Source organism: Columba livia, chromosome Z (genome assembly GCF_036013475.1).
Source record: "Columba livia isolate bColLiv1 breed racing homer chromosome Z, bColLiv1.pat.W.v2, whole genome shotgun sequence".
In the NCBI taxonomy this organism is placed as follows: Eukaryota; Metazoa; Chordata; class Aves; order Columbiformes; family Columbidae; genus Columba; species Columba livia.
This window is the reverse complement of record NC_088642.1, coordinates 21,455,204-21,743,561: the sequence shown is the minus strand read 5'-3', so window position 1 is coordinate 21,743,561 and position 288,358 is coordinate 21,455,204. Positions and strand designations below refer to the sequence as shown.

At 38.8% G+C, this 288,358-nt stretch overlaps 4 protein-coding genes and 1 long non-coding RNA gene across 11 annotated transcripts; 3 read left to right on the top strand and 2 right to left on the bottom strand.

The window, feature by feature from the left end:
* Positions 1 to 6,835: 6,835 nt before the first annotated feature.
* GDNF (glial cell derived neurotrophic factor) lies at positions 6,836 to 26,229 on the top strand. 2 transcript variants are annotated; one of them, XM_065047585.1, is made up of 3 exons: positions 6,836 to 7,045; positions 8,413 to 8,511; positions 25,499 to 26,229. In XM_065047585.1, exons 2-3 carry the CDS (start codon positions 8,439 to 8,441, stop codon positions 25,981 to 25,983), a joined length of 558 nt encoding a protein of 185 aa, XP_064903657.1. In that variant the 5' UTR covers positions 6,836 to 7,045; positions 8,413 to 8,438; the 3' UTR covers positions 25,984 to 26,229. The 2 variants fall into 2 exon arrangements, with proteins under 2 accessions (XP_064903657.1, XP_064903656.1); XM_065047584.1 differs by having other exon boundaries at positions 8,413 to 8,610.
* Positions 26,230 to 54,516: 28,287 nt separating this feature from the next.
* WDR70 (WD repeat domain 70) lies at positions 54,517 to 185,890 on the bottom strand. The gene is made up of 18 exons (XM_065047582.1): positions 185,800 to 185,890; positions 185,646 to 185,708; positions 185,328 to 185,411; positions 180,645 to 180,759; positions 176,487 to 176,685; positions 151,973 to 152,032; positions 146,432 to 146,565; positions 143,746 to 143,899; positions 141,899 to 141,975; positions 115,841 to 116,015; positions 97,447 to 97,546; positions 91,271 to 91,355; positions 90,051 to 90,189; positions 70,127 to 70,227; positions 68,566 to 68,645; positions 63,142 to 63,258; positions 62,624 to 62,786; positions 54,517 to 55,198 (listed from the first exon to the last, which is right to left on the bottom strand). The coding sequence occupies exons 1-18, from the start codon at positions 185,819 to 185,821 to the stop codon at positions 55,114 to 55,116; spliced, it is 1,953 nt and encodes a 650-aa protein (XP_064903654.1). The 5' UTR covers positions 185,822 to 185,890; the 3' UTR covers positions 54,517 to 55,113.
* Positions 185,891 to 189,142: 3,252 nt separating this feature from the next.
* On the top strand, positions 189,143 to 220,579 carry NUP155 (nucleoporin 155). The gene is made up of 35 exons (XM_065047581.1): positions 189,143 to 189,366; positions 190,676 to 190,813; positions 191,155 to 191,251; positions 192,394 to 192,464; positions 193,086 to 193,178; positions 193,980 to 194,146; positions 194,589 to 194,694; positions 195,226 to 195,299; positions 195,601 to 195,692; positions 195,825 to 195,922; positions 196,017 to 196,169; positions 196,757 to 196,857; positions 198,258 to 198,428; positions 200,206 to 200,316; positions 201,226 to 201,320; positions 202,085 to 202,173; positions 205,654 to 205,716; positions 205,817 to 205,967; positions 206,826 to 206,892; positions 207,777 to 207,895; positions 208,082 to 208,188; positions 209,107 to 209,240; positions 211,017 to 211,208; positions 211,886 to 212,024; positions 212,621 to 212,756; positions 213,178 to 213,331; positions 213,602 to 213,706; positions 213,797 to 213,951; positions 214,424 to 214,553; positions 214,822 to 214,935; positions 215,417 to 215,537; positions 216,529 to 216,639; positions 217,885 to 218,021; positions 218,763 to 218,863; positions 220,144 to 220,579. The coding sequence occupies exons 1-35, from the start codon at positions 189,231 to 189,233 to the stop codon at positions 220,280 to 220,282; spliced, it is 4,167 nt and encodes a 1,388-aa protein (XP_064903653.1). The 5' UTR covers positions 189,143 to 189,230; the 3' UTR covers positions 220,283 to 220,579.
* Positions 220,003 to 223,938, bottom strand: LOC110362994 (uncharacterized). The gene is made up of 3 exons (XR_010469275.1): positions 223,634 to 223,938; positions 223,185 to 223,331; positions 220,003 to 220,092 (listed from the first exon to the last, which is right to left on the bottom strand). It is a non-coding gene; the product is annotated as an uncharacterized LOC110362994 (long non-coding RNA).
* Positions 223,939 to 224,043: 105 nt separating this feature from the next.
* Positions 224,044 to 278,543, top strand: CPLANE1 (ciliogenesis and planar polarity effector complex subunit 1). Of its 6 annotated transcripts, XM_021295334.2 has the most exons (53): positions 224,044 to 224,171; positions 224,859 to 225,010; positions 225,788 to 225,923; positions 226,116 to 226,235; positions 227,087 to 227,313; positions 227,646 to 227,752; positions 228,634 to 228,790; positions 229,572 to 229,675; positions 229,827 to 230,009; positions 230,637 to 230,886; positions 231,952 to 232,104; positions 232,967 to 233,721; positions 235,100 to 235,284; positions 237,183 to 237,263; positions 238,058 to 238,222; positions 238,963 to 239,136; positions 240,919 to 241,147; positions 241,392 to 241,525; positions 243,090 to 243,307; positions 243,590 to 243,754; positions 244,820 to 244,958; positions 245,360 to 245,460; positions 246,491 to 246,652; positions 246,811 to 246,919; positions 247,273 to 247,579; positions 248,096 to 249,029; positions 249,248 to 249,411; positions 250,397 to 250,533; positions 251,093 to 251,175; positions 252,291 to 252,370; positions 253,859 to 253,927; positions 255,433 to 255,625; positions 256,242 to 256,499; positions 256,682 to 257,431; positions 258,280 to 258,446; positions 260,010 to 260,139; positions 260,950 to 261,004; positions 262,127 to 262,231; positions 262,696 to 262,788; positions 263,550 to 263,662; positions 263,918 to 264,116; positions 264,375 to 264,595; positions 266,128 to 266,221; positions 267,160 to 267,321; positions 268,743 to 268,773; positions 270,168 to 270,299; positions 272,118 to 272,283; positions 274,042 to 274,103; positions 274,546 to 274,710; positions 275,787 to 275,899; positions 276,240 to 276,323; positions 277,405 to 277,574; positions 277,988 to 278,543. In XM_021295334.2, exons 2-53 carry the CDS (start codon positions 224,930 to 224,932, stop codon positions 278,123 to 278,125), a joined length of 9,510 nt encoding a protein of 3,169 aa, XP_021151009.2. In that variant the 5' UTR covers positions 224,044 to 224,171; positions 224,859 to 224,929; the 3' UTR covers positions 278,126 to 278,543. The 6 variants fall into 6 exon arrangements, 5 of the variants coding, with proteins under 5 accessions (XP_021151009.2, XP_064903649.1, XP_064903650.1 ...); XM_065047577.1 differs by lacking the exon at positions 231,952 to 232,104; XR_010469274.1 differs by lacking the exons at positions 277,405 to 277,574; positions 277,988 to 278,543 and having other exon boundaries at positions 274,546 to 274,719; positions 276,240 to 276,308.
* Positions 278,544 to 288,358: the final 9,815 nt, after the last annotated feature.

Genomic DNA, 288,358 nt, shown 5'->3' with positions numbered 1-288,358 from the left:
AGCCTTTGACACCATATCCCACAGCATTCTGCTGGAGAAGCTGACAGCTCATGGCCTGGATGGGTGTCCTCTTAACTGGATAAAGAACTGGCTGGATGGCCCAGTCCAAAGAGTTTTGGTGAATGAAGTCAAGTCCAGTTAGATGCTGGTCAGGAGTGGTGTTTCCCCAGGGCTCAGTATTGGGGCCAGTTCCGTTTAATATCTTTATCCATGATCTGGATGAGAGGATGAAGTCCACCCTCAGTAAGTTTGCAGATGACATCAAGTTGAGTGGGATTGTTGATCTGCTGGAAGGTAGGAAGGGTCTACAGAGGGATCTGGACCAGCTGGATCAGTGGGCTGAGGCTAATTGTATGAGTTTCAACAAAGCCAAGTGCTGGGTCCTCACTTGGGTCACAAGAACCCCAGGCAGCCTAACATGCTCAGGGAAGAGTGTCTGGAAAGCTGCCCAGCAGAAAAGGAACTTGGGGTGTTGGTCAACAACCAGATGAACATGAGCCAGCAGTGTGCCCAGGTGGCCAAGAAGGCCAACACCATTCTGATGTGCATCAAGAATAGTGTGGCCAGCGGGACGATGGAAGTGATAGTCCACCTGTACTCGGCACTGGTGAGGCCCCACCTCAAATCCTGTGTTCAGTTTTGGGCCCCTACGTACTAGAAAGACTTTGAGGTGCTGGAGCTTGTCCAAATAAGAGCAACAAAGCTGGTGAGGGGCCTAGAGCACAAGTCTGATGAGGAGCAGCTGAGGGAACTGGGGCTGTTCAGCCTGAAGGAAAGGAGGCTGAGGGGAAACCTTATCACTCTCTGCAACTACCTGAAAGGAGGTTGTAGCAGGGAGGGTGTTGGTCTCTTCTCTGAAGTAGCAAGTCATAGGACAAAAGGAAATGGCCTCAAGTTGGACCGGAGGAGGTTCGGATTGGATATTAGGAAAAATTTATTCACAGAAAGGGTTGTGAAACACTGGAACAGGTTGTGTAGGGAAGTGGGGGTGTCACCGTCCCTTAAAGTGTTTAAAAGATGTAGAGATGAGGTTCTTAGGGACATGGTTTAGTGCTAGAGTTAGGTTAATGGTTGGACTTGATGATCTTGAAGGTCTCTTCCAATCAAAATGATTCTATGATTCTGCTGTATGAAAGACTTTAGAGGAAAGGCTTTGCCTGATCTGCTAGTATTGCCCTGAAAAAATACACCTAAAGGAAAAAGCAACTACAGCCATGGGAGGAATTTGGTCACAGGACACTGCCCAGAAAATCTGTTCAATGTGTATTTCCTACTGTGTTCCCCATCACATGTTAAACTTCACCTATAAACATACAAGTTAAAAAACACAAGCAGGTATCTACAATAAAGTTCTGCTATACCTACCCAAAGAGAAGAAAAGTTAAGGTTGCTTTTAAGCCCCATTTGCCACATCTCAGACCAATTTTAGAAGCAGGGTGTATCCTCCTCGCACATCAGCAAGAGAAAAAACCCTGCTTAGAACTTGTTTCTATTGAGCAGGGAGGTCTGCCTGAAACATGTGGAGACATGCTGGATGCACCTATCTCAGGAAAGTAAACACTGCCAGGGATGCTGCCAGGACCAACCGTTGATACTATCCCACTGGGAGAATGGTCACTGGTGTGCTGGGGCCCGTGCTGCCCAGGCAAACCCATCCCCACATTGGTGTGGGAGACCACAGGGACCAGGAGCCACCCCCAAGGCTATGTGCACACAGCCACCTTCTCTGGGAGGGAGCAGGAAGAATGTGGTCAAATGGCAGCAGTTGGCCCCCAGGCTAAAGAACAGACCTTGGCACTGGCTCACAATAATTCTAATAAACAGAGCAATTAGGGCCAGCTTTAACTAGATAGCTTGAGCAAGGCAGGTGATCTGAGTTCCAGCACAGGCTGAGCACCTGAGCAAATCCTCGTGGGCCCCAACAGACCTGCACCGCCCAGTAGGATATCTGTGCTGCCACATTTTCACTCCAGTTCTTGTCTAAATTGCAGTCTCACTCCTTGCCCACCAGTTAAGTCACCGTAACACAGGTACCATGGGATGCAGGAAAGGCAAGTCCAGGGTTGGGTGCCACTGCAGAGCAGAATGGCCACCCATGCCCCTGAAACACATGAATTCATACAAACCTTAATCATCTTAAAGAAAGGGAATTAATGCTCAAAACTGAGATTCATGCAATGGCCAAATCTTGCAGGGACCTCCTGCAGGTCCAGGGAAGACCAAGGACATTCACCATCACACAGGATCAGGCAGATGTAGCCCAAAACACAAGTTTCCCCAGGCATGCAGCTTCTCAGTGCATTTTTTAGTACTCAGATGACTTCCAAAGGCATTCACTTCAACAACAGCACAATCTCCTCTGTTACTAATACCAACTAAACAACCACTTATTGCCTGAGCAGCCATACCATGACTAGGAAATCATGTTTCATATTTCAAAGGTAACTTAGAAATTACAATATGGAGAGCTTGACATCTTAAGAGATCTATACATCATGTTGACACATATAAACAAAAAAATGAGACCATACTGCATAATGTCAAGCAGCTTTTTAGCTTGTTTTAAAAGAGCCAACCTTTACAATGTAAAGACACACTTTATTTAGGTCTGAATAGGTCATTTTTCTCTTTCTGTTTTTTTTTTCCCTGACAGCAGAACTTTTTTTCTTCACCACAAAAAAGTTCTATCTCAAGCAGCTGCTAAATACTTGTGCTTAAAACTTTATGATCTCTATAGAAAAATAAAATCAGTTCTTGAGTTTTTGTAACATTTAATAGAGCTACAGAAATTTTACACAAAGCAAGAGTGTGCAGGGCTTTCAGCAACCCTCCTTACCAAGAGACTTGCCATGGTGGTGCAATGAGAGGCAGGTACATTATCACTGTGATTAAGAACTAGCAGGTTTACTATCCATTTATTTTGACCATCCTATTAATGCAGCTAAGACATCTGCATAACATCTTGTTTCACCATGGTTCACATGAGCTAAATAATGCATATGTTAAAACCCGGGCTTTCAGTGGTTTTTAATAGCAAGGAAAAATAAACTCCTGCAGTATTACAGATACACAATCTCTGTCTTGGCTTCATCACCTGATGTTATTTAAAGAAAATTAGTGGTTTTGCACTGACAAAACCCACGCAAAAGAATAACGCATTTGGTTCATTTTATCCAATATCTGCAATAAAGGTTTAGTTAATGGTCTTTTAGTTAAAATACCAGGACTCCATCTCACTGCACACTAACAGGGTAACCAAGACATTCATTCCAAAGTGTCTCAGACCCTGGCCTCCAATAGAGGCACCTGGTTGTATCCATTCCTCCAGTCTTTCTGCCTGCTCTGTTCAGGCTAGGAGCTGGAAATGGCTTTGTGTGCATATGGTACTTGGTGCATACAGCATCTTGTGGATACACCATTTGGTGCATACAGCACATGTGCTCACAGCACTTGTATCCATCACCTATCTCACAACTATGCATAAAGAACTTGGTGGCAGAGGCAGCGCAGCCTGAACAGTATTGCTGAGCCAAACCACCACTGGTGCTTGTAATGCCTTCTCCTGTCGCCTTCTGGTGTGCACATATATATAAACAGATGCATTTATCAGATGCCTGTGTCTTTATTGTATGCATACCATACACCCTGTTTCTTTTTAACAGATTGTTTTGTTATTGTTTCACCCATTTGTTGTCATCTGTAAAGACGTTGCACTTCAGAGACTTTTATTCCAGGTGCCTATCACTGGACTGTCTATATTGAAAAAAAGTTAAGATGACTTTTAAGTGATTACTGATGTACAATACTGTTTCAAATTTATAATGGGAGACAGCTTTTGGGGAGTGCTTTACTCTTATATCCTTGTGAGAAATACCTTTTGTGCAAATCAGTCTTTCTCCAAATGGCATGGTTATTAAAATAAATAGCCTGAAATTAAATAATAATAATAATAATAATAATAATAATAATAATAATAATAATAATAATAATAATAATAATAATAATAATTCATTCAGACTTTATTGAGTCACAAATTTTTTGTTCCTGTAGAGAGGAGGACACTTTGCTAAGGAAGGCTGACCCCTTCATCACAAGTGCCTCATCTGGTGGAAGATATTTCTGAAATTTCCCCTCAGCAGGTGGATGACTGCAGCGATGAAAAGTCCACAGTGCCCAATGGGCACTGAGGGGAGCTTCATGTTCATCTCTCCATCTTGCCATCAGATGGAAATTTAGAAGATGTCTCCTGCAGAAATATTTGTCCTGGTAGCCCATCCAGATGACATTAGCAGACCCCTCCAAATTTCCAATAAACATATCTTTAAGAAACCTTCACTGCTCTGACTGTAGAGGGCACAGGGGTTGCACCTCACTCCCATTACAGCCAGTAAGTGACTGTGACCCTCTCTGCAAATGTAGAGTCCCTGGGGCCTGAGATCTCACCCAAAAACAAGTGCTTGGAGGATTCTGCGTGTTTCACACTGATGAAGGAGAGCAATTGGGTGTTGTTTGTGTGCACACACCTGGCTCTGGAGCCTGCATCTGAGGTTCTCAACCTGCTTCCCAGCCAAGGGGTGCAGAGAGGGTGCAAGGGGTGTGGCAAGGACTGTGAAGAAAGCCCAGCACAGGCAGTGGGAGCTGGTCCCACTTGCCTCCTGCATCCTCTCCCTCAGGACCTGGGCTGGCCAGAACAAACACAGGTGAATGAGCATGAGGGGAAGAGATGGGAAAGAGAAAAGGGAAAAAAGGGGGAAAGAAGGGAAAAAAAGAAAAGCGGGAAAGATAAAGGAAAGAGGAAAAGAGAAAGGGAAAGAAGGGAAAGGGAAAGAAGGGAAAGGGAAAGAAGGGGAAGGGAAAGGGAAAGGGAAAGGGAAAGGGAAAGGGAAAGGGAAAGGGAAAGGGAAAAGGAAAAGGGAAAAGGGAAAGACAGCAGACGAGGGAGCCCAGGAGAGGCAGAGTCAGGGAAAGTCGGTCCCCAGTGCCGCTGGCGGTAGCAGTGCCCGGGTAGAACGAGGCCCGGCGCTACCGGGCCCTGCCGGACCCTGCTGGACCCCCCGGTAGCAGCGGTGGGCGCCCCCACAGGGGCTCCGGGAGCTGGCAGCAGTCACTGGGGGGCTGCCCGGGGGCTGCTGGCCTTTCCCGGGAGAGAGGGCCGAGCCGGTGCGCATACGTGTGAATGCATAACCATAAACATACACACACTCGGGGCGGGAAGTGCATGAAAAGAAACCTGCAGCCAGCTTACAACTTTCGGGGCAGCTCTGCGGGTCTTCTCGCCCCGCGGCTCCGGTGCTCGCTGCTTTACCGGCGCGAGGCGCTCCGGGAGCGAGATGGTTTCCTGGAGTTTTCCCTGCTCCATCCCATAATCCAGCGCCTCCCTTGCAAACAAAAATATCCAAAGCAAAAAATATATTTAAAAAAAAAAAAAAGCAGCGGCGCGGGGCGGACGGAGCGGTCTATTGGCCGCCGCACAAGCCCTGCGCGTTCCCCTACCGCCCGCCCGGGCTGCGCCGCGTTAATTTCATAGCACCGGCGACATGAGGACCTCATACCTCCGGACAACTGGGTGAGTCATAAATACACGGAGCAGGGCTGAAAGCCGAGACTGTTTACAGCGACTTTGCCGCGGCCTCCGGCGAGTCAAACCGCCGTCCTCCGTACAGGGGCCGAGCTGCGCGGAGGGGACCCGTAGCGCAGCGCGGCGCGGCTGCCGGCGGGGGACCCGCGCCGGCGGCACCTGCGGCCAAGGGGCGGCAAGGAGGGTGGCCGTTCCGCCGCCGTCCGTCGGTCCGTCCGTCCGTACGTCCACGGCGGGGGGCGGCCGGCAGCGGGAGCGCGGAGGAGCTGTGCTGGGGAGCCACGCGGTGTTGGGTTACCCTGGCCCGGCCCGGCCCCGCCGCCGCCGCGGGGCCAGCGGGTGCCGCGGGGCTGCACCGGCGGCCGCGCAGCCCACGGTATGTCGGGCCGGTGACTTCAGCCGGGAGATATTTGGAGGCTCCGCGGGGTCCGGTGCGGGGGGCCAGCGTGTGTTTGGGTCTGAAAGCGAATCAGCGGAGGGCGCGTCACTGCCAAAGGGCCCTATAAATCCATCTGCGGCGCCGAGTCGCCCTGGCAAAACCCCCGCGTCCGCGCGTCCGGCTCCGCGCTCCCCTCCGCCCCGCGGGTGCGGCGCCCCCCGTGCCTCGCCCTGCCCCGCGCCCCCACCCGCCCAGCCCCGCCGGCGCCCGGGGAGCCGGGCGCGCCCAGGCCCAGCCGGGGCAACCAGAGCGGGCGCTCCCCGGCACCGACCCGGCCTCCCGCCGTTCCCGCCACGCTCCCCGCTTGGATCTAAGCCTTCGCCGCGACGGGACCCCCGATCTGGAGGAGGAAGCCTCGCTACTGCTGCTGCTGCTACCGGCTCTACAAATCCCGGCGCCGGCCTCTGATTCTCCCAGCAGGCTGAGAGGGGTTGGGTTTTTTTTTTCCCTTTTTTTTTTTGCCTTTTTTTTTTTTTTTTTCACCGCTCCCCTCCTCAGCTGGGGTGGGCTTTTTTTCTTTCTTTTTTTTTCTTCCTTCCCGCCGTTGCGTGCGTGTCCGAGCAGTGCGCGGCTCCCCGCGGTGCTGGACCAGCTGGCGTTACAGGAGCCCTGATGTCTTCATCTGACTCCCCGCAGTTGTTGATGGAGTGTCTTTCTCAGATTTCCAGGCAGGGTCCCAAGAGCAGCACCCAGAGCCAGCTCCCGCTGCCAGGCGGCGCTCCCCGCGCCTCGGGCCGCTCCCGCCGCTGCTGAGCGCGGCTCCGGGGCCGGAGACCCCCGCGGCGCTGCTCTTGCCGCGGCCACAGCACCTGCGGCGGGGGAGGCCGCCGGCGCTTGTGCTGGCGGGTCCCCTCTGCCTCCATCCAGGTTGCAACCTTGTTCCCCCTTCTCCATACGTCTCCCTCACCTCGCGCAAAGAGGATCCCGACGGTCGGACCCCGACCTGGCCCACATGCATCTCCCGGCCGGCAGCTGCTCGGCTCCCCGGCGTTAATGTACATCTCGGGTCCGACGAGACCAGCTCGCAGGTGAGGGTGAGGCGGGCGCCGCGACGGGGCGGGCAGGCCGGGTCGGGCACCCTCCCTGGGAGCACAGGGCCGCCCTGCAGCCCACCAGACCCGGCGAGGTGCGAAGGCAGCGGCCGGCGAGGAAGGCGCGCACCGGGCGGCGGGCGCGTCCCGAAGCTCGCTGCGGGAACCGGGGCCGCCGCGGGGCCCCCCGGCGGGGCAGCACCCCCAGCCGGACACTGCCCAGTGCCGCCGTCCGGTCTGGTCTGAACCGGGCTGGGGGCAGCTGTCATCCCTGGGCTTCGGGCATCGGGTGCGTGCCGTGGCTGGCTGCGGGCGGGGCAGCCAGAGAGCGAGGGGCAGAGAAGAAAAAGGGAAAGGGAAGGGAAAAGGAGAAGGAAAGGGAAAGGAGACAGGAGAAAGAAAGGGAAATGAGAAAAGAGGAGCAGGAAAATAAAGAAAATGAAAAGTAGACGGGGAGAACGAAGCAAAGAGAAGGAGTGGGAAACAAGCGGCAAACGAAGAGGAAATTGAAAGAAAAAGGAGAGGAAAATTAAGAGAAAGGGAGATGGAAACAAAGGTGAAAGGGAAAAGAAGAAACAAAAAGGAAGGAAAAGGGAAATATTGAAACAAGGAGAAAGGGAAATGAGAAGAGAAGGGGGAAGAGAAAGGGACAGGGAAAGGAAAAGGAAGGGAACCGAAGAGGATAGGGAAAGGTGACAAGTAAAGAGGAAAGTGAAGAGAGAAAACAAAAAAAAAAAAGAGGAAAAGGAAAAAGGACTGGAAAGGGGATGGGAAAGGGGAAAGAAAAAAGAAAATATGAAGGGGAAAAAAGGAAAGAGAAAAAGGGAAACATAAAAGGAGAAGAGAAGGGGAAAAGAGAAGGGAAAAGGAAGTTTGCCTGTAGCGTGACAAATCTGCGCAGCCCCGCACCCCAGATGAGCCCTGTCAACCCTGGCCCAGACCAGGGACAGGTGCCCTGGCGCCACCCGGGCACTGGGGAAGGACAAGCACAAGGTGACCTGTCTGCCAGCACACAGACGTGGTCACACCCCTACATCCCTGGGCTCAGGCTCCTGGGACCTGCCTACCCACATCCCTCAAAGCAGCTGTGTTGCACACAGAGGGACCAAAGGCCACCCTCTGCCTCCCTATCCCACACTGCCCGCTGGGGAGAGCCCACCTCACTTGCTCTGAGAGGCAATAGCGATGAGAGGCTGAGCTGGGAACAGGTTGTTTCTCCCTGCACTGTCCCTAGACCTGGCCAGGGTGGACCAGACTGATCTGGGTTGTGACACTGTCCAGCTTTGTCTCAGGGGTGGCAGGGAGGGGGCAGGACTGGGGGAGCACAGCAGCTGGGGGCTAACCTTGCCTCTCCTCTCTGCCAGGGGCCTGTGTTGGAAGGAAATCTAAGATGAAGTTATGGGATGTTGTGGCTGTCTGTGTGGTGCTGCTCAACACGGTCTCCACCTTGCCCCTGCCGACTGGTAAGATGCCTCCCAAGGGGTCCCCTTCAGTGGTAGAGGGGCCTGAAGACGATCTCTCCCCCATCAGCCTGCTGCATCCCTATGCTGTGCACAGTGACTGTAAGAAACATTCCCCTTTCTAGCCACTGCTGTCTGTCTTGCTAAACCTGCTCCCCTTTGCCCAGACATCAGGGTGAGGAAAGGACCTCCCCACTTTCTGCTCTCACTTCTCTCCCAGGCAGGGTCACTGATTCCGGTCTGACTCCAGCAGCTCCAAATCAAGTCATCCTCCAAAGCTTGGAGTTGGCAATTGCAATGTCAATGTCCCTTGTTTCCCCCACCTTCAGACTTTCTTTTCTGGCAGTCGCAAGATCCTTTCGGATTAAAAACCCGGAGAGATGGGAAAGTTAGTTGCATGAAAAGGAGCTGGGAGGAGGATAAGGTACCTACATCTTGCAGTGCAGGCACTGAAACTCCTTCCCCACTGCTTCAGCCTCCTCTCCCTGCTGAGACCTGCCAATGCAATTATTCACTGTCTGTAGTGGGCGCCAGTCCCAATGGAGATTGGGCTCCATGATGGGAGGCACTGTACACATTCTGGAGTGCTGCTGAGTTTCATTAAATCCTCCTTGGATCCTGATCCCAACATTAGTTTGTCTGCATGGAAATTTACAGAAGAGTAGCAGTGGCAGGGTTAGGAGCTTGGTGCAGAACAATCCACATGAACCAGCTCACAGTAAGACAGCTTACCATCCAAATGACAGATAATAATAATACCTCGCTAATAATAGGTCTCCTACAATAGCAGATACAGGATTTTCACAGCGGTATGTGAACGTATGCTAACTCTGGTGGCTTTTTAAAGTGAGCGTTAATATGACTCATTAAGAAGAGGCAAAATAGTCACATGAATTGTAAAGATGTTCACTTAGCAAAGGCAGAGACAAAGCTCAGAGGTTTCTCCCTTTGCCCTTGCTCAGCCCTCTCTGTTTAGGTCATTGCAGGATGCAGACAGTATCCAGTAGTTGGGATTCATTTTTATCTCCTTATCTGGAGGCATGTCCTTTCCCTGCGCCTGCCGTGCCTTCAGCCACGGACAGCCCCGCTCTTGTTTCTCTGTGAGCTGTGCAGAGGCACCAAGCAGGGAATCATGTGCCGTGACTCCGCTTTCATCCCCTCCTCAAGACCCATCTCCTGTCTGTCCCCACACACATAGATGTATGTCCTTCCCCATTTAGTCTTCTCTCCTTCCTTTTCTTGCTTGTGTTTCCACCCTTACTGAAATCTTTCCTGGCTGCCGCCCCCGCCTGTCCCAGTCTAGGCTCCTGCCATTCACAGACCTGCAACCCCTGATGTCCTTTCAGCCCCTCTGTGTAGGGAGGTCAGCCAAAAGTGCTTCCTCCCAGGGCTCCAGCCTGCCAGGGCTGCAGGGCTGTCACGTCTTCTTCTCCATGGTTAGCTGTGTGGTGGGCTAGGTACCATCCTATGAAAGGCAGTGATCAGCTTTGCAGGCCACTGTGCTGGTCTCTCCGCATGGGCTTGCTGCAGTGCAAGTGGCAATGAGAGCATGAGAGGGAAAGTGGCATCAGTCAGTTTGCAGCTCTTGCAGAAGTTGCAGGGTGGGAGAACATTAATGCTTCATCTTTACAGCATGATAATATTTGTGCAATGCCAGCTTTCATATTGAAACTTACTTCTGGGAATATGGTTCCTGGTGAGTTGATTTCTCCACAGCAGCTTGAGGGGATGGGCAGGACTTGCAGTCTTGTCTGTTCTAGTGTCCAAAACTTCTCATCGTTTCCTCCTGTTTTTCCTGGGGACTGGTAAACAAGAAGTGGGAAGAAAGATGACCTGTGTTTTACCTGAGCTGTGGTAGTATCAACAGACAGCCTCTTCCAGAAATCTGTTTCCAGGGTACAGATATAGGCTTTGCCAAGCAGAGCTGTGTTGCAGGTTATTGCCCAGAACAGTCATTTGAGAAAGGGCTTTGTTTGGTCTTGATCTCATAACCCTGCAGATCATGAATAAACAGGCTTGGCTGCAAAGGAAAAGCAAGCTGTACTGTTCTTCACAACAGATATCGGGGAAAACCCAGGGAGTTCCTGTGGTATTTGGATGTCAGCAGTTTACATATCACCGGTGCCCAAAAGTCAGAAACTCTTCTTTCTGCTACATTGCCAAGTCAGATGAGTCAGGGGAGACCTGCAGAAAGGTCTCCCTGCAAGAGAGCAGTGAAATGCTTTGATTCACTTTTACGTTGTTTTTAATTGATGTAAAAGTCTGTAGTGTCTGGAGAGCAGTCTGCAAACACAGAGCCCATGAGGCTGATCCTCTCTCAGCAAATCGCTGCCTTCCCACTCCAGCAGCAATTTGTTAAGAGTCACCACCATCAGTGTTGTTATGTTTGTTTCTTTTCACTTTCCATTTGGTGGCACATAATCATCAACACACGTAAAACATATGATGATGTACATAAGAGGAGTCATATCTACACCACATAGACTTCCCTCTTCTCTTTGAGGTTTTTCTTAGAAGCAGAGGGCAGTGTTGCATGAGTATGCAGGCATGCTTGCAGCTCTCCGGTTCATCTGCTGGTGGACCTGCCATGTATTAATATCGCTGTGGATACTGTTGGTCTGCTGCTTCACTAAGTACCTTTGTAGGAGGCAGCTCACAAAGCAGTGTGAGTGCCATCATCCGCATGGACTCATCTGTGTAGGGCAGTGCGTGGGCTTAGCAGGACGGGGTGCTGTGTGTGTTCAAAGAGGGGTGCACTACTCTCCCCTAAAGCAATCCCCGTGCAGGATGAGTGGGGAGTAGCAGTTGTGCTCCAAGGTGTTCATTGCTTTTACTCCAGGGAGGTCAGGTCTCTCATACACCATTTGCAGTGGGTGATTGTAGAGTTGTGAGATCAAGCCCTGCTCCTAAGGCCAAGTCAAACACCCAGCTGGAGCACTGATCTGTTTTCCAAGGCCCTTGACACATTTTAACGTTCTCATTTGATAGGATTGCTTTCTCTGCAAAGTGCTCTGAGGTCACCTGGTGCTACCCCATCCCTTTCAGATTAGCTCAAAACCTTCCTTCATTGCAGCCTACAGGCAAGGTCCTAACCTCCTGGGCTGATCAGGTGTAATGTGCTGACCTTTGCTGTTCAGGGCAGTAACGAGAGATGGTAAAGGATGTTGGCAATTGCAGTCTTCTGCATTTTTTACTGGACTGGAGGCTGGGGTGAGGGTAGCCTCCATAAGTCAAGTGCATTTCAGATTAATTCAATGTTTGTAAGTGTTGAAGCATCAGTGTTCATGGGACATCTTATTTCATACAAAGAAGAGTAGCTGTAGAGTTTGCAAGGTTAGAAAATCCTTTCTTTGTTTCCTTCATGCTACAGTTTGCTGGGAGAAGGACAAAATTAGCTTAAATAGCAGCTGTGAATAGAACAAATATAAACCAAATTATTATAAACTAAATATGAAGTCAGCAGCTTCAGAAGCATGACAGTGCAGAGGGAGCCAAACACTTAGTTTGACTTATATGCAGTTCCCAGCAAATAAATTTGTAACTGTTGCTGCTGTATGGTCAAAATCAACATGTACATGGGGACTGGAATTTCTTAAGATCCAGGCTATGTTATATAGTCTCTTAATCCAGTGAGCACCTTTAGTAAGAACTAGTGGTAAGCATGTAGAATTAAATGAAAAATTTCACTGTGGGCTTTTCCCTCCTAATAGGAGGAAAAGGTGTTGTTTTGCATTATAACGTCTGAGTTACTCTATTGCCATTGGATGGTCATTTGACATCGGAGCTCCTTTGGTATGTTTGTTATGCTGTAACACACGGTGGTACATGTGCATTATACATCTGTGAAAAATTCTTCATAACTTTACTAAGGGGTATTTAATGTTAAGTTACTGCATTTAGCTGCAACATTATCAATAATATGGAAAGTATCTCAAATAAACAGTGATATTGTAGGGCTCTTTAAGGCAAAATCAGTATTAAATTATTCTTCCAGCTACATTTCCTTCCTTACAATATTTATTAGGCACATTTAGTGTTACAAACCAGAACTCTCATGCTTCTGTCCAGGCTTTCCTGCTCAACACACCTATGGTGTGGCATATGTGCTTTAGTCTAAGACGTCCAGAAGCTACAGAGGAAACCTGTTCATGCACTGTAAATCCAATGCATGGGACAGGTATTTGCCACACCGAGCAGGTGCCACACTGCGTCATTTGATCTGTGTGTATCCAGTACAGCTAGTGCATCCCACCCAGTGTCACACCAAGTGTGCCTGTGCCCCTGGGCAGGCATATATTTTGTCAACTTTGTTTGCATGGGCACACCCAGGTTATCTAGGCATTTAGAAATCTCAGTCATTCAAGTTCACCCATTCATGGGCAAATTTCTAGAAAAAGAAAGAACAGGACACATACAGTTAAGGCCAGATGCATGTAGCCCTAGAAGCCAATTTCTCCGTAGTCTCAGGTATAAATACTGAATATACTCCTGTGAAGGGTATTCTGGGACTTAAGGGGAAAAGGACTTAAATGCAAGATAATATGGTTTTATTGTCATTTTAAGAGTTATCCTTTGTTTAAAGGTTTATGTCTTTGCTGCTTTTCAATTTAGGGACCTCAGAAATTTCCCAGTGGAAGTGTGGCTACTTTCAGACGTTTTTCAGGTGTCAGTTGCTAGATAACATACCTGAACATGCTCTCCTTGGTCACCTTTCATACGCCTCTTCACTATATTTTAGAAATACTTCTGTTCAGGGTCTACAGATGACAGATGACAAGCTGCAAACCCCTTCGTTTGTAAGGCTGAAGAATTCAGCTGTGTAATGACTATTGATGAATTGATGGAGGAGGCATTATTTGTCCACTAGAAGGGGATCTGCAGATTGATACGTTGTGATGTCTTTGCAAATTGTAAGTGTAAATTTGTAAATGTCCCTGATTAGGACTGCATAAAGTAGGTTTAAATATTTGAAGTTACAGAGGCTGAGGGAAGCCATTGGGGTTATTGAGTCCCATCCCCCATAACTGCAGATGATATGGGATGGATCATAGAATGGAATAGTTTGGGCTGGAATGGACCTTTAAAGGTCATCTAGACCAACCCCCCTGCAATGGACAGGGACATCTTCAGCCAGAACAGGTTGCTCAGAGTCCCCTCCAGCCTGGCCTTGAATGTCTTCAGGGATGGGGCATCAACCACCTCTCTGGGCAATGGTTCCAGTGTTTCACCACCCTCACTGTAAAAAATTTATTCCTCATGTCTAGCCTGAAACTCCTCTCCTTTAGTTTAAAATCATCACCCCTTGTCCTGTCTCAACAGGCCCTGCTAAAAAGTCTGTCCTAATCTTTCTTAGAGGGCCCTTTTAAGCACTGAAAGGCCACAGTCAGATCTTCTCAAAGCCTTCTCTTCTCCGGGTTAAACAACCCCAACTGTCTCAGCCTGTCCTTATAGGAGAGGTGTTCCAACCCTCTGATCATTTTTGTCGCCCTCCTCTGGACCCACTCCAACAGGTCCATGTCTTTCCAAGTGCAAATATCCAATCTTTGTACCCTGTGCACGCTATCAAGCAACTGGAACTTAAAACTTGTAGTATACACGCCAAGCCCTACATAACTACACTTGTGGATTCTCATACTTATGAGGTAATAAGTTAAGGGCAAGTAATAAATTAATAAGTGAGGAATAATAAGTATTGCAGTATAGCCATGTTCAGAATCATCAGACATCTAAATAGGCCACTGCCGCATTAGTGCTGGTGGACACTGCAGAATGGTTGACAATGGAAAGATTTCAGTGATTCTTGGAAGTCCAGTCCTGATTACAAAGAGAAGAAAGGAAGTAGAATTGATTTTTTTTGTTTGAGACAGGTACAAATGAAGAATTGAGACACAAAATATAATTAGAGTATGACTGGGTTTAAGATCAAGGACAGAAAATTAATTATGTGAGGCATTTCAAATATCAGCATTATTTTTAAGGAATAAAACCACATTGTATGACTTAGCAGATATTTAGGTTGTGTGTGTTGGTACAGCACTTAAACTGAAACCTGCAGGTACATGTCTTTGAAGTCAGTGGGACCTGTACAAATGCTTTAATGATTATTGGACAGGAATAATTTTCAGAAGAACTAAACACTGAAACCAAAATATTTGCTTTCCTGTGTTGGGGCCAGACATTGGTACAGCAGTATACCAAAACTTCTCAAGTGGCCATGTTTTCAGAGGCACGTTGGTCATATCCCCTTTAACTAAAAAGCTACATACAAACACCTGGACGATCTTTGCTCCCATCCCAAGCACATAAGATTTCTTTGGCAAAACCAGCAATTACTCAGGAAAATTCTGACAGGGAGGTGAGGATCCAGCATAGCAGCTGGCAAGGAGCTTGCTCTTCTGAGCACACGCCAGTGCTGTCTGGCAGGCCGCGGTCCACGCATCCCAACATGAGACCTTCTGCATCAGAGCACGTAGCACTTGCACTAGAGCCAGGGACTGATTGTTATAATAATAGTAGCATTTTCCAAGCTGCAATGTCAATCTTTTTATGTCATTCCCATTGTAAACACGTTGAAATGCCATGGTTTTGCCCAGATGGCTCTGCTTTGATGCCTCTGGGGAAGAGAGTGGGACAGCATCCCTTCCTGCTGCTTTGCTGCCTGTGCTTGTTCCTTGGGAACACCCCTAAAACCCAACAGGAGATGTAGTGTAAGAGCCCAGGAACAGTTGCTGTTATTTGTTTAGGACTGCTCTTCCCATTCAGTGAGCTGGGACTAAGGTGGGGATAGTGACCGATGTGGGGTTTTACTCATGTCGTGTGAGGGCTGGGCTGGATCACATCTGCACCAGGATTGCTAAAGAGACTTTATTTTTAATACCAACAGTATTTTCTCCTTTAAAGTCTCAATGCCTTGCCTGTTAGCTGGCTGCATGCCTTCTTGCTAATAGAGGTCACAGGTTTCAGGTACCACTCATACATACTCATTTGAGGCTCTCATAGGGTTGGGACAAAACCAAATATTAAACATAAACCCAGATTTTACTGGGAAGCTGGATATTTACTCAGCATGGTATGGATTTGAAGGGGTACAAGGTCTTAGTGAGAAGGCAACAGGCAGGTATGTGCCTTACCCAGGTTTGGCTCCTGCTCCACCACTGCCTCCAGGGAGAGCACTGACACTTCTTCTTTTTTCCCCTTTTACATTCTTTATGCTGTAACTTTTTCAGATGCAGAGGCTGCTTTGTGGGTGCTTGAGTGCCCACACAGCCTTGTACAACAAGGCCCTGGTGCCAATGGGTGCTGGCAGCTGCTGAGAGAGCTGCCACAAAACCTCAAGAGCAACCACCGAAAAGCCATCTGCTCCACACCCCCCAGTAGGAGTAACAAGCCTTTTCTTGCTTCTGAATAGTCTGTGGATGTGGTGTCCTATTGCCCAAGTGATACTCTGAAATGGTGACAATGATGTAGTTAGATTTAATGCACCTCCTGGAGCAAAAGAAGCCAAGAGGTCCTGTGAAGCTGTGATCAAATTTACACAGTACCTCCTTTTTTTAAAATAAGTTGCCTCAGAAGAACAGGGGAGGAGTTTAAATGTATTTGTAGATTGCATGTTAGGTGACATCTATTTGCCTCCATTGGAGACTTGAGTGAGGGCAAGAGGAAGCAGCAAGAACAAAACAGCTGGATATAGCAGGCTATTAAAAGAAAAATTGAGACACTCTCAAATAGTTGAAGCTGTGTCCAAAGGAAGGAGATATAGGCTCATAAATGCTGGTGGATTAAATACAAAGATATAATAAGGCCAGCCAAAGAAAGCTTTAGGTATAACTTGCAAAAGCAAACCCAGCTAACACATTCCTCTTCAGTTACATTAGGACCAGTGAGCTTTCAGGGAGCCCTTACAGACAGTAATCTGTCCAGATGTAGAAGTGTGTTAAGAGTGAAGTGCTGTGGGACTTTCTCTTACTGGATGTGGTTGGGGAAAACCCTGGGACGTACTCTTTTATAACTCTGAAGCCCTCACAGGCTTGAATTTACTTATTGGTGAAAAGGTGGTGAACAGCAGGTGCTGATGAGCTGGTGTTTCCAAGCTCTGAATCAGAGGTAGGACCACATCCTCTTGCTGCTCCTTTGCTGCCTGACTACCAGATGAGACCCTTCTTTGCCTACCCCAGAGAGGCCAGAGGAGCAGCTTGGCCCTGAGTGCCAGCCCAAAGTCAGGCAGGATCTTCCTTTACTTCACCAAGTTCATCTGACTTTGCTGTTTTCCCCTGCGCTCAGGAAATTCCTTCAGCTGGCAGCAAATAGGATGGTCCTGTTATTCCTTCTCTTTATTCTGGTGGGAACCGGCATTTCATACCTGCAACAAAGCACGCAAAGGATGTGAGGGGAAGCACGGCCAAGCATGGCAGTGTGAAATACAAAGTACTTTGCAGATTTGCGGTTAGGACCAACACATGGAAGCAGCAAGGTTAGCTAGTGAGCTACAAACTCAAAACTCAGCCACTGTTTTAGGAGCAAACACACCAAGGAGGTTAACCCTGTGCCTTTTTTCCAATGCTTACTTATTGTACCTGATCAGTGTGAGTGGCCCTGAAGCCATCCTCCAGGGTACTTAGCTCTTTATCTTGATGAGGGACAAGGATGAGAGGCACTATTTCTGAGGGCTTCCTGAGTCGGAGGGGAGGACACAGCACGTCCTTGAGAGCTGGTGCTGCAGGGAGTAAGGTAGTGAACCAGAACTGTATTAAACATTTAAAAACGAGCTGACCATGATGTGTTTGTTGTTCCATTTCCTAATGGATAGAACTGACTGGTTTCCATTTCACTCTTAGCCCCATGGATCTTCATGCAAGGCATGAAAGCAAAGTCATGCCTTAGAGAATAATTAGTTTAAATCCTGAAAACCTTTCAGCCTAACTATTTTTAACACCAGCATTTGGTTTGATGCCTGCATGATAGGCAGCTTTGTTTTACATGAAAAATATTTCAGCAGAATGATCACCACATTAGTAATTTTAACCTCACTAAAGTTGCATTTCCACAAACATATTACTCCAAGGGTCTCTTGAAGTATGTCTTCATGGTGTGAGATGAAGGGATTCTGTGTTCAGATGGGCCATGTCCACTGTAATAAGTACCTGAAAACACTACTACAAAGCAAGCTAAACACAAAATTAGTTAATTAATTAATTGTATCCCAGATTAATCTTCATAAGCAACAAAAAAAAAAAGGTTATTGACTGCAGTCACTGTCAGAGACACATTAGTTGTCTATTTCCCACTAGCAAATGATCTGAGAAGAAACATCTTTGTGAGTATAACTTTGGAGAAAACTTAAAAAATAATGAGGAAAGAAAGGAAATGAAAATGTTTTACTTGTGAGGGGCCTATATTAAAGTACCAGAACTGTTTTTGAAAAAGGACCATTTGATCCCAACACAAATGTAGATCTGAATTTTCTAAATAATGCTTACCATTATAATGAGCTGGCTTACCCCCCTGAACTTTATACTTTAAACTAGAGTCTGAATGCTGCTGTTTGAACTTTTCTAATCAAAAGACAACTGTGCTTAAAGGAAATATCCTGTTAATTTTATTAAATGTTTGGCCTTATATTTTGATGCTATACACTGCCACAAAAGCATGCATAAAAGCTACAATATAAAGCAAAAATCTAATTTTATAATTTTTAGTATACCTTATGTGATTACATTTTCCTGAGATCAGTATGGAAAACTATTGCATAAAGTACAAACAGATTCAGATAATGTAAAACATCAAGTTTAATGAGATTAAAAATAAAAAGGAAACCCACTTACGTAAATTATTATTTTCCAATTAATAGAATTTAAGTTTTTCTTGTAAACCATAATAGACAGCATGGTCAGAAGATCAGAATAGACTGTAGTTAGCCTTTTAAATCATAACCAGGCACCAAAATGAGTAACTGGATTTTTTTCTCAAAAGCTGAAGATCCATCTGTTCCCACTGAAATAAATTTGTGATCAGGTACAAACCGAGGGTTTCTTGCTCTACCATGCTGGGTTACTGCCACTGTGGAGGAATATTTGGTTTTAAAGTAAATCTGTTGCTATTGAAATCAAAGGAATAGTTTTATAAAATGTAATTGTGATCACATTTGAACAGATAGAAATAAATCAGCCATTTTTCCTTAATGGGGGTAGTTTTCTTGAGAATGTGGTGAGTTTAAACCTGTTTTATGTAGAAGTCTATCTGAACACTGTATAATTTATTCTTCTAAAAAGCGCAGGCATCAGATCCTGGTCCTGCTGGCACATGGTGTCTCTAATTAACTGGCAATGCAAAGGCAGGCTCTGAGGGGGTTTGCAGCAGAGAAGATGCCCAGAGGAAGGCACATTTCCTTGTGTGCCTGAAGCAGAGCTCCGAGGTGGCTTTCTGCAGAGGCACCACAGGTGTTCAGCTGCAGGATCCCGCACCCATATGTGTTGCCAGCTTCTGCAGTGCCCAGGGGACAGGGACTGTGCTCAGGGGTGGGCAGGTCAAAGCTTCAGGTTCCAGAGAGCAGCAGTGAGGTGAAAATTTCAGTTTGCATTCAAGAGGGGTGTTCCTAGCCCAAGAGGTTGTGTCAAAACTGTGATCTGAGTGTACCCTAAGGCTTCAGAAAGCAAGCGAACAGCATTCAAACTGCAAGCAGAAATGCATATATTCGTTTGGGTTTTGTTGTTGTTGTTTTGTGTGTTGTTTTGTGTGGGGTTTTTTTGCTTTGTTTTAAATTAGTCTCATTTCTTGTTTTTTTGCTTGACTTCTGGAGTTCTGGACATCTGCTGTTCACAAACTCTGCCCTCAGCCTCGTCACTCTTCTAGATTCCCATGTGCACCAGTCCTGTGATGTTTTGTTCTTCTTTGCTTTTTAAATTCATTTTCTGTTCATGTGAGAAACTCCCGACAGATGAAAAGGCCTGGTTCAGCTGGACGTGGGAGACAGAAAGTGCCCAGAGGCAGACTGGCACATAAGATGCCATCCATACCTCCATCTGGTGATAACACCAGCGCTAGAAAGCGGACTCATTTTCTGGTTGCCACCAGAGGAAAAGGCTCTGCCTGTTCATCACTGGGTAGTCAGGTTCTTGGCACAGCACTGACAGGGGGAGCACAGAAGGGAGCTGCAGAAGGATAAGATAGGTAGGAGCAGGACACAGGTACCCCATGCAGGTGGGGTGCTAGGCAAAGGTGATGCGAAAATGCATGCACGTGCCCACATGCAGCCTGCCTTCAAGGGATTTCCCTGGGGAGCTGGATGGGCAGGACACAGCTTTCAGAAACGTGACATAAAACCCAGACAAAACCTTCTGACTTTGTGTCAATCTTGAGAGCGTTCATGGCACTATAGCGTTAAGTGGCAGGGCTCAGCCCGTTGCACTGCCTCAGTGGGGTCTGTGAGCCTTTTTCTCATGCTGTGCACAAGATACAAAGAGACTTCATATTCCCTGAGGGAGGATTTTACATTTCCAGGACATATGGTGCTTTCTCCTGGGAAACACCTGCTTTGAGGTGCATAATGTGTGAGCCAATCTTCACTAACCTATACTGAGCACATGCTGTTGTGGGATGTCCCATCCCATTCCATCCCATGTTGTCCTATCCTAAGAGGCTTTGGATTTTTAAATTCTAATTCCTTCACACCTTGGGACCAGGGACTACTGCTCAGAGAACTTTACTGCTTTTATTGCTGTAGTATCTGGGCATTTTCTGCTGGCACTCTGTACAGCATGACAGGCATCTGTCATGTGTTTGTTGTCTCAGCTTTTCCAGCAGATGGCAAGTGTTGTCAGTAAACTAGTTTCTTTTGAAAAAATATGGGTGTGTATAAGTGTGTGTATAATTATATATATTTGTATGTGTGTATATGTGAATACATATATACACATGTGAAAACTGTGTATGTTACACGAAGGAATAATAACATGTGCTTCTCCCAGGGGTGTGAAATCCCCATGGAAAGATCTGCCTGCTGCAGAGTCAAGGCACACGGCCCATGCAGTATTAGAGAAGCAAAGCTGCCAGGCCGTTGACCAACATTCTGAGATTGCAAACATTTTCTAACCTGTGTTGGAGACAGACGGGTAACTAAGTACCCCTCAACTGAGTGGCTTTATTCAGGTTACAAACCAGCGCTTGATGCTAAGGCAGCCCCTATGAGTCCAGTGGTGTTCCCTGGCCACACAACTCAGGTCAGCACGCCCTTCATCCCCGACAGCACTTACTACAGTGGAGAGACCAAACAAGTGCTCAGCATGTGGTGGCTGAGGTGTGGAGAGGCCTTGGCATCCCTGGAGCACATCTACCAACTGGCCATCAAGATGGGTTGGTCCTTCTGTCAGTCTTCTCCACCTTCCCTTCTGTCCACTAGGCTTTTATAGTCTTTAGTCCTTGGTCAGTGATTATTGCTTATTCATGTATGGTGTCTGGTTGTAGCTTCCTCAGCACTTACCTCTAGTGCCTTGTTTCAGCCCATCATGCGTGTCTTAATGCTGGCATTCCCACTTGGTTGATCAGTGTCCTACTTCAGGCATTTTTTGCACCATTTTCTTTCAGTCTCTCAGGTTTCGCACCCATACTTATTGGGCAGCTGAACATCCCTACTGAGTTGTGACTGGCACTTTGGCATTGGCTGCTCAGTCAACTCTGACTTCATTCCTGGCTATCAAGGTTTCCTTCAGACTCCTGTGAGCCACTCCTAGTGACTGTTTGTAGTCATGCTGATGACTATGCTTCATTAAGCAGCAGAAAATTAGCACCCAGCCACATCCTATCAGTATGAGCCAAATTGCTTGGGTCCATGGTTCACTGGCTGCTGGGTCCAGCTGTGTTGGTTGCAGTATTGAGAGCACAGGCCCATGCTGCCGAGTGTGTGTTGAAACTTAGCTTTGTGGGATTGTATAATAATTCAGAGTTGTACAAGAATTGGAGGTGTTCCTCAAACAGTGCTGAACTGTGGAAGCAAACTTGGGCTATGTTGACAGTCCAGTTGGAAGGTGGCAAGAAGAACACTGTTGCATTGACCGTGACTGGTTGGGGGCTCCACAAGCAGAGGGTGTTGTTGCTTACAGAAACTTGCAAGGACTCAGAATAGCCCAGTAATGGAGCTGCCATTGTGTTGATGAAGCGTAGCTACACAGCCACGTAACAGCATGCGTGGTTGTAGGTCGGCAGATGCCAACCAGGGTCAATAGGTCCAGCATATTTTCTTGAGGAGGCCTCTGTGCCCAGTGTTCCCAGTTGTTCTCTAATATCACCCATGTGCCTTGTATCTGCTCCAGTGATGTAACCTCCAAATACCAGGAGTCACTGCAGCAGTCCTATTAACAGATTTGGATATCTGCTTGGGATATTTTCCAGTTCCCTGGGCTGAAGGGGAAGTCTACCCTTGGAACAGAAAATTGGCATTCATCTTACTCATAGTGCTGGCATCCCTCCCAATAAGTGTCCCAAGTGCCTGATGTTGCAATAAGGGATGAGCTGAGCAGGGATCCCCAGCTCCATTAGACCTTTCAGCCACGCACACCTCATCCCAGGTTACAGCTACACTTCTTGCATGGCTTGTGTTAGAGCCCCAGTGAGATTAGCAGGATCAGTCATGCTGCCAATTACCCCATTTTGTGGTTGCAGCAAGTCCATGTGTGTAGATAAGGCTTCTCTAGTTGGATATGCAGTTGGCTTGAATACTTGATCTACTTTTGCCCTACTGCTTCTACCATCTGCAATGCTGACACCCCATACCTACATTAGCAGCACTGCACAGGGCTCCTCTGTGGGGGTTTCCCCAACCTTAAATATCACAGGCCACTTGCAGTGCAGAAGGCTTTCAGCAGCATTAGCTCCCTTGGTGCACTTGGAGCAATGATCACACATGGACCAGGATGGATGTCAGTGTGGGCTCTGAGCAGGGACGCAGCCCACAACATGGGCCTTTTCTCCTCTTTATCTACCCTCCAGAGCATATTTGGATTGGCTTGGGCAGGCCAGTGCTTGAGCCCTTTAACTGTCTGATTAATATTTAACCAAAGTAGACCCCTGCATATAGCACTGTCACAGGGGTAGGTGGTATTTTTACACCCAAATTGCAAGCAGTTTAAAAATTACGTGCTTAGTTGGGTTGTTATCTCTTCAGGTAGTCCACAGTTTTGTTTCTCCCTTCTTAGGTGGGGGACACTTCCTTCCCTCACTGCACTGGCAGCATACCAGGCTTCGGATAAGTGTGAGGGTGAAGGTTGCCAGCAATAATCTCTACATATAGGTTGGGTCTCCCTGTAACAATCTCCCTGCCCCTTTCTGATAGTTGACCACTGCATGAATTTCGTTAGACCCGAGTATGCTTCCCTGACAATTGTATTTCACTCTCCATAGCCAACATCTCACTGCATCATACTGTTGCTACAGGGGTTGGGCCAGCAGTATGAGACAGAGGTGTGGACTGGGGCAGTCACAGTAGTATGAGAGGGCTAATTTGAGAGTGGAGAATGGCACAGCTAGAGCTGCCTCCTCAGGGCCACATTCTTCCCTTATTGGGTTATAAACTAAGAAACCTACTTTCTGTGCAAGAAACCTAGAAGGCACCCAAGTCCCATAGCAACAAATGCCTCCAGCCAAACCCCTCTCCATCTGTATCTGTGCTAGGGCCAAGCTTGTACTTGACGAATGGGGGCTATGACAGCTACTTGGGGGTCATCTTGCTTAACTGAGTCTAGCAAAGTCTGCCCCTTCTTACTTCTAAGGAATGTAGCCCACCCATTGCCTTGACCCAGACCTTACTCAGTAGGGCAGTATTTGCAGGGTGTAGGCACACCAGCCTGCCTGTCCTGCAAAAGAGTTTGGTGGTGCATGCAATGTACACATCTATCCAAGATACCCACTCCAGTAGGTATGGCTCATACTGCGTATTTTGGTACCTGCTACAGAGGTAATGATAGAGGAGTACAAGAAGAGTGCACTTACCATTGTTGTCACAGGAAAATGAAGCTTGGTGCAGGGTCTTGCCTTGTTCAGGTCTCATATAGCTGTGTAGACAGAAGCCATCCCTTCTTCATGTCTTTGGACAATTCCTGGTTTGCAAAACTGTTGCCTTTAGCATGGCTATCTGTAAAACACCATGTAATTCACTTTTCTCAGTCCCAAACTCTATAGGATCCTGCTTTCCATGTGCCACCTCATTATGTGAAGGTACAACATTTCTTGCGTTCATTACTCTTTTACCAGTCTATGCTATTTTGCTGGATGCATCTATGATAAACCATATACTTCTGATTCATCACTGTTTGTAATGAAGGGGGGCCTCTAGGATGTGACTGCTTCAGGGTGGGGTCTATGTTCCTCCTTAGATGCAGATGGACTATGTTTCAGCACGTTTTTGCACTGAGTTAAGATCCTGCTGCTCTCATCTCCTCTGAATTTGGTGCTTCTATTGAGAATATAAGTAGTAGGAGGCAGCCTTGAGTCTTCCTGTCCACTGTGAACAGAGTCCATGCCACCACGTGTGGGCAGGGTACATGTGCTGCCTGGTCTCCCATCAGCGCTTCTGGGTGTTACTGTGCTCATCAGGGAAATGCGGCACCGAGCCTTGCCTAAGGATCTGTTCCTATTTCAGTACCTGACCTGGTGAGAGTCTTTGTGGCTTCATTGAGGTACCAGCCTCTGGCCAGGTCCACTCTGTTGGGTATCACTTTTCCCAATGTTTGCAGTTCCTGGGATATTTCTAGGGCTCTTTCTGGAGGTGGAGCTCCTGTACATGCAGGGCCAGGTGCATAACAGTGGTCTGTTACATGGGTGGGCACTTAGGAGTTAAGCACAGAAAGAAGCATCTTCTTAGGTCTTACTGCAAAGGAAGGGAGTCCTAAAGTCTTGATTTTTGCCAAAATGAATGAGAAAAAACCTTCAATACTACATGGTAGTTTATGTGTTTAAAAGATAGTCATTAATAATACAACATAAGGGCACCTACACACAGGCTCCTGACAGCCTGACCCTCCATTAAATCACTCGATTCACTAGAGCAGATAACAGTGAGGGATTTAGTCTGTGGGAAGTTTAAAGATTTAAAAATGTGATTTTTTCCAAATCATGCTGAACAGCTGAAATCTGAGAACATTTCAGAACATGTTCAATTTCACTCTCCTTGAAAAGTTTCATTCTACTCATATCAAAACATTTCATTGACTTGAAAACTTAATTTACTTGGATAATTTATCACTGATATATATCAAGTGAAAAATGAAATAGGTATTTTAACTTCATAAAAAGAAAATGCATTAATAACATTTCCCTTGAAAATTAACATAATACTTATATTCTGACCTATTTCTACTCAGTCTAATCAGCATCTTGTGATACAAAATAGTTTCATGAGAAATTTTTCAAAAGTTCTCATAATAATTATCTCCCAGAAGCCGTAAAAAAGCAGGCACTCAGCCATGAATAATAGCTTAGGCTGGTACCCCAGGAAATTCCTCTTTCTGTCCTTCCTGAAAACCTTATTGATAGGTGACTTTGGCAATACTAACCACTGCTGGTGTGAAAAGACAATAATTAACAATTATAATCACAAAATTGCTTTAAAGAAACCTTGTCCTGCTGCTGCTTTGCTGGGAATAGCCTGTATAACCTCTCTACAGTATCTTCACCCCCCATTAACAAATATTAATATCATGACATGCTTTTCCTTCCATCAGTTTTAACAGGGTTCATTCAATATTGAAAGATATCCTGGAGTGCTACCAAGCATCAGCGGGCTCCTACAGAGATACATACATATCTCATTTATTTTTCCCCAAATGAGTTTTCATGATGATCTAAACCATTCCAAATTCTCTCTGATATCTGTGGGTCCAGGGTGTGCACTCTGAAGTGATGGGCAGAGCAGCTTGCATGCATCTTATGTTTTTGAGCCACAGATGGACAAATTTAATGACAACTGACATGTGACAAAGCCTTTTCTCTCTTTCCCAAACAGCTAATATGCCAGAGGACTATCCAGATCAGTTTGATGAGGTGGTGGACTTTATCCAAGCCACCATTAAAAGACTGAGGAGGTCGCCGGATAAACAGACTCCGATTTTTTCTAGGCGGGAGAGAAACCGGCAGAGTGCAGCCACAAACATAGAGAATTCCGGCAAAAAGGGAAGGAGGAATCAAAAGGGCAAAAATCGGGGATGTGTCTTAACAGAAATACACTTAAACGTGACTGACTTGGATTTGGGATATGAAACCAAAGAAGAGCTAATTTTCCGGTATTGCAGTGGATCTTGTGATGCAGCCGAAACCACGTATGACAAAATTTTAAAAAACCTAACCAGAAAGAAAAAACTAGTCACTGACAAAGTGAGGCAAGCTTGTTGCAGACCCACAGCCTTTGATGATGACCTGTCTTTTTTGGACGACAACCTGGTTTACCACATACTGAAAAAACATTCCGCAAAAAGGTGTGGCTGCGTCTGATGGCTGCAGGCCAGAGGCAGCTCCAGTTTTGCATTCCTGCTAAGGAGAGGGACCAAGGTTCCTGGGGATATGTCTGCTCAGAGTGGAGAAAAAAGGACCAAGAATGCAGCATGAGGGGTCATGAGAACCTGGGGTGCATGAGGTGGCATAGGAGGATGGAGGCTTTTGACGTCCTGCGGGAAAGTATGTAAAATCTCAGGTGGAGATGCCAACAGCTGGATGGCATGCGTGCTCCCTGTCCCGTTTGACACAGTCCACCATCAGTGAGACTCAAATCCGTGAGGAATGTGCTTAAAAACACAACCCTGCCATACCATGCTGTGTTGTAGTTATACCATCTGTGCCAGAAGGCTTAGCCAAGAAGTAGCTTAGGAGTACCTTACTCATCCCCTGTGCCCTCAGCTTTACTGAAAGATACATTGTGCTACTGCTTATTGCAGTGTGGTTCCTAGGCACTTAGGACATCTTGTAAACTATAATAAGATTAACTTCATAAGTAAGATGACATTGGGCAAATATCAAAATTCCCAGGTTCAAGTTCTCTAGGGCTGGTATCGTTGCGAAGCAAAACAGTTCCACTTACTGGTTAGGTTTGGTTATTTCCACCTCGTGTTTCTTCAAAACCAGTGTAGGATTTCATTCTTCTGCTACCTATGAAAACAAGTTGAGTTTTTAAGCACGTCTTCTTAGGATAATAAGAGAAATAACAAGCCCTGCCTACACAAAATGTGTTTATTTTGGTTTACAAAGGAGTAACGTCACTACATTTCTATTTGGTCATTGTGAGTGAGCAGAGACTACTTGATGCAATGCATCCATTCAGAGACATAAATATACAGAAGATATTTATTGCAATTAAGTTATTGTTATTTATTACAGTTCAGTAATGAGTCTCCTTTCCTTATTTATTGAAGTTTCTTTTCAAAGGTGCCAAAGTAGAAGGTGCTTGGAAGATACAGAGAGACAATGAAGTTGGGAACAACGGTCCATGATTTGATTGAAAGTGTTCACTTGAATGCAAAAAATCACTTACTTTACCTTTTTTTTTTTCTTTTAAACAAAATCCTGATTATGTTCACAAAATGTAGTGCTGAAGCCTGCAGCCCTTCCTCCTGTTCACTAATACTTTTGAAAATTACTGCAGTCATACATGCACAGGAGCAGCAATGGCTCTGGATGAGTGAGGGCTGCAGGACTTGGCTCAACATTAGCAATTTGTTAGAAAACCTAATTCTAGTCGTATTTTAAATGTAGCCACATATTTTTGTCACACTTTTTGCCAACTGACCTCATATAACTATGGACAAATGGAAAATAATCACATTTAGCTTTATAATTTCTTGTTATATTTATTTAAGCTTTTCCTTCCATATTTCCATATAGAAGCGGTTAAATCCCTCCTACTAGTTAGCTCTGGATTTAATATAGCCTGCTGGTAAAAAAAGTGTGTTAAATAACCAACATGTTTTGTATAATTTGCTGAAATGTTACAGGATCATACCCATGCAGCAGAACAGTCTGAGTTTCCTTAGGATGAGGGAGGTTGTACAGCAAAGACAGCCGCTAATGCAAGCTCTCCTGGAGATTTTTTTTCCTGAAGGAGCACCGTGCAGGTCACTAGACATACCTGACAACCAGTGAAGCATCAACTCCCACAAAAACAACAGGAAGAAAAAAAATCCCTGCTGAAAAACCAAAAACCAATGGTCTGACCTTTTATCCCATGCATGCAATGGCTCTTCATGCTTATTTTGCCCTGGGCCCCACGGAGTGCCACAGAAGAAGGGTCTAGAGGTCAAAAAATTCCAGAACAGGCATAGAAAGATGTGCCAGGTGTATGAAACGTGATTTAGCCCCAACCTCCACTGCTTTCCTGGGCAGATGGAGGGCAGCCCCGGAGCCCACCCGCGAGGTCCATTCTCGCACTGCCATGGGGATATGTTACCCTCCACGCTGGGCAGGAGTGGTACAGCTGATACCATGACAGGTATCAGCATCATTTGGGCAGTAGAAGCTTGCTAAGCTGAGGGTCGGCTGGGCTGTTGGGCAGTTGACCAGGAGCAGTACTCAAGAGGAGTGTTTTCACTTGCCCTGCTTGCAGAAAATTTGCCCCAAAGCATTTTCTGCACAGCTTGAAGAGTCTGCAACTAAAGCAAATCACTATGTTCCAAATACAAAAGGGTAAAGTTTGTGATTTTTTTTTTCATTTTTTAGACCTTACTGAAGACAGGAGTGTGCTTCTCTGGAGTTTTTACTTCACCTGCAATTTATGTCTCAGTCATTTGTGTTAATCAACCAAAGTTCTCTACAGACTTTATTTTTGTACAATATTCATTTTATAACTTTTTACAAAATAAAACTCATTTCTATAGTTACCTGGTTGTTGCTTATGCTTCTTCCCCATTGTACCACTTCCAAGTTGCAGTATTGCCTGATTCCCAATCTGCATGGGGAAATGCTGAAGATTCAGCAAGTCCTCTATGCAGTGGAGCTCTCCTCTCCTGTCTCACCAGCATCTTTAATGTGAATCAGAGATGTCTGTGCCTTCTTAGCAGAATGTAACATTAATGGACCACTGCAATAAATGACTCAAAAACCGCATAGTAGGCAGTGATGTAGTAATCAGCCCAATGGCAGGCTTGAAAGCCTAGTGTTACCCAAGGTGTCCCTTGCCTGTGTGGGGCTGCAGTGGCTTTGTGGTGGCCACATTTCCTGTGCTTGGAGTAGACTTTTTACTAGTAGACATTTTACTTTGCTAATCGAGGTATTACATCAATTGGACTAAAGTCCATCCACTTTAGCAGTCCTTTTCTCTTCATCTTTAAATAGGAAAACATGAGGAATTTTTTTTCCATCACCATCATGGAAAAGATGAGGGCAGGTTTTGTGGCTGGGGCCAGCAACATTTTCTCAACTGTTTTGTGTTAAGTGCTGCAGCTCCAATCGCAGAGCCAATAAATGCATGCAGACTTACAGGTTTTGACACTGGGCTCTGTACTTGTTGAAACTGCTATGAAGAGGAAGAGGGACCATCCGAGCAGTGAGCCAATGAGCAGGAGATCAAACGCTCTTTCTCTTAATGTACAGCATATGGATGCCTTGGTTTCATTTGTGCTGAGCGAGGCCATGCACGCAGCTCTAGCCCAGCCACTGGAATGCACAGCAAAGCTCACAAGCACTGCTCTTGAAGCACACGGTATTGAAGGCATTCCTCCTCGCATGCCACCGCCTCTGCTCCTTGCAGCAGGAGCCCATCCACCATACACAAAGGCTGCTGATTGCATTCTGGTTGAATATGGCACTCATTGAGCGCTTGGCATGAAAATGATCTGCAGCTTCACATTCAGCAGAGGTTGTGCACTTTCCCAAGAGCTGGAGGGAATGTCTATGTAAAACACAACTGTGAGGTGCTCTGAAGATTAATCTCTGATCTTACAGACCAAACCTCCTGTCTCCTCTTGTGTGGATGGGGGTGTAAAAGGCCAATACTGAAGTCTTGCTTGGCCTTTGAATCAAAGGCTTGGAGTGGGCCACATAGTAGCTGGCAGGAGCAGGTTTTCTTGCATGGAGCTGTTTCACCCTTCTTCCCCAACTTTCCTCCTGGTGAAGATAATATTGGAGAGAGCAGATGTGGTTTTGCTGTGGCAACCCCAGGCTCACCACTGCTGGGCTGGTACCTTCAGCCTCATTTTCTGGTTAAAGAAAGGCTTGCAGTATTTCCCTGACATCTCGCACATGTTAAAACAGCTTGAAATCTTCAGCTGGCAGGTTGTGTACAAGATACCAAAAAATAATTAAACTTTTCTTTGTCACTAGATAGTGCCAGTGCTGGGACAGACATTACGTTGCTGCTTGAATAGCAAGGACAGCACTACCCTGGGTCCCTTCTGGAAGGAGAAGACCTGTCCCAAGTTAGATAAGTTTTTTACAAGGGAGATGATGGACCAAACCTCATAATTATTTACACTTAGTACTAAAATCAAGAGAGGCAGGTGCTTCTCAACATCTTGACAAGGATTTTCTTTTTTTAAATTTTGCATTGGGTCTTGTTGCCTCAGTTATCATTGTGCTGTCAGACAAGAAGGGCTGATTAGAGACTCGGAAAATATTCTGACCACTCAAAACAAAAACAGGTATTTTGCAGGAGGCCATATTTAGGGAGGCAACTTAGAAGTCTGGCCCTCAGAGCGTTCCCTCCAGCAGAAGGGTTTGCAGCCATATACATCCCACAGGCAGTGTCATCCACAGGCAGGGCATGAAGACAAAAATTGTAATAACATCAGGTCCATCTGCAAGCTTTCCATGTGCTCCATCCCACAGCTGTCTGGTTGTGCTGGTTTCAGTGCAGAGAGAACAAAGTAGGCAAAACTGTGTTTGATTTTGGGTTGTTTCACCTCTGGCCGCAAAAGGGGAGAAAGGCCAAAGGCAGCCAGTGCCTTGGTCTGGAACAGCACGGGAGGAGACCAGCAACAGCCTCGCTCCTTGCAATCTGGATGGCTAACCAAAAATACAGAGGAAAATATCAGGATGAAGAAAACAAATGGAGCTGACACATTGTATAAATAGGTCTTCAAATGTCATGCATGGCTGGAACAAAGATGTTTTGTTCCAAAGCAAGAGACAGCTTGAAATGGCTCAGTAATACACATTGAGAGGTTTGCTTATTTGGAACAGAGCTCTTCTAATGAAAAGGTTAATTGTGTTGCAATGGAAAAGAAAAAAGGCAAAGCAGAGGCCAGGCATGCACTCCTCACCCTAGTAAAATTTCCCATTGGCTTGAAATGAATATTTTCTATAGCAAACATCACAGGACTGAACTACTAACGTTACAATAAATTATACAGTAGGTATATTCACCAGTCAATAAAAATAGCTACACAAACCATATATTCTATTAGTATCAGTCCCAGTAGCTTTCAGGCAAACTGAAGCAGCAGCCAGTGAGAGGAACACAGTGGTCAGCTCAGCCTGAGGTCAGGAGGTTTCCTTGGGCCAGCATGAAGCACCAGTGCTTGACGTCACCACTGGGACATCTTCACTTGCCATTGGCTTTTTCACTTTGAAACTGTGGCATTTTGTTTTGTTTGTGGGCCCTTTTGCCCAAAAGGGTCTTTCGCAGGTATGGAAACCTTTCTGCTTTGCAGCTGAAGAAATTACAACACGATGGGCTTTTGAAGGCTGCAAAGGGCTGCTGTAATTACCCACAAGGCTAAACTTCTGTGGGAGACTCTTCTAGCTTTTTGACAGTAGTCTCCACCTGGGGCCTCATGTGCAGGTTTCCTCCTGCTCCCTCAAACCTTTGGTTTCTTGTCCGACAGCGCATGGAATGAGGAACGCTTCCTATAAACATCAGTCCCTGGCCCAGGGCAGCACACCTTATCTTCAAGTGGTCTTAGTAGGTCTAAAGCCACCAATATCCTCACCAGAGCTGCTTCACTGACTGTCATGGAGTTACTCCAGTTTCACAGGAATGTAAAGAAGTATATCAAGTTCTTCATTTTCTTGGCAGTATTCACACACAAGGACTTGTACAATCCACCTACTCTTTCTATTTCAAGTTTCTCTTACTTATTTCACATGTCCTGGGATTTCCAGAGCTTCAAGATATTTTACTGTGTTCTTACCATGTTGCTAATTCCCTCTTCTCCTTCTCCATTGGTGCTCTCCAACAGATTTCCTTTCCTTGACTATCTCATCACTCCCACATTAATCTCTGGTACCACAGATGCTCTGAGCATGTCCAAATATTCCCTTATTTCAGGTTAAAACTATTCCCCTCTGAGATACAAACAGGGGTAAAACAGGCACTCCTTCTTAGCATTTGGTATTATTTATAATAGCAGTTTTAATCTGGAGATGAGAAATTTCCTTAAAAAGATCCTACAGCTTAGACATCAACTTTGAATAACTCTGAATTTCAAAAGATATAGAGGCTCATTTCCCACAGGACTAGTCAGGTCCTCTGGGGATTTGAGTGGCCACACAGCCAGGGCAAGGATTAAGATCTCCCAGTACTCTATCTCTGCCAGTGGCCCTCAGCTGGGAAAGGAAAGAGTAGAATAAAAAGGCAAATTGGGAGTGGTATTTTCCCTGGAAACCCCACCCCAGCTCCAACAATTTGCAGTTCAGGAACTTCCTGAGCCAGATGCTGTATTGGTGTCCAACAGCCCTTGGCAGGTCTGTCTCCCTGGGAAGACACCCAACATCCTCCTCTGAATTTATTCTTTCGGGCTCCCCTGCTCTCTGGGGCAATTTAATTCTGTGAAGTGCAAGCAAGCGCTTGCTGGCACTAAACCTCCATTACATCAGTTGCCCACTCATTCCTGTGTCCTGGTGAGCTGCCAGCCCTCCCGCACCTTTGTAGTCCATGTGGGTCTGTCCAATTGAGGAGCCTTCACACCTCTCACCATCCGTGTCTTCTCTTCCAATCTGACCATGTTCCTCCTGAAGTGAAGATGCTCCCATCAGGAGGCTGGTTGGAAGCAAATTCTGGATTTCCGCAGAAGGAAACTGATATTTTCTGGTCTGTTTTCTATTCTGTTCCCAATAATTCCTTTCAGGTTCTGGATGGTGAACTCATTAGAGACATGACTTCAGAGGCAATATGATGCGTCCTATTGGGAATCCATTTAACACCAAAATTTTTGCCAAATATCAGGTCTGAACCTGACTAACTCCAATTGTATCAATCTATGCAAGATGTCATGTGGCAGCCAAAATAAGATTTTGTTTTACTGATGTGAAACCATTGTGTGCAGCCATGGTGGAGCCAGAAGGCATTGCCTCGGGGCTGGGCTACTGCACAGATGCCCACTTCCCAGAGTTGTCCATGTAAGGAGATCCCAGGTCTCTGGGTGTGACGCATTCATCTGACATGGGAACAGATCTTGTGTCTCACTGGTTACAGAAAGTTAATTAAAGGGATCTTGTCTTCTAGGAGCTATGCTGTTTTAAATCAAAAAGGATCATAGACAATGAGTTTCCCCTTCTAGAAAACAGTCATCACTGGAGGAAGGAATAGGGCAGTAGCCCAAAGACAAGCAACGGTGACCAAGCTGTGCTGCCAACAAGGGATTCAGGGAGAATCCAAAACATGGCACAAGACAGCCCCGCAAGCTGTGATGTGCAGTGGAAAAGCATTTCTGTCCAGTCAAGAAACAAGTGGCTAATTGCAAACATGCATCCAAAAGAGAAACTTTCTGTGGCTCTCACAGGGACAAGGTGCCTATCACAGCAAAGAAATAAAGACAACCTAAAGGCAAGATGTTTTGGAGGAGTTGAAGGAAGTCCTGCAGCATTTTTTTCATTGTTTATCTAGAAGGTCAAATTCTGCTAACAACATTTTTTTTCCTATGAAGGGTGTCTGGTTTCATTTCAGCTACAAGTGGGAATCTCATTTAAAAACCCAGAGCAAGTCAGAGATAAAAAGGCAGTTTCGCAAGGAGTATGGAAACCTCCCGTTCTGATTCTGACAACTGGTGGAACAAGATTTGGGATAGTTGAAAAAAATTGTCCAAAACTTCGGAGTTTGTTCCATTAATCTATTAAGAACAGCTTGGTAACACCTTAGGCTGATTTCTTAGTATCAGTAATATGTGACCATTTTAGAACAATGCAAGTAAGTCTCAAGAGTAGAGTGTGGCTTATAGTTGACTGTGAGTCTGTATATTATGTGCTAGCATGACCCAATGAAGCACCTCTGTGTCATGATATCTGTTCGGCTAGCTGCTCTGGGAAGACAATTTTAAATCCCTTTAAATCTTTGTCTGTTCTTTTAGAATAGATGTAATATTGGCCATATTTAATGTAAACAAATCTGTCATAGATTTTTCCTACATGACATCGGTGGCAGGACATGTTCCCTACATTACATGCTTTTTTGCACAAGGTGAAATAACACACAGCCTAAAATTATTTCCCCATCTCCAGTGTCTGAAGGATAAATGGAAAACAGGAGTGCCCAGAATCAGAGTCCATGGCGATGCTATTCTGCTTAGGACAAGAAAGTTCATTAAAAGTTTCATGTATTAATTTAATTTACTTCATGTATTAATTTAATTCATGATAAACTGTAAATCTCCTCTGTCGTCTTTGACAGTAACTACAGACTCAGAAGCATTCTTCAAAACTATAGTGTGTGAAGATTTTTTGAGCAAATATGGTAAAGGGTCCCTTAAAAACAAAGGTAATCCGCCTGTGCCTGCGTGGTCTCAGTCATGTTTATTCACCTCTTCCAGTGTAATAACTCAATAAATACTGCTATGGACATTAGCTAGGACAGCCACTAAATGTATAGTTTTATGGCTGAGTCTCTCTCAGGCGCTCATTTAATCATGTGTTTTATTGTCAGCTCTTCTCAAACTGTCAAATGTTGTTCCTTACAAGAGACCTGCTTTCTGTAACACACATCCCCCCTAGTCCCACTCATCATTTGGTACTATTACCTTTCTTTTCTCTAGCCTGTTGGTGACATTTATGGCTGTTTTTCCCAAGAAATAGCATATTTTTAAAACAGGGCCTCTTCTTCACTTTTTAGTGCTTTGGCTGAATAATTCCTCACATGCTAGAAAAGGCCCAGCTGATGTCTTGATCTTTATACCCATCCCCATCCAAGGGCCATAAGCAGCAGTGAAAACTCACTGTGTCTACTGATTTTGCCTTTCTTCAGGAAGCCTCACGGAAAATCCCTTCCCTGCTCTGCTCAGTACCGCATCATGGGCTGCTGCTCTCTGTGCCCGGCCCCTGCCACCCCGCCGAGCACAGACACAGCGATTGCAGGCAACCAGGCCCGTGCAATGGAGAAATACCAATGTTTGCCCATATTCACATCCGAAAGAAATCTTCTACCTGTGGCACTGCAATCTGGTGGTATGTAAATGTGTAGTGGCCTACACTGTGCAAAGAATTTACCCGTGCTGTGGGGCTGTCTCCATAAAAGGGGAAGGGGAAGTGGGGAAAAGGGAGAGGGAGAAGAGGAGAAAGGAAATTTTGCTTGGAAGGGACCTACACATCATCAGTTTAAGAACAGCAAAATCACTTGAAAAAGCCAGTCCTAATACCATGTTTAATTGCACAGTTTTAATCTCATCACCTATATGCTTTCTAAGTGCTCCCCAGAAGCCTGATTCTTGCTCTAGGCTGCCTGTGCTGCTGAGAATGGCCAAAACTGCTCAGCCAACAGCACAGATAAGAATCCAGTGAGAAAACAGAAAGGTACTTGGAGCTATGAGGCTGGGCTGCAATATCACTATTTCAAACCCATTGAATAAAACCCTCTTTGGAATCTTACAGAGAGCAATAAATGTGCTTCCTGATCTCAGCATGGGTCTGGCTGAGAGGAGCCCACTTCAGTTGCTGAAGCCATGCACATCAGCTTTGCAGATTCGCCAGCTCCCTCTGCAAGATGGCCTGCAACATGTGTGCACATGGTATCTGGCAAGAATAATTCAGGGAAAATGAAAAACGCTTCTCATTCATTGCAAACAAATGGGTACAGTGCAATCACAGGCAAACTTTCCCGAAGCAGGCAGCTTTCCAGATTAAAAGAGAAGGGAGTGAAAAGAGTGAGTGGGGCCTAGGAGACCCCTGACAGGAAACGCATGGAAACAGCTACTTCAAAGAAGGGAGTAAATATCTAGGAAAAGAGCAAGTTTCAAAAAGCAGACTTTGCTTTCTGCTCTGTAAGAGCAGAGCTCTGCCCATGCCCAGCACGGGTGCTCACACGTGCAGTGCCAGGTCTGCAACCATGGCCACCATCACCACCCTGCTCCCAGTGTGGACATGTGTCTCTCATTGCCAAGTTATTCCCAAAACAATTAGTTCTGATATTTTAAAGCCCCGTGACTCTGCAGGTCTGGGCTCCTTCTGAGAAATAAACAGTCTTTCATGTATTTCCAGATTTCTTCTTTGCAGGGCCTTTGTCTGCCAGGGCCTGTGATAACCAGCATGCAAGGCCACTGGAAGGGAAAACCCATGGAAAAACGTTGACACGGCTCAAAGACACTTAGCCACACAACATCTGAAGAAACTAACCTGGGCTGTCTCTGCATCCATGCCTTTACTTGGTGGCCCTCCTCAGTCTTTTCTGATATAAATTGGCAACTATTCAGAAAAAGGCCCAGCAACTAGATGAAGCCATGCATGGCATATATACCACTGCCAAGTCTGAAAAAGCTTCAGCCTGTAGCATAGGTGAGGAAATAAAACACCTTAATAAAAATATGATAGAGCATTCAATTTGTATTCGGATTGTATCTGGTGTGAATGCTAAGGCATTTTACTATGCACGGATAAAATTTAATTCTTACTTTACCTTTGGCCTACATGTATTTTTTTATACACATCATCAGTGTATACAGTCCAGAGTTCATAAACTGTCTTAGCCAAGGACCTCAGTGCAAACATAACCAATTTCATAGTCAACAATCAAAATGCTAAAATCAATAGCTCATTTGATCCTTCCAAACCAATTGCAAACTGATACATTAATCATAGCATTTCTATTATCGTTAGTTTAAAAGCTATAAACGTGCTTTCCTGAAGGTTTACAGGGAATAACAGCTGGCGGCAACGTCACCTGGGAGTCACAACGGGAAACCTGTGGTTGGGAGTTGTTTTGCTTTCCCTTGTAAAAGCTCTGTTGTGTTTACTCCAATAAAGTTTAACTTGGCTATGATTTCATGACTCCTGAATTCATGCTGTCCCCCCGGCCAAGCCATAGAATAGCTAAAGATCCAATAAAGATGAGTGACATCATTAACCCAATACAGTAGCTATTCAGATGTACGCTGTGGTCTCCTTACATAATCACCTAATTTTAGCTACTGAGTGAACCACATACAGTACCACAGTGTATTATGAGCTCTGAATAACGGTCTAATATCCAGATGCTTTTTTCCAAAGTTATTTTATTTTCCTAGTTTAAAATTATTTCCTTACGTAAATCTCAAGGTGTTATTTTTCCTTTAAGCAAATCTTCTCTTCAAAACATGTTCAAGGGTTCTGCTGCTCCTGATCACCTTGACACATCATTAGCTGGTCATCACAGTTGTAACAGTGTTCATGGTACTAATATATGGCACAGGACCTCGGGATTTTATAATGACTGTCGATGATAACAGCTCTAAGAAACCTGTAAGGTGATTACGAGCCTCAATTCAAGCACCAGACACACACATGCTCAAGTAAAAGCACCTGGTTTGCTAAAAGTAGCTGTTTCTTGTAGTTTTACAAAATATCTATGAAAATACTTTCTCAACCAGAAATATTTATGGGCAAGGACTTCTTTTTGTTATGTGCTACAACAGCAGCATCTGCAAGCCCTGTTCCCTGCAATCAATTAACAGCAGACAGATGCATATTTGATGCCATTTATAGGTACAAACTCCAGATATACATTAAATGTGGTAGCTTAGCCGTGCTAGTGGTAATGCTGGAAATCCCTCAGATGGATGTTCTGCTTTTGAAAAGGATATACGAAAGCAGAGCTTTCACTGCAGGAACCCCACACAGAATTTGCACCTGGGTGCTGTGCGCACCTTCCAGTTCAGTTCCATATTATGCAAACTGCATGTAGAGCCTCCAGAGAACATATCGCATACAAAACCAACCCAATGATACAATTTGATCCAATTTATCTTTCTTCAGCTTTTTGTCTGGTATGATTACAGAACTATGCTCTAGCAATGAGACTTGTAGCTTTAAAAAACAAACAAACAAACAGAAAACGAAAAACAAATGAACAAACCACTACACCTTTGGCTATAGTGGTATTCATCTAAATGACATAACACACTAAATCTCAGAAGCTCTAATTGTTAATTTCTCAGAGGTTCCTGTGCTTGTAGAAACTTATTGAAAATGGGTTGATGTATTTCTTTGCAATTGCAGAAAAGATACAAGACTATCTACAGTGCTTGTACTGAGGCACTTTATTTTGAAACATGCAGAAGGGGATTACATGTAAAAGCCAACTCATGTATTATGATCCCCAAACCCACAGTTCTGCTCATCGCCCCCATCCTGACACTGGACATTTGACTTTCTCTCTCAGCACAGTCGCCCTCGCTTCTACCCAGAGCTGTTCTGCAGCCGGGAGAGCTGGCAGCTGGTCCCCATCCCTTGTGTAATCAACTATCTCACCTCAGAGATATGCTCACATTGTGCTGGCACAGACTCACTTCTTCCACTTTGCAGTGCTACAATCTGCAGACAGAACTCTGGCCCGGCTTTCTGTCTAGTTAAAACAAAACTAGTGTCTTTGTGACAATTTCTGGAAAAACAAACATGCTAAAACCCAAGGCAACATCCTCTGCTGGCTTAAGTAACAGCAGCTCCTTAGCCCTCATTTCCATTAGCAGAGGTGCTGGCTCTTGAACTCCAGTTCACTCTACGCTACTGGCACAATATTTTTGATTGTGGTGTCAGTAGGAGTCAAACAAATCATGTTAACGCTGGGAACTGAATGTTTGTGCTGCAGAGGGCAACTGGCTGTGCACAGCTTCAACCCCCAAGCATCTACTCTATGTCTCTAATGATACCGTAGAAATTAGCAGTAAAAACTCTCCATGTGGTAAAAACTGACTGTATAATTCCCTGTAAAAAAATGACATTTAGTCTACAGATTAAAAAGTAAATCAAAGCCCACCCGCGCAGGAATGCTGAGTGAAGCAAATGGGAATGCTGACCATGCCTTGGGACTGGGAAGACGGTCTAGCTGTCCCACTGGGGTCCAGTCTGTTTGTCTAGTCACTTATAAACAGTGTAAGCAAAATAGCAAGGTTTGATTCTGCCCAGGACTGTCGGATTGCAGCCCCTGCATTCATTCTACGTTTGAGATTCCAATCATTTCTAATTAAAAAAAAAACCCTGGCTCCCACGCAGTGCAGCGTGATTCAGGAATAAACATCATCAGTGCCGAGCTTGGCTGTGGGGAGCCATCACAGCATCCTCTCTTCCCCAGGGAAGCGAAATGTTCCTCGGCTGTGTGCAGAGAATGGGGTGCCAGGAGAGCAAGTTAAGGAGCAGAGCAACAGCAGACAATCACAAAGCAAAATTAAGTAGGGGTGTATTTCCCAAGGAGCTATTTCAGCCTGCACTGCCAGTGTGATATGCCCACAACCTGAAGGATTCTGTTTCTCACGACAACCAAATGACTGCTATTTGCAACTCAGGTACAGGCACAAACCCACGAAAGTTAGATGACCACCACAAGATAAGAGCATTTCCCTGGTTCAAAAAGCTGTCTTCCAGACTTCTCTGAAGCAGACAGATGCTGGTAAGGAGCATCAAAGGGACACTGAAATAGCTGAACAATATTCTTAGATCTGCCACTAACCTGACTTTGATTAACCCTCCTTATCTCACATTTCTGTTTCTTCAATCCTGCAGTAATAGTTGTCTTTTCCATTTTGATTCTTAGAGCAGATTATACCATCTCTGATTATAAGTTTGAGAAGAACCTAACAGAATAAAAGACCAAGTATTTTTGTAGCACAGCAAAAAGGAAAGTTAGGAAGCAGGAACACCAGGAGTACTCTCAAGAACTTAATGAAGTCACTTCTCCCTCTCACCATCCCCCCAAAAACCAACCAACCAACCAAACAACCAAACAAAAAAACACCAAAACAACCAAAAAAAAACACCACACACACAAGAAATACATATAACAACTTCTGTTATGGAACTATTTAAACTCTGTTGTATGCCAGAGTAGGGTAGTATGCTGGACAATAAAACAAGTGGTTAAAAACAATAATATTTCTGGAACTAAAGCTTCCTTTTTTTTGTGTGTGTGTGTGTGTAAACATGAGTTAAAAGCTAGTAAAAATTAACAAAATAATCTGACAAAGGTACATTTTATAGACCCACAAGCAAAAAGATTATCACCTTGTGAACAGCAAAATCTCTCACTACATTTGGCACTGTGACAGCTGTCACCTTCATTGAAAACTTCTTCTGTTTTCTTGCACTGCAGGACAATTTTACAATGGTTTTGGAAAAAATGATAGAACCTTTGAAAGCTGACTCATTAAATTTTTTATGGCCATGCAAACGAGTGTGCATCATCTTAGTCCCTCACCTTGATCCTACAACCAGCCTCGGGTGCCCATCTGCCAGCCCCACCATTCCTGGAAAGGTTTCCTAAAAAGTGTCAGTGCAATAGGATCTCACAAGCCTGTGAGGGCAATTACAAATGAGTGCCTCAGAACTGGGGACAGTCTCACCAAAAAGATAACTTTCAGCACCATGTCAGTCTAACTCTCTCCTCTTTATAAACATTTCTTTTTTTTTTTTTTTTCCCCATTTTGTGACTCCCAGGGCCACTCCAGAGCATTGTTCCATTCTGCAAAGGGTTAATATCAGTGTTTTGCCTAAGCATACCCCAACTGGAGTGAATGAGACTCATGTCTCTCAAATTAAAATACTTACTGCAGGTTCTTCCACTTATTGCTTCACAGGCTGTGCCTCTCATGGGTTACATTGCCAGCTTCAGTTTCTCTGGTCCTCTAAATTTCACACAAGATACTGCCTTAACTGAAGTAAATTTCCCCAAGATAATTGCTCATCCACACAGTTAATGCACCACTTGAGATATGTAGCATGTTACTTCTTGGGCATAATTCCCCACATAGCATGCTCCCATCACTAAGATAAATAATATATTTACACACATATGTGTATACAAATGGTTGTCACACAAAGCCAATCCCAGTTACTTTAGCATGTGACCTGTTAATATCAATTTGAACTATCATGTTTTGTCACATATTTTTTTGTCAGTGCAACGCAGAACACTCCTTTCCAAATAAGTTTCTAGGCAATCCTTAGCACCCAAGGATAATCTGCCTTGTGGTAGTCACCAGCAGTGGTGTCACCGCAGGATGAGGAAGAGTCTTCTGTGAACTGGGAGCCTGCTGTGCTGACATAGTCAAAATTTTACAGGGATCATGGATCTGGAAGTTCAGCATGGGCTGTTTAGTAAATTAACAAATCAGGAAGTATTTTCCACCTTACTACATATGGACAATTTATAATGAGCTGGCAACTCCACTATTAGGCTTATTTTTGCATTATCGTATTTCCTCGAAATCTCTATATACTGTTTACATGCAGGGGTTTGGGGGAAGGATCAAGCTACAAAATGTTTAAAGGTTGTTTTTACAACGGAAAAGTGTCTAGCCCAACAATTCAACATTCATGAGAAACTGTAAAACAGAGCACCTGAAGCACAGCTGTATGGATAACAGCATGAGTGGGAAGAGACCAGCAGAATTGCTTTATGAAATGTGAAATTTCCAAACTAGAGAGAGAAAGAGATTTAAAAGTATCCTACCCTCCTGCAGCTTACCTTGAAAGCTTCAGGATTTTAAGGATGGAAAGCGCTGCAATTACAAGCAGGAGAGAGAAAGCAGATTTTTGTAATAAAGCAGATAGGAGACCAGTTTGCCTCTCCAAGAGCCAGCTAAATTTGCAAGACTGCAAATAGAAAGGAGCGCTTTGACTTGTGGTACACATGACATCATCATCTAATTCTCACAAAAGGAGACCCCTCTGCGCTGTATTTACCAAGCTGATTTTTAGACGAAAACCATCTCAACCACTTTCATACTTCTCAGTGGCTGCGAGACAGAACGTACTATGTTCCCAGTCTGGGTGTCACTCAAGCTGCTCAGCTGAGAGCAATCCTTTTGGCAAAAACTCCACACGCATCATTTTGTCTGCCTCGTCAGAGGAAAAACAGAAACACAAATTGCCATCCACCAACTCTGACATGGCTGACAGTCATCCCACCACAGAGGAAAAAATAATCTGCATTTTGAATTATTGTTTTCCAGATGTATTATCTTGCATTTGTCAGGGTGACTCCTTGTTATTTCCTGCTTCTCTTTTTTCAGTGGTGTTTGCAGTATTCATCTGCATCATCTGTTAATTTCATTAACATCCTGTTTAATGATCTCGAAGGGGGTAGTTTAAAATGATGTTACATAAAACCGGACATAAACTCCCTATTCCTGTAGAATCCTACTGATCACCTCCCACTCATCTCTGTGCCCTATTACTTATCACGACCTGTTTCCCTGTCTTCTGCAAGGGCTCACGCTGTGTTTGCATGACATGCCATTTTCAGGTGAAAATTCCTGACTCACCGGGCCTTAGTTTCTCAGTCTGGGATCGCCTCTGTTTTTCCTTTGACTGCTACACTGTGCTGTTATGGAATGAATTAAATTTCTGTGAATCATTACAATAGCAACACAGTTTTGCCCCAGATTTGTGATGCACTAGTAAGCTATGGGGACATGCTGCTCTGTTGTTCCATGTTATGGTCAGATTTACTATGTATGTTTGTTTGGATACTTGATCTTTTTCCTCTTTGCTGTCACTAAAAATAGTTTGTCCAGCTCCCAAAGTTGCATTCTCTGAATAACCAGTAATTACCAGTGGTGAGTTCCTATTAGCCCCAGTGCTGCTGGTATAGTCTTGTGTCCACACCTTCAAAGCCTCTGCTGTCACCCCCTGGGCCTGTTCTTCTCTATGATGCATTTCAATTCTAAAGTCATGAATAGTTCATTCAACACAGAACAACCGAACAGAATTACTACTTACCAGTTACAAAGCCATGAATTTCCCCATCATTGTACAGAGCTAAGCAAAACCTTTAACAAATGCAGCAGCTGGTTGTTAGACAGCAGCTAAAGAAGGTCAGATAAAGCCGCAGGCAGCCCAAGACAGGTCAAACCCCAGGCAAGTCCTGAGGCCCCTTAGCTTAATACAAAACCTTGGCCTGCTACTAGCAATGGCTACTCCATATTAAAGGGCTCCCCAGACTGCACAGCAGATCCACAGAATCAAGCCAAGTAACAGGACAGGCCTGGGCCAGAAACACAAGTTTCACAGTCAGGTGCACACTCTGGAAAACTCAAAATAGAAACAAGAAAAGACAATTTCCAGTCTAGGAACAACTGTGCCCCTGAGGATGTGAGAAACATCCAGGTGGTCAACAGCATGAAAAGAACAGTACAGACAGTGCCTGAAGACAGAGACTTCCAGAGAAGATCTATAACAAGCTGCAAGTTCCTCACCATTTGAGCACTACAGAAACCTGCACACTACATGTCACCTAACACCTGGAAGCTGAGTGACATGGACACCCCTATGTTCTTAAATCAGCCGCAGTGCAGTCCCAGTGATCTTGATAAGCATTAGTAATGGACTACAAAAATGCCTAAAGATTATAATTTTCAGTAAAATGTTCCCGAGGCCACCGGAAGAAGAGATGAACAGGAAAGCTGTGGAACAAGAAACAGTGCTGCTCTCATAGTTCTTGGAGTTTCAGGAAGTCAGTGTGTGGGCAACACGACCACCACAAGCAAGGCAAGCACAGATCTCACTGCAGTATCACAGCTCTTGGCAGGTGTGAATGTAGTAATTAAATCCTAGCGCAGATCAGACCAGATGTACACCTACAGGTGTGTGGCTAGCCCTGATGCTAAATTAACAGATTATACAAGATTACAGCAGATTATTATTATTATTTTTTTTTTAATTACAGAAGAAGAGTTAACGTAAGTGAGAATTCAGGATCAAAACACCTAAGTGGGAGAGGCTGGAAATATGTTTGGAATGTGGAGTATGGAAATGCTGAACACAAGGAGGTCTTGAGGTCTCCCACATCTAACTCTGTTAAAGTCAGAAGGATTCCTGCTGGACACAAAGGGACAGAGCCATTAAAAAAACCCTGAAGCCAAAGCACATGAAGGGAATCCAGCAATTTCTAAGAAAGCCAACTGTTTTTCCAAAAATTTCTGAGCACAATAACTAGATGCGTATGAACCCTTAAGAAAATTAATACTGAATGAAACATTTCCCTCCCATACAAATGGGAAACCTTATGGATTTTCCACTAACCACCAACTTCAATAGTGGCTTAACGGACTGAAAAAGGAATATATTTGTTACATCTGCTGGCAACCAGAAGCTGTAAAAAGTTGCCAGCATTTTGGTGCCAAGAGAGAATTCAAAATAATCCGAACAAAATGGTGATACATTTTGAGAAAATGCAATCAAATTCAGTAGAAAGGACAAAACTGAAACCTTGAGAATAATACATAATAATACCAGACAGTGAATTGGCTGGGCAGCAGCCTTGTAGTGGAGGTTCTGGAGTCCGAACGGGATTAGGACCAGAACAAAATCCATAATGCCAAACTGCAGAAAAGTAAATTGACTGTAATAAGACATGCAAACACTTTTCCTGTTTATTCAATAGTGCTAAAAAAGTAGCTTTCACTGAAACACTGAATACATTATGGACAGTACAGTCCAAGAAATGTGGCAAGAGAAATGCAAATAAATGATGAAATGCCAGAAAACATAGAGGAAAACTGAATGAATAGGAGGAGATAGGAGAAGAAAATAAAATTTCAAACACAATAAAAAGCTGCTGCAAAGGGGAAAGTCATAAACTGACTTTCATGGCTACTGGGAACAGGATAGGAAATAGTGTGCTTAAATTGTTGCAAGCATGTTTTTCTTAGAGATTATGAATAATTTTCTAATGCTAAGAAGAATGAAGCATTGGAACAGATTGTTTAGGGAGATGGTGCAGTGTCTACCATAGGAGCCTTTGAAGAACTGATCAACTGATCCAACAAACGTGCCAGAACTGGTTCAGGTATGGGTGTAATTTGAGTCAAGGATAGACTACATAACTTCTCAAGGACCCATCCAGTCCAGTTCACCTACTGCAGGTATTCATCTGTTGCATCTACTATTTCATGATGTAACAAGGAAAAGGCCAGAGCCTGCAGGAATACTTCTTTGAAAGAGTAAGAAATGTCATAAGTACTAACCCTGACATAAAACAGCCCTGCACAAGAGCTATGGTTAAAAAAATAAGACCGACTGATTGGCTATGCTTTCTGAATCAGCCTTGTATTGAGCTATCTCTCAGAGTACAAGATGAACATAGTGTCTGATCATCAGCCATTAAAAAAAAAAATTATAAACTATTGCCAAGGCACTCAAGCAACACATAGATTATGGAGATTCCAATAAGCTGATCTGAGTATAAGACATTGCTGCCAAAGCGGGAGACTGTCAGCACGCTCCAATACCTTTGCACATAGGATGGAAAGCTCTGACAACTGAAGCAAATTTCAACCAGGATGATATGCTACAGACAGAGAAATATCTTGTGTTTCAGAGCTATCCAGACTGCATGAAACAATTAGACACAGGAGTCCCAGAGGATTAATGAATTGCATATTGTATACAAAATTGTGTTTTAATGAGATTAGCCCAAAGTCCTAGCAGATTTAAAAACTGGTGTAATAAGATGTGTCTGTGCTCCAATGCCAGGCAACCATAACGATGTATCTGCTAGCCAACTATACAACTTTCACGTACATTTATCCATAAAACAGTTCAACAGATGAGAAAAGCTCAGGGATCAACAACAGGGGATAGAACCTCATGAAATCATAGCCCACCCATTGAAAGAAGTCAGAACAAGCCTGCTGATTTTTAATAAGGGTAACTGTAGGGCTTTCAGTAAGTTCTCATCACTGAGAGGCAGGCTAGGAGGACACACAGGCATTCAGTGTGACAAGGAAACAGAAGGGATCTCGCAATAGTATTGTGAGTAACAGGCCACATCAAAATTCAGATGTTTCAATATTAAAGGAGGATGTGAGCTACAATTGTCTCAAACTGGACAACCCCAAAGGCTTCAGAGGTCAAAGAAATTACTGGATAAAGATCTAAACAAGAGGATGGCATTTGGGCTCAGCAACGTCACTCATTGCAAAACACTCCTCAGGATCCAGCAGAGATTGAACTGATAGGACAAAGTTTCACCATTCTTCCCATAATACATATTTTTCTATAGCCCAACAGAGAAGAGGCAGACATGACAAAGGACATCCAGCCATGCCTGTAATTAGAAGCAAGGAGCGAATGACTGGAGGCCTCTGGGCATAAATTCACAGTTCTTGCTATCTATCACAAAAAGTAGAGGCAAAAGTAACATCTTCAGTGAATTACAGGCCATAAAAAGTAGATGAGAGAGGAACACAATCATAAAGTAGCTGCAAACAGCCAGAGGAAAAGTACCAAGACTCAAAGACAGCCTTGTCAATCTTCTCACCTATTGCAGAAGACTTGAAAAATAAGATAAAGGAATAAGGAACACAGGACAAGACAAAGGACTACAGAGCAAAATTAAGACCTCTATACCAACGGCAGCTAGGTTGACCACCAGCTAGTGGGCTGCAACCGTTTGTCAGGAAAAGCCTTGGTCTGATGGACAGGCATGTAGTACTTAACAGCTGGTCTTAACTAATCATTAGCACAAGGGACAAAAGACCAGAAATTACTATAAAGAAAGATCTAGAAGCTGCATAGAACATGGAGAAAAATCCAGGTTTGGAGAAAGCACCATGGAAGCCATTCTGCATGCCAAAATACTGATGATGATTGTGTCACCTCTGTAAGCAAGTCTTTTTAGGAAACAAGCAAACAAAAAATCCCACTCTGTTTTAGAAATATGGAAACTCCCCTGCTCTGGCAGGGAGATTGGACTAGATGATCTTTCAAGGTCCCTTCCAATCCCCGACATTCTGTGATTCTGTGAAACAAAAGCCCACCTAGACTCTGGCCACACTAACACTAAATACAGAGACATGGAAGACCAAGATTACAACTTGGCAATTACTAAAACCTAGATACTTTTTGAATTTTTAAAATAAAATTAGGTTAATAAAAATATTATAAATATAGTTTCCAATATTCCAGTTTGCCTATAGAGTTCCATCTTTCACACCAAATATTTAATCATGTTAAGATTTATCAAGACAATGTTATGATTTTTCACTGTACAATTCAAAGGGCTGAGTCAGAGTTTGCTGTTCCAAGTATGGTCAAGCAGACTGTTCTTACCTCCTTCCCAACTGGATTAACTCTTACCTTTGTTCAAGATTAAAAACTGCTTTTAAAAATGCATTAGGATTTCTCTTGTTGGTGAACATGCCATGAAAATCCAGTGTAAGGACTACAGCAAACCAACCAAGCCAAGAGTTAAAGTACAATTTAGGTTAGTTTTAAATGTTTTTAATACACATCTGCACAGGCACTGTTTTAAATTTTACACTGCTAAAACAGTCATTCAAGACAACTAACCACTGTAAGTAACAATGATGAACTCTTAGAGAAATTCTAACATAACTTTTGCAGGGTTCATTTATGAATTCATTCTTCTAAGAATCAGGAAACAAGATCTAGCTGATATGAATAACTAACACAAAAGGAGCAGCTTCCTTCAAGCTCAGAGCTCTGCCTTTCCCTGCAGCTCTGGTCCCTAAGCCATGCTGCCTCAGTGAACAATTAACAATAGAAATGATAAAGTGTTAACATTCAGACTAAAACCAAGGACATTAATCCTTTAACAAGATTTTATTCAAGATTTTATAGAGATTTATTTGAAAATACTTTGTTTGGTACTGCATTATTGGGATTAAAAAAAAAAAAACCAAAAAGTAGCTTTAAAAGAAACGATGCATTTAATCTTTATTTGCTGAGAGGGACATTGCATAGTGAGGTCTTTTGCAGATCTTAACAAGCACTACTGTTCATCTGGTACCTCCTCTTCTCCTCCACTTACTGTCCACCTAGGTGTTAAGTTCTTCACTACAGCTGCAATTGTAAATTAAGCATTGATTCGCTATTCTACATAAGTACGTACTAAAAAATTTTTACAAGGGACAAAGACGAGTTGTGGTTTGTGCAGTGAGGTTTCACTCCTACCAAAATACTATACTGAATGAAAGCATTGGAAATATTTTGTCACGGGAATGTTTTGCCGATGCTCATTATACCCTTTTGAACTGAGGCTTACTTTTCCCTAAAGTATAAAAATGATAATTAAAAAAGAAGGATAAGCTTGGAAAGGAAAATCATAGAATGAAATAGCAATGCAGAACAATGCTTAAAAAATATATCTAATCTCTGCTGACTATCAGGAACACACACTTGAGGTTAGGAAGGTGATTAAGTGCTTTGCTAAATATAGCCTTAATATATGCCTTCAGAATCTGTTCATAATTAAGCAAGCTTGATTGTTTATTAAGTCGATTACTCTCTACTCTTACTGGAAATGCAGTGTGCTTGCAAATTGTATATTATTATAATCACAATACTTAGCATATTGTGTATTATAATAATCACAATATAAATGCCTAAAACTAACATAGCTTCCTTTCTCCTTCTCTAAAGGACGTTACTTTTAAATCTGTCCTTCGCTTTATGACATTCAGAACTGCAATTTTGTGTTAAACAATTAAAACTTTCAATAATTAAGAAACCACTTTATAAAGGATAGTATCAGTCTTCAGAGAGTGTGAGGCAGGACATACATAATTCAGGCATACACCAAAGTCAATAGATAGAAAGGCCTGGTAATAAATACACAGCTCTGCTCTATCCTAAAACTTAACAATACAAAGTAAGAGGGATAGGAAGCCTGAACGAAATTCTGCATCAAGTAGGTAATAAATACATTCTTTTTCTTAAAACAAAATATATAATTGTCCATTCCAGTTTCACATTGTTGCAAAATAAAAGCTGTATAAAATACTACTTTGAGATAATACACATACTTAAAACAGCATCATCCAAATAAAGATAGACACTAGAAAATATGTTTTCTAAAATTTACACAGAAGTGTGAATTAAACCGGAACTTGTGTGAACACAAGTTCTCATCAATTAATCTAAGCGTAAACTTTGTTACACTTGTAACAAAGGGGGTAATTTGTTAGATCTTAACTAGAAAAAATAAAAAGGAGGCTGAGAAACAACTATTTTATTTATACGCTTGAAATCACAGAATCACAGAATCGACTGGGTTGGAAAAGACCTCAGAGATCATCGAGTCCAACCCTTGGTCCAACTCTAGTCCGTTTACTAGATCATGGCACTAAGTGCCATGTCCAATCTCAGTTTAAAAACCTCCAGGGACAGCGAGTCCACCACCTCCCTGGGCAGCCATTCCAATGCCTGACCACACTCTCTGGAAAGAATTTCTTTCTAATATCCAGCCTAAATTTCCCCTGGCAGAGTTTAAGCCCATGCCCCCTTGTCCTATTGCTAACTGCCTGGGAGAAAAGACCAACCCCCACCTGGCTATAACTTCCCTTCAGGTAGTTATAGAGAGTGATGAGGTCACCTCTAAGCCTCCTCTTCTCTAGACTAAACAACCCCAGCTCCCTCAGCCTCTCCCCATAGGTCTTATGTTCAAGTCCCTTCACCAGTCATGCTGCTCTTCTCTGGACCCGCTCCAGCACCTCAATGTCCTTCCTGAACTGAGGGGCCCAGAACTGAACACAATACTCCAGGTGTGGCCTCACCAATGCAGAGTACAGGGGAAGAATCACTTCCCTTGTCCTGCTGACCACGCTATTTTTGATACAGGACAGGATACCGTTGGCCTTCTTGGCCACCTGGGCACACTGATGGCTCATGTTGAGCTTCCTGTCAATTAGCACCCCCAGGTCCCTTTCTGTCTGACTGCTCTCCAGCCACTCTGCGCCCAGCCTGTAGCGCTGCAGGGGGTTGTTGTGACCAAAGTGCAGCACCCGGCACTTGGCCTTATTGAACTTCATCCCATTGGAATCAACCCATTTTTCCAGTCTATCCAGATCCCTCTGCAGAGCCCTCCTGCCTTCCAGCAGGTCGACACTCCTTCCCAACTTGGTGTCATCAGCAAATTTGCTGATGATGGTCTCAATCCCCTCATCTAAATCGTCAATAAAGATGTTAAACAGGACTGGACCCAACCCTGACCCCTGTGGAACACCACTAGTGACTGGCCGCCAGCTGGATGCAGCCCCATTCACCAGCACTCTCTGGGCCCGGCCCTCCAGCCAGTTCTTAACCCAGCGTAGAGTACACTTTGTCCAAGCCATGGGCTACCAGCTTTTGCAAAAGTATATTATGGGAGACAGTGTCAAAGGCCTTGCTGAAGTCCAGATAGACCACATCCACGGCTTTCCCCTCATCCACCAGGTGAGTCACCTGATCATAAAGGGAGATCAGGTTGGTCAGACAGGACCTGCCCCTCCTAAACCCATGCTGGCTGGGTCTGATCCCTTGTCCATCCTGAAGGTGCTGTGTGATTCCATTCAGGATGATCTGCTCCATAACCCTGCCAGGCACCGAGGTCAGGCTGACAGGCCTGTAGTTGCCAGGGTCAGCTCTGCAGCCCTTTTTGTGGACTGGGGTAACATTGACCAATTTCCAATCATATGGGACCTCCCCAGTGAGCCAGGACTGTTGGAAGATGATGGAAAGCGGCTTGGCAAGTTCTTCTGCTAGCTCCCTCATCACCCTAGGATGGACCCCATCTGGTCCCATAGACTTGTGAGGATCCAGATGGCTCAGTAAATCACCAACTATTTCCTCCTGGAATACAAGGGGCCTATTTGGCTTCCTATCTCAGTCAACCACCTCCAGAGATGAGTTGTCCTGAGGGCCACCTGTCTTACTGGTTAAAACTGAGGCAAAGTAGGTATTAAGTACCTCAGCTTTCTCCTCATCTTTGTTAACTATATTTCCCTCAAAGTCCAACAGAGAATGGAGGTTTTCCTTGCCCCTCCTTTTGTTATTAATATATTTGAAGAAGGACTTTTTATTATCCCCAACAGAATTGGCCAAATTAACTTCAAATTGCACTTTTATTTCCCTGATTTTTTTTCTGCATGATCTAGCTATTTCCATAAATTCTTCATAAGTAGCCAGTCCTTTTTTCCACAGTCGGTAAAGTCTCTTTTTATTTCTGATTTCATTCAGAATCTCCCTGTTTAGCCAAACCGGTTGTCTTCCCTGCCGGCTAGCCTTTCGGCACACTGGTATAGCCTGTTCCTGTGCACTCAAAACCACCTGCTTGAAGCATGTCCAACCCTCCTGGGCCCCCTTGTTTTTAAGCATTGTTTCCCAGGGTATGCTCTGAACTAGACTTCTGAATAGGCAAAAATCTGCCCTCCGGAAGTCCAGCGTAGAGGTTTTGTTAATGGTTCTCCCTGCATCTCTGAGTATTGAAAATTCTATTATTTCATGGTCGCTATGCCCCAGGCGGCCTCCAACCACTACATCTCCCACCAGCCCTTCTCTGTTTGTAAACAGTAGGTCTAGCATGGTGTTGCCCCTGGTAGGCTCATTTACCAGCTGATGAAGGAAATTGTCCTCTATACACTCTAGGAACTTCCTAGACTGCCTCTTCTGTGCAGTATTGAGCTCCCAGCAGATATCCGGCAGGTTAAAGTCACCCACAAGAACAAGGGCCGTCGATTTTGAGACATCTGCCAGGTGCTTGTAGAATAATTCATCTCCTTCATCGTCCTGGTTGGGCGGTCTATAACAGACACCCACGAGGATGTCAGCCTTGTTGAACTTCCCTCTGATTCTGGTCCACAGGCACTCAACCTTGTCACTGCTGATTTCAAGTTTAACAGAGTCGAGTGACTCTCTAACATATAAAGCCACCCCTCCACCTCTCCCACCCTACCTATCTTTTCTGAAGAGCTTGTAGCCACACATACAGCACTCCAGTCATATGAGTCATCCCACCATGTTTCTGTGATGGCAACTATGTCATAGCTTTCCTGCTGCACGATGGCTTCCAGCTCCTCTTGTTTGTTGCCCATACTGCATTCATTAGTGTACATGCACTTCAAGAGGGCTGCTGATTTCACTCTTAATTCGGGCTTTCCATCCTTAGGCTGATCTTTGGAGAGCCCAGTTTCAATCCCTTCCCCCTTCAAACCTAGTTTAAAGCCCTCCTGATCAGCCCTGCCAACTCATGGGCTCTTGCTCTCCCTAGAAGGATGAAGCGCATCTGATTTGAGGAGACTTGCCCCATGGTCAAAAAACCCAAAATTTTGATGGTGACACCAATCCTTAAGCCACCTGTTGATGAGATGGGCTTTTCTGCTCCTCTCTTTATTTAGCTCCTCATCCATCCCAGCTAGCACAGGAACTGAGGCAAATATCACTTGTGCTCCCATCCCATTAACTGACCGACCCAGTGCTTTAAAGTCTTTTTTAATTATCTTGGTACTGCTTCTGTTGATGTCCTCGCTGCCAGCTTGGACTATTAACAGGGGATAGTAGTCTGAGGGCTGAATTAGCTCCGGAAGTCTTCTATTAATGTCCCTCAACCTGGCCCCAGGAAGGCAGCAGACCTCCCTGTGGGATGGGTCTGGGCGACATATAGGGCCCTCTGTTCCCTTCAGAAGGGAGTCACCAACTACTACCACTCTTCTTTTTTTTTTTCCTTCTTACTGCTGCAGCTGTAATCCTTTTTGTAGATGAGGTCCATCCAGGGGGCTCTCCAGGTGGATCTTCTTGGCTGTCCTCTGTCTGATTTTCAGGGTCCAGGCCTCATATATATTTGTTAAGGGCACCAAGGGTGGTGATGGTTAGTCAAGGAAGGGAGCCAGGAGGCCTGTGTGGTTGAATAGGGATCTGTTGGGTATGCTCAAGCAGAAGAGGAGAGTTTACAGGCCATGGAAGCAGGGGGTGGCCACTTGGGAAGAATATAAGGCTGCTGTTAGAGGATGTAGGAAGGCAGCTGGGATAGCCAAGGCCTCCTTAGAATTACAGCTGGCAAGAGGGGTCAAGGACAGCAAAAAGAACTTTTTCAAATACATAGCAGATAAAACTAACACCAGAGGCAATGTAGGCCCACTGATGAATGGGGTGGGTGCCCTGGTGGCAGAAGATACAGAGAAGGCAGAGTTACTGAATGCCTTCTCTGTCTCTGTCTAATCTGCCGGAGGCTGTCCTGGGGAGCCCTGTACCCCTGAGACCCTGGATGAAGCCAGGTCAATGGAGGAGTTTGCTTTAGTCGATGAGGACTGGGTTAGGGAGCAATTAAATAGTCTGGACATCCATAAATCCATGGGTCCAGATGGGATGCATCCGCGGGTGCTGAGGGAGCTGGCTGAAGTCATTGCTGGACCGTTCTCCATCATCTTTGCCAAGTCTTGGGAAACAGGAGAGGTGCCCAAGGATTGGAGGAAAGCAAATGTCACTCCAGTCTTCAAAAAGGGCAAGGGGGAGGACCCAGGTAATTACAGACCAGTCAGCCTCACCTCTGTCCCTGGGAAAGTAATGGAACAGCTTATCCTTGGTGCCATCTCAAGGCATATCAAGGATGAGAGGGTTATTAGGGGCAGTCAGCATGGCTTTACCAAGGGTAAGTAAGTCATGCTTGACCAACCTCGTAGCCTTTTACGAGAATGTAACAAGGTGGATGGATGATGGCAGAGCGGTGGATGTGGTCTACCTTGACTTCAGTAAAGCCTGTGACACAGTCTCCCACAGCATCCTCACAGCTAAGTTGAGGAGGTGTGGTCTAGACAATAGAGTAGTGAGGTGGGTTGCAAACTGGCTTAAGGAGAGAAGCCAGAGAGTGGTAGTCAATGGTGTGGAGTCTAGTTGGAGGCCAGTATCTAGTGGAGTGCCTCAGGGGTCAGTACTGGGGACAATATTATTCAAGATATTCATTAACGATTTGGATGAGGGAACAGAGTGTACTATCAGCAAGTTTGCTGATGACACTAAGCTGGGAGGAGTGGCTGACACGCCAGAAGGCTGTGGCTGTGCTGCCATCCAGAGACCTGGACAGGCTGGAGAGTTGGGCAGGGAATAACCTGATGAAATTTAACAAGGAAAGTGTAGAGTCCTGCATCTGGGCAGGAACAACCCCAGGTTCCAGTATGGGTTGGCAAATTACATATTAGAGAGCAGCGTAGGTGAAAGGGACCTGGGGGTCCTGGTGGACAACAGGATAACCATGAGCCAGCACTGTGCCCTTGTGGCCAGGAAGGCCAATGGCATCCTGGGGTGTATTACAAGGGGGGTGGCTAGTAGATCGAGAGAGGTCCTCCTTCCCCTCTACTTTGCCCTGGTGAGACCCCATCTAGAATATTGTGTCCAGTTCTGGGCCCCTCAGTTCAAGAAGGACAAGGAACTGCTGGAGAGGGTCCAGCACAGGGCAACGAAGATGATTAAGGGAGTGGAGCACCTCCCTTATGAAGAAAGGCTGAGGGAGCTGGGTCTCTTTAGTTTGGAGAAGAGGAGACTAAGGGGGGGACCTTATTAATGTTTATAAATATATAAAGGGTGAGTGCCATGAGGATGGAGTCAGGCTCTTCTCGGTGGCAAACAATGATAGGACAAGGGGTAATGGGAGCAAGCTGGAACACAAGAGGTTCCACTTAAATTTGAGAAGAAACTTCTTCTCAGTGAAGGTGACAGAGCACTGGAACAGGCTGCCCAGGGAGACATTCAAAACCCGCCTGGACATGTTCCTGTGTGACCTCACCTGGGCGTTCCTGCTCCAGCAGGGGGATTGGACTAGATGATCTTTTGAGGTCCCTTCCAATCCCAAACATACTGTGATACTGTGAACACTGTCATGACACAGCATTTATAAAGCTAGCAGAAATTAAAAAAAACATTTGGCAAAACAATGAATTCACTACATTTCTGTTTATAGAGATTTTTTTCACTTAAATCACAAAACTAAAAAACTGACATAGAGAGGAGTTCTTTGCACAATAAAATTAATTCCTTATTACAAAATCCAGTGTAATAATGTTTATTAATGTTTATAAATATATAAATGGTGAGTGCCATGAGGATGGAGCCAGGCTCTTCTCGGTGGCAAACAATGATAGGACAAGGGGTAATGGGATCAAGCTGGAACACAAGAGGTTCCACTTAAATTTGAGAAAAAACTTCTTCTCAGTAAGGCTGACAGAACACTGGAACAGGCTGCCCAGGGAGGTTGTGGAGTCTCCTTCTCTGGAGACATTCAAAACACACCTGGACATGTTCCTGTGCAACTTCACCTAGGCGTTCCTGCTCCAGCAGGGGGATTGGACTAGATGATCTTTTGAGGTCCCTTCTAATTCCAAACACACTGTGATACAACAATTCTTTTTTACAATGTAGCAAGTTTTATAAACTGAAGTAATTTCTGCTTTCAAATTTTGAGTCACTACCCAAAATTAAGAAATAAATGATGCACTTTGTTTCAAATGCTCTAAAACTATTCTTTAAACCACTTTTTCAAATTTTACGTTTTTTCCACTCTGGCTTGTCTGTTTCATCATCTTCTGGTTCCACTTCGGCAAAAACTGTTTTTGGCTGTGTTCTAGAAAACATTAAAAATATGAAAATAATGATCAGTCTATAATTCTTTATCAGAAACTATATTAGACATGCACTAGACACAAATGACATCCTTTCCATACTTAAAAAAAGAGCATCCTTGACTTGCCCATTTTTCATTTTCAGCATAAACCTATGAGCTACCCTTCTAAGAGCTGAAGAAACTTGCAGCTCTCAGGCAAGGGGCAAGCATAACAAACACACATCTTTTGCAAGTATTATTTCCTTATCAGCTCACAATCATTATCTGTGTATTCCATGAATAAAATTAAAATACAAGAACAAATCAATTTAATACAATGCTAGAATGCTAGCCACAGATCTTCTTATTCCACGAATTTAAAAAAAGAAAACCTCCATTTTGAAACACCATAGTATACAGCAGCCAGCAAGTGAAAACAGAACAGCTAAGCCAGACTTCTGGCTTAGCCCATGCACAAAAAAACCAACTTCTCCTCCAGAGACTTTATCTAGCACTACTATAACATAAAAAACCCTAATGGTCTTCATATGAGAACACAGTGTATCCTACAGTCAAGCCTGACGGTATCTATTTCTTCACTGTTTACTTGTACTTTAAATAACACTTAAACTTTATAAAAATAATTATTGATTACTTTTTAAACGAACACAGTATCAAGCAGCATTTCAATAAACTGTTTGGACATTGAGTTCCCCTGTTTTACACTTTAATCACCGCACAGTCTCCTTTTCCAACCTAATTCTCAGCACAATAACTGCGGAGCAGGAACTTTCAGATTTCTGATGCTAGTTGTGCTCTACTTCTCATTACAACAGACATGACAAAGTATAAAATGCAGCCAAGGCAGTCATAATCTCATTTGTATATTAACTAATGTTTTTACAGTGGTCTAAGGATGTGAAGCACTATTATTGTAACAATTGTTATTTGGCAGACTCTACCAAATGTATAAACCTTAACAAAATTGTGTCTGCCTTACTTAACACAATAGGCATAGTTTCATTTTGCCACTGACTTCAAAGAGTAATAGCAAGCCACCAGCCAGTACAGTCCAGGATTCCCCGTTTGTTAAATACGTGGCACAAAATAGATTTAAAGTCACCAAATCTAGTCAAAGACAACTTCCTGTCTATATAAGATCTTTCTATCAGCCTGCCTTCTCTCCCATTCTCCAGACTTGCCATGAAGGTAAGGAGCATACTAAGATGTCCCATAGATGGTCCTGCTGCAGGACTATTGAGACACGGTCCCTGGGTGCAGGTTTCATTACACCTAAGCAGACATTGTAGCCAGCTGAGGACCAAGACTACTGGAATTTAGATGATACTCCATGGAAAGCAGAACTGAGATTAAAAAAATAAAAACCAAACAACCCTCCAATTGAAAAAATAATTAGAAAATAGTTACATAAACTCTATTTAACCAATCACTGAAGAAGGATTAAAAAAAAAAAAATCAAAATTAGATTCAAAAAAGAAACCAGTGATGAACACCTTATTGCTCGAAATACTGGACTTCGTTAGCTGTTGAAGATATGGAACATATGGAACCTTCTTCTCTTTTTTCAAAACACAGTGATGGAAGTTTATTTAGCCCATTTTAACCTGCCTTTTATTAGAATAGACAAAAAGTATCTAAATGGCATTTGGATCCCACCAGGTCAGTATTGAGACACTTCTTAGTAAAGCACAACAAATTAACCACTAATCTATAACTTTTGAGTGCAAAACCTGCAACTGCCATAATTTTGGTTAGAAACTTCCAACCAAGAAGAATTACTTAATTTGTGAAGCAGCAGTAGAATCTACATATTTTCTAGGAGAGGAGTGGCATGGAGAAACTTCAGATAATGCAAGTATACTAGGGAGTCCAGTGAAGCCAGGTGTGGGATGGGGGGGTTAAAAAAAAAGAAAAAAAATCTGTATCATAATCTAGCAGTGACCAGCTAAAAGAAAAATACAGAGAGGAAATCAAGTCTGCTTGCTATCTAGTTTCTTAAAATAAGCATGAAATGGCTGTAGCCTCAGCTCAGCTGAAATGTAAACTGTTCCACCTCCACAAGTGGTAACTGGGGCACCTAGGGTGATTCATATGCCTGACCATTTTAAAGACATAAGCATAGAAAACACTGGTTTTGTTATAGCATTATCAGCAGTGATCATTTAATTTAAACAGAAATTGTTCTGCCTAGTAACTGCACTAGAGATTGGTAATGCAGTAGGAGTTTGCCACATTATTAATATTTAAATAAAAATTATCAAAACAGGTTTACTACTTCAAAATATTTTTATTTCTGAGGGCTAAATAATGCACATGTAAAGATAAGTTCTTTTTCCATATCAACTTTCTCGCTTTTATTAATCCTTGAACTTGGAGTGTGCTTCAGTTTGTTATGGATTTGCTTGCCAGATCCTATGGGAAATTGCCATGGAGGGCAATGGAGCCCAGATGAGCTGGTTATCTTTGAGGACAACCCCCTCAAAATACATTCCATCCTATGTGCAGAAAGTGAAGTCTAGCAGAAGGCTAGTATGGATGCGCAGGCATCCCGTGACTGAGCTAAACCCCAAAAAGCAAGAACACAGACAGAGGAAGCAGGGACAAACTTGGCCAAGAGGAACAGAGGCATTGCATCAACATTTAGGAACTGAGTTAGGAAAGCCAAAGCTCAGGTGGAGTTGAAACTGGAAAGAAATGTGAAAGGCAATACTAAGGGCTTCTACAGCTACACTGATAGTCAATGCTACGGAAGATGTGCTCAATGGGGCAGGTAACCCACTAACACGGGGTATGCAAAAGGTCAAGATACTCAGCTTTTTTGGGCTACATTTTCCTTGAGAAGGTCTGTCCTCAGCTCTCTGAGGACCCCTATACTACCAGCAGAGTCTTTGGGAGGGAGTGAGGCATGACCAACAGAAGAGGAAGAAAGAGACAGGGAGTACACAGCACACTGGAGATACAAAAATCTATGAGATGAGATGGGACAGCTCCAATGGCACTGAGGGATCCGGCCAGTGTCATTTCAAGGGCATTCTACCATCTTTGAGGGTTCATGGTGATTGGGGGAGGTTCTCGATGACTAGAAAAGGCAAACATCATCATCATCTTTATAATGGACACAAGGAGGATTTGGGGAACTACGGGACGGTCTACCTAACCTAAGTCCCTGGGAAGGCTATGGAACAAATCCCCATGGAAGGCATTTCAAGGCACATGAAGGACAAGACGGTGACAGGAACAGCCAGCATGGGCTTAGCAAGGGCTTACTATTCCTGCCAACCAGACTCCTGGAACTGGTTGCCCACAGAGGTGTTGTGGAATCTTCATCCTTGAAGACATTCAAACTCACCTGGGCAAGTCCCTGAACAACCTGAATCTAATTGGATCTGAGCAACGTGATCTAAGTGAACAAGTTTTAAGCAGGAAGTTGGACTAGATGACCTCCAGAAGTCCCTTTCTATCTAAATTATTCTACGATCCTGTGTTTCCACATGACTGTCAGCTGAAACCAGTGTTTCATATACTGACAAAAGCATTCCTATTGTGGGTTACGCTAACAGGCTGCAAACAAAAATGGGAAAACAAACTAACATGATTTATTCATAGTGCATGCTTCTCCTTATTTCAGTGGTTTTCAACATGTTCAGATCTGTAGACTCCTAAAAAATTACCAGGGGTCATGCAGACTGTTTTAGAGTCACAATAATCCCTCTGGTTATGTGTTGTTTTTCTTAGTTACCTTACAGAGATCCAATAAAAGTACCTCACTGACATCTGAGGTTCAGAGACTAGCAGCTACAAAAACACTGCTACAGCTAAACCAGCTGGGGATGACAATTGCATATCATAGCATGTGACTCAGGCTGCAGTAACTTTTGAAATTTGTGTTTATATTGCACTGAAAAAAAAATAAAAAGACGTTTAAGCATGCTTGGAAACTAGAGTAATGTCAGAAAGGCTACTTGCAGACAGAAATGTTTTAGGCATCAGGCCCCTTTGTATTCCTTACCTCATCAGCTAGCCTGACTCTTCTCTGAATCTCAGAGGCTTCCCTCTCAAAATTACCCATTTCCAAAAAAGATTTAGCTTAAATACACCAACATGTGCCAATAAAATCACTGTTATGAAACATTCTGTTCAGTCCTGCTTCTTCAGCTACAGGTACTTGAGCCAGTACACGACTGACACTTCATACAGCACAGCTACAGGCTGCTGCTTCAAGTCATTCCCTTTTGCCTGTGATAGCAGCAGTGACAAAGACAGCAAAATAGGGGTAACGTCACTGAACTGGAAGATATTTTCTAAGATATTTTCAGGTATATCATGTTGGGGAGGGAAATTTCACCCTCACTTTCCCCACGGTACAGAAGAAAGCTACATCTGGGCCTGAGCAGGCCCTCAGCTACAATGCTTAGTAATTTCTGCTAGTCCCTCACAGAGACATCTGAAGTCATTATAGTATCTCTGTACAGCTGTGCTAAAACAAACAGCTCACAAAGAATGTAATTTTCAAACATTTACAACTGGTGCCTCAAGTTCCTTTCCTGTAGTTCTTTACTTGAAATCTTCAATCTGTCCTTCCTTTCACTCCACTGGAATGGCTCTTGCCAAGGTCTCTAACAAACTTCTTCCTGAAAAATCTCAAGATCTTTTATTTATCCTCATCCTTTACGACTCTTCTGCTGTGTTGCTAACATATTTTTTGACACTTTATTCACACTGGGCTTCTGTGACATGTCATCTCCTGATTCAACATGTACTTCTTATCATCCCCAGTATCCTTTTCAGCAACATCTGTTTTTTCATGCATCCTTTTACCACTCATGCACTTCACCTTCCTTTTCTGGCTCAAATTTTAGAAGAAACAGAACAGCCAGGCTAATGATAACAAGGTTGAAAAAAATTTTAAGTGATAAATAATGCAAATGACTATTTGTCTTCAAGAATAAATTAGGCACCTTTAACTCCAACACAAAGGAAATATTTTTACATGCAATGTATAAACTAAGAGCAAAAGTCATGTTGCAGGTATTTTTCATAAGAATTATTGAAGTGAAAATACAATTTAAAAAGCATAAAATCAGTTATCTGATTTAGAATGACCTAATCGGTATGAATCAGGACCAGCTGAACTCTAACCCAGTCATCACAATCAGAGTTATCAAAACATTCATCCACCAGAAAAAGTGTTCCTTCGCATTCTCAGTCTAAAATTATTTAATAACCATCACTGAAGAAAATTAAGTAACTATAGTTTCCTTAGACACCATCTTAAGAAGGAAAATGAAAATCTGTAAGTGAAATCCGTTATCCGCTAGATAACACAAAAACAAAAGCCTTGTTAAACAAGAGAGATATCAAATTGATAGTTTTATAATAAATTTACATGAAAATTAACTATAAGAAATGTGAAAAACAGATAAGTAGTAAAAAGTAAAATATATGGGATGTATGTTTTTTTAGGTCTCAAGACAGTATGTAATTCTAAGTTTGTATCAGAATATCACCTTTCCTAACTCTATAGTACATCTTCTGCTATAGCTAAAGCAGCCCATTTCCCTAGGTTTGTATACTGCCTGTATTAAGAATGCCTGATTTTAACAGGGCCACCAGGGACACTCTTCCAATCCAGTATTATGTGATAATATCAATATCAATTACTTTTAATTTGCATACTTTATTAAATATGCATCCATAAGAACAGCTGTAAGATGCACTATATGCAGGGTAAACATACATGCCCTGTAACATCAGATACAGGATACAATTAGCACAGCTTTCTATATTATCTGCATGTGCAAACAACAGCTAACAAAACCTATGACTGCCACTAGTCTGCAGTTGTTAATATAGACCTCAGTTTCTGAAAATTGAGAACATAACACAATTACAAATAAAGTTTTTGCATTTCAGTGTCTTAGTCAATAAAATCAACAATTATATTATTATAATAATTATTATTAAAAATGCTCTTTGCATAGAGTACATATCAAAGTCAAGCTTTGGAAGGAAGGATAATGGCAGTTTCAGTGGCATGAGATTTATCAGCTGACAAAACCATCAAGGCAGCATGCTGTTGGCTGCAGCCCAATTCCCCCACATACATATCACCGTCTGGTGTGTAAGTTAATAGCAGTCTGGACTTGCATCCTCCCCGCTTCTCAGCCAGCTCTCTTCTTCCCCTGCAGCTACATCTTTAACAAGGAACTGTAATGAGATCTGCCTACCTGACACAGTAAGCCTTCTGTAATACAGCTATGTTTTAAAACTTTCATGTCTACTACATTGCAGGTGTCAAGGATGAAATGTAATATATAATCAATGAAGTTACTGAGCCAAAAATATACTGAGGTATCTATCTACCTGATGGACTGAGTGATTGTATTTACTCTGGAGAACAGATAGCTGCATATCTGAAATAAAACCAGCTGCCTACACATTCAAAGTAAATTTCACCTCTAGCAAAGATAAACTCTCAAACAATTAAAAATCAATATTTAGCATATTAATTACAACATCTGTTACAGAATCAGGCTTTCAAACATTCCTTCTTTGCTAGCAAGGGTGACACTGTGTAATGCATTGATTTGATGTACAAAATCAAATGCCATACTTATTAATTAGCAGTATGCCATGTATATATTCAGTATTTATTTTAGTATTATTGTGAGGGTATTTATTTAATGGCATTGAATTGTATTTATTATAAGAAAAAAATCTTTGGTAGAAAGCATTCTAGAATCATATTACATAACACCACATTTAGGCATTCTATTTAAAATGAGTAAATTACTATCTGCAGGATTACCGAGATTTTACTACCATAATCTTGATGAGGCTCTTTCTTTAACAACAACTGAACATTTATTTCTTTATATGGACTTTGTAGATTTTATTGGTAAAATTTTTAATACCAACAACTAGTTAATTCAGGCAGGTACTCAGCTCCTTATGTAGGAAAATTTCAAATAAAAATTTACGACTTTCAAGAAATCATCCAAAATATGCTGTCATAACATCAAGTAAATATTTTGAAGGTTTAACCTAAGAATCAGTCAGAACGAGAGGGCATATTGTTAAATTTATAATCTCAGTCTGTCAATGGGACAGTAGCTTATTAAAAAGTATAGTGCAATTCCAGACACTGTTTTGTAGAAGATTATAAATTCTCATCAGCTCAGAAAGCTTTAAAATAATTTCCTAGCTCTGTCAGGTACATTTTTAAAATGGAAATGTCAAATTTCAACAATTTAACCTCCTAGAAACTCTTAATCTTCATAAAAGAGTATGGCATATTCTTGGTTTACATATTCATGGCAGCAGTCGAGAGAAAGCAAAGTATACCATTGAAAACGTGTCTTCTATTTTTACCAAACTCCCACTGGCCTTGAGAAATATTACTTGTATTTTAAATTGTTTCCTTACTTAGCATATGCTGGAGCAACCCAGTATGGATTCTCCTCCGCTTCCTTTGCATGACGTAAAATTGCCTCTCGAGGGTTGCTGTCATCTGTCTTATCCAGTGCAATATTCTTGACTATATATGATGATAAGGTACCTCCATGAGTTCCAACACGCCCACCACGACCTGTAGCAAAGAAAAAGTAATTTAGAAAAAAGTGTTTAAAAATAAACACAGAAATGTCATATTGTAACTGTAACAGTGATCTGATATGAAGAAGTTATTTAATACTATAGGAAGAGTCTAATTCAGAGCTGCATTCGCGTAAGTATTTTACTGCTTATATAACAAAGTAAGGTATTGTGATTATTAATTTATTGCAGGTAACCACTCCAATCAAAGACCAGTGTTTTACAGTGCCCATACATATGTAGTAGAGTCACCACCCAAAAAGTTTGAATGCAAATCTGAATGAGTGTAGAACTCAAGCATGATGGTTCCTTTGGCATACAACAGCCTCAGATTATTATGCCTGGGTTACCTGGTCCTGCTACTGGAGGTTCAGGTTTGTGAGACTTCATGGGGTCCAGCCTGTCCTTCTCCAGCTGTTTCCTGGTGCTTCGCTGTCGTGGTTCACGGAACATTGGAAGCGCATGGGCTGAAAGGTCACAGTTTGGAGAAAAAATGTTAGAAATTCCATTTTAAATTCCATTTTAATTACAAAGACTGGAATGCTTCCTTGCAATGGAAAAGGTGGCAGAAACAGCCTCCCAGTTATTCTGTATCCAATCAGTGGTCTACTGGGGTGTATTTTAGAGGGCTTCTTTCTGCTCAATTTTTCAAAGATGAAAGCTGCCAGATTTCCAGGGTTCCTTCAGGCAGAAGCCTTTCATCTCAAATACTGTTTGCACAGTTTATGCATATTTAATTTATTCCTCTGTCATTCAGTTCTCAACATTAGCATTGTGACAAACCAGTTGCTCTCTTCTGAACTTTTCATGTTTCTACAGCTCTCTAATACTCTAAAAGCATGACAAAACCCTAGATGCATTTTTGGATCTGAAACATAGATAGGCAGAATCCCCTTAATGATCCAAAACCATAATGTTTCTGCATATGAAGTCACAAACATGTTATTTTTTAAATTATTAGATTAATCAAGGTTTGAAGAATACCCATAACTTAGATAATCTGGCCAAATCATCAAGATTTTAAAACCTCTGCTTCCTCATAAACCTGCTACAGTATCTTCAATCACTGTAACAGTTTTGGTCTGCTCCGACAAGAGACACATTTGTTCTCAACAGAGAAACACCATGTCAAGGGACATTGTTTTCTGGTGGTGAGGTTTAGCTCTCACATTCAAGTGTACTGATTGCTGCAGTTCCCCAAAATGTGGGAAATTGTGTTGGGGTGAAAAAGACACAACAAAGATAAAAAACAACCAGACAAATCTTGAATTTACGGGCACCTGCTTTATATTGAATTAAAAAAAAAAAAAAAAAAAAAGGAAGGCAGAATCCAGGGACCTATCAGCTTGATTTTTCAGCTTGTTTCTGGAAACCTGCTCCATTTATTAGGCTGACTGAAGTCACAGCCAGGTGACATGGCAGTATATCTTCAGAAATAAATGTTTAGGTTTTATTTTTGCAGATTTCATCAAGTATGAAAGGCAATGAGAAATGCCTGGGACAGTTGCTGGCAAGGATTAAGCTTGATCGGTCTGCATAGAGCATCTGAGGTGACTATTACACAGATCCAAGCTTTCGTCATTTGTGGAGTCAAGGTTGCCTAAGGGAAATCAAAACTTTGTATTCCCGTGTTTTAGAAGTAACATCTAATCCTTCAAACCAACATTCCTGCATTTTAAATATCCATTACAGGCAATTCTAAGATCAAAGAGCAGCCAGAAGTCTGAAGGGAAAAAAAAAAAAAAAAAAAAAAAGAGGAAAAAAAAAGAGGAGAAGGACAAAGGGCTTGGTTCACTTCACAAAAGGACTTCTCAGACCTTCAGTTCTTTCCAGTTCTATCTGTAAGTTTCAAAGACAGACATCTAAGCTCTGAAAAGTTCCTGAAGTTTGCAGCAAATTTTAAAACTTGCAAAGCAAATCCTTACAACACTTTTCTGCATTGCTTTATATGCAAGTATCTTAACCATGATAAACAGGCAGATGAAATATTTTGCAGGTAGCTGGGAGAAGCCTCCCAGTGACTAGGCTTGATCTTATGGGGGACTTCAACCTACCAGATGTCTTCTGGAAATACAGCACAGAGAAAACAGTCTAGGAGGCTCCTGCAGCCCATGGAAGAGAAGCTTCCTAGCACAGCTGGTTAGTGAGCCCAATAGGGAAGGAGCCCCACTGGATCTGTTGTTTGTAAACAGAGAAGGACTTACGGGCAACATGTCAGTTGGCGGTCACCTTGGGTATAGTGATCATGAAATTACTGAGTTTTCTATTCTTGGAGAAGTTAGAAGGGTGGCCAGCAGAACTGCTGCTTTGGACTTACGAAGGACAGACTTTGATCTGTTTAGAAGGCTGGTTGGCAGAGTCTTGTGTCAGACAGTACTGAAGGACAAAGGAGTCCAAGAGGGCTGGTCTCTCTTCAAGAAGGTAATCTTAGAGGCACAAGGAGCAGGCTGTCCCTGTGTGCTGGAAGGGGAGATGGCCGGCCTGGAAGAAGGCCAGCCTGTCTGAATAGAGACCTGCGGCTGGAATTTAGGAATAAAAAGAGAATCCATAACCTTTGGAAGAAGCGGCAGGCTACTCAAGAGGAATACAAGAATTCCGTGAAAATTAGAAGGGCCAAAGCCCAACTAGAGCTGAGCCTGGCCACTGCTGTGAAAGGCAACAAGAAATGTTTCTATAAATACATTAGCAATAAGAGGAGAGATAAGGAGAATCTCCATCCCCTGATGGATGCGGGGGAAACATAGTGACAGAAGATGAGGGAAAGTCTGAGGTACTAAAAGCCTTTTTTGCCTCAGTCTTTAATTGTCAGAACAGTTGTCCTACTGGTATCTAACCCCCTAAGTGAGAAGACGGGAATGGGGAGCAGAATAAAGCAACAAAAATCCAAAGGGGAATTTTCAGTGACCTGCTACACCACTTGGACACCCACAGGTCTGTGGAGTCAGATGGGATACACACAAGGGTGCTGAGGAAGCTTGCAGAGGTGATCATTAAGCCACTTTCCATTATCTACCAGCAATCTTGGCTAACTGGGGACATCCCAGTTGACTGGAAGTTGGCTAACATGATACCCATCTACAGGAAGGGCTGGAAGGAGGATCCGGGGAACTACAGACCTGTCCGTCTGACCTTGGTGCCAGAGAAGGTCATGGAGCAGATCATCCTGAGTGACATCAGACAGCACATACAAGAAAACCAAGCAATCAGGCCCAGTCAGCATGGGTTTATGAAAGGCAGCTCCTGTTTGACCAACCTGATCTCCTCCTGTGACAAGTTCACCCACCTAGTAGATGAGGGAAAGGCTGTGGATGTTGTGTACTTAGACTTCAGTAAAACTTTTGACACTGTTTCCCACTGCTGGAGAAGCTGGCAGCTCATGGCCTGGATGGCTGTGGTCTTCGCTGGATAGCCTGGTCCAAAGAGTTGTGGTGAATGAAGTCAAAACCAGTTAGATGCCAGTCACGAGTGGTGTTCCCCAGGGCTCAGTATTGTGGCCAATTCTGTTTAATCTCTTTATCAATGATCTGGATGAGAGGATCGAGTCCACCCTCAGTAAGTTTGCAGATGACACAAAATTGGGTAGAAGTGTTGATCTGCTGGAAGGTAGGAAGGGTCTACAGAGGGATCTGAACCGGCTGGATCGTTTGCTTGAGGCCAATTGTATGAGGTTCAACAAAGACAAGAGCCGGTTCCTGCACTTGGGTCACAACAACCCCAGGCAGTGCTACAGGCTTGGTGAAGAGTGGCTGGAAAGCTGCCTGGTGGAAAAGAATCTGGGGGTGTTGTCCAACAGCGGACTGAACATGAGCCAGCAGTGTGCCCAGGTAGCCAAAAATGGCAAACAGCATCCTGGCTTGTATCAGGAATAGTGTGACCAGCAGGACTAGTGAAGTGATTGTGCCACTGTACTTGGTGCTGGTGAGGCTGCACCTTGATACTGTGCTCAGATTTGGGCCCCTCATGATAAGAAGAACATTAAAGTACTATAGAGAGTGCAGAGGAAGGTGAGGCTGGTGAGGGGTCTGGAGCACAAGTCTGATGAGGAGTTGCTGGGGGAACTGGGGCTGTTCAGCCTGGAGAAAAGGAGGCTGAGGGGAGACCTTATCGCTGTCTACAACTACCTGAAAGGAGGTTGTGGCACGGAGGATATTGGTCTCTTATCCCAAGTAGCAAGTGACAGGACAAGAGGAAATGGCCTCAAGTTGCACCAGGGGAGGTTCAAATTAGATATTAAGAAAAAATTCTTCACGGAAAGGGTTGTGAAGCATTGGAACAGTCTGCCCAGGAAAATGGTGGAGGTGTTTAAAAGATGTTTAGATGAGGTTCTTAGGGACATGGTTTTGTGCTAGAGTTAGGTTATGGTTGGACTCGATGACCCTGAGGGTCTCTTCCAACCAAAATGATTCTATGATTCTATGATCCTTATTTTGTTTCAAAATCATGTGGAAGAAACTGTTGAACAGCTAAAACTCAGCCATAAAATCCTGAAACTTTGCATAACTGGGACCTAAATCTTTGAATGGCATTTATAAATGCCTTTGAATACACAAGTCCCAATGTATTTTATGCAGAAAGTTTTTTAAAAATCACAAATGCTCTTTACAGTATAAACATGAATGATAATGCACACCAAGTATTTAGATAATAGACCACATGCTGATATAGTCAAGGCTGTAATAAAGATGGATTGAGAAGAACACCCAAATGAGATATATAACCTTGATCTTTGCCAGCTGCTATCCCACCCACTGCTACCAAAAAACTGGAGCTGGGCATCTGCATCAGTGACATAAATAGGAGACCACTGTGGCTGGAAAGTACCTGAGATGGGAATACAGAACAAAAGTGCCTTGATATGGGCCTAGTTACCAAGACTGCCCAGACTTTCTTATTCTAATTTTTTTTTTTCTTATACTGCCAAAAAATGACTTTGCTCTACAGAAATACCTTTAGCTATTTCTAAGACCAGGTCTACTGGAAAACAGAGTTGAGTCCAAACTCCATGGAACTGGAAGAGGATGAAGTGAAGGAGGGCAGCACAACTGTGTGACTGTTCCCATTTTTAAAGAAATACTACATGGGGCAATGCTAATGGAGAAGGCCAAAATCTTTCAGTCTATCCCCTCATCCTCTTGTAAAATTTACCCTTGGGAAAAGGCAGATCACTGAACATTTTATAGTAAAGGTGATCATTTCTTATGCATTAATGAGCCTTAATATGAACATAAGTTCTTACACAAGTATAACCCTCAGGCTAGATAGATATTTAAGCTATTTAAAACCCTATATAACTCTGGGCAAGTTCTAAATTTTGAAAAATCACCTGGAATGTGTTCAAGAACTATCTCTACTATCTCTGATTTTGCCACTGTTACTGTTCATGTTCCCAAGTGGCAAAACACTTCCTAAACCCACCTACACTCACCAATTTAGTTTTGGAAAACTGAAGATTTAGGCGAGCTCCAAAATTTTGGAGGGTTATTTTTGTTTTGGTTTGGTTTCGAGGCAGTAGTCCTTCCAGGCTTTCAGGTGCATCAATCTAGAAACCAATCATTATCAACAACTTTACACAGCATACAGAATATATACCTTTCTGGATGTAAAAGGCTACAAGAAGTTCATATAAAGCACTAACATCTTATATCAACGATCCATACTTATGAAAAACTGCAACTTTCTGGATGGGAAAATATAAAGGTAAATGATCTGGAAATAATTTTAAACCTGTGAAAGAGCTAAGGATGTTGCTATAAAAATAAGTTTAAATTCCTTACGTGTTATAATGTAATCCTGTGTAAGAGTCTCTGCTTGTCTCTCTTTTCGTTTGGTTTTGACCACACATAATTTTGCTCCCCTAGGAGGAAACATACAGCAGTTCAGTTAGTTTGTTTATATGTAACAGAAACCATTTTTTTCAAGACAGAGTACCAACAAAATTATATAGCACTTTAAATATTCATGAATGTGCGTATCTTCACCTGTCCAAGCACATGTGAAGGAGCTTAGAGAGATCAGTGTTTCTGTTATAGAACAGTTTATATGACATGCAGAAATAAGCATGGAAGATTCACTTCACACTTCATTTGTCCACAGTATTTGCAGCGTGCACATGGAAAGTGCTCCTCTCCAGCCACGGACAATGACTCGTCCCTAGTACTCTTTCTAAGCAGCAGAGGCAACAGCTATCTAACCAGAGGTGTCTGTAACACCAAGGCAGGAAAGGCTGCATAAGCCTGGCTGCAGCAAGACTGGTTTACACTGGTGGTACTTTCCTGTTTATGCTAAGTACCATGAAACAAACTGGGAAAAAAACTGAGCTAGGGCTCTTGTGGTCTGTGCCTAGGAGGCTCAGGCTGCCTGCTGGAGCGGGATCTAAACAATGATGACCAACCGTCTCGTTCTCCAAATTGACAAAGACCAGAAAAATAAAACTTATTTATGATAATCTGGTAAATCAGAGTTTATCTTCACATCCAAGTGTCCAGGTTACAGTCAGAATACAGATGCTGTGAACTGTAACACAGTATGTTTTTGGATGCCAGTGACACTGAGATAAGCACATACAGGGGAAGAACATCTTATTTGTACTACTCAGTACAGAAGAAGTGTACATTTCACCTCTGCCGACAGGATGGAAGCATGTCCCAGTTCTCCAGTCAGTCCAGACAGTAAATGCAAACTAATCGCAAAAGAAGTATTTATAGACTAGTTAAGTCCTCTTCTTTTCATTCCAGGCTGACAAGTCACCTTCTGATGAATAACAACCACCTTTCCATCAGATGTATAGGAAAACCCACACGTCACAGGTGGGGGTGGGGGAGAATACTAGCAGAAAGATGGGAACATGCTTCTTTGATTTGCCCCCTATCAATTTGGATCTTCCAGTATTACTTCACAGACACTGAAGTTTAAGTTAAAGCTTCCAAACAAGATTTTTACTTCAGAGGGGAGAAAAAAAAAGAAGAAAGACTAAATACAATAAACGTCCTTTCAATAACACCACATCAGCAACCTCCAATAGGTCAGATGAAAGGCTGGTTATTCTTACTGCAGACTGCATACAACTGAAAAATGAAAGTATCTGTAAATTCAGATAGAACAGCTAGCATACTGCACCATGAAAAGCCCAGAGGAAAACACGCAGCTTTTCAGAAATAAACTGGGGGTTTGGTTGGTTGTGTTTTTCTTTCTACTGTTACTAAATAAGTAAAACTCTGCAAAACAAATGTTACTAAACCAGTTTTTCTCATTTCTTAATATAAACATAGAGTCACAGAAACTGGCTGAATTTGAGAAAAAAAATAATGTTATTAATCATTAATCATGATTACGTACCTCTGGCTTTTCACAGGATCATAGTACACTTTGGCCAAACCATTTCCTGTACCAACCATAATCTGGTTCAGCTTAGGATGCCAAAGGCAACGCACAACACTCTGAAATAAAGCAACATATCGACAGTTAGTTGTTCATTCATCTAGATCTTAGAATTAATATTCATATTGACATATAGTGGATCAAAGTCACACTGTAGCAGGAATAAGCCTAAGCACATGAATGAATTTGTGAATATATGAATGAATATGTGAATGAATATCAGTTCCACTCCAGAGCAGAATAGAATGTAAAAGCAGTGACATCACATGGATGTAGGCAGAGAAGGAAACACAAATCGGAGGCAATATGACAACCAGTGGTTTCCACAGGCTGCCTGCTCCGGGGTGTTTGTGGACCTAATGTAAATGTAAAGCTAAGGCAGGATTTGAGGGAGAACAATGAAGCGCTTCAGATATAGCAACACAGGCCTTCATGACTTCTGCATTTTTATTTTTAATTATTAATTCTTCCACTCTGTTCTTCATCTTCTCTTCTTCTCACACAGTGATGACCTTTCACTAGCTGACTGCAGAAACAGAAGAGTAGCTGATTTTCACTCTTGGTTCTTCCTCCCCCACAACACCCAGAAGAACTTGCTATTTGAAGCCAATGTCTCACAGTTTTGTCACCCTTATGGTCAGCAGAGAAACTAATTTTTAGACATTAGGAGTATTGTTCTTTTACAGACAAAATGTGGTTCTCCATGTGACTCTGGATTTCCACGTGATTACTGTGTTCAGTCTGATTCAGCAGGTCAGTACAGAAACTCTGTAAGATACAAGCTGCTGACTTGAGAGAGGCAAAGAAGTGGGCACAAATCTGCCACAAAGGACAACACAACACAAAACCTGTACCTGCATCTGACTTATCGAGAGGAAAAAAAGTATGTCTTTTTGAGAGATTGTAACCCTTTAAAGAGTTTCAGAGAAACTTAAGACTGGTCTGAACAGTATTTGTGTTACCAGTGTAATAAACGTATCCAGAGCTGGCAGGATGCATCATCCTGTTAGTATTTAACTGAACAATGCTCATTTTTCTAGCCCGTTTTCCCTCCAAGCTTACTACTTCACCTTTCTCAAAAATCAGGAATAGGCTCTTCTCAAAGTGAATTAATAATTTAAAACATTCAACCAGTATTATACATCTATCTTTAAATTATCTATGTATATACTTCCTTTTTTTACATAATACAGCACATGAAATTCACAAAATGGGAACCATTAACGTATTAACAAGAGCAATACAGCAAAGCTAAAATAATTAGGGGTGTAATATAGCTCTGTAACTTTGGAAGTGAGAACCACCTAATCTAGAAGAGTATAGTATGTATCAACTGTTGTGACTTCTGAATCACTTCCCATTTCATGTTCCATGCTATTTCTGGTTTGGTCCAGATCCCGTTTTTTTGAATGTTAGGAGGCACACAGCATAAAAAATATTGAAAAATTTCTGAAGCCCATTCAGTCAGCATGAATCAGAACTTCATTTCACTATACCATGATGGATGACTCTCTTCTGAGCTGTTTTTCTGCTTTGTGTTCTTGTTTAAGAAGGAAAATTGAGTGAGATGAGCTTACATGAATCAACTGACCATTTCTTAAAAGATTGCTCTGTAAAACATTCTCATTCTACACAGATATACATAGAGCACTACACCTTCCCATTTACTTACAGGTACAAATAAAACTGGCTTGCTTAATATGAGACAACTAAAGCACAACAATCTTTTTACAGGTAACTCCGAACTATAATGTAGAATTCTGATAATATATTAGATGCATGATCCCTGCCACAAGCAACAAAAATGACCAATACAGGGTTGTATTAAGTTGTACAAGTTAAATAAGAGATTCGTAGATACCGTTATGTAACGCTCAAAATGCTACGGTAACTCTAAAACACACAAAGCTATAACAAGTATTTGAAGGTCAAAGGTGGGTGGCCTTCTCTTTTATTAATATTTATTGCATGTGTTTAGCCAGCTTTTTAAAACTTTGTAGTTAATGTGGTTCTCCACTTTCTACTGTCAAGTAAATGTATTTTATAGCATGGTACTGGCTACCAGCCAACAAAAACACAGCCTGAGACAGTGTGGCTCAGCCCTGATGGGGATTGCTAAATTTCTAACTTGTAAAACACGGACAGCACACTTAAAACCACCATGGCACGTGCTCCAGAGCGGGCAAAAGACACTGCCATTAAATGCAGCCCTATAAATCTTCTGAAACCATGGAACATCCACAGAATATAATTTGTTAAAAACTAAACAAATACAAGCTCTGAACCTAAAAGTAATTTTATTAATCCACTGGCATATAAACCTACTTTATAACAAATAATAAACACTACTTATGCAGATTTTTGGATTATTTTAGAAATGAGCAATGCTTTTAAAAGACCAAAATACTGAATTCCTTACCTAATTCCTAATAATTCTTCCCAATCATATAATCCTAAAGAAGTAAAAGTTCTAAAATTTCTATACAACAAAGATCATTGTAGACTAGGTCTTAACATTGGGAGTGAGGGGGAAAATGGAATATTTTAAATATAAAAATAATTAATTCTTAAAGAGCAATTAATCTAACTTTTGTTCCATTTACACTTAGAATAACGCAGGTAACCATTTTTATCATTGGAAATGCTAACCACCAAATTCCAGCTCAAAGAAAGTCCTACCTCCCAGGTCTCCAGGAAAGTAAGTGTGTTAATAGCAGGAAAAAAAGTGTTTTCCTGGCTTGCCCTACCTATGCACATAGGTAGATATCCATCTACTAATACTGAATTACAGAACTGTTGTGGTTGCAAGAGAGCTCTGAAGATGATCTAATTCAACGCCCCCTGCTCTGAGCATGGTCAACTACTACAGGTAGCTCGGGTCACTGTCCAGTTTGATTTTGAATATTTCCAAGGGTGAAGATTCTACAGCTACTCTGGGTAACCTGTTTCATTGTACAACCAAACCCACCATAAATAATATTTTAAAAATAAGCAAAAAAACAAACAAAAAAAGCCCAAACACCCCTCCCCCCCAAACCAACCAACAACAACAAAAAAAACCCCACCAAAAATAAAAACCAAAACCCAACAAAACAAACAAACAAATCTCAAACCATTTTCTTACATCCTAGTGGAATTTTCTGTAATTAGTTTTGTGCCTGTTGCCTCTTCTCCTGCCACTGGCTACCACTGAGCTTTGCTTCCTCTGCTTCACCCTCCTGCCCCCTTCAATATTTATATGTAAGATGCCCCATGAGTTCCCTCTTTGCCACGCTGAGCCACCCTATCTCTCTCAGCCCTCCCTTCTGTGCGAGGTACTCCAAGCCTTTAATCACCTCTGTAGACCTTTACTGGACTCACTCTAGTATGTTTGTCTCTCTCTTGTACTGGGAGCTTAGAACTGGACCCAGCACTACAGATGTGTCTCACCAGGACTGTGCAGAGAGGAATCATGTCCTCCCTAGACGTGCTGGCAATGCTCTTTGGCCTGACGCACTTTGGACTTCATGCTGCCAATTTCACAGAATCATAGAACGGTTAGGGTTGGAAGGGATTTCTGTTGCTTTGAGATGGAAAGGGGAATTGCCATTCCACAATCACATTTAAAGAATAACTTGTTTCATTTAGAGTTGTGCCTTGCAATGGAACCCAACACAAACAAGGTAGTACTTCAGTTTTAACTGCCCGAGAAACAGGAGCTGAGGCTGGAGGCAATAACCTTGAGCAGTTAAGAGCAAACTGCAAGCTCTCACCCTACTTACCAAGGTAGTTTCATTCTTTGTAAGAGAAGTAGAAGAGCAGGAAATTAAATTGCCTAACATTGCTTTATGGAAACCTAGCACAAAAGACTTGACTAACTGCAAATACTGTTTGTAAGGAAATCCTATGGACGGCAGCTTCAAGAGTCAGAAAATATGAACACCAGATCACAAACTTCAGTTAATTAATTGTAGATTAAAAAAATTCAACACAAAAACACAGAAACATTTAACTTGTTTCTCATAATATTTAAAGCTGAAACAAATAAAGTAAATTCTGAAATTAAAAAAAAATCCATGTAATATCTCAGCTTTGCAAACAGATAATAATGTCTATTGTAATAAGAATGATAAAATGCAGAATGCAGCATCACATGAACATCTTCAACATTTGAAAAAATAATTTCTGTAACGGTTGAATGTTTTGGATAGCATATCTTTGGAGCATGAAGACTTGGAAGCTTATCATAAAAATCCTGAAAACAATATTATCCATAGAACTGATGTGGCCAGTTTTGTGACCCACAGATCTGAAAATGCAGCACTTACAAAAGACAGTTCCTCGTCATGATTTAAAAGTTGTTTGGTACTTTTGTTGTTTCAAAAGCATTAAGTTCTTCAAATGAAATACAACTGAAAAAAGCCTTTGGCAATGTTTATTGCATATACAAGCACAGTAGCCTGCATTGGGAAATACTGGGAAAAGATTGTGAAAATATTTTTGTGAAGTCAAGCAGCAAAAATATTAAAAATGTTAACAGAAGGAGAAACACTCCACATTTACCTTCCTCACTGTCACTGTGAAAGAGATTAGAACAGATTCATTATGTGTCATTGACAGTAGGCCTTCGTAATTATTTTCAGGTAACATATTGTCTTGTAATACTGACTTAAACAGAAAGCCAATTAAAAAAATATCTGCACAATTTGAAAGACTTTTTTTTTTTTTTTTATCCCAATCTGGATGAAAAGATTTATCTTCTTAAACAACTGTGTAATAAAATAAGAACATAGTGGTGCTTGTTTTTAAAACTACCTATACCTTTTTCTAAAGTTGCTATACTATTGTTTTAAATAAAAAATTTGAATTACCGATACGTATTTTTTGCTTTACTTTTAAACTAAGCGCTATATTCACTTCAGACTCACAGTTCTTTTAAAATAAACTCCAGTTTTAGAAAATTTTACCTATAATAACTTAAAAGTTTAACAATACTATGTGGTAATCGTAAACCATAAAACTCATAAATACATAGAAAGGTGGCAGGCTAAAGTGATGATATCACTATTCCCTCGTGTGCTCTTCCACCTGCATTTCTTTCGAGACATGTGCAGTCCCAGCTCACGTGCAATTCTGGGGTGGTTCATAAATAGTCTCACCCCTAACAGCCTGTTCTCACCTGAGTGTTTCCCTTTGTATCATATACGCAGATCTGTTGCTGCAGGTAAACACTAAACTTCACCAAATAATTTTTCTGTTAGGTTTTTCTCCATCTGGGTTAGCTCTCTAGGCAGCTACACGCATGGCTTTGCTGCTGCTAAGCACGTAGCAGTGCTTTGACGGAATTTAACAGCAATGCCTCTCAATCAGAAACTGAAGCCTGAAACATAATTTTGCGTAACACAGAATGGGACATCTATTCTGACCTAGAAATATGTTTAACAGGCAAAGTGAAGAATAACTGAAGCAGATTTCTCAGCAAGCAAAAGCTAATTATCTGAACTGAAACTGTCCAGAGCACTTGAGTAACACCCCGACAGGAGTAAACAATGCAGAGAGGGCATTTTACAAGGTCAGCAAGAAAAGATTAAAATGATTTGTGGCACAGGAATGGAAAATTTACCCCTAAGATGAAACCATGAAGCTGGTATGGTCATAAAACTACAGCCTGATGTCAAGGATTGAAAGAATTCTCCTGGATCTTTGCTTATAAAGAACGTTCAAGACTACAGCAGCGAAGACAAAATTCAGTTCCCTGGCCAGTGCTTCAGGGAAAAACACTCAGTTTTACTGCACAGATAGAATATATCCAGGATGGGAAGGCAAGTCTCAGGGGGTTCAGTACAGGTTGGAGGCAGGAAGGCGAGGAAAGGTTAATAAATTCTAGTAAGAGGGACTATGAAGGGTTAGAGGTTTTCCACATTGGGAATAGGGACTGGCAGACATTATGAGGGGTGTGAGAAACTTTGGAGGGGATGCAGTACAGAAAACATAGATAAAGCATATCAAGAAAAAAACCTGAACAAATAAAGCAAGCATTCCTAGTTCTTGCATATTATAGAGTATGTATACGCTTCTCATAAACGTTAATTCTTATACCTAAAATATTTTTCTACCACATTCCAGAACCTGAACAGTCACTCCACCTCACTAGCATCTTTTGAATCTACCAAAATGTAAGTTTGCCCATTATGTAACAAATTAAAGAGAGTATATATAAGGACTATCTCTTGAAAGCATTACTCACCTCTATCCTTTTCCACTCTGCCGCAAGAAAGCTAGGGAAAATTGAGGTTTCCCTCCATTGCTGTCTTCTTGTATTCCTATACTAACATTTTACATGTCTGTGAGCTGAACTGTACAAAACCACGATTTCTTACTTTTTTCATTTCAGCTGAAATTTTGACTGACATCCAACAAAATGTAACTACATTTATACTTATATAAAACCCAAGTTAACAGCCAATCTTGCTAGCAAAATTTATTAAACAGACACTCGTGTGTATGTGTACACTGATCTAAGGGAATAAGGGTCCTAATTTGCTGCAAGATTGGTGTGATATCAAGTTTCACCATTTTCCAAAAAATTCCAAGCACTTTCATATTTTTGACATAAATAGGAATCACCATACACTTCTGCAGCACTTAGGTCAAGGGGGCTATATTCTTTCCTTGCTACTGCAAAATGAAAATTAAATTAGAGGGGCCATATTTTACAATGATGTTTTAATTTCTTTCCCCTCCTTCAGGAGGTCGTACTGCTTCTCAATTAGGTATTGTTTTCTTTGGAAACAACCCCTTCTCCCTAAAGACAATTAAGTTCTAAAGTTAAATACCACACATTTGTCTTCGAAAATGAACATTTCATGTGAAATGTATTTTCAGATAACGCATGATAATGTATCAGCTTTTTCAAGTTCATTAGTAAAGCTCATCCTGCCATGCTGGCAAGAGGAAAGACAAACATGCTTCCACAACAGTTATGCACTGTTGGAATAAATATTTTCACTTTTTCTTTCTCTTCACTTCTGGTACAGCCTTTCACTCCTCTCTGATAGTTCTCGAATAAGCCTACTTATACATTTGCTCCAAAATGCCAGAATTGATTGTTCAGTTATCTGCAGCTATCAGACTTTAATTTCACTAAATTAATGTCTGCTCCCCATGGCTATTACCAAAAACTGTTTAAAGGAAAGTGCAGCCAAAAACATCCTATAAATGGAGAAGATGCACCATCTACTTCCACACCTATAGAAAACTACCCTGAGAGAGTGGAAATCTGCCGAATGATCACACACAGAATCACACAGAATCGACTGGGTTGGAAGAGACCTCAGAGATCATCGAGTCCAACCCTTGGTCCAACTCCAGTCCGTTTACTAGATCATGGCACTAAGTGCCATGTCCAATCTCAGTTTAAAAACCTCCAGGGACGGCGAGTCCACTACCTCCCTGGGCAGGCCATTCCAGTGCCTGATCACTCTCTCTGTAAAGAATTTCTTCCTAATATCCAGCCTAAATTTCCCCTGGTAGAGTTTAAGCCCATGCCCCCTTGTCCTATTGCTAACTGCCTGGGAGAAGAGACCAATCCCCACCTGGCTATAACTTCCCTTCAGGTAGTTATAGAGAGTGATGAGGTCACCTCTAAGCCTCCTCTTCTCTAGACTAAACAACCCCAGCTCCCTCAGCCTCTCCTCATAGGTCTTATGTTCAAGTCCCTTCACCAGTCGTGTTGCTCTTCTCTGGACCCGCTCCAGCACTTCAATGTCTTTCCTGAACTGAGGGGCCCAGAACTGAACACAATACTCCAGGTGTGGCCTCACCAATGCAGAGTACAGGGGAAGGATCACTTCCCTTGTTCTGCTGACCACGCTGTTTTTGATACAGGACAGGATACCGTTGGCCTTCTTGGCCACCTGGGCACACTGTTGGCTCATGTTGAGCTTCCTGTCAATTAGCACCCCCAGGTCCCTTTCTGTCTGACTGCTCTCCAGCCACTCTGTGCCCAGCCTGTAGCGCTGCAGGGGGTTGTTGTGACCAAAGTGCAGCACCCGGCATTTGGCCTTATTGAACTTCATCCCATTGGAATCAGCCCATTTTTCCAGTCTATCCAGATCCCTCTGCAGAGCCCTCCTGCCTTCCAGCAGGTCGACACTCCCTCCCAACTTGGTGTCATCAGCAAATTTGCTGATGATGGTCTCAATCCCCTCGTCTAAATCATCAATAAAGATGTTAAACAGGACTGGACCCAACACTGACCCCTGGGGAACACCACTAGTGACTGGCCGCCAGCTGGATGCAGCCCCATTCACCAGCACTCTCTGGGCCCGGCCCTCCAGCCAGTTCTTAACCCAGCGTAGAGTACACTTGTCCAAGCCATGGGCTACCAGCTTTTGCAAGAGTATATTATGGGAGACAGTGTCAAAGGCCTTGCTGAAGTCCAGATAGACCACATCCACAGCTTTCCCCTCATCCACCAGGTGAGTCACCTGATCATAGAAGGAGATCAGGTTGGTCAGACAGGACCTGCCCCTCCTAAACCCATGCTGGCTGGGTCTGATCGCTTGTCCATCCTGAAGGTGCTGTGTGATTCCATTCAGGATGATCTGCTCCATAACCCTGCCAGGCACCGAGGTCAGGCTGACAGGCCTGTAGTTGCCAGGGTCAGCTCTGCAGCCCTTTTTGTGGACTGGGGTAACGTTGGCCAATTTCCAATCATATGGGACCTCCCCAGTGAGCCAGGACTGTTGGAAGATGATGGAGAGCGGCTTGGCAAGTTCTTCTGCTAGCTCCCTCATCACCCTAGGATGGATCCCATCTGGTCCCATAGACTTGTGAGGATCCAGATGGCTCAGTAAATCACCAACTATGTCCTCCTGGAATACAAGGGGCCTATTTGGCTTCCTATCTCTGCCAACCACCTCCAGAGATGAGTTGTCCTGAGGGCCACCTGTATTACTGGTAAAAACTGAGGCAAAGTAGGTATTAAGTACCTCAGCTTTCTCCTCATCTTTGTTAACTATATTTCCTTCATAGTCCAACAGAGAATGGAGGTTTTCCTTGCCCCTCCTTTTGTTATTAACATATTTGAAGAAGGACTTTTTATTATCCCTGACAGAATTGGCCAAGTTAACTTCAAATTGCACTTTTGTTTCCCTGATCTTTTTTCTGCATGATCTAGCTATTTCCATAAATTCTTCATAAGTAGCCAGCCCTTTTTTCCACAGTCGGTAAAGTCTCTTTTTATTTCTGATTTCATTCAAAATCTCCCTGTTTAGCCAAGCCGGTTGTCTTCCCCGCCGGCTAGCCTTTCGGCACACTGGTATAGCCTGTTCCTGTGCACTCAAAACCACCTGCTTGAAGCATGTCCAACCCTCCTGGGCCCCCTTGTTTTTAAGCATTGTTTCCCAGGGTATGCTCTGAACTAGACTTCTGAATAGGCAAAAATCTGCCCTCCGGAAGTCCAGCGTAGAGGTTTTGTTAATGGTTCTCCCTGCATCTCTGAGTATTGAAAATTCTATTATTTCATGGTCGCTATGCCCCAGGCGGCCTCCAACCACCACATCTCCCACCAGCCCTTCTCTGTTTGTAAACAGTAGGTCTAGCGGGGTCTTGCCCCTGGTGGGCTCATTTACCAGCTGATGAAGGAAATTGTCCTCTATACACTCTAGGAACTTCCTAGACTGCCTCTTCTGTGCAGTATTGAGCTCCCAGCAGATATCTGGCAGGTTAAAGTCACCCACAAGAACAAGGGCCGTCGATTTTGAGACATCTGCCAGCTGCTTGTAGAATAATTCATCTCCTTCATCGTCCTGGTTGGGTGGTCTGTAACAGACACCCACGAGGATGTCAGCCTTGTTGGACTTCCCCCTGACTCTGGTCCACAGGCACTCAACCTTGTCACTGCTGACCTCAAGTTTAACAGAGTCGAGTGACTCTCTAACATATAAAGCCACCCCTCCACCTCTCCTACCCTGCCTATCTTTTCTGAAGAGCTTGTAGCCACACATAGCAGCACTCCAGTCATATGAGTCATCCCACCATGTTTCTGTGATGGCAATTATGTCATAGCTTTCCTGCTGCACGATGGCTTCCAGCTCCTCTTGTTTGTTGCCCATACTGCGTGCATTAGTGTACATGCACTTCAAGTGGGCTGCTGATTTCCCTCTTAATTTGGGCTTTCCATCCGTAGGCTGATTTTTGGAGAGCCCAGTTTCAATCCCTTCCCCCTTCAAACCTAGTTTAAAGCCCTCCTGATCAGCCCTGCCAACTTATGGGCTATAGTCCTCTTGCTCCCCCTAGAAGGATGAAGCCCATCTGATTTGAGGAGACTATGCTGACATACAGTTAGTACTCATACTACCTCTGTGGTGAGTGTGCAGCAAACATCCTGCTTGTAAACTGGAAAAAAACAGAAGTGATTTCCTTGCAAATTACTAGAAAAAATTACTGCTAATTCCAGATAAATACTGAAAATGGAAAAGGAACATGCTAATTGTAGGCTTTCACACATTTCTCACTGTTGAAGCAAGAAGTAGTTTCGATATTTGCTTCATGTGCTGTTTAATAAAAAAATTGATTAACATTTAGAGAAAGTTCTGTAATGCTAAGGTGAAGTTCCTGATGTTTTCCAGTTATTTCTGGAAAACTGTGAAAGGATTGTGCCAGCTGAGATTCCAGTCTACGCACAGAACGGGAGGCATTTCTCCCATAAATAGCCTACAGTCATAAATCCTTAAATCAATAGAAATTAGTGCAAAAGTAAACCATTGTCTCCTGCTTTGCTATTGGCAAGGTCAGAGCACAAGAGATGAAATGTCCCAGTGCTTCAGAAGGAGAGAATAAACACTAGTGGAGGGAAGTGAAGGTCTTAGGTGAGACTTACCTCATCAAACTTAAGATGTTTACACCTCTAATATAAAGGTCCACTCTTTAAATGTCTACAAACTTTCACCTCCCTTTATAGTTAACAGAGATAAATAAGCCTTTTACAGTGGCCTTCACCTAACCTCTTTTAGGTAGCTATTTTAGGATGAGATAAAATCACAGTCTGAATGTGTGTATTTTTCTCTGTTGATTAGAAAACGAGCCTAGGGTGACTGGATCAGCTGCAGACATCTATATTTGGTCAGGTGAATCCCTGCAGCCGACAATGGCCAAAATAACTATATAAGAAAAACAGAAAACTAGCGAGGATCTATGTTACAGCATGTTGTGCTACTCACATAAAGCTCTCCAGTTCAAGGATAAAAGACCCTGGAAGCCAAATTAAATACTCCTAGTGCAGAAATAATACAGCAGATACAAACTCTCAAAACTGTCCAACAAATCTTTACAATCTTAGCTTGAAAGATCAGGTCTACCTCTGGAGATAGTTAAAAATTGCATGGACATAAAACATAAACACAGCATATGTTCACCCTTACTGCTCACCCCTTTCCTAACCTACAGTCAAATAATTCCTTCAAATTCTGTTGTGAAGATACACAATAAAAAAGTGACAGCAAGAACTGCTGTTCTAAGAAAATATTTTCAGTTAGGGGAAGAAAAACTTAAAACAAACCTTTTGCCTTTTGTGTGTGCAAGCTTTGCTTCAGTGGCCATGAGGGAACGTGATGGGTTCTGTTTGAACAGCGCTTTTCGGATTTGCTGCACTTGGCTGTCCAGCCAGCCAGATAAGCAGCGTATCAGCAGGGAAGGTGGTGAACGTGTAAAATGACATTCTGACCATGGCTGTGGACTCTGTAAGGACAGATCACCACAGCAGTGCCCAAATGGGACTCTTCTGACTGAACTGAATATTTTATTCTAACTGTAATTTTTATAAATTCCAACGTTGCTGAAAATAAAAAAAAAAAGTCTGTAAAAATCAGTGCACATATGCGTGCAACTAGTTTATTTAACACATATTCTGTCTTTTCTCCTGTAAAACCCTCCATAGTCATGGTGAAGAACTGCTTGTGCAATGCAATATATTTTAAACACACAGAAGCTTAAAATATAATTAAGCAATACTACTTTTGAAACCTAACTGCTTACTGGTATTTTTTTAAGAAACAGTGATTGCCTTTCAAATTAATACTACCTATTATCTAATCTGATGGTTATATTAGATTATATTTGAGACGGGTAAGCAATTTCAAGACTGTGCTGGAGTGAGGGATCAAATCTCAGTGTGCCTTCCAGCTTTATCTTCTATGGTTCTGGAACTTGCACAACATTAAGTCCATCTGACTTTAGCATTACATATTCCCAGAAGAGAAGGGAAATGTACAAAGTTATCTCTGCAAAAAGCTGTAATTATTTTAAAGGATTTCTGTGTCTTGAAATAAAACATTAAAATATTTGGATGCTAACAGCTAAAGACAGCTTCCCACTACCACAATATTTTGTCAGTGATTGTTCCCCATCTCTGTTTGGCTAACACAGCATTTAAACAAATTCTGTAATTAGGAAAGATATTAAAGTAGTGTCTTTCAAGCTTTTCCATTTTATAATAAAGGTGAGCAACCATTTAGAGACTTCTGATACTTAGACTGCTGTACAAGGAATACAAATTTAGTTTTCAAAAAAACCTCCATGGACATGTTTGAAGTGGCTCACAGTTTTTATGGACCAAAAACTTCTCTGCAACTGCTTATGAAATACACACCAGCAAGAACACATACACTGCTTATTAAAGGAGAGGAAATGTCTCAGAAGGTAGCAAAAATCTCATGATGCTGGGATGCAGGGAAGGCCCATAATAATTTTAACTTAAAGGTAGCAGAGTGACTCCTGTCTGTCTTTAAGATCTCAAAGCTTCAAAAGGAAAGACTTCTTCCCTCTCAAGCCCTCGTACTCTAGAAAGTTCAGAAGCAGGCCTAAAAGAGATTAAGCAAGCATTTCACCACATTTTTCCCCAAATGTAGAAAGTATATTTTATCTCCAATTCCATCCAACTAGAGAATAGAATAGAATAGAATAGAATAGAATAGAATAGAATAGAATAGAATAGAATAGAATAGAATAGAATAGAATAGAATAGAATAGAATAGAATAGAATAGAATAGAATAGAAGAATAGAATAGAATAGAATAGAATAGAATAGAATAGAATAGAATAGAATAGAATAGATAAACAAAAAGCAGAAGGTCAATATTCTAATCTGAAGCGCTAATGGCCAAAGACCTGCATGAAACATCAGCTACAATAACTGCCTACTCCCCTCCAAGAACAACAGAAGTTCTGCCTTAAGAATCATAGAAAGACAATGCTGCTCAGACACAACATAACTTCCCACCGCACACTCTGTAATCTCTTTTCATCGATGTCTTAGAGCACAGTGGAGATCCAAAAGCCAACAACTTGGCTTGCCGTGCTGCTGTACCTGGGAAAGGCTGGTCTGGCTCTTGGATGCACCCACCCACACACCACAGGAGGAGAAAAAAGGTAGACTGAATAACTCTTACAAAACTGATGTATTTTTAATAAAAATTAAAATAATAAAAAAAAAAATTATGCCATTTCCAAGTGTCTGCAAGGCTGGACAACAAATGCTACCGGTTTGCCTCCACTTTCTTTCTTTTTTTGTGCAAAAAGATGGTTAACACTCATATGTTGATACTATGCACGCTCTGATACAAAAAAAAGGCTGCTCACACAATAAAAATATACTAACATTATATTAAAAATCTACTTCAAACCCCAAATGCTAAAATCTTTGGGTTTGAGATTCTTCTGGAGTTCTTCCAAGGAAAAGAGCAAACTACAATAAATAAGGTGGGAGGTTAGAGAATATCTACAATGCACTGGCCTGCTATCATTAGATTTAAAATACTCATGAGAATACAGCAGTAGAGGAAACAATACTAATGTTTTTCCCTTGTGAAACATGACTTAGAAAATGTGTGGAAACATTCAATAGAAAAGGAACTAGGAACGGATAATATTTACAATTTTCTATGTAGAAACCAGAAATATCCTAAAAACATTTTCAGAGGCAAATAATTTAAAGCAGAATCTCAATACAGAACATATGGATAGCAAAGCTGTATTCGCTTACCCCTTCAAGGTACAGCTATAAAACATATTCTTATAAGGGAACTGCACCACTGAACAACACTTTACTTTTTTGATGAATAGAAAAAGCAACTTAATCCAGGTGGTAAACTGTTTTCCTTGTAACTGCAATGTAGGGCATTTTTAAGCACCTGCTCTTTTAAAATTACAGCCACACTTTCATCACAGTATATTGCAAAACTAAAGCAGACAACCTTCACAGACACCCCCCCGCCGCCCTTTAACAGTGAGGAAACCTGCACAGTTTATTTCTCTCCAATACCTCAAAACTCTAGTGACAGCTCCTCTAAAACCAAGTACATGCTGCTGCAGGATATACAAAGGGAAGGACCACATTGTCTTTACATATATGAAAGCAGAGAATAAAAATTGACAAGTTACCTCACTGTAAAAGAAAACACATTCCTGTGATTCACCTTTCATACTAGATTTTTTTCTCCTTTTACTTTAATCAGCACTGGACCTTAAATATTGTATTTACTTCCTTATTGTGGAAAATGTGGATTTTCCCTTCAGATAAAATAAATAGCTTTAAAAAAATCCCCCAGAAGTAGCAAAATGATCTCTTCCAGAAGTTAAAACAATTTATTTTTCTTACATTCAAAAGCTTTAAATCTTAGTGAAATGGGCCACAGTGGAAAAGCTCTTTACTATATTACTGCACCTTATAAATAGTAAATGATATCGTTTGAGGTCAAGGAAAGAAATACTGCAATCCTATATCAACTGTGCATAAAGAATGCTGGAAGTTTCATATTCCTTATTCCTTCTTTCCTTTTGACTCTTTAATCTAAAAAGAAGCTTTATTTATAGCTTGTCTCAGAAGACCTTTCTGAAACATCCCTTGGAGGTATTTTCAGAAGTATTTAATAATTTAACTTTTGCTTATATTTGAGAAACTAAGAACATACTGAAGAATACTCCAAACAGAAACAGGTTTCCCAAAACAACCACAGATCTTTGGTTTTGGACTGTTGCTTATCTACAAAAACCTCCACGACATTTTAAAAAACTTGCACATCTCAATTTACAATGTACACAACCTTATCATCTTTGCTCATTCTTAAACTAAATTATTACTTACATTTTCATTTTAAAAGAGCAATTTCTGTAATTGTACAGTTGTTTGGTTTTTTTCCCCCCCCCAGTGCCCACTCTTGCTTGGCAGCATTGGAGCATACTACTTCTCCCTTCCATATGGGGAAAATGACTGCTCTACTGCTGCCAAAATCAATCTTGTCTGTAATAAGGATAACTACTGGGTGATCTGTCTGAACTAGCCAAATGAATGATAGACATGTGAGAGTGATTCAAGCGGCTATCTACAGCTATTTTAAATTAAATTGACACAGGAGGAAATGCTGTGTACCCAGCTCTGTTTCCCATACACGAGGTATTTATATCTGGTTCCCATGAAGATCTCGTACTTGCATAACCAAACCAAGAATTAGGAATAAACCATCCCTGACTTGCATCTGCCAACAAAATCTCCCTTTCGTTCCAGAAAGAGAGTGCAGTTAGAGATATTCCGAAAGATGAGACCTCATCCCAAAGCAGATACAGGTCTTCCTTCCTCTTGTACTACCTGAGGAAAGTGACAAGGCCTCAGTTTCTACGCACACACTTTGTACCCCTCTTCTGGCAATTATATTTCCTGACATCTGTTTAGGTCTCCTTGTCCATCTAATGGAACAAAGAAACATTCTGCATGCACTTTCTGCATGCACCTTTCACATGAAATAAGCCTTAAATGCTCAGACTGGAAAGGTTTAATATAAATATTTTTGTGTGGGTATTTGAGGTGAGGGCAAAAGAACTGTTCATAGATAATACTGTCGAAGATAGAAGAAACAGAGACAGAAAAACTACAAAAAAAAATGTACGTGCATAACAGGATTTTTAAAAGTTCAGTTATTGTTAAAAAGAGAGGAATTCTGTACAGTTTATCATACATAACTATGGTCACAGTAGAAAGCCCTCCTAATTTCCAATCTCACCTGTCCCCACTGAGCCAGAGAAAGGCTGAAGTTCTGCACATGGTGCACCAGCTTCCTTGTAAAAGCGGGAGAGGCAGGAGCTCCCACCCCTGAGCTTTGATCTGATCTGCAGTAAGCAGATCAGTAACCTGCAACACGGGTAATTTCACTCCTTGATAAACTCATGGAAGAAATATCCACTGAGTGCTATTAATTGTAAAATTCCTGTGTCTTCATCAAGACATCTCTGAAGTCACAGATCACTGGAGGCAGAACAGGACAGTCAGAGAAGCAGTGTGGTGTATCTGCCCTGCTGACACCTTCTCGTGCAGGCACATTGCTACTGGCCAGAGATGGAGACCACGATCTGCACCACTTCTGACATTTATTTATTTTTTCTTCAAAAAGTATTCCTATTTACCCAAGAAACCTGAGTTCTACACTAGTTCCAATGCCTACATAGTGATATGGCATTCAATAGCGGGCACTACAACGCAGTCACCAGTTTAGCCACTAATTGTGACCGAAGGAAAAGAAAAAAAAGGAAATTAAAAGCGAATTAATACCCTGTACCCAGCCATAACAACAGAGACTAATCAGACAGTTAGTCCATTAGTAAAACCACAAGGTTTCACTCCAGCAGCTCTGAAATAGTAATGGGTTTTCCCATGAAAACTTGAAAGAAAAGGTGAAAAAAGGTTTGTGTGTATGATGGAAAGGAATGCCAGACACAGCTTTGGTCAAACATTCCCATTAAATATTTTCCCATTACCCCCTAGGTTCATTCACAGGCCAGTTGCACTGGCTATTTACCAAGAAGGTTTAAGATAATGTTTACTGCTCTTTAGTCTTTTTCGATTTTCTAAGCTTACCAGCATTTCCTTTAAAAAAACCATTTCGAAATTAAAAAGCAACACGCTAATAGTTTATGTTTTCTCTTCACAGCTGTTAGAGAAGTTCCTTCATAGCTGAGACTCAGGCATGGATTCCAGAAATATGTACAAGAGTAGATTGTCTGTTATTCTTATTATATACTTTCTGCCACTAAACTGGTATACAATTGCCCTCAAAAAGTCGTCTTATTTTCATTTTATAATTGAAATAAATTATGCCTTCCTTCTTTAGCAATCTTGACTAAATCCAACTGAAATCACTTTTATTATTTTCATGAGGAATGAGAGCACATCGAGCTCTTTATAGACACAGATATTGCTGTATTTGTGCTTTTGCTACACATATTGGCATAGTGTAACTTCATATATGCAATGCCTAAAAAAAACCCCGCAAAATAGAAACATTGAAATTACACATTCAAGCACTAGATAGCACACAAAAAGTAAAGGTAAAAAAGTACACTAATGGCTATCTGCATTTTTGAAAGAGTATAAGGAACAAATGAGAAGTAAGAAAGTAGTCCTTAGAAAGCAAGTAATTACTGAAGTGCTGAAAAAATACTTTCATAAACTACACACAAAATATTAATCTACCATTTTATAGTTCAATGATCATTCCAACAAACTCCATGTACTGCTTATAAAATACAAAAGCCAGCTTCTTAAAAATTCACTTGTTTTTAGCATGCTTTCACTGCAATTTGAGAAGAACAAGAAAAGAATACTAATGAAGAAGCTAAAAGATACAAACAACAGAAAAACCTTGAAAATACATACTGCTTTTATAACACCACTTACAGTAATTTTTCTTCTTTTAGATTCATATCATTAACTGTGTTTTTCTTAGATGGGTAGTGTTGAAGCTGAAAGCTAGACATACTGATTAAGAGGTATTATTAGTGCTGACTCACCGAAAATTATGTCCCAAGATCAGCACTTATAAGTCTTGATTCTTCACCTATTATTTCCATTATTTTCATTTTATCCATTATATTGAAAGCCGGAGAATGATTATCTTAAATTTTATAACTACAAATGATGAAAAACAGCACTAAAACTCTATAGACAAAAGTAATTTAATACAGTCTTTAAAAGTACCATATAAATGTCAGCACCTATGTAAATTTATAGTATAAAATTATTAACCTGCTGAGATTTGTACACATACTTAAAATTTTACTATGTGAGTGGCCCCAGTGAAGTCGCTTACTGACCTCTAATTTTGTTTTTCGAACAGTTTCCTTCCTACTGTTGGTTCTCAGCTTCATGTCTGTTTTGCATTTTGAAGCAGAAGAATAGAAATTCACTTCTAAATTATGAGAGAAACTGACAGCAAAACAATATTTGCTGGATTCTCCTGTAACGTTATCTACCTCAGCAAGTAAAAAGACTCTGTTTCAGAGAATTAAAGACTGTTTTACTGGGAGACAAAGTTAACAAATGAAAGTGGTATTTCCTTTCAACCCAAAACAGGTAAGTTTGTAAGCAGTAATGCTCACTGTTTAATTTCTTTCAGAGATACATGATTCACCATTCACAAGCCCCTCATTCTTGCAGTCTTAAAGCTCAAATGAAGTTTCTGTACATTGTTACTGACTTCACCACCACTAAACAGAGATGCCATCATGACAACATCCAGACACTTTAGCTCTAAGGAGTCCAAATCCACTGTGAATAGAATTGCTAACCTATTTTGTTTCCTGTGCCCAAGGACAGCCGAGCTCCTAGGACAATCTACCTCATGCACTTTATTTTATGTAGTTGTTTTCCTTTTTTCTGTCATGAAGTTTCAGAGGGGATACTGAGACGTTCGTGTTTTGTCTCAGAAAAAGGTTATAAATACTTGGTTCTAATACTTGTACCAGAAAACAAAAATCCACTAGAAATCTTAATGACTTGAGGTTTAGTATGTTCCATAGGAGAAAAATTTAAAATCCAATTTGTTACCTTGGAGAAAATCTTTACCTCTAAATAAAACTTCCAAAATAACATAAAAAATGCATTTAGCATATATGGTTTAAGAAAAAAAAAATCCCCTTATGAAAAATGACATGGTTTCTGAATTTTTATTTGCAAGATTGCTGCCACAGCAATGATGGATATAACTAATTCACCTGTATGCAGATTTTGCTTTAGGATGAATTAAAAGAGAAAATGAGATTTGAAAAGTAAATAGAAATGTAAATTCTGTATAAATTATCTCCAGCACAAGGTGGGGTGGTTCACTGTGCTAGTAAAGACTGCTGCGCTGGGTTAAGAAAAGTACAGAAGGAGAAAACAATATCTTGAAAGAAAGCAAAAAAGTTGCTGACAGACTGCAGCAACTAATGGGGCTTAAGCATACATTGCCATACTTAAGCAATATCAGTTCTGTCTGAATTTCTCCCACTTTTGTTTTGTTATAATCTATAAATGTACTTGTATACACCACAAGAGTGAAAGGACCTTTTTTCAACTATGATATCAGACTTTTCCTTCTGTACAAGGGAATAGGTAGGCAGTTGAAGCCATACACAGACTCTTCTGTATTACAGATTCTCAGTTTTAGGGTTTTATATTACTGGTGATAATAGTATTTTTGATGGAGTGATTCCCAATGATACCTTCCTTTTCCCATGAAATCTTTGCATTTACACAAGCTAGAGTCCAGTGAAATACAATCTATAGTAACCACAAGTCTAGTTTCAGGGATAAGTAGGAGTTTTGTTACAATATGGCATTTCATCATGATAACTGGTGGAGTAAACAGCATAAACATGTAAGAATTTTAGGATTCAGGCCTCACTTCATAGATCTAAATGAGTATAGGAGAATAGCACCTGTTCAGGCCACTCTGCCTCTATCTCTTAAATGTGGAGTAGAATAATTACAGTAGTGTTAGTAGTTCATCATCTGTACAAGGAGAAAAAAGCATATGATTATGATTTCATTCATATTTTTGAATAGTTGACAAAAGAAAACTACAATACATACCGCATCTGTAACTTCTATCTCATACAACTTTTCAAATGTCTCCCGATAAAAGAAGAAAAGCTTCCCACTGCCACCACCTTTCTTAACAGAGGTGCCTGTGACGAGTATTTTATCATCTGGGCTGAAACAACAATCTGTCCTGTTGAAGAAAACAAATCATTATACTGGGAAAACCAATCATTAATGTATAGGGAGCTTATATATAAATTGCACTCCCTGAAAATAATCCTTTGTATTAGTTAATGCTTTCAAGACTAAACTTAAAAAAAAAAAAAAAAATCTTTCATCAGCTGTCATCTCTTACTATGGTTATTAGACACAGCTCACCTGTACAATTACAGCTGGGCACAAAATGTGCAAAACTGGGAGATGCAATAAAAATCCTCCCAACAAAATTCTCTTCCGCTCAAAAGTCTGATAAGCTTTTCAAGATGAAAAACAAATGAAAAAACTTTTTTTCAAATCTGGTTATCATCCTTAGGTAAAAAAACAAATCAGTCATGAAATCTGTTTTTGCTGATGATACATTTTTCAATGATGCAAAGCACTGTGTTTATACAGGAACCAAAAATGTTTTGTCTGTTTACTTTTCCTCTATGCTACAAATTGCACTCAAGATTGAGCTGTCCATGACCTGCCTTTCTAAAAGCATAAATTACCCTTAGAGTTGAATTTGGCTGTGATACAGCTATAGAAATCCAGGTAATACCAATAAAAATAATAAAATGAAATATTTAGCACTATGCAGTACAATATAGTACTTTACTACCAAAGAACACAGTCATCAGCACTTCCAACATCACAATCTGAATTCATACCATGAACCTTCAAGTTATGTGTACTTTTCAACACAGCTCTTTTTTTCTTTATCACAGACCAAGTAAGAATGATGACTGCTTATATATCTCATTACACGAACATAAGGCAATGAATTGGCCTTCTCCTGAAAAGTTGCTTACCTAATTGGACACAGGACACATAAATCTGAAAAATGGCATAAACCAAGTACAGCTAGCTATGAATTAACACAAAAAACCTTGAGATCTTTTAAAGCAACTTGAAGTCCTAAAACAGCCAAGAATCCTGATGGCAGAGTCCTACCTGTGTAGTCCTTTCTGCACAGTTCCGGACACAGTGAGAACTGACAACTCCGGAAGACTCCCTCCCATTCAGCACAACTATTGCTATTTCTACTTGTTGCAATAAATTAGAGTACTTACATTGGGAAGAAGCTGGGCAGTCTTTCTGCTGTGTTAAGAGGCATTTTAAATTGTCTAATATCCCACATCTTTAAAGTATCATCTCCTACGAAACAAAAGAGATGAAGGTTAGCAATAAAGAATTTGAGTCAAGAATTCAGACATGTAAAGAAAATTCTGTCCTTTAATTCAGACACAGAACATGGGGATGGTTTGGAAGTTTTTTGTCCCTAAATGATTATGAAAGTGTAAGGATGAGAAGTTCCACCTACTGCACTCCAGCAGATGAGAAACTCCTCAGTAGCTCAGGTCCATCATGACAATTCCTCCTACCAAGAAACACTATCCACAGTGGAATCAGATTCCTGAAACACTAATTTATTCTGTGTTTGTGAACATCGGTGCTTTGGTACTAGGAGGAAATTTAACTTTTAAGATATCAAAAGAAATTAAAATGCCACCATGGATGGTCTAGATCAAAAACTAAGCAAGTATTATGTGTCTGGTTTCTACCTGCCTTGAAAAGATGATCAGGAAGAACAGAAGACCCAAGAAGTCTTCCCCCTCTTTTAGTGGTCAAGCAGCAACAAACTGCAATCTCAGTACAGAGAACAGGCCCTGCAATCAGTCAAAAATCCTTAGGGAGTGGGGGAAGGGAAGCAAGTGAATCCACACTTGCTATAATGAAACCTCTTCACACCCCTTAATCACACCACCTTTGGCCATAAAAGCCAAAATCGAGGTAACAGCAAGACATTTATAGCAATTCTTGTCTGTGTTTGATAAACATGGTATGACTGTGGGCCAGTAAAAGTCAGGCTGTTTATTCCTTTTTGAAAAGCTATGACATTTTAACAAATTGAGAACAGGAAAAAAAAAATATTAGTTAGTTATTCTCAGAGGGATCTACATCTCTGCTGATCATCTCTCTGGGATACATATTTCCAGCATGAGATGAGCTACAGAATTTGAGCTTTGAAGCACCTCACTTGGGCACATAGACATCTTGCATTTGACATCAGTGTCTCAGTGCTTTCAAGGGTGAAAAGAAGGACTTTCAACCAACAATTCTATTTAAAAATATCCAGACAACAACTTTGCACAAAAAGTTACCAAATCTTCCTGACCTAGGAGGAAAAGGAGGCAAGTGACTGGTAATCAATCCAGAGACTGCTTCTTTATAAAGCAGGAACCTTGCAGCGAAGCATTTTGTGGACTCAGAACCTTTGAGATCAAGAGCTTAAAGGAGGGTTTGGAAATGAAATGTTACCAAAAAAAAAAGAAAGGTAGCACAGTGTAACAAAAGAAATCAAGGCCAGCAGTACCCTTTGCAGGGAAAGCAGTAATGTGTGGTCTCGTACATCATGTATGTTTACATTAAAGACTAGGATAACTCCTTACTACAAAATATTTTTAAGAAGTGGACAACTTAAATAAATGATGTCTAGAGCAGAGTATATTTCTGTTCATTGGGAAGCTAAAAAATGACAAGAAAGAAAAATGTTGAGTCCCTGTTTTGGGAATATCTGTTTTGTTATTGTTTCCCAGTAGACTCCATCCCAAGCACTTCAAAGTATTTGGTCTTGTAATATGAACCCTCATTTTTCCCTCCCCCAACAAAAACCACTTATCGGCAAGATTTTATATCTAAAGTACCAGCACTTTATAAATGTATGCAAAGGATACCATTTGGCCACTCTGCAAATTTCCTGGATAGGGACAGATCTAAGGCTAGCAGCCAAGGCTGTTCTGTTCCCGGTGGAATGAGCCCTGACATGATCTTCAAGCTGTAGTCCTGTCAGGCTCTAGCAGGAGAGATGCAGTCTGACACTTAGCTATAGCTCTTCTGCTAACAAGAAAATGTAATCTGCTGATTTAAAAATATTAGAAGACTCTAGACAGACTCAAAAGGTTGTGGCTAATTTCAAATCAACACTGTCTTACACCACGCAGAAATGGATCATTAAGTATTTGGAAATGTATAACTAATAGTAGAATTATTTGGCCAATGCTGTGAAACTCTGATGATCATTAAGAATTTGCCGTAATTAATTTTTTCTAATAAAAATTTTCTGTGTTGCAAATATGGTATTGGTTCCTGAATCTCACCTGCATTTGGAGTAGAAATCACTGTCACTAAGAAAACAGACACACCAACTTTCCACAAAACCAAGGATTTTTTCCAGTAGCATCTTTCCATCGATGCTTAAGGGGCTTCTTTACAAGAGCTGTAGCAGTAATGATCTATTTTCACTTAGTTCATACATGGACAAAAATAGTTACCCTTAAAGCAAAACATATGAACAGAAGTTGTGCAGTTCAGCATGAAGCATTCAGAACAGTCCAGTCAGATCATTCAGTATTTTTCTTCATGGCAGACTTCTCCAAAGCCTGGCAGGATTATTTAGAGCTTTTATAGCATTTTTAGTAGCATTTCAAACTCTATTCTTTGCCATTTTAATAAGGACAGCAATAAACAGGCTCTAGCCTGATAATGCTATTGAGCATTGGATTTATCAAGAGGTAACAATCAGGTCCTAGAAAAACAGTCTTTGGTGAGCCACCGTAGACATTTTGCAGACAGCTTTCAGTCAAAATGAGGCCAGTGCAGTCCAATGCACTGATACTACACAATATTTTATCTGATTTTTTTTTTTTTTCTTTGCAGGATATCATTGGGGAAAGCAATGAAACAAAATAAAGGAGAATTTTAGAAAATACAGCATAGGAAAGGCAGACCATGTGAGGGAGCACCAGAATATATTACGTTTATAAATTCTGAGCCTTTCTGTGAAGTCTTATACTAAGTATGTGATGAGAGGCTCCTTACAGAACAAGGTATATGTTGCTGCATAGTGCACTGGTTCTGCAAAGAGGAGCTGCAACAGCTGAAGAACAACATTGGGAGGCACCGCAGGTCAGGACTACTCTCACCCCAAAGCCAAAGGCCTTGGGAGGGAAGTCACAAATTGGCGATTCTGCACTGACACTTGGAAGGAGCTCTCACCACCACCTGCATCCATACCAGCCTGGACAAATGTTTCAGTGCAACATTCTCTCTCAACATATGGAAGTGAAGGATACTGGAAGACTTTGAGAAAGTAATTTCATCTCCAAGTGTTACAAATACTTGACAATGCCTATTAAAGCTAATGAATGAAATTTTGGCATTGTTTGAAATGAACATCAGTGTTCTGCTCCTGAGAAATATTACCTGACATAAAACGTTTTGATTTTTAAAATGCTAATGTTTGTATTAACCATAAAAAAGCAATGTATTATTACTCTACACAAAACAAAGTCACTATACATGCTGCTGCATAATACTTGAGTATGCAGGAAGCTGTACTCAAGATGTTTCTATTTTTTAAATTAACTTCAAAATTAAATGTTTTAATTTTCTTCAAGAACACAGTGAAAAGAGGAATTCAGCCATAACTAAAAGAAAACCCCAAAACAAAACATCAAAAGGAAAGACACACACAAAAATTTTGAGCTCAAAAGGAAGCATATATCTGCACAAGCTATCTGATAGGCTTAGATGTGAGTATTTTTTCTTGGGTTTAACCACAGTGAATTTATTTTCCTAAATTCTATTTCCTGTAGAATTTTACTGATTAAGATGGTACTGAGTCTGCACAGTCTTCATACCACAGAAAAAAAAATAAATCAGCAAACTAATAGCTATCAGGAGATTCATGGAATTAATGAAGTAATTGCTTCATATTATGACAGAAACTAGCTCCATAAATTCTGTCCATATCAGAAGTCAAAACAATTTTAAAAAATTTTTTGTAATAGGCCCCTAAGTCCAGTCCTAATGCTTACCTCTTCACTGCTAAACAAAGAAAATATTCCCCAAATACTATCTTGACTGTATTTAGGAAAAATTACTTTCATGGTTACACGTGTGCAAAAATATCACTTTCTTAAGTTTCTGACAAGTTACTACTTAATACCCAACAAGAGTAAGACTGGGGTGTCTCATAAGCAGCTCCTTAGCTTTTCATTTTCCCTTGTGCTTGCAGCTGAGCCCTGCTTCATCTCTCATATCCAACACAGAATCTACATCAGACGCAGGAGAGTCAATCAGGCTTTCAATGAAAAGTCCCCATTCCCCAAACAACTATCCTCTCTTTGATCCTCAGCACTTGGCAGGTGTGTTAATCTATGAATGCTAGATCCACATCTGCTTTTGTTGGTACAGATCCAAAGCAATACTCATTTTAAAGCACTAACCAAACAAGTCAAAATAAGGTATGAATCCCCCTTATTCTCTAGCACAGCACATACAACGCTTTTTTTTAAAAAAACACTAGACAAAGGTAGCACTTTTATCCACACTGATGGGCCAAATTTCCACACAGTCCTAGATTCTGCAAACAATCAATCAACATTTTATATAGCTTAGAGCAAAGTGTGGTAGATAAAACACAAGTAAGTGGAAGTCTGTTTAACACGATACAAAATCTGGAGACAGATGAGGAAGACCAGGCAACCGAAAGTGCCACATCCAATAAAAATAAGCAAAGGTCATTTATGTGATTTATATTCATAAATGTGATACATAAGAGAATTTACATAAATGCAGATTTCAAGAGAGCACTAGTGAATATTCCTCATGTAAGTATTCACCTTGTTTGCTATTAATATTTAAAGTCACCCTGAGATTTCTCTTTTAATCTTCTAAAGTACGTCTGTGTGAATATTTTGGAGGCACACCACTGGCAGACAGATGCATCATTTCACTTAGACCAGAACAGAAAGACAGACGGTTCACCTACTTTCCAAGAAGGAGAAGGTTCTCCTGTAGTAAGTGTTTAATTCAGTAAGGACCAGCAAGTTTGAAAGTTTTTACCTCAACCATTCATGATAAGTACTGTGGCAGTGGAACTCTGGATCCAGAAGCCTGAAGAACAATTAAGAAACTATCCAAGTGCTATTAGCATGACCCAGTGAGCCTGGGGCTGTTGAGGACAAGACCTACTATCATCTTACTCTGAAGGATGAGATCTGGGGAACACAATCTTAGAAACATGGCAAGACATAGAAATGAGTCAGAGAGGCAGCATAAAACAGCAGCTGCATATCAACATAAAAGCCACTAATGTCACTCCACTCTTCAGGGACAGGGGGAGGACACCGACTGTAAGCCACAGCCCTTGGTTTGGAACCACATCCCATGCTTCTGTGCTTTTGTCATCTATTAATACCTCTACACTGGTATTTTCTATCAGTAATCTCATTCTGCATATGTACCAAACCGACCAGATGTCCTGTACATATGTTAGGTACAATGTTAGCTGACATTAACACACACTGTCTCACCCTAGGCCTGTTTATTTAGCCTGGGGGCCATACTAATGCATAGATATAGCTTCTGGTTACAGCTGGTTTCCAGGCAGACAGCTTGGATTGTGTGCCTGCACCTGCCGGCAAAATAGTGGGTAGACAAATCTTTCTGAAAAGCTGCCTTAGGCAGACACCATCCTATCCAGTACATCTAACGTTGGAGGTAACAAGTCTTCACATATATCTTTGCCTTCTCAAGACTTGTTCCGTTACCTAAGGCTTTAATAAAAAAGTTTTATCTGGAGTTTAAAAAATAAGGGTTTTTTTCCTGTCCTGTAGACATTTCAAATTTTCTTGCCATTCAAATATATCTTGGCCACTCACTCCCAGTCATCACATCTTGACGTTTGTAATATAAATTAGATAAAAACAATTAGAAAAGGACATTGCATAAGAAAGCTGTGTGATTAATTAATAACTCCAGAACAGATATACCGTTATTGAGAGGCAGTAATTTTCACAGAAAGAACTAATTAACAAAACTGGTCTCAATTTATTTTTAATTAAGCTACTATTTTCCTTTTGGTGTATTATTAATGCTAGACAAGAAGACCAATCAGGAACTGCGTAGTATACACAGCAAAGTTCCTTAAAATATTCCTTAACTGCTGTAAAACGTGCTTTCAGGAACACAGTACTGGCTGATGTATTAAAATAAAATATTTAAATTGTGAAACACTTCATTTTTAAATCACTAGTATCCCATTTCGCTATCTTACCTCCATCATGAACAATTACATTTAACAATGATACAATTTAAACTGTTTGTTTACCAAACCATTTCACTTCATAAAGTTAAAGTCATCTTAAATTCAACACATCAAAGGCTTCTTTCAACCACCTACCTCCCCGGCTGGCAAGGACAGTACCATCATAGGAAAATGTCAAGCATGAAGTGTCGGTGCCTGGAGCATGGGCTTGCCTGCAGTGGAACTTCGTGTGTACCTGTTTGTCAAACAAATAAAACATTAGAAAATTTGCTTATTACAAGATGGGACAACCATTTCTTTATAGCATTTTGTGTACTTTGCTGCTATTCCTAAATTTAAACAGAAAATCCAGAATTTTTAGGAGGTACCGAAGCTAAATAGTTCTACAGCTTTTAAAAAATATCATATATTTCAGAATATGCTTTCATAACGAGTGCCTGAATGAAAAATTTTACTTCTTCATAGGTTTAATTATACAGTCCACATTTACATAGCATCAGAGCTCTTGGAAAACTCCCACTAGCACTGAATAAAGGTAGTTATGCCTGGTTAAAATAAAATACATTTTAAGACAGACCTCAATACACCCCTAGCCAGGCTTATAATTACAAAAAGAAACAAAACACAATATACATACTTTGAAAATAACTTAAAATAAGGATTGGAAGAATTTACTTTTGCCAAATTTAAACCCTGCCAAAATGTATAGCCTACACAATAGAACGAAGTTCAGATAGTCTGAGGTTTGTGTTCCATTTAGCTGCAACAAAATTCAAGTTTGGGAATGATGTATGCTTATTTTTAATTATTTCTACCTTGCTGATAACCCTAGAGAAAGGTAGAAAGTACTTTCAAGTTAACACTTTGTTCCTGTATAGAGCTGACTTCATATTTATTAAGTCTGTATTTCGTAAAAACCCTAAAACTTCTATTAAAAAGGAAGGAACCTCAAATTTAATTTTAGCATTTTCATAAAATCAAGCTCTCTTACTTCCTGACCAAAAATAAAGGTCTCTCCTAAAATACTAAGATGCCTTTCATACACAGGAAAGAAAAATGGAAGAAAAGGAAAAAGATGGAAACAAAGATGAAGGAACTTGAGACAGATTGACTCCTTGCTTAATACACAAGATATTAACACTTCCCATTCAAGCTCTTTGCCTCACAGAGATCTAATTTATATAGTTTTAAAAATAAAGCATTCAAGAATCAAAGGCTGCCTGTGCAACTGGATCTCAGCTTCCCATCTGTATCACGAGGGTTAAAACATGTCCTTCCTCATGCAGGGTGCAAGAAGACAAATTAGTGACCTTAAAGTCCTCTGTTTACCATGGTGATGAACAAAACAGAATAGAAGTGTACATTTTCACAGGAGGGTTTGAACAGCATGCAGTAAGTCAGATCCAGAATCACACCCTAAAGACTAACAGGACAAAATACTGAGCAGCTGCTTAGTGATTACTCTCCAATCTATGCTTTAATAGAGACACTTCTACAGAATCAAAAAGGAGAATGAGATGACAAAATGCAAGCACATGGACTGAACTAAGCTTGCACAGTTACTAGAGCTTCTAATTTTTGACTATGCACCTCACTTTACCTTTTTGACTATGCATCTCTTTTTATGGACCATTTTGTATGCAAAAGACCCAAGCTAGTGAAGTAATAAATGTTGTTTAACCTTTCAAAGATTTGTTCTAAATTTGGTCCAAAAGCTAGAGAATCTGTGTGACAACATTACAATGATTACAAGTTCATTTTGGTGTGCAGATTTAGCAAATTTTTAGAGGAGTCACATAAGTCATTCTGTCCACAAATGACTTCAACAAACAAAGGAGGACTTCAAACACCAAGTAAATGCTTCTTACAGCATTTGGAGACAGAATGTAATAGCATAGTACTTGTTTTGAAATTACTGTCACTTCTAGCCAATTGTGCATATCCTGGAGAAACTCTATGAACAGATTGCAGTTTACAACTGTATGTCTTTTGTGAGGGTGCTTATAAATACTAAGAAACATATTTTATGCATCCAATTACATAAAATTTTCCAAGTATGTGGTAACATATGAAGGATAAACTGTGAATTGGCTACCAGAAAATAAATTTCCCCGTAATATTTGTTAAACATTAACAAGCAATTAAAATTATGTATTTTCTGCCTAAGAAATACCATGGACATTTGCAAAAACATCATAATTGGTTAATAATCAAACCTAAAAAAATGACAGAAAGATTACAATATGGTACTTAGCTATTTTAAATAAATTGGAAAAACTTTGTTTGGGTTCTACAACACTTGTCTCCCCAACACTCTCATCTGTCTCTGGTAATGTCACACTGACACACATTTATTAAAATAACAGTTTTTTTCATTTTGCTGCCAAACTTCAACTATGGTGTTTGGTTTTGGTTTTGGTTGGTTGTTTGTTTTTCTTTTCATGTCATCCTCAATCAATCTGAAATTCCTTCCTTTTGTTTTGTTTTGGATACAAACTGAAATAAAGAAAAAGATTTGGTTTCCACCAATGCCTTTTCTTGTATGTCCTACTAATAACAAAAGGAAACATCTATAGATAGATAGAGAGTAAATCAGATAATGTTTCAGGAGTTTTGTTTTTTTTCTATGGTTAAAGACATTGATTTTATTTAGCATTAATTTATGAATGCACTAATCAAACCCAAACTGTATCTTTCAGGAATTAAACAGCTCACCTTCAATACATCATTCACTATGGAATTCACATTCAATTTACCCGCAAAGAGATTGTTTTTCTAACTTTAAGGTCTGCAAGGTTGCCCTCATATATTATTCTCTAAAGGAATATAACCCTGAATTGTCATCCTAAATCAAATATTCTAAAATGATTGAAGGTTGTTCTAAAATGATAGAAGGTTGAACAAGAAGTTTTTACATATACTGGCAAATGTTCATTGCAGTTTTCAAAGAAAATAATGTGTTTGGCCTCTAGCCTCTTAACATTTTTAACAGATGCCTAATCTTGCTAACAAATCATTAGTAAAAAAGTTGTTATCAGAATCTTTCTTGCTGGAGAGACAGGAAACAATGGAACTAATGTACACAATTCAAGTTTTATTCAGGATGGGAAGGAGAGAACACAGAAACACCAGATAAAGATGCCCTAACTAGATAGTTAGGGCAAAGCATAACTACATTTCTCCCTCATTACCCCTGCCATTTCGTTGTAGAGGTGCTTGCTATTATGGAGTACTAGTCATGTGCCATATAAAATTTGACAAGTTAATCAGTCCTTAAAATTTTTTAAAGGTTTAGATATTTCAGCAAATTCTGCACACTAACTTCTGCAACTTGTTTGAAGGTTTTCTAGCAAATAACTCCAGCAATGTAAAACTTTGTATTAGCACGTATATTTTTGTTAAGCAATTACAGCTGACTGGACTTGTGTGCAATACGAAATGACAGGCAGAAAACATGAAGCACATGTGAGAAAGGATGCAGTTGCATGTATCAAAAAAAAAAAAAACAACAGGATAACAGATAAATGTCACGGTATGCAATACCATCACAGTTCTCCTAGAGAGGATGAGAAACAGAAGACAAAATGAAGTCAGAGAAAGGATCGGAAAAAGGGGGGGGGAAAACCAACCAACCAACACAAAAAAAAACAACCCGCCTAAAAGGTACGTGACTGGAGCGTCAGTAATGAATATCCTTTGCACAAGAATCTGGGTGGACTGAAGAGGACCAAAATGGGAAGTCAAGAAGATGGTTTCCGCATGAAGTATTTATCACAAAATGAATGACCTACAACAGAGCTGCATGGTTAAGAGCTCTGCGTCTCACAACTGCTCTCCTTCTCCAGAATCCTAAATAAGACACATTCTAGGAAAAGCAGAAAACAGAACTAGTCAGTTTGCTCACCTCAGAAACCCAATAAACACACATGAGAAGAACAACAATGCACTTAACTAATGAAGTTTTTAAACTTTCCACATTGTTTCTAGCATACAATATTTCACAGTAAGCTGACACTTTCCCAAGACTACAATGTTTCCTCCCAGCCTCTTTTCTTCTAACAGAACATTGAATCTCCAGGATAAGACATTATTCTTCCTTCCTGTTCCTAACATCTTGATTATTTTTTTTTAAGAGCAGGGGCAGTAAAGTAAGGAAGGCCTTGAGGACAGTGAGATCTACAAAAATTGCTGTATCAATCTTCTCCTGTTTGCAGAGACGTAACAAAATTTTACTCATTTATTACAGGCACACAGTCAACCATGCAACCACAATTGTGTCTATAGCAAAAGACTGAGTGTGCCACTAACACTGTGCAATCTATTCCAGTTTGCTCCAGAACAAGGAAGGTGTATTCTGAACAGGGAAGGTCATCTCTTGATGTGTTCCCATGCTCACTCACGAGTTGTTCACCCTCTTTCACATCACGGAATGTTCCTAGTGCTCCTTGGAAGAGATGGAAATTGGGATTTACTCTGGTTTCAAACGTGAGGCAGAAGGGCAGGACTAGCTGGGCAGAGATGCCAGGAAGACAAGTCCCAAGCCATGTATGGCTGAGCTAAAAGAGGTCATTTCAGCTAAGATAACATAAATAATAAATTAGCTGACACTGACAATATCCAAATGATAATTTTTAATAAACGTAAAAGCTTTTCAAGATAAGGTATTACCTCAGGCCAGTCTCAAGGTGACAAAGACATGAGCTATAAAGCTGCAAAAAGAAAACAAACAAACAAACCAGAAACCTTCCTTTCCATCACAACTGAGCAAAGCTGTCCAGCTCTTTGTTGAAAGTGATCCCAGAGACAGCCAGCAATCTCAGAGCTGTGATCACAGCTGACAAGACTGACAGGTTCCCAGGGTATAAGTTACACTATCCAAATGGCAATTTCCCCTTCCCCCTCTTGGTCATCTCTACTGAAGGCAACATATTTGCTTTGTTCTCAATTATAATCCATAAATGAAATGTAACTGTACTTTCTGGGTTTAGTGTCTCACTTAAAAATTATGAGGTCTACATATACCAGGTGAATTCACTAATTGCTTAATTTTTGCCTTGAGTAGACATTTGCAGACTGTATCAGATGCTTTCCTTAAGTCTCTGTAAACACGATCCCTGGACTTTCACTTTATGTGACAGCTCTTCAATACCACTTCTTGTGGTGTAGATATGGATGCTGTTTCAGTAATTATCACACTATGCACAATAAGATTAACCTGTAAAATTTGAGGGTTTAGTGTTTACATGATTGCACTACTACATTATTCGCTCTTCTCCATGATTTTCTAACTCAGTAACATCTACCCGTATCACTAGCAGACCTGAAACACTCTTTCCTTTCTCTCAATCCTAATTAAACAATTGTGAATACAGTAACCTAACTTCATATGCCACAATCAAGAAAAGTGACTGGCAATTGTATTTAACTGTCCCACATATCCACTATATGCTCATCTGGTCCAACCAAAGCCTTTTTCTGGGTGGAGGGATAATATTCTAGGAGATGCAAGTCTTTGGGATTTCTTTATCTCTCACACTCAGTAGTAGTCCAATACCCTCCAATAATCTTTCACATGTATTTCATAGAGCAGTTTTTCTAGTTATTTGCAATTACTGAACAGATAAGCGACTTAGCTCTTTTTTTTTTTTTAATATTCTGCAGTTTTTCTTGACAAAATATACTGCAATGAAAAACCTAGATAACAAGAAAAAAAAATGAAAATATAACAGCTCTGTAACTATTTTTGAAGTTTATAAAACCTTATATCATTATATCATTGAATTATGAATAAAAATAAAAACCCAAGTGTGAAACGCTTAGTCAGAAAATGTTGGGCTGTTATGGAAAATGGCATGCTTAGAAGAGAAGCCATACAGCAGTGTAGTCAGTCAAGGTGAAAAATGATTTAGCGTTTTGTTAATTGTAATTGATACAAAAAGTTGATTTATTTTGAAAAACAAAACTCTTTAACATTTACACAGAAGGTAAGGGACCAAGGCACTCAAAACATCAGACTATATGTGGTTTTAGACAGAAAAGGAGGCAAGCAAACTGGCTTGCCTTAGAGGTGCTTCTGAGCTACTGTAGAGTGTTGAGAAAGCCTATGTTTCCTTCACCACTTAGAGCATTCTATTTCTAAGATTATTGCTGACCACAGAAACAATTTCTTTTTGTTTAACTTAATTCATCAAGAAAGATCTTAGGAAACCATTTCAGAAATATGGCTTCTTAACAGCATTGCTAAATATTTGCCTAATGGTTTGAAAATGAAACCCCAGCTGAAAGTTTGGCTTCACTGTCAAACTTCGCATTTGAGAAAATAATCTTGGCCTCAAAAACAATAAATATAACTAATAAAAATAGCTTTTGGAAACTATTCAGTTGGCTTACTTTGGGGACTTTTTACACTGCATGAGAAAAACGTAAAAGGATGTAGAAGAAACATTGTCTGTATCTTTTCATAACTTATCGAACCCATCCCATGCTATGCTAGCAAATTTATGATTTTCCTCATTTTTACTATTGTAAATATGGCTTCTGTAAACCAAACCAACCAACCAAACAAAATTCCTTTTGCCTCTTCCAAAATAAGTTGGAGAAAGTCCAGAGGGAGCCACAAGAATGATCAGAGGGCTGAAACACCTCTCCTATGAGGAAAAGCTGAAATAGCTGGGGTTGTTCAGCCTGGAGAAGAGAAGGATCTAGAGAGACTTTATACCAGCCTTCCAGTAGCTAAAGGGCACTTACAAGAAAGCTGGAGAGGGACTTTTTACAAGGGCATGTAGTGACAGGATATGGGGTAATGGCTTTAAACTGAAAGAGTGTCAATTTAGATTAGATATAAGGAAGAAATTCTTCACCATGAGGGTGGTGAGGCACTGGAACAGGCTGCCCAGAGAAGCTGTGGATGCCCCATCCCTGAAAGTGTTCAAGACCAAGTTGGATGGGGCTCTGAGTAACCTGGTCTAGTGGAAGGTGTCCCTGCCAATGGCAGGGGGGTTGGAACTAGATGATCTCTAAGGTCTCTTCCAACACAAAGCATTCTATGGTAATGTAAATATGGCCTATTCAATATCCAAGACTCCCTCTAACAGGCAGCCTGTCAACTTCTATTTTCTCCATCAGCAATGGCATCTTCAGAGCATAGGGATACACACCAATTATTGTTTGCAAAGGTCGTGCCTCAGAAACCTCACCTGCATGATCCACTTTTCACCAAATAGCTTCCTGTTTCTTTTTTTCTCTCTCTCCTTTACTCTTTTTCACAGTTTGGCGTTTCTATCCAATACTGCTGTCTCTTCTATCCTCATTCCTTGTCAATCCCACATAAATTCCTCAGTCTCAATAGATTTATCCCTGACAAATCCAACAAACCTATCCTCATTCACCTTGGAAAAAATTGCCGATTTTCTACTCTCCTTCTTCATTGTCCCATGAGGTCCAGCATCTCCTGTACACCTTCTACATGTTGACTCCTTCACTATCCCTCTTGGTGCATGACTGTCTCTCAGTTTCACTGGCTATTCACTGTTACTTAAATGCCTTGTCCCTAACTTCTCACTCTACAATGTATTTTTTTAAACTTTTTTACAACCATGACCACTACTATTTACACGCCAGTAAACTACCTTCAAAGGAAAGGTACACCATTCTCTGTCTGCTGAACATCTTAGTTCACCTTGATATCACTTTGTGTATGTTTAACTGGCAACTTCAATTCAACATGATGAAAGCTGTTCCTGATTTCCTTACCTGGATGCCATATCTCCTCTGTTTCCCTGGAAGATCAACTACTTAGTGTAAGGAAAATGTTGTATGCATCACAATGTGTCATCTCCTTTCTGACACATATTCTAAAAGACACTGTAACAAATCCAATCAATAACCTGATGTCAATACTATTACTTTGATGCCTTTTCTCTCTTTCCTTGGTAATGGTTCTTCACTTTTGGGGTCTAGTGTCACCTCATTTTGTCTTCTTTAACAGGTGTAATTTTACCAGTGACTTAAATATACATTCTTCCAGTAATAGCAATCACAGACCACTCACTTAATCCTCAAGCACATCTGTGTTTTTCTCACATACAGAAAAACAAAGTCAAAACCAACAAAACCACCACTCTCTCTTCCATAACACATATGGACATAGAGCAAACTATCATTTAAAGATTACAAGAAAAAGGAGACAAGTAGCAACTGAGTTTGCGCTCTGCCTTGCTTTTGTTTGTTGGTATAAACCTCTTACCAACTTGACACCAAAGGATTCATTTTTTTTGACATAAGCACATTCATTTTGGAAGTAGAACAATCAAAACTGAAGTTTGTTTTATACACGTGGACACAGAGCAGCACACGTTAGCACAGCCCTGCCTTGCTCTCCCACCTCAACGCAATAGCCAAGAAACAACAGTGGCCTGTCTGGAGTACAGAAAACACTCCTATGCCCCTGTCAATTCCTACCCAGTTTGGCACCACGCTTCCACACATGAACTATCAAAATCAGCGAGGCATTTTGCACATTTATGACAAGCGACAAGCCAATGGCTGGCAACGCAATGCTTTCTGCTAACTAAAACAGGTGTCCCTACTTCTAAAAAATCACTCAGACTCTTGAATATAAGCCAGTCCTCCTGTTACATGGGCAGGAACACACAACCTGTACTAGCTGTGCTTTTGCAAGGTGTGTTGAAACAGCCTCTGCAAAGGTCACAGCAGTATACTCTAATAACCTGACCAAGATGAAGTTTGGTTACAGATCTTGGGCTCAATCTGCTCTCCAAATGAGACCAGAGACCTGCGTACTGGTCAGGACAATGAAACAGGCCAGGGATAGGATATAGTGCCATTTCTGAGCTCTTATCAAGGTATGTGCTGATCACAGCAGTTATATTCATCAGGAGCAATTAGTGTCCCTAAAAAACACAGTCCATGAATTGGGGTTTTTCAGAATATTTCACTCTTTGTGTGCTAACTAACATAGTACTTTCTAATTTGGCCATCCATCCTACCCTTAATAAAAATGCATTACACCAAAAATTAAATATGAACTAAGTTTTAAAGTTGATTAGAAGGGACTGCTTTGAGCACAAAACAGTCACAAGCCAAGACAGGAAGTTATACATATACATGGTAAACAGAGAAAGAGTAACCATAAAGGCATTTTTTAACCCCTATACATTGCTTAATCTGAATGAAAATTACATATGTTGAATTACCTAAGAATACTTTGTTTGAATTACTAGAGCTTCAAATGACTATATACATTCAGAAATTCTACTAACCTGGAATTTCATTATAAGAAGTTTGTGGGCATACTTAGACACACAGCGACACACCATATATGTATCTCCCCATAGTGTGTGAAATATACATGTAGCCATATCCAACTCCAAGTCTAGTTCTCTATCTCATGAGAAATTTAGAACTTGGTTTGAGGAAGACAGCTGTTCCACGGATGTATCTGATTTCAGTCTGTGTAGTGTCACTACAGTCATACATTAAATAAAACACAGCTGGACAATGCTCCACCTATTTCACCACCCTCTCTGCTAACCGTTTAGCACTAACATCTGTTGAAAACAAACTTTAGGAAATAAGGAGATAATGAAAAAAAAACATTTATTTTAAAATATTTTGCACTGGAAGAAGTTTTACTTACTCATAAAGAAAGCCTCACATTCAATTAATCTTTCATTATTACAGATTAGATACCCAGAGTTAAAAGAAACTTGCTCACTGAAGGCTGTCTTACAAAAAGCACAATATTATTGCAAATACTTTCATTTTGTATGATTGGTTTAGTTCTGTACCTGCTCCCAAGAGATGGTGTAGTTGTGCAGTTCACCTTCTCACTTATAATAATGGACACAAAAATAACTTATTTGGTTTATAAGCTTATTATGAATTTTCTATAAATCCCATGCAAACTTTTTAAACTCAAGTTGACTAGACTTATGAGACACTCTTTAGAAACTGACTGAAGTCTGTATTGTATTATGGCCACCTATTCAAGCACATTTAAAACTGCATCCTCACAGAAGTGCACCTTTTAATGGATTCAGCCATGAAACAATTGGTCTTTAAGTAGAAATTGTTCTTTATCGGACTTCCTCTGAGTCAAGAGTATGTAACCTTACGTTAGATACAAAGGCTATGTTTCACTGTAATTTATCTTTCCTTTTTTTTTTAGCTTCTCAATTTCTAACAGATTCATGGGGAATATTTTTGTATGAAAAATATATTTCTTAACGTCATAAAACTGAGCACATTTTCAAAATAAATCACTCTCTTATTCAAATGAACTAAAAAAAAAACCAACCCCAAAACTGTCTGTTTCTCTTTGGTAAGTGTATTTTTTCTAAATTAAACAGTTATGGAAAAGGTTAGACACAAGCGCCACCCAACATTAAACTTGCTAGCTCTTAAGTGCACTCTTTCCAAAATTCACTTCACATTACTCTTTATTAATACGCCAAAATAGAAAGCTTTCTAAAAGTTAAGAATTAATGAGAAAATTGAAGCCTGCAAGAGATACATCTGACTATGAAGCTGGAAGGGGGCGAAAGGCCCATAAATTAACTCAAGAGATAGAGCAAGCACATGCAGACAGAAAATATCTAATCTTCACTCAATATGTTCCACAAATCAGAAGTCATTATTTCCCACCTTTTTGTTTTTAAATAAATCCACTTTATCAAGCTGTAACAGCTTTCCTTTCGTATTTTAAAATATGGGAGTTTTAGGCTTCTCTAATAAAACTAACTTAATGATCAGGAGTTGTACATAAATGTACTTCTCATTACTTTTACAGAATTTCCAGTAAAAACCTGCTGTTCATCGCCCCACAAGCTTCAAGAAATAGTGACATACTATGAATCACAATGAGAAGCATTTAGACACAAAACTGGCTTCCTAGTACAGACATCAAACACAAGATTCTTTCAGTAATATACAAACCGTATCAGGCTCTAGATCAATGAAGTGTCCAGCTTGCTTGAGCAGTGAATATACTACAATATCTAAAAGCCATTTTTCTGATAAGCCAGGCCACTCCAGAGCTCACTTCTGTTAGAACAAAATGTAGCATCTGCATTTTTAACTTTTTGCCACTTCAGAAAAGGAAAATTTCCTCTAAAATAATAAAACTACCTCAAGAAGGTTCTGCTATTTCTGTTTCATTATTTTTCACCATTTTGTATTTTATTTCTGTAACATTATTCATGTTACATTAATATTAATAATACCACAATATTAATAAAGCAAATCATGTTGCTATAGTGCCTATACTTTTCTTCTGCAATTGCCATTTTAAAATTATATCTGTAAGCTAAGCTCTAATGTTATTTTTTAAATAGTAAATCAAATTTAGATATATAATCCTTGTGGGATAAGCCTTTTTCTTTTAACCATATATGAATCCAAAGTAAAATCCTTTATGCTGTTTTCATTGGAGTGTGACAGACTTGAAGATTTAGAATTGCCTTTCATCACTATATTAGATAGTGCAAACACTGAGATAGTTCTTAACTATAAACTGTTTATTATATAAGAGAGAAATGCACTTAGAAATACAACAGGGCACATTTTATCTTAGCATACGATTGTCAGATTCTTTACTGTAGCTAGCTTCAGGGTATAGATAGCGATGTACTGGCTAAACCAGACGTATACAAAAAGGAATAATATATGAATCTGTTAATATTTGCTGCTGGCAAGCTTGTGTGTGATTTCCAGTTTCTGGAGCAGAGATCTGGCACATACACATATGGAATGAAAGGGTGGGATATTATGGATATGGAAAACTTACCTTAAGTTTGAAAGGGGAATATAGTATATTTGGATATCTTTCATCTTGTATTTACACAAGAAATCTCCAGATGTAGCCAGACTGCCCTCTTCAAAGCAAGAAGCACATTACATACTTGGGGGAAACTGGAAGATACGCCTGCTCTTCAGTTGTAGTAGTGATTTCAGCAAATTCGGGGACAGTTATTCTAAATTGTTTCTATTAACTATTAACATCTCAGGCAAATAATTTTAATGCTCTGAAAATATCAATATAAACCCCAAATTCTAAAAAAGCAAAACCAAGACAAAATACCCAAGTTGACAAGTGAATATTCCATGGTAAAAAAAACATAGTAAAATCTAGCTGGTATGGAAAGAGGATAATCCTGGAATGCTGTGGTAGACCAGATGCCCAAGACTATGAGCTTTGCCTGGTAGAAACTGTATCTAAAAAGGCACATGCACACTAGTAAAGCTTTCTATTAGACAGACACATACATCTCAATAATTTATGACTGAGAGCTGAGTCTTTTGCATGGCAGCATATGCAAAAAGCATCCTGTAATTATGCAAAATCCAACAATCTCATCTTCCCAAAGCATGCGTATAAACCCCCTCAAAGGACCTTCCAATTAATGAAGAAAATATTTACAGCAAGTCTCAGGTCTTACTACTAGTTTTCATTACACTGTCTTGGCAGCATCATCTGTAAAACCCATCAAGAACAGCAAAATAAAGTTTACAAAAAATTTCCAAGTAAGATCTGGGCTTAGCTTCCCATTCCAAAACAAAAGGGTCATCCTTTGGGAGTGGGGGGGGAAGACTTAACATGATCTTTTTGCATTATCTAAATCTGTGTCCTTAGCTGTACAGTATTTCTTAAAAATGGTTCCAATGCTTGTAAAACTTTTCATCTCTGAAAACTACCTTTAAACTTCATACTGCACACCACAAAACTAAAGCTTACAAAAACCCTTTCAAAGCAAACAGTCACTAAATATAGAAATGTATTTATCTTACATCTATAAATCATGCAATTATTTGGAGAATAGTTTTAACATGAGTATTTGTAATTTAAATGTACAGAGCTTAGATCTGCTTAATTTCAGTGCGTACTGAGACATCCCACTTTTCTTCCCCTTATATCTCAGGATAGGGCTGCTTAAGGGCATTTGGAAAACAGGTTATTTAGATTACCACTTGATCATACCACTTTTGGGGATATTAATGTGGGCAGTATACTAGTATAGTGCTGGATTTCATTATTATTGTGCATTTTAAGTTCTGGAAAATCACTTTGAGCTCTAGCTAAGTAATTTAAAACTGATCAAAATACATAAATTATTCTAGCAACTTAAAATCAAAGTAAGGTTTTAAAACCAGGAAAAAAGAAAACACTAGCAAAGCAATAGTATGGCAATACTATTATAGATGCTCACTTTTGAGCAGGAAATGGCTGAAGAATGGAGTTAACACTAGATATTTCATGAAACAGACAATAAAAAAAATCACTAGGTATAAAAACATCTTCCTCAGCACTGAATCAATTTGTGTTTAATAAGAATAAATTAAAATATTGCATAATTCCTGTTCAGATTTACACTACATAAAAACATAAAGCTATTACAGTTATATCTGTCAAAACTAACTCTTTACTACTTACAGAGACGCCATTAGATAGCTAAAAGCTCATAAAAATTAGCCAAGGTTTCTAAACAGACCCAACTTCATATAGCTTGGAGTAAAACAAACCAACCAACCAACCAAACAACATTTGGGGTGTACAAGCTATTTTACAGGCTTTTAAAAGATTTCACCAGTCCTTGCAACCTCTGTCTCCCCAATATCCCTATCAATACTTCTGTATCACAGCTGCGATGATATACCAGAAAACACGTGAAGTGATAAACTGAGTAACATCATTGGGGCTGCCATATGCAAGGAAGTTGACTATGCAGTCCTGGGCTGAATGTACACACAGAAAGCTGGAGAGAAAATTCACATAACAGGCAGCCTCATCAGGTGGTTTGAAGGACTAAGAAAGGCCAGCTAAGAAGTTTAGTTTTGCCATGCTTATAAATCCTGTTTATAATCACTGAAAAAATTATCTTGATCCCGTCATGTTTAGGGTGGAAAATAATTGGAGATATTTTTCATTAAAGACATTTCTATCAATTTTATCTCACAATACATTTTTAACCTACCCATCAAGTGTGCTAATAGTCTTTACAAAAATTACTTCAGTTTTTCTGTATCTCTATGAATGAGATACTCCCACTTCTACACAGGAAAACTGGGCGCACAGAGGTTTACTGATTGCAAGACACACTTCAGTCTTGTTACTAAAGACTGGGCCCCTGGACCAGCTCGTTCAACAATAAGTATTACTATTGGTCTTACAACAAGCTTTGAACAGGCAAGCATAGGCAAGATGAGGAATTTTAACCTATTTGAGCTGTAGGTAAATCTCGTGGTTTTACTGCACTGGCCTGTGAATCAATACTTATCAAGGTCCTCCTGTCTTATTTTGACTACTAACACTCTCCAACTCTCCATATTTGCCAGACGCTTCTCCGTGTCTCAGAACATTTAAACTGAGACAGTTCTAATGTATTATCTTATGACTGACTATTTCACACTATTGTTTCCACCATCCATTGGAAGTTTGAAGGAAGTTATTTTTTATGTCCTTTGAAGCTGTTATTTTAAGCCAAGTTGACAGTGTTCATAATATTTCAAAGAAGCTGACAGATCGTTCTGCTAATGTGCACTGTAAATGCACATGTACGTGAACCTTAAAGAAAAACCATGCACTGACAAAATAACATACGTGAGAAAATAACACAGATTTACGACAAAACAAAAAAATCCTCTGAAGCAGGTGATTGTAATGGATCGAGATCATGCTGAGGAAGTTTGGAGAAAGGCAAGGCAGAGCCAGAATGCATTTGGCTAACTTCAGCATTAGCTAGTTACGAATGTCAGTGTCGTGAAGACAAAAAAAAAAGTCTTCCTCCAAAAGTTCCAAAAGTGTTTTTACTCTCACTACATACAGTTGGGAGATTTGGAACTGCACCAAAAAAGCAGTGGAAGCAGAAAACTGAATGAAACACTCATGGTGTGCATTACTAGTTAGAACTAAAGAAAAGAATCAATCACACACCAAAATTACTCCCTAGGCACAGCAACATAATTTAAAAAAGAAAAAAAAGGCAGATACTGAGGTGGCTCTAACTGGCTTGGAAAAAAAAAACAACTTAACTCATGACCCTAACTTAAACAGCTACTTTTGACTTCAGCAGGGATGACAAAACATAGGACAGAAGAGATCTTGTTATCTTGTTTCTTTCTAAAAACAAACAAACATTCAAATAATCATTTAATCACACCTTTCTGGATCAAGTTCTATGCTACTCAGCAGCACACACACGAGATGCCACGGTGGTGATGGAGATGCCACCACACAACAGGTTGATTTTTAATTTGTTTGCCCTTTGATAGACACATCAGTATGATTTCTGTAGTCGGGTGTAAAGCTACCTAGTCATGTCTGGAAGAGAAGCTAATAAACCTATCACCGGCAGTCAGAAACTATGGCTACAGTGCCAAAGAAGATTTCTGGGAGCTTCATCAGGGAACTTTTGCTACCTCGTAAAGTGGTAAGGTCTTTGTGAACCCCTAGAGGAAGAGACGCTTCCTAACAGCACTGCCGCAGGGTGCCTGCTTCTAGTTAGTGCCCCTTCGCTCTGGAAAAGGGCTTTATCAGACCCTCCATCCCACCAGGGTATCTATGTCTTCCCTTGATACCGTTGTTTTCATGACCCTTCTCCTGTACCAAAGCTGAGACTTCACGTTTGCACTGAAGCAAAGACAAACTGCCCTCTGTCTGAAGTGGGCTCAATGTTTGACAGGAGTTTTTACACCTATCAAAAATAAATGTGTCTAAAACCCTTCACAGAGACCAGGATAACAGCCGCTATGGATAGTACGTGATGTGTGCCATAATATCTGGTAGAAACACCTTCCTGGATTTAGTTTGTGCTGTCACCATCATATGCACGAACAGTAGTATGGGCATTCAACAGCATGCTTGAAAGGCCATTTATGTTTTTTGTTTGAATGTGAAAACCAATTCAGATACTCAAAACAGGCCTTTATCAGATCACTTCTGGCATGACAGTACAGGCAACTAAGTTATGTTCTGAATCTGTCCTTTCTGCCGCATATGTGCCAAATCCAGAGTCTAAAATAACCATGCCAGAATCATTCCTAACTAATCAAGTATAAGAAATTACAGCAACTATTTTCTGTTTTCAAACACTAGTGATTTTTGTCACAGACTCAATAGAGTCTTCTCAAGTTAAACAAAAATGTTGTCTTAATTTTGACTTGAAACAGAGCTGTACTGCAGTATAGCAAAGTCTGTATACAGCTCTACACTTGTTTCAACAAAGTCAAACTATATTTGCTGGATAGAAATTAGAAAATTTCTTCTTCGCAAATTTGAAGTTAGTATTTCTAATATATATCTCTTCAAGCAACCTAACTCTCATGTCTTGATTCTCCACAGCTTTACCTATTTTCCTGTGTCACCTACTTTGTGCCCCCAAAGCTGTACCACTTCATCATGACCTAACATTTTCTTGTTTTCCTTTGCAAGCATCTCTGCATCCTGTCAGGCCAGTAAAGTGCTTTCGTTATTCCAATGCAGGAGTCAATCCCATCCTCCTCTTTCTAAATCCTACTTTGAATATATGTTTGGTTTTTTTTCTTTTTTTCTTATCCACTCCACCCCCAAAATGTAAGATGCAGGATTTTTCTTTTTTATTTTAAAATTATTTCATCAAGAGGCCTTTTGAAACACCTCATTTTGACTATGCACAGAAATTTCCGGAGGGTGCCAGCAGCTTTAGATAAGAATCGCACTAAAGAAAGACAATTTAAACTCCTCCTTTACACAAAAATCTGGCACATTTCTTAATGATACAAACAAAAGCAAAGAGAAAAATTATTTAGGCTTTAAACAAAACAAATCCAAGGACACTAACAACTTCATGTCTATTAGGAAATCACTTTAGTCTTGCATTGTTATATAGGGCTCACCAGTTGGAAATCGCACAAGATGCACAGGATATATCTTTAAATTATTCATAATCACCTTAAACTGCACCCAATCAGCATTACAACATGTCATTTTATAGACACAAAAAAGTTCAAAAGGAAAAGCACATGAAAAAGCAGACTACCAAGAGCACTATTGTTAAAACTACACCAGAAAGCTTAATATTTCAATACTGTATATGTTAAAATAAACAACATACACAGGTGATGAAAGCCAGTCTCTGAAAAATTTATTATTCTGTTAGAGCAAGTTTACACTTAGGATGAATTCTCAAGCTTCATGCCACTAGGAAGTTTTACTGGGTTTATAGTGGAAATAAAAACAGAAATAAAAATAGACGACAATCCAAAAACACAGGCTATACTTTGAATATGACCAACAGGCTTTCTTTTCCTTTTACATCTATACATTTCCTGTTGCCTCCAGCAATTGAATTTTATTCAGTCTTCAAGAAAAGTTCCCTAAACTGCCTGTTTTCCTTTTTAAAATTAAATGTTTTGTAAGATTAACAGACTACTGCAACTTGTATTAGTTCAGCATTATTTCCCCAACACCATCCTATTGGAATTGTATAGCCTTCTAAGACTTATGTCAGTTTGATCCAAAGGATTCTGCCCCAACCTCAAATTTTCTCTGTAATCTTAATTTGGCTTCCAAAAAAATTAACCCTAATCTTGTTGTTTCCTCTAATGCATTCTGTACGTACTTATCCCGTTGAAGTGAAAGGAACTGGGCATCAGTTCTTTGTGTAAGATAACAATAAAGGAGATATGGATTATTAATTTTAAAAGCAGTAAAGCTTTGCCTGGTGAATTTGCACTCAACATTGCAAAATTAAACTCTTGGAACGGGACTGGTTTCTAAACTATACTACACAAAGCAACAGGGAGCACTGATTGCTCCAAGCTTCAAATCATAAAGTAGTAGCAAGAACGTATGTTATTCTTTGTCAGTTACATTCATGACTACTGGAAATTCAATTTTAAGTTCAATATGAACAGAAGAAATTACAGGGTATATTTCAAAATTTTAAATAATTTGATACAGTTCTCATTCTGACTCCTTCTGATAACACCATATTTATATAATTTGTTCAAATTTGTCTCAGTGTTATTGTTTACACATGGGACAATGTAACAAGATTTGGCACTTAATATGCAGCATTATCCTTATACTCACCCACCAGGATGCTATTCTCCTCTGCCTATGATCTGGATGAATATCTGATTTCAGTATGAATTTTTATGAGGTACTGCTTAATGTATTCAATATCGTAAACAAATGTGAAAGTATATATTTTTAATTACATAAGTATTAATGAAATTACAGCTTTTCCCACAAACATCGCATCTTAAATAAGTAATATTCTAAATATAGTTATGTAGCCAACATTTTTTTTTTTTTTTTTTAATAGACTGCCAATAGTTTCCTCAGTGTTTTGGACTGAAAAGCAGCACACTGAATGATCAGTTGTAGAGAAGCAGGAGAAATATTAAATTCTGCCTATGAGGTACTTGGGTGGGGGGTGAAGGGGAGGAATAAAATATATAAGTATAAAAGTACCAAAACTGATTTTATCAGCTTAAGCATTCAGCTTATATTATCAAATACTTGACTTACACTCATATTCCTATCCCAGATCTGGATGGAGCCATCTTGACAGCCAGCTGCAATAAGTTTACCATCTCTGCTGTACGTGCAAGTCGTAGGAATCACCCGTTTACCTTGAACTGATCGTGGTTTAAATACACTTTTGTGCTTTTTCTCATTGTTCACATCCCATGTCCTCACAGTTCTGGAAAAAGGTTTAAATACAGAGTTGTTTTAGTTAAAGTTAATGCATATGGATTAATTATGATATATCCAAACACTTTTTTCAGTATAAATGGCATATAATATTGTTCAAATAAAGCTGTAATGGTAAAACAGCATTTAAGATATGGTATGGCAGTCACAAAACTAACGTGACAACTTTCTACAAAAGACATATTATATTCACTAGCAAGCATGTGAATATTTTAAAAATGAAAAGAGAAAAAAAAATCAGTTCTTCCCAAACTCTGTGTAAATACATAAAATTATTTACAACTGGACAAACGACCAAAGGTTGATAAGCAGGCACTGCATAGTCTCTGCTGTCACTAGAAATCAGGAAGATTAATGTATTCAGCCCTTTACAAGAATGAAGACTTCATGAAACAGGCATGAATGCTTATAGAAATTCATTAACAAGATTGTCTTAATTGTTCTGAGATTACAACTGTCAAATCTGCTTTTAACTGGCAGCATTGCAGACTCACTAGTTATTCTTCAGACTTTTCTTCGTTTTACAAAGGCATTTTAAATAATCAATGGCCATATTATCATATTTCTCTTCCACTAATCCCAAAAGCCTTACAAGTTCTGTTGTAAAACTGTTCTTTAAATACTTTACAAAGACTCATTTATACAATATTGTTTTTTCAAGTTGAGTTTTCCCCACATTATTAGCAAAATAAATGCATCGTTTTTATTTTTAATGGAAAAATAATATCTGCCTAGATCTTTAATGTTTCTTAGATGCACAAAACCATCCAAATGCACAAGAACTAAGCCACTGAGATACAGGTGGACTGTTTTAAACTGTCTTAGATACAAATGTTTTCTATCCATTTAATACGTTGATTTCTTTCCAGATAAAAATTCAAAACTCTTCTGGCACCTAACACAGAGAAGAGATTCAGGATTTGGCAAAGGAAAGAAGATCATTAATTTAGAAAGAAAAAAAAAAAAAAAACAAAACACTAAATTCTCAAGACAACTTTCTTTGTTTTAAACTATAAAGACATTGCCTATGATCTAACAGCACATAATACAAAAGTCTCTAGCAAAGCAAACAGCACTTTAACAAAGGCTGCCATTTCTCCAGAACAAGACAAGACACCGTGGTGCAACATTAGGAGCTTCCACCAGAGCTACAAAAACAGACAGGCTACAGAGCTGAGATATATCTAATTCTAGGACAAGAAAGTGAGCTGGAAATAGCTCATCAAACCTATATTTAATCACACATTTAATGACAGTAATGAGAAATCAGTAACTGAAGTAGAATGAATCTCCTGTTGTCCATAGCAAAGTTAAGATAGTCTGTTTTTAAAAAGTCTTCAAAACTCATATTTATAAGGTATTACTTCAGTGCTATATTTGGAGTTCTAGCTTAAGACATGTAAGTGTTCTGATGGTTTGGTTTGCTTTTGGTTTGGCTTTTTTGGTTTTGTTTGTTTTTCATTTTAAATGGAACATTAAATTATGATGCATTTTCTGGGGGCACCTAAATAAATCCATAGTGTTATGTGGAACAGCTTGCCCAGCATGGTTATGTGTTCAACTTTCTTACAGTTATTCAAAATCTGTCTGGAGATGGCCATGTGCTGAGCGCCTAGGTGATTACGTGTTGAACAGGGTGGGTGGAGATTAGAGTATCTTCAGAGGCTGCTTCCATCCTCAGTCATTACGTGACACTGAGATTCCCCTTTTCCTCTCCATGTGTTGTCAGTCAACAACCATCTCAGACTCCTACCTTTCAAAAGGCACACTGACACTCATCCCATGCTGATATTTACTCAAAACTTGAGCCTTTTCCCAGCCTCTTTTCCCCATTACATTCAATCCTTCTATAGAATCATAGAATCATTTCAGTTGGAAGACGCCTTCAGGATCATCAAGTCCAAGCATAACCTAACTTTAGCACTAAACCATGTCCCTAGGAACCTCATCTAAACGCCTTGTAAACACCTGCAGGGATGGTGACCCAGCCACTTCCCTGGGCAACCTGTTCCAACGCCTGACAACCCTTTCCGTGAAGAATTTTTATCTAATATCCATCTGAACCTCCCCTGGTGCAACTTGAGGCCATTTCCTCTCATCCCATCACTTGCTTCTTGGGAGAAGAAATCAACACCCTCCATGCTACAACCTACTTTCAGGTAGTTGTAGACAGTGATAAGGTCTCCCCTCAGCCTCCTTTTCTTCAGGCAGAACAGCTCCAGTTCCCTCAAATGCTCCTCATCAGACTTGTGCTGCAGGCCCCTCACCAGCTTCATCACCTTCCTCTGCACTCTCTCTAGTACTTTAATGTCCTTCTTATGATGAGGGGCTCAAAACTGAGCACAGTATTCAAGGTGCGGCTTCACCAGTACTCACTGGAATATCCCATACCTCCAGCTTCTCTTCATCCTCTTGTGATGACCATGTCCTGCTAGAAAGCTACTCCCTCCCTTATACTACAAGTTTTCCCCTTCTCCCATGGTGTACCTAATAAGATAGTTACGCACAGAGACGTTTAAAGCGTGCCTCCCCCTATTTGCCTTTTTACCCAAGATACCTCACAAGCATCTCAGCTGTAATTCCAAAAACAACCTCTGAGATTCCTTCACCATCTTAATTCTTCATTTCTGCTGACAGAGAAAGACTCTCTTAAAGCCTTCAGTCCAATCTTTTTAGGACTCAGTGTCCTCTAAAAATCTCAATTGCTTCACAACACTATAGAGCATATTCATTTTAGCTTTCAACTGTAAAAAGTATAACACAGATCAAAAAAAATGTGAGCCCTGTATCAACTGTAATATCAGGGGGACAGATGAAACATCTAAGTTTCCTGAGGTGTTACTTCTGCAGCAGAGACCTAGCCACACTCCCCTTTTTAAAATGCCTACATAACCTATAGTACTGGTATAATGTCCCCTCAATGTTTTCTTAATGTCCCCACACTGAACAAGTATTTACTGTTGCACTTCTGCTATTGGATCTAAATATAAAACTTTTCTACTAAAATTAAATAAATATTTTATAATAAGTCATCTGTGTATTATTTACAAATTGACAAATCATTACCAGAGAGCTCTTAACTCTTGAGCTATGACTGAGCTCTTTAACCTTGTCTTTCATGTCACATCTTTCAAGTATTTTTATTCTTCACAGAAACATTTCCTACTTTTATTAAAAAAATAGGCATCATATTGCAAACACATCTCATGATACCATGGACAAAACTTCAGCTCACCACATAAATCAACTGGCCCGTGGTTTCTGACTGAATCATCCCCAACTAAAACATTAGAAATCATCTATAAACTATACAGGCTTCACATTTTCCTTCAGATGGACTAGCAACACAGAGATTTCTGAAGGATCTCAAAGAGATACTTTCACTGCCTCATTCTAAGGACCCTCATCACACAGTCTGAGTTTGATATAGACTCATTAGTTCTGACATTCTCCTTTTACCCTCCATGCTCTGTCAATAACTACCTGAGCATCCTGTCCCTTCTTCCAGCAGGCACTTGGATGCCTTCCCCCATCTACTGTTTACACTTGAAACTTACTTGAAGGCTTTTTCCAGTTCCTTTCCCTCACAACACTTTATAACTCTTAATATTTAACTCCTCCCATCCTAGCCAGGAGGAAAACAGAAACCCAAAAAAATCTATCTTCAGGGAATATGTCTTTAAACCGACAACACCGCAAACAAATGCTAACTAAGGCTGCTGCTGTATTTTCTCTCCCTTTCTACTACAGACCCTTAGTCACCACACCATATCATAGTCAACAACTCAAGAGAGCACCATTTGGAATTATGCCTCTAGGGTTTTTTTCAGAATATTTTGTACTGTATCATGATTCTTCCTCCTCCTCAGACATTAAAAAAATAACTGAGACTGCATTACAGAAGTCCCATTTTCCCTTCCTAAGCTACTCTGGGTCCAAACTAAAGTTTTTTGCTTTGAAACAATTAAAAAAAATTACCCTTGGTTCCATCACATCAGTTCCAGGATACTAATTTTGGTTAAAAAAATTAAAAACTTTTTTTCCACCTGAAAACTATCTTTAATTTTTTTTTTCTTTAGTAAAAACAACATATATATTTTTTTTAAACTATCCCTCCAATATATGTCATTCTTTCATCACATCAAATTCTAATACACTGAATGATATGTACAGCCACATAAATATTTTTAATTTCTCTTCCATAAATTTCTTTTCAAATAAAACTTCAATGAAAAGGCTCTACATACAAGTTTAAATTTAACTTTTTAAATGGTGGATTCCACATCTGCTAAACAGATTTTGTAAAGTTCTTCTATTTGCCAAGAGCAATTCAAAGCAACTTAGAAAAGGATGGGAATGTTCTTTTGGAAAGGTAATGTGGATATTTTCCTGACCACTGAGAAGTTAAATGACCCATAATAAACAAGTAATTTAATTACTGGGGTCCAAAGGTTTTGTGCATTGCCCTCCCCCCCCGCCGACACACGTTTTTATCTTTTTTTTTTTTTTTTCCTTTTTTTCCAATGTTCTTATGGTGTTATTACTATGTCAGAATTTCTAATAAAATTGTTGACAATGCTGTATTACACAAATTATTGGAGTTATTTATATAGCTGCATTTCCCAGCCTGAAAGCATGGAAAATTTCTCCAAGTCTTGATTCAGTAAGCCACTGCTCATTCTAATACCATTCTAATACAATCTGCTAAAATTCATGGAATGAACTAGTTTGAACATTAAATGCCTGACCTCTCAAATTCCACTAAGCTTCTCTGTCTGTCCCTTATTCTCTGTTTCTACTGGACTGCAAAACTCTTGCACAATATTAAATGTTATTGGAATTCAATATAGTATAAATATATTAAGTCTATCCTTAATAACTATGTCTACTCTTATCACACTTAAAATACAAAAATACGGTGAAAAATTACCTAAAGTAGAATATGCAAATAGAATAGATAGGTAGATGGATAGATGGATAAGAAATAGCTGAAAAGTTCTGATAAGATGCACTTTGTGTATATGGTGGTACATATGTACATATTGTATATGTCATCAAGAGAACTTTCATTGTTGTATTCCCTTTGCCCTTTTTCAGCAGAAGTAAGTTACAGTTGTCTTCTGTTGCGCACATGGAACCCAATGAAGTCTGAATCACCTACCATATACTGAAAGAATTTGTACAGACAAGCAGATGGAGAAATCCAGAAAAATTTTCCATACTTGTTTGGCAGAAAAACTTCTAAATAAGCTACCTACTCCCAGCATCTGAAGAGAGTTAAAATAATTTAAACCAGAACACAAAAAAAGTCAGATCCAACATAAGTAAAATCATAACTATGGAAGGAACTGCCAAAAAAATTGACACAACTTAATAATTTACAATACTTCTTCAGCTTCTCTGTTACTTAAATAATCTCTAAATGTAAAAAGCAAACAGAAACTTTAGCAGATAAAACATTTTACCAGAGCAAGAAACAAATAAAAACATCAAAATTCACTTTTATGTGATATGCAGCAAATGGATTGAAGCAACTATGAATGTAGGTTTTTCCATGTTTCCAAATAAAATCGGTAGCCCTTTTTTGATAGGAGAAATTGCCACCATTTGGGAAATTACAGCTGAATTATAATTGCTATTCTCTAGTGGGAAAATAGATTAAAATCTAATAACAACGAATCAGAACTACTCCTGTTGTCCAGTCTGAATGAATTAAAAAGCAACCAACTCAAAATTGAAATGACACATAAGGATGTCTGAGGGAGCATGGCAAGTAGATGTTCTGAATTAATAAGCAAAACCACTGTTGCTCGCCAGCAGGTAGCCTGGGAAGAATACACACAAATTGTCCAAGCAGTCAGGGATGGGGGTCAGGAAAGCTAAAGCCCTGATAGAATTAAATCTGGCCAGAGACAACAACGGCAACAAGAAAAGCTTCTGCAGTGATAAAAGGAAGATTAGGGAAAATGTGAGGACTCTCTGGAAGGAAACAGGAAGCTTAATTGCCTGGCATATGGAGAAGGCTGAGGTACTCAATCACATTTTTGCTTCAATCTTCATCAGCAAGTACTCTTGCCACAACGCCCAAGTCGCAGAAGGCGATGGTGGGATTGAAAGAATGAAGAATTCTAGCAAAATGTGGGCTTCTCCTGCCCACTGCAGGAGAAGATCGGGCTTGAGAACATCTAAGGAACTTAAAGGTGCACAAGTCCATGGAACTTGATGATGCAGCTGTGGGTCCTAAGCGAAATGGTAGAGATGAAGTTGCTAAGCCACTATCCATCATATTTGAGAATCCGTGGCAATCCAGTGAAGACTGCACCAACTGCAAAAGGGGAAACATAACTCCCATTTTTAAAAAGAGAAAAAAGAAGACCTGGAAGCCACCAGCCAGTCAGTCTCACCTCTGCCAGCCAGATCATGGAGCAGATCCTCCTGGAAATGGTGCTAAGGCACATGGAAAATAAGGAGGTGATTGGTGACACCCAGCATGGCTTCACTAAGGGCAAATCATGCCAGACAAATGGTAGCCACCTGCAATGGGGTTACAGAGTTGGTGCATAAGGGAAGAGCAACTGATCTACCTGGACTTGTGCAAAGCATTTGACACCATCCCACATGACATTCTTCTCTTTGAAGTGCATTCAAAACCTGAAAATCCCCCCAAGTATTTGCAGAACTGCCCATCAAAAATGACCAGCTACAAAATTCTGTCATTCTCAAAGCCAAAGACTATAGCATACATATTTCACACATCACGTTGGCAAGAATGAATGACAAAATACGAGACAGGAAAAAAAAAAAAATCCTAGATTATAAGTGTTGACATCTATCTGCTATCAACAGCAGATCTTAACAAAAGCACAAGAGCATCCAGTCACACAAACATGAAGGTTTCAGAACGGATCACAAAAGAAATTCCAGGATTCTGCTCTAGACTGTTCCCCCCTACCCGTGTGAATTCCCACTGAGCTATACTGCACAATGCTGAATTCAGATAAATACCTTGCTATCTCCAATCTTTAACCTGAAAGATGCTGAATGCTTTAATTCAAACCAGTAAGTTTTACGTGGGACCTAAAAGTTTCAAAAGACATTTTTTCCTTTCTAAAAATATTTGACAGCTTTTTAAAAGGCTCTGAAACTTTAAACTATACTTGTTCTTAACATACCTAAAGAAGAATATATTTGTTTTCTTATATATTGTTTTTTTGCTAGATGTATAGATCTTGAAATAGTTATTTGTAAATCAAGTGTTCTTACAGAAAATCTAGCTAGAAAACCCGTTACCTGTAATACATCTCTTTTACTAACAGATGAGCGCTCTGCTTGGAATATAATCACTATCTTGGAAGACGGTATAACATATTAAAATAGAAATAATGTACGGAATAGTAGAAAATTAAGAAGTAAGTAAATGATAGAAAATTTTGATTAAAAACAAAAGATTAACATTACTATATGTATTTTCTATTAACAGTTATTGGAAAAATAAGCTAGTTCCAGTGTAGTTACTAATGTTCAGCAGAATCTTCCTTACATGAAAACAAATAGTCTGAACATAAGTAAAACAAAAGGCTTGGTGGGAAAAACTTTACAACCTCAGAAGAAAAGATATAAAAAGAAATATTAAGGGAATGAACATACAAGTAGGAAAGAAAAAAGCAAAGAAGGAATATATACGTGAAAAGCAGATCAATCGTGGAAAACCAAACATGGTTAACTAAGCTAACTGCTGGACAGAAAGCAGTAGTAGAGGGTATGCAGGCATGCAAGTATTATGGCAGTTAAGATTCCATACTTCTAAGGAAGGAGGATTAAGATTCCATATGCATGTTATATTCAGTGCTGCTTAGAACACAGAAAAATAAAGAAATCTAAAACCAGTAATTACATTCTGAAGGTAGGATGACTGTCTGGAGGTGGGGGGAAGAAACAAACAAAAAACCTCACCAAACCAAACACACATCTTCAAGAACCAACATACAAGAATAAACTACATAAAAGGAAAGTGATGTGTCCTGGTTTTGTTAAAAACAAGTTTCTCTTTCAGTGAATTTTGCCTGTCAGCTAAAGCCTTCACATTAACTGCATTTTCCTGGAGAACCAGACACATGTTTTGGTAAACCTAGCAATGGAATGCAAAGTTATTGATAAGCATGGATGGACATCTCGCGAGAGGGGCAACGAGAAACCAGTGACCAAGAAACTGACCAAATGTGTATAACATTCCATTCACGTGAATACTTCATATAAAAGTGGAAGATCACGAGGATCTCGTTCCTTTTGCCTTTGCTTTTTCCCTTCTGCTTATGGCCGACATGAGGAGAGGACCTTGCTAGTCGTCCCTGCGAACTGAGGCCTAGTGAGAGACTGAATCCAGCTCCAGTTGGCTGCAGAGTCCAATCCAGGACTTTGGTTGCCGGCTCTGCAGTTGCTGAGACTTTCAAGATTGGTTTTGTATATTTTGTATTATTTTCTCTATTCTTATTAGTAGCATTAGTAAAACATCTTTAAATTTTCCAACTCTCTTCTCTCTGTCCTTCTTTCCCTCCCGATCGCCCGTCCTGAGTGGGAAGGGGGGAGAGGGAGGGGCAAAAGGGGGAAGTGTTGGGGGGAGAGAAGGGGTTAACAATGCATCTGCCAGGGTTTTATTGTCACCCCGCGATCTTAACCCTCGGCATGATGTTAAATAAAGCTTTAGATATTATAGAAAGGAGAATGCACTGCACTGAGCACTGTCTTAAATACATTCAAATTCTGTAGAAGATAAATTGAAGACAAATCACTGAGGGATTTAAAAACAAAACAAAGCCACGACAAACATGCTCCTGAACACTCCTTAGATCATCAAACGAGTGATACAGGAAAAACCCTCTTCAGACTAAAAAAAGTCTTCAAATTAATGGCATATACGGTATTGACAACAGTGGTTGCCAGGCTCATAGTTTACCAAAAAGAATAATTAATGGTTTCTTCTTTGAAGAATTTTTTCTGAGGTTTAACTTAAGGTAGTTATAATGGATTCAGTCTATTTGACAAAACCCCTTTTGTAGACAAATATATAGGCAAAACTTGAACATGCCCATCCTGCCTGAATTCCTATAGACCTTTCTCCCTTTGTACTTCCATAAATATTAAAGTAATTCACAGAATCACAGAATCGACTGGGTTGGAAAAGACCTCAGAGATCATCGAGTCCAACCCTTGGTCCAACTCTAGCCCGTTTACTAGATCATGGCACTAAGTGCCATGTCCAATCTCAGTTTAAAAACCTCCAGAGACAGCGAGTCCACCACCTCCCTGGGCAGCCATTCCAATGCCTGACCACACTCTCTGGAAAGAATTTATTTCTAATATCCAGCCTAAATTTCCTCTTTGAAGAGGAAGCCCATGCCCCCTTGTCCTGTTGCTAACAGCAAATTCCTCTTGTATTTTCCTAAAGTACTGAATATATTTATTTCATTAGTGATGAGCACTTGGGCAACCAGACTGCACAAAGAGAAAAAAAGCTTGTTAGTTCTGAATTACTTTCTCGCTGGCACAGACAGATAATTTGTTTTCTGTCTTGTTGATGAAGTCTTCACATAGAAATCTGACTGAAAAAAAAGAGATAGTTTTTCTTTGAATCAGCCATTACACTGACAATCATGAATGTCTGCATCAAAGCACACCACTTCTCCAGTTCAAATCAGCATCGGATCTAAGGAAATCTTCAGAAAACCATCCATAGAGTAGATTAGAGAACCATTTCCCTACAATAATTTCTTCCAACGACTAACAGGTTCAGTGATTTTAAAGAAGCATATTAAGCTCCATGAAGGGCCAGTATGTTTTTGAATTAATAATAATGCAAAGTCTATGTTAATGATGTGCTATTTAAAAAAAAATGACTACTGTTATTTTCCTGAGACTATGTAGCACTTTGCACACGAGTCCTTCAATTAACTATTCCAGCAACACCTAACTTCAATATTATTACTTTTATACAGAACATTAAATGAATTACAGATAATATGTGATTGACTTCAGAATCCTGTGACAGTTAAAGGAAGTAAAATTTTGTGTTATTTTCCCAGTAGGACAAGAAGGCCACAAACTGAGATCTCATCTCCCACTTAGTAAAGATAAGAGTGGGCTGTAATCAATCTCCCTACAGGGGTACCTCTGATTAAGATCAAAGGGGAAGACTTCTGGTAAAGAACATCTTGACAGTTCAAGTTACTGTCACCTGCATAAACTGAAATGACTCAAGAGCAGTCTTGCATGATATGGCAAGAACAGGAAGAGTAAATCGCTAGGAAAACAGGATGCTTTCTAAAAAGCTGATTAGTCATGGCTATAAAATAGTTAAGGCTTATTTGGATCTCAAGTTCTTCTTCACTCTAATAAATAACTTAGATTGGAACTATTAATAACACTCAGCAGAACTCTCCATTAAACCAGTGAAAAATGAACTGCAATTAAATTAAAGCAGTCAAGCAATTAAAAGCTCTCCGAAGCAACACGTCAGCTGCTCCTATATGCATAACAATCAGTTTTAACTGGTTTTGCTGCCATCTTAGATCTCACTCACAGCCACTTTTCTGCAGTTCCATTAGCAATGAACTGCAATCTAACAACACGTAAGTAGTAGAAGAACAAACTGTAAGTCTTAAATGTATTTGGATTTTTAAAGTTACAGACTCTGTTCTAAACAATACAAAGTTTAACTCAGTTATACAGATTAAATATGCACTTGGGTTGCAGAAAATTTTAAAACTGAATTTGACTTTGCATTTATGTATGAAGTAACAAACTTTGTATGTTGTAGTACAATCTCCATAAAAACTTATTAAAACTTACGCTTATACAGACCACACCAAACGGCAGCACATGAAGTGTAAGTAAATACAAATGTATGTATTTATCATATTTTATGGAATACACGCAAAAGTGTAAGACACTTCCCTCCTCCTCCCAAAAATTCAGAAATGAAGACAGCATCTTTTTTAGAGAAGAAATACAGTTCCTAGCCTCAGCTTTCCAAAGAGTCAGGATAAGAGCCCTGTATCTGCTTGGATAAACACACAGAGCATCATTTTTCCATATACTCAACACTATAGTCTGCTTACATCATAATATTACTGCTACTGAGGAAGCCCCTATATTCCCTTCCGACCTTTGTGTAAGGTTAAAAGTCTAAAGCAAAAGGTTAGTGGACAAAATAGCATAAAATTGTATTATTTCTGAAGATGAAAAACTATAGACTTACATTCCCTTATCTCCACGTGTGGGGAAATTATTTTGCTAGAGCTGAAAATACATCGATTTAAAACCAGTAAACAGCAGGACATAAAAAACTGAGAAACTATTTTTAACAATTTGGTTTTCCATTTAAATAAAAAGACCAGAGAAGTTCGACTTCCTGCTCTTCACAGGACTACCTGATACTAAACCATGTGACTAAGAGCATCATCCAGACGCCCCGTGAGCTCTGACAGGTCTGGTACTGTGGCCACTTTCCCGGGAGCCCGTTCCAGAGACCAACCAGCCCCTAAATGAATAATCTTTTCCTCATGTCCAACCTGAACTTCTCCTGACGCAGCTTCATGCCACCTCCTCACGTCCTGTAGCTGGCCGCCACAGAGAGGAGCACCTACTCCTCTACCCCTCCATGAGGAAGCCAAAGATGACCATGGGAACACCCCTTCTTCAAGCTGAACAGACAAAGTCACCTCAGCCACTCCTCGTAAGTCTTGCCCTCGAGGCTTTTCACCATGTTGGTTGTCCTTCTTTGCACACACTTGAGTAGTTCAATCTCCTTCCACAGAGTTGCCCAGACCTGCACACAGTGCTCCAGGTGAGGCCGCACCAGTGCAGAGCAGAGTGGGACAATCACCTCCCTGCCCGGCTGGCAATGCTGTGCTGGATGCTCCCAGGACACGGTTGGCCCTTTTGACGGCCAGGACACTCTGCTGACTCACGTTTGACTTGTCTTGTCCTCAACCCAAACTCCCTGATGTCTTTCCACTGTGTTGCTCTCCAGCCTCTCATCCCCCAATTTGCAGGTATAATCAGGATTACCCCATCCCTGGTGGAGAATCTGGCACTTGCTCTTGTTAAATTTCATATGGTTGGTGGCCGCCCAGGTGTAGAGTCTATCCAGATCTCTCTCTAAGGCCTCTCTACCCTTGGAAGGAGTCCACAGCTCCTCCTAGTTGAGTATTATTAGCAAACTTACTTAAAGCACATTCAATCCTGCATCCCAATCATTCATAAAAACATTAAAGAACACTGCCCTAAAACTGAGCCCTGGGAAACCCCACTGGTGACTGGCCAACAGCTGGATACAACTCTATTTACTATAATCCTTTGAGCCCAACCTGTCTGCCAATTGCTCACCCAACATATTATGGACTTGTCTAGCTGTGAGCTGGACTTTTTTTTCCAGAAGCATACTGTGACAGACAGTATCAAAAACTCTGCTAAAATCCAAAAATCACACATCTACTGGCTTCCCTTGGTCAACTGGATGGGTGACCTTGTCATAAAAGGAAATTAAGTTAGTTAAGCAGGACTTTCCTCTTGTGAATCTATGCTGGCTGTGACCAGTGCATTGTCTCTAAAATGTTTTTCATAACTCCCAGAATAACCTTCTCCATAATTTTACCAGGCATTGGCAGGCCTGTAATTACCAGGGTCTTCCTTCTTATTCTTCTTGAAAACTGGGACATTTTCCAGCTTCCACTCAACTGGAAGTTATTAGTGAAAAGCAAGTTCAGGATGTTTAGTTCCTTCCTACTATGGAAAACTGCAGCTAAGGAACCTCTTAAAATTAAGCCATTTCTGAAATACAGTTTTTAATTCTTGCGTACTTTTATCTTTAAAATACAACTGTGTTTTCCCTTGAAACAAGAGAACCATCAATAATTGATGCAAACAGGCCAGATTTGTGGTCCTAGGCTGAATTTGGCCCCTTACGCAATTTCATCATTCCTGGCACCCTCAATTTTGCAGAAATATAACACAGCTTTTAGAAGTTTATGAGATGTCAAAAACCCTTCTTGCACCCACCTATGATCAGTTGTTTAAACCCACAAGCTACCGCTGCTTTTACACATCCCAGGATAGGCACCCCTAACCTGCAATTCAGTTCCCACCACTGAAAAAATTGAACCATCTTGTTTGAAAGTATGTACAGTAGCTGCAGGGAAGTCAGTGTCAGAATGTAAGTTTACCAGACACTTTCAGTCTTCTGTGAAATCACGTTAAGCTGTTAACTAAGTTAACAAAACCAGTTCCATTTCCAAATGGAGAAAACAGAAGTGTATTTTCATGTTGCATCTGCTGTTTGCACATTAAAAACTTCAAATGCTTACTGGAGTCACTGAATTTATACACACACCATATATATGCACATGTATGTCTATTTCAAACTACTCTGAAGGAACTACAAATTCTTAATTTATGTTCCATCACCACTGGATGGATTCCTCAGCTCTTCCTGTGTTTCTCTGTCTTACACTGACAAACAGAACAAACCTCCTGAATTTCATATATTATAGACTTGGAAGCTGTAGATAACAAGAAATTCTATATGTATCATTTCAGAAAACAAACTGATCTAGGCTTGGAATCAATATGTGAGGGGCAGAACCTCAGGAAAAAATTGGAAGATAAAAGCTCAGTGCTTAACTGAAAACCTAGTCTTCAGCAAAACCTTGTGCTTACATGAGCTGCAAGGTAAAAACCACTTGATTAATAAATTTCTCTTCAATCATGCTACATGGAAAGTAGAGTCTTGTTCCTGTCTATGTGCACAAAACAGGGTTCTAGGGATAAAGCATAAAACATACTCACTTCCACAAAGCCATAGACATAATAGCAAGACTTGATTAAGTAATGAGGAAAAGAATTGGCACAACTTAGCATGCTTCTGTCCTCCATTTTCCCTGTATTGCAGCAAGTTCTTCTTTCATTTCAAATTTTTAATTCTTAAGATACTCTACTACTGTATGAACCCTTTAAAAATGAAGTTACACAGTAAAACGTCTCTGTTGAAAAAGCCCTCAAATGCAAGCTCTTAGAACTGATGGGATTTTTATTGCAACAGCTAACATTTTAAGCAAGAAAAACTTCAGAAAAATTATTAATATAAACGTACATAGTTTATAAAGACAAAAATAGCCTTACTAACCCTTTTGTAAACATACAGCTTTCAGCAAGGGCCAGCACAACCGTTATTCAAACTCCTCTTAACCAGGCCTGCTCATTTGCTGTGCTCTCTTAATCAGCTCTGTACTGCACAAATATCTATAAATAGATAAGTTAGTCTAGAAAAATCCATCCTCATCTATTTGGAGTGGACTTCACACCTTTACACATGTCAAGACAAAAAGCGAACTACCATGACAGTGCAGTGCAAATTACAACACACGTTCATCTGTTTGATGAAGGCACTCTGGTATTATTAAAAAGTCTCTAGAGGTGGTTTTTCCAAATACATAAATTTTTGGCTGATCAGGCAAGATTTTCACAGAAGCAACAGAACTTTACCCCTACATAACCCTCAATGTTCCCTTTTCCTGTGCTAAAGGATGAGAACTCAGGGTGCTCCAGAGACAGGAGAAAGAAAAAAGTCACCAGAACTTAACATAACTGGCACATGTAATTCCCAAGCCTCATTATTGAAAAGAGACGAATTGCTATGGCTGAAATAAAAACAAGTCAACTATGTGAGGACAGACAAGGTGGATATACAAATCCTCCTGCATAATTTGATTTTCATAAATGCCAATTCTGCTTTATTTTGACCTCATGCAAATCTTGAGAACAAGTTTTTAGCTAATCTGCACGGTATCTCTATGTGGGTATGTAAGCAACAACTCCATAATATACAGTATATCAAATACAGGTTAAATCAGGTTTGTGTGTCATATACATTTTATATTTAATTCAAAACAATATTATCTGCAACAGTTGGAGAGTGCCTTATTTAAGTTAACTTCTGATTCACAAATAGTCATTACAAGAAATAAAGCTTGTAAGGCTCTCTTCTTTAAAATCTTCCTATATTATGGCACTGAATATGCTCGGAATAATTTTAAATTATATTCCACATAAGTGGCCAGATCTATCACATCTCTACTGCTTTTGGAGGCCCTGAAATACTTTGTACTTCCCAAGACCTCTCAGACTTCTGAAATTGGTAGACTGCATGAGTACTACAGCTTTCACGTGAAAGAACCACAAAAAGCATGAAATATCAATATTAAGCAAGTTCAGACTAAAGCCTCAGAAACAAGGAAGATAACAAGCAACCTATAAATACTTAGTTTCATTTTATTTTGAATAAATTGATGTTATTTTATATCTGTTTGAAAACCGGCTTGACATTGTCTAAGATGTTGTCTGGCTGTTTCATTGCTAAACCATGCATCTTAATGTAACTTGACAAGAAAGATCTTTAAACCAAGCCACTAACTTTCTACCAAAGCCAATAAGTAACGTTCACTCCACCAATTCAATTATAAGGGTGGGAACCTTCAGCAGAGGATAAAAAAAAGGAGAGTTTGCATGTGGAACAGCTACTTTACAACTTCATGGACTGTTCCCCAAAATATCCGAACCTGTGAAATTAAACTGTAATGCTATTATTTTTACATGTATAGTGTTCAGAAGACTATTAATATAATCTAGATCCTTCTAAACATGGGTCCTGGGTTGAAAAATTAGCCATTCTAAAGCCACTGATAGAGTTGTTACTCAATGGCTGAACTTCATGTAAAGAAATGTGAGCTATGTAAAATATATTAGACACCCTTTGTCTACTTGGAAAAGATTCTAGAGAAAATAAGCCCTGGACATGGACTATATGAGTCCACTCTGGTCCTCAGAGGTCCTCTGCAGGAAAAAAGTGGAAACACAAAATGCACACTATATTTCAATGGCAATTTTGATTTAATGGTCCCAAAAGACACCTACAAAAATGTATTTTCACGATAGCACTATACTTGGTGTCCTTAAAAAATTAACCAAAAAATTACAAAGGAAAAGTTCATGCTGCAGACAGACACATACTGAGATGAAACATCAACGTATGGACAACTAATTAAATCTGTTTTCAGAATTATGATAACATGGATGAAAATACAAAGTTGTTCTTGTTGGGTTTTTTTAACCTTGTGTGTACTACCAAAAAAGGGAAGACACCTTTTTTCTTCTCTGAAGCTCTTCAGTTCCTATTATACTACTACCCATTTAATTCTCTGTGAATCACACAACAGAATGAAGCTACAAATGAGTATAAGTAAATTATTTATTTTGAAGGAAGGAATGTATATGCTTTAGTAAGTTTATGATGACAAAAGAAGATCTGCATCTTATCTCACCAAAAGTTCAACCTCAGGAGACCGAAATGTTTGCCAGAAGGTCCTAAATCACACAGACACCAGTGAATGTAGATCTTAATTGTAGATATTAGCTGACCAGAAGTTTCCACTACCATTAATGAGCTAAACTGAGGAATATCAATCAGATGTTTTCTGTCCTAGCAAACAGAAGGTTTCAGAAATCACAGGTCTGGAAACATTTCAAGAAGGAGATGAAAGGTTTCCAAAACTAAACTAATCCTGCTCAAGAGAAACACATTTAATATTAAGCTTTATTAGCAAATACTTGAAAAGATAAAATTAGCTTCAAAGAAATTATCATTATTGCCATAAAGAGGCTGTAAAACAAACTACTGGGGAATGATTCAGAGACAGCAAGGCCTTGGCGGGGAGGAAATCAGGTAAAAAGTCAACAAGGAATTGGTTGATAACGCTGTTAAGGCATATTGGTTTTGAAGAGATAGTATGCAACTAAAAAGGAAAAAAAAAAAGTTGTAATTAACGTGCTACAGAAAGAACTATTAGATCCATTTCTCAACAGAAGTTCCACATGGACAGATCTGCCATCCTCAGAAGGGCTCTGTATGGACTTCTCACTAGCCTCAAAAAGCTGAACAACTTTAACAGACATTCAGAGCTCAAGCTCCAAACCCTTATCCAAAAGCAACTAAGTCTCATGTATGAGTTTTGAAAATATTCTTCTCCATTTATGACCTCACGTGCTGTTTTCTTCACCCAGTTCATTAACCAATCTGCTCTCATTATCAGCGACTAATACTTAGTGTTCAAGTTTTACTAGAAATAGATCCACACTTTATCTGAAAAAACATGCTTTAATTAAAATAATTTATAAAAATATGAAAGTTTTGAGGCAGTAGTCCAATCTTATGAAATCACATTAGCAACATGTTGTTTTGATTACTTCAGACTGTCAGTTTTAAGATCCTTTTCCTACTAGCCAGTCCATGTGAGACAAATGTCTCACATGTATTTACAAGATAAACCCTTTAAAAGTCACAAACAAAATTTACTGGAATGAACAGGAAAAAAATGAACAGATTTTGGATTGTAATTTACTGCTTTTAACCTACAAACAGCTACTATACAAAAATTTACAAAATGTTTGATTAAACACAAGAAGTTTCTCTCACAAAAGCCCATACAGAATTTCTATTATGTTCTATCCCACTTGCAAAATTATATTTATCAGTCTTAAACAGAATTTTCTGAATGAAAGTATTTCCAGACCAACCAATACCCAGTGAAACCATACACCTTTGAAAAGCCTACTAATAGCGAAATACAACTTCAACCTGTTCCAACTGACTTCATGAAAAACAAGAACCACCCAACATACATCTCTTAGGTGCTAAAAAAGCAACTTATCAGTGGAATTTTAATTGTAACAATAATTTATATAACATGAAGACCCTGATAGGAAGAACAATTTTAAATCTCATTACACAATGAAATTACCTGTAATTTCAAATGTCAAAAAACCCAAAGCAAATATTTTTCCCAGGATTTTGATCTATAGGATATTAACTATCATTAGTCATTACTGCATGACTTTAATACAGAATCAGATCTGAACATAAATCATGGCAATTTAATTTTATTTTCTTAGACAGAATACATATTTAATCTTTGTAAGCAAATGTGCCAAAATAAATTCTTGTCTACCCTACTTTACTTTGTCATTACCAAACAAAAACATTAGAGTTTAGTTTACTAAGTCTATTGTACTTCCTATTATTACTAGAATAATCAAAGAATTTTGGTCATTCAAATAAGATGCATATCTCATGAGAAAACAGTCTTTTCATTGAGTTCTAGGTTAAAATAACCACTGAATACCTGAGAGGAAAGGATTTCATCTTCATATAATAAAAGACATAATCAAGTCTTCATGGGAGAAGACAGGAAAGGAAATTGCTGAAGTGAAAGGTACTTGTGGAACAAAGCCATCACAAAGGAAGTGTTTGCTCACCAATCTGTATATCGCCCAAAAATTTGGGAAGTTTTCTATCAGTAAAAGAAGCAAATTCCTGTCTTCTTACCGATCTGATATCAAGCTGAGCTGATGGAAATATTAAAACTTCCGGTCTCCCATGATTTCTATCATACCAGAAGTTATTTACGCCTCAGATCAGCCAACAGGGCAGTTCAAAAGTACAACATAACTCATCTCAAAGTGACCCAGGACCAGGAAAGATGTAATAATTAAACAACTTTTCCAATCTGTCTCATTTTAATGGAAAGGAGGTAGAGAACAAATTTGAAGGAAAGCTTATACATACAACCTAGGCTGTGCACAATACAGGCGAGAAGTGAAATACTAAGTACTCTAGGACAAGAGAAGCAAATATACACACCGAAACTACTGCCTTCCCATGCTAAGCTAAGAACACAGCGATTGACTTGCAAAAGCCAACTTCCTTTGAAAAGGCTGTCCCTTCTTGCTCCACTCACTGCACCATTCTTAAAGGAATGGAATGGTATTATTTTATGTCCTATATTAATGCCGAAAATTTGCCTAAACTAATATTGTCCTGGGAAAAAAGTACCTCAGAAAAAACTTGATGAAAAAGGTTCAAACTTCAGAATTTCATCTTCATATTAAATATTTCACATGAAGTGAATATGCATATAATATAATTATATACAATATAATTATACTGAACTGCACAGGTAGATTCTGCTTTCACCTGTGTCTTCAGATGCACAATACTATTGATACTTAAAACATTTAAGAAGATTATAGCTTCAGTTCTCCAGTTGTCAACCAAGCTACTGCAGGTACTAACAGAGTTCAGACAAACTCCAGGGCTGTGTTAATTTAAAGTGTAATCAGCTTAGGCTGAGAGGCTATCAACCTAGAGTGAGCAGACAGTATGTAACCTGAAGATTAGATTCTATAATCCAAGAAAAATGCCATGTAAACACAGTTTCACAGCCAGCAGAGCTGTCCTTCACAGTGCATGGCCAAGCAGGCTGGAGATAACAAATCTCACGCTCTCCTGAGACCATACTGACATGGAAAAAAAATTCAAGGAGCAAGCATTTGAACTGTGTTAGGTGACTTGGCTCTAATGCTTGTGGGGCACAGACTTCATCACCTGAATTAAAACAGAGTCATCTGAGTTGAAGGGAGCTTGCCAGTTCAAGATGGGCAGAATGGTGTTGTGGGAGGAATAACAACTGATTGCTCTGTGGGCAGGAAAACTGACTGCTGGACATCTTCAGCAGTACTATTCCAGACCTCGCTCAAATCTCTTTTCTGTCAAGCTATCAAGGCTTTATGCAGTTCTGGACCTAACTAAAGGAACACCTGCCAGAAAACAACGATCATGAAGGAGAAGTCATATACTGATAGCTACCACCTACACAGACATACAAACAAGGCAGCTTATGGGAGGGAGACAAGACAGCAGCTATTCTGGATGTGAACCTGGTTAATAGGATGCATTGTTTACTATATAAAAAGTGAAAGGTAGCTGAGGTTAAAGTGATCATGAAGCAGCACTGTTTGCTATGGTGTATGAAATTTCAAAAGCCTCCACCAGTAGTACCAAGGCCATAATGGTGTCCTAAAGGAGAGAAAGATTTCTAAACAGCAATGCTTGCAAACATTATATGGAAGTTATGCAAAAGTACTATCTATACCATTCATCCTTCAAACTGTATTTTTCATGTTTGAAACTAAAAATCACATATACAATATTAAGCTTATCGTCAATGTTTGCATTAAAAAGGTAAGTTAAACTACCATTGTCAAGCGCTAATAGTTTAAACCCTGAAAGAAGGATTTTAAGAATGTATTCACTCTTCCCTTCTCAACACTCTCTATGGTCATCCGTCATTCCAGCTCATAGCACAAGTAACAGAAATTTGTCTCTTTTTTAAGACACAGAGAACACTTACTAAGCAACAGTATGATTAAAACAAAACCAAACAAACAAAAAAAACCCCAAACACCACACCAACATTAAGCACCCTATCCCATGAAGCAGAGTAGCTTCATATTTGAACCATACATTTGACAAAAGTCTAAGGACTAAATTGTACCTTAAACGCAAAATTTTGTTTCAGAGAATCATAGAATGTCCTGAGTTGGAAGGGACCCACAAGGATCATCAAGTTCAACTCCTGTTCTTGTACATGACAACACCACAGTTCACACCATGTGTCTGAGGGCGGTGTCCAGTCTCTTCTTGAACCTTTTCCTAATGTCCAACCTAAACCTCCCCTGGCACATCTTCCTGCCATTCCCTTGGGTTCTGTCACTGGTCACTAAAGAGAAGAGATCGGTGCCTGGCCCTCCTCCTCCCCTGGTGAGGACGCTGCAGTCGCTATGAGGTCTCCTCTCAGTCTCCTCCAGGCTGAACAAACCAAGTGACTTTAGCTGCTCCTTATACGGCTTCCCCTCCAAACCCTTCACCAACTTTGTGGCCATCCTCTGGACACTCTCCAGTAGCTTTATATTTCTGAAGATGTGAAGCTACTTCACTAAATAGCTCCATCTATTTAACTGGAGATAGATCTACACTGAAGCACAATTTATCCCCTAAATAACTTATTACAGAGGTCACTTGGTGAGAGCAGTCAATATTCTCTAAGATACGTTTTGTAGAGTATGAACATCAACTTAACATACTAGAGGGTAAGAGAGGAGAAGACTTGTGAGAGGAATTTTCTACAGTAAACCAGCTGTTAAGCAACCACAGCCCTAGCTGCAGTGACAAATCACATAGTTCAGTACTGCTAAATTTCAAGTTTGGCTGCGATTCTACTTCTAAAAGGAAAAAATACATGAGAGTAGGGACACAGAACACCTGTTGCTGGCACATCCTAATATCACTGAGCTCTCTTGCTTATTCATACACCACTACCTATCACATTTGTGATAAGAAAACATTCAAGTAACGAAAACAATATTATCCGTTTCCTCTTCTTCCTTTGTTTTAACAGAGAAGTCAACTGATATTTTGGGATGATATAAACAAGGACTTAGTTATGTCTTAAAACACAAAGTATTTTTTTAGGTCAGCCTGCTTAGGTGTATTTCCAGAGAGGAAAATAGTTTTTCAAGTCTTTCTCACTTTCAAATTTTTCTTTGACTTTCAGGCAATGTATTAATGTTGGCATTTCCGTTACTATAAACTTTACTGCAGTTCTGTAGACATGCCTAAGATACTGCTGACAGATCCCTGCCCTAATTAGCTTATGTTCTAAATAAGCCTGAGTAACATGGTAAAGACATTATGAAAAAGACAAATATGTTCTCGATCACACACTGCATCTGAGATTTATCGAGAACGGCAAGAACTATGTGCAATTAAAAGGGGCTGATTTTTCAGGAATAGCTGTGGGATATTTAAAGTTCTAGGCAACTTATAGCCATAAATAAAAAGATAGCCTGTGCAAGAAAAGTTTAAATCAATTTAATACTAATACTAAAATGAGCTTTGTATATAGGCTTTAAAAAGAGTGAAAAGTTGGTATAGATGAAAAACAAATTAGTGAAAACTGAAATTATCATACCTGTAAGGCAAATTTTTAAAGAAAGAATTACTGCAGTTCCATAGATAAGAGAGCTGAATTTCCATGTCTGCCTTTTCTTTTGATGCAATTTTATTCTAATAACTTGAAATACTGGAAAGCTAAAAGCAGCACTACACAGTTCTGAGCACACATGCACAAGATTTAACCTAGTTTAAAAAATATATTCAAATAAAGAACTCCTTAGCTAAATCTCTAGGTTAATTAGTGTTATTCATCTGTACACTGAAGGTTAATCATCAGATTACTTACAGAACTGACAAATTTCTTACTTCCAACTAAAAGCTAACAGACTCTGAACAATCAGTAAATGCCCAACAAAATTATTATTAATCTCTAATTCAAGAATAATGACACTATTTGTTTAAAAATAAGGTTTTTTAAAAACTTGCTATAACATGAAAAAAAAGAAACATGTTTTAACAAGCAATCGTCTGCAGTACTTTCAAGGAAAACAAAATGAAGTGAGCTACTGTAAGTTTTATGTATTTACTAACAATTGCATAAGTGGGCATGAACTTATACAAGCCAAACAGAGGAGTTTTCAGACTTACTCTATAACCATCAGGTCTAAGGTCAGGCTCATTCCAGTGTGTAAGCTGACCAGCTTTGTCAAAAGGAACTGTGTCTTTATCTTATGTAGACTGTTCTGAGTTTAACGTTGTGTCCTTGAACAGCCATACGAAACACACTGAGACTCCCTGCTGGTAACCCATATATCTGCAGTCTCAAGTAATAAACTTACAAATAGCTTAATTACAAACCAGATGCATTATAGTCAAAACCTACTTATAGGATTTATACTTTAAAATGCAGAGCAAATTTGAACACCATGAATAAATCACAAGAAACAGATAAAATCTCAAAATATTTCTTTTACAGTAGCAATTCTAAGAGCTTTCATTTGAATTATTGTTTAGTTCAGGATATTATGATTGTCTTAATCACCTGGAATCAAAAGAAACTGCCAAGTGTATATAAAGAATACACCCAAGTAAGAATTTGAGTTATAGAGGGTTAACATTAAAAGAAGTATGTGTACAAAATATTTTAGAAGCATTTATTTAAACATATTTAAATCGTGTTATTTCCCTTTGACTCCACAAGTCTACTTGCAAAATTTGCTTTTTAACTTCTTTATGCATCATGAAAGCTCCTGCTTTCAACATACCAACCAAAAAACGCAATCTTCTTTCCTTACTTTTTTTTTTTAAACTGTACACAAGTGACATCCATTCAACTAAAGAGACAGACAATGCAAATGCTATAGCAGTCAGGTAAAATATACTCCACAATTTGTAAATAGTTGTAACATTCAGTTTGTGAATGACTGTTTGCTCCAGAGGTGGTGCAAGTTTTCTCTATAAGCATATACTATATGGATTAGGGTTTACAGTACATTTAACACCCCTCAGGCGCTCCCCCGTGTCATCTCCTTCAACCTCAGACACTGCCATTCAGCATGCCTCAAGGAGCGCAACACACATGCTTCAACTGCTACTTTCAGGAGGTTCCAAACCTGTAGATGATAAACTGGAAATCCTTAAAACTTCTCTTGCAAGAATCTTTAAAAACAGGTGTTGGTTCTGGAAACCAAGTCTGGAGTACACAGAAGCTGATTAAGTGAGAAGTACCTGTTTAAGAGCTAATACAGCGTTGCTTTACTGTTCCATGTGCTGTCCAACAGAGGCTAAAGCCAGCAAAACTGGAGGATGTTCAGCCTTCCTGCATGCCGTTTAAAGGCAACACTGGTTTAATTCTCCTACATCTATACACTCTGGAGTGACCCTCTGGTGTTCAGTGTTAGGTGTCCTTCTACACATGCCAGATGTGGCAGTTCCTTTTCCAGCGTGAGGATTAAATCTCAACATCTAGAAACCCAGAGAGCACTCCTTCCCTATTAAAAGTTCCAGAGTAGTCACCATAATTCAAGTAATTTCATCTTTCCACAATGTCTAGTACAAATTTTGGAACAAAACTAACAGAAATAAACTGCAAAACGTTCAGAGCTCATCTTTACTGCATACAAGAACAGGAGGAGTGCACTGTCAGGATAAAAAACTTTGAGGTTTTGCCTAGTTTGGAGAAAAGGAGGCTGAGGGGCCACCTCATCACTCCCTACAGCTTCCTGAGGAGAGGCTGGGGAGAGGGCGGCGCTGAGCTCTTCTCCCTGGGGATCGAGCGACAGGACACACAGGAGCCATTAAAAACTGCAAGGGAGGTTCAGACTGGACGTGAGGCAGCATTTCTGTACCAAGAGGGCGGTCAAACACCGGAACAGGCTTCCTGGAAAGGTGGTCGATGCCTCAAGCCTGTCAGTGCTTAAGGGGCATTTGGACAAGGCCCTTAACAACCTGCTGTAACTTGGGTCAACTCTGAGGTGATCAGACAGTTGGATGAGTTGATCATTTTACATCCCCTCCAACTGGAACTACTCTATTCTTGTTTACAGCTCCAGTCTTAAAATTAATTAGTGTTAAACACTGAATACTTTATAGTTTCTGCTATTGTTAAATTTCACAGGTGGAATATTGTCTTTAACATTTAAGTCCTGTGTTGCAAATTAAGCAATCAAAATTGTTTCTTTTCACATGATGTGTCCAAATCCTGCAAAGACCAGTCACTAACATGAAACAAAATTAAATGGGTTTAAAATACTTTTCCTGTAATTTCAGCCATGTAGTGCCTCTCAAAATTAAATTATGCAACCATTTGTAGTAGTGTTTATCTGGATTTTACTTACTTGACCAGACCATTTCAATTTACAGAAATTCAAGCATCACAGATGCACTAAATCCATACTTGGCATCTTAGTAAAGCACTTGCTTAGATGGGACAAAATTAGACAGTCTCCATAATTTAGAATATCTTAATCTGTTTTTGATTTTCTACAAACTATTCAACTTAATTAAGAAGCCGTACTAATGTTTAACTACATTTAAAAGAGCAATGAATTCCTAAAGCATCCATTCTATCATTCAATAAACATATCTACTATGGAAGTAAAACCTGGAAAAAAATACATAGTTGGCTTAACTTGCACGTATTTTTACAACTGAACTGTAAAGCACACCGTAGTATTCAAGTTTTTTTTTCTTCTGCCACGATCTTATCAGAAACTGTGAATTTTCCTATCAAAATCCTTTTTTCATATACTTGTGTGTTAAATCAGTAAGTTGGTCCTTTTTGGGAAAAACAAAACAACAACAAAACCCACACTTGTTGTTTAAAGTAATTGATAATTGGAGTCTTCTGTTTACCATTGACCACATTACAGATACATTAATGAGGCAATTCAGTCTTCCCACTCACTGTCACTCTGGAGTAAAGGAGATTGCATATTTGAAACACTGGTTCAAAAATCATTCATGGTCTTGCTACTGACAGCTGCAGTAACTTTATTAATTTATGCCATTGCCACAGTGACATTTTGCAATTTGATTCTAACCACAAAGATCAAAACTGAACCACAAAATAGTTTATAATAGTCTCTCTGACACTTGTCAAACAACATTCAGCAATATGCCATTAAATTTAACATAAAACTAGCAACTTCCAATTGAAATACTGTGTCTTGCCAGTGAATCCAGTTAGTTTTGAGTCTCTAGACAGGAATTATTCTACTCTGAAGATATCCCAGGTAAAGTTAAATTTTGTCCAAGAATCTTCATTAAAACATATTTAACGAACAAGTTTCATGAAATACCATTAAAAGTAATTTTAAATTACAAAACCAAAATAATTAAAACAAAACAAAAATTTAATTATCCAGAGCTGAAACAAAATTTTTGCTTCTAGATCCCACCTAACATTGTCCTGAGCACTTGCTCAGGATTTAAAAAGATTATATTTAAAGCAAATTAGTGTACAGTATTAAAACACTGAAGTCAAGCAAGCCTCTCAAAAAACTATGACAAAGATAGACCTCAATACTCACCCATCATTAGAACATGTCAAAAATTCTTCCTTTATTTTTGGATGCCAGCAACCTGAATTGAGCATTGCTGTGTGACCCTACGGAAATAAACATAAACAGGTCTTACAAGGTTTTGCAGCATATCTTATAAGGTTTTATAAGTTTTATTCGAAATACTTCAAGTGGAATCCCATAAAAGCTGAGGGCCAAATCAGATCCTTCTGACCACAGCAATGATTAACTGACATCACAATGATTTAACCGATTTTATGAACTCTGATTAATTTCACCCATGTATGTTTTCATTTGCATGTTTTAAAAACCCAGCCATTCTTCTATTTTTGTATTTTTTCTTTCAGAATATGGCATGGAATCATATTTCCCCCTTTTCTCTTGGGAGAACTGTGATACAGAGAAAGGATGAAAAAACAGGTATCAATATGGTTTCATGTAAATTTGTCCAAGCTATACAAAAATAACAGGAATAACAAAAATTACCAGGGTGGCACTCAATGCTAAAACACACTAGGCAAAGACCTTGTTGAAGAAAACTGAAGAAATAGAATTAAAGAGTCAAGATGGATTTAACCTCAGATGAGTCTTTCATAAATGATTAGAGGCTGCAAATTGAGTAGTCAGCCCTGTTCCTTTAGGATGGACAAACAGAAAGTAAGTATTTTATCCAAAGTAAGTGATTGCCATTATGGTGACTAAGAACATAAAATGTCTTTGTCCAGTTGGCTCTACCTCTTTGAAGTATAGGCACATGCTCACTGACTACATTCAAAGAGATATTTGGAAACTACTCCTGCAATTCTGGAATTACTTCAGTTTGCTTTAAGCAAAATATAGAGAGAAATACTGAAAAGTTAATGGGGCAATATAATAAATATTTTAGCATTTTGGCTGTTGGACCACAATACAGTGGAATTCTAGAAGTTTACAAGAGAAAGAAAATCTGAATTATTTTAAAGTAAACAAGAACTAAAGCAGATGTTACCATTTGATGGTTTTATATACATATCACTAGCCAAAAAAAATAGTCATCTGACAAGAACAGCTTTAGGCAAAACAGCATTTAGCCTAGTTATTTGGCAATACGCTTTACAAGCAATAAATAAATCAACTTTATCATCAGTTTGAGCAGTAGATCTTTCTTTACTTTTTAGACTTAAGCTATCTACAAAACTGACCTGAATTTAAATTATTTATGTAAGTAGAATCCTTGTTTCATATAGTTTGTGGAAATATGAAGGCAAAGTGGTCAAAACCCAATCAACTGTTTTTAAGATACTTCAAAACTATGGATCAGACCTTTGCCACTTGCATTTTTAACTACCATTAAAAATGTGCATATTGTTGCTTATTAGTCTTACAGCATGCAAGTAACAGCAATAACAACCTCCAACCCCTGCTCTGAAAGATGTTAATTGTATCAGCAAAATAATGGAGTGTGGAAGAAAGCAAGAGCCCAGATCAGATCAATAGCTTCTAGCATTTTTTTGTTGGTTAGACAAGGGTATGGGGGAAGCTGACAATTTTTGAAAGATACCCTCTTTAGAAGACGAATTTGTTGTAGCTGCATAGAAACATTAGTTGGAAGAAACCTCTTGAGTTCACTTAGGTCAACTCCACTAAAAGCCAGATGACAGCCAACAGGCCAATCAGGTCAGGCATGGCTTTGTCTAGCTGGATGTTGAAAATGGATGAAGCTTCCACAACTTCCATCATGTATCAATACATGGACTATCACAACCCAGAGACAGGGCTTTGCATCCTTCCTTACTGAAGTTCATGAGATTTCTTGTTAAGAGTAAAAATACACAATATTGTCAGTCTTCTGTCATTCAATTAATTTCTGACTTTACCTTTGTGTTTGTCATATCCACAATGTACTGGTCTCCTTTTATGCATTCCATAACTGGGAAGCCATCTCTGTCAAGAACTTTCGCCTGAGAGTTACCAGAGACAACGAGAATGACGTCTCCTGTGCTGCTATATTGTAAAGATTTGATTTGGTGACTAAAAGGTAGAAAGAAAAAGAAAGAAATGTTTCAATTAACTTCAGATCCTGTAAGCCTACACTAAAACAGAAGTGTCAATGGTGAGAAAAGATATTGCAGAAATTAACCCATATATATTCCTATACTAAAAAGGCCGAAAAAAAATAATCTGAGATTAATGGATTAAAGCTTCAAATTCCTCTGCATCTCCTTCAACAACACAACAAACAATATTCTTTAGAAAGTTGGCACCTAAAATGCAATTTCGGGCAAACATATTTAAGAATGCACTTATAACTCCAAGTGAAACATAGTACGTGTCTGATTCAGCTCATCAGGGCTGAATTTTTTTTTTCATCTTCTCAAAAGCAACATGTGGATTTACAGTAACCTATAAATTACTATAAAAGTACATTGTAGTTCTACATAAAACTTCACTGCAGATTGTACACCAGGAAATTAGTCATATGTCAGCATTCTTGCATCTTTTTCTATATTCAGGGATAGTTTCATCAGAATCTTGGACAAAGTTAAATACACCATCAAGCCAAGAAACATGACAGTAGAAAACAATCTGCCTAGTCTACTATGTCTTACAGGATTGTTCATTTGCTGTAAAGGTTCTCTTACATGTGTCTTCTATTGACTGAGAATACCTGGGACAGAAATCATGGAATAATACTACACCAAGACAACAAAAATTATTAACTGAAAGTGGAAGGAGGGCTGATGAGTGAGAAAGCCAATTCGAGCTTTGGCATCTTTTCTCAGCGTTCTGCTTTATGAGCAAAGTTCACTGCAGTTGCTGTATCTGAAGCAGTTTATATTACTATGATCAATGCAGAACTTTGAAAACATGCATTACAATGTTTTATGTGTTTTGTGTTGTAACTCGTAGTTTGAGGGTAAATTTAACACATAATAGCTTCTACTGAGTCAGTCATGAAATCACTACCACATAAGACATGAAACGTTATAATTATTAAGTTACAGTTTGCATAGTCAGTTTTGTTGTATCTGAAGAACACTCCTATAAAAATACTTATGAGATATTTAAAACACACTAAATGAACAGGATAACAAGAACTTTAAGCTCACAATTTACCATTACTTTTTACAAAAAGGAGGCTACAAATGTATTTGCAAGCTCTTTTCCTTGAATGGGACGTGTCATTAACATACACTGTACTTGTGGTTTTTACACTGTATTCATGTCTTATTACCAAGTACTAATAAATTTGAATGAACTCTTCTGCTAAATTTGGAAATATTTCAGTTAAAATAATCTCCTACTGTGAGAATAAAGACTGTCAGATCTTTCTTACTGCTCATTTATGACAGAGGAGAGGAAAATACCATTTGTATCCTGCTAACTAATCATGTAAACAAAACTCATGACAGAAATGTCTGAATGGGACTTCACATTTAGATAATTTTCTTTATTTCAAAGTTACCTGTTTACCAAGTTATGTTTTCAAAGTAAATGTGCCATTCATCTGTTTATTATAATGTCTGTCAAAGAGATTAGAATTGCATACGGTATAAAGGCACAGATTCTATTTTCCTGATTTTTCATAGTTCAGAACATCAGTAGAATTCCCTTCTATTTTGCCCCTTTTCAGGCCAACAGCCCCATCCTTTTCTCATCTTTCATTATCTAGATTCTTTGCACATCTATAATTAGTCACACTCATTCTAAATTAACCAAATTGACCTTCCAAATTGACCAAAACTCAGGTGTAAGTTTTTATGACAATAGTGATTAAAAATAGACATTCTAAGGACTACTTACTGTGCGTAACAAATTTCAATCCCTTTTTAAGCATACCAAAGTATCTTATAAAGTGCACCACATTAGTTAGCCAATAAAAAGTACTTTGCTAGAACTGTGTTATTAATTTATGAATGCATTTATCTGAAAGTTTGATGTGCATAAGACATGCACTCCTTCTGAAGAAGGTCTACATCCTAGTGCTCTGGAATAAGTAAATGTACCTGGTGCATTTTCCTGCTGAATTACCAGTGAACACTATGGAGAGTAAGGAAATCATTCTCTGAAAATGCTTCCTGTATTTTGTTTTAATTTACATATACGAATGTATAGATAAACGTAAATAAATATATAGCTTTTTTTCTTTAAAAAATACAACAGACTTACACTCTTACACTTTTTTTAAATACACACTATGTAGTCATTCAACTAGCAGTGCAATGCAAAGGACCAGTGCTTCCAGAAACAGCAATTTAATGAAAATTAGATACCTCCCACTCAAATATCGGCAGCGACTACAGGGGCTCTTGACAGAGGGGTTAACTGTTTTAACTTTGTTCTCTTCTTCATTAATTTTATATAAGCAGACTACATAGTAGTTTTTAAAAGTGGAAAAAAATGCAAGTTGTTGGAACACACATGAAAAGACATAAGCAGGTAAGTTTTCAGGTTCACATTCCACATACCACAAAAAGCATAATGGGATACAAGCTATCTTACAAGGCTTTTGAGCTCAACACAGGCACAGTCTTAGGTGAAAAAGGCAGTCTTTGTGCCTACCATTCACAAGGCTGGAGTGACCGAAAAGCTTGGAGAGAGGCATCCATTCCAGCAAAATCCCAAAATTTAACATCATAGTCATATCCACCAGTTATCAAACGGGCACCTGAAGGATCCAACCCCAAAGCAGAAACCTACACAAAGAAAAAAAAAAATTTAGAATTGCTCAAAATTATACCCAACCTGAAATGTTAAAATGACTGAAAAAGTTTACATGAGATGATTAAACTCATATTGAATCCATGCTTAGATTTTAAAACCTACAATACAATTTAACCTCTATTAGGCATTATAAGTTAGGCAGACCATGGGTAAAACCTAGACTCTAACCAGAGCATGACTTTCAACCATTGGACAAAAAGCTGGGTCATCCCACACATAAGACAGATAATCATCAGATTCAGAAACCCTTTCATAACAAGGAAGACAGTCTTCAACACAAGAAAATAAAGTGATGATGATAACAATTACAATTATTATTGTTACTGTCATTATTGTTTCTTCTAAAAAATGCTTGTAAATGGATTTTAAGAGATATGCCATAAAATTCTGAAGGAAAAGAAAAATAATCTTATACTCCACCACAAGCATTCCGACTTACGAGAAAATTGGGGGTGGGGGGAGAACAACCAAAGGAAAAAAAAAGTATACACAATAAATAATAACAGCTTTCATTTCTGAGTGAAAGATAACACCTGAGAATAGTGTTATGGCTATAGGCTAGCAATGCTGACCTTCTTAGGAACAAGAAAGAGAAAAAAATCCCCAGCAACAGGTCAATTACTTTCAGACACCTAAACCTGTATTAAAAATTCCACATATTGATGTATAAAAACTACAATAACTTGCATATAAGGATACTCATCTGTATCTTCAAATGTATACATGAAAAGTAGTGACAGCCATTATGACTTAATGCAGACACTTAGAAGCACCACCAAAAAAACCTCATCTCAAAGATATGTTAGTCTACTACCACACTTTTTTTCAAGCTTTAGTATATACACTGTGTTATCGAGACTTTTAAAACTTATGTAAACTGTTGAATATTTCCCACATAAAACATTGTTTAAAAAATTGAATTTAGCATGAGATATTCCGTTTTCCCCATCCAGTTGAAAAAATAACCTAGAGAAAATACATGTTTCAATAAAAACACCAGTTATGAATGGAATTTATTCTTTAAGACAGGCAATCTGTTTTGCTAAAAACCAAGTTTCCTTACATGAAAGAGTATGGGCTTCTTTAGAGGTTTTCCACTTTCACATAGAAAAGATTCAAACAGGCATTCCCCAGTTTATCAAAGGCTAGTCATCTTCTCCTCATCATGCTCCTCATGCTGGTATCTCACTGTATTTCAAACATCCAGTGCCATCATATAGCCAACAGTTTGAAAAAAGTACTTTCAGGAAAACCAAGATGTTGCAGAAATGATGCTATTTTTCACCAGGCAACTGATTCCTCCTTAATCTAACTATCCTGCTTTATTTTAGAAGCATTCACTTGCACAAATCTCATCTTTTAGAGAAGGTCTAAAACCTCATTCTTCTAAAGAATATAAAGAATCATCAGATATTCTAACCCAGGGACCTCCATAAAATCTAATTTACAGAGTTTCTAATGGAGTCGACATTTTTCTTTTTACTTCCCTAAGTCACGTTTAAGTGTACTGCTGTGTGCTATCCCTAAGAATGAATTAAACTCCACTTAGTGATTATGGCACTGTGACATATTTGATTTTCAAATGAAACAGACACAACCTCTTAGGTGTTCCCAAAAAAATGCTCCTTTTACCATTTAAACACAAAGTTTGAAGCCCATTCACATCACTCATGATTCCTAACATGTAGGAAAACTGGGCATCTCCAGTTTTGCATTCAGGTAACAAACTCAAGTGTTCTACTCTATGGTAACTACAGTAGGAAGGAGCAGCTATGAGCTGCTAGAAAGCACACTGTTCAGAATACCTCTGATGCTGCATGCTTTCTCATACCTATGTATCAAAAGTATCAGGGGAAAAAAAAATATGTGTATATCCCTGAAGTTTCCTTGGGAATAGTAACACCCATTACACTGTACAAGCAAGACACCTGGGAAATTAATCAGGTTTCTGGAAAGATTCTCCAGCTTGAGAAATCTTTTCTGAGACTTTTCAGCTGCCCAGGAATAGAGTCATCAGCAAACCCACGTTCATTAGATTGAAGGCCAATGGCATCCTGGGGTGTATTAGAAGAGGGGTGGTTAGTAGGTCCAGAGAGGTTCTCCTTCTCCTCTACTCTGCCCTGGAGAGACCACACCTGGAATATTGTGTCCAGTTGTGGGCCCCTCAGTTCCAGAAGGACAGGGAACTGCTGGAGAGGGTCCAGCACAGGGCAACAAAGATTATCAAGGGAGTGGTGCATCTCCCTTATGAGGAAAGGCTGAGAGAGCTGGGTCTCTTTAGCTTGCAGAAGAGGAGACTGAGGGGTGACCTCATTAATGTTTATAAAATATATAAAGGGCAAGTGTCACGAGGATGAAGCCAGGCTTTTCTTGGTGACAACCAGTGGTAGGACAAGGGGTAATGGGTTCAAACTGGAACACAAGAGGTTCCACTTAAATATGAGAAGAAACTTCTTCACAGTGAGGGTGACAGACACTGGAACAGGCTGCCCAGGGGGTTATGGAGTCTCCTTCGCTGGAGACATTAAAAACCTGCCTGGACACATTCCTGTGTAATTCCCATCTGGGTGTTCCTGCTCCAGCAGGGGGATTGGACTGGATGATCTTTTGAGGTCCCTTCCAATCCCTGACATTCTGTGATTCTGTACAGATGGGACACGTAAGTTTAGCTGAAATGCAGTACACTGTATGAATATAATGAGAAGACTGTATTTTAAAACATTGGGTGAAGCACTGATGTGAAGACATGAAATCATTCCCATCCTTATATGTGTGTAATAACATGGGTAAATAGTTTCTTTATTCTAGAACAACTAAAACAAAATATAGTCCTTCTACAGAAGAGCTGTTTTTTAAAATATGTTTCATTCACTGTACCCAGGCTAATTCAACTGTGCTATGTATACTCACACTACAATGCACCTCTGCTCTAGGCGATGACATCTGCATTCTCATGCAGGCAAAATACCTGAGAAGTCTTCCAAAACTGTAACTTCCACTTTACAAAGCCTTTTAGTTTAAAATAACCTGAGCTTATGCTTTAAGAAGTCACCAAAAGATCTACTAGTTTAACACAGAGACAAATAATTCAAAAGATTTTACATAATGAAGTTTGTTAGGAAATGCATTCAGGAAACATACTGCAGAAGCAATTACTGTCACATGTAAAATGGGAAACTAGTTTGCACTAGCACACTAGTATACAAATCCCAGTGTGCATAGAAATTAGTATACCAAGAAGTGTCATGCACTGTGTGCATAAAGCTCCACTCTACTTTAGTTTACTGTAATACAAAGCATCTTTTATAGGTCCTAAAAGAGACTACTTTTCTATTTTCATGTATAACACACTTCTTACTTCTTTCCTTTCCTCCCTCTATGTCTCTATGTCTGTGACAAAACAAATAGGTACATCTTATCGTGTCTCCACATCAAAGATAAACAGACACTTCTGAAAATAACTATTTCTGAAAGCTCACTAAAGACAATTATGGTCTTTAGTGTTAAGTTTAAGCTTCCAGAAAATTCCTTTAAAATGTCCAATAATAATTAATTTCTCAATACTTATTCATTTTTAAAAATTCAAATCTTAAATTCATAAATTATTGTTAGTGTTTTGAAATGTTGATTTAACGTTTAAATTTTTTATTTAATATTGTTTAATGTTAAATTATTAAGTGTATAATTGCATTAATTACATAAACAGAAAATTAATCCATCAGTTTTCTTAAAAATCAAAAAAAGGAAAATTATATATTTTATTGGATTGTCTAAAACCTCATGAAAAAAGCATTTTTCTCAAATAATTTTTGACGGTTTTCTTTTCCTTCCCTTTTTTTTTTTCCCACTCTCCAAAGAAGTTATCAGGAATGCCATGAGTGAGCATTCTATAACGTAGCTGACATGCTTTCAAAAGGATATAATGACAATATAAGAAATTACAGCATTCTTTTCTCACTGAAACCTATGTCATGGCCCAAAGTGAAGAGGATAAAGAGCAGCAGTGTCTTTTTTAATGAACAAAGAAGAATAGGGGTAAAGGATTTTGGAACAGATTCTTGGCTATTCACGGCCAGAAAATAAATTCTATGCTATAAAAATCAATCAGCATGTGAAAGAAGTTGAATTTGTGTTGGAAGATGAGATTATGCAAAGATAAAAATACTGAGAACAAAGACATGACAGGTCCAAGTCAGAGCGTGGTTCTTTAAAAGAAAGTGAAGGAGCAATATTGGAGGTGAAACCTTAGAAAAGATGCAAAGACAAGAAAGAACAAAGTTTCAAGAAATTGACAATGATGTCTAAAAGTCACTTAAAGATTCAAGGAGAATGAAACAGATCCATATTCAGGTACAATGAAGTCTTAAAAACTTCAGCAATGATATCCTTTTTGAAATCCATGACCAGCTGTCCTGCATTAACTCTAGTTGGCAACTAAACTCCACATAGCCACTCCCTGTAAATGGTATATATAGATGGTCTAGAATAATGGGTGGATACTGTTCTGGTTTCAGCAGGGATAGAGTTCATTTTCTAGTAGCTGGTATAGTGCCGTGTTTTGGATTTAGAACGAGAAAAATGCTGATAATACACTGATGCTTTAGTTGTGGCTAAACAGCAGTGAGCTTCTGATGCCACGCTAAGTGCACAAGAAGTTGAGAGGCGACACAGCTTGGCCAGCTGACCCCAACTTACCAAAGGCATATACTGTACTATATGATATGACACTCAGTGTATAAATTGGGGAAGAAGAAGGAAATGGGGACTTTGGGAGTGATGGCATTTCTTTTCCCAAATAACCGTTACATGTGATGGAAACCGGCTTTCCTCGAGACAGCTGAATGCCTGCCTGCTGACAGAAGTAGTGACTGAATTCCTTGTTTTGCTTTGCTTGTGTGCGTAGGTTTTGCTTTACTTATGAAATTGTCTTTGTCTCAACCCATGAGTTTTCTCACTTTTACTCTTCTGAGTCCCCCCCTCAACCCACTGCGGGGGAGAGAGCAAGCAGCTGCATGGTGTTTAGTTGCTGGCTGGGGTTAAACCATGACACCAGTCAAAGAAAGGGCTAGATTAGATCTATGTTGAGATTGGGAAGGCCTAGCCTAGGAGAGGGACTCTATCAATTGCAGAGAGTATATTTAACAAAGGAAGAAGAAAATGAGGCTACAGTTGCGTCAATTGGAGACATGTTCGGGTCATTACAAGAAAGCAAAGAGGCTTAAAACATGTTTTCAATCGCTTTAAGAGAAGAGTTAGACTAAAACAACAAATTAAGAAAAATAATTAGCTTCTTGAACTTCAGCTGGCAATAAGTCTTTGTTAACTTATTTCATAGAATGGCTCAGTTCTAGAAAAAACAAGAAATGTGTTATCACTTACTGTTTTTGTCCCATGTTGGAGTGTAATTTCATGAGAATCTGGAATTTTCTTGACAGGGTTCTGTTAAAAAAAAAAAAAAAAAAAAAATTCACATCTGTGAAAACAGTGCTTTGACAAAAAAAAAACACCCAACCAAACAAAAACCCCAATACTGCAATATATATATGAAAGTAAGAAAGTTTCGCTAAAGCCAGCCACCATAACCTGAGGAAGAGAAAGTAGGAGGAAATCAGAAACAAGGGATTGTTTCCAGATCTTTATTTTCATGGTATAGCCCTAAAAATATGAGGAATAACTGCTAAAAAAAAAAAAAGTACTATCTCAATGAAGAACTAAAACTAGAAATATTTCTTATTTTTTCTCTTTAGAAAACATGAAAACCCTCTTTGGTTCTTAATCACCAATATCTAACAATCTTGAATTGTGATTTAGTCAATCCATCATTATACAATAATGTACCATAATAATTCAAATAAAAGGACTCTATGAAGTTAACAAAATTAATTAAAAAATCTAGAAATTCATTACAGGAGCTAAGTAGTCTATGTTTTACTAAGATCATGGACTGGCTTCCCACTTCCACTTGTGCCACTATCCATAGCTCTCATGTGTCTTCACAACTGCCACTTCAAAGGCAGCCATAACATAGTCAGGCAATTTAATTTAACAGCAACACACTGCTCAAAGGTAGTGACAGTTTAAAACATCTAACACATCTCACTAACATCTGTAACACAAATATGAAAAAAGTTAATTTACACAGACAGAAATGTACTGAAAGTCCTCAGGTGATTGCAAGGTTCTACAAAGGTCATTTCAATCATTATTCTTTAAATGTTCATATGTCTGGTACCACTTCAGTTTCCTAAAACAAACACAATCTATCATTTTGATGCCCAACAGCTTTGTTATAATTTTATGTTGCCAAAGTCCGATTTTAAAATAGTTTTTAAGCACACTTTATTTATTATATATCTTTCCTTACTCATTTCTGCTAATTCCTTCCCTTTTTTCATGCTTGCCACAGAAAGTCTCTATAGCATCCAGGTGATTTCCTTTATAGTAATTTAATCCTGCAATTCCACAACTTTTCATTATCTTTGGTTTAGCCAAACCTACCCCTCTTCTAACTTCTTGCCACTAACAACAGCTCTGAATCCCAAAACAACTGTATAATTTCTTTCCCTTTTCACACACACATCTATATACAGAGATAAACCAGCAGAAGACTCATGCCATCTGTTTTCGAATTCACAGCATAAGCACTTCTTTGATAGTCACTGGTGTCTGAAGGGGAACTTGAGTATTAGCATGGAAATCATTCATGTAACTGAGTAAAAAGAAAAAAAAAAAAAATATATATATATACACATATATATATATATGGGACTGCAGTCCATGCTAAGTCTGAAAAGGTAACAATAAAGGTTTACTAATAGTTACATGTGACATTATGAAAGATATAGCCCACATGGCTTTAGGAGACACTTCCACAGACTCAGTGGTTTAAAAGGGGAGAAGCAGGTGTAACTAAAAATTCCCAAGTGATGCTGTGATTATGAAAATGAGTTCAGTGTTTAATTGACACTATAAAGCACCTGAGCAAAAGTATAATTAGAATATTAAATGAGTTTTCTGTGCCTCCTATTCCCTGTGCTATAAATTGGTATTTGCTCTTTTCAGGATGCAAAAAACTGCTTAACAACCACTGTCTCTACTTGTCATCTAACTACATTCCATAAAAATTGAAGTGTTAAAAGGAAACAAATAGCTTCCAAGACCCATACTGCTATTGCTCACAACGAAAGATGTACCACATCAAAGGTTTTCACAGGATCCATCCATTGTTGGAAGGAGAAAAGGCATTTTGGTCATTCTATCTTGATAACAGAAAGGATGGTTATTTCGTGTTATAACCCACTTACTGGAATATTATAATTAGAATATATATATGTTGTTCATTTCATATACCTTAACCACAAAGGTAAGTATAGTCAGTCTATACTGCGTCAGCATGAATTTAATTTTGAGAAAATATCTTAAATACTTTGAGTTCTTTCAATAATTCAAACAAACAGCAAATTATTAATAAAAAAATACTGCAGGTAAAGCTTATTTAATTTCAATTGCTAGCTCCTCCAGGTGACAATAATGATAAAACTGAACCACTCACATAGAAACATCTTTGCTTTTCAGTACACTCATGTTGAACACTGCTCTGGCTATTTATCTTTAAGGGAGAACAACAGATAGGAACACATTCTGTCACCTGATAAATCAAACTGCCTGAGTCTGAAAGTTGGACATTTGGTGAGTGCTAGCGGTGCTACACTTTGCAGCGTCCAAGTTAAAGCCTGGCAGTTAAATTTAACTATTTGGACTATTCAAAACAAAAAATTAAGTTAACAACGTCCAGGAACATGTCTTGGCATAACACCCTCAAATCAGCAAAACATTTACAAAAAAACAAGGTGGCTTATTCTATTTTAGTAACTGTGAACTTCCTAAATGACTGAGAATGCTATAAATATCTCTAACCTGCTACAACAAATGGCTATATGTGCACACAAAAATCAGATGCAGCTACCATTTTTCCAGTTATTATATTCCAAAGAATAAGTAATGCTATAAAATGATTTTTTTCACACTCTCAAAAGAAAATATAATTAATGCATTTTATGCTGACTTGAACATCAGAATGCCATGTATCCTGGAATATTACTTTAAGTCTGAAAAAATGAAAACTTAAAAGTTTGCCCCAAGGTTTTTTTTACCTACACTAAAATAAAAGTTTATTTTATCTATACTTCCAGGTCTTCCAGCTGTTGCTTGGATTTCAGCTGTTAAGTTTACACAAATTGATTTTAATATTTCAACAAGGCTGTTATGTAAAATTTGTGTTGTAACCAAAACTTGATGAGATTAAATTTTTAGCTCATTTTTTTTCTCCTTTTTTCTTTTTAACTGTATCAGGAAAAGACAGCATATTATATTTTCCATGAAGGAAAACAGTTTTGGTGTTGACATATCTCCAAATATTTTTAGAAAAAAAAATGTCAATTCCCTGGTTTACATAAGATTAATATATATTAAATCTGTGCAACAGTGTACTCTAGGAGTTCACAATTTTTGCAAAAAAAAAAAAAAAGTCTTACCTTTTAAATAATTTCTGCAAAGGGACACTGCAAGTCAGGCATCACATCTGCAGTTTGCAGTTACATTTTTTCGGGGAATTCCTGTCTATTGGGCTCATGTGCCTGACAACACTTCTACTCATTGCACCACTGTCCCTAAATACTGTTGATTCTCTTTTTCTTGTTCCTTATGGGAGCTTCCTTATCCTCAAGCAATACTAGAAACCACAGGCTGAAATTAGACCAGAGTCTCCAAGATCTCTTAAGAAAAGTCAAAGAAAAAAAACAGAAAATCAAATAAACTAATGATGCAGGTCAAACCGGACAAGTGAGAGAACGGACACAAAAGGGAAAAATTAGTTAAAATCTAGATTACTGCATCCTATAAGACATCCTCCAATGTCCTTGAGATTGTAAGTGTGGGCAATAACAATCATTGGGATTTGGCAGATGACAGAGGGATAAAGCAGGTTGGTATTTTTATGATATATTAAACATTTGGCTTGCAGAGAATATTAAGTCCTACAGAAGTAATAAGAATCCACTAAATGGTATCACAGAAAGGAATTGACAATTAAAAATACTTTGACCTTTACTATCTACTAGCCTTTCTATCAGACTGACCATCCAAAAGCCATTTTAGAATGACTTTAGAATGCCCATTAGATTATGTCCACAGGCTTAAATGGATAAAAGCAAGGACTATGAAAAACAAAATGTGTATTCCACAGTTCTTCTGATCTCACATAAACACTAACTGCAAACTGCAATTGATGAAAAATAAATTCATCTGCTAGAATCCATCCTCCCCCTTTAAAAATACCAATACAACTTAGAATACAGGTCATCAAAAGACTTGGCTTTCCATGGTGCAAACAGAGAAGCACAGAATTATGCATTTACACCTAAAAATACCTCTGCTGCTCTGTTTGCAGAGGTTTATCTTTAACTAAATGGAAACTATGCTGTGTGAAAGAAATTTGCAAGCTATGGGTGATCTTTCACACATCAGGCCCCTAAATGGCAAGCTTTCTGGGCACCCACAAGACTACAATTTACCAGAGGAAACAATAGTTTGTTTGGTTGGTTTTTTTCTCTGTGTTTGCAATTGTCCTTAGATTTCAGTATAGATTATGTTGCCTTCAAGGATTCAAGATCTTTTGTGGCCCTGGAAGAAAATACAGCTTTCCTTTTCTGGATGCCTCCTGTGTTCTTACAGCTCTCCAAAACTCTGACTTGCTGGAGGCTTGGAGAGACTTCTCATTTATGGGAGCAGCGCTGCGGTACAGCATGGAAAAACAACATGCAAAACTGCAACTGGTTAAACTGAAAGTGAGCACTTCCCCGTCGTGAGCAGGACAAGAGGTTAAAGTTGGCTTGGCTACTACTTGCTTTAAATACCTTAAGTACTATACTAAAAAAATCCCTTCTGTGGGAATTGTAAACACACACCCTGCTTTTTGGGAGTCTGATTTGGTACACTTCACATGGCAAACGCTGCTTTTTCATGGGCAGGAGCCAAGAGACGGACAAAAATCTACACTGTATAGAGATTTCTCAATTTCTGGTGAAACTGTGGGTTTCACAAAACAAATTCAACAGAGGTAGTCTGACACAGATGATTGCTGCCTCACTAGAATATAGATGGAATAACTGGGTTCCTAATGGACAGCAGGAACAGCTCATTGAAGTGAGAGGTGGGCAAAAAATCCCAGCATCAAACGGAATGGAATTACCTTTATCTACTAAAAGTAACTGTAGCAATTCAAACTTCCAAATGAAGGACTTATTGCAGAAAACCAGTTTTGATAGATACTGTACCTGTGTAAGTTAATAAAATCAATAACTATTCTAGTGGTGATGTACAGACAGAAGAGAATCATGTTCTATCCCTCAATGTTGAGTCTGCAACACTATTAGAAGACAGACAAAGAAGTGTGGAGGGGAGTATTTCACAGGTCTGGAAGAAAACATGCCTCATCCTTCTTATCAGACTAGAAAAATGTTTTAAGCTATTAAGCACTCAGCTGAATTTTCCATGACATCAGTGAAAGCTGAAGAGTTTTAATATTTTTTTTTCTGTAGCTTTTTAAACTTGTTTTGCAAATACACACACACTGATGTTCATGTTTTGTTCCACAAGCTACTCCTCATGCACTGATTAAAACCATAACACCTGTAAAATTCCAAGTCACAATTTTTCATTATTTTTCTCTATAACTCAAACTGAAAATAAACAACTAAGATACACACTAAGGTTGCACAAGTGTACACTCAAGAGAAAGATGGTGCATAAAAAACCACAGCGTCAGAGATGGGCAAGGCGCTATTTTACAGCAGCAGGAAAACAGAAATGTTTCTGGTTTTATACAAGTACATTAACCACAAACTTGCACGCAGAAGGAAGCATCCATATTAGAAAGGGCTTTTCAACAACTTTTAATTTCCTCTGTTTTAGTTGTTAAGAGTTGACAGATGTATTCTGTTGCATACTTGCAGATTAAACTCAGTTTGGCCCAGATTCATTTAGTCTGAGCTTCTGAATGAGATGCATCTAAACATGGAAAACACTTACTTCAGACTTCCTACACAGCCTTCAAAAAGAGACAGATAACTCCAGAAGAAGTATCAGTGTATCAAAAAAATTGAATCATCTGGAGACTTCTCCTCTTCCTGAATTATTTGGGGAGTGCAATGCAGCTAAATTCCTAACAAAAGTGCCTTGATTAGTTTGGATGAAACAGGCCCTATGTGTGTGTATTATCTTAAATTTTGGCCCAAAAAACATAACGGAAAATATTATAGAAAACAGGAGGACAGATGCAAACACTGATATGAGTCATCTTGGTTGATATTCCCATGGAACACCTACAGTATCTGTTACTCATGGAAAAACATAGCTAACTCGTAAATCCATAACAAATGCAGAAAAACCTTCAAAATTAACAGAAATACTGGAAGAGCCCTATGAAAAGGTATCTCTCCCAGTTATCTTTTAATTCAGGTAACACTCAAAACAACACATAACTTCTAAGCACGAGAAGACTAAGGAAAATTTTAGTGAGCTAAAATGCATTACTCCAGGGTGCATCCAAGAATTAAGGAGGTGCTTAAGTAGACGAACTTCCTTTTGAATGCCTACAGGAAGTAAATTTATTTATTAAATATGGAAACAGTACTGTGGCTAGCTTCTCTCAACATCATCTAATTCACAGTCTCATGAAACTGTTTCTTATGATCTGAACCAGAGTGTTTTGTGAGGTTTAACCAGCAAGGGAAAAGACCTTAGATTAAATCTTCATTCCCACACATGACTGACTGAAAACAATAAATTTGTAATGTTATTATAGGTCAGATATAACATATTTTATTAGATGATGGGTCAAATGGTAATTCAGAGACTGTTACACAACAGGTAACATTAATTAAATCTCCTTCCTTTTGTGCCACTTACTTGCATATCCCCTTCTGAAAAGAATCCAATGTCTTAACAATTTAGAAAAGGTTCTGCAATCAGCATCTCAGCACAGTCTGCAAGCATCTTTTTCAGATATAAACATCATATTTCTAAAGTACAGAAAAAAGCCTGCCTGATCTGCCTCCTTGGAGACAAGTTTAGATAGATTTCAGGAGGTTATTATTTTTCACCTAGATTCTAAAACCTCATTCAGATAATTTCTAAATTTATCAGAAGCCCTTGATTTATGATGTAATAGTTTATATTAAAATTTATGACCTGGGAATTGTTCTCACAATGTATACCAAAGAAATTCTCTTGAGCCTTTTCTAAAGCAACTTGTAATCACTGATAAACTGATTTAAATCTAAAATTGCCTGTGGACTCAAGTTTCCTTTGCAGTTTCTGGGAGACTAATTTACTGAAGCTGAGTGTTCTGGTAATATGTCAGATCTGGTACATTCTGCTTACATAATGACCTACCTATTTCATCTTTATCATCTCAGTTTCAAATGCATATAAATACTTCATATTTCTTAAAATAGTATGCACGACTGCCACATACCACCAGAAAGTACCCATGTTCAGTCAAGAATGAAAAAATCACTAGCATTTTCAGTCAGACACATCCTTTATTAAGATTATTCTTCAGAGTGAACCTTCTGCTCTTTGGAGTTTCAGTGCCAAATGCTTAGTTCAGATGCAAACATACATGAAAGCATAAGTGAAGTCATTCACATCTATCTTGATAAGAATTTCCATACCACAGAGATTCCATGTGAGATTTCCATCACAAGGAATATGCCCTAAAACACACACATGAAAGAATCCAAGAGCACAACATACGATGCAGGACCAGACTGAAGCTAAGTTTTGTTAACGCATGAAATTTTTCAGCTTGTTAGCAAGCTTACTTAATTATTTACATTAAACTTGCTCTGAAACACCTTTTATCTAAATTATACAGACAATTTACCATCATCACCTTTTGGCAAGCCTTAGGGAAAAAAATTGTGTAAAGTTCTTTCACTTGAAACTTCTTCCACTAGAAACTTCTTTCACTATGAAAATTAAGGTTACGCTAAGAATTCCAGAAGCAGTATCCTGCCTTTTAATAATTAGAACACTTTTAGATGTTTTCAATTCATTAAAATAGCTTTAGTATTCTCCAGATTTACTTAGTCTTAAAATAAAATTATTTAAGAAGTATTTTAGACATTAAAAGCCATTCTTGTAAGAAGTTTAACATTTTTTGCAAAAAAATGCCTCTCAGCTCTACATTTTAAGAGTCAGTGGTACTATTAAGCTTTCGTAATTCATGCAGATAAAGGCAGTTTCAGCTACACACATTTCCATGGCAGTACGTTAAAATAATATATGTGGTAGAATATTAATACTGTTTCTTTTGCAAGTTTCATAAGCAGTCGAATTAAATCCATCAGTAGCACCAGACTCTAAATTTTAATTTTGGACTCATTAACACTTAAAAAGTCAATGCAGCCAATAGATTTTCAATATTTGGGACTTCTGTCTAAAACAGACATGGAGATTACTACAATTGAAATACAATGCAGTTTTACTCTTATCCAAAAAGAGCCTGATGTTCACTTTAAGTCTTCTGATGATCATATTAGCATAGAATTCCCTAAGCATCAAGACAATAGAAATAAGAAACTTTATACAGCAACCTCATTAGTGAGCCATCTCTCTTAAATTACACATGGTTTAATGACCAAACTTATAACAATACAACACTGGTACTGGCACAGACCAATCCTCAGCCTTTGACTCTATGCAGTTTATTTTATTCCTGCACACCCCAGTTTCCTCATCTGAAAATTTGAATAAATAATATCTATCATAAGGAATCTGGTACAAGTTTTATACAGCACTTTTGGTGAAGTTCTTCAAGTTCCTCAGGGATCCTGTTATTCCTGGCAAACATACGACAGTCAGTAAAACTAAAAAACCACACCTCTAGAGAGAGTTGTCCACAGACTATACTTTTCAACAGTTCTCCAACTGTGACTGTAAAAAGGTGTTCACTCAAATGTTTACTCCAGGATCTTAAGAGACGAGAATTTGTGCATAACACCCCACTCCAGTTGTCTACAAACTTACTAATCAAATAGGGTAAGGTATTAAAATGGAGTTGGGGGGAGTCATTAGTTAGTCACACAAAGATCCACAACCATAGGGTGAAGGTAGCGGGCGGCGGGGAGTAAAAATTACAGCATGTCTAAGTTACTGCAGGAAGGAAGGACAATTTCCTACCTAGCTCCCACAGCTGGTTCCAATTCCATTACTGTTTCAATTACTAATTCTCCCATGCCACCCATAAATTACCTTCAAAACATTAACATTTAAGCTGTCTTCTAGCAGCACAATTTAATGTAATATGACATGAGCATAAATTGCTAACAACTTTAACTATGCATCTGGAAAGAGGAAAAGATACATTTATATTTCACACATGTGAGGTCCATGCTTAAAAGAAACACACCTTTCTCCGTGCTTCACTCAGGTATGTTCCTTTAACTAAAGCTTATGTCAGAAGAAGGTAGTGCATTACGGTCAGATGACGTATCCCATATTGTAAAAACTGTTTTAATATCCAATGACATCACTAATAATTTTCAAAATGTTCAGAGCAAATACTAAGCACTAGGTTAAAAAACACAGCTTGTGTGAACATCTTAGTTTCATTTTTTATCAAAAAACCCAACGTTTTCCAATGTTGTGCCCAAGAAAATGATATGTCTTACTATAGTATCTATCAATGTTGAGACACTCCACCATACCATATAAAAAATACTGATTGCCATGTATGGAATTTAGTCTGAATGTTCCACATTATTACAATTAAACCTGACAAGACACAAAACTAAACAGAGAGCCATTGATTTCTACAGAGCAACTAAACAACTAATATTCAGTATTGCTCAGTTGTAGATCAAGCAGGAACAGAATAAAGACCCCTACACATTTTCCAATGAAATGATGCCCACCCATCAAATCCAACACTTATTATAATCATTCCTCAAGGAGCCTGAGGTATAAAAGCATACAGAAGCAATGCTTTCACTTTTTAACCCAGACTAAGACAAATATCCATCGTCTAGACAGTGCAAAAAATTGTAGCTGTACAAACGGAGAAAGAAGGCAAAAATTCAAGGTCATCAAGTCTTAGGAAATGCCTCATTTCATAGACTTTTACTAACATGTTAAGACCTCATATTTTTTCCTTGCTCTGTAACTGTTAGAAAGTGTAGAATATTAGATACATTCTATGAGATCTTTCCTTGAATTATTCAACAGGTTTCTTGATGTTCTCCATAACGAGCTGTTGCAGATACTCCATGCTATACAAAGACTACTTGAGTAACTAGAAAAGTCCTCTCCCTTTTACAATCTAAAATTTAAGTTTCAATTACATTATTCAAATTAAGTCACTATTAATAGTGTATAATAATAACCTTGTTAATCTAGCTGAGATGAATTAAAAACAATGTGCATCTTCGACTCCATCGTAATAACACAGTTAACAATATTTAATTCGTACTTACAAAGAGGACAAATTCAGATGTTCAGATGAAGGTCTACAATTACAGTAGGGTTGTTCCTGCATTTGAGCTGCTCAGATCCTACCAAGCCAGAAGCTATGATGAACATCTATTATTAATATAGAATCACAGAATAGTTCGGGTTAGAAGGGACCTTCAAAGGTCATCTAGTCCAAACCCCCTGCAATGACCAGGGACATCTTCAACTAGATCAGGTTGCTCAGGGCCCCATCCAGCCTGGCCCGGAAAGTCTCCAGGGATAGGGCATCTACCACCACTCCACGCAACCTGTTCCAGTGTTGCACCACTCTCATAGTAAAAAATTTCTTCTTCATGTCTAGCCTAAATCTCCCCTCTTTCAGTTCAAAACCATTACCACTTGCTCTATTGCTACAGGCCCTGCTGAAAAGTCTGTCCCCATCTTATAAGGCCCCTTTAAGTACTGAAAAACTGCAACAAGGTCTCCCTTGAGACTTCCCCAGGCTGAACAACCCCAACTCTCTCAGCCTGTCCTCACAGCAGAGCTGTTCCAGCCCTCTGATCATTTTTGTGGCTCCTCTGGCCCCTCTCCAACAGGTCCATGTCTTTCCTGTGCTGAGGGCTCCAGAGCTGGACACAGGACTCCAGGTGGGGTCTCACCAGCGTGGAGCAGAGGGGCAGAATCACTTCCCTCATCCTGCTGGACACGCTGCTTTTGATGTCCAAGATATAATTGGCCTTCTGGGCTGCAAGCATACGTTGCTGACTCATGTCCAGCTTTTCATCCACCAGTACCAGCATGGTTGCTTTCAATCCCTTCATCCCCCAGCACCGACACGGGTGCAGGACCTTGCACTTGGCCTTGTTGAACCTCATGAGGTTTGCATGGGCCCTATTTCCAAACTTGTCCAGGTCCCTCTGAATGATATCTCACCCCTCAGGCATGACATACTTCAAGTGACTCTAAGTTCCCAACAACCTCATTTACAAAACAAATTAAACAAAACGAATCAGGAGGAAGGAAAAAAACCACCACCACAACAACAACAACCCCTCTGTGTATAATGCACAAGTGAAATCTTGCAATTGTTCAGAAAATAGACCTGTGGTGTTTTGTATCACCTGGTTGACTGATTGGTGAAGTTACCAGGCAATGCACGGTTACTACTGTTTCCATAAACGAGCAAGCTAAAAAACCCTTCAGCAGTTGTTCTTCTGTAACAAGCAAGCGCTTAAACATAGGGCCATCTTGCTATTCTATCAAAAGAGAAGTAAAATATAAACCAAAAAATGAGTATGAGAGAAGCAGAGAGCTCACAAACACTTTCTGGCTTTCCACAAGACAAGCTGAAGTGGTGGGAAGGAACATATAACCCATAAAATAATTGAAATCAAATGCAGTCCAGAAATTTTTGCTCAGATGTGTTCAAAGGAAGCCAAAACAAGGATTCCAAATTTTGCACAGTTTGCTGGGCTTGTGCAGAATTTAACTCCTGTTTCTGGAATTTGCTCTGTAGGTCTGAATTCTTCACAACAATGGCGTGTTTGACATCTGCCTCAGACATGTCATCCATGGTTTAGTTCTGAAACTAATGCTGTCTCATGTAACACCTACTGCTGTCCTGGATGCAACTGTTTCCCAGGCCTTTCAACAGTTTACATTTCACCTCTTGGGAGCCGTGCAAAATGAGCTTACAAAACAAATATTTTGCCTTGAGTTCTTCAAAATTCTGTTTACAGACAAAGCGCAGATCACAGATCACTTGAAGGCACTTTTCTTTATGTTCTTCCTTTTTAAGTTTACTTCCCTTCTGTATCACACATTCAGACACTCTGGATCCTCGCTTCTGTGGCTACCACAGGTAATATCCAGCCTGAGCAAAAATGGACCTCTGAGCAGAGGACAGCATCCTCTGTCTTCAGGTTCCTCTCACTAGATCCTGATAAACCTCTACAGAAAGGGAGAAAGTCTTCCCAGGACTCTTTATTTAAGTGAAGTCTCCTTTCATAAACCACCTGTATTGGGCAATCTATTGATATGGGAAAACCCTGATAATGATGGTAGCCTGCTGCAACATGTGAAACACTTGACCTTGGAACTTCAGTGTCATACAGAAATAAGAAAATAGAGAAAGCAAAAAAATCCTGCTTTTAAAACACAATCAGCAGTTGGAAAGAAACATGTACAAGAATTATTAAAACCCACCATAATCTCTTCATAGATTCTCAAGTCTTCACAGTCACGACAATACTGAACAATTCCAGTAGTGTGGAACTTAGGTGAGGGAACGAGCTAGCAAGAATGAGCAAATGCATATAAATAGATTTCTGCAGCTGGCTATGGGTATCAAGAGCTTAGAAGTATCTATTAATACTGACAGGCACAGTGTCGATCCACATTGCACTGTTAAAATTTTGCACAACAAAGGGAGTGGGGGAGTTCTGGCTTAGACACTGGAATTTTTCATAAGCTTAGATATTTGCTCTGAGATTATAATTATTTCTTAAGTGATAGGCTTGTTTACAGTTGTGCATTTAAAGAACTCAAAAAAAATCCCATAAGGTATACTGCGAACTGCATGCCATTTAACCTATCTACGCCAACGGATGAAAGACCTGAGGTGACCTCCTTAGAATTTGTAACTACAATAAGGTATGGTATGCTAAGCCTAACGTTTACACAATAAGCCCTTGTCATTGGGTAAGTGCCAAGCTGAGATACCATGTCAGTGTGTCTCAGAGCTTCTCCTCCATGCCTTTTCAGCAAGAGCAATGGTACAGAGCAAAGTCAAATTAAACATTATTTATTCATGTTATTTCGAATACAAACATTCTGCATGTGTGTTTGTATTCTCCTATCGGCTCCTGACCCGCAACACGTATTTCCTAACAAAGAAAGCCTAAAACCACCAATAATCTCTCTTTTAGACTATTTGTGCCTCAGTCACTCCGGATATAATTTTTTTTATCTCCAAAAACTAAAATGTGTATGAACAGCTTTGACTCAAAACCAGTTATTAGAAAGTCCTCCTGCTCAATTTAGTTCTGAAAGTGAGCCAGTTACATTAGCGGTTATACAATCACAAGAGAAAACATAGCTTAAAGATATTTTCTTACCTACATGCAAATTAGGTTTAAAATGCCTTAAAGAAAAATTGCATCACTAACTACTATTCCAAAAAGGTGAATGAACGGGAAGTGCCACGGTTGGCTCCAGAAAAAAACAAACAAACACACAACCAAAACAACAACAACAACAAAACAACTTCTTACTAAACTTCGAAAGCAAATACATTTGATACACACATAATCACCAGAAGGAAACATGAACCTCTGCAATCCCATGGGTTTTTTTTCCTCTATATATGTTTCAGAGTAATACTGAGAGTAATACTAACTTTTCTTCCGACACTGTCCTTGCTTACAAACAGCAGAGCGCAGAGGATCCACACTCTGTTCTCACCCCACTGGCTTACTGTACTGTTAAGTGCTTTCTCTTATCATTGATTCTTATCTACCTAATTCACGTCTGCATCATCTACCTCCTGTGTACGATCCCTATTAGAAACGGTCCACTATCATAAATCTGACTGTACGTCAAGACACAGCTACACACAAAAATTTTCTCCTAATCGCCCAGAGAAGCTGGGTAATTTCTATGAAATTCTGCCACCCACTCAGATGTGGTTGAAGAGTCCATCACAAAGTTCCTCCCTGAAAGTATCAGACAAGGTTGCAGCTTCCATCAGTTTCTACGCTATAAGACAACTCCCAAGAGGTAAACTAATGCAAATTGCATTAAACTACATAGAATTAAACTACAGCTGACAGTTATTATTTTTGACAGGGTAGTTTTCGTAACTATAATGTGATTTGGGCAGATGCTTATTTAAGATACCATTATAAATATCATAGTTACAACTCATTTAGATTCAGCGACATGCATCTTACTCTGGGGAGTTAATATTTTTGCTGAAAATGCAATGAATTGGTTGACTACTGCTCACTCTGCATTCAAACACTGATTGCGGTTTCTTATTTGGACTACAAGGCTTCAGGAAATCACAGAAAACTACCACTGGGCCTTCTCATAAAGTCACTGTCTACTCAACGTATTGTAATCATCTTCCCTAAGAAAAATATTTTAAGGACAGCAACTAGACTAAGCGTGGCACTCTTTAAACCATTTAGAGGTAAGGGACACAAAAAAGCAACTGGCATGTGGAAGTTTACATCTTCTCCAGAATTTTATATTTTCCACAGGAAAAGTTAATTGAGTTGAAAACCAATATATTTTTAGATGGTCTTAAGGCACAAAATGCTCGCAAAGACCAAGACTTAAAACTGTAGATCACGAAGGGGTTGTCTTTAAAATGATTCAGCACTCTGTGTCACTGTAGTCTTGTAAAATAGGTATGTACAATTTGTAGACACTGAGGATGATTAAGCTAGTTATTTCTTCATTTCCATTTCTATTCCTGATATTATTGGTACGCAGTAGAAACCGTAGTAATACTATTAGTGTACTGAAGGAATGTCACTGAGAAACATGTTTATTCTTATATTTAAGACAACAAGAGCAGTATGTCATTACATTTACTTTGCAAGAGACATATGCTATTTGTACTGAAATAGGTTACAAATCTGTTAGCACTGAAAGCCAGCTGATCCCTACAGATGTGGTTATAGCCTGGTACGTAAGTTGCTTTCTTTGCAGAGGACAGCATGTTCCAATACATTCTATCTAACAGGACAGTCAGAAAAAAGGCAGGTAAATCTCTATAAATACAGATGATGTAGGAAACTTGGAAGATTAATGACTTGAGAAAGAAAGAGTCATTATTCTATGAGCTCAATTCTTCTCACCCCAACTTACATTTTAAGTGAAGCCTAGCAAATTCTTGATATATGTAGGTCTATGGCACATTATATCTTAACCTAAACACAGAAAAATTCTAGTTCAAAAATTGTGCAGTAAAATTCTGAAAGGCTGAAGAACTGTTTCAAATGCCATAACTGTTGCCATTCAGATGCAGTTCAAAAGTTTAAGATTCAATCACTGTTTTCCCCTTTCTGCTTAGAATATTCCCAATATGAAGAATGCAAGTTCACCTCTTCCAAAGAATTGCAAATCCATCTTGAAATCAGATGCTGACATAATTTGCTTTTTCAATACAACTGTCTGTATCTGCCATCACATTTATGGATAGTTTATTTTTTGAATGAAATCCGATCTTTTACTCCTAATTTGGCCTGTTCAGTCCTGTCAACCCAGCATTTTCACAGAACTTGTTTTGTTTCTGAACATGTGCAGCACAACCGCAATATTTGCAAGCAAGACATTTACTCAACCTGCAGTAAATATAAAAGGCAGGCTTCAAAGTAGGTCAGAGATGAAGGCTCAATTATGTGCAGAAAATACATCACCCGCTTTTGCTAGCTGTCTTTTGGACACAAGGACCAACAGCAAAATAAGCAGGTAATCCCTCCATTTTCCAAGAAAACTGAAGTAAATACTACTTTTATTTCTGGTATCTCCAACTAGGCATGAACTCACACAGTTGTACACTGTGTGGTCAAGGAGACTTGAAGTCCTTCCAATTAACCTTGACTAATGAGAAACCGCTGAGCCACAGGACCCAGCAGCTAAAGTGTACTACTTACAGACCGCTTTTTACTGTGCCTGCGTTTGTACTGCCACAAGACTTTGTTTGCACTGAAACTGGACATTTAGCATCATCACTGTTTTCACAACGTCCAACAAGTAAACAGTGAATATGGTGAGTCTCAGTCACCTGGTTAAACTTGGAAAAGTAAAGGTGTCCTGTTCTGGCCCATGCTCCTCTGTTTTCTAACATCGCACCGCATAAAATGCTGCCCTGTGGGCCTGATCCACTTTACACATGAATAATACAAAAGCACATGCACCATATTAGATACATACTTGGTATCGCAGACTGACTACATATTGGCTACAGGACAGATTTTTCCTCCTACACAAGCAAAAGTCTAAAGAATTAAGTACTCCAGTACACAAAAGCTATATGGTCAAACTCAATCAAAAAATATTTCATACTTTGTTTAATAAATTGAAATAAAAGAAAAAGAAATCAGACATGGGAAGTCTCTGTTAAAAACTCAGCTCTATTTTCCCACTCCTTTTAAAGATGTAAGCTGCTACATAAATTCTATAAGTTCTCCATTCTCCAACTAATTTTCCAAAGTTTACAATTCCATTTTTTAACAGAAGAGGAAAAAGAAAAACAGTATATCTATAACTTAATTTTTTTTCCCTCCTTCTTTAAATTAAAACTGAAAAAAAAAGTATTAAGTCCTATGGTTTGCCTGTATTATATGACTGGAAGACAGCTAACACACATAAGCTAGTAGAGGCAGACATCTTAATTGAAGGCATTTTTTCCACAGCAAAAGTTTTGTTCTATTCTTAATTTCTACAGCTCTTCCAGGATTTATTTCCTGCATTCATCCTCATTATTATATGAAATATGACCTGTGCAGTCTCTGTACTGTAAAAAAGGCTGCTGTCACTGAGTCCAACCCTTATATAGGACTTTGGGTTTCACCACACGTGCTCACCACAATGAACTCCATGCATCTAAATAATCCAAACTAAAATCTTTACATAGTACTATTTATGCTGAAACTGGTTCTAAGATAGTTGCTTAAGAGGGTTACAGAAACTACGCAGGACAAATAGAGGTTCCAGGAAGGCTGGTATGCATCTAAGATGTTTTCACTGCCCCCTAGTGCAATTTTGGGGAAGGGAAAAAAAAAATTACTGATGTTGGTTGGGAGTATTTGGGTTAAGATGTATCAAAGAAATAGTATTTTTTTCTTTAAATCAAATATTGCCTGCATCTCATGTAGACAAACTCAAACTTCTGTATCAGCTAAGTAACTCATGTATAAGCAGCAATGCAGACACAAGAGCACAGAACAAACAACGTGCCCATCTATGCCCTGCAGCTTGCTCCCTTTGGACCCAGCCTGCCTGAGTGGAGCTCAGTGCTGTCCCAAGCTGCCCAGAGTGCAGAGTAGTTATTTTGGGAGCTTGTCACTGCCTTTACACAGACACATGGAAAACTCTTCAGTTTCGTGAGGTCCTATCTGCACCTTGAGAGCACAGCTTGCTACAAAATACATACATGTTTATTTAGTAAACCTGGAAATAAAATGGAAGTAACAAATTCCCTTCTTTCTTTTAGCAACAAACTATGTTTTCTCTGTGTCTCCATTTTGAAAAGTGTAAAAGCAAAGCCACAAAGCTGGTAGTTTCCATGTTCATAGTCCTACTGAAGTCAACAAAAGTACTTACATGGAAAAGGATCTAATCCTCCAACCCTAAATAATGAATCTGAGCTGCATGAGAGACGTATTTATTAGCTCTTTGTGTTAAGCCCTGTTTTAGAAAACTGGACAGAATGCTCCTTATCCCTACTGCATAAAGGTCCTGTCTGAACTCTTTTTTTTTTTTTTAATATTGAGAAGTAAAAGGTACCTCATTTATAACCTTTTTGCTACTCTTGCACAATATTTATGATATGAAAATACCTTTTCCTTTGAGGAGTAATGTTTGACTTAAAACCAAATGCTACACCTAACGCACCTGACTTTTTAAACTACATTAGGGTCCTCATGTAAACAGACATAATATCTTAAACGCTTCTTTTTCAATTTTCTCCTATCTTATTTCTCAACAACAGATGTAAAACTGCTAATTTTCAAAATTAAAATAAAATACTTCTAGTACAATGAATGAAAAATTGTTTTAAAAAAGCAACAAGTGCACTGATCAAAATCCAACATAGAGTTTTAAAGACAGTTCAAAAGCCTAAGCAGTGGGCCATGGAATGGGATGATTAATAAAAATCCATATGAACGATTCTTTACGACTCTCCAGTTCCTTTTGGTTTATGAATGCAAATCAGAAACACTCTGTAACATATTCCCATAACATTTGTTTATATGGACACTTATCAATCCTCAGTTACAGTGATGTGATAAACACTTACAAATATTAAACAAATGTTAAACAGCAAAATACTATTTAAGCTCCTCATCATTTAAAAATAATTTTATTAGGTATTAAAATTCAAAGAAAGATAAGCAGGAGTAAAGAAAGTTCAGGACCACTGTTGCATGATCTGGATAGTGTTAGCATCAAGTATGTATAGTCTCTGTATACTGCTAAGTGCCCACCTGCAAATGAGAGATGCCATTGCAGCACTTGGAAAACATTACATGTCGTAGTCTCACATTCATAAAAATTCAAAGCCATCTTTTAAACAAACAGCAGACATTCTAAGAGTCAACAAAATTGCTCTCCAAGGATATCACTGGAGCAGTGTGCAGTTCCAGCAGTTTAACATAAATCATTTGTTAATCGAAAATCCTGTGAAAACTTGTTTTGGAAAGGAAATGTAACTGTATGTCACTTACACTCTTCATTCAAATATAGCCCTTCTAAATTATTTAATCATCCCCACTATAAATATTTCAAATACTTGTAATCATCCACTTTATTTTCCTCTTCATTCAAGCAAGAATTCTGTATACCTATATTTCTCATTGTTCTGTTTAGTACATAACATTTTCAAAAAGATAATATTCATATGCCAGATACAAAGAAAATACACTATCTTCCACTTACATAATACACAGCAACACCAATGGTGTCAAACATAATTTTAGTATCGCTGTTATCTCCCTTTCAAAATTTAGAAATATTTCATTTATTCTAGCACTGATCAAAACAATACACTACTTGTGCTTCTTTATTTAAGTACATTGGGAATTTGTTGGAATTGCCAAAAAAAGCATCATGTAGGAAATAAGTCACCACTTTCTTTGGACTGTGTATGTGTTTTAGGTTCTCTAAGAATAAATTCATTTCCTTTTCTTCAACTCCAAAGATCCCAGCTTCCACTGGAAGAAAGTAATATTTAGACTCAGATGTTGATAGACCATTGCATGAATGTAATTTCCTAATTTTCCCAGTACATATTCTTGTTAAATAACACCGGTCTTGTGACTGAAACATACATGTATAGTATGTGCTTAGAAATATTTTTTTTGCTTAAGAGGTAGGTCACAGAATTGTACAGCCTAAAGGTTACCCATGACTCAGACACACCTGGCAGAAAAAAATCCAAAATATTTCCACTCTACCTACAATATTCTTCTAGCTATAAAGAAACTAAGGATCGCAGGAGAAATGAGCATGAGGATCCCCTGTTTCAAGTGTGGGAGCTCTACGGCCATAGCGTATCTGGCCCAGTGATGAAGGACACTTCACCTGACTCTTAGCAATTCCCTTTACAAATACAGAAGTGGTACCAGCAGCTCCTAGAGAAGCTTCCTACAGGCTACATCAGGTCAGGCTGACCTGATAAAGGATCTTTAAGGGAGCTGGCAAAGAGTAAAAACAAGACATAGGAAGATCACTAAACTTTGTTAAGAAGGACAGTAGTAAAAATAACTATTTCTATATCACATTTTACTTAATGCTATTAAGTTAGTTCTCTCTGTCTTTTAAGTACCTTGAAGGCAAAAAATATATGCCTATTAATTTTCTCACAAAATATGTCTAAAAACAAACACATAGGACTAACTATCTGTAGAGGAAACATTCTAAAACTTATCATATTCAGTCATATTACTGATTTATTAGAACTGATATCATGCCACCAAAAAGGCCTGGTATGATACATACACAGCTGAGTAGTCTTGGCCTTACTACGCTTTGTAGAATTGATTGACAGACATCTTACAAGTACATTCATCTTCTCTGGTGATAACTAGTAGTCATGAACTCTGGGGCACATGGTCTGAGAGGAGAAAAGCAAATACCCCATGCCTTTTTATGAAGACAAACATTCCCTAAGGGAATTATCTTGTTAGCTGCCTCTTGTACATTGTCCATATGATGCTCTCAGTTTCTTATATTAAGTATTCCTTCCCTTCCAGATTCTGACTGATTCTCTCACATTCTTATACCGACCTTCATTTTACAAAATGTAGGGGTCTGATTTTGTTTTCTTTTAATGTTTGTGAAGCTTGCAAACCCTTTCTAACTCACTTCTGAGATAATCTTTCTCATTCTTTTGCAACACCAGTAACCACATCAATTACCTTTAACAAAAATTCCATTGCTTGTTCCAAGTTTAATACGCAGAAAACGCACTTTCTTGCTTTTTACAACAGAAATACTGTCATAACTGAAGAACAATATACACATTTATGACAGAAGGATTTTCCTCCTCATTATATAGGAAGGTAACACTACAGAAAATTGAAAGTAATAGTAATTGTTAACTATCTGTCATCAACATATCAATGACTAGAAGTAGTTCAAAAATAATGCCTCTCATCCTCAGACCTACACTTTTCTGTCTCTATTGCACAAACAAAATCGCTTTGTTCAGCTTATTTCACTTTTTCGTCTTTAGACAAGATGAAACGAAACATGACCGGGTAAACAAGATTGAGCAGTTACCAGGACAGACAATTCTCAGCCTATAACGCTGTAACTCCTTAGTAAGACTAAAAAAATCCCACAACATTGATTTATTTTTACAACACCAAGATTTTTAGCCTGGTACCATAGCCAAGTTCTAATAGATGCAATTACAATCTCCTTAAATTCTGCATTTAAATCAGCAGGAAATGGCTTTCCTCCATTCTGAACAAATGAGTATTATTGGTATGTCCTGTTTTAAACCTCTGCAAAAATTTAAAAGTGTCTCAAAACAATTCTAAAACTTGGAATACAGCTATGCTATCATTTTGGAAATATGCCCAAATGAGAGTATAGCCCTGAGAGGCCCAAGGCTATACTTGTTTCAGGGACATAATTACAACATGATTAGTATCCCTTTGGTACATCAGGGAGAAACAGTTCTCCATTCCAAAGAAGAATCAACTGTAACTAAGCTCCAGAAAGAAGATAAAGCCTTGCAAATCTATCTGGCAAATTCTTTCAACAACCACCTCTATACATGTTCCTTCAAGGAAGGAAAAGTGTCACAAGATGCTAGCACTTTATTAAGTTCTGTTAAAGATGTCAGCACAGTTTCTACTTACAGGTAGAAAAGAATATTAATAAATACAAACTCTAACGTCTTTTAATAGGTGTCACCCTTACCTTGGCTTATGTCCTAGATTTAAAGCAGTCCACCCACCAACCCTGATACAACTGCTTTGGCTAGCCTCCTCTCCCCATCCTGACACATTTTATTTTGATTGCATGAACACCAGATACAATCCCAGTGCCTCTTGCCAGGGCAAAAAAGACTGTCTCCCAGCCTCAAAATTTAACACACGAAATACTGCCCTCATTAAGAATTTGCCCTCTGAAAAATAAACCATTTTCTCTTTTAAAACATTCCTGCTTGGAAATTAAGGTTTTTTTTTTTTTTTCAAGTTTTCAAGAAAGGCGTACTTTTCAGGATAGAAACCAAACCTGAAAAGCTTCAGACTACGTGAGACACGCTGCTTCCTCCTTCCCCCTCTCAGCTTGAAACCACGTGAAACACTGGCACTGATGATCCAACCAGGTTTTTACACCATCAGGACAAAAAGCACTGACAACTCAAGCAGACAACTTGTTTCTCGTTTTCCTCACTCCCAAAATTAATGTAAGTCTTTCATATAAAAAGGAAAACTATAACAAGAGGAAAATATCAGAGGAAATTGACAGAATGTTCATTGAATATTCACAGAATGTTATGAGTTGGAAGCGACCCACACAGATACCAAGCGTGCTTACTGTCCTTAAAATACACTTGATACAGTAGACCTCCCTACACTACAAAAGAAGCACTGTAAACTATTTGTATTAGTACTTCAAGCATAGTAAGCCTTGTTAAAATCATCAATTCTGCAACTAATAGATCTGAATTATACTAAATGAATAAGTCATTAAATCTGAATATTTATTTGTTGAAGGTAACTACCAGAGGTATTAACACATTTAATCAAACACAGAAAAATGCTTTACAACAGCTAACATGAAGACTCGAGTATATTAAAATGAACTTACATAAATTCAGAGACAAAAGTAACTCAAGTCAGAATTCACATCATATAATATCTATGGATCCCCTCAAAAATTTATTCTGTTTTTATCACATGTAAATGTAAATGACAGAAATATAATACTCAAAAAAAACTCTAACAGTGCTAATTCAAAACCTTCAGCAATAAACTGCTGTTATTAATTTTCCTATAAAAACACCAGTAAGGTATGAAAAATGCCCATCAAGGACAATAACCACCAGCTATTCCCTCCAACTGATGATTATCAAGTAAATACCCAATGTGAGCTGGGCACTCCTGGGCCAACCCTATACTCAAAAGATGCTAACCTCATACCAATCAATTCTGACAAATGTCTCTATAGACGGTTTCTCATGAGAAACTAAAAACAACTGAACAAGCAATGGTGGAAAACTGATGTTTCTATAACAAAAACCACATCTAAAATTAGGCTGAAGAGACAGTGGCAAACTACCAGGGCAAAGCCAGTATTTTAATGCATTTTATCTGTTATACAAAGTTCACAAGACTTCAGATTACAGAACTGCAACTCATACAACCATTAAAGAAAAATCTGTTTCTTTCAGGGTCAGAAACATAGATACTTGAGTTTTAAAGAAGATACTTCAGCAGCAAAATATGATAACAAAAGAGTCTCTCACAGTACATCTGCAAACAAAACAAAAGAATTATTCAACTGAGCTTTCCATTTCTTTTCTCCCAGTTCTGCCCTGATGTGTACCAACCACAGCCTGATGTACAAGCAGGAAAAAGGAACCACAGAGTTCTCATAACAGCAACACCTGCCTTCCTTGGGGCTCACAGGATCACACTGTGATCACCAATCGATCAACAGGAAATCAGGAAAGCACAGCTGCTTCCTGATTCCCTTCACAGGAAAGAAAATAACTGAGTTCATGAGCAGCAGTGAGGGGAGGCTCTGGACCCCAAAGGCCTCTGGCATCCATGCTGACACAAAATCTTCCCAGTTATAAATTAACTGTTTAGACTGAAAACCCACAAGTCTCATATTTCTGCTGCTCTGCTTATTCTCAACTAAATATATTCTAGACTGTTTTTTAACTATTGTCTTAAGTTCAGACAAACTTAAATCACACCAGTCTGCAAGTTACCTTTTTGTCTGAAACTTTTCATTGGGGTCTTTGAACTCTGGTTTCCAGCAACTCCACTTTATTGAGCCAGTTGCAGCGTTATTCAAATATACATGAATAAAAAACTAATACCGTAATCATGCTAGAAATTAAAAGAGTAAACCAGCAAACAAAGCCGCTAGTAGAGAAAGACAGGTTGTCTGTTTCCACAAACTGTTTCCCTTTGGTATTCTAGAGAAGTTTACAGAACTAAAGCAAGAGCTTTGTTAAACAAACTCTCCACTGACCTTTGGAGAGAGACAATGAAAATAAATTATATTCAGTGCTCAGAATACATAAGTCTGAAAGGCATGCAAGCAACTATATAAAATAATTTTAAAAATCCCTATCTCATTAGCACATGACATCAGGTTAAACTAACAATCCAAGTTTTTTTTCCAGAATCATTTATATGCACAATAGACTGCATTTCAGAGATTTCAATGCAGAAAGCCCTACTAAGGTGCAGCCATTTTTGATGAAGGACAAGAGAAAATAGGCACCCAGCATGATATAGTACAGAGGGGTTAAAAAGAAATAGACATTGTCTATTATATTGCTTATAACCTTCTCTTCATAAGCTACCTCTACTACTGAAAGCCTTACCCCGTTCTGTGGAACATATGCATTGCCTCCAAAAATAAACACAGTTTTACCATTTGAGAGCTGTTATGCATCTTCCCGTAATTTCTCAATTACTAAACAATACTGCTCTCCCACGCTGCTACACTATGTGAAGAAAAAAAAAAGCCCTGAGTTACCCTGATTCATTTTCTCAGAACAGCTTTGGCACAATTTTTCTCCCTAGATTCAAGTCCACCTCCACCTCCTCTTTTTTGTAAAAAATTCTATATGTGCAGCATTGGGAAATAAACCATATAAAACATTTATACAAAATATTTTTATATAGTTCTTTCATAATGTGAAAACAAAAGAGAGTAAACAATATACACTAATCTATGATGAATCTCCCTTGAGATTCACATGCATACATTTTTTTAAATCCTGATATTTTTAGATGCAAACAATTATTTGCATTGTTGAACAATTACTAGAAAAAAAACAAACAATAGTCATACTTCACCTGCAAATTCAATGATAAAGGAAAAAGCACACTTAAAAATTAGTGCCTGCTCAAAGTGTTAAAACATTAAAGAGGAGCAAAATACTTACATTCTCTTCCTCCTCTGTATCATCATTGTCATTATCGTCATCACTGTCCTTGAACCCAGGTGGAAGTGGTGGCCCAATGAATTCATCATCTTCATCATCAGTATCCTCAGCTGGACCTTGAGCAGAGGCCTGAGACTGCCTGGAAGCACCAGTTAACTCTTCATCTGAGCTGTCTTCACTTCCACTACCGGTTTCCTCTCTGCATGGAAAATTTAAAAAAATATTATTTCAAAAACATTGGCACTTCCATAGTAATTTTCAGATAAAAGATATTGAGCACTGTTGTGAATTTGTAAACACTGAAATTAGCAATATAAGGTAAACTACTTTTTATTAAAAGTGTAGGCCCACCATCACCTTGAAAGCAAAAATAAAGCTTAAAGAAAAGGTATACCATAGTGACAGACAGTTCAAAAAAAATGGACAAAAATAAAACAAATAAAAAGATTGTCAAAAAGCAGTGCCACGTCACTAGTATGGATTTCACAACCCATGCGAGAACACAAAGCATGGCACTTACTTTATAACACTGGTAAAGAATAAAAGGGAACCAGACAATTCAAACCAAGTACTTAATACCACCATAAATCTACATTCTAAAAGTTAAATTATCTTTTTGCTGTTGTCCAAATCAATTTTGTGTACATTATATTTTTGGCATTAGAAAATTTCTGAAAAGTAAGCAGAGCTATTTAGTACACGCATTCCCCCAGTTTATTCAAAACAAGTGTGCTCCCTCTGCTGGTAGTTATCAACTAAGCAGTGTTCTAACTTGCAGAAGGTCCAAAAGCAGAAAAAAATTGCCTTTTGACTAGATACAGTGTATCATTACAGCGATACCTTGCAGTGGAAATCATATGTTCCTCTCAGATGAGTGAGCCAAACTCAAATTGCTAGACTTGGTGCAGGAGATTATATTTTAAGAGCATTTGTGTGAGTGAGCAGAGTGCACAAGATGTGTTAATAAGGAAAATAAAAACACAACAAAGGTACAGGGATTTAAGCTTAGGCTATCACTTAAAAACTACAATAAAAACATACAAGTTTAAGAACATAATAAAGAATTATGAAAACAAGTTCTAAAGTATGTAATTGTGACAGAGACTTCAGCTCCACTATGCTCCACCAAACCAGATGCACACCAAGCAGGTAGTAAGTTACACAGCAAATATCTATGTTCGATAAGCAACTGAAATCCTATTTTAGGAAGAAATCAAAACAAAAAACAACACAAACTAGGTCCTCAGATGCTACACTGATAAGAAGGGCTTGCATGTCTGAAAGCTTGTCTAATTTTTCCAACTGTATTTACTAGCCTAATAAAAGATATTACTTCTACACGCAAACTTTGTTTTATATAGCAATCACAGACACTGAAAGATCTAGATCAGGATATGATTTATCTAATAAATCTAACACAAATAAAAAGACCTCTCTTTTTATACAACAATACGGCAATTGATATCTTTCTACTAGAAAGGTTTTCCAGCATGTGAGGAATGGTTTGGGACCTTCAACGTTCTTCAAGTTGGACATCCCCAAAACCAACAACTTTGCAATAGTATTATATATGCAAAATAGTTGTATTTTAAGAGTTGGTACGCATTCCAAGACTAACAATATCTGTTCCCCAAAAGTCAAACTGTTAAATTAGTTTTGGAATGGAGCCAAATATATACTGTAGCTGCCAGTGAGAAGAACGTGATTCAAGGCCTTTCCAGTCCTGGAGTCCTAGGTTTTCAGATCACTCTAAAGACACCCAAGAACAGTATCTAGCTTCCTTCCTAACTGCCTGCCTTATCATTCCCTCATTTGCTAGCAAGCATAAATTGATCAAATCAAACATTGCAGTATTTTGAGTGGCAGTGTAATCATTCTGTATGTGAAATGGACAGAATTGCAGTGCTACTTTTCCCCACACTCCGAGCTTGGCAGGGACAGCCAAGTACTCAGGCTACAGCTACTGGTACCCTCTGTCCTGACTGTAAGAAAGTCAAATGTAAGAACATCCCAATGCAGACAGACCAAAAGCTTATGTACCCTTCTGACAGCTACTGGGAATGATGCTGACAGAAAAGACAAAACAAGTCGTGTTTCCTTCAACTTTCAGCCTTATAGCCCTACTCTACCAGAAGATGTGAAGAAAGAACCAGTTTGCCAGCCCCTCTTCCAGGATTCAGAGAAGTGTAAGAAATTGTTTTTTGCCTTCCCTCATTACCTCCTCAGTAAGTGAAACAAGCTGTAACAGGGAAAAAAGAAAAGCTGCATTAGAGCATGGATGGCACACAGAGGAAATAACAGAAAACATTCTGAGAGACGTGCAAGTGTATGGGTATATCCCTGCCAATGTGTTCGCTCTCTTCACATCATCCACTCTATTTTCTCTTTCTTATTTTCATATACTAGCAGACGCTTTCATTTCACAAGGCAGATTATTATTATACTTATGCATAAATACTTAAGTATCATAACTATTGTAAACATTTCTCTACAGCAAAGTAGCTGAAAAGCAACAAGAATCAGTAGCTATTCCTCACATCTTTTTTGAGTGACTGATTCTGTTTCAACAATTAAAAAAATTATTACGAGAGCTGCTATAGTAACTGAAAGTACTTGGAATTTTAAAAGTAGTATGCACGAAAGTGTTGACATTTTCAGAGAACAGAACAAACTACAGATGTTAGATCAGTTTAGAGTAATTAAAATCTACATTATAAAGGGAACTGCTGATAAATCTGTATTTCAGATTTAGATTGTGAGTTTTATGATTGTTCCTTTGAACTAAGACTGAGTCACGATGGCATATCTCTCTTAGGACCTCCCCGTTTTTACCACTAAGTACTAAGCTACATACATATTACACAAGGAAATGTAAAACTTTCAGGAGAGCTTTTCATGTCATGCCCTCCACTTTCAATTCTTGGTAAAAACAAAAAAATAAAAACAAAAAAAACCCCTAATATCAGCAGAACTCTTGTGAGTTACCAGAGCCTACCTAATAACTCAGAATTCTGAAAGGTATTTGTTATCTTCCTTTACATAAAGTCCCCAGGGTTCTCTTCTGTCACGTCCATTGCGAAATGAGAAGATTATGGAAAGGCTCTATATTATCTGCCTGCTTTCCACCTTACCATTTGTTTTAATTTAGTCTTCATATTGAAGTCACCCATATACAGTACACAATCGTGTTACATTTTAATTACTGTGATCCTTCATTAATTCACCAGATAGGTATCTCAGATTGTCAAATGCAAATGGGAGCACAGAATACTTTTCCCTCATTCACAAGACATAACACCAGATCTACAGGGTAGTATATTGTGCAGTTATTTCAGTGAGAGTGCACTGCTCATTTGAGTTTTCCATAGAGCAGCAGGCCAAAAGTAAATTTTGTAACAATAATTTTTTCATGCTCCGAAACACTACAAATTTGTCTATCATAACCTACCATGTATAGACTCTACCAGCCCATAAGACACATACATATAGGTCTGCTAGAGTCTTGAATGGGGGATTAGACTTCCATAGACACAGAAACTTAAAAGTTTACAGTGCACTGATCTCTGCAATCCCTATCATGCAATGGAGTTTTGTGGCCCCCATTACCTTCAGCTACTTTTGATTTCCTAGGGTTTCAGAATTCAAACTGTCAAAGGAGTAACATTTTTTGTCAATAACAAATGTCAGCAAATTTGAGAATAAATTTCAGAGTCAATCAAAACAAAATACTTTCTCAATCCCATCACAACTCTATACAATGTGCATACAGGGGCTCTCCAGTACTTTGCTTTCTTTTTCAGCAGACATGAACAAGTATATCTCATGGGAAAAACAGTTGCTTATTAAATCAGCATATGTATTTATTACCTTTACCCTTATATTTTCAAAAAATCCACAGATAATATTGTGGTTATTTTTAAAAAAGTATGCCAAACAGGACTAGGTAAGAGACAGCAAAATTAACTAATAAATGTACAGATTAACTAAGAAAGCACAGATTAAGAAAAATAAATAAAAATCAGTATTTCCACTGAAATACTTCTGATAACATAGACATGTTCACACAAGTTAAATGACAGTCATGCTGTCAAAAAAAAAAAAAAAATCCTCTTCAGATAAGAAAGCTGTTACATGGAATCTCCCACTATATTTAAGTACCTTTTGGTTAACACGGGCCCAGCTCCTGATGCACTGGATGCTGAAGCTGATGAATCTGTGCATGGACTTCTAAACTCTTTCTCAGCCTGCTCTTCCATCTCTTTTTCACGAGCCTCTGAAAAAGTATGTAAATGACAAAGACTTTCAGAAAATAATAAAATCAGAAACTTGTTGAAGACAGTAAAATAATTTTCTTCATTTTCAGACCTACGTGAAATACTTGAAAAGGTAATAGCAAATAGAGGATTTCACTTGAAAGTAGATTACTTTTCCATTTAAACTAAATTCCCATTGTTACTGCAATGATCACTCAGAAAACCAAAATGTCACAATGAAAATGTAAACACATTCCAGTTGGTAGTCTGTACACACTATCAAGAGTAAGCTGATCATATAAGGAGGCTGATAGTTCAATATTTTCAGCACTATACTAAATCAGTATGATTACTTCAGAGAGTTCATGAAGTTTTCATAGCGTAAGGCAGTAAATTAGTACGTAAGAATACATAGGTGTAAATAACTGAACTTCAAATATAATTTATGGAATATAAATACGAAGAGTTGTTTGTATGAAGAGTTTATGCACTTACTGAAAAAAAATCCCCGTGCGACAGTACAAAAAATCAAAGTGAACAGAACCTTCCATTTTGAAGTATTAATATAAATAAGAATGGACTGTGAAGGTAAGAGATAAAGTGTGGTGAAAGGAAGACTTTCCCTTGGTTGAGGAGGATCAGGTTAGAAATTGTTCAGGCAAACTGGACGTCCACAAATGCTTGGGCCCCGATGGGATACAGCCACAAGTGTGGAGAGAGCTGGCACATGTTATTGCAAAGCCACTCTCCTTCATCTTTGAAAGGTCTTGGAAAACAGGAGAGGTGCCTGAGGACTGGATGAAAGCCAACATCCCTCCAGTCTTCAAAAAGGGCAAGAAGGATGACCCAGGAAACTACAGGCCAGTACGACACCAGGCACCAGTACATGTTAGGGGTGGACCTGCTGGAAAGCAGCATTGTGGAGAGGGACCTGGGCATCCTGGTGGACAACAACTAAACCATGAGTCAACAATGTGTCCTTGTGGTCAAGAAGGTCAACAGCATCCTGGGGTGCATTAGAAAACTGTGACCAGCAGGTCCAGGGAGGTTCTCCTCCCCCTCTACTCTGCCCTGGTGCGGTCACATTTGGAGCACTGCATCCTCCAGTTCTGGGCTCTCCAGTTTAAGAACAATGAAATGTTTAAGAAGAACAAGGAATTAGTGGAGGGAGTCCAGTACAGGGCCACAAAGATGATAAAGGGTCTGAAGCATCTTTTTATGATGAGACTGAGAGAGCTGGTTTTGTTCAACCTGGAGAAGGCTGAGAGGGGATCGCATCAATGTGTATAAATATCTCAAGTGTGGATGTGAAGAGAATGGGGCCAGACTCTTTTCAGCAGTGCCGAACGATAACAGAAGGAAACACAGGAGGTTTCATCTGAATAGGAGAAGAAGCTTCTTTACTCTGAGGGTGCCAGAGCCCTGGAACAGGTTGCCCAGAGAGGTTCTGGAGTCTCCTCCAGAGACATTAAAAATCTGCCTGGACACATTCCTGTGCCATCTGCTCTGAGTGAACCTGCTTTAGCAGGTGGGTTGGACCAGATGATCTCCAGAGATCCCTTCCAACCCCAACCTTTATGTGATTCTGTGATTATGAGTGTAATAGATACAGCTACTGTATTTCTAAAAGTACTCAAATAACTTCAATTAGACAGAGAAAAGTTACTTTCTCTCTACACAAGAAACACAACTTTCTTTTTTTGCTCACTGTTTGTTCCAGAGCAAAGCCAGGAAACATTTTCCTCTGAAAAGAAACACAAACACCTGCAAGATCCAAGACCAGGAAACGTAGTTTGGTCTCACTTCTTTTTATCCATAGTTTGGGTAACAGAGGAGACATTTCCAAAATTTATCATAGGTATTCCAAAAAGCTAAAAGTCAACTGTATATCTTAAGAAATCTGAACATAAAATGCTCACATTACCCCACTCCCACAAAAAGCTGTAGAACATACACCATTCTGATTGCTCTATTCTGAATCCCAAAATTTGTTTCTAAGCTAATGTGGCAGAATGCAAACCCCCCTCTCTCCCCCTCCCTCCTTCACCATGGAAGGAGTAGGCACATTTCCCTCTCTTTCTGCTACTTGAGGCTAACAGCTTCTTTTGTTTGGCCCCAGAGCACCCTGGCCAGGGCCATTAGGAGAAGGGAGTGCCGAGGAACCAGTGAGCCTGTGGGCACCTGCGGCCAGTGTGGGGGATGTTTGGAGGCTTCAGGGGCACCCACTGCCAGTGTGGGGGTGCAGAGAAGCTTCTAGAATGCCTACAGTCAGATCTGATCAGCCAGTATAAAAACAGGATTCTCGTCGAGACTCCGCCTGTTGTCACACGTCTCTTGGAGTACAAGCAAGATGCTGCCGCCAAGAGCCCCCTCCCCGGGATGGAGACTCCGCTTGCCTCGCCGCCACGGGTGTGAGTAAAACTTCTTGCAGGATTGCGAGTGTATTTATACTTTCTGTGCACTTTTGCACGTATAACTTTCCGTGCTCAATATGAGCACGTGTAAAATTAATCCTTGCAGAATCGCGGGTGTGTTTTCCTTTCGTGCACGTTTGCATGTTTAACTTTCTGTGCACATTTGCACGCGTATTTTCCGTGCTTAATACAAGCACGTGTACTTTCTGTGCACGTTTGCACATGTAACTGTCCGTGCTCAATACAAGCAGGTGTATAAATTATTTCCTCTCACAATCGCGAGTGTATTTTCCTCCCGTGCTTCCACATAAGCACATGTAATATTCCGTGCACATTTGCACGTGTAAGTAAATTAACCCTTGCAGGATTGCGAGTGTATTATAAATTTACCCTCGCAGAATCGCGAGTGTACACTTTCTGTACTCACTACAAGTACGTGTATCTCTTTAAAACTAATCCCGCACCATGTTCAGGCAAGTGTGTATTCATCTCGAACTCAGGGCCGGCTCTGGCATTGTTTTGAGTGAAGCCACGTGCATGCACTCTGTGGACCGCCTGTTGTATTAGTTGCTGCCCCTTCATAATTTTCCTCAACTGATATCCGAACCTGTATTTAAGTCACTTTGGAGTGCTAAAACCCTGTTTCTCACCGGTTTAATAAAAGTTGTTTTGGACCCTCTTGTCCCTTAAACTAACCTCGGGGTGCCTCCGTGACAGCTAAACAGCTGAGTTACATACAAAGCTTTGTAATTTCTGGTAAAATGATCAACCACATAAACAACAAAATGTCTTGTGCATATTTTATGGGTAAGACCCTAGAAAACCTTGGGTGAGGGGGACAAGGGAAGAGACACATTCAAGATTCAGTTCAAGATGTCTTGACATAAAAACATTGCGTTTTCATAACCGCTTACTGGATTTCCCCCCTAAAGTAAAACACGGTGTAAGCAAGTAATCTCTCAGAAGGAATGAAAGCTCAGTCTGAACCAGTATCAAACATGAAAAGATTTCCAACATGGAAACATGCTGTTGTGTTTAGATTCGGCCAACACAAAAACATGCTCCAAATCAAATTTTGGAATCCCTTGTATATTTGAAGGGATCTTCAAACATTTGAAGTCCACAAACCCATGATGGGAACCATGGTGGGGGGTGGTGTGGGAACAGCAGTTCCAGATAAAGGGCCTTGGACAGGTTGTAGAGAAGTAAGTTTTTTATGCATGTAAGAAGTGATAGCCCAGGCCAGTGATAAGAATATCTGGGGTCAGAAAACCACCCCCATATGAATGATGTGTGAATGTTGGGGCTGGGCGTGTGAATGCTGCCCAGAGTCACATGAGTGTGGTGTGTTTCAAATACCATTTGTGAAAAAACTGTCTAACCTCTTGGTCCAGCCCTCTATCTGTAAACATAGAAATTGAGAACTGTTAATGAAAGAGAGCTCAGCTCTGCCTGGCTCTGCTCTTGCTGCTAACAAGAACTCTTTGCATCTCTGCCTGCGTCCCATCAGAGATGTCTGTTCTTGTGGTTCTGTACAGAATCAAAATAAAAACTACAACCAACACACCAACATCATGATTATCTCATTCTTTCATACAGAACTGCTTTCTTTATGATAAGGTGCTTCAAGTCTACTAACTCCATAGACAGCAGGTTAAATGTAACCTAATAGGACAAAAGCTGCTCAACTGTGATGGCATAGCATTTAAAAAAAAAAAAAAAAAAAAAAAAGCCACAACCAGACATTCTGCACAAACTGTCTAAGTGGAGGGAGAAGGCATGGACATTTGGGCTGGCAAAGGGAGTTCCAGAACATGTAAAAGTGTCTCCCACTGGTGTTCTTCAGAATGGTGTTCGCTTGTTTACAAGCAGCAAGACAGAAATTTTCTCATCTCCAACTCTCAAACAACTCTCTTGAAAACTTAGCCACTGCCAGCACAGCAGAAAACGGAGACAAATTTGTGGGCTGCTATATAACCTGCTATTCCTGGCTTCGCTGCAAAACATGCTTTTTACCAGTCCCCAGGCTGCTTAGGGCTGTCTTCCTCGAACAAAACTGCATTTGTTTTTTGCCATTTTGGCAGCCAGTCAGAGACACTTTTAAATGACACCCCAAGACAGAAGAACAAAACACGTCTTAAAATGCATTAGCTGACAAGGCTCGCATTTCTTACCCAAGACCTTCCTGCTCCTCTCCACTGCAGTTCTCCTCGTTTGCTCAAACATGGCTTCGAGGTCAAAAGTCCGAGCTTTCTTCCCTGAAAATGAAGAAAAAGGAGACTGGATCACAGACTCACCCTGGCCACAGGCACTCCAGCAGCTCCAGGCCGGGGGCACGACAGGAAAAACCGGTTCGTTTGCACCTCCGGTCACCAACCTCCCCTGGGGCCCCCCACCAAGGGCCGCCAGCCCCAAGCAAGCCCCCCCCCCCCCCCCCCCCCCCCGCCCCTCAGTCGAGCGCCCGGCAATCCCCGGCCCACATCGCAACGCACCGAAGCCGGAGAAGCCCATGGTGGCCGCCAGCTCCGGGTCGGGTGCCCCCAGCATCTCAGCGCCTGCAAGGAGATGGGAAAGAAAAGGACGGGGGTCAGCTGGGGGCGCGGAGCGGCCGCGGCCGGGCCCGGCCCGCACTGCCCCAACGCTCACCGCCCTCCGCCGTCGGCTCCATGCTGCGACCGCCCCGGAACCACAACAGGCGCCGGCAGGAAGTGGCCAGAGGCGCCCGGGGAGGCCCGTCCGCCGGCACCGCCTCCAAAGGTCACACACCCATACGGGGCACCCCTTGCGGCGACTGGAAACGGGGCACTGCGGGACGCAGGCAGAGACGGACACAGTTCTTGTTAGCAGCGAGAGCAGAGCCAGGCAGAGCTGAGCTCTCTTTTATTAACAGTTCTCAATTTCTATGTTTACAGATAGAGGGCTGGACCAAGAGGTTAGACAGTTTTTTCACAAATGGTATTTGAAACACACCACACTCATGTGACTCTGGGCAGCATTCACACGCCCAGCCCCAACATTCACACATCATTCATATGGGGGTGGTTTTCCGACCCGAGATATTCTTATCACTGGTGTGAAAAATGCAGTTGTGATTCGTGCTAAGATGTTTAATGTTTACAGGTATAACCAAATGAGGCACGGACTCTGAACTTGGAAAAGGGAAAGGTGGTTAAGTTCTATGTAAAAAGTTATGAAACTTGTTTAGGAAGTTATATTGACAGAGCGAACTAACGTTTTAAGGGTTAAGCAACTATATAATAAGGGCCTACTAACAAGCTAACATTTTAAACCACATAATTAATATCTAGTTTAGAGCTGTATGTAACTAATTGTGCTAAAAAAAACAAAGCAGGACTTCATTAAATGCTGAGATAATAAGTTTTACAGCACCAGCTGCAACCTTGAGGAGACAAGATAGCCAAGATTTACAGCAAAAAGGAGGCACCAGTCTGGTTCCAGTCGGTTTGGTAGCTTGGATTCCAGCCAGTTCCTCCTAATGAGCCAAAGGTAAGAAGTCCACTGTGACGAAGCTGAAGGAGCCTTCAGCCAAAGACCCCTAAAGACCCTTCCTCAAATTCACCAAGTGACATTGCCCAGGCACAACAGGGGAGGGTCAAGGAGGGGAATATGTAAATGGTTATCTGAGACTAATTTTAATAAAAAGCGGGAAAGGTCATGAATATGTATAGGTTCCTGGGTCATTATGAATATGTAATACCATACTGTATTTAAGCACACTTCGTATTGTTAAAAGTGTGCGTGTTGGGCGGAGTGAATCCCCCGCGCACCCAGCGCTGTTTTGCTTATGCTCTAATGAACACGTGTTTAAGGAATACATGGAATTGGATTAAATGTTGTTTATCCATAGAAAAAGCGTAAGTTATTTATTTCACTGGCCTGGGCTATCACTTCTTACACGCATAAAAAACATACTTCAGTACAACCTGTCCAAGGCCCTTTATCTGGAACTGCTGTTCCCACACCACCCCCCACCATGGTTCCTCGCCCGCATTTGGGCGGCAGCCGTGGCTATGGCCTGTTCTGCCACTGCGGCCCGGCAGGCCTCAAATACATCTTCATGGAGTCGCATAATGTCTCGAGCTGGAAGGCACTTGTCAGGATCATCAAGTCCAACTCCCTGCTCCTCACAGAACACCTAAAATTGAACCATGTGACTAAGAGCATCATCCAGATGCTCCTTGAGCTCTGACAGGTCTGGTACCGTGACCACTTCCCTGGGAGCCTGTTCCACGGACTGACCACCCCCTCAGTGAAGAACCGTTTCCTCATGTCCAACCTGACCTTCCCCTGACACAGATTAATTCCATTATCATGTCCTGTTGCTGGTCACCAGAAAGAGATCAGCACCTTCCCTGCTGCTGCCCCCCATGATGGACCTCTAAATGGCCATGGGGACACCCCTCAGCTTTCTCCAAGCTGAACAGACCAAGTCATCTCCTCATAAATCTTGTCCTTGAGGCCTTTCACCATCTTGGTTGCCCCTCCTTAATCCATACTTGAATAATCTGCTGTTTGTCAAACATCAAGCTGCCCAAAACTGCACCCAGTACTCTACGTGGAATCAAACCAGTGCAGTGGTGGAACAGTCAACTCCCTCGCCTGGCTGGCAATGCTGTGCTTGATGCACCCAGGACGTGGCCGGCCCTTTTGGTGGCCAGGACACTCTACTGACTCATATTTGACTTGTCACCAACCCAAACCCCCTGATGTCTTTCCACTGTGTTGCTCTCCAGCCTCTCATCCCCCAGTTTGTATGCATGACCAGGATTACCCCATCCCTGGTGGAGAATCTGGCACTTGCTCTTGTTAAATTTCATATGGTTGGTGGCCACCCAGGTGTAGAGTCTATCCAGATCTCTCTCTAAGGTCTCTCTATCCTTGAAGGAGCCCACAGCTCCTCCTAGTTGAGTATCATTAGCACACTTACTTAATGTGCATTTGATTCACGCAATCCAGTCATTTATAAAAACATTAAAGAACACTGCCCCTAAAACTGAGCCCTGGGGAACCCCACTAGCGACTGGCCAACAGCTTTTCAATCTTGAAAAGATACAGGGAGGATTTCCTACTCTGCCATGTAAACCCTGCAGGATTTAGGGCTTAACTTCAGGTTGTCCATTTGGAAGGCAGAGCTGGGGCTGTTTCCTTTCTCATGCCACATGCCTCTCCTAGATGAAACTTTCCAGGATGGGCACTGGATCAACCCTGGAGCCGAGAGTCAGGGCAGCAAACATGATGTACAGAACAGACCCATTCCCTGGAATCCAAGTTTCACGCAACCCTGAGGCTTCCTATGACCATTTGGGAATGCCGAGACTTTCCAGAGCAGACACATCACTCAAGAGAGGCCCAGCCTTGGCAAGTTAACAATCTGCTACTCATATTGATGTGTCATCCCAAATCCTGGTAAAACAGCAACCCCACCAGGTCAGCACAGTGCAAAGGTGACTTCCCTCTGCTTCTACACCTTTGCTCCTGAGGCCTTGTGTATGCCTTGGGAGGGGAGTCCCCTCACTGTTTCAGGCTTACATGACTACACACAAAATCTGCGTATCTTTGAGTAAGTCTAATATATATGGTCCTGCTACAGTATCACATCAGGCTCGCAGTGACTGGGCTGTCACAGGGCTCCCCGAAGAGCTACAGTGACCGCCGAGCAGACAGGGAACCGCTCAGGGCCGCACATCACTGACAGGAGCCACATCCTGCCCCGCTCCTCGGGGCCATCCTGTGCCTTTGAGGATCCTCGCAACGGATCGCGCCGGGCCCTCGGGCAGCCCGCAGGCCTACAGGCTCCTCGGCGAGGCACCGCAACCCCGAGGCGGCCGTCACAGCCCGCCCAGCTCCGGCAGCTACCCTCCAGCCGCAAGAGGCCGCATGCGCCGACTGCGCCCAGGCGCTCCTCTCGGACGGGCCTACGCGCTCCCCCCGCTGACGGAAGCGGGAACTGGCGCGACGGAAGCGCGTCGCGCGCCCAAGGCCTGCCGGGCTTTGGCGGGTGCGGAGCTCCCGCCTTTTCCCCGCGCGCGGAGCTGCCCGGCCCGGGCCTGGCCGCCATGCCCGCCGCCATGAATCCCGCGGCGCCCGCCGCGCAGGAGGCGCTGGAGATCGCGGGCCGCATCATCGACCGGCAGATCCAGGACGATCGCTGCTATCCGGACTTGTCCGAGCTGCTGGCGGTGCCGGCGCCTGGTGAGGAGAACTCCGTGGGGTGGGCCGCCCCCTCCGCTCCAACCCCGGGGCCTCCGCCGCGCCTTGACTCCCGACAGGGCGGCCTTGGCCGGCCACGCCGGGGGACCCTCGGCGAGCAGCGGGGGACCCTCTCCCTTTAGCGGCTGCCGCCCTGGCAAGGCCCTGGGGACAGCGGCGGTGGGGCTGAGTCTGGCGGCTTCTCTGGCTTTGGGGGCGTGTAGTGGAGCCTTTGGTGTGTGGGTGATAGTTGTGGGTGGGGGTTGCTCCGTGTTTGCAGGAGCCCCGCAGGAGGAGTGGGCTTGGGTTGGCTCCTTGGCCCCATCTCCCTCCAGCAGGTGAAGAAAATGGCCCTTGTTTTCCATTCAGTCCTTTGGGATGTCTCTTGCAGGATGCTCGTAGGGTCCCTAAGTGCCCAGCACCATCACTAAATTACAAGCAGCCTGAAAGTATCTCTTAAGCCTCGTTTAATGACTTTTATTAGTTTGTAGCTATATGTCACATGTAGTAATGATACAAGGTATGCTTTTGTCACGCATTGGTTTTGTTCTTAAAACATCAAGACAGCATTTCCTAGTTCATTGACGCCAACATTGATCCACTGAAGAAGCATTCTAGAGCTGTAGGCAACCTCATATATATCCAGCAAGTGTCAGGATACAAGCAAAGAGTGCCTCTTTTCTGATATGATACAATGCAATGTGTGTAGCAGCATTGTGGGTAGATATAAAATAAAATAATGGGTGTATGTGGGTATTTAACATGGTAGTGGTAGTATAGATCAGCTTTTCTAGGTGAAGAAATATGCTTCACACAGCTTGTTCACACAGCACATTTAATGATTTGCCACATGATGAAAAAAGGACTGGAGAGTATCACAGAAAAAAGTTGGATAAAAGGTAGGCAGGGGCACAGATGAGTTATTGTAAAAGTTTGTTTGTAAATCTGTTTGCTCATGTCTAATTTGAGATTTAGGTTTATTGTTTGTGGTCCTGCTTCTCTTGAAACCTTTGTTCACGCATATTTTGCAAATAGTGGTATTATACAGCTGGAGTCTCTGCAGTATCAATAACTTTTTTTCTGAGTAGCCAGAAGGCCTGTATTATTCATCTAAAGTAAAATGGGAGATGCTATTTGTCTAATTCAGATTTCACAGATTAGGAAACAATCACGTAAAGATAAAGAAGGAGAATATAAATGGGTTGTTGGTTTTTTGGGTTTTTTTTGTGGTTTTGTTTTGTTTTGTTTTGTTTTGTTTTAATTTATTATTATTTACAAGAGGTGTAACGTATTTTGTTGGTCTTACTTGCAGGTAGCCCTACTGTTTCTGGTATGTCAGACATGGATTATCCTTTGCAAGGACCAGGTTTGCTGTCAATACCTAATCTTCCAGAGATCAGCTCAGTCCGCAGAGTTCCCCTCCCCCCGGAGCTAGTGGAGCAGTTTGGACGTATCCTTATGAAAAATAATGTGTTAGGTTGTGTAAGTAATTAATATTATTAGAAACTAGCTTTTTTCTTCCAGAATCTTGTTCTCTAATCTTTCTGTCAGACTTACAGTAATGAAGGTTGCTATGGTTCATGTTCCCTTCACAAGGCTCCAGGTGGTAACAAGGTCCATTTGAGTAGAGCTGCTGGTGGAACTGGTTTCTGTATGAAGAACTTTGAATATTTATGGTACATAGTGTATACTACTGTATATGAAACAATGTGGGTTTTTTTAAATGTTCTAAAGGCAATTTTGCCTTTGCTAACTGAAATGCATTTAGACCTTACATCAGCAGTGCTTCAGATATGCAGTGCAATTGTATGATGGGAGTATTTCCAGAAATCAGCAGAGCTTGGCTGACCATTGACAGCGACATCTTTATGTGGAACTATGAAGACGGGTATGCAGAGAACACATTTCTGATGATATTTTATTGTTATTATACCAGAATTAAGTGATTGCAGTACTGAGAAATTGTTTACTGCTAGCACAGGTGTGTGGTGTGCTATTCAGTTTAACTTATTTTGAGTACTCTAAAGTTTTACTAAAACTTTTGAATAACAACTGTTTAAGGTTTTTTAAGAGTTAGCAATATTGCTTCCAAATCATCTAGAGATATAAGAAAGGAAAATGCACTTGCTTATGGTTAGGCGCAGCTAATACCCTAAAGTTATTGCTGCATTTATGCTAGGGTTTTGCTTACACCAAAATAGTAGAAAAAATTATACTAATTGCCTAACTTTTCTGAGTAGATCTACTAAGTACTCTGATGTGTGTACAGTGGCAAATCATTCCCACAATGGTAAGCAATACAGCATTAGTACTTTGAAGTACGATTGAAGCCCTCCTGCCTAGTTTATTTTAAGGATGCATAAAACCGAAAATTATTTCATTATATTTTCAAATGGCAGTGATAAGTTTATAATGCACAGATTTACTTGCTTATTTGCCTATATAATAAAAATTTTTTTAGAAATAATTGTTTTATACACATTGTTGCATTTTCCAAGAAGATTAAGGTTCGAATGGTAGCTCACATAGCTGCTCTGCATACATTTACATTATATCACAGTGGATTAAATACATTCTCCAAATATCACAGCATAGTGCTAATCGTAAGATGCTGGCGAGGAGGTTGGGAATTCTTGCTTTAGATAATTTTCATGGGAAAAATAATCATATAAGTTCCTCTCTCTTGATGTTAATCAGCATTGCAGATGCTAAATTGTCTAATTCAGAGTAGACTCTATGAATCAACAAAATCCAAAAATATAAAATACTGCAGTTGGGTTTGAGGTTTGAAACTCAGCTATAGGGGCTCCAAATATCTCCACTGATTGCCAGCGTAATTCTGCTGTGAAACTTCTGTGTCATTCCATTCTGCTGGACTTGCTTCCACCCGAACTGGAAGATGTAGGTGGCTTCAATGTTACAATAAATATTAATAGTTTTTAAATATACAGAACAGGATTTCTTTTACTTTGTTATTATGTGATACTACATGAGAAGTTTTATTTTGTTTGTTTGTTTTCTTGTTGACAGGGGAGATCTGGCTTATTTTGATGGTCTTAGTGAAACAATTCTTGCAGTGGGTCTTGTAAAGCCAAAGGGAGGTAAGGCATATATTACAGTGTGTAGAATTAGGCAGTTACAGACCCTTCTGTGTATGTTTTACATATGTACATATGTGAAAATCCGTGATTTGTGTGTGTAGATATGTATACACATGATACCTGAGTTTGTTTTGGTTTTAGAAAGATGGAATTAATTACAAGCTAAAAATAATTTGTAGTTTAACATTCATTTGCACTGATAAGCTTGCATTTTTTTGCCACATTATACTCTGTGGCACATAGCATACTCAGAAAAACAAAAGTTACTGTTCATAAATTTACACATTCAGGTAGTAACTTCCATGAGATCCTGGTTTCTAGCCTTCCCAGTTCTTTTGTCAGCTACTGTTTAGGTAACAGTGAAGTCAATGTTGAAGAGGCAATAGGGTTGAATTTAAAAGAAGCACGTTTATAAGGAAAAGTCGAAGATGCTGTGTTTAATGAACTAGAAGCTGAGCTGCTGATTGATACTGCTTTCTAGTTCTAGAGTTTCATAGATCGTTAGGTCTTACATATGTCTACTCACTGTAATCAGTCCATGTGTCCAATGGGTACATTGAATACATCATTGTAATGAGAGATTGGCTGCAAACTAAAATTTCAATTTCTCCCCTTCCTTAGGTATCTTCCAGCCTCATGTACGACACTTACTTGTTCTGGCTACTCCTGTTGATATTGTGATTTTAGGCCTCAGTTGTGCTAATATACAAGCAGGTAATTATCTCATTTCAGTGGTACATTAACAGGTATACACGGTTGTTTTATTAGTAGCCATTTTAAAAAAAAAAGAAAAGGAAAAACAAAAAAAAAAAGAAAAGCAAGGCCAAGTGCTAAGCACCTTGCTAATTTTTAATCATGTTACAGGCAGGAGCAAATAGGTTTTATGGGGTGTACACTTCCTGGATTCTGGACTTCTATATGAGTGTTGACTTGTATTATTCACCTGTTAAACAGAAAAACAGCTTTTAAAACAGGTGCTCCTGTTAATTAAACAGCATGTTGGAGAGGGAGAGAAGAGATGGGCATGAATCTTGGAATTGGTGAATACAGTTAGTTAACCTGTTCGGCATTTGTATTCCAACCACAGAAGCTGAGAACCTGATACCGTATTTTTATGCCATATATATTAATAGAGAGAATACACAATTGTATGAAGAAAGTGAGAAGGTTACAATCTTTTGCTATCTTCTCATGCTGTCTTGATACAAAAGAGAAAAAAAAGTAGAAATCTGTGTTTTAGACTTGTCACAATTTAGAGGAGATGGCATTGTATAGAAATGAAAAACATGGCATTTCCTTACTTGGAAACTTACACTGACAATTTACTTCCATTTTTTTTAAAAACAGAAGATTAGTTACTCTGCATTTCACTTTGAAGAATAGCTATTCCAGAATGTGGTTAGTAATTACAAAATTTACTGTAATTTTTTCCTGTTTTCTGAAAGGCTTATCACAGACTTGTAATATTTATTAAAACAACTTAAACTTTATTTATTCATTCTTAATTTTTTTGAGGTACTGGATCACTTAATGACAGTATGTCTGGCGGAATGCAGCTGCTACCAGACCCTCTCTATTCGCTCCCTACTGACAATACTTATATTCTGGCAATAACATCTACTGATAATGGGCGTATCTTTTTGGCTGGAAAAGATGGCTGCTTATATGAAGTAGCATACCAGGTGACTATAGGTTTTACACACAGGCATTTTTTGTTGTTTCATGGTTGTGGAATATAGGGACTAAGAGTTCTAAAACATGTCCTGTTTGTTGTCTTGTTTTATTCCATAATTACTTTGCATTACTTGATTGCACAACAGATCTGACGTCAGTGTAGGTGTATTATCTTTGAACAAGTATCTTTGAGGAATAGCAAGGCTACCTAGGTCAGCTAAAAAATTAAAATTGTGACGTCCTGCACCCTTTTTGATGTGAAATTTTCCTTTTAACGATCAGCTATTTCTTTCAATTGAGTAGTATGTACTTTTTCAATTAAATCAATGGTGCGTAGTTAGATTTTTACTTGTTTTCCTACTTGTCCTGGTAAGGACTTTCTGAATATAATTGCTAGGTTTTTTTTTTGTTTTGTTTTTCTTTCAACGCTGTATTTGTTTTAAATTGTAGGCTGAAGCAGGCTGGTTTAGCCAGCGCTGTAGAAAAATTAATCATTCAAAGAGCGCTCTGTCTTTCCTTATTCCTTCATTGCTGCAGTTCACATTCTCAGAGGATGGTAAGTACAGATGTTAAAGCTTTACCCAATAATTCAATGTAACCTTTTAAACAATACTATCAGAAACTCAGGCTGGATAGTTTTCTAATTCAGAGCATTTAGTTATTCTCAATGAAACTTGTAGTAGTTGATGATTATAAAAATCAGGTCCTATGTGTCTAGTTCAGGATATAGATACCAAAATCTAGGAAGTTTGACATCTGTAACTAAAATTAGCATACTGTAGAACAAAATTAATATGTGCTTAGTAGGATCACTGCAAACAGTAGAATCCTTAAGCAAGTAATTTTAGCCTGTTTCAATGTTTAGTGAAAAAGTTGAAATTATACACCTTTATGCACTTTTTTTTGTTTGTTTTGTTTAGTAATAATTGTGTGAAATTGATTGCTGTTTTACATTGCTTCCAGTAGACGTCATGTGTGGGACTCCTGCAGATTTTGTTAACTTACTATTAATTATTTTATAAATACTCTGTCTTAAACTTGTTTTCACCAAATCCAGTGTTGATTTGCTGGTTTCTTGCCTTCTCAGATCCAGTAGTTCAAATTGCGGTTGACAACTCTCGAAATATCTTATATACCCGCTCAGAAAAAGGAGTGCTGCAAGTATGTGGCTTCTTATGACTACTGGCTATGTTGCTAATGTGTATATACTTGTTAAAGTTTTCCTCAGTACCTCAGAACTCTCTGTATGTATGTCAGGGTATTATTCCAGTGTATCTGTTCGTAACAAAACGTGTGCTGAAGACTTGAAATATTATCTTCTGAGAAAAAGTACCCTTTTGATCTTCCCCTCCATTGTATGAAAACATGAGGATGAGATAAAAATAGAGTTTGAGTTGCTGCTTGATAGGTGAGGCTCTATTAATTCAAATGTAAACCACTAAGCAGCATTATTGAATTGCAGGTTTATGATCTGGGACAAGATGGTCAAGGAATGACAAGAGTTACTTCTCTTTCACAAAATGCTATAGTTTCTGCTGCTGGGACCATTGCCAGGTATATTTATGACAATTGTAATTTAAGAGGTTTCCTTTAAGAGCAATAGTTTCCTGCTATGTTTTTGAAAAATGCTGTTTGCTTATTTCTTTTTATTGAGAGTGTGTGTGGGCTTTTTGTTTTGTTTTTTAGAACAATAGATCGTTCTGTATTTAAGCCTATTGTTCAAATAGCAGTGATTGAAAATTCTGAATCCATAGACTGTCAACTATTAGCAATCACACATGCAGGTAAGAAAGCAATGTTAGTTCCTCCCCTTTTAAACTGGTAAATGGCATCTGCACAATTCAGCAAAATGATGACTTTTCTTAATCTTTTGTTCAGGTGTCCGACTATATTTTAGTACTTCACAATTTAAGCATCCAACAGCTCGTCCCTCCATGTTAACCTTGGTTCATGTCCGTTTGCCACCTGGATTTTCAGCTTCTTCTAGTGTGGAGAAGCCCGCAAAAGTTCACAGAGCTCTTTATAGCAAAGGTAAGCAGTGGAACACGGCTCAGAGGAGATTGACTTTTTTTTTGTTCGTTTGTTGTTGTTTTTGTTGTTTGTTTGTGGGTTTTTTTGTTTGGCGGGTTTTGTTTTGTGTTATGGGTTTTTTTGTTTTTTTTTTCCCCTCCTTGTGACAGTCACTATCACACTGATTTTAGATTGTGGAGTTTGAAGCAGTGGGAGTAACTGAGAATGGAACATGGCTTCTGTGTGTTACTGGGAAAGGTTTTGGAAGTGGAAGTTTGTAATATTTTTCAGAATTTATTTCTTCTGCAAGGTGCAGTGTTTGAGCAGAGAAATCCATGATCTGTTTAAATATATATTTTTTGAGACATGCTCTACCTATTTTAGCCTCATTTTTGTTTATATATTTTAGAGTAGACAGCAAGTGGTGTTGAAAGTGACTTTCTAAAGAACCCTGTGACATACAAACGCAGGAGATACTATTTGCTGTTTAAATTGTGTGATTCAAATTTAAAGATTGATTTTTACTACATAATGAATGAATTCATGAACTTTTATCTCATACATTATTATTGCATCTAATACAAACTTAATATTGGTGTTCTTGCTAGGAGTCCTGTTAATGGCAGCTTCAGAAAATGAGGATAATGACATCCTTTGGTGTATCAATCATGATTCCTTCCCTTTTCAAAAGCCAATGATGGAAACACAGGTACTAAAGCGAACTTCTATACAATTTTGATGGAATCTAGATATTATTTTTTCCTTTCTGACAACAGATACTTGAATAATACTATCTTCAAGAACTGGATAGTTCACTGAAAACTTGCATGAGCAGTTTGGAAACATTTACAAAGCTACTAGTCGGTATACTTCAAAGAAAAAAAAATTAGCAGGCAGTTTTGTCAGTGAATTGAATCTGATCTCTTAGTAGGAATTCCTAGTTCAGCCATACTTTCTAGCATGATGCGAGCTACGTATCAAATGCGATTGCCTTGACTTCTAAGACTTAATAACAGATTTGAAAATGTTGTCTATAACCTACTGCATATTGTGCACAAGCACAGGAAGACACAGTCCACAGTGGTGTTTGTTGATGAGGATAAAATTTGGCAAAGGTTGTCTAAAAAGTAGATGCTAGAAGCTTTGAGTATATTTAAACTGATATGCCACATCTTCTTTATGTTTCAGACATAACTAATCTCTTCATTATTTAATTTTTTTTTCTGATTTTCTTTTTCCCAATTGTTACATAAGTAGGTTTGTAAGAGGAGTTGTGGGGGGTTAGTTGCCTTATGCTTCAGTTCAGGGAGAACTTTTCCTGTATTCCAGCTCTGAAGGAAGTCTGAAGTCTTCTACTGATGTGACAAATGACATGTCAAAAATAGTATTGTTGGAGGAGCAGTAGTAGAGTTGGAGTGGAGAGACTCTATAAGTTTCAAAGTCAAGTTTTGATTTATATGCAGTTTTAATAACTTACAGTGAGCTTTATAATCACTTCAGATCCCTTCCCTGAAAAAACTTACACATAAATATCCCAAGTACTGGCATCTCTCTTTTTTCCAAAGCATTTAACAGTGACACAGGTAGGTTTCCCAAACAAACCTGCAGCCTTTTCTTGAGCAGCAGTTCCTTGTTGTTAGTATACCTAGTTTTCTAGAATGTCTTCACTACCTTATGTCCCTTCTGGTGTTTTATTTGAAGTACTGCTCCCAACTGTGAAAGTGTTATAAACCTCTATGATTCAAGTGCAGCATTTTTTTATTCTTTAGGAAATAGTTGAAATTCATTTTGTCTTTGATACTTGGTTCTGTTGAGTTTATATTGTAGCAGAATTAAAGGATCCCACTTAGCAAGTTGTTTTACATTTAAATACAAAACACTATCCCTATCCCTCAGAAGAAGTGACATATTATTCCTTGTCTCCCATGTAGCTGTACATTTGGTGGTAACCTTCTGTTAGACTGTAAAAGAACTTGCTCTGGGTTTTCTTGGGTCAAAAGTAGATTCTATTCTGTGTAATTTTAAATGGTAAATAGGAAAATATCACCATGAACATACAAAATGTATTATCTGTTACCAAACTTCAGATGATATCTATCTTTTGTTCAGATGACCACTCGTGTTGATGGACATTCCTGGGCTCTCTCTACTATCGATGAATTTAAAGTTCAGAAGATTGTAACACCACTAAATAAAGACAGTATTCCAATAACTGATTCACCTGTTGTTGTACAGCAACACATGCTGCCACCTAAGAAGTTTGTTTTGCTTTCAGCCCAGGTTAGTATTACTTTTCTTAATACAGGAAATTAGAAGAGTAAATATAAAGTTGGAAGACTGATCTAAACCTGTCAATGTTTATTCATTTTGTATATGCTTTGAGGATTATATTCGGAACATGAAAAGGAATTAGGAAGAAGATTGCTGAAACCATCTGTAACCATTTGAAATTTACTCAAAGCTGTTGGGCCAGCTTCTCTTACACAGTATATGAATAGTTTTCATTGGTCTCAAGAGACCCTTGTAGGTACAGATCATCTGAGAAGTTCTTTTAAACTTGGTTATACTCATGATTACATGAAATTGAAACAAACAATGGATTCCTAGGTATACTCTTTGTTATAGAAGAAGTCCCAAAAGTAGTTTTTGAAAGGGTTTTAAAAAAAAAAAAAAACACGAGAAAAACAAACTTCCCTTTGTATGTTTCTGATTGATTACATTTAGCAACGTTTTAGGGCACTTAACATATTAACGAATAGGCAATTTAAAAAAGAAATATTTAATCATGAATCACAGAATCGACTGGGTTGGAAAAGACCTCAGAGATCATCGAGTCCAACCCTTGGTCCAACTCTAGTCCGTTTACTAGATCATGGCACTAAGTGCCATGTCCAATCTCAGTTTAAAAACCTCCAGGGACGGTGAGTCCACCACCTCTCTGTAAAGAATTTCTTTCTAATATCCAGCCTAAATTTCCCCTGGCAGAGTTTAAGCCCATGCCCCCTTGTCCTGTTGCTAACTGCCTGGGAGAAGAGACCAATCCCCACCTGGCTATAACTTCCCTTCAGGTAGTTATAGAGAGTGATGAGGTCACCTCTAAGCCTCCTCTTCTCTAGACTAAACAACCCCAGCTCCCTCAGCCTCTCCCCATAGGTTCAAGTCCCTTCACCAGTCGTGTTGCTCTTCTCTGGACCCGCTCCAGCACTTCAATGTCCTTCCTGAACTGAGGGGCCCAGAACTGAACACAATACTCCAGGTGTGGCCTCACCAATGCAGAGTACAGGGGAAGGATCACTTCCCTTGTCCTGCTGACCACGCTATTTTTGATACAGGACAGGATACCGTTGGCCTTCTTGGCCACCTGGGCACACTGTTGGCTCATGTTGAGCTTCCTGTCAATTAGCACCCCCAGGTCCCTTTCTGTCTGACTGCTCTCCAGCCACTCTGCGCCCAGCCTGTAGCGCTGCAGGGGGTTGTTGTGACCAAAGTGCAGCACCCGGCACTTGGCCTTATTGAACTTCATCCCATTGGAATCAGCCCATTTTTCCATAATGTCTTGTAACTTCTAGACTCAACCTGTGTATGTTTCATGACAGCTATTTTGTTAAAGGCACTAAATGGACCCTCTCCAGTAGTTGCTGTGGACGCAGGCAAGATGTTTATGTGTAGAGTCTTACAATGCCCTTGATCCTGAATTCTTCAAGCATTTATTTTCTAGGCAATTTTGAGGATTAGAAAGATAAAGCCTTTCTTTTCTGTATTTGTGTGCTATGTGTTTGCATTTTGTTGTTCTTAGCCTAGTAGGAAGCACACATTTAACTTAGTTTATGGAGAATTTCTAGCAATTGTAATATTTTTCTTGCCTTTCCTAGACTCACTACAGAATTCTCTGTATGTGAATGGGAGCTGGGCTTTGGGTGCCATTCACATTATACTTTGATCCAGTAGTGCAATGCAGGAAAATTTGTATTTATGAAGATAAGCATTGTAGGGACAGGGTGATGGGATGGTCTGAGTAAATACAACTTTATTCTAACTAACTTTGGGTTATTTTTAGGGGAGCTTTATGTTTCATAAACTCAGACCTGTTGATCAGCTGCGGCATCTGCTTGTTAGCAATGTAGGTGGAGATGGCGAAGAGATTGAAAGATTTTTCAAGTTGCATCAGGTAAGAACTTTCGACCTGTTAAATGGAAAATTTATAATATTTATGTAAATCTAATCACTTCCTTCAGCATCTTCTTGTTGCTATAAACTTCTAGTTAATATATCATTTATCAATTAAAGTATTAGCTTTTCCTCCTGTATTATCTACATAAAACAAGATTATATAATGAGAAATAACTTCTTATGGTATCTAAAAATTGAAGTGTAATTCACTTTCCCTGAAATTCTTGTATGTCTTGTATGCAGAAGTATGATGCAGATCCTAGTTTAGAAAAAGAGTTCATCTAAGAGCAGGGGAGGAAGAGTTTCTAAAAAAAATTTTAATTCCTACCACTATAAGAGGATTTTACATTTCAAAGGTCTGTAGAAATGTGTGTAATTGGTCTAATTCTTTTTGTTTAAGGTAAATAACAAACAAGAGGGAAGCTATAATGGATTACAATTTTAATTCGACTAGTACTGATTTGTATCTGTCATCTGTCATTAGGATCTGTTCACTGTAATCTATTCTCTTGTACTTCGATAGGACATACTGAGTGTTATTTTAACATTCCTTACAAATATGCAAACCATAATTTGTATAGATTTTTTTTCTTCAAACACAATCCTAATTTACATGTATGTAGAAATTGCATGAATCTTAGTCATAACTAGGTGACAGACATGGAGACGGTTTCCTACCAGTAAGCGTACTGTGTTTCAAAAACCACATAGCAAAACTTAGCCGCTATAGTGGGATGCCTTACTATTATTCATTTCCTATCTATAATTGGGAAGAGCTGATTTCCTTGCCTTCTAAGTAAAATGATGCAAAAAGTATTTACTATTTATTTATTGAGCAGTGTAACTCCTATACATTTCTTTATCAACTTGATATAAGCTGCCACACTAATAGTATAATATGCTGCAGGAGGATCAGGCCTGTGCCACTTGCCTTATCTTGGCCTGTTCTAATGCTGCATGTGATAGAGAAGTATCTGCCTGGGCTACTCGAGCATTCTTCAGGTAAGTTTCAATTCTGTAAGCTTTTTCCGAACATTATGTGCAGGATCACTATAGCCAGTGAATAATTGTGCAGACTCTTTAATCTGCTACTTGAGCAAGTGTTGTTGTAAAATGAGCATAGACTGTTAAACCTGATAGAAAATGCCTTTGCACTAATTTAGGGCTCATCAACAAAGGAAGCTTCCTGTAATGGTGATTTCTATATAGTTCCCCTTTGGGATGCTTGCATTCCAGAGAAAATGTAGACAATAGGTCTGGAGAGATGGGTATTAGCAAGGAAAGATGTTTAAGAAGTGCGCATGTAGCACTATAGGAGAGAGGTGGATAGAAATTACTTGTAGACAGTAGAAGGATAAGCATGAGCTGTCTCAAATGTGTCCTTCTGTCCACTTTCCTGTAGAGGCAAACCTTAAAACGATACTAAGACATCAGCCTGATTTTGAGAATTGGTAAATTTCTCTTTAAAGCATGTTCATATCACATAATCAGCAGAACTTAAAATGTCCACAAAAATATACTTAGTTGTTCATCTAACTTATCTTTGCAGTTGCATATGTTAGTGCTTTTTAATATAAAGAATATTCCGTTAGTTTTCTTCTGCTAAAAGTATCATACGGTTACAAATATTTCTGTAAAGCTATGGTGGGTTTTTTATTCCCCATTTTAAAAGAATCCCAAAATTGCTGTTAATTTTCAAAGACATGAAAATAAAGGGGACTATGTATGAAATGTGAGGAATTTTTGTCTTTGCATGGAAACTTTAGATACGGAGGAGAAGCACAAATGAGATTTCCATCAGCTCTGCCTCCTCCGAGCAATGTTGGACCTATTTTGGGTTCTCCTGTTCCTGCCAGTAAGTAGCAAGCATTTATTGGTTTTGGAGAGGTGGTTTGTTGTTTTTTTTTTTCCCTTAAATAGGTTGTGTTTTGTCTTCTCACAAGTACCTGTGTTCTTTTTGTCTAAAATAGTCCTTGATTTTCCACTCACTGGCTAATTGATTATAGAGTTTGATCCATTCGTCTCAAGTGATTTTTTTTTAATTTAGTGAGAAGGTGATGTGATCTCAAAATATGTCTGGATGTTGCATATAATCTATTAAGACTATGTGAAGAAGGTATACATTTATTGCTACCAGAGGCATCTCAGCAGCCAGAGAACTATTTATCGATACTATAGTTCAAACTTCATGAAAATTAGTTGGTTGTTGTGTGGTTATAGCAGACTATCTTCTTACAGTGCCATTGTCATGCCTCTGCAGATATTGCTTAGGAGAATAAAACTTTTGATCAAGAAATGGGATAGTTGTTTGAAGTTATTTCTTCCTGTAAAAGCTCCGGCTTCAACATGTGGTTTCTACTTAGGTAGTCAGTGCCACCTACAAATGAGAATAGTACCTGTTCTTTCTCTTCAGAACTTCATGCTTATTGGAGTGGAGACCTGCCTGTATTACAGAATGTTAGGGATTGGAAGGGACCTCAAAAGATAATCTAGGCCAATCCCCCCGCTGGAGCAGGAACACCCAGATGAGGTTACACAGGAAGGTGTCCAGGCAGGTTTTGAATGTATCCAGAGAAGGAGACTCCACAACCCTCCTGGGCAGCCTGTTCTAGTGTTCTGGTACCCTTAGTGAGAAGAAGCTTCTTCTCAAATTTAAGTGGAACCTCTTGTGTTCCAGTTTGAACCCATTACCCCTTGTCCTACCATTAGTTGTCACCGAGAAGAGCCTGGCTCCATCATCGTGATGTTCACCCTTTATATATTTGTAAACACCTTTATATATTTGTAAACATTAATGAGGTCACCCCTCAGTCTCCTCCAAGCTAAAGAGACCCAGCTCCCTCAGTGTTTCCTCATAAGGGAGATGCTCCACTCCCTTCATCCTCTTTGTTGCCCTACGCTGCACCCTCTCCAGCAGTTCCCTGTCCTTCTGGAACTGAGTGGCCCAGAACTGGACACAATATTCCAGGTGTGGTCTCACCAGGGCAGAGTAGAGGGGAAGGAGAACCTCTCTTGACCTACTAACCACCCCCTTCTAATACACCTCAGGATGCCATTGGCCTTCCTGACCACAAGGGCACAGTGCTGGCTCATGGTCATCCTGCTGTTCACCAGGACCCCCAGGTCCCTTTCTGCTACGCTGCTCTCTAATAGGTCATTTCCCAACTTATACTGGAATCTGGGGTTGTTCCCACCCTTATGTAAGACTCTACACTTGCCCTTGTTATATTTAATTAAATTTTTCCCTGCCCAACTCTCCAGCCTGTCCAGGTCCCACTGGATGGCAGCACAGCCTTCTGGTGTGTCAGCTACTCCTCCCAGTTTGGTGTCATCAGCAAACTTGCTGATAATACACTCTATTCCCTCATACAAGTAATTTGTGAATATATTGAATAATATAGGCCCCAGTACTGACCCCTGAGGCACTCCACTAGATACTCGCCTCCAACTAGACTCCGCCCCATTGATTACTTGGATTCACTTTCATTTCTACAGTTGCTTCAGGAAGTTGTCACTTAGTATGTGTTCCAGATCTTAAAGGCTTTTAAAAAGATAAATTCTTAATGATGAATTTGTAACTCTGAATTACTGAATTAAATAATTTTTTTAAATCATAAACTCATGAGCTTCCAACATCCTTTAGCCTTATCTGACATGTTACCTTCAATTTTACACATCAGACTTGGGAAAAAACTTGATTGTCTGAAATGGAAGGAAATTGCATTTCAGTGTTGGTTTTGACCTATATACAAATTCCTAAGTATTGGAGAAAGGTGTGCTCAACTGGAACAAAGTTTTGGAAAAGTAGTTGATCATCTTTTTCAGAATTCTATACTAGTACTAAAACAGTAAAAAGAGTGGCTGTTTTCAATACATCAGTGGCATCGCTTTCCAAGCGTGATGATGCGGAACAGTAGCAATGTGGGCAGCGTCTGAGGCTAGGCATAAGAATGTAAAATTAAATATTAAATCTGGGTTAGAGAGGACAGCAGCTATGAGGAGAACGGGTGCTAGGAGCAGACTGAGAATGAATATGGTATGGGGGAAATGACAGTAAGCTCTGTGATCAATGAAGTGGCTGTTTTTAGAAGTAAATGTGTTTTTCTGAAGTCTAAACATTTGGGTATTTTTGTCATTTGCTGTTTTGTATGCCTCTTTGAAAAGTAGTATCAAAGTGCGTTTCCCCATTGCTTCAGTGACAGGTCCAGGTAGAAGATGGCACCAGTTTTTCAGATACTCCTTATTCCGTTTGCTTAAAGGGTATAGAACTGTCCTATGAAGTTAAGATTCTGATATTGTGAATGTCCCATGTGGTGGGACACACAGTGCTGACAGAAATTGACCAAAACACCTTGAAATTTTGCACGTGAAACTACATTACAATAATGTTAGTGTTAAAAAGCCAGGCACCTTTAACTTCCCTCTTTTTCTTACTGTTGAAAATCTATTTAAGCATTCATGTGCAGCTTTTCTGCACGTTTGTGTTTTACTTGGCACACAGGAGTATGTGCTCTGAGAATGCATTGGCACTGTTTGGTGAAGAACTTTATTATCCTTTACACTGTTGTGTATTGCCAAGTTAAGAGAACTGTAGTGAATGAAGTAAGAACTGATTCTTTGATAAAAGCTAAATTTCCGGAGTGTCAGTTTTCTTGCCCGTTCTGTGGTCTACCCTACATGCTGATAGTACATGGATGTTTTTGTAGATGACTACACATGCTCCTCATATGTTGAGGTCTAAAGTTATGTGCTCAGACTTAATTTGCAGAAGGTATGAGGATTCACATGTGAGTCTGAGGCCATGGACACTATTAAACTGAATGTTCCAAGTTAGCAGTATTGCTGTGGTGTTTGTCCAACTGCCTTATGTAAAAATTAAAGAGTAATAATACCAGTTTCTTTCAGTTGAGTGCTTTAGAGGTAAAATTGTTATTCTTTGAAAAGATTTAAAAGACTGAAAGTGTGAGTGTTTTGAGAGTAGGTGCCCATATTAGGAAAGGGAGCAGTCAGAGAGTGAAGAACAAGAATAAGTATGTGGACAACATTGTATTCAATGCAGGTAACAGATGATGTGCATTAAATAGCACATGAATGCTGGGAAAAAAAACGTAAGAGCTGCTCTTGAAACATATCTATTTGGTACACTTATGGAATGTTAGGTTGATAAGAAATCAGTGCACTTTGGTATTTAACTATACATAAAAGATATTGAAATGGTTCCAACTTTAAAGTACTTGATTTAACAACTTTGCTGCTTTTGCACAGGGATTTATGGATTATATTTTGGTTTGGGTTTTTTTGTTTGATTTAACAAACTGATTTTTTTCCCTTTTAGGTTCCTCCTTGACTGTTGATAGTCCATATCCTAATCCTAGCTTTTTGACAACACCTGGGCAAGGTAATGCCTTGTTTTCCTTTGCTGAAGAAATGGAGGTTTATTTCAACTAGTCTTTCTTATTTGCATTCAAATGATTAATATTTACCTACTTTCACCCTAGGTTTACAACCTCCTACTATGTCAACTCCCATGTATCCTTCTGGGAATTCCATGTCTCACCCTGGTACATCCATTAGTGGAATGATGGGTCCTGAGATAGTATTTTCTGGAAGACACAATGGCATTTGTATATACTTTGCTCGGATTATAGGGTGAGGTGTTTGCGTGAAAGGAGATTCTGCCACTGAATTTGTTTCATAGTTTTTATTTCCCCTAATGCTCATCGGTGGTGAATTCTGTCTTAATAGCATTTAAATCTGAAGTAGTAAAGTGCATTTTTATGTTGTTTATGAAGTACCCATTGGTATAATACATTCTCTTTCCAGCTCTGATAATGATAATACATTCAGTGAATGGCTAGGACAGTAAAGTTGCTTAGGCATTGATTCTGCAATGAAGTGTATGTGCACAACTCTGAAAACTGCAGTTTTATTTTTCAAACCTGTGAGTTATATGTTTGAAACTCCTAAGGGGTGAAACAGAAATGCAGAAGGACTTACAGGATTGAAGTCCTGGCTTGAAGCCTTTTCTGTTAAGAGGCTTTAAACAGAAAGTTGAAATGGGCAATGAAGCAAAACTACAGAGGATTCTGTTACTTGGTTGTTGACTCCTGTGTTACTAAACACCCCAAGCAAGAACAGAGCTCTTCATATGTCGGTCATCTGTCTGCATGCTGGTTGGGAAAGAAATATTTGTTATGACACTTATTTACCTACACTATATTTCCAGAGAACAGTATTGGTCTATATATAAAGTATTTGAGAGCATCAAGCTTGATTTAATTAAAGTTTTAAAATTTGAAATTTTATTAACTATATGTATCTATACCATTCAGAAATGGGTAATGGTAACTTTTTTAATGTTTAATTTTCATCCAAATTAAATCCTTATTTTAGACCTTGAAGTAAAAATCATTACCATTTATTTCTTAAGAAATTATACGTACAAGACTTGCAAATATACTTGCTTAAATTACTTGATGTTTAACACAGTAATGTTTTGTGTTGCAGAAATATTTGGGATGGCAGTATAGTCCTGGAGAGAGTTTTCAAAAGTGGCAATCGAGAAGTTGTTGCAGTATGTAAAACATTTTGTATTTTTAGAAGTTCCTTATAGTATATATCTTAAGCTGTGTTATACTTCCATTCCCAATTATGAACTGATATAAAAAAAAACATTGTTGCTATTTGAATGTTTTCTGAAGTGCTGTGCTCTTAACTGAGGAGTAATTGTATGTTCTAAATATTTTTAAGCTGCTATTTTCAGTGTTACTTTTTAAGAAACCTAACGGTAATTTGATCTCTGTTGTTAAATGGCAATGGCCAGTTTTCTAAATGTTTAGCGATTGCACTTCATTTCTGCATACCACCTCCAGACAAAACTTAAAAATAAAATGCTTTAGTGGGTTAGGATAAACATTGCGGTTATATAAGGACATAAAAAAATATCCAACATCTTCCTAACATCTTGGTGTTTCACTTTTTGTCCATGATCAAAATAACAACGTCTTATCTGACCGTGGATGTTAATAGAATCCTGAACTGAGTAATTTCAGCAATGCAAATTAACTTCTACATGAGCTTTCTTCTTCCAGTTTTAAGGTAACTGGGAGACTCTGGAAGACCTTAGCAATTATACTCTGTCTTAGTAATGCTCAATCATTGTTTTAGTTCAGAGCTGGAAATAGTAAAACACAGCTGACTTGGTTATCAAAGAGGCAAAGAAAGTAGCATTTTGAATACTGTGTATCTGCAGAGAACTAGTACCTCTTCACATGTGTGCCCCCTCTTCAATGCATCTGGTAAAATAATGTTGTGTTCCAGTGATAGCATTACTATTATGCTGTTTATTTGTTGTGCCCTCTTTGCGTTTGTCTTTTTTGTGGCTTTAGCTTAACATGGAAATTTTTTGGAAAAAAGTTTGGAAACCAAGCTTTCTGTAAAGTCTACTTTCTTTTGCAGATAGAAAGCAGTGTTCCATCCCATGGATTGGAATGTGTACTGCAAGAACTGAAAGGTTTACAAGAATTTCTGGATAGAAATTCACAGTTTGCTACAGTAGGAGCGCTTGGAAACCCAAGGTATTATTCATTGCGCCAATTTTCTAGTGATATTTAATGTCTACCTCTTGAAAAACTACCGTGCATATCTGTATTACTTTGGAAATGTGCATAGCTTCATCATAGCTAAAATGAGTTGTTAGATTTCATCTTTAAAAGGGTCAGTATTTGTTATCATACTAGCATCTCTTTATTTTGGAATTACAGTTTCAGCTCACCAGCTGCCAATCTGCAACAGAGGCTCCTGGGTTTTATGCGGCCTGATGGCGGAAGTTCTCAGCAAGTCCAGCAAGACCTCCAGAGGAAATACCATGGTATGTAATTACTTTTGACCCAGAAGTAACAGGGTATGGTGCATTTGGATGTTCTCTTTTTTTATTAAAACCTCTTTCCATACAAATTCGATGTTAATCAATATGCCATACTTCTAATAATCCTTCAGAAAAAGCACTGTGGTTTGGAAACCAGCTTTGCTAGCACCTTGCTTTTGCTTCCGTACTGTATCATGCTGGGAACAGTGCTTCTGCAGTGATTTTGATGTGAAAAAATAATTTACATACAACTACTAGAGGTGAATTATGTAGCCTGAATGAAAACTGAAAACTAAATAGAGAAACATTGCAGCCTTTAGAGACTTTGTTACATGCTTCAGATATTACCTTTCACTTTGATATTGAAAGCTTAATATTGCAACCAGTTAAAGCAGACCACAAAAGAGAGTATCTCTTTGTGAGGATAATCTGGGTTTTGGCACAATAACATCTAGTGGTATTGAGCTACTGCAAAATGTAAGTTGTATCTCTCAATTTATTAAACTAAAATAAAAGTACTTGAACTCTAAAGCACTCTAAGCTTTCTCAGAGAAGAATTAAATCTCAATGCTGTGTAGATACATGTCCTCTTTGTCCTATTTTCACCATGCAGACAATCTTGAAATTGTGCTGTTACCTGTCTTCTTTTTGTTCTTCCTAATGGTCTCCATATTTCGTAAGATTGTTTCATCTCCTCATTACAATATTTGGTAGCTGCACATCTATTTATATTTTCAGGATAGCAAGTGTGAAGCAGTTTGTGAGACAAGTGAGTATGTTGTCCTATTACAAAGAAATACTGAATTGAGAGGAAAAAAAAAAAAAAGAAATCTAAGGAGATTATTGTAAAACCTCAACAATTTACAGGCTAATTTGAAGCATGTAGAACAGTTACTCATTGACAGTCTCTTGGCTTTTCAGCTGAGGCACAGCTAACTGAGAAGACCTCACTTCAAGGCATCCAGCAACTTGTTCGCAAAACCTGCCAGGCATTGGCTTTATGGAAGTTGCTCTGTGAGCACCAGTTCAGTGTTGTTGTAGGTGAGCTGCAGAAGGTACGATCCAAATCACATTATTTTAATTTGTTTATGTTTAACATAATAATTTCTTTTGCTACCTATTCTCAAATGAGTACTAATTTAATTCATTGAGAAACGTATCCTGAATTTTAAACCATAGGTGGATTTTCAGTCAGGTTGCAAGTGTTTATTTTTGAGACTAACATTTACTGACCTCATCACCCAATTTTAGGGAATTGGAAGTGTCACTTCTTATTTTGCTTTTATTGTCATTTAATGAGTCTGGTTTTATGAATTACTGTCTTTTCACATTCAGCACATTCTGCAAAATGTGCTAAAAAGAATAGATCAATATTGTCTGGCCAGGAGGAATTCACTCTCTGCCTTACTGTTGGTAAATGTTTACAAGTGAAAAGCAGTAGGACTGTAGAGTCTCAAACCCTTGCACTTCTATGTAAGTAAGGTTCCAGAATGTACCACAGAACAGCTGAGGTTGGAAGGGGCCTCTGGAGATTACCTGTTCCCTCTGCTCAAAGCAGGGTTAACTGGTGCAGGTTGCCCAGGACCATGTCGAGGAAGGCTTTTAATATCTCCAAAGATGGAAACCCTACAGCCCCTCCGGGCAACCCATTCTGGTGTTTAACCGCCTTTAGAGTAAAAAAGACTTTTATTATGTCCAGGTGTAATTTCCTTTGCTTCAGCTTTTGGCCATTGCATTGTGTCCAGTCACTGTGCACCACTGAGAGAATTCAGGTTCTGCATTCTTACACCTTCCTGTAAATATTAGTAAGATCCCACACACTGCTCCCTGCACCTTCTCCTCTCCAGGCTAAACAACCTCAGTTAATCCAGCCTCTCTCTCCTTGTTTGTAAAGAAGGAGATTTACAGAACTGTGGTGCTACTGCTATGTACTGTTTGCTAATGTTGAATTTGCATCCAGCCCTTGAAAAAGCTATTAATTTGAATACTAGGGATTATGTCCTAGCACTTGAAAATAAATGGTTTGAGAAGTTGTATTCTTTGTTGATAAAAATAAAAAATTTTAAACTTTAAAAATGCACAGAAGCTGGAGCTATTTACGCTCTCGCTTTGGGGAGTTAGCACGATTTCCAACACAGGCAGCTTTTCTCTTGTGTTGGCCAAGGAGTTAACTAATTGTTTAACAAATGGAATCTTTTCCTCTGTCTTCAGTAGTTCTGGAGTTTTGTAATAGTATTTTCACACTGTTACATCCATAGACACTATATAGACACTCCTGGGAACTCTATGTGAGCAAATAGTCTTAATAATTAAAAAGAATGAATAACCTTCAATGTAATTTACTGTGAAAAAGCATAAAGAGTACAGACTTCCAATTTCTTCAATTCCTCCTTTTTATGCGTTTGTCATTTTTTTAATCTATGACAGTACTCAGATGGTTCCCATTATTAAAAACTGTGACATACTCATTTTATAGGTTGTACATTCTGGCAGTGCCTTGTGAAGTAAGGGGAACTGCTAATTTCATTCTTACTTGCAGAGATCTGAAATAAAATAGACACGTAGTGAAGATGGCAGAGGTCTGCTCAAGCAGTTCTTGCCATCCTTTGGCATCCAAGAGTCTAGTGCCTTCCTTGATAGGGCTTTCTTTATTATTTTCATTTTGTTTTATAATGTGTTTTAAAGAATGTATTTCTGTGCTGTACACTTCAGTCATTGGAGTTTTGTATGTTTTTATTTACTGGAAACAGTTAATTTAGCTGGTAGAATGTTGTGATATTTCTAAACAATAACATAAAAACTTTGGTAAACTAATTAAATTCTGTCTTCAGGAACTTCAAGAACATCTAAAGATTACTGCTTTCAAAGACTTGGTAATTAGAGACAGAGAGTTGACTGGAGCACTCATTTCTTCTCTCATAAACTGTTATATCAGAGATAATGCTGCTGTGGATGGCATCATTGCCCACTTGCAAGATATCTGTCCTCTTCTTTATAGCACCGATGATGCTTTGTGTTCCAAGGTAAGCACACTTCCAGATTTTACAGCACCACAATAGATCTTTAGAACATGTTCAAATGAGGTAAGCTGGGCAGCTTGTGCTTAGGTAGTTTCAGGAGCACAAGGTAGATCATTGTGCTTAGGTAGTTTCAGGAGCACAAGAACTAATGAAGGCAGGTCGTGTGCATATTTCTATGTTGTAGTTGATTAATACTGAAGATTATACAAGCTCTGGGTTGAAGCATTTGCAGTTATTTGTAGTGTTCATAGGTTCTCTACCTCCAATGTCATGTCTAATGAAATGGTCTTCCTGATGTTGATAAAATATGTTCTTAATCCAGTCTTTCCTCAGCATGGTCTCTTATTATTTTCTGTCTTCTCGTTTCATCGAATTTCTGGAAAGATTATTGAGTTTGAGAACTAAACTTTCTGAAGCTCTTCAAATAAATTTGAAAAAGTAACTGGTGAGGGGAGAATGGGAAACCAGTTGGTTGTTTAAGCCTTAAGCCTTTCTCTCTACTGCCATTTCTGCTAGAAACTTAGTGTTATCAAATAATGAGAGTGCTTCTGAGAGGATAATGATTCTACTGTTTCAGCTTTGAAGTCTGGAATAATAAATCATTAACTTACAACAATATCCACGATCTGCTCATGATGTGTTCATGTTAATGATTTCCATTTCCCATAATTTGTCTATAGGCAAATGAACTGCTTCAGCGATCTCGACAGGCTCAAAGCAAATTGGAAAAAGAAAAGATGCTAAGGGAATCACTGAAAGAATACCAGAAGATCAGCAATCAAGTAGACCTTGCTAATGTTTGTGCACAATATAGGCAAGGTAAGAGACAATTGCTGATCATGTTCTGGTAAACAGTTTCTATAGTATCATTTTGTGCCATCTTCTGTTTGCTTTGTTTGTTTACTTAGTAACTCTTATAATTAATATACGTCAACCTGTTCTTCTTTAAAGCCTTTCTAGATTTCACCATACAATCAAAAAAACTACTTCTGTAGAAAAATATTCCCATCCACTTATTTCATGTTGTAGTGTCCGTTTGTTTCATATATGTGGCAAAAATGTTTATAGGAAAACTGTTGTATGTAAGCAGAAAATAAATTATTGTACTTTTGCAGGTAAGGTTTTATACTAAATATGCTGTTTGAAGTATGGTTCTGAATACAGTTTTGTTCAGTAGAAGCTAGTATGTAATTCAAATGTAGATATAGCTTCTTTAACAGTCAAGATGTCAGTCTCTGTACAAATCTGTAACGTCAAACTTGCATATAATCCCACAGGTTCAGTATAGGCATGGACCTTTATACAACACAAATCAGAGTGAATAAGATTTTTTTATTGCTTGCTAAAATGGAAGTGTTTATCACCATTTTGTGACACACAATAATGAACGGTAATATTTGTTGTTTCTTTCTTAGTGCGTTTCTATGAGGGAGTAGTAGAACTCTCTCTTACAGCTGCAGAGAAGAAAGATCCCCAAGGTCTTGGCCTTCATTTCTATAAAAATGGAGAACCAGAAGAGGATGTTGTTGGACTTCAAGCTTTTCAAGAGAGGCAAGTTTTCAGAATACTTTATTACATGGGGTGCTTTATTTCAAGGCACCAGAAGAGTAACTCTTTTGGGCAAGGTATGCAGGGTAACGACAAGCATTTCTTAATAAGGAAAGACAGTATAGATGGTTTTGGCCAGCATGCTTTCCATGTTTCTCATTAATATGGCACCAACTTTAACTGGAACATATGGTAAACTGATAGATGCAGAAAACATTGTGATCTGAATATTACAGAAAGAATTGTTAGAAAGATGATTGAGAACAGACTAGATTGTGGCAATTGGCTGACAACATTCTGTGATTTTTCGAATGTTAGTAATTGTGTTTACAAAGGCACACAGTAACAACTTTTGAGAAGAGTATTTCATAGACAGTTGCAAGGAAAAGTGTGAGGTTTTGCTTTTATTTCACTCTGTTTACAGACTGAACAGCTACAAGTGCATCACTGACACCCTTCAAGAGTTGGTGAATCAAAGTAAAGCTGCTCCTCAGTCTCCAAGCGTACCCAAAAAGCCAGGTCCTCCAGTGCTGTCATCTGACCCCAACATGCTAAGCAATGAAGAAGCAGGGCATCATGTAAGAAATTAACCAAAAAATCATGACTGCACTCCAAAAAATGCTGTGATTTGAAGGGGTGTAGAATTTGTTATTGTTAAAAAATTATGGAATAGTTTAGTGGGGCAGATAAAAGTAAAAATTTGTCACAAATTGGCATGTTTATATAGAGAGTTCGTAGAAACAATGACATGCAAATAACGTGAACCTAAGTATTGTCACGTACATATTCAGTGCTTGCTGTAATGTAACCACTTTTGGAATAACAGCTTTGGCCTTTTCTTCCCTTAGTTTGAACAAATGCTGAAGCTAGCTCAGCGTTCAACAGATGAACTCTTCAGTATTGCACTTTACAACTGGTTGATACAAGCTGACTTGACAGACAAGCTGTTACAGGTGAACTTAAAGAGTTAATTGTAATAATGCTGATGCTTTAAAAAAGAGGAGAGAGGAAGAATATAAATGCTATCTTTATGACTTTTGCAGGTTACTGCCCCGTTTTTGGAACCCTACCTTGTGCGGATGACCAAGATTGACCAAAACAAAGTCCGTTATATGGATTTACTGTGGAGATACTTTGAAAAGAACAGAAATTTTAGTAATGCGGCCAGAGTCTTGGCTAAGTTGGCTGACCTGCATAGGTATGGATTATGTGTGATCTATTGCATACATTGAGCTAATTGGTTAGAAACCAAATAAACTAAAATCAAAGCCTTACATGTAGGCATTTTAAGAAAAGGCCAGTGCTAAAAAGATTTTAAGTCAACAGAATATATTAGCTTTTGATCCAAACAATTACTGGGAAGAAATTGCATGTATATTTTATATATTATACATTAGCTTGCAATGTATTTCCTGGTTTTAAGTACTGTATCTTAAGTGGTCATTTCTTATGTGGAATTTTGTAATGTGATAGTGTAACTGTGGAGCAATGGATAGAGAACTAGAACTGAGCCTGCAACAAAGATGGTGTTACATTGTTGGATAATGTCCTGCTTGACTTAGTAAAATCTGGAGAAGTCATGTGCTAATTCCCAGAGTCTAGTTAGAATATAATTAACTGTCAAATAATTATAGTAATTCCCCATTTTATTTTGTGTATTTGCTTTGCAGCACAGAGATTTCTCTTCAGCAGCGTCTTGAATACATTGCACGTGCCATTTTGAGTGCCAAAAGTTCCACTGCCATATCCTCTATAGCTGCAGATGGTGAATTCCTACATGAACTAGAAGAGAAAATGGAAGTAAGAAAAAATATTAATCTAAGCTACACTGTAAATGCATTATTTCACTTTGTCATATTGGCATGTGGCATTTTTATTACCAGTTCTGTAGAAAGTTTGCTGGGCTTTCTTCACAATGTGGCAAAGTTATGCAGTTGATAGGAGACTCTGAGATGAAAGACAGTAACACTTCTACATTTAAATAAGTTAAAGTGAATTCTGAGTGTATTCTTAAGCTTTCATTAAACTAATCCAGTCTTGACATATTTTATTTTTGTTTTTAAACAAGGTTGCGAGGATCCAGCTCCAAATACAAGAAACATTACAACGGCAGTATTCCCATCACTCTTCAGTGCAAGATGCAATCTCCCAGCTTGATGCTGAGCTGATGGATATAACCAAGGTGATGAAAATTTCTCCGTATTTTTCAGTTTCTAAATTTATAACATTTGGAGAGTTGGGGATGAAATGTTTTGCAAAGGATGTTCCTATGCTGACTAGGAAAAGTAATGGACAGTTTGGCATTGTCTCAGAACGTTATGCAAGACTGTCTTTTTCTGTACTTTAATATTCCTCCAGTCTTTAGTACTTTAATTTCTTCCATGTTTATCTTTGTTATTAAGTCTCCTAGATTTATTCATTTATTGGGAAAATTGTTAGAAAATTACTGTTAGTATTTATAATTTCATATAAAATTGGGGATTGAAGTTAAGAAGTGAAACTAAATGTACTAAAAAAAAAAAAAATAATTTAGTGTTGACAATGGTTACTTGGGTTGCACTATTACTAGTCTGATGTCCACCACACAAAATAAAGAAAAGCTGAATATTAAAATGTCCTTTTTATCCTACTTGAAATTTAAAGCCCAATAATTTTTCTTTCAGCTGTATGGAGAATTTGCTGATCCTTTTAAGCTCTCAGAATGCAAGCTTGCAATTATACATTGTGCGGGTCATTCTGATCCTATCTTGGTGCAAACACTCTGGCAAGAAATCATTGAGAAAGGTATGTCTTAGTGAACAAGGAGTAGTACGAACTAGAACTGTAGGAAAATGATACAATTAGAGCTTTTAAGACTAACTGTACTGCTACTGATATGCTGTCCAAGTGGATCTTTTCTGGACTATTCCATGATAAATTTGGTAAGTATAGTTAACTATACTTGTGTGCCTTCGGCTTGTATGCCCGAAGGACAGAAAAGTAATATTTTTACACATATGTGTTGGAGAATATTGCCTATATGGCTTGAATAATCCCATTCTAGATAACATTTCTGAAGTAATTTCATCCCTTCTTGTTCTAAGATTCCATGATATATAGAAAAATTTTGTCTGAAGATTTCACTATTAGGAAATTAGAATAAAAATGTTACATTTATCATTACAGAAATTAAAGAATCTTCAGGGAGTTCTGTGTTTTTATAATGCTGACAGGACTAGAAGCGTAAGGGTTTTGTCCATGTATTGAGAAGCAGAGTAGCAGACATAGTTCTGCAAGCCTTGCCTCTTGGCTGTAGTAAATCTTCCTCACCCTTTAACAAAAGAGTTTGTAATTCACTATCTTTCTGTTTCTGGGGTTTTTTTTTAATTATGTTTGTTTTTTCTTGGATTTTGTGCTTGCAGTTGCTATTGTGCAAACAACACTGACAGTGATTTGAAGGAAAAGCCATGTGCTAGTGGTTTTCTTCTGAGTTTGTTGTTGTTGGGTTGGTGGTAGGGTTTTGGGGTCAGGTTGTTTTTGTTGTTCTTTGGATTTTTTTTAAGTAGATTTGCACAGAACTTCAAGGGAACACTAAGATCTGTAAATGTACATACACACACACCAAAAAAAGTTGCATTTGCACTTCCACATGCTGATTTTGCACTGACAATAGCAAAAGATTTTGATGTGCTAGTAGTAAATTTGAGTACTTGAGTACTTTATACACAGAGTAGTTGTGTATAAATGTGCAACTTTTTCCCTGAAGTTCTCTCTAAATGATTTCTTTCCCTTTCAGAGCTGAGCAAGAGTGTGTCTCTGAGCCCCGCTGACAGAATGCAAGAACTTAGTCTGAAGATGGTATTGCTTGGAAAGATATATGTTGGAACACCTCGTTACTTTCCTTTAGGCAAGTTGTTTGGCCTGCATAGTAAATAGACATACAGATTACATGAATGGATCACAGCTTTCCTTTCTTAGTCTCTTAAAAAAGGTTTTAACCTAGGAAATGTTTCTCATTTAAATTCTAGGAAGAAAGAATATTGATAATTTTGTGATACATTCTTACATGCTTGTGATACATAATTACTGTAGCTATTTGTGATGGTTTTTTCATTGTAGCTGAAGAAATAAATTATTTCAGCTGTCAGTAGTGATGGAGCTGATCTTGAGGATAGCTGAGTAGTACTTTAAAGTTTCTCCCAGAAATTGGGAACAAAAGCATTGTTATGACAGTGACTTTTGATAGGGGATTCAGGAGAGGGAGGTTAGACGAAAATTAGAAATTGAATTCCTATTGGCCTATTTTGTAAACAAAATATTATTGTATGATTATTAAACCATTACATTTTTTACAGGTGTAGTTTTTCCTAGAATTTATCCAGGAATTTTACAGTTTTTCACCCTGAACGGAAAGTAAATGAAGCTTAGAAGGCAGCAGCAGTTATTTTTGGATGATTTAGTAGATCCCATTTTAGAAAGTAATAAACTTTGTTTTTATCAAAGTCCAAAGTAAAAATGTATATATACACATATAGTAAGATTTTAGGCAGCAACTTTTATCTGCTGTCTTTTGAAGTATCCACTGCCATCTGCGTGGGCACATGCTAAAATCAGAATTCAGATTTCTTGAACCTTTTTGGAGCATCTTTCTGCTTTGGAGATGCTCAGATGTTTTGAGAATTTGGTATTATATAGAAGCCTGGAAAACATCCTGTTCAGCACTAAGTGTCCTTTTATCATATTCTAGTTTTGTAAAAGAAAATATAGTGCTGTCAGCGTATTGTTAATTGTTACTGACAGTTAAATGTAGTAAAATATTCACTAGTGTTGCTGGCTTTTCTAGCATATGAAATGATAGTATGCTCTTTTGTGCTGAAATGAAAGTTAATGAACTTTTCTTAACAGCATAGTTCATGGCAGAACTGTAATAAAGTACATAGTATGAATAATCCCTGTCATGGATTGCTGATAGCATATCCTTCCCTGAGTGCATAATGGGGCAAGCTATTACTTGTGTTTCACAGGAGAAAAGGACTAACTGTGTAGAAAGTGATTTATTCCAAGCTTTAATTTTCTGTCTTCAAATGCCTTTCTTTGCTAGACCCCCATTAGCAAGCTGGAATCTAAACATCCCGTTATTTTTGTCCTCCAGATTTTTTAGTGCAGTTTCTAGAGCAACAGGTCTGCACTTTGAACTGGGATCTAGGTTTTGTAACATACACCATGCAAGAAATTGGAGTGCCATTGCCAAGGCTGCTGGAAGTATATGATCAGTTATTTAAAGCACGGGTAAGGAAAATAACCACAACGTAAAAATCTTGTTTTCAGCTACTATTAAGGTCTGTCTTTAGCAGGAAGCACAAAATAATGTAAGGTGTTATATATCAAAATATCAATTTCATAGCTTTTTTTGATTCAAAGGCCCTTCATGCTGCTTTTTTTCCCCTGTTGACTTTATTCACTTCAATCTTAAAATATAAGGAAAATTGTTAATCCTTTTACTTTACCTAAATCTGATTTAGGATTAAGTAGGATTAGAATTGTTATGTTGTAGAAGGAGCAGCATATTTTGAATATATTAATCTTGTTTCCTGTTAATGATTAATATTTGCTGTATTGCTGCATCTTGTCTAATCTATTGATGCAGTAGGCATAAAGAATAAGAAAGTCATATTTTTAACTTTTGGTTTGTAAAACAAGCTTAAACAGAATTAAAACAAAGAGAATTTACTTTTTACCCAGATTCCTTACAATGTAAGGCATTCAGAACTTCCTAAAATCTATTAATTTACAGAGTGTTTGGAAATGGAAAACTGAGTTAAATTTATATATGATTTAGTAGTCAAAAGTCAAAATAGTAAATTATAGACTTAATATAGATCAAGATAGAATTGCAGTTTCTGTTATATTTTTGTTACAATGAATAAATAATTACCACATCTGACAATTTGTTTATACACACACACAGAGGGTACTTCTTCTTATCTTGTTAATATTTGTCTCCTTAATATTTTGGATTTTTTTTTTTAGGACCCATATTGGAATAGAATAAAAAAACCTCTACACCTTTTAGAGTGTATTCATTTACTGTTATCAGGATATGCACAAGATCCAACCAAAGTACTCCTGAGGTAAGAAAGGCAACTATATAATAATAAATAGTGAAAGATAGAAAATATCCTAAAGCACTGCACTTCAGCAATCCCCAAAGCTTTTATTCTTTTCTTTTGGGTGAACTTAGTAATCACCACTAGGAAATAAATACTGAGACTCCTCACTTAAAACCAGTTGGTAGAAGCTGGTAGGATACTCCCTATAAACTACCTCAAGAAAGAGAATTTTCTCCACTTCACTGAAGATTCATGAGGAACTGAGAGGATTATTTTGTAAATTTTGGGAACATACTTTAAGCAGTAATACAGGCAAATTTGAGGGAATCTGGGAAAAGTGGGGAAAAATGAGAATCTGGCATTTTGTGAATGAAACAATGAATTGTTTAATGAAGGAAGGCTAGGAGCACTGAGTTCTTGTATTCTGGAAAAGAGGAGATAAAGCCTGAGGATAGATCTTCCCAAATTATTTTTAAGAGGTTGGTGATGAATCAGTCTCCAGGACTAAAATTTAGCTTAGTCTGCAGCAAGATTTTAATATTAATTTAATTAATTTAATATGAATACTATAATTATTAGGTTTAATAATATAAAAAGCTTTTAGCTAGAAGAATAGCTATGTGCATGAACAAGTTGCCTGCATATTATGGAATCTTTAGCTTTTGCAACTTTTATGAATAGACTATACAAACTTCAGTTAGAACTATCTTGTCACAGTAAGCAGAACTAGGCAAGGTCTTGATAATACTTCTAACCATATTTTTTTCTGATTCTCTTGAAAATATACATGCAAATGTCCCCAGTTCACATATACATCTGTCTTTTCCCATGTTTTTGGTCTTTTATGCTTATCTGATTTAAACATTCAAACTTATTAGAGCCTTAGTGAATGTTTTCTAATTTTAATATCTGCTTAGATATTAGTACATAAATTGTTGTAGTCTGATACTAATTTTAGATATTTAAATTTCTATCTCAATTAACAACTTGTACATTGGTTACGTTAATAGGTAAAGTAATATCTAAATATTAAAGATTTCACATTGCCCTTAACTGTATCATTTCATTGTTTATTATTAGATAAATAGTAATTATTTATTTATTTTCCCATTATGCCTTGGTCACAAGCATTCTATTTCAAAAATAAGTATTTCTAATAAATAGTTAAATACTTACAAGTAGCTGAGAGATGTCTTGCTGATATGTTATTTCATTAAATATCAATGCTCACTTTCTATTTCAGATGAATTCTAATACACAGAAACAAAAAGGAGCTCATTATTATTCTGTTTTCTTTACAGGCGACGATTCACAAATGTTTGCTTGGATGCTGTTAGTTGCTACCTGGTTGAACTTCAGTCTATGAGCCCAACACTAGTGGTGCAGACTACTATTGGAAATTTTAAATCACTACAAGCTAAATTAGAACGGCTTCAGTGATTGACTAATATAATAATAAATCTCAGATAAACTATGTGATAAAAGTTCAGATGTCTGCACTGAATCTCTGAAAGAACAAATCCTCAGAAAGAAGTTCTGAGAAAGCTGTATCTCCTGCTGCAGTTACCAGTTGTGTGGCCTGTATTCGTGCTATTCCAAAGGTATCTGTGAGTTGTAAAGTAAATGTGACAAATTGAGTTCCTTTTACTACTACCAATTTTTTTAACGATGGAAAGCTTGTTTTTAATACTGTTGAAATAAAATACATTGTGTGATCTTTTCCTTGAAGATTAAAAATATTTGGAAATTTTTTTTTACTTTTCTTAGTGTAAAGTAAAGGAGGAGAGTAGGATGTAAAAATCTTCATGACAGCTATTTTACAAGTATCAAAATAGAAATGACAACTGCAGAAGGTAAGATGATGATAAAAGGGCATGTAAAGGCCATCATACTGGGGAGTAGTGATGTAGTCCTAAATCTCTCCCTGAGTTTATTGGCAGATCTTTCAGTAACAAAGATAATTATTATTTCATAACGGTCACTTTACACACAAGCTGCCTCTGTAAATAGAATGTTTGGGATTAAATTGCAGAAACTAGCAATCTAATTTGTATTGAAAGTAAAAGAACAGAATTAAAAGCCCATCAAACTATTTTCCCTATCCATTTTAATAAATATGTTATATCTGTTAAAATTGAAAAAGAAGTCAAGAAGTAACTTCTCTTACCTGCCTCTGTAAATAGAATGTTTGGGATGAAATTGCAGAAACTAGCAATCTCATTTGTATTGGAAGTAAAATAACAGAATTAAAAGCTCATCAAATTATTTTCCATATCCATTTTAATAAGTATGTTGTATCTGTTAAAATCAAAAAGAAATCAAGAAGTGACTTCTCTTACTTCCATTACATGCACAAAAGCACCAAATAGTGTATATTCCTTAAAAGAAGCGAAGCCAATGCATCATCCTCTATGCATGCTTCCTAAGATTTTAAATCTCTTCCTACAAGGAAATTTATTCTGTCTCTGTTTTACTGTTGTGCATTGTGTATGTATTCAGCAACACAAACTCTATATAACATGCACAAGAAATTGCCAGTTCACGATGGTCTTTAGACTTTCTCAAGTAACTTATTCACGTAAGTAAATAATGACAGAGTTTAGAGAGATTTTTAATGTGGTAAAGAAGCAAGTATCTTTATGCCTGCAGATTTAGACATTTACATGGAAGCTATCTACTTACAGCCTTTACCTTTATCTGACTACTATGCTCTGAAGTTTTATTTAAAATACACCCATTAATTTCCTTTGCCTGTGAACTGCCAGGTATATTCTGATGATTTTCAGCCAGAGAATCATAGAATCACTGGGTTGGAAGAGACCCTCAGGATCATTGAGTCCAACCATAACCTAACTCTAGCACTAAACCATGTCCATAAGAACCTCATCTAAACACCTTTTAAACACCTCCAGGGATGGTGATTCCACCACTTCCCTGGGCAGCCTCCTCCAATGCCTGACAACCCCTTTCGTGAATAAGTTTTTCCTAATATCCAATCTGAACCTGCCTGGTGCAACTTGAGGCTATTTCCTCTTCTCCTGTCACTCGCTATGTGGGAGAAGAGACCAACACCCTCCATGCTACAACCTCCTTTCAGGTTGCTGTAGACAGTGATAAGGTCTCCCCTCAGCCTCCTTTTCTCCAGGCTGAACAGCCCCAGTTCTTCAGCTGCTCCTCATCAGACCTGTGCTCCAGAGCCCTCACCAGCTTCAGTGCCCTTCTCTGAACTCTCTCTAGCACCTCAATGTCTTTCCTGTAGTGAGGGGCCAAAACTGAACACAGAATTTGAGGTGGGGCCTCACCAGGGCCAAGTACAGGGGGATGATCGCTTCTCTGGTCCTGGCCACACTATTCCTGACACAAGCCAGGATGCTGTTGGCTGCCTTGGCCACCCGGGCACACTGCTGGCTCATGTTCAGCTGCTGTTGACCAACAGCCCCAGGTCCCTCTCTGCCAGGCAGCTTTCCAGTCACTCTTCCCCAAGCCTGGGGTTGTTGTGACCCAAGTGAGGACCTGGCACTTGGCTTTGTTGAACCTCATATAATTAGCCTCAGCCCATTGATCCAGCCTGTCCAGATCCCTCTGTAGAGCCTTCCTGCCCTCCAGCAGATCAATACTTCCATGCAGGTTGGTGTCACTTTTAAAATTACTGAGAGTACACTCACTACCCTCCTCCAGGTCATTGATAAAGAGATTAAACAGAACTGGCCCCAGTACTGATACTGATCCCTGGGGAACACAATTCACACAGCGAAGTGATACGTAAACTAGAATACATCTGTTTTTTACCTCTTATTAAATCAAAATAGAGCTGAAATCTTAATCTTTTTCTCTTTTGTCAGTGTTGAAATTTCCTCACTACGTATTTAAATAGAGGAATTACTGTACATCCTGGGAAAGAGCTGCATCTTTCCATTAAAAGTATACTATATTTAGATATGACAAGTTGGGGCTTCTTTTTCTGCTGATGGCTGTGTTTCACACGAAGGATGTCATCTATGTTCAGCCCAGTCTTGTTATTGCAGGTTCTGTTCATACTCCATATGTGTTGTCCCAAGTCTTGCCTATCTATGTAATTTTTTTCATCTAAATTTTAATATTTTCACAAAAGTATGTTCTGTTGAGCCATATTCCATAATCTAGGTAAGTAGATTATTTCTGTTTTCAGATCTGGATAAATGACTGGAAAGTTTGGAACAAGCAGAAGTCACAGAGTTTCAGCTCTCTTATTTTTTCCCCCTTCTTTTTTCTCTCTCTTTTTTTTTTTTTTTTCCCAGTTAATGAATAATAATGCCTCTGGAAATATTACAGGTTTTTCCAAAGCTGGACCATTTCAAAGTACCTTAAGAGTTATCTTTTGGATTTTTCAGATGATTGCAGGTAATTTCAGTGTAAACATTGCCTTCTGTGTTCGTAGCACTTGCTCTGCACTCAGATGGAGAAAGGGTGGGTTCTGTTTCCCAGTTTAAATTTGGGTGGCTGTGGAAGCCTAGGGTAAGAGGAGAGAGCTGGGTGGATTAATGCAGGTAGCGGAAACCAGTGGTGAAAAGCACACAGATGCAACTGAGCAACATGAATGTGAACCACTTATTAACAAAATTCAAAATTGTCAACAATTGCATTATTACTTTAGTTGGTTGTGGGGTTTTTTTTGTCCCAACGTTACTCATTTTTGATCAAGATTGTGGTTAAGGGAAGGTAAAAAAGGACTTGGTCTCAAGTTGTTTAAGGGCATAAGTGCTTTAAGGGAACCATAAGGCGTTTCTTCAAGAGATGAAAGTGAATGCTCACCCTACTTCTTGTGTTTCACCTGAATTCCTGTATCCGATAGGGAGGGTTGGTCTCCTATAGTCACTTAGCCCTCTCCTCCGACGGCCGATGGCGATGCAGGTTTTCCCCGTGGAACCTCAGCAGTCGCCTTATCACCCCTGGACTGACCGCCACAGCCACTGTGCAGTGCCCGGCTGTCTCCGTGGTCAGTTTTCTCCAAACGCATAAGACTCCTACGCAGCCTGCCAGGCCGGCAGGTTGGGAGGCGAAGCGGCGGAGGACAGCCGTGCGCTGACCCTGGCCGGGTGTCCCGGGCACACAGCCCCGAAGCCGCCGTGTGGCGAGCGGGCCTCCCGCCAGCGAGCCAGCGCCCACCGCGGCGGCCGCCGAACGGAGCCAGCCCAGAGGGCGGGGCTCGGCCCCGCGCCTGCGCACTGTGCTGCACGGGCCCCGCCCCCGGCTGTTGGCGGCCGCCCGTGTGCCGAGGCGCGGAGCGCGGCCTGGGGGGGCGCCGGGTGTGGGGCTTCGATCTGATGTGGGTTCCCCATCAGCAGCTGTGGTGAGCATCGGTTTGGGCACCTACCGCCCTCCTTTGTCTGTGTCCTGAGGGACGGAGTTTGCCGGAGGGACCGTCCCCGCCCTGACTCGAGCAGCAGTGGCAGTGGGAGGCTTGCGGGTGGCGGCGGGAGGGAAACACTCGTCCTCTCCTCAGTGCCTGCTCGCGCGGGAGCGGCTTCTCCGTGCTCTGCTTCGCTTCGGGGGCTGTGCGCACCCCGAAGCGTGAGGCATCGTAGCTGATACACTTCGGTGGCGGGCGGCGCCGCGGTCCGTCACCCCGCGGCCTGAGGCGGCTCCGAGGCGGGAGCTCGTCCTCCCGCCGCCTCCATCTGCCCGGGGAGCCCAGCTGGGGTTTGGCTTGCGTGTCTGATCGCTTGCTCTTAGGAGGCTGTGGTATGTTTTCCTCACCGTCTGCGTTCTTATTAGAGCTTTTAGCGAGGTGCTTGAGGGTCTTGGCTCCTCTTTCTCGACTCCTTCAGGAGCAAGCGTGTAATCTGCACGGCCGAACTGCAAATAGCCTCGAGCTACCTGAATGAAAATAGTTGTTTTAGTTTGGAAGTATAGGTAAGCCTCGGTTATGTTTGTTTACCAGGAAGCTGCTGCAGTTAGGAGTTTGTGTCTAGATTCTCATCTTCTACTCCCACAACGCAAAAATAAAAACTTCTTTTGTTTTGTTTTCTTTTTTCAGATTCTCTATTGATATGTGAAAAATCTACTATTTGCTTTTCTTTGTAATGGTTACCTAGAAGTGTAATAAGAATGGAGATTAAGCTAGATGTTCTTATCTCTACATGCATCAAGCAAAGAAAACCGTGGCCTCGCATCTCATGGATTGGACAGGTAACTGTAATTAACTTATATTTAAATAAAATTCTGCAAAAAGTAATCTTTTATATAATACTTGCACTTCCATACACAGGGAGGGGGTAAGAAACATATTCCACTTAGGAGTTACTGAAATCTTATTGACTTGAGGCTGGAGAGTCAGCATTTCTCAGATAAACAATGGGGAATCTTTTTTTGTTTTGGTTTTCTGTTTTTCCCAGAAGACTTTCCTCCTATATAAGGTTGTTGTTTAGATGGTTCTGGTTTTTCATAACCTTTTTTACACTACATTGTTGGAAATGGTTAATTTTTTTTTCCCATTCCATCCTACATTTGTTGAAAGACCTGCTTTCTTAAGCTTTTTTTGATAAAATGAGGCTATTTCTTTTTTCTTCTAATATATGATTTGAGTTTAAGTAGGCAACTATTTAAGGCCAGTTTCTTCTATTGAAATCACTGGCAAAAATCTCACTACATTAAACACTGCAAGATGAGATAGCTAGTTTCTGATTTGTTGTTGTCCATCATTTGCTGGCAGTTTTAATAATGATTGCAAAATTACTTGCATAGTTTGAAACTTGTGAAACATTAATCATAAATGCAGATTGATGGCAAGGTGTAAAGTACTGTAAAGCAAATATATCAAAGAATGAACTTAATATGGTGTTTGCAGTTGTAATATCATTACTATGAGTAGTGTTATTGCCTAACATATTTTCTCTGCATTATTTTGCAGACTTTCAAGCAAAATAATGTTTTAAAGAATGAAATGTTCCTTTTTTCTTTCAACAGGAAAAAGAGGCTGTTTTTCTTCTAGATGATAAACATATAAATGAAATTAACCTAGCATCAGGGAAAACAAAGAAGAAAATCCCTCGGCTGCAGTCATTGTTGAAAAATGTAGTTGTTTTAACAACATCAAGAAATGGTTAAGTATAATAGCTTATTTATTATAAACTCCTATTACTTTATTTGTAGTTGTAACAGTTCAGGGAGATAGAGTATCTAAAGGATCTGCCAGTTCACTGTCAGCCTTAGAACTGTGGCTAAGATGCAAGCAAAGTAATTTTAAGTACTTCACAATAATATTCTTCAAAACATTTCCCCCCAATGAACACAGGTGCTTGGTTGGCAGGAATTCTTAAAACAGGAGAGCTATTTCTTTGGAATAAAGATCAGGACTGCTTGAATATTGTGCCGGCAACTGAAGAGTCTAGGAAAATAGTTGCAGCAGCACAAGGTAGGTTTTTTTCAGTTAGTCTTTTGGAAAATGGAACAGAGCGAAAGTGGTTTCCTTTTTAAGTGTTATCACACATGTAAAAGCTATATTCACACCTTGTTTTGCATTCCTGTAATTTGTGTGCTAGCTAAACTTTGACACATGCCCTTTCCGTCACTTGAATGGAATAGTTTTTTCAATTTAGTAATCTCCTGTGAATAATAATTAATTTTAAAATACAGTAAATATTTTATTTTTTAATGGTTAGTTTTCACCTGTAGAAAAACATTCCTTACTAGGTTATCAATACCTTAAAGCAGACATACATCTGATGTAAACCCTATGCGCATAATTTGAAGTTTATTCTGTAGGTAAGTTTTTATGAGGAATGCTAACTGGAGAGAATAATGTAAAGGCACATATTTGCAAACCTAAATATAAAATATGGTCACATATTGAATAATCTCACTGATGGCAGGTTGTAAAGTGAAGTATTGTACAAGCAATTTTGTCATTTCAGGGAAGATCTCTAGTGCATTTACGAGCTGAAGGTAATAGTTATGCATTTATTAATCATTTTCATGAAAGGTGGATTTCAAGAAAGACAATCTTGGTAAACAATTTCTAGTGGTTGAGTCTGGTGAGAAAGACAAGTCATTAAATGCATCAACATGGGAGTCTTACCTGACATTACTGCTGTGCAAGGTCTACTATCAGTGATGAAGGTGGAAATCAACGATAGTTAAGGTGTCAGTTTGGATTTCTTGTGATAGAGGAGAAACCTCCTTTTTTCTTTTCTTTTTAAATCTAAATCTAACAGGGGAGCAGAAAATATTCTGCCACATTGTTCTGTTTCTTGGTTTTTTTCCCAGACTGTTTGATGAAATTGTACTTATATGTATCTGGAGATGGAAGAAAGGCACTATTAACTACTCCTACAGCATGTGTCTTATTGTGGGAGAGCACGGAACATGAAAGTACATCTTCTCATAAAAATTCTTCTGGGCGTTGGACACAAATTTTGCCTGATGAATCAGTCATGTTGCCTTCTATTGAAGAAAAGGAAATTGGAGTGCATGCTGCTTTCCTGCAAAATGAGGTAAATAAAAAAAGCCCTAAGGCAGTCATTTAGTCTCTTAAGTAAATTATAGCCCCAGAAACTACAGTGTATTTTGAGAGCACTGTCTGCTTCTTTGGTGTAGTGTGTAATTCAGTTCAGTTCATATTAGATTTAATGATAGCATAAAAGCAACCACACTGGATCAGATTGAAGTTTATCTAGCCCAGTAGTATTCTTGCCAGTCTTTCTGTTTCTGAATGACAACATTGCTGTTCAATCTGAATTGTAATAGTTATTGATTCAAGTATATAAATATTTAAAGTGAAAATTGTGTAACCAGGTTTTTGTGTTTGTTTTGGTTTTGTCCACAGATACTGGGTGATTGCTGTTTGTGTTCTTTTGTGTTTTACTCTGGAGAATGTTTGGTGCTCACATTTTTGTTTCTTCAATGGCATGAAAACAGCTTTAAATATGTTAGGTAAGTTCAAAGATATTTGAAGCTACATTAGCTTAAGAGGAAGACTTTTATTATGAAGTGCCTTAGAGCTAGGATTCAGTTGAACACGTTTACATTAATGTCCAAGTAGCTTATGGTTATAAGCACCTACATATGTTTGCATGTGTATGCTCATAGTGTGCTACATTATATATGCATAATCAGTCCATATATGTATATATATTGTCCATATATGGTATTTTTAAAGTATTATAATGTGGTTATTGTAGCAATATTTACGTATGTATTCCATACTTCATGATTGAATTACACCTAAATAAAACTGCGTGTATACGTGTTTAGAATCTTTTTAGCATCATAGAATGGCTTGGGTAGAAAGGGATGTCTAAGGATCATCTAGTCCACCACCCCTGCCATGGGCAAGAAAACTTTCACTAGGTAGGCTGCTGGAAGCCCAGTCCAGCCTGACTTTGAGCACTGCCAGGGATGGGGCATCCATGATTTATTTGTTCAGAGCAGCATACTGTTCACTTTTATTTTTGAATTCTGAGTATTCCTGTGTGGGCTGATGTTATACTTTTTGAGGAAGCTGTTCCTGGCTAGAATGTGAGTGCCTTAATTACATGGCATGCATCTATATTTATTTGCCTATTCTATACATATTGCTGTAATCCCATAAAAATAATTCTCAGTGCTCAGACATAGTGTTTAAATTTGTGTAAATAGAAAATATTTTTCATTGTAAAGTTTCTGAAGAAAAATAGATGTTTTTTTTAAATTGTTGTTCATGCTTTGTGTTTCTGTCTTGCATGGTTTTTTACTATATATGAATCATCCCATTTAGTATAATTAAGTAACCTCTTGGTGATGTTGTCTTTTTTCCTTTTTCTTTTTGTATTCAGTTCGTTGCCATACCAGATCCACTGGGTACAGCAGACTTGTTCTCTTGTTGATTTGGTTCCTCACTGTGTGTCTGTAAAGTCAAGAGGAGCTTTGTTATGTGCATTTGCCAGAGATGGACTTCTGCTTGCAGTAGCTATTAATCAAACTGATCCAATGGTATGAAGGATAGACAATATATTATTTAAGCTAATAGTTCCGTTTGAACAAAGTGGTAACAAGGATTTAGTAAGACATTTTTAGAAGTGATTTTTCAGCATTCTTATTGATACATGTGTTTATATCTACATTGATATCCATAGCTAATAGTAATTTTTTTAATAATAGTAAATTTTTGTCTGTAATTTTTTGAATGCTGTTATTCAGTTAAGAAATCCATGTAAGCTCCTCCATTGCTTCTAATCTCCAAGAAGTACAGTAATAAATTAATGTCAGTTACTGCGTTGTATCTGCAGAGTCTGGATGATTCTCAGTCAGGCCTAAGCCTCATATGTATTGGAGGTTATGCTCCCGCCTCATGATGTTTTTCCTTCTAACAACTCAGAGGCCAAATCTTAATGTAGTTTTTAGTGTTAATGATGACAGAAATATGAACGGGCTTATTTAGTGTGGGATGATGCAATCCTTCGAAGCTTCAGCTGTTATTCACCAGCAAAACTGGAGAGGAGTGATCTGTTATTATTTTGAGGGTTTTAGAAAAAGTTATGTTAAAAATAATATTATTTTTCTTTAATTATTTTTCAAATGTATAAATATGCATATAAGTTAATGAACACTCTAAATAGCAATAAATGTTGAAGTGCAATGTCACTTTCACGTGTAATAACACTTCCAGTACGTCAAATGTAATGCAGAAGTTGCTAATAGGAATTGTTTTTTATAATAATGGTGTTTTGGTGCAGACTTATATGTCTTCTTTACATTTACTTTTTCATTCTAGGCAACTCAGATTTTGTTTCTAAACACATTGAATTTTGTAACTGTTTTGGGTAGCCTTAAAGGTTGTAGTAGCAAGAGTAGCACGGTCCCATCCAAGTTCATCAGGTCAGTAACTAACATTGTTTCTGCTGATTTGTTGGTTTTGTATTGTGGTGTTTTTTTTTATTGTTGCTGTTACTTATTTTGTTAACTGTCCTAATATTTTGATACAGCAATTTGACAGAGGATTTTTTTTTTTTTTCCCCTGCCAATTTAGATCTTACTGGGTTGGCGATATGAGTTGGACTCCTGATAGCCTTTTCTTGGCTTGCATGTTAAAACGTGGATCTTTGATTTTATTGACATGTATGGGTGAATTGCTAACCTTGATTACTTCTGGCTGCTCTGTAGAATTTGGACCAGCAGAGTTTATTCCATTCCATCCACTAATAACATGCAGGTAAAAGTGTTCGAAACTGTTTATACATTTCTGTCATATGATCATATCTTACTTTCTAACACATTTTTTACAATTTTACATAAACTTAATCCTTCAAATTCACTCTTTAGCTTTTCATGTGTCTTCTCAATATCTTTCTCCTTCATAGTTCTCTTCTATTTCTTAAATGGGTTTGTCCTGATGAAAATTGGCATTGTAACAATGTAAGTATACATTAAGTGATTCATTTTTTTAAAAAGTGTTTGAATTTAGTAGTAATTAAAAATAGCATACACAAGAAAAGCTAGATAGGGAAATGTGATATAGAAATTTAAATTCAAATTGTGGAAAAAATACATACGATACTTACTGATGAAATACTTGTAGAATACTAAAAGCTTTATTTATTTTTCTTTAAATTAAAAAAGTTGCAACTGCAGCAAAATACTGGCATCTTGCAGGCATAAATAGTGTCATCCAGATTGCTTATCTTGCAAAAATGTAGACACTTCTTTAGTATTCTGAATGGACCTATTGGGACAGTAGTGTGAGTGGTATTAAATATTCGTAAGTTATTTTTCTGTCTCTCTTCTGTTCGTAATTATTACATATAGTTCCTTCTTATTTTTTGATGTATCTTTATTTTAGACAGCAGCACCATTTTTGTCAAGACTCTAGTCAGTCCCTGGGTTCTTCAGCTTCTGAAAATGACCTTATGAGACAGAGATTCTCTGTTGCTTCACATTCAAGATTACCCTACCTCATTGTCTCTGATGGATACATGATAACAGTGCTTAAATTTCCTAACAACCTTTCACCATCAGGATTTATGAGAACCCTTTTGCTTGATTCAACCCAACGGCTTGAAAATATTCGTCAGAATTTGCTGAACTCCGAGGTAGGGTGATGAATTATTTTGTAGGCTTTAAGTAAAAAAAATCACGTGTGTAAAAATGCATAATTTTTAAACTGAGTAGCTCAGTTTAGGTTCCTGTGATATTTGTATGAAGTCCTTTAAATTATGAAGTTTTCAAGATCGTGTTGATCTGGAAAACAATGAACACAGAGTTTTCTCTGAAATTTTGTTCCTTTGATGTCTGGGTGACTTTTCAGTATAATGCAGTAAAGGGGACACTCTTAACTGTCACTATATAGTTTTTCTGGAACTGTAAAAGAAATTGAGATTTTTGTATCTGTAGAGTTGGTTCAGAGCATTGACAGGTGTTACGCTACTTTGAACAGCTCATCATTTCAGAATAACGCAGAAAGGATTCTGTAAAATGTCTCTGTCTTAGGCTGCTACTGTTTTAGGGCAGTCAGCAACAATTCCAGTGGTGCTGTGTGCACATGTCTACTAAGTCCTTAGCTGAGGTGGTCAATTAAAGCTTTCTTAAAGAACTTTCATTTGTTCTCTTGACACTTCTAAATCAGGCTGAGTATGGGAGAAGGGAAACCTTTGAAGGAAGAGGTCCTGCAACTGTTGTCAACCACATAAGATACAATAGATACTACGTTCAAAGTTTTTGTGTTTGCTGATGGAATACAACTTCTCTTCCAATTCAGTTCATATTTTGCATTTTTGAAGAAGTGAGTTATGATGTTCATGCATAAGCTAGAAGAGTGGGCAAGGGTTCGAGGGTTTAAAGTGATATGTAACTACTTACAATGCAAGAAGGTTCTACATACTGGCAAACTTGTATGATCATTTCAGAGATCAAGAAAGCAGATTCATTCAGCGTGAAGTAAAGTACTCTGGTGCTGAGAAAATTCTGCCTTCCTGAGCCATGGTCAAATGATACTTTATTTCAATGAAACATATGCCTACTGACCTGTTTTTCTCTCTGAGACTTAAAAACTGAAGCTTTTTACAGAAGGGACCAAGTTCCTTGTTTTGTTTAGAAAATGCCTAGTTTGATCTTGCTAGAGACAAATATATGTTTTATGTTATTATTATTTCTTTTAGTCTAAAGGGAGACTTTTGGGTGTACGATCACTCTTGTCTTTAAAAGCTAGTCTTTTAAATCATGCTCAAAACCAAAGTTCCGGCTTTTCCACCGTTCCGAAATTCCTAGAAGAGGACACAACAGAAATGAATGAGAAGACCGCGGATTTACTGGTACTTAATAGCATATTTCCACTTATAATTATGCAAATTATTTCATTGTAAGGTATTCTGAACATAATGATTTATTTTTATTTCTTTTCAATTTCTTACATATATTTAAAGTAATTCAATACTCATTAAATTCTCATTTTCTTTATAGGTGTGAGGAATGTGGTTACTTTTCTCTACTGATACTTGATTTTTATTTTCAAACATCTTATTTCCTTCAGCAGTGCATAAGCTTCCTGAAAAATGTGTACTAATGTACAGATACATCAGTTCATTGTAGTCTAATGCTTCAGCTTCACTTTATAATAAAATGTCAAATTACACTACCAGGGCTGTAAAGTATATTAATAAGAAGTACAATATTATTATCCTTAGTAAATAAGATATTTATTCTCAGTTTTAGAGGATCCTTCTCTCAGTTCTGAAATTTGTACATCTTCTTTGGCTCTGTGATCGAAGTTACTGTGTAGCCTTTCCCAACTCCATTTCATGTGTTTGGGCTTTTGTTGAATGGCTTTTATATATTACAGGTATCTGGCAAAAACTCTTCCTCATACTCTTGGCATAATAGAGAGCAGGATTTTACTTTGTGGTAGATAAATTGCTGATGTGTTTTACAGTGTAACTTTTTTGCTATTAGGTAATTTAATTTTGTCTGCACCACTACTCCAAATAGCCACATTTAGTTTGAGATCTGGATATAACTGCTGTGAATTAAACTTACTAGCAATTAGGCAAGTTAATTAAGCATAAAGATTTTATTTGTGAGACTGAATAAATGGTGATTCCTTGCAGGCTATGTTCTCTCTCAATAGACTTGAATTAAACTGTTGATTTTGTTGTTTTTTTTTTTGGTCTGATTTAGGATTATGAAGAAGATTCAGATGATGAAAAGCAGTTTTTCACTAGCCCTTCCAGCTCCTGTAGCCAAAGAATGCGTTCATTTGTTGGTAAAGCTGATCAAGGCCACTTAGAATTTGCGTCAATGTTTGATACTATTCATGCAAAAGAAAATAAGAAAGATAAATTATCAGTGGAACTGTATTCCATTCAGAGAAACCTCATTGGTGCATGGCAGATAGGGATTTCAAAAAATATGGAAGAGAGAGATAAACTGCTGAATTACACAGTGAACTGCATTATCCATTTTTTCAACATTCTTCGGTTTGTGAAATGTTCTTCGCTTAGCCATGATACATCTTTAAACAAGCCTGTGAAGAATAGTCACTGGATGCATTATGTCCTAAAATATTTTCAGCAGTGTTTAACTGTCCTGTCCTGGCATTCAAGAGCCAGTCTGACTGGGCACGTGGCAAAGCTGACATTACAAACTTTAAAACTGATGCTTACGCAGCAACAAGATCAGTCATTCTCAAAAAACCTTTTGGCATGCTTCTGTCTCCTGAAAATGGTTTCTCACACTCTGAGTAGCATGTGCATACTACAGTATGAGAATTCTTTTGCATCTCCTCATGTTAATAGTCTCATGGAACTTGACTCCCTCACTGTGCCTGTTTTCCTAGTTCTTGATGAGAATACCACTCAGCAACTCAGCTCACTGAAATCTCTGCTTACAGAGCCTCCTCAAGCAGTAAACCATGATGCAAAAACAGAAAAAAGGTATGAATTATCTGTGCATGGTAGAAAATAAAATTAAGGGTGGCCATGTGATCAGGCCTAGTCAGCAACTAGGACGACAAAGCTGGTGAAGTGTCTGGAGCACAAATTTTATGAGAAGTGGCTGAGGGACCTGGGCTGTTTAACCTGAAGAAAAGGAGGCTGAGGGGAGACCTTATCATTGTCTACAGCTAGCTGAAAGGAGATTGTAGCATGGAAGGTGTTGGTCTCTTCTGCCACGTAACAAGATGAGATGAAATGGCCTCAAATTGTGCCAGGGGAGATTTAGATTGGATATTAGGAAAAATGTATTTACAGAAAGGTTGTAAAGCATTGGAACAGGCTGCCCAGGGAAGTGGTTGAATCACCATCTCTGGAGGTGTTTAAAAGCCCTGTAGGGACATGGTTTAGTGGTGGACTTGGCAGTGTTAGGTTAACGGTTGGACTCAATTATCATAAAGGTCCTTTCCAACCTGAATGATTCTATGATTCTTTATGTTGGAACAACAATTTTATTTTTCAGCTATATTGTAATTACAACAAGCTTTTGATTATTTTTCTCTGTCATACTCTGTGGACAAGGGTGATAATCTATTACTGTATGCAGATGAGGGCTGAGACCTGTAGACGAATGTAGTTCAATTATGGTAACTGAACTGATTACTGCCAATCAGTTCAGAGATTATTTATTGGTGGCTTAAAAGCTCAAACCAGGTCTAGTAGGGCAGTATCAATTCAGGTATTGAAGCTTAAGCAGCTTTTACTGCCTATTGCCTGTTCTGCTCCTTCCCAGGCAGAAGTTTCAAACCTGATGGAGCCAAGAGGCTGCTGTTATGTGATATATCTGCAATGTCAGTTTAGATAGCAAAGCTTGCACTTCATTATGGATGTGGTGTCCTGGAGCAGCAAGAGAAACATCGGTGTGTGTAAACCACGAGAGCCATTTCTTCTTTGAAGATATACACATAAACTTGAAAGAAGCTTAAATTGATATGTTATCCACCTATTAGAAAGGTAAAATAATAGAATCATTTTGGTTGAAAGAGACCCTCAAGATCATCAAGTCCAACTATAACCTGACTCTGGCACTAAACCATGTAACTAGGTTATTTTATTTCCATGTTGTTTGGATAACAAGGTATTAATTTTGGATGCATTTGTGTGCTCTAATGGTTCCAGATTCAGAAGAATCAATGATTGTTGGTCAAAAAAAAAGGCAAAAAGTGTTTCATTTTTTCCCTTATTGAAGTCAGAAAAGTTGTTTACGTAGAATATAATTTAGTTTTCAGATACGTAATACAAAATACAAGAAAACAAAAAATCAATGTAAGTAACTTCGTAAACTTTCGATGATTTCCATAATACACTTCTTGAATTACAGGTTGATGGTACTGTGGCAATTATTGTATAAGAAAGTGGTTTGGTATCAGATGCTGCTGAACAGGAAAGTTAACAAGAATGCAGAAGAAGAGTCTGTTGTCTCGTCTCTTATAAGTCATATACAAGCAACCCTCCAGTCTTCAGGAGTGACCTTAGAACAACATTTGAAGATTAACTCTGTATCTGGTTAGTACTTTGGAAAGAAGTACAAATGTTAGGTAGCCGCATGGTTAACTGAGTACTAGGGAAATTATGTCCAACTTTAATAACAATCGATAACTAACCACCAGATTTTTTAAAAGTTGATAGTGGGACTTTTCTTAAAACTCGGATCACAACTCTCTCAAATATTTCATGTCCCAGTACTCCTGTAGATTGTATTGTAATATTTAGAGCTTGTTGAGCCAAGTAAAAAGACTACGTTGACTTCAGTTTGCTTTTCCTAGAGAATCTGAACACAGGATCTGAATTTTGTTCTCATTTGTACTGTGTTATTTCATCTGAAGTAGCTGGGCATCACAAGCTTTCTCTTACTAGATTTCTGTGTAGGAATCCCATTCTCTCCATCTGCTCAGTGGGCATGAGCATGTCATGTACATGAATGTAGTCAGCCTCAACTAAGTATCTAATTTAGTGTAGCCTAATGTAATGGACTTAATCTAGCATGTTTAGTTTTCAAACAGTATATATTTATTCCTAATTTCCTCCACATCACTGTCGTGTGCTCAGTGTTCGTTTCCCCTTCCACAATAACAGGCTCATCTTCCCACACGTCTCCCACCACAATTCTGATTCCTTTCCATGTTCTTGATCTCTCTCCCTTAAATGGTAATAATTCTAGCTTCTCTTCCTACATCACTCCATACCATACATTAGCTCTTTCATGTCTTTTTCACTATCCTAACAATATGTGCAATTTCCGATCCTTCCTTTTCACCCATTCCTTATGTTCTTTATTTACATTCAGTTTGCCAAATAGCTAAGGCACAATTTATGGAAGAGTTAGAGTAACATATATGCTGATGGGGCAGCCAGTACCTGAACTGGCTAGCTGCTGATAAGCAGGATAGAAAGGCAAATCTGTCTTTGTCTTTTCTTCTATGGTAGCACTATTTTGATGTTTGTTTTTTTTTCCCACATTCTCCTTTGCCAAGGAGCTGTGCCCTTTTACAGGTCCCTTTTTGTAAAAGTATTTAGGAATTGACCAATGGATTAAAAACTGGAATGGGAATAGAAGTGGAGAAGTGACATTTAGAGAGATGAAATGTATAACAGTGCATACACCTGTTGTCTGAAAGTGCTTTTACATTGAAAAATAGAAGTTCAACTTGATAAATAATTTTACAACTACTTTCTACAATGAAAAAACATCTTGTACTCCATAGGAAATATGAAAATAGATAAGAGAAAATTATTTTCCCCATTAATAAAACATTGCGTGTTTTAAATACTGAAATTTCCAACTATAGCTAACATTTATAACCTTATGTAATCTAAAAAAAAAATCACACAGAATCACAGAATGTCTGGGATTGGAAGGGACCTCAAAAGATCATCTAGTCCAATCCCCCTGCCAGAGCAGGAACACCTAGGTGAGGCTACACAGGAAGGTGTCCAGGCAGGTTTTGAATGTCTCCAGAGTATGAGACTCCACAGTCTCTCTGGGCAGCCTGTTCCAGTGCTCTGTCACCCTCACTGAGAAGAAGTTTCTTCTCAAATTTAAGTGGAACCTCTTGTGTTCCAGTTTGAACCCACTGCCCCTTGTCCTACCGTTGGTTGTCACCGAGAAGAGCCTGGCTCCATCCTTGTGACACTCACCCTTAATATATTTGTAAGCCTTAATAAGGTCACTCCTAATTTCATTTAATAGTGATTTGGAAATTAAAATGACGAGGGCGGTTAATCAGTCATCTTCTCTCGGATGCTGAGAAGTTAGATTTAGCTCCAAGAACAGGAGTCTGGATAGTCATGTATTTTACTCAGCTTTTTATAAATCTGTCATACTGAATTAAGTACATGTGTGTTTGCCCAAGTAAAATTAATTATGCAGAGCTTTTAATTTGCTATAAATGTGACTTTTGTAGGTGAGGAGAAGTTCCTTTTAGGCTCGTACAGAGAATCTGTGGATATTTGGAAAAGATGTCTTTGTGAGACAAAGGCAAAAGGTAAGGAATAAAATATTTTTGGGGGGTGGAGGAGGTAAGTTATATAATCACTTGATATAGTTATTTCTGACTCTGTTTACCCCTCAAAACAAGGGGACAAGACAGATAAAGGATGCATATTTGAAATTAAGCTGGGATTTGAGTTTAGACCAGTCAGAACTTTTAATGTCAGAGTTTTCTTGTGATTATGAAGTACTTGATACAGAAAATCTCTAGGTGTATTTCTGAGCATGGAAGAGACAAGAAAAAAAAGGTGAACAAAAGATCAATTCTTCTAGTAGCTGTAAAATAAAAATATTTAGTGTTTGGGGAGTAATAAAACAGAGTAATTTGTGGCAAGAGTTTATTTAGCAGTTGATTTGAAATAGCTATTTCAGACCTTCTTCCCAGGCATCATGAGAAAAACTTCGTGATGGTTATTATGATGAGGAATACCTCATACAGAAGGAATTCAGGGTGTTGGAAGCCTGGTGAATGCATAAGCAATTTTGTTGTCCTTAGGCATCCCTTCTTCAAAGGTTAGGCTCCCTAAAGCTCTCCTGTCTTTATCTGTGCCTTAACAATTACACACTGTATTGTTTTGAAAACTACCAGATCTCTGAAGTAAAACTGCTGTGAATGAGCATTAACTCACTAGTAACTTAGAGGCTGCTGCTGAGTTCTACTTCTCAGAGTATATGTTGATGTAGATGTGTTTCTGAAGAATGAGGAACTAGTGCTTTCAAACCTGTTATGTCTGGTTTTGTGTTTAGTTTCCAAGTAGACTTCTGCCCTGTTTTTGTCTTTGAATGCAGGAGGGAAAAGGACATGTTTTCTTCAGACTAGATATTACCTTGCAATATTATTTTGCCACCTGTATCAATATAACTTGCGTGAGGCTCAGGGACTCTGTGATCATCTGGTAGAAGAGATTCTAAGGCGAACAAAGCTCTCAATGAGTCAGATGGAAAAATTTTCTGGTATGTTTATATTACATAAATGTGTGATAAGGTGTGTTGGTACTGTTTGATTAATGTAGTATCTCATTTTTGTGCCATCATATACATGCTTGACAGTATACTTTTTATGTTGCACTGAGGTCTGTTTTCAGGGACTTCAAAAATCTTTTTCTGATACTCAGATGTTCTTTTAGCTCCACTTGTTGCAGAAGAGTTTAGACAGCTTTCATTGTATAATCAATAGTGAAAGCATGGCCTGTCAAATATTCTTGAACTCAAATCTGCTCAAGGAAAGACTTTGGATCAGAAAAATAAGGGGGAAATTGTATCATTTCAATTTATATTGATGTAACCTTTCTTTATGCTACAACATGGTGAAATAGTTGATTCTGGATTGTCCTAAATTGACAGTGGGATTTTTTTTTTCAAATGCTTGTAACTTTTTTCTCAGAAGTTGGAGTAAGAAATCTGAATTTCCAAATTTAATCAGGTTTTTTTGACCCAGTGCTGATCTGAATTTAGATACTAGAGGTCCATTTCTAGTAGTATAAAAGTAGTATTAAAGTATTTTTTATTAATATAGTGTGTAATTAGTGTAAAAGATTAGGCTCTGTAAGTACTGAAAGCTTGTCAAGAAATTTAGTAATACCATACCTTGCTTGTTTTAAGAGAAGTTTTGTAAGCTGTGATTAAACAATGTTAGCATTCAAATATAAAATATTTTTTCTCATAATGTTTTAATTTGATACCTGCTTTTTTAGATACCAAGTATTTTCAGCATGAATTATGGATGGTTACAGATGTTTATACTGAAACTGCTATGGCTGTGATTCGATCCATGGCACGATTCATGGCTGCTTATTTCACAAATCAGCTGCTATATATCTTTCCCCCACACAATGTTGACATCCTGCATCCACTTCACATCGAACAAGGTATTTTCTCTAAAAGCAGTTTAGTTTGCTGTGCTTAACTTTTCTCTTTATACGAAAGATATAAAGCTGCTAGAGAGTGTCCAGAAGAGAGATGCAAAGTTGGTGAAGGGCTTGGAGAGGAAGCTGTGTGAGGAGCGGCTAAAGTCACTTGGTTTGTTCAGCCTGGAGAAGAGGAGACTGAGGGGAGACCTCATGGTGGCTACAGCTGCCTCACAAGGGGAGGAGGAGAGGTAGATGCTGATCTCATTTCTTTAGTGACCAAAGACAGATCCCGAGGGAACGGCAGGAAGATGTGCCAGGGGAGGTTTAGGTTAGACATTAGGAAAAGGTTGTTCCCCCAGAGGGTGGTGGAGCACTGGAACAGGCTCCCCAGGGAGGTGTCACGGCCCCAAGCCTGACAGTGTTCAAGAAGAGACTCGACAACATTCTCAGACACGTTGTGTGAGCTGTGGGATTGTCGCGTGCAGGAACAAGAGTTGGACTCGATGCTTGTGAGTCCATTCCAACTGAGGACATTCTATGATTCTGTGATTCTGTTCACATGTACATCAATGCTGTCTGTTATGCATTAATTTAGTGATTTATAGTTTCAGCACCAGTAACTGTAAAGAAAAATTAACTTAGTTTTTCCAGGTATTTTTGTAGAGGGGCTTGTGTGTCTATCCATAGGATTATTGCTTTGCATCTCTTGATTATTGAAAATATTTTTGGTACTTTAAGTTAGTAGTTTGATATATGCAATTGAATTATGTCATCTGTGGAACAGAGTAATAGAATCATTTAGGTTGGAAAAGACCTTTAAGATCATCAAGTCCAGATGTTGATGTAACACTGCCAAGTCCGCCTCTAAAACATGTCCCTAAGAACCTAATCTGCATTTCTCTTAAACACCTGCAGGGATGGTGACTCCACCACTTCCCTGGGCAGCCTGTTCCAATGCCTGACAATTCCTTCAATGAAGATATTTTTCCTAATATCCAGTCTGAACCTTCCCTGTTACAACTTGAGGTCATTTCCTCTTGTCCTGTTACTTGCTACTTGGGAGAAGAGACCAACACCCTCCATGCTACAACCTCCTTTCAGGTAGTTGTAGACAGCGATCAGGTCTCCCCTCAGCCTCCTTTTCTCCAGGCTGAACAGCCCCAGTTCTCTCAGCCGCTCCTCATCAGAATTGTGCTCCAGGCCCCTCACCAGCTTCATTGTCCTCTGAACTCTCTCCAGCACCTCAATGTCGTTCTTGTAGTGAGGGGCCCAAAACTGAACGCAGCAGATACTAAGCTTGAGAACAGATACTAAACTTGTCTTCCATTTGTTTTGATAACAGTCTCTTAAAATAATGCACTGAGAACAGTGCATTTTCTTGAAAATGCACTATAACTTTCTGTCTTCTGCAATAAGCAGCACAGTGAGTACAAACAGCATGCGTACACCGGGCAGACTCTCAGAATTTCCATTTCTCTCGTGTGTGCTCTCTGGAATGTCCCAAGCATATGTAGCATACTTGCAAATGTTCCATCAGTATGATAAATATTTAAAGCTAGAATAACCCACAAGTTTTGCACATAATTGCAAACTAAGCATAATAATAGCCTTCTCTGACCTCACTGTTATATCAGAGCACGAGCTGCATCTGCCTGCTACAAACACCATAGTCTGTCTCTAATAAGGAGCAGTTGTACACTGAAAAGAATCCAAAAGTCATGTGAACATATGAATTCTAGGTTATTAATCTGATAGCTTGCAGTTTTATTTAAATTTCAAAATGTGTTTTTTGTGTCACAGACTTATCTCCTCGTATCATTCCACTGCAACACTGCTTCGTTACCAAAGCTGTCAGAGACCAGAACCTTTCATCTGTGTGGACAGCTGAATATGCTCTTGATTTGTTCTTTGTTGGTGGACTCATTCCAGAGGCTGTGTGGTTAACACGCAGACTTGGGGACTGGAAACTGTCTGTTTCGATTGGTGTGGCCTACCAGCTGTATTGTCAGAACTCTGTTGAATTCTCAAGGTAAATTTGAGCTTAAAATTAGTATTCTAATTTTGTTATTGTTTTTTTTTTTTGCATGAAGCTTATTTTGACAAGGCATATTCTTTGGCTCAAAAACTCATATTCTCAGACTCCTAGTATAGGTGTAGGACCTAACATGTTAAGATGACGGTTTTTGTCTTACCTATTAATTTAACAGACCTTCAATAAATTATCTGTGGATTTTACTTTTTTATTAATGATCAGTTTCTTGTTATATCTTCAGACTGAAAAACAGAGAGTATCACCTGCCATTAAGCTTATCACCAATGCAGACCTTTCAGGAAAAGTTACAATCTTTGTTAGGACAGCCAGTTACTCCTGAAACATCTGGATGTATTAAATACAAGCAGTTTACAGGTACATAAAATTATAAATAATTGTGTTTATTTTTCGTGTTATTTCACTGCATATCTAGTTTTATATGCTATCTTTAAAATAAACAATTACCTGGTCTTCTCCAATGTGTGTGTTAGTGTTATAGTGCATTCAAATACTTAAATTTTATAGGGATTTGGGTTTTGATCATTCTGAAAATGAACTGTATAACCAATCTTGTTTTCTTCATGCTTATCAGCTAAAACCTTGTTTGACTATATTTGTTGATTAACCTCAGTTTGGAAGACAACTGAACTTTCATTAAAACAACAAAAAAAATGCCCTGAAGCAAATGTGAATGTATGAACAGCATGGAAAGTATCATCCTACTTAAAATTAGTTACATGATGGTGTTTAATTTTTCCCTTTGCTTTCTGTTGAAAGGAGTCGATGTTTTATTGCCTGACAGCTTCATGGCCCCAGGTCCAACAGCTAGCTAAGAATGTATTCCCAGTAGGCACATACACAAACACACATACACAATACCTATATACAGCTGGCCACACAGACCAACAGCTGCAGACATGTTCAGTGTTCACACAAACAGCATCAAAAATCCTGTCCTGTTTCCCTCTCTTGCTAGTCAGGATGAAGATCTGCGTGTACATACCTATGTGTATGATGTGGATCCCTCCAGCAGCTGGGCTTAGACACAGTAGCAGAGTCTCACAAGTTTCTGGCATCTGTGTATATGAGCTCCCAAAGCCCCAGCCCCACTCAGTTTTCTGGTACAGACCCACTCACAGGTACCCTCTTCCTCCACACACACACACTATTAACCCCGCATCAGCCTGTCCTTGTTTACATATTATAGAAAGCTTAATAGCAGAATCTCTATCTACTCTTTTTGTTTGGAAACCACATTTCAAGTTTCTTCAGCAGGTGGCTGTTAATTGATCTTTATCTAAACAGTATCACAAACTCTGTGTAGATTCTTCTTTTGCACTTATTTCCAAGGATTTTATTTCAAACAGACACACATATACGTGCTGTACATAACAATCTGTAAGCCTGATAGGTAGTGAAAAGATTTGGCAGCACATATTTGATGTAGTAGGAGGAGTATAAATGGAAGTAGAGCAGTGTAATATTATAGCAATTTCAGAAGCCAGTTAATGATGCATGTTAAAGGTCCTGCTGCTTGTAGGAGATGAAGAAAAAAAGCAATAATATGTAAAAGAGATCATACAAATGCACTTCCCTTTCCTTGATCATCGTGCTCACTGATTAAAAGAGTTGTTACAGTAATTATTAATAGTATTCCTTGTTTATTCCTGCTTGCTGAGAATGATTCACCAGAATTTTATGCTACGCAAGTGCATGGCTGAAAAGATCAGTTTTCTTCTAGAAAGGCAATAGCTACCACCTTAATGTGGCAAAAACTAAAATTAATAATTGAATACTGTTTTCAAATGTGAGAGATCTTATCTTAAAGCAAGTAGATGTAGTGTGCATGTTGTAATAGTTGAATGCAAATTCTGAGAATGAAGGCCATGTATTATATGAGTCCATCAATTTATTGGTTTCTGTGCTTAATATTTTATAGATCCCATTGAAGAGGAGGATGCAAATGCTCTTTATAGTTCCATCCAAGAACTACTGAAAGCAGCTGTTATGGCAGATGCTGATGTTCTCTCAGAGCCATTTCAGCTTCTGATGGATTCTGCCAAGGATCTTAGCAGAAAATTGTATGGTTTAGTTCCAGATAGGCTTTATCTTCCAGCACCACCATTATATTGTCCTCAGCCAGCATCTCTCAGTGAAGTAAGCATGCATGATAGAACTTTACTGGGTCTTAGTTTGAATGTGTTTATGAAATAATCATGATCTTTGTTCTGGTTCCTTTCAGCTCATTTTTCAGTCTTTTTTTTTCATGTCCATTCGTTTACTTAAGTAGCTTAGCGTGTTTTTTCCATAAAGGACCTTCAATCTAAAAGAGGGAAATATTCTTAAAAGCAGAAACAACATATAGGTCAGCTTCCTTATTGTATATGTCCTTTCTAATTTGTTTTATTTAGTTTTTATTGAAATTTGAATTTTTTTCAGGAAGACTGCAATGACATGCTTTTAAAAATGGAGAGAGAAAGTCGTCAGAAAGTGTCAGGAGTTCTTCAGCGAATTATCTTGCTCTTCCGAGCCGCTCAATGTTCCTGCCCAGCAGCACAGTGGTATACTCAACAACTGAAGTGGGCAAGAAAAGTTATGCAAAAAGTAAGCATTTAACTTGAGATATTTTGTAACTTTTTTGTAACTCATCCATCATAAATATTACTGACAAGCTTGCAATGGCATTGCAGAAGGATTCAGTCTCATCTGGACTTTGATGTCACGTTTGTTAAATGTCATCTTCTAGTTTCTGTACTCCTTGTTCAGTTCATTTAGGAAACCAAAACTTAAAGATGTAGAGTATCTACTTCATCAAGTGTCTCCTTCTACATGTCTTTCTGTACCCACTTGGTAATGCTCCTTTCTCTCTCCATTTGAAAGAAACAAGCTGATTTTAATTGGGAGTTACAGCTGCTAGCTGGAAGTGTGTTCCAGATCACTTAGAGCTGAATTAATAACAGAGAATGTGATGCTCACTCCAGGTAAAGTGTTCATCTTAGCACACAGAGCACATGACTTACAAGATCTCATTCTACTCGGAACATATTGATTAAAATATTTTCTATAAACTCAGGGTTTTCTTATGTCATTGTTACACATCCACATGAAGGAAGTTGACTTGCTACAGAAGGAAGTGTGTGTCGCTGTCTGCCTTCCTTCAGCCCCCCTGCACCAGCATTCATGAAGTGATCCAGTTCAGGAGCTGGTCTGACTGACAAGTATTTCATTCTATGTGCTCATTGCATGGTCACCTGCTTATTGCTGGCACAGGAAGTGATCTGAAGTATTATACCAGCTGAAATAGGAGGGAAAACTAGTCTGCCTTGGTTGACAGAAGCGTGGACTCTATTGGCTTTAACTGGTTCCTCAGTTGGGATCTTAGTTCTTCTTATACTTTGTTGCTCTTGTGTATCATGGTAATCATGAGTACCATGCAAACAGAAATATTTTTTTTACCATAGCTCATACTAAACATATTCCTTTCAATGAATGTTCAGAATACTGATTTGAAGAAAATGGAAGGCAATCTTAGGGGAATTTTCCTGATCTTGGCAGTATTCTGATAATAACTGACAGGCTATACATTGAGTTGTGATGCATACAAAACTTTAACTGATTTTTATTTCCCTTTTGATTGTTTATTTATTTCTTTATTTTTACTATACATAGATTCGAATGAAAGTCTCTCTTCCTTCACTTAGTCCATTTCCAGAGACTTTGCTTCATTACTCCAATTTCCGCACCGTTTTCCGTAGATCTACATCTTCTGGAGACCATCAGTTTGATGATATTACCTGCAAAATTTTAGGTTCGTATGCGATAAAAAATAACAACTTAGGGCTGGAAGAAAGAACACAAGTGAGAATCCACAGGTTCAAAGAAACTCTTCTAAACTCGCAGTAGTATACTGCAGTGTTTGCAGAAACACATTTACTTTCCAGCTTTTATTACCGAAACTCTTAGTCTGAAAGTTGCAGTTCTGAATTGATGTGCGTATTATAGATCTGACAGGTGTGAAAGAACATGAACCCTAAGTGGGACTAAAGAACTCTAGTTGCAGAGAGCTATTGAAAATTCAAGAATGGGTAATTTGTTTTCTTTAACTACAGTTAAGACAATTTTAATGCCCTTCTTCTAGCTAAAAATCTCAAGCTGTTTTACTTCATTTCTGTAAATAGAATCTCACCATATTGCATATTTGTGTCATAGGTTGGTTCAGAGAGCTATGTGCATTGTGTTGGATGTTTCATGTTCGTGAAAGATTATCTTACAACTGTAGGCAATACCAAACTGCAAGGGAAAACATTAAGGTAATTATACTACTAATATAATAAAGATACACTTGAATTGCATAGCGCTATAAGAATAATTCTAAAGATCTATTGTATATTTCTGTGAGAACTTTCGTTTGCTTAATAGGACAAAATTAGCACAGTATTAGCAAAGTATAAGTATTTACTTCCTTTTTTTTTTCTCATTAGATAAGATATTTTGGGTGTTTCCTGACCAATGTATATTTAATACACCAAAATATGGAGGTTTTGTGCATTAGAAATACATGGTTTTCAAAAAGAAGAATGCAAAATATGAAAATTTAATCACATTTTGTCTACTTATGCCCTCATCAACTAATGTCGGAGGTCAAAGAAAAAGAAAGAACTAGCATGATATTTGTTATATATTTTGTAACAGTACAGTTGTTGATTTTTCTGCTATGTAGTCTAGTAACCCAGTTGTCCTTACCAGAGTTTGCTTCCTTTTTAATACAAGTCCAAAATTTCTTATCACCAGAAAAATCAAACTTCAAATAAACAGGATGGCTCTGTTTCAAATAGTAGAATATTCTGGTTTTGTACACTTCGTGTGAGATGACAAATGAAATATAAACCACTGACTGTTTCAAATAAACTGATCCATTTTAAAAGCCTCTTGGCTAGCTTAAGTATCTTGCTCCCAAGAAAGAATTTATGTTCACCTTAAGTCATAGTAAAATTATTTACTTCACCTGTAATTCAGTATATTTAGTCAGTAGCAGCTAGTTTAGTCAAATCCTCAACTTTTACTCTAAAGGACTGCAAATAGACTCTTCAGTGCATTAATGGATTATTTCCTAATCTGGTTTAAAAAAAGCTGCTTTTTTTTTTTTTGTAAGTCATGGTCCATTGCAACCTTGATCTTGATCTTCTAGCATCATAAACCTCTCTGTTTGGCAGTTAAGTTACAGATTTTTATTTTCTGTTGGCTAGAGATGAATCATTACAGTTTGCAATGTATGAATAATTTAGCTGAAATATATTTTTCTTTTCAATTAATGTTCCTATAGCAAGGTGTTTTTTGTAGGATCTAAAGAAGAACGAGTATGATGCCTCCACAGTTGAGCATTGTCTGAATGCAGTGGAGTGGGCTTGTCGAATGCTTCCTTTCTGCAGATTCATGAATGTTGAAGAGTTAGTTCAAGATGTAATTTTAAGTCTGCTTGGAGAATTACCACCAGTCAAAAAGGTAAAAGACATTAAAGCTGGAACAAAAGCAATAGAGATTATCACAAATGTTTCTTCTTGTAAAAGCTACTGATTAAGCTTTCTAGTGGTGTAAGTTCTGTTGGATATTATACCTTACTTGTAGGTTAGCTACTTGAAAAGCGACTTTATTTTGTGCAGGTGGCAGAGATTTTCGTAAAAGCATTTCCTAACCCTGAAGATATAAGAGTTCCACTAAGAGATAAATACCATGGACTTCAGCAGCGACTCAAAGAAAGTATTGTTAAAGGTAACGTGCATCCTTTTTCAGAACATATTAAATAAACTTTCATGTTTCCCATATTTATCAATTAGCCTGTTACAATACATTCTTTCATATGCTGTGTAAAACCATTGTTGTTAGACAACTTTGAGAGAGTTTTGTGTCATATTCCATATTTTCTTTCTGATATGTCTGTACCAATAACAGAATATGATGAATTCCAAACTGCTGGTGTTTCTTCACTTTACCACAGTTTCTGTCTGTATTTCTCAATAGCTATAATTTATCATGATTCAAAGTTCATTCGTGTCTCAATTTGAGAGAATCACTGAAAGTTGGCAAGTTTGCACTTAATCTCTTGATTTTCTTTTTTTCAATAGGTTCTGAAGGTGAAGGAATTATGTCTGTTGTTATACAGGCTACCAAAAAAGCGAGAATGAAGGCCCTGAGATGTGTAATAAGGAATATAGGCCCAATAGAAATTAATATTTGGGAGCCAGCAGAAGAGGGAGCAGCAGATGATGAGGAACACGGTTATGACAGATTCTCGTTAGGCACCAGTCTAAGCAAAAGCACACTTACTGATCTTGGGAATTCTCAGGTGTATAGTGATGCTGACACAGCCGATACGCTTTCTGATGCATTGATTACTGAAGAAATGAGAGCTCGATCACCTTCACTCCAAAGGTAGGCAAAACAAGGCAGCAGAAAGCTTTCTATTTAAATTTTTTAAAAAGCAACAACCAAAAAAACCCAACAATGGCAACAACAAAAAACAAACACACACAAAAAAAACCCACACAAAAACCAAAATGTTGACTCTTATTGTTCAAGTAATATTTCCACCCAAGAGGGTAATCGTCACTGTCGGTAATTTATCAAATGAAGAATTACAAACTTACTGGTTCTTACAACTGCTGATGTTCTCTTGATATTATGTGTTACCGAAGTGTGAATTATTATCAGCTATGACCGTGTTCGTATATGATACTGCTGAGCTGCCGTCTATGTAAAAACTGTGGATTTTGCGCTGTATTAATTTGTCACTTTAGCGTTGTATTAATGTAAATTTAGATTTCTTAGTTTCCTGTTATTAACAGTAGAGGAAGAAAAGGAACTAATTCTGCATTTACCTGTTTTGTCATGTGATTCTTCTCAAAATGGGTTTTAGTGCTAACAGTGCTTATGTTTGTTTTCTAACAGGGATAATGAACATCAGAGACAAGGAGAAATAAGTAGCAAAAATACCACAGGCAAAATAAAGGCTCTTAACTGGAGAACAAAACACAAAGACAAAGTATATGAAAAAGATTTGCATAATCAATGTAATTTGCCTATAGTTGGTGCATGGGAATTTGAACGTGATGATGATGAATACGTTAATTTTTTAGAACTCTTTTTGAGTTATGTTCTTGAGAGAGACCTGATAAAGCACAGTGAGCTTGGAATTCCATTTCTTACTAGCTTTTCTGGACTTCTTCGAGAGCGTGAATTAAACTCTCTCTTTTTTGATGTTCATACAACACTAAAACGTCGACAAAGCAAAACTAGAAGCCAAAGTGTGTTTAGACCAGGGTCCTGCTATACCGTCACCCTGGCACATTTTGATCCTGAAACAGTGTCTGCCTATCATGAAAACCAAGATATTTTGGAAAATCCAACCATGGTACAGTCTGTTGTACACATGACAGAACCTTCTGTGCGTAACTTAATGAAAGGACTTAAGGAAGGATTATTCGGTTTAAAACACAAGTCAATTTACAGAGCTCAGAGTGGTAATCAAGGAGTCGCTGTTGCATCAGCAAGCCAGACCTTTTCTAACCATACTTCCTCTAGCCTGCAAACTCAGGCAACTTCTAAGTACATTTACAAAGTGGTTGATAGAGGTGATATTGTACCAGGAGAAGAACTAGCTATAGAATTGATGGGTAAGTTGAGCAATATTGCAAAATTGCTTGAGTGGATGATCAGATGGTCTGATAAAAGACTGCTCTGTGGTTACAATAAACAAGTTTCCTTAGAAGAGATTCTCCCAATGATACATGTGAGAACATCAGCAGCTGCCATCCTTACTTCTTTGTGGCTGTTAGAACAGTTATACAGAGATGGATCTCCAGCAAAGAGCATAAAATTTAAGGTAAGAAAGAGGATGGGGTAACTGTCAATGAAATGCACGAGTTAGTTATGCCAGTAAAGAAAATCATACACGTTTTGCCTCATAATTTTGCTTTCAGTAAAACCTACGATATTGATTAGTAGACTTTCCTTTAAAGGTCACTAGGATTTGGTTTTTTTTCAGGTATCAGGTATCTTTTTTTCTAACTACTGAAATTTCATTATAATTATTATTAATAGAGTCCAGATAATCAATACGTGAAAGAATATGCATCTCTATCAGAAGCCCAGTCTAGGACAGAGAAAGGCAGTTGTATGGATGAAGGCTCTTCCGTACTGGCCAGTCCTCCTCTTGATGTCCAAAGTGCACAAGCCTATGATGATCTTTGTGAAACTGGTTCTGGGTAATTTTTTATTTTTTTTTTTAACCTAAGAACTCTAGTTGAGCTTGATTCCTTAGCTAAGCAGCATGTCAGTATGAAGAGTTGTGCAGTTATTACATGTTATGTACATGTTTTATGTTGAGTTCAAAGTCAAAATCGTGCCTATTATTTACAGCCTCATGAAGCAGACTAAATATTCTTCATCAGCATACATATGTTTAGGTAGAAAACAATGTAGCTGTTGCATATGAAGTGAGTTGTATATGGTTGTTTATAAACTTAGTGATGTAGAAATGGAATCTAGATTTCTGATATAGTCAGTATCATGGTTTTCTCAAAGTATTCGGATAACTTGCACTCTCTCTAGTGTAATTTTGTTTGTGTTGAGGTGAGAATTCACAGCCTTAGTTTATTTTTCCCTGGATCTGTAATCAAGCTATGTTCGTCTGTGTGCACGTCAGAAAAACTGATGGAAAAGGCAGTAAGTATTTTACTTGTTAATATCTTACAAAGTTCTGAGGGTGGAGCTTCCTTAACCTGAAGTCCTTTGTGACATTTCTTTTTGTCTGCTGCAATAAAGAAACACATTTCACATCAGTATTCTGAGACATTATTGTGCATCTTCCCTGACAATTTGTTTTTTCTTTTAATAAAGGAGGTTTCTGTGAGAGAGACAAATGTAATCTTAACCAGATGATTTTGTAGTTATGGTGCAGTTACTGCCTTCCATTTTTGGTAGATATTACATGTTGGTAGCATTTTACTGGAAACAACCCATCTGAAAGACTGCCACTGATGTCACCAAAATATCACAGCTATACAAAAAATATAATAATCCTGGTTTAAGTGAAATTCAGAGAGAAAACTGATGTGAAAATTGATTACTTCACAGCAGTGTTTATTTTGAATTATGCACTAGCCTGCGATCTGAGAAGAATAGCATACTGGAAGTCAGATACTGACATTAGTTCTATTGATAATTATGTTTTGTAATTCCAATTACCAGATTGTCTACAAAGTCAGGATATTTTGGTAAGAAGGATATTAATAACGGGAATCATTCTGTACCTTATGTGACTGAAGATCTTAATGAAGTGGGACCATTTGTTCAGGAGGAGTTAGATGTAACATCAGAAAGAGAAGGTTTGTTTTTATGGTATAACATTTTACTATGGTCTGACATATAAAACGGTAGCTTCGCCTGAATAGTATGATATGTACCTGTGTTTATTTAATAAGAAAAATTGAAATAAGTTTTTGTTATTCTATTGGAATTACCATTGTATCCATTTTATATTATAACTAAATTTTGTATGATTGCTTTCTCAAGACTCTCTGCTCAGTTTTTCACTTTTTTGCTATGGAGATAGAACAATGTATATTAATACATTTCATTCCCTCATTTACTTTCATTCCAAAAATATTCATGCAACTGTGTAAAATACAATTTGGAAATTATAAGAGCTGAGCATGCATAGATTAAGTTTATCATATTCCTACCATGAAAATAAGCTGCCTTTTTTTTCAGCTGCATACATCATAACTAGTCATACAATGAATTTTTAACTTGCTGAGACATGTCTCGGATGCTTTCTTCGCACTAGGGAAAAAGTGGATGAATGTGATCAGTTGACAGAAATTATGTAACAGTGCTGTATGTCATGTAGTTTTCAGATTCAGAGTAATTGTGTTTATTTTGTAGAGTTCTTTGAGGAACCGTATGAAACTCCAAAGAGCTCCAATAGCTCTGTCAAGATCAAACCTGTAGAACATCGAAGAGGAAAGGCAAGTTACCATCTTGCATAGAAGCATCACATTATTATGAATACCCTATTCAAAGTAGCCCAGATTCCTCAACATAAGAAATTGAGGGCTTAAAGTATTTAAGATTGGTGAATTTTTTTCTCTGCCTAAGTCAATAATAAAAGTTGTAAGTAATTAAACAGTGAAGTGAGATCTGCTGTGAGCACTTGTGTAAACTGGTTCATTGTAAAATGAAATATGTATGCTTACATATAATATATATATCATTATACATAGATACAAATTATATTAAATCTATATAAAGTATAACAATACATATATATATATATAAGATTATGCATGCATATATACAAGCACATGTAAATTAAAAAAGAAAATAAGAAAAAAACGTCAGATGGTCTTCTGGTTAATCAGGTTATACTAGAAAGTTGTTTCTTTAAAAATGTGTGCTGTCTCTGAAGTTGTCATAGGGTGATTAAGTAAAGACTCTACTACTTGTTTGCATATTTGCTTGCTTTTAAATTGAATATATGAAGGTATTTATTTTGCTCCTGTCTGAAAATTCAGTCTGGATCTGTAAACAAACTCTGTTTTTTTTTCATGCATCATCTTTGATTGTAAGTCTCCTGTCTTTGAAATTGACTAAGGGCTTTTATGCTGAAATGTGAATTGCAATGCCAGTAGTACTCTAGATTTTCACTGCTGTTAATGAGGTTAGAAAGAATAGACGTATTGCGGTCTTCAATTTTACAATGCATTTTACCATAATGAATCTGTGGCATGTGTAAAATCCTACATTTGTTTCAGTTTCTTAGTTTGAAGTTAGCTTGTGTATAATAAGGTTGTTTCTGCATTTTTCATCTTTACCTAGGGCGTGCAAGGTTAGCAGGATGCTACATTGATATGAATTTGAAAATAAAACTCATAATAGTGACTTTAAAAGAAAGATACAGTAGGATATCTGATTTCTGATCTGTAGTTGTCCTCTGATATGTATGTAATTTTGATTATTTTTCAGTCAGATTTTTTCAAGTGGCTGGTATGTTTACTTTAGGCTAATCAAATAAGACTTTATTTAAGCAGAAGTGGGATATAAAAATTCAGAAATTTAGATGCATCTTTGTGTATTCCAACAGGTCTCTGTTTCAGATGTTGATAGTCTTCAGGAAGATGAAAAGGCAGAAGAAAGAAAGGAAGGAAAGGCCAAACAGAATACGTGAGAGAATTTTGTTGTTGTTTTAATTTCTCTTTTAATTTTGCTTAAAAATCTAAGTTAGTTTTGTTAGTTGTGATATCCAGTCAAGTCTCAGTGGGTTCTTGATGTTGTTTATATCAGTAAACACAGAGTTTGAAACAAGATTTCAGTCATCTTCTATTTCACGCATACAGGCATTTCACATATACAAGGTTCTGAGTAGATGAGTGGTTATTTTAGTAACGATCAAATAAAAGAGGTATGGTTTGTGGGAAGGTTTATTTTTTTCAGCAGGGAAAAGGATAGAGAATAGCTGGAAAAGCTTTCAGATGCACAATTCCTTCTTCAGACCTGAAATCTGAGTGTAATCTTCAGCCTAAATACAAGTAGATACATGTTATTCTAGGAAATTTTAACAGTTAACTTGTTACACAATGTAGAAGAGAGAGGTTAGTGTCTAGGAAGCAGAAGGTGAGATAAATATTGATACAGCAATAAACTTGTTAGCTCCTGAAAGAGAGCAGGAGGTATTTTACACAACTTTAAAAATTTACTTCTTTATGAACTTGTTAAAAATATTATGTTGTACAATATCTGTACATTTATAACACAATGTATGTACAATTATAGAAACAGTCCATAAACCTGATCGTCTTGTTGTCTATTAGAATAGGTTATTGCTCAGTTTGATTTCTTTGAAGTTTTTCAAGGGAAGAAACTCTATATTCTGTAAACACAGGGTTTGTTATATGTACTATGAAGAATCTTGATCTTTTGAGATTTTTTGTTTGTTTATTTTAGTGACAGAAATATATCAACCTATTTTTATTATTTCAATTAGCTTTATTCTTGAGCCCACCAAATTTGTAATAATGAAACCTTTTCCTCTGATATACAATCCCTGAATGTCTTCATATTTAGAAAATCTTAATAATTGTGATGGCATATAAATATTCCTGTGTCTATATAATGTTTGCGGAAAACTTTTAAGTGGCACAGTTTTAGAAAGGCTTAGAATCTTCTATTTTAAACTGGTATATTTTGATTTGAAAGAAACAAAAATAACTGCACATGAGATGCACCTTAATGATTTCTTGTGATACTGATTCTTCTTTTTTAGGAATGCAGATCGTAATGATGTGAACCATATTGCTTAAATTGGATTTTCTCTTTTGTCAACGCAAAGGAGCCTCTTGTTTGCCTGCTGTTTGTGTTGAATAGCCAGAACCTTTTCAGTGCTTTTGTTTGATTCAGTTTTGATTGCTAGGGAGACAAAGCACAAATGTCAATATTTGCCAGCTCAGGTTGCAGTGTAACACAGTAATTGAAGCAATGCAGATGAGTATAGCTCTGATCAGGTGGCTTTCAGGTATTTTATCTCATACTAATTAAAGTACTTTTTCAGGAGGTTACACACACATATATGTATGTAGATTTATATGAAATGAAAATAAACAGCATAACAAATTATTGTAGTATTCACAATAATATTTTTTGCTTCCTTTATAGCGTGGCTGAGGTTGTTACTAGCACCATTTCTCACTCATGCTCTTTAGAACAAGAGGCAGGAGTTCCCAGGTAAGATAAACCTATATTGTTTTATATAATAAAAAATTTATTATCCCTGTTAAATTTTCAGTCTGAAGTAACATCATCTGTATGTTTGATTACAAAATATTTGGTATAGTATGCTGTACCTGCAAAACGTAGTACTAAGTAGCCTTTTCTGAAACTTTTTACTCTAATGGTTGAGAATCATATATACTCTTCTTGTATGTTGTCCAGAATACGTGACTCAAAATTGTTAATTCAGAGCTAGCAGTATTCAAGAGAAATGAGACTTCTGGTTTCTGGTTCCAGACAGAATCATTATAATTATAAAATATTACTATGGAAGGTATATTGTTACATAAAATACTACATAAAATACATAAACATTAACATTATAGATGAATGTTTATATTTTTATAAAATTATTAAAATGTGTATGTCCTACAGCAACTGCTAGATGTGCATAAATGTATACATAGTATTTCTGTAAACAAAGAGAATGTTGGAATTGGGAAAAGGGATTCAGTTTAAACACATTCAGTTTAGAGGAAGGTCTGAACCACACATCTCTTTGGATTCCATTTTCATGTGTCTCTGATCTAATTTCCGTCTTGAGTTTTTCATATGAGCTTTTGGAAAAAAAAAAAAAAAACAACAAACTTTTCTCAAATTTACAGGGTTTCGGGCCCTGCTTACACATTCCTAATGTCTTCCAGAAGATTTCCTGTGCCCCTTCACACCTATTATATATGCAAAACCTTTTCAAAGTTACTTCTCTTTCTTAACATGCTTGGAGGCCATCCTGTTTAGCTGTGAAAAAACCTCAAAAATTTGCCTGTACCCTTAGCGATGTCAGCATTTTTCTTAGAGAAATGTGTTTGGGATCAGTTTCTGTTAATGCAGGTAAAGTCCTTCAGTTTCTTTATAACTTAATGTAAATCCTAACTCTCCTTCATTTAAGGACTTCATCTGCTTAATAGTTTTTACCTACCAAAAGATCTAATTAACTCTGTGAGAAAATGCAATATATTCTATCATCTGGTACATGTTATTTTAATTGTTTATGAACTGAAATTTTCTTGTTGATTTTTAATTCCAAATATATAAAGACACATTTAATTATTTAAATTAAAGTACATATGTGCTCTCTCTCTTATTTCTGCTAATAACATTGTCCTCCATTTTCAATCAGCTGTTTGGTTTTATGACAAACCAGGCCCTCTTTCTGTCAAAGCATTGTTTTCTGTCTGCATCTCTAGTAAATACAACATTTCAGATATCTGATTTTTTTAGTCGCAAGGGTAAGACATACATTTTACTACTGTTTTTAATTCAGTATATTAGGAAGTGTTTGGCAAAATAGTCATCCATACTCTCCAATGAAGATTGTGCAGTGTTAATTATTAAATTTTCCTCCAAGTTAATTATACTTTAGAAAAATGAAGATATCTTGAAAATTTTCTGGACTGATTTAAGACAATCTCATGTAGTGTGTTCTGAACTGTGAATGTTTTGTTTCTTTCCTTCTTAAGTAATACAGACATTCCTCTAAATGATGGTCAGCCTTCTCAAACTGTTGTGTCAACTATGTCGAGTGTTGCCTCCAACACCTCCGCTTGTGCAAAGAAGCAAGAAGCTCAGGAAGAAGTCCCTACAGAAGAGAAGCTAAACACATCAGAGACTGTCAGGCAGATGCTCCAAGATGAAATGTTTAAGTTAGTTCAGGTGAGAGGATCTCATTATTAAAAGCAGCGTTCACAGTACAAACTGTTATTTAGAACAATTGAGATAATTAGTGTTTTAAAAGTATTCTGTATGTGATTGTTTTCAAAAGGGATTTCCAGTTCCACATGAACTATTGTGAAAACTTATTTTATGCTTAACTCTTAGTTTTGACTCTAGAAAAAGTAATATAATAATAAAACTGTGAATATGTTTTAGTTCACATAACTGAGAGTGCTCTAATAATATAGATTAGGAAAAATTCTGAAGCTGTAATTACTTTGCAGCTATACTAGGATTTAATTTTTGTTAGTAAATTGAGACAATTTTATGTGACTTTAGATTTACTTAAACTTCACCAAAAAAGTAAAGAAAATTGTCTTGCTTTAGCACAACCTGTCTGTGGCAGGTATTTAATGTATCTTAAAAGGAAGTTCAGTACAATAAATTATCCTACAAATCAATCATTACTGAAATTTTATGATGCTTTTTATTTTGTCACCTATATGCACATATTGACATGATAGCAAACAGTTATAGCCTAGACATAGATTTTTTTTTTCTTTTAAGATTCCTGTTAAAGTTGTTTACAGTGTTAACTTCATCTGTACATATCCAGCTACAACAGATCAACTTCATGAGCTTAATGCAAATAGTGCAGTCATCCTTTGCCAACCTGCCAAATGTGCAACAAATTTTGCAACAGCAACAATCTGATCACCTGGAAGGATGCCACCCTGCACACTCTGCCAAAGGCAATGGCCCTCTGAAAACACAGCTGCCCACTCAAGAAGATAAAGGAAAACCTGGTCAAAAGAGCCCGGATTTTCAACCAAGGGCTAGTTTAAGAGATGAAAGCGACAGTGGCCATATAAAAGTGGGTATATCAAAGTGTCATTTATGAAGTCTGTTCTGTATATCCGACATGTTATCTGTCCTTTTATATTAGGAAAGTAATTTTTTAGTGATTGCTGTAGACAAAAAAGATTTATACCATTTTTGTGCATATTTACTGCATGGCTGCTTGTAAATGCTGTTTTGTTTGCTTATCTGATTTAGAATCATCTGGACGTGAATGTTTCTTTAAGCCTATTAGACAGCCACAGCAAAGAAACAGGATTTATACCACCATCTCAAGATTTGCATTCTTCAGCACCTACTAAACCACTTCATCTCCTAGCTCCTTCCTCAGACATCCATAAAACACTGAAGCTTATCCCTATTGAAAAAAAGCTGAATTACTCAAATGGATTTCCTTTGCTTAAGCTTGAATCAAGTTATCATTTCAAACCAGCATTTTTACATCCAATAGAAATGTCATCAGCTTTTGCGAGACCACCCCCAGTACCACGAGTAGCTTGGAGTTCATCGGGTTCCTTATGGAACCATCAGTCGTTGTACACACCAAAAAAGAGTAAGTCTGAAGAAGATTTGAACATGAGCAAATACGTTCCTGAGATCCCAAGGCAAATTCATGAGGAGGACAAAAGATGGGCAGAAACAGTGCAAAGGGGACCTCCCAAACACCTGAATATAGATCAGTATGAAGGACAGCAAGAAGTTTCACGTCTGCAGCAGTTCCCTGGAAATGTGAATATGGAGAAAGCACTGATCACTCAGAACCTGGCTGGTATTCCACTGTTGCACTTGCAATTTGACCCAGTAACTAAACTTCCACCGGCTGTAAGGCAGCCAGTCACTGCTACTTTAATACCTGCTAAACCTGCAACAAAGGAGACTGACTGCAGAGAAGTACTACAGCACACAGGAATATCTCTACTCCATGCTAATTTACCTCAAAAAAAGAAGGTATTGGATTTTAATAATACATTTTTCTAAGTGGTAGAGCTTTTTATGCTTTGTTATAACTTAATGTTTCCAGACTGTGGAATCTGGAATTGCTGAGTACAGCTACCAGAAGGGGTCTGGAGCTAAGGTACCTCCTTATTGGCACATAAATATGACACAGGCTGCAAGCAGGGAAATGTTTTTAATGACCTTAGATTGATTCTATATTCCATAGTTCATCATCATTCAGCCCATTCATAATGAACATAAGGAACTTACCATCTAAAATACTGGATAATATTTATAAGGTAAAAAATATTCTGTTTTTACAGAAATTTAAATAGTTTTATTTACAGAAATGCAAAAAAATGCAGTAAGATATCCTCTTTTGTAAGCACAGAATTGGAATGCTGAAAGGCTTGGCAAGAAAACCTTATCTTCTGGATTTTGAGAACTTGATGTTTTGAAAAATATTGCACATTCCAGTTGAAAAGAATGGAAGTGTTTTTCCTTGAAAGGTGCTTCTTCAGTTCTCATCTATATTGCATGATTCCTACCTTCATCCTCGATTACATACATTAGAAATGCAAATATTAGTGAAATACGTTCTGTGGAGAAAATTTATATCTTTAGTTTACATTCATAAAATGGTTTGCACATCTACACATTAGCTGAGGTTCTGGTCTGATCTGTTCACATTATATTTTCACTTTCTCTACAAGTTGCTACAGCAGTTGTTTTTTTATAATTGAGATCCAAACTGGACCTGCTTTTTCCATCCAGTCTGACTAAGGTCTCCCCTCTCTGTTTCCTGTATAATTTTTTCTTTTTCTTTTTTTTTTTTTTTTCCTCTCTCTGAACATTTTCAGGCACCAAAACTCATTCCACTTCAAGATCTCATTGCATTTGAGCAGCGCTATCAGCTTCATACTGTGCCCAGTGCTTCCTTTGGACAAGACCAAACTCAGCCTATCCAGTTACTGAAAACTGATGTTGAACCATTTGAACTAAGAGATGTGCAGAATAATAGAAAAAGGCAAGCCAAACTTTTGAAGTGGGGCTTCATTTTGAAAGACTTAGTGGTAACCTGTACATTCTAGCATTGGAATCACTGGGATTTTTTGCAGCAGCTTCAAATAAAGTAGGATTGGAGGTGATTTTCTTGGGGAAGAATAAAATAGCGAATATTAGTAAAGGCACAGCAGGGGTAGTATAGCATTAGGGCGTGAAGAGGTTGTTGTTATTTTACCAGTCTGATAGGAAGAAGATTCAAGAGGTATGTTTTTCATACTGATGGCTGGTTTAGAGTCTTGTCATCTGGTTATTTGCTATTATACTTTTTATGAAATACTTTGCTGCTTGCACAGTGAATCTTAATAGGCCACTGTCTGCAGTGCATATCGTCACTGTTAGTAGTAGTCTTCAAGAAGGAATGGGTTGTGCTCTTTCAATGTAGTTTAGGATATGGGCTGTGTTTCTGAATCCAGACAGTGATTAGCAAAATTCCTGTTAAATTCATTATTTATGAAGTTTGACTTATCACTTTCTGTCAGTTCTGCTGTGACTTTTTCTGAAAGCTTCTTTTGACTTATTTTTACTAATTGATTGCACAAGCAGTTAAAAGAGTTTGTTTAAGCTGCTTGCAATTGCTTGGTTCTCATATAGTGTGAGTAGATCCCCAATGTTCAACAGATCTGTGTTTTCCATAGAAGAGTTAGTGCATCTAGAACAGAACACTTGCTTCTGATTATGATGCATTTCTAACCCTGGCAGTTGGAAACTCAGACTGTAAGATGAGTTTTTCACTCTTAACGTGAAAGAACAATTATATGGAAGTAACTGCAGCTGGAGTTTAGAATACCTGTTTTGATATAATCAGCTGAAATACTGAGTCTACAATTGTTATCTAAGTATCAGAAATGAAAGAAAATTTGCAACCTTTTAAGTAAAATAGTTAATTAGAAAGTTTCAATTATGATAGGGGCTTGATTTTTGCTAGAGTATTTCTTATAGATTCCTTATACACATTTTGTGTAGTAATGATAACTATATTTTGTGTATAATAAAATTATGGTATGTTATGCAGTTTGTGGTATCTGATATAAATAGTGTATTAGACAATTAAAAGATTTTGATGTGATTGTTGAGTATTTTTATGAGTTCCTACAACACAGAATCACAGAATGTCAGGGATTGAAAGGGACCTCAGGAGATCATTCTAGTCCAATCCCCCTGCCAGAGCAGGAACACCCAGATGAGGCTACACAGGAATGTGTCCAGGCGGGTCTTAAATATCTCCAGAGTAGGAGACTCCACAACGCCCCTGGGCAGCCTGTTCCAGGGTCTGTCACTCTCACTGAGAAGAAGTTTCTTCTCAAATGTAAGTGGAACCTCTTGTGTTCCAATTTGAATTTTATGTAAATTTATAGTAAGCAAAAGTAGTGCTTTGAACTGATCTGTATGCAACAGTTGTTTTTGTCTTTTCTACCTTTATTTCAGTGTATATTTCTTAACAGTAGTAGTTCTTAGAAAACAACTATAGGTATTTTTATTATTTCAGTGCAGTTCTTTTTTTAGTTTACAATTAATATGTTGACAGACAAAAGAGACGTGATAAGAAACAAATGGAAGAAATGGAGGAAAAGAAGAAACCAAGTGTGTCCTTCCGTCCAGATGACTCCATCATCAGTACTTGTGATACAGTGGTGGTTGTTGAAGCGGGGACTGAGGTATGGAAAAATGGTTTTTTCTTTGCCATTTCCATTTCCAACAGGAAAGAAGGAAGCAGAAAACTGTAAACCAAAACAACCATGTAAATGTCTTCCAGGCTCTAGCCTAGAAAGAGTTTACATCTTTCATTCATACACTTATATTTCCTGTAAACAAGAGATTTCTTTTTATGAAGTATTCCAAGGTTGCTTTCATTTTTCTTGGGACATGAAGTTGTCTATTTTGACAGAATATTTGTCTATGTGTACATTTTAGTATATACACAAATGCTAATGGATTAAAAAGAAAAATTATGTTTAGCCTAGCAGCAATGAAAAATTATGTTTAGCCTAGCAGTAATGCTAGGACAAATGACCTAGGCATTACTCTTCACATGAGACTAGAAAATGACAATACAAGAGTGAGGATGAGGGGAGTATGAGGCCTTAGTTCTGTCTCAGCCAAGAAACTGAGAAGAGAAAGTCTTCGTCAAGCTGGGGATTGATTTATTCACTTCTACTTTTTGTTTGCCTAGGCCTTTTTGGTATCTTTTAACATATTTGGGGGTTATCCTTTTAAGTACCAGATTTCAAGCTAGAACACTACCAGAGTACATATGAGAAAGAATTTTATGTAGTCAATAATTCCACTAAATTGAATTGGATTAGAAGAATTAAAAAGGGAGTAAGAAAAGTATGTTACTATGATTTGTTTGCTCCTTTATTTTAAATCATCACTCAAATGAGGTATATTGGAAAGTTAACAGCATCAAGAAAGCATTTGGCATTGGAACTATTTTTTTCAGATAATTCTTTTTCTCCTTACATTAGGATCAACACACAAAATCTGCATCTTACCCTCGAGATGGTGTTTTCGTTTCAATGGGCAAGTACAAGTTGTTTTAATGCTTAGAATTCTTAAATAAAATAAATCAAGGACCAGAAGTTTGTCAGATTTCAAGGGAAAACTCTATAGTAACCAAGATCTTAAAAACTTGAACTATGTCATCTGTGTGCAATATAGCATGATGGCTTATGGGATCTTTCACCAGAAAATTACCAAAACCTTTCAGGATGCACAACAGATGCTCTGTCTTTTTTGGGGTAGTTAGTTTTTAGGGGATTGGTGTGGAGAGAGATACAGGCAAATTTAAGATCTCATATCAGTTATCTGTAAGCTCAGAACAATTATCTAGAAAATTGTGGAATTTTAAGAATTTTCTTAAAAATAAGTGATAGTCTTGCATGTGTGTTTATAAACAATAGACTTCACAAAATAATTACAGTATTTTGAGTGAATTCATTAAGTATGGGTCACAGGGATTTCTGTTCATGTGATTCATCAGAAGAATGCTATAAACAATGTTTTCAAATTCTAGATCTCTATATTTGTTTTTAAAAGATATTATTCCAGTTTTATTTGTCTGCATCTTTTAATTAGAGGAAATGTAAGACTCTTTCAAAAGAAAATGAATGCTTACAGTATTTCTGGCTTGCAGAATTAAGACCATGCATATAGAAAGATTTGCATCTTTCTAGTGCAGTAACTCTTCACAATATTTAGTTCTATCAGAGGACAAAATGTGATCCATTCTTTAAAATTTGGCCTTAGAGAAATATTGGCTTGCAAAGCTTGATAGAAACATCAACTAAAAATTAAAGTATACATGTAACAAATATTTGCTCTGTTTTAAAATATGAAACAAGTTGTTGTTATACAGCATACTGAAATATTTAATTTAAAAATTAGACATCCAAACTGAGCCTTGACTTAATTCAACGTAGCATTGTTTAGTTTCAGTACAGTTGCATATTCATGTAAGGTGAGTAGTGCAAACTTTTCTTGAAATCATTCATAAAGTATGGCTAGAGAAATGTTAAAATTATGTGTCAGATGTACAAATGAAAATCCGTTGGAGCCCTTAGTTTTGAGTTAATGTCATTCCTTTCACAGATTTCTAATTCTTGCATTATTTGTACGCATATATTGTGTATTATCACATTTTAGACACAATGAGGGAAGCAATTACTACTTCAGCAGACCTACATTACATGGCTTCTACAGGAAAAAAAGTAGCAGAAACTCAAGATGCAAGTACAAATACCCATCCAGGTAAGTGCTACCTGTGTGACCTACAGCAACCAACTATTTCTAGTATTGTTTCTTGTTAATTGGGATATTTGGTCATTTTCCAAAATAGAGTAAGTTTTGAAAGAGAGAACCAGTTTTTCGTTCTGTAACTTTTTATTTTAAAAAGTATTAAATGATAAAATATTGTAATATAAATTCCAAAATATTAGTTAAAATAATTATAAATAAAAATATTATTGATGCAATTACACAATGGTCTCCACCTACTTTCTGTCAGTTCTGCTGTGACTTTTTCTGAAAGCTTCTTTTAACGCAGCTTCACTTTAACTAAGTGGGATTGAAATTGTTTCCCTGCCCCTTCCCCCCAGCTTTGCTTTGATTGCGAGCTGGAAAATCAGAAACATACATTCAGATAATGTCATTGGTGTATTTACTTTCTATAAACTCATGCATTTTGTTTGTTTTGTTTTGTTTTCCCTGTCAAGTGGTCAAATCATACCAGGATGTTGGAATCAGTGCTGGAAATGAGGTTTCTGAAGCTCAAAATAATGAGTCGGTTGTGTCTCTTCCTGTGTCAGGTGTGGCTTATGTCTTTCTCTACTTCACTTGTTATTTGGGAAGTCTATAAAAATATTACAATTTTAGTATGTTTTTAGTACATGAGGTAGCTTAATGCAGGCTGTAGATAAGATTATGCTAATTTATCCAGCTTCTTGAAATCAAAGGTGAAATAATTATAATACTATTTATAAAAGGCTTGGCTGGATTTCTTCACGGTGCAGTGTACCTATGCTTTTGTAATCCTGTATGAGGATGCACATTTGTGGATTTTAGCTTGATTTTAGTGCTGCTTAATCTTGAGGAGTTAGTGAGAATATTAACTTTTCTTTTCTTTTAAAATTGAACAGTGTTGTTCGATTTGGAATATTATTTTACTACATTATATGACTTCCTTGCAGATAGTTTGTTAGAGATCTTTTTAGCCAAGTAGTATAACTTATATTTATTTGGATCAAAGGAAGATACAGGGGTTTTTTTTAGCCAATTCAGGAGGGAATTGGAAATTAATAGCAATTTAGACTGCATCATGTTGCATTGATTTTTATCTTTTGAATAGTTTTCTGCCAATTTGTCACCAAAATGACAAATAATTCAGTAATTTATTGTTAGAAACAGACATTAAAGAAACCTCTGAAGCTACATTGTCTATATTTTTTCAAAGAAATGCTAATGAGAGCTTTTCTTACCATTTGGGTAATGCAGAACTGTTTTCAAATTTGTTTTTCTGAAGTTTATTGGCTTTCACTGTAAATATAATACTATTATTTTTTTCTCATAGAATCATCTAGTGCCCCAGAGATACCGCCACCAGATATGTATTTAAACCTGAGACTCCCCACTGAAGTGAATGAGAGACCTCTACCATCCTTTCTGCCAAATGCACACGATTTGGTTAGTAGTCTCACATAGACATGGTTTAAATACATTTTAAGTATGCTGTTTGTCTTACCTCATGATTTTGGGTTCTTTGGATGAGTTAGTTGTATAATAACCATAGGGAAGATTGTAGTTATTTTGTCTCCAAACCAAAAAACCTTTCAACTCAACGTGGTAAGAGGTAAACACAGGAAATGGTTAACAAGGTACTGTAAACAATCTATGCAAAACACATACTGTAGTACTCTTCATAGTCTTGTTCTTGTTTAGAGTGAATGTGAATATATCAGTGTGATTGACATTGAAGACAGTGACATCCTTAATAAGTTGCCCATGATACCTGAGTCTGCAGAAGAGATAGCTACTGCACAGCAAAATGAGATGTTTGAAATTCCATCTACTGCAAAACTTCATCACAAGGCAGCTTCTGTTACTAATGTAATTCCGCCCGAGGAGCTTCAGAAGAAAGGTAAACCATTTGGTTTTTAAATCAGAAAAAACAAACAAACATAGCCTCCTGTTTTAATACTCTTCCCACAGAAAACCTATAGCCTTTCTCCAGCTCACCTCTTGCTTTTTTAGTCTTATAGATTGAAACATTTATATGTTTGACTTCTTTTGTGATTGTGAACGTACATTTAGGTATAGCATAGTTATGTTTAATTACTTGCAGTACTTAAATGTTTGCAGTTTATTCAATGATATTGATGCACCCTTTTATTTCAAGATGATCATTTGGTAAACGTATCAAGCCAAGTGCAAGAGGAAGATAAGAAGTCACATTCTGCTAGAGATCATGTGACTTGGAATGTAGTACATGAAGATGACAGAACCAAAGTAACTGGGAAAAAATACTTTTTAACAAGACAGCAGGAAATGGATATAAAATTACAGACACTACAGAAGATAACAGAACATATGGAGGAGGATTTCAGAAATACCAAAGTGGTGAGTTCTGACTGCTAACTGTTCTGTCTGGAACAGTCTATTTTGTAACATCTTTCAGGTAAAGACAAAATTTACATTTTGAAATGGTGTATTTTCAAATCTGTGTATGTTAAGAAAGATTAAGAATAATATACAATTCTTCACAATTAATCCTGCATCTGTTGGTTGATATGGTTACAATGGATGAAATGCTGGCCAGAATGTTCATGTTCTTAGCAAATGGGCAGAATGTGTTTAGTTTCTTTGTAACTGAGAAAACGGAATAGTACAAAAGTTCAGGCTGAATAGGAGACCTGACAAAGATTTCTGCTGTTGTGCCTTTGCAGAATATTATGTGACTATTTCTGGAACCTGTTTCTATTTATTCCTTAAAATATTTGTGTTTTTAATATATTTATAAATTAAACATAGAAGTAAATTAGATGCATTTTGGACACAGTACATTCAGATGACCTTACATTTAATTCAATAATTACTATTTTATAGGTTATGACAGAGATAATGATAAAAAGTTGAAAATTTTCATCAGACTGACCTCTTAATACTGTATCTAGTTTGATTTCCCCAAAACTTCCAGTGTGGCCGACTTGGGTTGTATGTGAAACAGGGAATGCTGGCAATTATCTCTTCACAGTACTTTGACGTTTTTATTAAGTATAGAGCAAACTGGGCATGACTAATCTAAGAATGAGCCAGTAGGTTCTGATTTTTACCTAGCTGTTAAAAAAAAATTCTTTTTCTTTGCACACCAAGAAAACTAAGTCAATTTACAGTTCCTGTAGACCTGGCTTAATACAGAATGAATTCAGTAGCACCGCGTAGTTTCATAGAATCTACTTTTTGTACAGTTATTTGAAATAATAGTGTCCAATACCTGTTCTTCCATATATTCACGGAAATGTAACAACCTTATTGTGTCACCTGCACACAGTTATAACACTAAGGTGAATTATTTAATCACTTATAATCTTCATCAAAGTGATTATCTAGCCAGATCTTTAAAAGACTGTAGCGAAAAAAAAATAATCTTCATGTGTCCTTTCTTTGTTTCAGCATTTCACTGAATTTGGGTTATAAAACCACTTCTTATCTAGCCAAATCCTGAAGATAAACCCATTTTCTTTTTTGCCCTTGTTTCAGTGCATACCAGTTGGTCGTTCTTTTTATAACAATTTCCTCCGTATTGGAAATCAGTTTATTCTTTGTAAGAACAAGAATTTCAGCTATTATTTAAACAAAAAATAATGTGATCTATAGGAATAAAACTGTTCACAAGGATAATACAGTTCATATGTATTTTTTTTGGAGTAAGGGTCCAGAAGATTGAACTCTTTGGACAAAATGAATCTACTTGAGCTATATTGATTCTTGAGATATTTTATTAGTTTTGAATTGGAATACTCCATTAAAATGTTTATAAGATTCTGAGGAAAAAAAAAAGTATTTAAAGGAAACTTGGCGTGACTATCTGTGGTGTGTCAGAAGTACCTTGAAGAATGTATGGTTACTTTGGTTTTGGGTTTCATTTATAGCTAGTGAAAATAATAGAAGATTTTGAAATGGCTGCCAATTCGGACCTTGGTGATCATCCTTCATTCTCTGGAGATGCTAGAATCGTTGATAATGGTATGTGTTCATTTAACAGAAGGATAGTAAACTTGCAACTGAATATTAAAACTTGGCCAACTTTCAATTACCACTGACAGTTTAATACAATCCCAAAAGGTGTTATTGAAATATGCACCAAAAGTAAAAGAGAAATAGAATCAAAGTTAGAAAATCTGAATGTTATGGGCACTGCTTCAACAATAATGGATTTGAAGAGACTTGTATACTTTGATCTTTCCCAAAACCATACTGCAGGACTAGGTTATATGATTTTAAAGATGATAGTATGTATTTGTGTTGCATCATAATATCAAAACCTGATGCTTATGAGTGCTTAGCTTGCTGATATAAAAGGATATGAAATTTGTCCTCAGTTTTCTCTGTGTATATAAAGAAACATTTTCCTGCCTCTTTGGTGGCTACTTAGTTTCAATATCTGCTGATTTCAATAAAAGCTTACATCACTTTAACTGTTTTCTAGAGCTGATGTATTGAACTGTTTATTGTTTATATAACAATTAACTATATAGTACCTGTTTACTTATAGCTACTGTACTGTGCCAGGAATGTGTGCTAGGGGTGTGTACTTCAGGTCTGGTTTTTCATTCATACCAAAACATAGTCTAATCTGCTTATGAAGTTAATACAAAGCCAAGTGGTAGAAGAAAATCATGGTTATATCTGTATTATACATAAGACAGTGTTTAAGATGTCTTTTAGCCTCATGCAGAACAACTCATAGTTTAGTTTTTTTTGTTCACATGTAGATACTTCACAGCTCTGGCAGTGCCCTTTCATAGGGGTGCACAACTGGTCTAGGTTCAGGTTGTTCCAGGTTTGACACATAAACTAAATGTGCCATGGACAAACACATCCAAGTAAAAGTTTTTTGCATTGTGGGTTTTTTCCATTGGTCTACACTAATTACTATATTTATAATTTTTTGACGGAATCAGAACAATATTTGAAGGGTGTGATTTTTGAAGATGTTACAAGTGATGAAAAGGAGATCTTGAACTTGGAATATCCTGCACCCAGTTATACTACATTGGAAGTACACTCTCCTGCTTCTGCGGCCTCTGCTTCTAAGTTTCCCAGTGGCAAAACATCATCTTCTGGTATAATCTTTAATGTTTCCTTTTACCTTTTTCTCCTTACTTAAAAATAAGTAGACTTTTTCATCCTGGTGTAGTACTTTCTTATTGCTGTTATACAGAATGTTCTGTCATGCTCAGTCTTTCTAGTTTGCATTATTTAGAATGGCTTAATGGCTGTGCTTTGATAATTAGTTTATATGTTACCAGGTGAAACAGTGATTAAGCTTTGAAAGCAGCTCAGCAGTGAATTATACTTGCACTCAAATTCAGCATTAGTGAAATAAAGTTAATAACTTCAGGACTATTTGTGATACACATAATTGTGCTGATTTGTAATTATTTAAGTGTATGTGAATATTAATATGAACAGTGCCACAGAACACTCATAGCTTCCTTCCAAAGCTGTCTTTATCATTTCTGTCAGCTTCTTATGTTCTAGAGAGGGGTGAGATCTTAATTCAATTCAGCCCACATCAGCAAAATAAACTGTTCTTTATCACTATACAGTAACTACTGGCTGTATCCTAAAATTTTATTTTAGAAGGTTTCATTTAATTTTGCAATTTGACAGTAAATTGATTTTTATGATTATGAAGACTACAGTAGCATTAAAAAGAGGAGGAGAAATCACTATGCAAGCAACCTACTGCCTGTGTTTAAGAAAGTATTGTGTCTTATTTTGTGTGCATGTTGCCTGCATTGCTTGCATTCAAGCTTCTGAAAAGGATACATACTTTGTAAGGGTGAACATGGATTTAATGGTTACACTTGCACCAGTCTGTCTTAAAAGGTGTTAAAATATGATTCCTGTGTCTGCATACAGCAGAAGTGAATCACAAATGGCATGCACACCCAGATAAATTTTGTGAATAGTAATATACTTAGAGTTTTCTTTTAGGTATGAACTTGCTACTTGCAAGCTAAGGAAACTGTAGGTGATACTAAGTTGCACCTATGATTTTTTCATGAGTACAGTTTAGCTTAGGAAGGATAATAGTGCTTTTCCTTCCAAGACATCTGTACTGTTCTTCAGCTATGTTCCTGAATTCCAGGAGGCTGTAGGCTCACTTCTTCGAGTAAGTGGCAATTGATAATTTTCCATAAAACACTGTGTAGTTAATTGGAACAGATCGTTTCCAATTGGAACTGATAAGCTTTGCTCATGGCAGAAAACATGACAACGGTGATCTCTTCTTCCTAGTAAAACTACCCATGTCAGTCAGGGAGCTGTTAATTAATGTTCTCTAAAGACTCTGTATTAACCTGGCAGTTGATGACATGCTTTCTCACATGTATTTAAGCCCATGTACAATATTCATTTATTTTTAATGTCAACATATTCAGGTTGATATACTTCTGTATTTTATCCCACAGATTGTTTAATGTATGTCTTACTAGTTTATGTACAAGGCATTTATTAACAAAGGCTGTTTCTGTTTCAGGCTTTCACATTGGCAGACAACTGTGTGATACGTATGTATTTTGACATTGATTTTGTTTAGAATTTGTTTACTTCAAACTCCCACAAATAAGAAGACTGTTAACATTGAGCTGTCACTTACATAAAAATCTCGGCATTCTTTTTCAAACTGAATGAAAACTTTTATTAGTTAATTTCAGGTGTTAACTCTGACTTTGGTAGTACCTGTTAGATTCACTTTATGCAAAAATCACAGAAGCATTCCAAGTTGCTTTCTAGTTACAGGTAATATAGCTGTTACTGCAGATGCTGCTATTGTCTATGTGCATTTGATATTTATCTTCTTTGCAAAACACTGGTTTTGAACAGGTCCATGTAACTGCTGCTAGTAGCTGTCTACTGAGGCCAGCTATCACCAGAAAGCTTTTGAAGTGTTACTGTATGAACAGTGTAAAGCAACAGACTGGAGATTTCAAAACTGGAATGCTCTTAGGCATTAAATAAAACTATCTGACATACATATGTCTTCCTGTTAACTACTGTTAGTCCTCTGGATCCAGTTGCGCAGAAGAAAATAGTGGCTGGCTTCCCTTCCTTCCTGCTCATGCTGCTCAGTTACCCACCTTTATTGTTTTGCTTGAAACATAGCAGTAAACTGAATGGTGTAGTGTATTTTTAAAGTATTTTGGGTGAAAAGGCTTGTTGTGACTGAAATAGATTAAGGAGTAATTACATAACCTTGGAGGATGGGCATGAGGCAATAAAGTTTAGCAGATGGCAATTTTTACCCAAAGGAGTAACTTGAGGCAACTGTAGCTTGTAATCATAAACTACATGAAATGAAAAAAGAGAAAAGGAAAAGGCAGAATTTAGGTAAAGTTATTCTCTCACTCTTATTCTTGCTCAGAAAGTAATAGAGAGTTGGGATTCTAGAAATTAGTAGAATCTCACAGCCTTATCTCAGCACAGGCAGCAGTACAGACCCTGTGGGTGCTCCTGGCCCTTTGGGCTGCCAGGCTAAGCCTCCTCTGGGCCAGACATGTTCACACACCCCCGAGGAGCTCGGGCAGTTCAGTTCTGGAGGGGAGCATATTTCTGGGTGGTTTATTCAAAGCCCTCTTTGCTGCAGTACCCCCAATGTTAGTCAGGAATCTGTCCCACTCATAGTGAGGAGCTACAAAGTTGGCTGAAGTGTACATGATGACAGCAAAGCTGAGGTGGTTATCTGCTAACTTTTTAAAGATATCTACATAAATTATTCAGGTGTTGCTTGTATGCACTAACATAGATGTAGGGGAAAGAAAATTCAGTCCAAAGGCTTCTGGTAAAACAACCTGAATATTCTTGTTTTAAGCATAAAAGGAAGGATTTTAGTTGCTTGTTCTTACAGGCATACTCTACTTTAAATTAGTAACATTTTTTTTTTTTTTCTCTGCCTAACTTAAAGCTCTTTAGAAGATCCCCTGGAAATTACTGGTCTGAGTGGTGTTACTGACATCATTGATGATCTTATAGTAAAAGGTGACGTCTCTCCAACAGAGCTGGGCTTCTCAAAAACACAAGCTAAGAAAATCTCTAGGTAATACCATGGCTGGTTTTTATTATATGTTAGTTAAGTAATTCTAACCCTGGTTACTCTTCTCATAGCTTCTGCCCTGTATACAATGGAAGCAAGCGTGTGATTTGAGCTTATGTTAATGAGACTAGTATTAGAATGTTTAACAGCCACTATTTTACTGGTCATTATTGTCAAATGTGCTAACTGGGTTTTATTGCTTTGGTTTTAAAATTGCTTCCTTCCTACTTGCTTGTTCCTTGTTCTACATGATATAGGCTGGAGCACAACTCTACATATACAGCAGATTCAGATCGATCAAGGGGACTAGAACCTTCTAAAACAGTTCTGAAAGACAGAATAGAAATTTCCTGTCAGCAGCAAAGCAGTTTCAGAAGCTTCCAGCCCCATACTCCAGCTTGTCATGCTCTCCTCCCTGCTGGAGATTTCTGCACCTTCCTGACTGTTAGTTATAAAATCATCTGTGTTCTTTCCTGAGACAGGTTGAATTTACAGCTCCTTCTTACTTATGGTTGTGGTATCAGTTGTTTACAAGACAAAACTACAGCTGTTCCAGATGTCGAACAATCTGTTGTGATGGTGCGACAGTTCACACCAGTTCAAGATATTTCAGGATGTTCTAGTGATTGATCTAAATAGAGTGTAGTGCTCTGGATTACTTATTCTAACATTTATTCAAATTGTAAAAGGAGCTCAAGAGCTTCAAATCTAAACCTGTGCACAGGTTATAAGACATCCCTGTGATCCTTTGAGAATTCCAAAAACTTTAATAATAACTACCTAAACATACAAATGCTGCTAGCTGGGCTGTTTTGTGCAATTATGTGAATATTTTCAAAGTTACGGGACATTTCAGAAATGTGCTGAAGTAGTATTTAATCAAAATGACCAAAGACCTAAAGACAACTCATTTTCACATACTTATTTTCGCACAACTCTGAATTCTTCCAATAATGAAACTTCCCATTGCCAAAAATTAAATCACTTTCAAATGAGTAAAAGTTGTTCTAATCTACTGAGGGCTTTAATGCCTCAGTCCATAAGCTTTCAGTTGATTGCTACACTCATAGATTCTCTTGATTCTGGAATTATTAGTGCCTGCCAGTCTTAAAAATGAGAGAAGTTTCAAAATGGGCTGAAAAAAATGAGACATTAAAAATTGAAACACATTTGAAAAATCTTGTATTTAATTTTTAGGTCAGTGCTTTTAGTTTTAAAGTGAAGAAAATACTTATTACCTAACTGCTTGCTTTAAAGACTATTTCAAGGTGAACTAGTAAATATTTCGTAAGAACTCTGGGGATGAAATTAGTAGATCTTACTGGCTGTGTTTTTTAGTATTCTGAGTTAGTGGTTTTGAAATTACTTTGTACAGATAACCTTGTGAAGAAGCTTATAGGTTGAGGGGAGGGAACAACAAGGATGATAGAATCTCCTTGGTCTTTTGTTCTTTGCAGAATCTTATACCATACACACTGAAAAATGGAAGACCAAAGTAAAATGACTTGCAGTTTTTTCTGTGTCAGTTATTCTATAAAGACAATAGCAGTTGGTCCACATTTAAAGTTTTGTTCCTATTACCAGAACATAGTTGAGGAATAGAAGAAAAATTTTAGGGAACATCTTGGAAATTACTTGTGTGCCAGAATTTTTTGAAGTAAAATTTTGCAGAAGAAAATTTCCCTGTTTTTCATTACTTAGGCTTTTAGCTGAGCCAGAATTTTAAAGCGATTGCAGTATTTTTATCATGATATGTGTAGCTGCCATTGTTTGTGATTTAAAGGTTGTGCTAGATTATTTCCCTTTTATATCTGCTTTCAGGGTTCGTGATTCTGCTGCTGGATATTCTCAAAAAACAGAAAAGGAGAAGAAAGAGATACAAGCATGGATGAAAAGAAAGCAAAAGGAAAGAATGAGAGAATATATGAAGAAACTGGATGAACAAAGACAGAGAGAACATTTTCCTTTCAATCTAAAAAACAAAGTGGTAAGAATAATGGGTATCTTGAAGAGTAACCGTTATGTTTTATACAAGTGTTGATTGTTCAGGTCAGATAATACAAAGGCTGTCGGTGATTTTTTTTTCCTATTTTAATGTAGCTTTTTTATATGTATAATTTTATTTTATTGGACCTGGCCATAGTTGTGTCAGAAGTGATCAGTAAGCAAATTTACTGGTGTTCTTCACAGGCTGCACTACTGACAATTGGCTGCAGGTAGCAGTAAGACCTGTCTCCCAGCTCTAGATTCAGGAAATACAATCCCCTGACTCTAATGGATGTAGCTGTAACATTCACTGATAAAAGCTGTATTTTGTCAGGGAGTGATAAACACAGGAGTTGTAAAGATGTGTTTACATCTTGTTTCATCTTCCACCACACTTCCCCAAAACCACCAGAGAATTTAAAAAGCAGAGTTCAGTTGCCAACAATCTTTAAGAACACAATAGGGTACTGAGGGCAGCCATCCTTGTCATTCACACACACAGAAGTGTATGCCATTACAGAGCGTCAGCAGAGAAATATGGGATATATCTCAAGTATCTCATGGGTTTTTTTGTTTAAGTCTGGTTTCAATACAGTCTCAGAAAACAATTCCTTCTCTCCCACATTTCTTTGAATTTTAAGTGTAATTAGTAAAAACACATTCATGGCCTGATACATCTCTTTCGATCAGCACTGTGCTGGAAATAACTGAGGGGGGAAATAGTACAAAAGTAGTTCAGAAATAATTTCTCTATCAGTATTAAGTCTTAAAATATACTTTTGTCACCTGGATACCTTCAGGACCTGAAAAGACATTGCTGAGTCAGGGGAGGCTCCAGGATTACAAGAGATGAGACCTAACAACAGGAAATATAGCCCTGTGCTATTTATTCATCAGCTGAATGCAGGGTATGCTGTAAATTCTTTCTACACTGAAACTCTGCTGATTTTACCTCCCAAGCAGCAAACATGTAATACACAAAGCTTTCCTGTTACTAAGTAATACAGTTGTGTTCTCTTTTAGAAAAAGTAACAGATCTCATCCATTAAATACAGTATTTCCCCTGGTTTTAAATAGTCTTTCAGAACTGAACACAGCTGCTCTTTTGCACCTGTGTAGACAGAAGTGATTCAGGAAAAATGGGTCCTGGTTTTCTCCTTCTTCTCTTTTGCCAGTCTGTAACTGTATGTTTTATGCTTTTGTTATCAGCTTTTCTCCTGAAATCAATAGATTGAGGGATTCTCAGCTTATGGTTGTGGTTTGTTGTTGTTGTTGTTTTGTTTGGTTTTGTGTGTGGGGTTTTGTTTTGTTTTTGCTCTCTTTTATGGAAGAAAGCATTAAAAAAAAATCAGATTTTACTCTGGCAAACACAGGTTGAAGTGCAACCTTGCCCTCTTGTTTAAAATTAGTTGTTGTTAGAAACGTCACTGATCTTTGGGAACCTGAATGTGGAGCCATTTGAAACTTTGAGCTTGACAGTGAAGACATCATCTTAGGAATGTTAATATTTTAAGCATGTGAGCTATGGAAAGCATGACTGCAAGCTTTCAGTATATTTTTAGAGACTGTACATTTATAATATAGAGACAATCTTCTCTGTATTTTCTGGTAGGGCCATGTGCTTTCCTGTTGTTTTTCATTCTGGACAATGTCTTAAACAGTAACTTTCAAGTCCAATAGCTCTGCACTTGGAGAGTGAGTCACTGGAATGAGACTACGATACAGAATATGTTACTGATTATTATGCTTTCTTGCACAGCATTGTAGTCTTACTTCAAAGGATATTAAGTTATTCCAGAAGAAGAAAGAAGAAAAAGACAAGTAAGTTACTATAAATGTTACTTGTTGTGTTCTTATTTAATATTAATCTTCCAGTCTAAAGCAAGAGGTAGTTTTAACTCTCTTGTCTATGAAATTTCAGATATGAATATCATTTCAACCAAAAGCATAAATAATTCATGTTTGCTTTACCATTTAGGAAAATTGTGAACATACTTCATCCTTTGACTGTATTTTTCACTTTCCAAGTATCCTTGTATCTTTTTTTTCCCCCAAACATTGACTCATTTTTTTCTGTCAAACCCATTGTTAATAAATGTTTTAGCTTTTAGCTAATGATCTTAAAAGGGTTAGCATACCTTATTTTAAATTGCAAAAATATATCATTCTATTCTGGTTACGCTGCAGCCTTACAAGACTCACAAGCCAGCTGCAATTAAATGAGAGAGAGCGTGAGTTAATATGTAATATTATTTATCCACAGAGCCCTGTTATCTGAACATCACAGTATGAGAATATCGCAGGCACTTTCTCTGATGAATGAAATGTTATCTGAAACAGTGGTGTTACCTGCAAATGAACACAGACCATTGTCCACAACAAGATCACCTCAAGAGTACAGAAAAAGACATGTGGCATCTACCAGAAGGTAACAACTGTAAGCATTAACCCTCCTCTGATGTGTTGGTGTCTTTACCACACTTGGAAGTTGTCTGCAATTAGTAGCTAGTTGGTATAGGATTAGCTTGAGAGAAGCTTTATATTCTGGCAGAATCAAATATAAGCTCTGTCTGGATCAGAGTAGTCTTCATTTACTGTGCCAGGTTTCTTACAATCACTAATGCAAATCTTGGAAGGAGCCTTAAAAATGTCTTTTGGAATACAGAATAAGCCAACTGTAGAGTCAGAGCTGTATTCCATGTCCTAATCCATTCTACTCAAGAGCAATTCCGCTAGACTATAGCCAGCAACATAGTTAATGATCTGAAGAACATCTAGTAACAAGCAAGAAGCAATTAAAGATACTACTCTGCATTCATATGGACTACATAGAGTTCAGCAAACTCTACATTTACTTTCTTCCTTTCTAGTCTTTTTTCATTACCTAGAACTTTACTTCTTACCTCTTTGGTGCTTATTGCCTTTTGAGGAGATGATGGTATTTGAGTATTATAAATCAGTAAATTTATTCTACTCAATGGCATTAATGTCCAGTGTGTATATATGTAATCCAAGTGTCTATTGCATGATACTTCTCCTATATACAGTTTTATGTTTTCCAGAGTAATAGGAGAGACTGTGTACTTCAGATAATCCTGTAAACTTCCAGACTTAAATATTTCTGCATTTCTTTTTAATAGGTAAAGTTCCAGGATAGAGCATTAAACTGTGCTGTACAGATTCTCTTGATGGTGTTCAGGGGCAGTTTAAGTACATCAGCCTTGCTATAAACAAAAGTCCTTAGGAATTCCATGCAGGAAACCACCTTAGGAGTGGCAGTAACTTCTAAATTTTGCTGGACCTAGTTCTGATTCTGGAGAGGCTTATTGGCCCCACAAACAGTCCATGATGGGCTGAAGGTGATTTCTGTGGCTTTTTTACCTCATCTAAATGAGGCCTGTTAGATCTAAATTTTCTGGGGGAATGGTGTGTATGTGGGTAGACAGTGGTAAACATTTGGACTTTGTTGTTGTTGTGCTGTTTGTTTGTTTTTTCTTGTTGTAGAGGGCATCCAAACAGCCCTGTTCTGTCAGACAGGAGCAGAATTGCTGCCAAACCCAGCTTTGGTCAAAAAGTACACCGCTTCGCCCCAGCTCTTGGCTTAACACAGTCCAGGGGTAAGAACAGAACTTTCTTAATGAAGGCACATACTGAAGATGATCTTCAGATTACTACTACATTTTGTGTGGGAGGAGCTTTAATACCTGTGTAGAAAGTCAGATGTATAATCCTGGATGTTTTCTGTCCTGAGGCTTTTGCAACTGTGCTGTCGTTGGCCTGTTAAGTGATAAGAATTACGTTTCCTTATCATCTCTTTCTAAACCCAAAGTAGCTTAATTTGCCATAGCAAGGGTACTGTTTAATGCAGGAAGCAAGCTCATAAATGAAAATAGGAATCTTCTGAGTAGTTTTAATCTACTGCATCTAACAGAAGGACTGCTTTCATTGTCTTTCCAGGAAATGCCTCCATGTTCCCTCAGAGAGGTACTTCCAGAGTAAGAGTGAGAAATGCAGCAAACGATCCTGTTAATTCTAGACACTGTAAGTTCAAACAGCAATGGCACAATGCTGTTCAGCTACATTATGCGGGGGAAAAATAAGACACAGAGAATATGTTTCAGAGTACATCCTGGGTAGAATTTATGCAATACAGGCCTCAAATACAGCATTATTATTATTTTATTCTCCTAAAAGTCACTATTTTTTCCTCCCACATAAGACTCCTTTTCATTAGAAACCTGTGAAATATTTTAATCAATTAATCAGTCAGTCACCTCAGTTTATCTCCTGAATGGGCTTAGCCTGATGGCAGTTCCAAGATTACTGAAGTAAATGTGCTAAATTTCAGTGATTTCCTGAAACAGGCTTTACAAAGTCATGAAGGACAGAGGACTTGAGTATTTTTTTCAGCTGAAACCCACAGACTGGGAGTTAATTAGAAGTACAGTACACAGGTCTTGTGCCTCTCCCTTAACTTCCTATGCTGCCTACTTTCTGAGCTCTTTTAAAGTAGGAATTGTGTTTGTTATCCCTCTGTATAGTATCTAGTTTATTTGAGTTGGCAATGTAGGAAAGGGAGAGAGGCAATAGTAAGCACATAGGCTTTTTTTCCTGAATCACTCGTTCACCTCTACACATGTTAAAAGTCATTCTCCTCCTCCTTTCCATGCATTCTCTTTTTAAACTCTAAGTACAGGTTGATCTTTCTGTGATTTCACATCACCTTCCTGTGTTTCTCCAGCATATGCCATCACTTCTAATGGTTTCACTAAAGTTCCATGTCTCCTAAGAAGCACAAATCCAGGATTTATATAGTTTTATTCCTCTATGAAATAAAGTAGTAATGTCCCTTTTTGAAGACTGCACCACAGGACTTGGTGCATAGTCGTGTTTGTGTCCTTGGGAAGACAGTTCAGAGCATGAGGCTGAAAGGAACCAGCAGCATTTTTCCACCATAAGCCCACATCAGTTCAGGATGCCAGGGCATGCTCTTTTCACATGTGTTGACACACAGCTTCAACTCTTAGAACTTGGAGCTTCTGTTCTTGGAGAAATTTCAAGACATTCAGAAGAAAACAACAATAAATGTTACAGCACTATTGTTGGCTTGTTTTCTCCTCAGCTGCTGAGTACAGAGTCAGCAGAACATCAAAACAAAAGCCTCCACCTGTTACCACCGCAGTTCAGACAGAAGGTGTTGATCAAGAGACTGATCGAGACATAGTGAGTCCTTGGACTGTGCCTGATGATATCCAAAGAATACTGCAAGATACTCATGAGTCCTTCTTTCAGGTACAATGTCCACTTATTCTAGCAATTATTCAATATGTGCCATTTAACACTCTGTTTACTTCTGCTTTATTTAAAATGTTGTTTTCTATTCAGAACTTGTGGGTGGCATAGATGCAGAGGGACATAAACAACAGTGTTTGAACAGAGTTATGTTTTGTCTTTACAAGCAGAATGGTTCTTGTGAGCCTTGAAAAGGAATCTTCTTTATAAAAACTGTATAGGCACATTGTCTGCCCAAGCACCAGGTGCTAGTGGGAGTGAGTAAACAGGAAAATAAATTGCATTTGTTGCCGAATAGTCAGATACATGACTTGATTAGTGTGTGTTTGAAAAGAGTGGGATCATTTCTACTGACTGCACAGAGGTCTTGTCCATGAACAACACACAACAATTCAGCTCTTTTCCTCCCACAGGACACTGCACCACATGCTGTGAGTTTCTCTCCTCCTGGCATTGACAGCGATGGTGTTTCTGAAAGCACGGGAAGTATCCTCAGCAAACTGGACTGGAATGCAGTTGATGCTATGGTAGCAGAGGTGGAAGACAAGTGAATAAAATTTCTCAGCTGCTGTGTACTTGTGAACAGCTGCTGGTATCTTGGTTTCATTTTTCAAAATAATCATTATTGTACTTAAAGTGGATTGAGGCTTGCATTGGTTTTCTTCTTAAGCAGAACAGGAACTCTGACTGCTTTCAGTCTTGCCTAGGTGACATTCAATTCCTTAACTCGTAGTTTGCTTCCCATATGCCTTCAAGTTAGATGAACTGAATAGAGTTGTTAAATGCAGCCAACACTTAAACAAGTACTTACGGGCTGGCTACTTTTCCTCTTTGAAATACACAAAAAGTTTTAAGAGCACTGCATAACTGTTTTACCATTGTATTTAATATTTAACATCATTATGGATGGAGTTATTTTTGTAACCTAACAGTTGCGATAAACTGATTTATTAAAAGTGAATTTATTAATTTCTGCTGTGAAGTGATTTACACACAGAGCACTGTTATTGCTGTGTACCACTATGACTGTGTGCTACCTTAGTATTTTAAACCCAGCTTACTTGTACTATAGGTTAGAGAAATCTGCAAGAGTTTGGCAGAGGTACGAATAGTCAGCAGCAATAAATGGGAAACAGACTTTTATTAGGAAAGTCAGATACCAGTGTCAGACATGAAGGACAAGTACTTACAAGGTAAAGAAAAGTATCACTGTTCGCCCACCTATGTAATGCTGTTGTGTCAGAGCTCTTCTAGCAGCCCCCAGATGTTTGGAGACAAATATCCTGTATGTTCAGTGGCCATCAACTAGTTGTTGTAGCATGAACAGATGCGGCTGTGGTGACTTTTTCCCAACAGCTACTGCTACTGTTTCCTAACAGCAGTAGCTGTTGGGAAAAAGTCACCACAGCCGCATCTGTTTTTATTTTTGTAGTGAAGAAATTTTAATTTTTCACAGAGGTAAAAAGTGTGTTAATTTCCAGTGGTTAATTACTGGCACACAGTAACTGTCACAGTTTAAAAAAAAAGCCTGCTTATTTCTGAGTGAAGCTGCTTCTTGTCAGACATCAAGAAATAGGGTTCAAAGAAAGTTTGTGACAGGATTATACACGTCAGGACAGCTTGGACAGTTTCTGTAGGCTCAGAAATCAGAACTGGCTGTGCATTTTTAGCAGTCCCCAGAATCTGTATTGGCTTGTCCCTCAGGAGTGGCCAAAGGTCAAAACTCAGTACTGGAGTGATCATCACCAAATGAAAAGGGCAAGTACCCTCAGAGAGTCAGGCATCACTCAGTGTCTCAAACTGTCTTTCTCGAGTAAGGCAGCAAAGAAATCATTAAGTACTTTCTGTCCCTGATGGAAAAAATCTGAAAAATCCTGTTCAAGCCAAATATGAAAGTCTCTTACAATCACAGCCAGCTGTGAGATAGAAGAGAAAGCAGCCAGGGACAAGATGGTGACTCATAAGCCTTGTCCTAAAAGACTTGTGAAAACTCTGTCATATTCAGCCTTTGTGCCAGATGATAGCTACGGCACCACAGTCGTTAAATGTTAATGTGTATGCTGTGAAGCACAAGCGTGTTAAAAGTAATAATCAAAGAACACTCTCCAGGAACGCCTGGAGATAAACACTAGTTTGCTAGCTGTTGAGCTATGCAGGTAATCAAGGCAGTGTACCTGGCCCCTAAAGGGGCTTTAGTTCTTTGTAAAAAAAAAAAACAAACCAAAACAACTCGATTGTAAAGAACTCAGACCTTGGCAGTAGATGTTTGAAGATGAAAATGTTCAGATAAGTTTGGGGAGAGGAAGTGCAGAAAAAAGGTTTAACAATGCTGGTTTAGAACATTTAAAGTCTTTCAGCGCTTAACACTGGGGGATCATTCCTTACTGAGTGGCTGTGGGAGTAAGGTGACTCCCTTAAGTAAGGCATCACTTTCTCCAAGTAATGTATCTGGTGCTAAAGGAAGAAAAGAATGCAAATAAGCAGGTCATTTCATTGTAACAATGGTGAAGGCAATCCTTTCTTTAACTGCCTGCTGATGCACAGCATCACAAAACACCAAAAAGGCCACAATAAGGTCTTCCTGGAGCCTTCTCTTCTCCAGGCTGAGCAACCCCAGCTCTCTCAGCCTGTCCTCACAGCAGAGCTGTTCCAGCCTCTGATCATTTCTGTGGTTCCTCAGGCCCCTCTCCAACAGGTCCATGTCTTTCCTGTGCTGAGGGCTCCAGAGCTGGACACAGGACTCCAGGTGGGGTCTCACCAGGGCGGAGCAGAGGGGCAGAATCACCTCCCTCGACCTGCTGGACACGCTGCTTTTGATGCAGCTCGAGATACCATTGGGCTTCTGGGCTGCAAGTGCACATTGCTGCTCATGTCCCATCTGCATCCACTGGTACCCCCAAGTCCTTCTCCACAGGGCTGCTCTCAATCCCTTCATCCCCCCAAGCCTGGATTGATACCAGGGTATTCATACCCTGATCCAGGTGCAGGACCTTGCACTTGGCCTTGTTGAACCTCACAAGGTTCACATGGGCCCGCTTCTTGAGCTTGTCCAAGTCCCTCTGCATGGCATCCTGTCCCTCAGAAGTGTCAACTGGACCACTCAGCTTGGTGTCATCTGCAAACTTGCTGAGGGTGCGTTCAATTGCTCTATGTCACTGATGAAGATATCAAACAGTACTGGTCCAAGTACAGACCCCTGAGGGACACCATGTGTCACCAGTGTCCATCCAGACACTGAGCCATTGACTCTCTGGGTGTGACCAACCAGCCAGCTCCTCATTCACCAAACAGTCGACCCATCACATCCACATCTCTGCAATTTAGAAAAAAGGATGTTGTGACTGACCATGTCAAAGGCTTTACAGAAGATTGATACATCATAGAGGACAGACTGATGACATCTGTAGCTCTTTCCTTCCTTAGTCTACTGATGTATTTTATTCACGAGGTACAGTGTAGAGCAGCTCAAGCTGGTGCCTCTTGAGGCGGAAGTCCTGAGACAGCCGCACCCTTGTTGCTGTCAGGCAGAGGTAGGGAACCTAAAAGACAACAAGGGTTGGAAGTGTATTCCAGTTCGGCATCACAGGCAGCCCCCCTCCCTGCCTGCTTTGTCTCCCCAGGTGCCCCTCCGTAATAGGTTTGAGGCCCTGGATCTTGAAGAAGAGGTAGGTGAGGAGGTGATACCAAGCCTGCCTATAAGATCACATAGGAAGAGGCGGTTGACTTCACAACTCAAGACTGCCTCTGATAAGAAAGAAAGAAGGGTGATTGTGATAGGAAATTCCCTCCTGAGAGGAACAGAGGGCCCGATATGCAGGGTTGACCCTCGTCTTAGGGAAGTTTGCAGTCTACCTGGTGCCCGGATCAAGGATATTGCTAGAGAGCTCCCCAAACTGGTGCACCCGACAAACTACTATCCGCTGCTGGTCTTCCAGACAGATGGGGAGGAAGCTGCTTCCCGTAGTCTGAGGGGAGTGAAGAACGATTTCAAGGTCTTGGGAAGGATGGTGAAAGACTCAGGGGCTCAAGTGATCTTCTCTTCACTCCTTCCATCTTCAAGTGACGATGTGAGATGGAACAGGAAAATTCAGACTGTAAATGACTGGCTCCAAGGCTGGTGCTACAGGCAGGGCTTTGGATTTTTTGATAACAGCTGGATTTATAAGACTCCAGTCCGGACAGTGATACGCGGGAACGGTTTATCTCGCAGGGGCAAAAGGATGCTGGGGCAGGAATTAGCTGGGCTCATTTGGAGAGCTTTAAACTAGGCTCGAAGGGGGATGGGGTTGTAGCTGGGCTTGTCCCAGTGGGGCAGCATTTTAAAACTGATGAGGACCGGGTGGCCTCCTGTGCCCCTAGGGAGAAATTGGTGTGCTCTGCTCGCTCCCTGAAATGCCAGCACACCAATGCGCGCAGCATGGGGAATAAGCAGGAGGAGTTAGAATCCTGTGTTCTGTTGGGAGATTATGATCTGGTGACATTACAGAAACATGGTGGGACAGTTCACATGACTGGAATGTGGTCATGGATGGCTACGCCCTTTTCAGGAAAGACAGGCCAGCCAGGCGTGGTGGTGGAGTTGCTCTCTATGTGAGAGAGCAACTACAATGTACTAAATTCTGCCCAGGAGCGGATGGGGAGCGAGCTGAGAGCGTATGGGTCAGAATTAAGGGGCAGGCTGGCAGGGGTGATAGTGTTGTAGGTGTCTATTACAGGCAACCAGATCAGGCTGAGGAAGTTGATGAGGCCTTCTATGGGCAGTTGAGAGTGGCCTCACAGTCTCAGGCCCTGGTTGTTGTGGGGGACTTTAACTTCCCTGATGTTTGCTGGAAGGACCATTCAGCCAGCCAGCCACAGTCCAGGAGGTTCCTCCAGTGCGTTGATGATAACTTCCTCATGCAGATGGTGGAGGAGCCAACTAGGAGAGGTGCACTGCTGGATCTCATCCTCACTAACAAGGAGGGTCTGGTCGAAGCAGTGAAGGTTGAGGGCTGCCTGGGTTGCAGTGACCATGAGATGTTGGAGTTCAGCATCTTGTGTGGCAGGAACAGAATAGCAAGTAGAATTGCAACCCTGGACTTTAGCGGGGCTAACTTTGGCCTTTTCAAGCAATTGCTGGGGGAAATCCCATGGGCAAGACTGCTTGAAGGAAAAGGGGCCCAAGATAGCTGGATTGCATTCAGAGATTGCTTCTTCCACGCTCAGGATCAGAGCATCCCCACACGTAGGAAGTCAAGGAAGGGAGCCAGGAGGCCTGTGTGGTTGAATAGGGATCTGTTGGGTATGCTCAAGCAGAAGAGGAGAGTTTACAGGCCATGGAAGCAGGGGCTGGCCACTTGGGAGGAATATAAGGCTGCTGTTAGAGGATGTAAGAAGGCAGCTGGGATAGCCAAGGCCTCCTTAGAATTACAGCTGGCGAGAGGGGTCAAGGACAGCAAAAGGAACTTTTTCAAATACATAGCAGATAAAACTAATACCAGAGGCAATGTAGGCCCACTGATGAATGGGGTGGGTGCCCTGGTGGCAGAAGATACAGAGAAGACAGAACTACTGAATGCCTTCTTTGTCTCTGTCTACTCTGCCGGAGGCTGTCCTGGGGAGCCCTGTACCCCTGAGACCCTGGATGAAGCCAGGTCAATGGAGGAGTTTGCTTTAGTCGATGAGGACTGGGTTAGGGAGCAATTAAGTAGTCTGGACATCCATAAATCCATGGGTCCAGATGGGATGCATCCGTGGGTGCTGAGGGAGCTGGCTGAGGTCATTGCTGGACCACTCTCCAACATCATTGCCAAGTCTTGGGAAACGGGGGAGGTGCCCAAGGACTGGAGGAAAGCAAATGTCACTCCAGTCTTCAAAAAGGGCAAGGGGGAGGACCCTGGTAATTATAGACCAGTCAGCCTCACCTCCATCCCTGGGAAAGTAATGGAACAGCTTATCCTTGGTGCCATCTCAAGGCATATCAAGGATGAGAGGGTTATTAGGGGCAGTCAGCATGGCTTTACCGAGGGTAAGTCATGCTTGACCAAACTCATAGCCTTTTATGAGAATGTAACAAGGTGGATGGATGATGGCAGAGCGGTGGATGTGGTCTACCTTGACTTCAGTAAAGCCTTTGACACAGTCTCCCACAGCATCCTCACAGCTAAGTTGAGGAGGTGTGGTCTAGACAGTAGAGTAGTGAGGTGGGTTGCAAACTGGCTTAAGGAGAGAAGCCAGAGAGTGGTAGTCAATGGTGCGGAGTCTAGTTGGAGGCCAGTATCTAGTGGAGTGCCTCAGGGGTCAGTGCTGGGGCCAATATTATTCAAGATATTCATTAACGATTTGGATGAGGGAATTGAGTGTACTATCAGCAAGTTTGCTGATGACACTAAGCTGGGAGGAGTGGCTGACACACCAGAAGGCTGTGCTGCCATCCAGCGGGACCTGGACAGGCTGGAGAGTTGGGCGGGGAATAACCTGATGAAATTTAACAAGGGCAAGTGTAGAGTCCTGCATCTGGGCAGGAACAACCCCAGGTTCCAGTATAGGTTGGGAAATTACATATTAGAGAGCAGTGTAGGGGAAAGGGACCTGGGGGTCCTGGTGGACAACAGGATGACCATGAGCCAGCACTGTGCCCTTGTGGCCAGGAAGGCCAATGGCATCCTGGGGTGTATTAGAAGGGGGGTGGTTAGTAGATCGAGAGAGGTCCTCCTTCCCCTCTACTCCGCCCTGGTGAGACCACATCTGGAATATTGTGTCCAGTTCTGGGCCCCTCAGTTCAAGAAGGACAAGGAACTGCTGGAGAGGGTGCAGCGTAGGGCAACAAAGATGATTAAGGGAGTGGAGCACCTCCCTTATGAAGAAAGGCTGAGGGAGCTGGGTCTCTTTAGTTTGGAGGAGACTGAGGCGTGACCTTATTAATGTTTATGAATATATAAAGGGTGAGTGCCACGAGGATGGAGCCAGGCTCTTCTCGGTGGCAAACAATGATAGGACAAGGGGTAATGGGATCAAGCTGGAACACAAGAGGTTCCACTTAAATTTGAGAAGAAACTTCTTCTCAGTGAGGGTGACAGAGCACTGGAACAGGCTGCCCAGGGAGGTTGTGGAGTCTCCTTCTCTGGAGACATTCAAAACACGCCTGGACATGTTCCTGTGCGACCTCACTTAGGTGTTCCTGCTCCAGCAGGGGGATTGGACTAGATGATCTTTTGAGGTCCCTTCCAATCCCAAACATACTGTGATACTGTGATACTGTGAAGAGGGAGCCTCAGCAGAAAATAAATTAGGCGATTTTACCCACACAATCCAAGCCCCCACCCCCTGCACATCCATCCTGGCCAATTGTAAAATTTAAGTCTGGGGTCTCTCTGTTTCTCATTGGATCTCTTCATTTTCATCAAGTGGGCAATCAGTCAAAGACCTGACCTTCCGTTGCTATTTTCCACCTGCAGCTGGAAAAGAAATTAAAAAAGAAGTTATTGGCAAACCAAAACATCTTCTCTTTTGTCTTTTGCTAGATGCTGTTCTCTTCCTTCACTTTTCTCCAGGGACACAACTCTCCTTGTCCTCTGGCTTGAAGACTCTGAGAACTTTTTTACCGAATGAAGCACAAAGTTTCACAGATTCCCAGCTTGCAGAAGTTATGTGAAGCAAACTTACTTACGCTAAGTGCATTCTAGATAAGCAGTTTCTAAACAAGTTCTGTAAGAAGCAGTTTACTCACCAATTCAATAAGCTGAAGCAGTCTACTCCATGTCATCCGGGTGAGCTGGAAGCAGTTCCAAACACAACCACCCTTGAACAAAGACTTGTCGACACATGGAGCTGCAACATGGCACAAGGTCTATGGCCAAGCTTCTACCCATCAGGTAGAATCAGGTGGGGTGATCTCATACAACTCAGGCTTTGGGTTGTTGTTTCTTTCTATTTTACTTTCTTTGAAGTGACCTTAGTATTGGAAAAAAGTCAATAGATTCTCAAATGGATTACTTGTCTCTCTGAGAAATAACATTAGTCCCCTTCCCATAAATAAATCTGAAGATAAAACCAAAAGTTTTAATGCCCATGAAACAGCAATCGTTCTCCCACAGCCGTTTTCCATACAACAATGTATTGATTCATAGCCCATACCTGAAAAAGCTGGAGATGAAAATCTATGATGATTTTTCAGCGTCCACAAGTTGCATTTGCAATGGCAAACTGCCAGCAAATGAGTTGAGTCTCCGTCCCAGTTGAGGGAGAAAATTGCCCTGTGTTTTACCTTCTGCAGTAAAAGGCACTTTCATGACTGAGGTTTGATGAAAAAAGATAGACGAATTTATCTCTTGTGCTGTGAGGTACATATTCTGTTACAAAAGATCTTAATAGCGTAGCCATGGGGGTTTTATTTGTTTTCTTTTGTTTTTTTCATAGTAACGACTTATCATTTCTATTATACCTTATTGAATGCAAGACAATCCAGTGTTGTGCTGCTGTGAACAGAAGCTCTTTTCTGCAAAATGCAGCTCAGGCCATCTTCCCCAGACATGAATTCCCACAAGTCACTAAGGAACTTTGAGACAAAAGAAACATGTTCCAGTGATAACTGGACAGAGAAGGATGTAAATCACCATTTCTGTTATTCCCTAAGTAGAATAGAGCACATTTCTGTGAAGTCAGAGTCTGGAAACGTGTGGAAAGCTTCCTTCAGTTGTCCAGGCTACTGGCACACAAGGGTCCTTCTAAAATGCTTTGTGTACTGGTTGATTGTGTCTCCTGGTGTAAAGAAACTGGTATTTATTCTAACAGTATGGGCATTCTCAGTTTCCAGACATGCAGTGAAGACTCTTCAATGACTCTAGAAGTGCATCAGCAGCAAATATTAATAACTGCGTGCAGAAGCTTGTGTGATGGATATGGGCTATTTTTAGTTAGAAAAAAACAAGATGCATCTACCTCAGCAACACTCTGCTAACAGTGAAGTTTCAAATTGTCTTTAAATCTTTAGCTGAGGGCAGGTGGCTATACTGGTCTTCCTGATGATCGAGATAACCTCTGTCGTGAAAACAGATTTGAAGTCAACATGGACACAAGAGATGCAATTCCAAGGCATGCTTTTGCGTCCAAGAGGAGCAGCTTTAACACATATTCGCAGGCTGGATACTGTATTAGTTGGAGTATATTTTGATGTTCTGTTGATCGTTCTCCTCTGAACACATAACAGCTGGTAGGGAACAACAGGAGATGGTTTCACGGGAGGCAGGTTAAAAAAAAGTCTCTTCAAAAAATGATTCTAGTGTCTTAGGAGAAAACTATGGTTCTCTGTATTAAAAATCCTTATATGTAAAAATATCATCTGATGAAACAGTTAAATAATTCTGCCTTCTTTTTTTTTTTCTTTTCTTTTTTTTTTTTTTTGAGCAAAGCTGATGTAATTGGTTTTCCCTCCGGCATCCCATAAATGAAGGGAGGTCCAGAATTAGCGGGAACACAGTGGGATGCTGAGATAAATGGGAACATCTTTCTTTTCTGACTTATAGCAGGAAAACTAGCAAGTTAGTTTTGGGTGATCTCTGAAAGACACGGCAGAAGTTGTGGACTGTGGACTACGAGATGAAAGCAAAATAGAAACAATTACTTCTAGCAAAGCCACAAACAGCAACAGTCCCATCCTCAGGGAGAGCAAGCATCCCACCGGTCCTACCAGAAAGGTTAGCAGGGCATTGCCAGTCTGCGCAGGGAACATCAGAGAGCTCCGCGCGGCAGCTTGCGGGAGCTGAGCCTTGGGCTGAAGGGCTGACCCCAAACTCGGTTTCACTGCTCTCTGTGACTGCGGCATCACCTTTTTTCCGTGTCTGCTGGAGAGAGACGCAGAGCGGGGGAGGAAGGGAAAAAATAAGACTGGCACACAGTCCTGTTTTCATGAAAGAACTACCGATTTATCTGTTTACTTGTTAACAAAAAGGCTCCACACAGGAGCCAAACATTATGTTATGGAACAGATCAGCTGCAGAGAGATGGTTGTGTCAATTAGCTAAGAAAATAGATACAAAACGCAGAGGAGGAAAATGTGGGTAATACGATACATAACCTCATGCATACTTATTTAGAATAACCTAATAGAAATATGAGAAATTAAGAAGGAATTCTCAGAAGAGCTCAAGTGGGACAAGCTGCAGCAGTTTTCATTCTCCTAAAGCACAGTACCACTTTTTTGGAGTCCCGCCTGAAGAAAACCTGCATTTCCTTCAGTAGTGAGACGTTTCCATCTGACTGAAAGATAATGAAGTTTCACAGTTTCAAGCATAAGACTACTATTTTATTGGGTTAAATCGTACATATAGACTTCTAAACTTGAATTTGCATATCCTTTTTATAAGAATGACTGTTTGAAACAATTTTTTCTTTTTTCTTTTTTTTTTTTTTTTACTTAATTTTCACACATTTTGCATCTTATATACATGTTTTCATCCTTGGTTTCTTCGGTAGCTTCAGTCAGAAAGCTTAAAAAAACCCCAAACCAACCTTTTTTAAAAAAACGAAAACTAAAACCCAAAAACTTTCTTCCAGGAAGTTTTAAAAAAGAAAACCAAAGACAAATCAAAAGCACAGCAAACAAACAACAACAAAGTGAAACAAAACCAAACACAGACAAAAACACCCCAGAAGCCGAGAACCAAATAGACACATTGGAAATAACCCTCACCTCCAACCAAGGGAAAAAATATTTAAAATTGGAAAAACAGGAAAAAGATAAAACTGCTAAAGCAATAAGACACTGCTTTGACAATATTTATTCTTTAACACAACATGTTGATTAT

What these genes read in the sequence shown, in the direction of transcription:
- NUP155 (XM_065047581.1), top strand. Translation starts at nt 189,231, where the DNA reads ATGCCCGCCGCCATGAATCCCGCGGCGCCCGCCGCGCAGGAGGCGCTG. An exon ending in GCTACTCGAGCATTCTTCAG is followed by an intron (nt 201,321 to 202,084) that starts GTAAGTTTCAAT and finishes TGGAAACTTTAG; the next exon opens with ATACGGAGGAGAAGCACAAA. An exon ending in ATGATGCTTTGTGTTCCAAG is followed by an intron (nt 211,209 to 211,885) that starts GTAAGCACACTT and finishes ATTTGTCTATAG; the next exon opens with GCAAATGAACTGCTTCAGCG.
- WDR70 (XM_065047582.1), bottom strand. Translation starts at nt 185,821, where the DNA reads ATGGAGCCGACGGCGGAGGGCG. An exon ending in CTGCCCAGCTTCTTCCCAAT is followed by an intron (nt 90,190 to 91,270) that starts GTAAGTACTCTA and finishes TTTCTTCAACAG; the next exon opens with GACAGATTGTTGTTTCAGCC. An exon ending in AGATAGAAGTTACAGATGCG is followed by an intron (nt 70,228 to 90,050) that starts GTATGTATTGTA and finishes GCTTTATTTCAG; the next exon opens with AGTGTTGTGCGTTGCCTTTG.
- GDNF (XM_065047584.1), top strand. Translation starts at nt 8,439, where the DNA reads ATGAAGTTATGGGATGTTGTGGCTGTCTGTGTGGTGCTGCTCAACACG. An exon ending in CTATGCTGTGCACAGTGACT is followed by an intron (nt 8,611 to 25,498) that starts GTAAGAAACATT and finishes TTTCCCAAACAG; the next exon opens with CTAATATGCCAGAGGACTAT.
- CPLANE1 (XM_021295334.2), top strand. Translation starts at nt 224,930, where the DNA reads ATGGAGATTAAGCTAGATGTTCTTATCTCTACATGCATCAAGCAAAGA. An exon ending in AGAATTTGCTGAACTCCGAG is followed by an intron (nt 230,887 to 231,951) that starts GTAGGGTGATGA and finishes TATTTCTTTTAG; the next exon opens with TCTAAAGGGAGACTTTTGGG. An exon ending in CGAGGAGCTTCAGAAGAAAG is followed by an intron (nt 264,117 to 264,374) that starts GTAAACCATTTG and finishes TTTTATTTCAAG; the next exon opens with ATGATCATTTGGTAAACGTA.